A 288,358-nucleotide genomic window follows, 5' to 3' on the forward strand; every position below is an offset into this window, starting at 1 on the left:
ATGAAAGGAAGTGGCTACTGCTGAATACAATAGTTCATCTTCTAAAGTAGTCCTAAACAGGCAGTAGTAGATGTATTCACAAAAAGGAGCTGACTTTATACTTTCTGAATATCCTGTCTAGGGAAAAGGTGTATTGGATATCTACAAATACATAATTTCTAAAAGATTTGGGTGAACATCCCATGTTATAACTGATCAAACTTTTCCAAAAACTAAAGACTTAAACAAACACAACTATTAATATTTGCATAACCACAGCACCTGCCCAAATTCTTCTCCATATTTTCTCCATATTTTTAGATCTCCTATTTCATATGAAGAGCAGACTAACACTTTAATACTAGAATACAGTTTGATTCTACTATACTCTAACAGGGCTTTTTGATTAAAATTATCAATTGAGCTGCTAATAATAGGTAAAACAAGGGTTTGTTGGTTTGGGGTTTTTAAACCAATTAGGTGGGAAAAGACCTCTGAGATCATTGAGTCCAACCTATGACCAAACACCACTTGCAAACTAGATCGTGGCATTGCCACATCCAGTCTTTCCTTAAACACCTGCAGGGATGGTGGCTCTACCACAGCCCTGGGCAGCCCATTCCAATATTTAATCACCCTTTCTGTGAGGATTTTTTTTTTTTCTCATATCCAACCTAAACCTCCCCTGGCACAGCTTAAGACTAAGTCCTCTCATCCTGTCACTGGCTGCCTAGGAGAAGAGACCGGCCCCCACCTGGTACAACATTCTTTCAAGCAATTGTGTCCCTGAGCTCCTTTTCTCCAGGCTAAACACCTCTCTCTCAGCTGCTCCTCACAGGACTTGTGCTCCAGACCCTTCACCAGCTCCATTGCACGTCTCTGGACACACTCCAGTACCTCAGTGTCCTTCCTGAACTGAGGAGCTCAGAACAGGACACGGTTAACTTGTTAGGCTAATGTGCTTTTAAAATCAAAATTTGCATGCACTCTTTCTACCTGCAGATTAATGATATTTAAGTTTCCAGTTCAGGCTAGGACAATGAAAAGTTATGTGATCCTGTTAGGAAAAAGAATTCTCTACAGGTTGAGTTTTGAAAATTAGAACCATTTTTCTACTAAACATCTCTGACATTTACTGATATTACTAAATGCCAACTATAAAAAAGTTTACATGGAGAAAGATGATGTTCTGGACTGCTTGAATGGTCAAGTAAATGTTTTCAGAGGTGTTAATTGCACCATTAATTTCAATAGGATTCTGGTGCTAAGGCTGAATAGTGACAGCCTTTTTAATTTCCTCAAAACAGATCAAAGCAGGCAAGAGGAGAAAAATGCTGTTAAATTTTTTTTATAAGATCTTGATAAAAGCTTATCTAGTCGACGTAAATGGATGGTATTTTGGAAAGTATTGCAAAGTCTGATCTGCTTTCCCTTCTGTTCAAATGCATTTTCTCCCTGTAAATGAAGAGTATGCATTTGTCAGTGTCAGCCTTGGCATTCTAGCAAGCAAAACAATTCTTATAATTCAAGTAGCTCAATATTTTTCAGTAACAAAATTATTTTGTGTTGATGGCTAAGTAGAGAAATGTGGTGGGTTGGTATTGGCAGGACACCAGGTGCCCACCACCACAGCTGCTCTATCACTCCCCTCCTCAGCTGGGAAGGGGGAGAAAAAAGCATAATGAAAGGCTCCTGGGGTGCAATCAGGACAAGGAGGAATCACTCAATAATTACTGCAAGAGGCAAAGCAGACTTGATCTGGGCAAATCAGTTTTAATTTACTACAGATCACATCAGAGTAGGATCCTGAGAAAAAAAACCTGCAATCTTAAGACGCCTTCCCCGCACACCTCCCTTCTTCCTGGGCTTAATTTTACTCCTAATTTTCTCTACCTCCTTCCTCATGAGCAGCACCGAGGGACACGGAATGGAGCCTGTGGAAGACTTCATCATGTTTTCTCTGCTGCACCTTCCTCAGGGGAAGGAGTCCTCAGACTCTTCCCCTGATCCAGCATGGGGTTCCTTCCATAGAGGACAGTTCTCTGTGAATTTCTTCAGTGTGAGTCTTTCCAATGGGCTGCATTTTTTGACACACTTCTCCAGCATGAGTCCCTCCTGGAGACTGCACACAAACCTGATCAATGAGAAGCACCTCCTTCCCTACCTTCTCTGACCTTGGTGTCTGCAGGGCTGTTATACCCACGTATTCTCACTCCTCTCTCCAGCTATAATTGCTCTTGCACAGTAACTTTCCCCTTTTTAACTAATTATGTTATCCCAGTGGTGTTAACACCACAAAGTTTTCATATGTCTGCCCATAGCAATCCTCAAGGGAAACTGGTGCATCTTCACTGGCCATGGAAAATAGATTATCTCTCACATTGACTTTAGCTCTGTAATCTGATCAAGGGTCAGTTCTGAAGTTCTTATTGAATTTCTGTGATGGATAAAGATGATGATTAAAGTCTTGAATATGCATGAAAAGAGACACTGAACTGCAGTATTCTAGAAGCTGTCCTTATTAAGCTGGTGAGTGTCCCTTTGGTCAGAAATCTCAGCTCTATGACTCTGACTCAGAACCTCCTTGGAATCCAGAAGAAATATTTGTCTTCTAATAAGGCCAGTAGCTACATTTTAAGAACCTTGTCAGCAGACTCTAGTCCCTCTAGAAAATGCAAATCTGGCCACTGACTTAAAAATGTCAGGATGGAGATGATGACAGTATAAAAACAGGGCAAGTTGGAGACTTATTTTCACATCAAATGAATGCTGGAGGATGTTCAGTCTCACTTTTTTCCCTAGGTCAGTGCTACAGCCATGTCTTAGATGTTTAGGAAGATCAAAGTTTATTCAATCAAGCTTATTAGTTTTTTTTTTATTCAGGTATGGTCAGTGAGCCATTAAGGGAGAGAAGTGAAAGGAGATGAACACATAATCCTGAAGTTCTACACTGTCTCATTAGTGATTAGGCTAATCACTAGTAAGTGATTAGGATTTCTTCAGGAAACAGGACAGGTGGACACACACCTGTGTCCTGTTCTTGTTAAGCGAAAAACGTTGAAAGAGTCCTGGTGAAAGCTGCAGACAGGGTCATCAGAAAAGTGGCTGGATATAACTAACTGAAATAATAAATTAATGTGAAGTGTTGATGAAAGGCATATTCATTCATGTTTTAAAAGCATTATCTTCATGTCAGAATGAAGGCATGAGGTATTCTGCTGTTTTATGGTGTTTTCATTGTTCCTGGTATGGTATTAACATAAAATTTCAGTGCTTCCACAAGTCCTCAAGAACTCAATCTGATATTTTACACCATTGTGTCAGTAAAAAAGCTCTGATGAGCTTTTACCGAGCAGTGCTGGAGGTACTAGATGAACACCACCACCAGCATGGAAAATGACACTTGACAGTCTCAGCCAGCCTGAGAATACTAGGATTTAATTAACCTTCTACAATCTTTGTCTTCCTTTCTTGGAGCTTTTATCCATTCTTTTTGTTTTAGTTCTTTGGTTTTCTGTTTAGATTTTATCTTTGCCTGTCCTCTTTGAACTGTTTTGCTCTAAGATGGTGCAACCTATAATGAACTCTGCAATTAATAATCAATATGCACTGCATTCAACTTTCATGTTCACCAAATCAAAGGCCGGCATGCACTATTATTTCCTCTCAAAAATTTCCAAAATGTGTGATAGAAGGCTATTTTTAAAAAGCTCCAATGAAAGCAGATGATGTCCATGTGATTAAAGTTACAAACAGCTGTCATATTTAGGGGCAGTAGCTCTTATGGTACTGCACTTTGTAGGCCACTGAGCCAAAGCATTTTGCTGTTTCAGGAGATTATTCTGATCAAATATTGGGTACTGAGATGCACAAGTACACTGTTTTTCGGTTCTGCTCCAAAGTTCTTGCTCTTTGATTCCTGCAAATTTTCATAGTACTAGAGGTAAAAATTGCTCAGTTAGTAAGCTCAGAGTTTGCTTTGGCATAAGCATGGAATGCTGGCTTTTAGAATTGCTGGAGTTATTTGATCTGTATCTTTGTAGACTCTGTCATGTTTCTAATTTACTCTAAAGAGAGGGCTCAGTTTCTTTTAGCTTGAAGTAGAGATCAGTGCCCACAAGCAGCACGGCAGAACTATATTGTAGTTTTGTATGTGTAGACATGAGAAAATCAATACACTCATTGTAATCTTCAAAGCAGAGGAAAATGAACATTGGAAAACAAAGCTACTATTATTCTAAGAAGCATGCACCTGGTGGAATGAAAAGGTTTGTGTCAGTGTGGTATTGTTGATTTTCATTCTAACGCTGAACCTTGTAGATATGTTTTATTAAGCTAATATTATCACATCTTAAACAAATTAATATATTACATTGCATGGACAAGAACTGGTAGTAATAGAGTGTGGCAAAATGTGGCAGCAGCAGAACCTTCTGTGTGGAGCTTTGCACTAAATTCACCTGTTTGAAGCCTTGCTTTTGCACCATCTGGAGGCTGTAGGCTTTTCTGAAATTAACCTCTCCAAACTCGTAAGAAATGCCATTTTTCACTTATGTCTACTGAAACAGCTTAGTATCTTGATGCTATATAGCACCAAAACTCATTCCACTGGGATTCCCTTTTAGTGCTTGTGCCTGTTGTCACCACAAATAATGCTTTACAGTAACTCAGCATAAACTTGCCAATACTATGATGGTAAGCAAGTCCCAAAATAAGGTCCTTGTCTATTTTCCCCCACTCCATACTTCCTGACAGCAAACTCTTGTGCTGTTGTTTGAATGTCACATTATTCTTATCTCCAAGGTGAGCTCATCTTACTTGACTGTTACTTATGGATTTTTGGGTGGGTTTATTTGGTTTGGAAAAGTCACGCAAGGTGACCCTATAGTGAAGTGTATTACAGGATTACTGTCAGCTGCTGTAAAATGTGTGTGCTTGAAGCTTCACTATCATTTACTGGGTGTTGTGAGTTAGATGTCAGAATGAGGAACTGGGCTTTCATTTCCATGTCAACCATAAGGTTTTGGTGATACTAACTAAATCTCTATCTTAGGCTCTACTGTCATAATTTAAAAGAAAGTTGAAGCTACCTACACCACTGAAAAATGCTGTTTTGATAGAAGTGATTCTTGGCTAGACACTGTTGCAAAAGAACTGGTGACATGCAGGTTGAGGCCAATTCCAGCACCTTCTGCCAGGAAGCATCCAGTGTTGCACCTCAGGGATCTCTTAATCTCCAAGTGGGATAGAAATTTAGGAATCACTTTAGTTCAACTTAAAATACATGTTGCTAACAATTTTTTTCAGTTTTATCCAGGTCCTTGATTACCCATTTATATTGCCTGACAGTCTAGAACTAAGCAGTCATTACAAAGGATTATTGCACTTCACAGTTATGGAGCTGTCACTGGAAAGGATTTATGACTTTGAGTGCCACAAGTTGTTGTCTTGTTGCATGTAAGCTGAGACTGTTAATTCATGTTGATAATATTTATAATAGCCTAGAAATTATTAAACTCAGTTTAAACATCTAGTTTCTGGAGAAATAGGAAGTTTTTCTTATATGACTTCTCAACCACCACTTTCCACCAATAATATGTTTAGAAAAGGAAGATCTAACACAAGTGCTTATGCATAAATTACTCTCAGATTTTGAACCGAGCTCATTACAGTTGCACCTAATCATGGTCCATAGAGTTGGAGTGGCAGAGGGAAGAGAGGAACGAAGACAATCATTTACAGAAGCTTTTCTAGCTTGACAATTAGAGCAGAAGCTGCAGACTAGCCAGAACTAGAAGCTGCACAATTAATTACCAAGGCCTACAAAACTTCATCTCTTCCCAGGAGACAAACAGAGCTGAAAGTTTCCAGTTGTTCTGTCAAGCACAGAGTGCCCTTGCTTCTTGTTTGGTCCTTTTTCCATGTTCCTGGCTCACTGCTGGAGAGAACAGCCTCCAAACAAAAGCTGTGTCACCTGCCCACCATTCTGCAGCACTTGTCAGTCTCATTTTAAGTGATGGTACAGCTCAGCATCCCTACTTAATGTTGTTATGGTGACTGTGGGAACCTAACGCCGAGCACTGCATCTGTCTGCTTCTCTACTGCTAATGTCCTGCTGCATACAACTTCAAAAGGAACAGAACCAATGGGTTGTTTTTTAAAGCCTGGATGATCAAAGAGGCCAGCAACTACAAAACTGCTCTTCTATTAAAAAATGTATGCTTGAGTTGGATCCCAGGTAGAGAAAGGGAGGATAGATAAATCTCTTGGTACACCTCTACAGCTAGATCCTTTATTTAGGGCCTGATCATGTTCCTGCAGAAGATGGCAAAAAACGCCCCATGTGAGCAGCCTCCAGTGGGGCCCACAGCTGGTACAGCAGCTTGGAGAATGACCTGATCAATGCCATGGTCTGGAGCTAAGTGTGTGTGTGTGCAGACACACATACTTTATTGAGAAGGCACTAACAGAGGATAAGAACATGTATATGCTGGCACATACCTGGGCAGTTTCATATTACAGAATTGCACAGTTCTCGGGATATTTTCCAATCATCCCTTCAGCTCTTTGTGCCTTTTGCTTAACACTGGCAATTGTAGGCAAGTAGCTTAAAACCAAATAAATCAACAGGTGCTTAGGAAAGGTATAGAAATGACGTGTGGGTTTCAAAAAGGTTTTTAAGCTCAAGTAAAAAATATAATTGATCAGTGAACAGCATAATAGTTACCTTTATATCCTCACCACAACCATATGAGAGGTCTTACTCCTTTATATCCCAGGAACTTTCTGGAAATCAGATTAGTTGGTCTCTCTCTGACCTTTCCAGTGTATATTTGCTTGTCTTGTTGGTCTGTGTCAAGCAATACCACAACACAGACAGCACAAGGTGCAAACTCCTGCAGTAAGGTGGACCTCAGGTGATAAGCAGGTGCTCTGCAGCCATCCTGCCTATTCTAGAACAAGGTAAGAGAGGGAAGGCTGAACTTCAGTAGAAAATGGCATGCTGATAATTGTTATCACTGGTGGACAACTATGGGCCCTCTTGTATGATGCTTAGTTATTTAGATTTCATATTAATGAATTCTCAAGGATGCTCAAAATTTTTTTCATCCAAAATTTCCTTTTTCTGCTTCTGAGTGGTGGGAGGAGGTTCTGGGTTTTTTTTTTTTTTTTTTCTTGGCGCTGTTTACTTTTCCCTTGTGATTTGGCTGGTTCTGTTTTGTCATTTGGATGACTGCCTCAATCATGTGCCTGCCTGAGTTCAAGAAGCACTGGGGCAACACTCTCAGGCACTTGGTATGATTCCTGAGGATGGTGCTGCGCAGGACCAGGAGTGGGACTTTGATGATCCTTGTTGGTCCCTTCCAACTCAATATATTCTATGATTCTATGTGGTGAAATTGGAGCCATGGAAGCAGGAAAGCAGTGCTCCTCCTAACAACCCTCTGCATTGCAGGCTGCATGAAAATCTTTTGTACTTCATTTTAATCTTTACAAAATGTCACCAAAGAGCCTTTCTGAAAGTTAGCGCTACAAACTGCATTTCTGAAAGGTATCACACAGATAACACTCTGCAGCTCTGAGCTGTCTCATAGGCCATAGAGCTGATGAGCACACATGAGTAAAGCATGAGAATCAAGAGTAATTAAATTTCATCAGTTGAAATGATAACTCTGGAGGGGGGTGAAAAAGCCTTCATACTTAACCAGAGAATGGGCATTCAGAAAAGGGAAAATAAGCCATTACAAGCCCCAGGATTTATTTCCTTTCAGTCTTGTTTGACAACTAAAATGTAATAAAATGGAAAAGCAAGGAGGCTGCAAATAAAGAAGTAGCTATTTACCAATGTGATACAAAACATTAAATGGTATAATAGCAGCAACAGCAGCCACACTTCCCTCAAAATCTAATACTGAGTCTGTGTTTTTGCTGGCATGATTTTTGCCTGGCACATGAACTAACTGCTGCCAGTGAGCAATGGAGATTGATGTCTCTGCTATGGAGAAGAGATGAAAAAGACTGAATCCATGCTTTGACATGTGTGTCCCACTGCTTCCATAATGCTTATGGAGGCTGCAGCAAACACGCCTAAGCAAAGCACTTCATTGGTTTAGGATGGAAAACTGCTGTTGGTAAACTGCATGTTTGTTGCATATCTCTTCAAAGTTATAAGCAGAGCTGAATATTTCTGATGAGGGTTTTGGTTTTTTGTTTTTTTTTTTAATTTGGCTGTTGAAATTAGGCTTTAAAATGGCTTCTATATACTGCAGTATATCTGCTTGTGTATAATATTGAGGAATATTATACCAGGTAAAGCAGAGAACATTAACAACTACTGGAGGAGGGAGGGAAGGGAGTCTGACTTGGCTCTGCAAGGGCCAGGTCGGTTTTTATGGACTAATGCAGCCAAAGTGAATTAGAGGCATGGAACAGCCACCTCAATAACTGCATTGTGTGGGTGGGCTTTTGTCTTGAATGGTATCATAGTAACTCACAATTCAGCAGGTGGGAGGAGAAGCCACAAAAAAAGGCTCTTTTATATATGACAACAAAAGGAATAAATACAAATTTTCTCCCTAAGTGATGTCAAAAGCCAGGCTAGAATATGTTGTGATGAGAATTTGATTTGGTTTAGTGCAGAAATATATTTAAGGTTACAAGACAATAATTTTAGTAGTAGCTGAGGGTTAAAACCCTTGTTACAAATGTGTATGAGTACTGGAGGACTGCAAAACACTATCTGTAGCTCAGTGTTCAGGAAGTAACAATGGCTGTGTTTTATTTGGGCTACTTTATTTCTTTTTTAATGTTTATGAAAGTGCATCCAAGGCAATATGAAAATTCCATGTGAGATACAGAAAGTGCAAATTACATCTTCATTGCACTGTAAAGCATAAAAAGTTGCTGGTTTTTAACTTTTTAATGTGTGGAATTTCAACTGCAGGAGAACAATAAAAGAAAAATTATTTATTCTATTTATTTCTCTTTTAGCTATTTGATACAACTAATTTTTTTATTTCTGGCAAGCATTACAAAATCTATTTAGGGAGGCTTGCAATATCCATGTTTTCTCTATTTACTACAGATTCTAAATGTCAAAGCTAACAGTTTTACTTATTTCTAAAGCCAAATACTCAATAAAAAAAACTCACAATGACCTGAAGACTGTGGGACAGAAACATTCCTACAGATCCTCTGTTTCACACAGCACTGTAATTTCCTGAAGTGCCATGGAGTTCTCTGTCTTAGGAAAACTTGTAATTTTGTCTTTGGATTACTCTTTCAAGGATAATATTTGTATTGCAAGACAGATAAGGTGAGTGTCCCTTTTCTAATGAAGATATGTAAGCATAATGTGATCTCTTCCTTACCTACATGTATGGTTTTAGTTTGCCTTCCTCATATTTATCATGTTGTTAATAGGGCTCAATTTTTCTTTTAATTTTCTCACATTCCCTATTTTTAATAGGAATTTTGCAAGGGCCAGCAAAGGAAAACCTTTATACAAAGAAAACCTTTAGCTCAACACCAATAAAGGTAGCCTAGAAAAAGGAATATAAAAATGCACTTTAGAAGAAACATTACCAAGAGAGGAACACAAGGTTCTGTGAACTTTTAAGACATTCTTATGTGCTTAGCTTAAGCAAAAATAGAAAAAAGTTAAGATATTTGCAATAAAATTTTCTTCCAGTCACATTTCTTCTGAAAATACATTGAAGTTATTGATCACAAAAATGTCACCCTTCACAATGAGAGCCTACCTGTGAGTTCAGAGACTAGACATTGGAAGCAACTCTACTAAGCTGGTGAAGTTTCACTGGTATGAAGTAGGTTAATTGAGCTTAGAGGATAACTTTGTCATAAATTTTAATGACTTGAAACTAGTGTGCTTCTAGTTGAGAAATGCAGTTGCTTGTGTTTAGATAGAAAAAAAAACTATTTCCATCTAGGTGACCAGAGATAAAGAATGTTTTAACTACTTGGGACATTCACTTTACATATTTAAGTAAGTAATCTAAGCAGTGTTTCCAAAACAGAAGGTTGAGATCTGTTTTATAGGCTGTTGTGTATTAGGACTATAATGCAATTTACTTGACAATAAATCTTTCTATAGTTATTGTGCCACAGATGAATGATTTTAAACAACAATGATGTCATTAATCTTGATCTTTGTGATGTTTTGATAGGCATGATTATGTACACACGCTTTTCATCCACTTTGTCCATGTCTTTCTGAGCTGTATTTGCTTATACAGGCTGTGAGGCAATAGTTAAAGTGGTGTGGTACGTCTGTATCAATTCTTGTAAATGATAATGTACCTCTAGACCATCCAGTGATGCTAGCATACTTCCAGCTACCAAAAAAAAAAAGAGAAAAAGAACAAATAAAACACGAAAACCCTGCTAGAGGACATTGGCATATGTGGCTTTTTCAAATCTAAGCTTTTGTATCTAGCTTTCCAATCACCATGCACAGCAAAATAAAGCCTGATGCATTGAATTGCATATGAAGAAACCATACTATTTAACATATTGTTCTGTGCAGTAGTCAGCTCTAGCATGAATGGGGAGAAGGGAAGTCTGGACAGTTAGGACTACAGGTTTTGCAAGGTCATCTTCTCCTGACTCAACCTTTAAGAATATGATTTAAAAGCTTTCTGACTTTCTTCAGCAAATGGCCTTTGGCAGGATTAAGCTGTGCTGCTGCCAATCCAGCTCAATACCAAGCATGTTAATGAGGTGTCTTGGCCTTTTTATTAATTCTACAAGCATGGTAGTCCATTCAGCAGTGACTGAGAATGTTTAATCAAATAATCTCATTGTTCCAAATTTATCACCACAATAAAAGAATCTACTAAGGAAATACAAGATGAAATAACTAATTTTTAATGCTATATCATTTTCCACTAAGAAGCAGTGCAGGCTTGAGGCTCACAGCAGTGCTAATGTCTGCCTCTCTGTGGGTATGCAGTGTATACGGGTGTTGCAATCTGCAGGAGTGACCTACACAGCAAATTGCCCCTGGTTCTTACTGTTGCTCTCACTAACAATTTATACTCTTAAGAGATTTACTTTTTCTAATGAAGTCTTTTGATTTCAAGGAACATCCAGGAAAAAAGTGTAGTGAGATACGGTCTTTATCCATGACATGATGAAATCTATCCATTGTAGGAGACAATGGTGAAAAAAGGACTTTTTTTGCATATTGTAGGGAGAAGTGAGGTCTGAGTTGGTGCAACAGAATAGTTACAGTAGCTTCCATAATCAATACCAAGTCAGGAAAAGTAAGTATGGTTAACTTACAAATAGGACTTAAAATGCATACATGGAAGTAAGCAGCTTTGCCCCACACTTTGGAACCATTTGGCAAAAGTGTAATGCTTTTTTGATCTTCTGTGCTTCCAGATAAAAAAATCAGATGTGGGTTTTTTAATGTTTCAGACACATGTGCAGCTTCAAACAGATACTATTAATTTTATACAGTAAAAAATGCCTGTCAAATCAGTTTCCAAGTGTTTCTTTTTCTTCAGAAATCTCTCCTGCTGAGAAATCTGCAGTCCAAAGCTAGTGACATATTTTTTGCATTAAAAAATTCAACTTTAAAAACACCTTCAAAACTAGAAAACAACCCATAAATTTATCTTAAGGGTACGAATTTTTAGGGTTTTCTTGGGGCTAGCACAACTTCCAGATAAGCAACTTCAAACATAACATCAATATTGTGCTCTAGTTTGCTAAAGCAACTTTCTTCCCTGAGCACAAATCCAATAAAAGTTTTCTTTCATGTTCTTTCTGGAGTCCTTAATTTTCTTTCCTATACCTTTCCTACTCTTCCTCATTCCCTGATTGTTTGGCTTGCCTCTCAGCAAACCTATGGGACAAGGGTGAACTAGGAGTCTTGCACAGCTAAATACAGAAAACTTGCAGTACCAGTATCTAGCCTTTTCTTAACCTGGGTTTTTCTAGGACAAATAACGTGAAATGGGAGAACATGAAGGGATATCAAGGCTATATAGCATACCAATGGACTTTGAGATTGAAGTTTCTGGCATTTCTCAAAATATGGGATATTAAAGAGGTCTATTCTGTATTCTCTCATTGACACCTCCTACAGTCCTTTTGGGGCTCTTGCTGGACAAAGGAAATGTTACTGTTTTTCTGCTCTTTGCATTTCAGTTTTTGATTTGAACTCAGAAGACAGGCACTGGCAGGGCTCGTACATCACTAAGATATGATGAGTTGCCCTAATTTTTTAATTCACTTCTCATCTAACAATGGATATCAAAACAAAAAATAGGTCTATTTTCCATTCCAAATATAAAGGACTTCTATTTTCCGCTGTGTCTGTCAAAGAAAGAAAGTGAACAGTTTATATTCAACCACTTCAAAGAGGCAGATTAAAATCAGCTTTCTATAAAGCAGCATACCTCCCAGGAACTGGGACACTAACTCTGTATGGCCCTTCCTAACTGTAACAGGCAGCTAGATTGTGATTTCCAGAGCTTTCCAGTTGCTTTCAGCAAGGTGTCATGACAAAAATTCTGATGTGGTTTTGCCATGTATTGCAGGGGGATCAAGCAATGTGTGAGCTCATGTGAAAAAATTTGCTCCACTTGTCTTAAATTCATCTGACTGCTCTCTCAAGCACAGTGTTGGTTTCTCTGTTTGAGAGAGCAAGGGTCATTCTGTCGGAGGTGGTCAGGCTGACTTTTGCTTTTCATTCAGTCTTCATTTGACCATTCTCTGCCTGCTGTATCAGTTTTTCTTGGTTCTCTGGCTTTATTTCAACTATTTCAAGATGGTATTAAATAGTTTAAAAACATGAATGCAAGCAAATAACTAGGATTGACTAGACAGTTTCTGCTTTTTTATTGTTGTTGCTGATTCAAAATATTTTGTATGTGAAATGCATTATGCTCAAAGCTGCATTTCTATTCAATCTGACCATGCTACAATTAGTCCCATGGATAGAGCTGGAGTCATCTGAGTTGTGTGCAGCGGCATTATATTCATGTGCATGTCAAATTTGACCCCAGCTGGAGAAAATGAATAGCTCTGCCATACAGCATTTCCATATATTATATAGGACTTTTATCATGTATACTGTATTTCTGTCCAATACCCAAATACCCTTGGGGCAGGAATATCTGATTAATGGCTTGGACTTATACCTTCAGTGCCAAACATAAAAATACTAAGAAGCAGGACTATGCATCAAATGCAGAATATTTGGTGAGAAGGGCACTTTCTTAAGTATTTCCTTGCTTAAAGAGGGAGCTAATTTGTCTTCTAAAGACTCAAGTTCTAAGGCTGACTTTTATGAACTGGGAAAGAAGGAGCACATCAACTTCATGCTGGTGTTTATGCAGTAGTGATTTGTTTGTTGTCCAATGAAATATTGTTGCTATTTTAGTCTAGTACATCAAAGTTTAAATGTAAAACTCTTATCTTGGCATGGGGGTTGGGAGAAATTAAAAAATGCACTTACCTTTCTCATGAAATGAGTAGTATTTTGATAAATGTAAACTTCTATCCCAGAGAATCTTCTGGCAAGCTAGTATTCATGGGGGGTGAAAATAAATACAGTTTAAATTACATTTTCCTTTGATATGGCATCACGTTGTAGACAACAATGCTAATATATCTTAATGGCTGTGCCTTTTAAGACCTGAATATCAGTCAAGCATATAATTTCATGTAGTCTGGAAAAACATAAAAAGGAGTATCTAACAGGACAGAATAAGGCACCACACTCTAGAATAATTACTTATTGTTCCCTTGCTATAGAGCTCTGCCTTTTAAAAAATACATTTTCCTAACCCTTCTATGTTTGAATGATTGCAGGTGTTTTACTAAAGTAATGAACTCTCACTAGTAAGAGGTTCAGAAAAGGTGTTCATAGCGGCTCCAGCTTGGTGCTGCATACCATTTTGCCCACTATTCCTAGAGTAGGTATATTCTGCTTAGCAATTTTTTTTCCTTACATTTTGTGGAATTGCTAGAATACTACAATATTTTCTTCTCCTTTTATTAAAAATCTTAAGCAGCTCCATAAATCTACAAATTCCAAGTCATGTGGAATCCTATACTTTATGCTTTATTGTCCAATGCCATATTGTAACATTTCAGTTTTAGCTACAATGCTTGAACATAATTAAAATAATATAGATGAGAATTTTTACTTGCATGTCTCCAGCAACTGCTATTTTTAAAGAAGAAACATCACTTACAGCGAGATTTGGTAAGATCCTAAGAGGTAGCTGTTGGTAGATGTTGCTGTTGCGTCTTACTACAATTTTGAAATGTCATCTTTATTAAATGTTTCAGTTAACTTTAAGATGTTCACTCCCATGCATTTTTTTCCTCTCTTGCAAGATGCATGCTTACTTCAAGTTTGTCAGCGCTGCCACCCAAGCTGTTCAAAGTCACTTGCCTGCCGGAGAGGAGAAACACCCATCCGTCATTTCATTTACACATTGGAATGACAGCAGCTGGGGAGGAATAAAACAGCTGAAAAAATTATATTGGATAGAAGAATAAGATGGTTCTGACATATCAAAGAGGATATGGGTGTAACAGGGTCTCTGACTTCCACAGCTACTCTCTGGTGCTATAGAAGAGGGGCAGCTAAACACATCAGTGATGGAGGCAAAATTTCTAGTAGGGCTGAACCAGCCTGTGCTAGTTTGCAGCAGCCCATGCCAAGAGGCAGATGAGTGCTCAGCAGGTGTCAGTCACTATTGGCTGATCAACAACATTTGGCCTGCTTTGTTATTGGAGCCTTTTCTGGCCCTGAGATTGTTTTATTTCTGGACCTATAATCATAGAGGAATTTTACACTAGATACATGCAGTATTATGGAAAATTCTCAGAATAAATCCTATCCTTGTCCACCACTTTTAAAGCCAGGGAGAGCATGGACTGTGCATACTGAACAATGCTGGTCCAGTGATGGCCTTTGGAGGCCTGACTGAAATGATTAATCCCGTTCATGCCTGTTATCACCATTCCTGCCCTAAATGCCCTAAAGAGACTTAAATCAAGACAGCGATCAGTATCATTAGATTTAGCGAGCACTGTGGTTTTATCCCCTTATCTTAACCAAAATCATTCTTTTGCTTTGATTTGTGTACCCTGCAAGGGTTTATGTCACTACTGGCAGGCAGCATCAAACACCTGCACAATTACCCTCTGCTTGCACTATTGGACCACTGCTGTTCACCTGTAGTGGATTTTGGAACTGGCTTCCTCAACAGCAAATATTTTTCCCCTTCACAGGCTCAAAATAAGGGTTGGAGAGGAAATAAAGTTAGTGCTTTATTCAATACAAGTGTATTTTAGATGATAATTGGTTTGATTTTCATCTGCTGGATATTTTTTCTACTTTCCCTTTCTGATAATGGTGCAGTGATGCTGTAATGCTCCCTTCAGTGACAGTGAAAGGTTGCATTTCACTGATCCAGCTCACTTCCACATTTGATATCTCGGTGGTTTAATGTTCCAAGTAAACTGAGCTAGTGAAGTGGTGAAAGGTAATAACCTTTTCTCCTTGGACTTAATTTTTACCCCCTTCCAAATATATATGGATACATATATACAAAACACTCTTTGACTTCAACTGTCTATACTTCTAGGAGACCAAGTTTTGCCCAAGAATCTATTATCAGATTTTAATCTTATTTGTCTGTGAATGAATTCTTTGTATAAGAACATATAAGCACACTTAACATCTGTGCTACGGAGGTAGCCAGGTGGGTCCCCTCATCAGATGAACTCCACGATCACTTCGGAGCCGGCCCTGCTCGGGCTGTCCGGCCACCCCGCGCCGTTCCGAGCTTGTCGCCACCGAACAGAGGCGGGAACGGCTTCGCTGCTGGGCCGGGCGGGCGCACCCAGAGGTGAGGCCGTCCCGCCCGAGGGCCGCTTGCGGCGGCGGCGGGCCCGAGGGCTCCCCCTGTCGGCGGCCGGCGGGAGCGCGCGGGGCGGGGGGCGCGGAGCGCGCCCTGCCCTGCCCGGCCCTCGCGACTGCGATCCGCGCTCCGCAGGCGGCAGTGGCTCGCAGGCAGCAGCGCTGGCCCGCCCGTCTCCGTCCCTCCATCCCTGCCTGCCTCTCCCGCCGGGGCTAGCGCCAGCCCGGGGACCCTCTGCCACGGGGACGCCTTCCCCCGCTCACTCCTTTCCTTCCTTTCCGCCTCTTACCCGGCCGGTGACAGCCGCCGGCTCGCCCCGCCGGGAAGCCTGGGCGCCCCCCAGCCATCGCTGCTGCTCCCCATGGGGATCCGGGAGTTTCCCAACGGCTCCGCGCGGGGCAAAGCCGCTACGCTGTGAGTACCCGCGGGGCCGGGCGGGCGGGCCGGGGGGACAGGGACACCCCACACCGCCCCACCTCACCTCACCCTGGCCGGCGGCGCCGTCCGCTCCCGGGGGTCGCTCCGGTGGAGGGCGGCAAGGAAAGTTGTGGGCGCCGCGGGCCCGGGCCGGCTTCCCTGCCGGCGGGAGTCCCGCCGCCCGACGCCAACTTCGCCCGGGGCCGGCGGAGGGCGGCGGCGCTGGCGGCGCGGCCCCGGGCTGACGCCCCTCTCCCGACCCGCAGCGGCATGCGGCGCTCCCCCGATGTCAGCCCCCGGCGGCTGTCCGACATCAGCCCGCAGCTGCGGCAGCTCAAGTACCTGGTGGTGGACGAGGCCATTAAAGAGGATCTGAAGTGGTCCCGCTCCGTGGAAGACCTCACCAGCGCGTCCGTGGGACTCACCTCCATCGAGGAGCGCATCCTCCGCATCACCGGCTACTACGGCTACCAGCCCTGGGCTGCCAGCTACAAACGTGAGTCCCAGGCACGGGCGGGCGTGGGGGTTTGCCAGGACGGGGGCGAGCGGGCGCAGCCTGGAACCGGCAGAGGGATGTGGGTTCGAGGGGCCGATCGCTTTACCTCTGGAGCACACCTCGCTCCGTGGAAGGAAGTGCTCTCACTCTCGGCGAAGAATTCTATGCCCGTGTTGCCTTAGTCCTTTGGCAGTAGCTGGTTCACGAGAGCGCGGTGCTAAGAATGATGACAGCTAAATTCTACTAAGAAAATAGGTCAAATATTCGTCTTCATGTTGCAGGCACACTTAGCGACGGGTGATTACCGTGGATTGACAGCTGTGTAAAAGCCCCTGCACGCTCATGCACATACCATTTCCACAAGTAACACGTTATCAGTGTATGTTTCTGTAGTTTTAGGAGAAAATTTCTGTCAAATTTTTGCAGCACTTGAGCTGAATGATCTGTCTTTTCCTGTGTCGAGTGGAACTGTTTCTTCTGTGTGCATACACTTGAGAACGAAACTTCAAATGATAAGGATATGAAGTGTAGCTGTATTCCTTCACATACATGATTTACAAAGGAAGCATTACCTCAAATTGTTTTAATGTATCAGCTAGTACTTTTTGTGTGTAATGACCTATTTCTTGTTCATATTTCATCATGTTTATGTCAATTGCATGCATTAAAAAGTTCTAGAATAGTTTACCAATGGCTTGAAGTTATAACATTATTTTGGTTGTCTTAAGGTCACAGGGGTTTTTACTGATAAAAGGATTCTTCTGTAACAGGAATCATTGCTTTGCTGGAAACACTGGCTCTGATAAAGTGGTTGTTTTCATATTGTACTTCCCTGAGTATTAAGTGCAAATGTTCTGAAATATTTACTACTGGATTTTCTTTTTGTCAGTGTGCTTAATAATGGAATAGAATGATACAAAAATGCATGGTCACACAATTCTAGTTCAGTTTTTCTCTGAGGGAAAGCTGCTTCTGATTGCCTGAAAATAGGACTTCACTAATAAATATTCTAATACTTTTCTGTAAGAGCCTTTTTTTATTTTTTCCTTTGATTTCAATTAAGACAGAAATATCACATATTTGCTACTTTACGCACTAGGAGTAAGGTATTTCTATAAGAGCAATTCCAGTGCCTGGATTGGGGCTGTTCTTGAGAGTAAAGCTTATTCAGGCCAGTTTTAAGGATCAGATCATATGTGAATGCCAGACTGAGTTGGATGTTAATAGTTCTCTCTGACAGTGACTAATAGTCTAGCTGAAGTCACACTGAACTGCTATGGCTGAACCTTCTGAAATACTAAAGGTCATGCTGGCTCCTCAATTGTAACCTATTTGTTGAAATTTATAACTCTGTTTGAAAAAGTTAATAGCAAGCCTTAGCCTGCTATTCTAGTTACATTTTCTCTCCTAATTCGATCTGAATAACAAAATTATATACTTGAGTTGTAATGGCAGAGAATAAATATACAAAGTGTCTGAGTTTCATAAATGTATGTCTAAAAATAAAAAATAATAGGTTATGTGAATTTGTTGCCAATTTAAAATCTGAGTTACTAGGACATCGAAGGACACATAGAAGAAAAGATATATCTCTACAGCATGGTTTAAGGAGAGCCATGTTGATCTGCATCAGCTGAATAGCTGACTGAATAGAATATATCATCTAAAGTGGGAAGACAACTTTGTCCCAGCCTCTTTGATACATATTTGAATACTTCTTCAAGTTGGGCTGATGTCTAATTTTGGGATATGGACTTTCCTTGTGACTTTGCAGTTAGAAAACTACAAGGTTTCTATTTATTTATAGAATTTTATTTAGCTCAAGTACTGCAAACAAATGATTTTCGTTAAGCTCAAATTGCAACCTGGGTACTTTTTGTCATCTTTTTTTGCATCCTTGTAGACAATTGGATGCACTATGATTATAATTATGGACTGCATTAATAATGGACCTGCTTTGCAGAAAATAAGTCCATAATATGGTCCGATCTAGATTTATTTAGTCTATCTCTCTTGGTGACATTCTTTTTATTGTAACTAAATTGCCTGTAGGACCAGAGCTACCTCTTTTGCACTGCAGTGTATTGCTTTCATACTTTATTTAGACTGTTTATATATATATATATATTTATATATATATATGTATGGATGGATATATAAAATTGTTTGAGAGATTCAGAAAGCTTTTGCTTATTTCGTTTGTTTTGTTGTAGCAAAACTCCATTAGGGAAACTACCACTGATAATCTGAGATAGTCTTACCATGTCCCCAACACTTACTTGGAGAACAATTTGGAACATACCGGGATGCCTCAAGGTTATGTAGTAACTCCAGTATTTAATATTCTTATAAATTCATCAGAAAGAGAGAAGGAAGAAGTGAAAATGTGCTTAAGACGCAAACTGGTCTGGGTTGGACAGAATGAGAAAGGACTTGTAACATTACCCTAGAGAGACCTGTCCCAGCCAGGTGACTCACTGAAATGTCAATACACGTCATTCAGTTATCACAAACAGAAGCCTCACGTTTCCTGAAAATGCTAAAATTACCCGCCAACTTTCACATTACATTGGCTGGTAATTTTGGGACTGTATACAGCTCAGGGAAGACCTCTGCTGTTTGACTGCACTTGCAAACCAGATTTTAGGAACCAGAATAATGTAATGTAGTTCCTGTGTGTTAGGATGCCTTCAGCAAATTTAGCGAAATGCTGTAATTATGGTTATCTTCTCTCAAAAAAATATTACTGGACGCTCTGAGATGAGCAAGGAGAAAGAATACAAGCAATCTGTAAAGTCCCTCAAGAGTTTTTGCTGTTTACCTTAAAGAGATTGAAACAAAAGAATTGGAAAATACTGGCACATGTTGCTTAGGCAGGTAGAGAGTTTTTCTTCTTACTGTGGTCATAAGAAAAAAAGTAGACAGGAAGAGAAGCTGAAAAGCCATCAAAGACCGATAGAAAAAGAAATAATATTGAAGAAAACATGTAATTTATTATTGAGATGAAAATTTCAAGGAATTGTAATAGCTGTGGTAAGATCTAGAATTGTGATAAATGGGAAATGTGTTGGAGATAATATTAAACTTCATTATCCAGAATTTGAATTAGGCTGTGAGGAGACTTTTCTTGAGGGTTTCTTGTGCTTCCCTCTGTAGCATCTGCCAACCTTTAGAAAGAGAATAAGAGTGTTCCATGATCTAATCTGGTAGTTCTTATTTTTCTGAATTCTTTGATTTCCAGGGTCACTAATTATGTGGTTAACTGCTCTCCAGTCTAAATAAAATATTCATATGTGTCCCATGGGGAATATTTTGCAGAATGTGATTTGATTTTTCAAATATAAAGGCAGAGGGGAAGGAACAGATAAGATGCAGTCAGATAGTCATATCCTTATGCAGCTACAGATGTAACAGCTCAATATTTGTGAAATTCTCATTATCAGTAACAGGTATGTTGACTTCCATTTTTTCCTTTTAGTTAGAACATAGGGATCAAAGGCTTTAATAAAAAACTCCCAAAACAATGCCATGAGATTTGCAGATCCCATTGATAGTCTTGTTGTTGTTTGGAGATGAAGCTGTTGTTAGAGGTGTATTAGCACTGCTGTTCTCTCCCATGAAGGTTATATGAATTCTCATGATTTCTGCCTCTGGAAGCCTGGGACTTCAGTTGAAGAGCAGAGGCAAGTCTGGAGGTGAACAGCCATATTTTAAGTTTCCATTTCATAGCATTGTCAGTTGGAATTAGTTTTCTAAATATTTTTTGAAGTATAGTTCCCTAGGAGCTTTTCTGTACTTGAAAAATACAGGTGTCACAAAACTCTTGGACTCTCCCCCCGGTCAGTATGGAAGACTAATCTATTTTAATGATTGTAGAAATTGGCAAGGTGCTTGTTTCCACAGGAAATGTTCACAGCTGTCACCTTTGCCAAACATTCATTTTTCTCTAACTAGGTCTATTTTCTGATGATTCAATATCACAGTGTGTCATTATGTGATTAGTATTTTAAATATATTCATGTGGGCTTGAGCCAGCTATCCCTATTTTGCAGTCTTCTTCCTACAGATCACCTGCTTCTATTCCTTGTTTAAGATTAGGGTCTTTCTTTTAAAGCAGGGACTTTCATGTATCTTTAGCATGTGTTGATAAATACAGACTTGTTATGGACAAACCAAGATTGTATGGGCTTTGGCTTTCCTTTTTTATTCACTTACATTCTTTGTGTGCGTACAGACGTTTCCAGACTTGCAGAAAGAAGAGAATGGTATGTAGTTTGAACTCCTCATAGTTCTATTTATTAGGAATTGACTGCTGTCTGTGGATCACGGCTTGTGAATGTACATTTCTCTGAGACTTCCACCTTGTGAATAATTCCAGGTTGTCCCAGTGATAACTTTTAAGAGACATGATGTTCAGGTGAAAGGGAAAGATTGTGTCCACTAAATGAAGTTCTCTGGCTTTGCTTCTTCCTGCTACTTTAAATATTAATTTTCATATTTTTATGTTTCTTCATAGTTATTTCAGCAACAATATAAACCATATAATTTTAATGCACAAAACTTCAATATAGTACTCATCCAATGTGTAGCACATTAGGGCTTGACTTGAATGTGGAATTTAAGTGCTGTCACCAATAACATACTGGAACACATTGGCTGAATAGCCTGAAGATTGCTCAGAAAGCATAATTGTCTGAGTATGCCAATCACAGAATTATACTACAGAATGATTTGTGTAAGAAGGGACCTTAAAAGTCTTCTAGTTTCAATCCTCCTTGCCATAGCCAGGGACACATTCACTGGACCAGCTGGCTCAAATCCTAATCCAGGTTTGCCTTGAACGCTTCCAGAGATGGGGTACTCCTAACTCCTCTGGGCAGACTGTTCCCAGTCATAGATTTTGACAGCCTTTCAAAGTAAGAGTTTGGTGTTGGTTGTAGCTAATTAAATGTATGAGCACTTGTAAATATTAGAGTATCAGTTACACAGCTAGAGACCAGTGTTTCCAACTGATCCCCAGTGTTCCTCCTTGTGATTTTCTTTTCATGCTCCATTGAATGCTGAAATTTCACAGTTACTAAAAGCAAATCCAGCGAGGATATGAACCAGGAGAAATTTGTGCAAATACCATTTTCATTTATTTCCATCTCAGGGAGAATTTAACTTACTTTTTGAGGTGATGTACTCTAGAACTTCAAAGACATAAGTTGAAGACTATAATTTTCTCTGGGGAAAGCCATTTTCAGGCCAACTGTAATCAATTAATTTAGACTGATTGATTACTTTCCAATGCACAAATACTGAATGTAATAAGTTTGTAACTAATGCAAGATTTGGTGGTATCATTCACGTTGCTGTTTCTGAGGTCAAATGATTATGTGAGAATCTTGCTTTTCAGGTGAAAACATGAAGTAACCTCTAGGTGCAAGTAACCTCTTGCTTGATGGAACTATCCAAGTTTCTCTTCCCAGGATCAATCTATAGGTCAACAGCCCTTCTACAACACCCAAGCTGTACATCAGCACTGAAGCTTAGAAGATGAATAAAAATATGTGCTTTATATATATATGTATGTATATATACATATTTTTTTTATATATATAGGCTTATGGTGTCTGAGCCCTGATTTATTTTTTAGTCAATGCTCTTTTACTCTTCATTGTCAGTACTATCAGTAATTTTTATGTTACCAAGAAAACTAAAGAAAACATGAGAACACCTACAGGTGAAAGAAAGAAATGGTAATGAATTGCGTTGCAGATTTAAAAGTTCTGTAGCGTTATTGTTTCAAATGTCAGTTGCAGTTCTCTGCCGCAAGCTAAAGCTACATGGTGATACATGAACTAGGGATATTCCTGACTTAAGTCCACATGACAGCTCACACAAAAACTTCTTCATTTCCTCATTATGTAGTAGCCACTGTGACTGAGAAGAGCTGTCCCCAGAAATAGTCTCTTTAATTATTTTGGAGACCTAATCACAAGTCTGTATCCCAAATATTACAAGGTATATTTATCTTTTGAAAGAGAACCTGTTGGCTCTCCTGGGATTTAGTGCTCTGGGTGGTCTTGTCTTGCAACTGAGACTGGGCACAATTTGGCCACCTGAGGCAGGCCAGAGCAGTACAGGTGCTGAATACTGAGCAGCTGCAAAGATACCAGGTGAACATTTTTAAAAAAAGCCTTTCAGAATCTTCTTTTTCAAGACAACTCCAATAGAGAAGAAACATGGGGATTCTTAGGCTTTTGAAAATTGCTAAAACTTTTTTGGCTAGTACTTAGTAGAAAACTGGTTCCTGATAAATACAGAGCTTAATTAATGACAAACTATAAGTCTTAAATTTCTTGCTGACAAACCAAGCAAATTCTCATTTAAACTGGCTTGCTAAACGTTTTTGATTGTTTAATAAATATTTAGTAAATGATAACTGTTTAGTGAATATTTAGTAACTTGTTTACTTAACAGTTTTAATTGTGTAGTGTTAAGTAACCACCACTTTTAACTAGGCAGATGAATAAATATTTTGTGTCTTGTATCTCATTTTCATAGTGAAAAAACTAAAAATTAACGCCTGCAAAATGGGCCATCTTTTCTTTGTTTCTTTGCTGTTTAAACAAATTAATTCATTGCTTTCACTTTTTTTTAAGTGCAGCTTTAATTACATGTCATCTTCAGCCATTTATGCAAAACAGTTCATGGGAAAGCAATTAAGAGTCTGTTGATTTTCAGCATTCATTTTATACCCTTACTGAATGTTATCATTGAATGCTGCTGTGTTAGAAAATACCACTGAAGTTTTCACCATGAAAACCTACTGCTAAACCTAGCTGTACATCTTTGCAATATCAGGGCCCATGTTAACAATTTTGAAGAGTGTTACCTGGCATTTGAGAATCCTTCCACTGGAAAACTGCATTTATTTCTTTTTTTTTTAAATAGAAATATGAACATGTTCACTAATCAATAATAATGGATTGTTCCTAAAAACACATACTACTCTGAATTGATATGGAATAATGAGGGAGCAAGTTAATTTTGAAAAAATAATTTGGAAACTATCAAGAATTATGAATGAATACTTATATTTAGAACTATTTTTATTGCGGACCCTACCTTGAGGTAAATTTCTGTAATAGTTCTGGAGTGCACTGTGTGATGGATCTTTGCAACTTTAATAAATGGGTTTTTTTTTAATAGAAACAATTAATTTCACAAGATAATAATATTGAAATGAGACTACAAAACCTGTATTGTTGACATTCTACTATGATACCAGACACAGTTGTGTTACTGGTCTGTTACTGAAACACAAAGCCAAAAAGGACGACAACTAGCAATGCTCATTAATAGCTAATTTTACTAGATTCTAGGTCATGTTAGGGCTTTCTTCAAGGTGAATTTTTGTGCCATAATCTCTCTTCCGTATAATGAGGTGTTTGTGTTTCATATTCCTTGTGTAAATTGCTGATAATTTCTGCCATTTACTTGAGATAAAATAAGCATCAAGAGAAAGAGAGAGATGGCAACAGGTATAGTTGAATCCTTACGGATTCAACTTAAGGTTCCTTCCAACCCACATTGTTCTATGATTCTACAGAAAAGTTATGTAAAGGCCACTTTGGCCCTTTGGCAAGTGCCATCCTTTGGAATGCGAGGGTGTAGTTCTGTCCCTCTTGCTGTTTTGGAAGCTGAAGCCATAGACTTTCCACTGTTGCTTGTGAATGGTGACTATTCTGAGAACAGTAATAAAATGAGCACTTATGTTTGTAGAAATTTATCTGCAGATCATAGTTCCTATCTAGGCAATAACTTGCCTTCATGTGGTACATCTTGTTGTAGAAACCACTTCCCTCAGTATTTATGATTCCCGGTTGGTCTTCACTAGGCACATGTTCTTTCATCCCCCAGTGTATCCTTGGAAGAAAAAAAGATGCTGTGATTGTGTGGAAGACCACAGAGAAATATTTTCCTTATGAACCACTACTTGAAGTAGTCCTTAGACAGAAGGGATGCAGCAGAGATATCCCAAATTTCATTTTCTTCAGAATTTAAGAAGCTCGTTCTCCACTCAGTCATCTCCCCTTATAAAAAGATGCATCTGAATGGTTTCAGACACCTCTGTTTTTCTCTAGAACTTGAGGGCCTAATAAGGTTCATTTTTTTTACTAAATGTGCCTTATTTTGTTTCCTGTCATTTTGTTTCCATGAGTGTATCTGGCCAATATAGGAGTTTGGTTGTTTTTTGAGAAAAGCTTTTCCAGCAGTGTTGGAATTTAGGTAGCCTCACATTTAGGAAAATAACAGTGACATCACATAGCCGATAGAATATATTAACACAGCAAGTCAATTATCTGAGGCAAGAAAATTTGAATATTTGAGCCTTTCCAGGATAAGGGAGTGTAACTGGCTTCTAGTGAAATAATAAGGCCTTAAACTTGCAATTAAAGTTTCTTTTTGTTTTGCTATAACTGCCCTCTGTCAAATAATTCATGAAAAGTACCTTATATGTCTAAAGGAAGCAACTAGATTTTAATTTCTGAACACTGGTGCAGAGTCCTATTGATTCCATTGCAATATAAATATTGTGGCAGAGCTGATCCCCAAAGGGGTTTTTTCCCTTGACTCTTACATCAGGAATCCCACAAATTTGGTGCTTTTCCTTGCTATCTCTTCACACCAGCTAAGGTACAAAAATAGCGTGGAAATTGACCTGCTTGTCCACTCTCCAAGTTGAGCAGGCCAAGTCATTCCACCCTTAAGCTCACTGTTGTGCTGTTTGTAGCCCTGTGGCAGCCTGGGGGCTCTGCCTCCTCCAGGACATCTTGCTTTGGCTTTGTCAGTTGTGTGAACAGAGCACAGGTTTGTGCTCAGGTGGGAAGTGAAGCAAGGACCTGCTCCTTCAGAGTTGATGAGCTTGTGTGAGGAAGGTGTTGGTGTATTCATGGTCCTGTCCTGAAAGCCTGGAGTTGTCTTTCCATTTTCAAACAGTAACTGTTTTCCAGACAGTCTGGTTCCTTGGATGTTCAGTAGAGATTTTCTACTTGGAAAATTTTGCCCCATTTGAAATATGCAGTGCCAGGATTTATATCAATGGTGCAGTGTTTGCACCGTGAAACAGGAAATACAGCTTCATGGCTTTATGATTCTGTTGTCTCTCCTGCTCACTTTATGCAATGTTTTTGGAAACTTTAAGACTGATTTAATTAACATGCAGCCATTTATTTTGAACAAGCAAAGATGGTAATCATGTTTACTTTTTAAGCTTAGATGCTAGCTACTGCTTATGGTTTTGGTTGGCACTTTCCATGGAACAGAAATTACTGACAGAAACCATTCTTCCTTGTACTTCTGCTGAAATTATTTTTTGCTATATAGCATTTAGTGTTCTACTGGCCTGGTAACTTCGTAGTTGTGGGTCTTTCTTCGCTTCAGAAACAAGACATGTATAATGAAAAGAAATATGTTTAGGTTTGATTACCAGGGGCTAGTTAAAGAAGAGAAATTACAAGATAAAGGTAGAAAAGGGCAGTCAAGAAACAAAGTCTCCTTAAAGTCAGTGGAGCCATGGAAAATGTCTTTAATTAAATCAGGAGATTTGATTACTTTCAAGTTGAGCAAGAGGAGCAGAAAGGCTATGTTTTTTTATAGATGACACTTCCTGACACTTGCACATCATATGTTGTGACTAGAGGCCTCTGTTTTTCAAGACTTATATTCCAGCTATTTCTTATATACATTACAAGTGTATTCCATTGGCCTGAATTTGGGAGCTTGAGTTTCATGCAAGCCAGAGATTATGCCCAGACAAGGTGAATTGTGGTGCATTCAGGAGTTCCAAAATCATTTAAGTTTTTTCAAGAGACATGAAAATGACAGATGGGTCTTGACTTGGAAATGAACATAAGCCCCCATTCAGTTATTATTGTAGGTATAGCATGGGACTCCTACATACAGCCACGTGAACTTTCTTCCAATATATGGGACATAAAGTCCTCTTTATCAGTCTAGGAAATTACATGAGTTGGAATGAAAACTAGGTTAACATGAAAGAATAGAGCTACTGTGTGCATGGCTTCAGGGATTTCATGATCTATGACTCCTGCGTGGTTTCTCCAGCTTGCCAGCTTATCTTGAAAGAATATATGAAGACTGCACAAAGACACCTTAAATGACTGTCTTCCCGTGGCTGTTGGCTTGTAAAACTTAGGAACATCCTCTTAGAGGGTGCAGCATGGAATTGGATCTCTGGTTCCATTCATAAAATTACTTCACAGTCTTTGGGAAGTATTATTTGATAAACAACTTATTTAATAAACAACTTCTGTATTTGATTTTCTTGTTTCAAAGACAACTTGCTTTCAAACTTTACAGCTTAGTAATGTGTAGTTTAATATCTGTAGGAAATCACTTGTCTTTTGCAAATAGTGATTTTAAGAGGTAGAGGGCTGTATATGTGTTCTGATTTCACCCAGGGTGAGAAGTGGTTTTGTGTTTTATAGTATTTCTCCAAATGTTAACAAAAATGAGAGTAAATCATAGAAGCACAGATGAGTGATTTCTTTGTGGAGAAATGCATGGACAAGAAACATGTCTTGTACTGGGAACAATACTTTGTGCCTTCTATGGCTGCTATGTACATAGTAAAAACTGCATCTCACTAGAAATCATTCTGGCAAACAGTATTAGGCATTCTGTATTTATTTCTACAAAATGAAAAGATTTTTGCATTGCATGTTTATAGGAATCTTTGCAATTAATATTACTTTAAAATGATACTCATATACCAGGCAATGTTTTATCTCTGCGAAGAGATAAAATTCTTTTGCCAAATTCTTTTGCACCCTACAATAACATTTCTCTAAAGGCACAATATCTCATGTCTGTATAATGAAAATACACTGGAAGTGGTACTGAAACTAAAATCTTAAGAGTATAAGCCTAAACTCTCATATGACTCTCTAGGTAGTTTTTGTTTTGTGATAAGCTTGCTGAACAAGGGAAACAGGGAAATGCATCTCCAGTACAGCACTTTTAAATGTACTGTTTAGTTCTGCACTGATAATAATGAGAGAATTAAAAAAGCTTTTGGGATGACTCTCTGACTCCAACCAAGCCCATGGTACTTTTCTCAGTAACTTCAGTCAAGCCAGGTTTCAGTTACCAGGCTTAAGTCTTCGAGTTTGCCTTTTAAGCAGGGCTTCCTGCTCTGTGTGCTGAATATTTGTTCCTAAGGCGACTGCATCCAATTACACCTACCCATACATAGTCTTTATTATATGTTCCTAAGCACTACTGAAGAGCTCAATTTAAATTATAGAATAATTATTTCTTTTAACAGATGTGCAATTTTAAATTTATTTAAAATTGGTATTTAGTTAGTACTTATTAGCTTGTCCCAACATCAGTAGAAAGCATCTACAGGAATTGAGAAGAGGAGTTGGCACTCTTTCTTCCCATTGCCTAGGTGCTGAAAGGAAAATGAATATATATACAATTGTTTACAAGCTTTAGGGTAGGAGTAAAGAATTGAGGCTTCTAACAGGGTATGCTATAGAAGCACCAGCATAGGAGAAAAGTCCTCAACCAGGTCTATTATCAAAACAAAATTTTGTATTGCCCTAAGCTCAAACTTACATTTTTACTAGGTAATAAAACATTGTTCATGTCTTTCCACTTCAGATGTAGACAGACAATCTGCCTGTACTAGAGTGGGTGTCACTGAATGAGTCTGAGGCAGAAGCCTTTTAAAACACTAAAAGAAAGGCATTCTAGTTCATCATTTGTATTAAGCAGCAGTTTGGAAGCCAGTTAGTTTTTGACAGCCCTGACTCAGGTAAGGAATAAGAACAGATACAGCTAGAACCCCTTGCAAATGTAAGCAAAGGACAGCGTGCGTTGGGATGGAATTACAGTGGTTTTGGAGAAATTTGAAATGCTAGAGATAACAGAATGTTGGATATCCATCTTAGGTTTTTGATTTTGTTACTGTTTTTGTTAAATTATCCCACCACAAAGCCATACATGTGATGGGCAGCATGTGACTTGGAGAAACTCCCTGGTAAAGTTTAAAATCTATCTAATGAAGCTGTTTAAGTTAGTTCATTAACCTCTTGTGTCTTTATTTTCAAAGGCCAGAATTGTTCCATCTTCATGTTGGTAAAACTGATAGAAGCTAAGAGGAATTTTGCCTAACTGAAACCAGTAACTAATGGCCCGTAGGAATACTGCAGTCCTGAAGGGAATTGAGGGTTCTGGTCTGACCCTGTAATAGGTTTGTGAAAGCTGAGCAGTTTGGCAAGCTTGGATACTCTTAAATCTCCAGAGAGTCCCAGAGCATGCTCACCAAAGTATTTTTACAAACAAAATATACTATATCACAAGGTTAGAGTTTCCTTTGCTATTAGAACTTGTTCTGCACTTTTCAAATGGAAGTGCAGAGTGACTGGATCTGGTCCCATCTACCAACTGAGAGCATTTGTGTTGCAGCTATCTATTGATGTAAACATGTATACAAGATTCCTTTCCAGCCAAGAGCATTCTCCTAGTAAGCGTCTAGTGAATTCTTGTTTCCTTCACTTTTTTCCCATGCAATTAGACAGTTGTTATTTTTGATCCTCCAATTATATAGAACAAAATGATCCTTCTTATTTGTGCTAGGTGGGAACAGCATGGGAATGAGGCAATGAAACTGCCTTTCTCTCTAAAGCAGTTCAAAGCAGGAAGAGATAAAATAATCTCAAATGTTAATTAGGATCTTGAAACTCTTTTTTGGAGGGAGGTTTGTAGAACTATGCAAAGTTGCATACTCAGTTGTAGGAATTGTACCAGAGAAATAAGAGATCAAGAGGCATAGAATACCCTGGATATTAACTGCTCTGGCTGAATTACTTGCATTGTAGAATAATTGGGCGGTACAACAAAATTAGCACTTTGCAGAAAGGCTTCTTCTACTTGAGATGTATAGCTCTCAGTTCAAGGTTAAAATAGTTGCACCATAATCTGCTTTGTGTAATGGCAGCTAATTTTACTAAAAGATAAGTGGTTATATAAATCTCAGCTCAGTGTTGAAGCTGATGAATTTCACTGATGGATTTCAATAACCAGCCTTGCAAGTCTGATCTTTCTTGGGTTTTTTGTTACTGTTGATTTATTTCCCAATAGGCTGAATTATTGTTATCTCATAAAGATGATTTAATTAGATTTTTTTTTTAGTGTTAAAATTAGAGCAATTCTCAACCATTATGTAATACAAATAATATAGCTCAAATAATTCTGCATCTGTAAGCTTTTGGAACTAACTAATGAATGAAATTTAAACATTATAATAGTTATTATAAGGTAACATTTCAGGCATGTCAGCATTGAAGAAGCATTTGGACAAAGCCAGTAATAATATGCATCAACTTTTGGTCAGCCCTGAAGCTGGCAGTTGGATGAGATGATCGTGGTAGGTCCTGTCCAGCTGAATTTGTTCCATGTTTTCCTAATCTTAATCTCTCATAATTTTTTAATGCTGATGTTACACCATTAAAATATTAAGGACCTTATCCAGTAACCAAAATAATAGCTGAAAATACCCATGGGTGTAATTACAGAATCTGTAATTTGCAATTGAAAAATACATCTTTAGTGGTTTTATTCAGTTAAATAATAAGGAAGCTGTATTTCGTTGGGCGTTACTGAGTTGTGAGGAAATGTCACTGCAACTATTTGATACTTAAGTTTCAAGCCTGCAAAATTATTAACTTAAGCTGTGCAGAAGCTATGTGGCTAAAATTATTTGTTTGTATATATTAGCTTTGAGAATATTAATTATTTATATTGCCCTAGGCAGTTGGTTTTAGCCAACAGTGAATGTAAAATTGTTTTGAAAATACTAATTGAATATTTTCACATCATAAAATACCATTTTTATTTGTATATGCTATGTATAGCTATCCAGAAGATTGCATCTTTGCCCTCATATATAAATTCTAAGTCAATTTGTGTGTGAATAGACCAAATTTTTTTTTGGTGCAAACATAAATAATTCCATGCACTGTCAAAATGCTTGAGTTCTCTTAGTCATTTTGTCCTTTTCAATGTACACTGATCTATGCTTTAATTTTTTTCAACAGGCTGATCTTGTCATTTTTTCAGAATGTAATATAATCCAAAGTCATTTGCAAGTGCTGAGCAATTTAGCTTGACATGAAGGTCTGTCTATACAGAAAAATCCTTGTGACAGGGTTTCTTTGTGGTTATTTAATACAAATTAAAACCTGTATAAATTAGTGTTTTGATGGATGTTTGACTTATTTCAGAAAAATGGTTTTTTTCAGGTAATAAATCTGAGAGACCAATTAGGTGTTGTTGTAACATGTTGAGAACTCAAGTCTTTGATACCGTGTTTGTAAGAAGCACCATTTCCATAAGCATAAAACCCTCTTCAAACCAAATACATAATTCATTTTATTTAAATTGGTTCTCTGTTGACTGTAATGAAATAAAGCACTAATTAAGCAGTACAGGCTTGTAGAATACAGCTTAAAATAAGCTTAGAAAAGACAAATAAAGGCAATTATCAGTTGTAGGGTTTGGGGGAAGCAACATTAAATTTTCAGATTTCTCTCTGAAATGAAACTACGGTTCAAATGCCTTGGATCCCAAATGCAGCATGTGACAAGAAACTAGCTAGCTTTTTCTGGTGGTTTTGTATTGCTTGTTTGGTTGCTTTTTTTGTTTGTTATCTTTTGAGCTTTTTTGTTTGTTTGGGGTTTTTCTATGTGTTCAGATTTAACTCTGGGTCAGGTGTTTGGAAAGAGATTTTGTTATGCACAAGTAGTAGTAGTCTACAGACTTGTAGACCGTACAAGATTTATAGTCTCTTATGTAGAGCACAACTCTTTTTGTTCTATATGAACATCACTTAAGGGACAGCCACCTTTAAGTAGCCACTATTTATTTGCAAGTGATTAGCTGCAATTTGAACAAAGACAGTGTGGGGAGAAGAAGAGAAATTAATCTCACCTGCTGGAGGTGTCCTGTGGGAATCTGTACTGTTGCTTTCTGTTCTCCACCCAGGTCACTTCCTTATTCAGAGCCCTCAACTTCTTCCTTTCTGCACTCTCTACCCCATTTACCACTTTAATTGTCTTTTCTCTCAACTACTGATGATTTTTTTTCCTCTCCTGTTTAGGTTTCTTATCTGTCACAGTGAGATGTTTCATTTTCTAACAGTCAGCTGCACTTCCAGCTGGAGTACTGGTCATGTATAGATAAACACCAGACCTAAAAGAAAAGGAAATTCAGAAACCCTAACAACATTCTGGACACTGATGTGCTAAAAAAAAACCCCATGCTAATATGTTCTGAATTTTCTATGGGAAACCCAAAGAGATAAGGTGTCCAGTGCTAGAAAGGCAACTCTCACAGCAGTTGGGGAAAAATGGCAAAGGGGGAGGCTGGTAGATAATGAGTTATACCAGTTAATTTTAACATTTTAAATGAGTGAACTTAGGTTTCTAAATAGAGATGGTGTTTCAAGTTGCTTTATGGTAGGATCTGTACAACTCCTGGGCACCAGTACAAATATTATGAATGCAAACTAATATCTGTCCTGCAGAGGAATATATTTCCCAATCTATTTGTGTGTAGCCAGTCATCTCTAAGAATGAAATGTTGGTAAACTGTATTGAAGGTCTCTGCCTCCTTTAAACCAGTCTTTTCTGAAGAGCTGGACAAACTTTCCCTCACAGCTCCTGCTGGAGAAATGAGACATGTCAGTTCACCAAATGTCACATAACTCACCTGAGTTCTGGTTTTAATAATAATGATGTGCTGGACTATCCATATTCATATATATGGCAGTTAACAAAAATTATTTTGGCAGTAACAGAGCAGCAGGGATAAAATATGGAAATCTGAGGAAAACACTCTGAATCAATTCACTAAGTAAAAGATAAAAGCGAAGTAAAACACAAAGTGAAAGAGACTTTTATGGAAGTGTAAGAGTACGTGGGTGAGATGCCATATGGAGCATTGGGTGGCAGGCAGCCAAATTTGCATCTGATGTGAGCTCTGTGAGAACTTGTAAGGAAATAAATAGGATAAGAAAAACATTGAAGAATAGCAAAGGCATAGGAGAGGTCTGTAAAAAATAGTCCTCCGGGGGTTCCCTGGGTTCCCAGCCAGTCCGGGGAGTGATCCTCAACTGACCGGTCCGCAGGGAGGGGTAGATGAAACCCGGATAACTCCACCAGACAAAGACGAGACGTCTCCCGAGCAGTAGGATCCAAGAGGTTTATTGTAGGAGAAAGAAGGAGCAGGAGGAGAAGGCAAGGAGCAGCAACACTCTCGGAGGGAAAACTGACTCAGGGAGCCCAGAACAAGGGCGGGACCGAGAATATAAGGGCAGAGGGATAGGAGTGGCTAGGGTACAAATCAACCAATGGGTAACGGGTAGAGGGGAGGAGACGGGATGGGGTGACATACAATGAACCAATCGGGATACAGGAGAGGAGTGGCATTCCAACAGGGTCCAATGGGGTTAACAGAACAGAGGAACTTTCTAGAACCGGGGAGTGTGTTAACTTTTGACGGGCAGCCTCAACTGGGGAGGGGAGCAACATGTGATTGACAACTTTTGTCTATATTGAGGCTGCCTCCCAAGGGAGGGTGAGGATCCCTCCCACAGAGGTCATGAAAGTTTCAAACAGGTCTGAGGAGCTAGACCTGGGAAGAAAACTAGGCTTCTCTTCTGTTGAAAATCTCAGAAGCATCAAGGTTTCTGGAATCTTTATAAATTTGTTATACTCTTATTTAAATACATGATGAGCTCAAACATTAACACATTAACTGATTGCACCCCAAACAAGTTTTATTAAAAGGTGAGTACTAGCAGGGCTCTGTTGCAATCATACTCTTTTGTTTTGTATGTAGGCAAAAAGAAAAAAGCAACTTTATCTGAAATAACCAAATGAAAAAACCCACACAGTTTAGTATCAGTCCAAAATTACCTTTGCATATAGCTGTATAAATACTTGAAGAGAATGTTAAGAAGATTCCTTCAGTTTAAACATTTCCTTCTCTCTTTACTATATCCTAAGCATCCATAATAAACAAAAATAGTGGTCAGATCTTGGTTATGTTTTTCTCACCTAGTATTGTTTCCTGACTTAGAAATTTGTTGACCAGCAAACTCAGCTGTTCCTGATAAGGGACAGAGAAGAGAGACATCTTCCATGGAAAGTAAGTGTTGGGGGTAATTAGGTAGGTACAATTGGATGATGTTAGAACAAGCAGCAGAGTCTACCTCTTATTTTCTGCAGACGTTGTTTAGACTTGTATCAATCCAGGATAATGGGGATACAGGGAATGGAGTAACATATTGAAGTGGTTTGTGCTCTAAAAGTGGTTTGTATTGGGAAATTGTCTGAGAAAGGTACCCTTCCTCCCCAGATAAATTGTTCTTGGCAAAATAACACTAGAATCCACAGTTCTCTCTCCCTCGTTTGCTTGGTGGCTGAGTCTGTCCATATACAATATTTCACATATCCAAATGAAGATTTTCATCCTGATTTTACAGTGATCTGTGCTTTCCATTGATTTAAATATAAATCAAATCACATGCAAACCAAATGCATGTGTGTGCAGTGTTAGCAGCCAGTGTTGTTGGGCTTTTAGTGTTACCTTGGTGAAATGTGTCCTGAACAGAAACAGCTAAGTTTTATCAGAATAAGTGCCACAAGAAAACATTATGTAGTGATCCCCACTGACATGTTTGGATGGTTTCTTTATCTTGACTGATTTTTCTTGCAATTCATTTCCCCCCTCCATTTCTAATAATTTAATTTGTTCACGTGGGTAAAGCCCATTCGTTTTGCACTGAATTTATTGTCCCTATCCCAGCTATGGATTTGTTCATCTAAGGCATTTTGCAAAAGTCTCAATTCAGCCTTTTCTACAGTTGTAGCAATGAATATTGTAGTTTGACAACCAGTTATTTCAACCTGCATAGAGTAGTCCTTGAGTGGTGTTCATGGAGAAATGGAAAAATGGAAAAATTAGTAAGGGAGTTTGGAAAAAAAGTCTACGTATTTTCCTGGCCAGGGAAAACAAGGCAAACCTCTTTAGGGAAAAACAGAGGGAAGACATTAGGAAAGAAATTTGTGCCATTTTCCTATGACTAAGCTGTTCTGCTAAGAAGTCTGTAAGCACCCACAGTGTACTAAGATCCCTGTTTTGGGTGCTCAGTGGAATTCAGAGGCAGAATTCTTTTTTTTTTTTTTTTTTTTTTTTTACTTAGAAATTGGAATGAACACTGAAAATATATTTCAGAATACTGGAAGTTTCTGTGTTGTCCATGATACATAATGTTGAGCAGGTGATGGATAAAAGTATAATTTGAAATAATATGACAATATAGTTATAATGAGAAAGTTTGAATTTTTTAAATGGCTTCTTATTCAGTAAGGTTTAGGATCCACAGACAGGGTACTGTAACCAGAAAACACCACAATTACATTGCCAAGCCCCATATCAAATGTGTTTATTCAGGGCTGGTACTGTCCTTTTAATTTAGACTTTCTAACACCTAGATATAGCCCATTAGCTCTTACAACACTTCTCTTCCAGTAACTCCTGTTATTTGAGGATAGAAATACAGGAATTGCCGTGGTTGCTGAGTTAAGTTCCATCTAATTGTTATTTAGCTTTCAAGAGAAAGCAAGGTTAGGCAGGTCTGAGAAGATATTATGAGAGAACCTGTCCAGAAAGTTGCTGTTAGTTTTTTTGGTGTGGTTTTGTTGTTTTTTTCTTTTTTTTTCTTTTTTTTCCCTGATCCCTTTGAGTTAGCTGGTAAAAATAGGAGTTCACATATTTAAATTCAGGTTTTGAATGTTTTGGCAGGTGGTGTCTTACAGGTTCAGATAGCATCTTAAAATAATCTAACAGCTTTCCTATGTATATTTAAACTGCAAAATAGAATGTATTGTGCCAATTATGATAAATAGTATGGAGTAATTATCTTTGGCCATGCAAATAGCGGTAAATTTATTGATTTGATTGTCACTGATTTACTATGTAATTCTCAAATACCTGACAAGGTGGAACAGGATTGAAAGATAACAGCAAGCTGGTCAGGAAATCATGCTTTGCTAGGCAGTATAAAAAGCCTAGCTACCAAAGTAACAGTGAAAAAATATCATAACATGATGTCATCCCCCCTTATGCCGTGTGTCTTAGGAAATAAACTTGTCTGAAATGGGAACACAAGCAGGTGAACCAGATAAAAGAGTATAACCTAAAATATTTCTGTGTCTTAAAAGTATAAAAAGTAGCTGCACTGATGCCTAGGCATTCCACACAGTTTTGGTAAAGAAGAGGAAGATGATAAAAGTAAATTTTAATTTTCAAAAGTATCATCAGAAGATAGATTTATTTTTTTCTTGGTCTGTTTCTCAAATTAAATTATGTGTATTTTTTTCTGAAACCAGGAGGCCTTTACAACAGTGTAAGTACAGTTCAATTACAGGGGCATTCATCCTCATTAAGTAAAAAGCAAGCTGGTCACATACTTAAACTACTGAAAAATGCAAAAGATCTTTAAATGTAAAGTGTAAGTAAAAATTCACTTACTGTGTTTCACAATATCGCTCTTGTGAAAGTTTGACTTTGTCTTAATGGAGTTCAGATTTTCAGTTACTGTTATGTTTTCCAGTGTATTTAGCATGTTATACCTAAACCTCTCATGCTAGGTTTTTTCACATACTGGAACCACATCTTTAAAGTTTCTCCTACATGGTATCCAAAAAGTCCTGTAACCTGGTAACAGGTATTAGTTTTGAATATTGCTCCCAGCTTGTCTAGGCATGAGGTATATTTTGTGGTTTTTGCCGCTGTGTTTCCTCCCCAGACCAGTTCTGTTTGTCCCCTTCTTATACCCTCATTTGATCCCATTCATTTGTAGTATTGGGAGGAAACTGCTCTATGTAATAATTCTCTTACTGATACTGATGGTCCCAGTTTAGCTGGATTCTGAATGTTGCCATAGCATAAATATTAATAAGTTATGCCCTCTGATTGTAATGCCAAAGGTTGGTGAGTTTCTTGTCTGACATGGGGAGGCTGCAGCCCTGCAAACCTGTCAAATGACATACGTTGTGACGTGGCTGGGAAGGAGGGATTGTGTGTGGTTTATTAATTAATGGGAACTAGCTCATGGAGTCAGACAAAGCATTTGGGTTCTCCCGGTTTTGCTGGAAAAAAGACATCTGTATTAGCTGCATACATGTTTTTCTTTTCTTTAATAGAAAAAGGTAATTGAGAGAACTTTCCTGTTTATAACATCTATAAATATGAGATGGGGTGTTTGGATTTGCTGTAGAAGTTTGTTAGAAAATGACTCGAAGAGGAATGCTATTCTCTTTTCATGTGTCCTGCAGGATAGTTTTAGACCTTTACATGTCTTCTTGGGTGACCTGTAATAATCACACTGGAAGGTGAGTGACCTCAGACTGAGGGCAGCCTGGATCTTTCGGGTGCATACTGCTCCACAACTTGGATCTTTTACAGATTTTTAAAATCTTATTTTTCACCAATTCTAAGGTCACTAAAGCATTCAGAAAGATTACATCATGTTAATTTCCAAGAAGTATTTGACAAGTTAAGCTCTTTCCCAGGGTGGAAGTGTGAAGTGCAGGAACATAAATCAAACCTTCTGCAGAACAGGTTGAGATAGGAAGTGACTAGAGATGGGATAGACAATAGTCTTATTTTGTTATAAGCAAACTGAAGTCATCTCTGTAAGTTCAGGAGGAACAGAATGACATTCAGCACTATTCTTGGCAGTGACTTTTCTTAACACCTGGTGAGTTGACCTGTCAACAGATATGTGCAGGAAACGGTGACAACCCAGCAAAGGAAGTGAACAGCTTGAGTGATGGCCTCTTCCCTCTCTGGTTACTGTGGCTGATAGCTCCCTCCTGGATGGTTTTTCCCATTATTTAATTATTTTATGCATTGCACAGGAAAGGGAGCATACTGCACCAGGAATGAACCTCTGAGAAAATTTCTGGTTTTGATGTTGATGCTTCTGCAGTGGGATGGATCTGCATGGAAGGTTAAGCCTGACATCTTGTTCTGTCAGGCTTAACTATCCTCTCTATGATACAGTTGAAAAAGATATTTTTCACTGCATGGTGGTCTTTCTGGGGAGGGATATGTCTGGTGAAGCAATTTATAAAGTGATGAAATTATGTTTCAATTGAGAAGTGTTTTGATCTAGCAACAAAGGGTAGGAGAGTCCAGTGGTCTGGACAAAGTGAGCAGACTTGTTTGATTAGTAGCAATGTGTGGCATATTTCTTCTTTTACAACAAGAATGAGATTTGCAAAATGTCGGAACGCTAGGTGTCCCTCAGACACTCTTGGATGTTCCGGGTCCAGGTCAGAAGCATCTGAGACCCTGGCAGGCAGCCGGAAACCCCTGTGGTTTTGAATTTGATCCATGGAACAATTTACCAATCTTGCAGGAAGAACAAGAAATCACAAAACTTTAGATATTATAATAGAAGTAGTCACAAAGTGAAAGGTAGGATTTTTGAGTGCTGTACAGGGGGGTTTTAGGCCTTGTACAGAGGGGTCTGAGTTTTGTACATGGGGGTCAGAAGTTCTAAGATGGAGGGATTTGGGCGTGCCCTGTCCTCCTTCTTTCTCCTTCCTATCCTCCATGTACTTGGTGATGTTGGCATTCACAGATTGGTTTAGAGTAGAAAGTCACTGTTCAATATAGGTGATAGGCATTGGGGAAAAACTATAAACATTTAATACGTAATGTGTGATATAAAAGATGGCACCAGCCCTTGGGCGAGGGAGAGACAGAGACAGAGATGGAAAGAGAGATGGAGAGAGAGAGAGATGGAGAGAGACGCAGAGGGAGAAGGAGTCAGAGAGAATGTCAGGGAGTGTGTGTGCCTTGAGATAACATGCAATAAACTACCTTGAGACTGGACGACTGAAGACTACAGAGTCTTTCTTTGAAGGCCTGGGTTGGAGGAGAGACTTTACCACCTCCCAGGGTCACCTCAGTCTGGGGGTGAGCCCCGTCAGCAAAAGCCTGCATGCTGAAGGTTAGCATTTCCCTTGAGTGTGCATCTCACTTGCACCTTTGGAAGTTTACTGAATTGCCTCACATTCTTAAATGAAATGAAACCACTCCTCAACTCCAGCAGAGTGGGCTTTTGTTTCAGTCTTAGATTTGTTAATGATGGACATGGTAAACTGCAGTATATTTTCTTTCCTTTATATGGATAAATAAATATATAACATTGTTTAAAGGGCTATGAAAAAGTCTCATAAGTAAAGCCTAATTTTGAAAATTTAGGGGACTTTATATGTAAATAAATACATTATAATCTATTCAGGTAATTCCAAGTGAGTTTCTAAAAGTGATCAGTGTAACAGCTTTGTTTGCTGCTGAAGTGTTAAGAAATGTCAAAAGTGAAAGAGGTAGCAGTCCCTGGTTGTTTAACCAGGACTGCATGTTTTGAATGGCTGAGCCTGCTTTTGGTATTTGTAAAATATCCTGGAGGAGTGGAAAGAATTTTTTTATTGATTGGATAAATCAAATGAGTAAGCTTGGAAGCTGAAGATCATATTACAATAAGAAGCTTCTTTTCTGCTCTGTGAATGAAGATACAGTATGTAATTTTGATTTTGTTGGGTTTTTTTTATTATTGAAGGATATACTAGCTCTCTAGATTCCTCTCAAGCCTCCTTTTCTTCAGTCTAAAGAATCCCAGTTCCCTCATCCTCTTCTCATAAAATCTAGATCCTCATCTCTAGATCCTTCGCCAGCTCAGAATCCTCTGAAGTACTACAAGAATTTGTTCACAGTGTAAACTTATTCCATCCATTCTCATGAGTTTAGATTAAACAAGAAAGCAGAAATGAGAAATAACCTGACTTGGCATTCTTTCTCTTTACTGAGAACACCTCAACTCAGAAGCCACTGTGTTTTATTCTGTCATGATTCCATGTATTCATTATTTTTCAGTTATACATCAAAATCTGAAGAATCTACATTTATTTAACATGAGGAGAAACAATCTTCATATTTTTTATTTAACACCTCCTTCTTAAGCATCCTTCATTCTTTATACAGAGAGAATAAAAGATACCAGCTTTTTTTTATTTGTTTGCTTTTTGCTGTGTTAGTCATCTTTTAGGTTCTTGTCAGTATCTGAAAATGTTTTCCTTACATTCCAACTTGTGCAGGTGATTTCTTTTTTATTGTTATTATTTTTCCTTCCTTTGGTAAGAGTAGTTCTGTAGGTAAGTGTGGATAGAATTCAATGCTGTTTATCAGGTCAAATACCTTATTTGATTCTGGCTTTGTCTGGAATTTTGAGACCCTACTAATTTTGTTTGTTGACTAAAGCAGCAAACTCAGAGATTGCCCTTATTTGGACACATCACTACAATGCTTTGTGGACAGTGAGAAAAGTTTGGATTCTGTTGAAAGGAATGCTACAGTTTGGATGAAGTTATCAATATTTCTGTTGATTGCTTAAGTATATTTAACCATGGGACTTGTCTTTGATTTTTCTATACTGCTTAGGGATAAATTATTACATTGTTGTACTTATTGGAAAAGAAAAAAAATGCCACAGAACAGTTGTATCTAGTTAACTTCTAGAGTTTCTCATTTGTTGTCATTTGTTGCTTTGGTTGCTATGTTAAATTAACTGTAAGTAGGTTTATCTGAAATATTTTTTTTTTATTTTTTCTTTTTTTAATATTTCTGTTCTGTTGATATATTTGGTATTTTTCCTAGCACCTTCTGTTAGACTGCCTCTGCATGTTTCCATCTTATGTAAAGTATCTGTAATTTCATTTTCATTAGACGTAGGATGCAAGGTCTCTTTTTAATTAACAGTGGAAGATATAATCATCTCTAATTCTGACAGAATTTTTAGGTTTCCTTTTTAGTCACTGAAACAAAAATAAAATAAACTTTCATTTAGACTTTCACCTGGAAACTACTATCTATTGCTTTTTCTTACTTTTCTCTTAGAATAACCTCCGTTCTTCATTATATTTTTCCTTTAATGCCTTAAAACTTACTGTTTACTAGATAGTTGTGTTGATATTGTTGTTTTGGAGGATTTTATTCCACAGTCAATGTTATATGCATAAAGTGATTTTCTTGTGGAATCTGTTAGGTATGTGCCCAAATTAGTGCTTTTGATCCCAGTCGATCTTATGCATTATGTCCACTCTTCTTTTGCAGTCTTCTTGCTTGTCTTTCCTTCAGAACCTCCATCTGGCTTGGGAGTGTTGTAACCTGTAGTCTCAATACATCTCTGCTCTTAATGCTCTTAATGCTCTTAATGCAACCAGAAAGTCTGACCGGCATGTCAAGTGCTGGATTCTAAATGACATTTGCTCTATAGGAGTGCTGGTACCACTGTGCTTTCCCAGCACTGCTATTCTTCACAAGTAATTATGAGTTTTAATAACATTGATTAATTGAATATTTATCAGATGCCCATGCAAACTATTGTGTAGAATTTCTGTAATTAAGTTTTAGAACTGATGAAATCATCTGCTTCAAATAGTGTAAAGGAATTGTTTATTTTTTCATAATTTGACATACTTTTAATATGAATAAGCCAAGGAAATGTGGTGGATATAGTTCTGTGGCACAGCCAAGTTACATTATTGACAAACTGAGTTTTGCTGGAATTTTTATAGTGCTTTGTTTATTCAGCCTTTTGTTGTTTGTTTGTGGTTTGTGATTAGTTTTCCCTTTTAATCTTATTACACAGTCATTGGTACCTGTGAAGGTGATATCCTAATTAGTTAACAGACTATGATTAATGCTGTAACGGCCATGATTTTAAAAGAGCAAAAGTGTTAGTTGTTCTCCGATTGACATGTTACTAAAAGATAGGAAATTCTGTCTTAAAAATGAATGGTATCTTTTCATTAATCTGAGAATTATCTCAGAATCTTTGCTTAAATGGGGAGGAGAATTATTGGAGAAACTAACTTACTGCTAATACAGCTACACTTTTAGCACTAAGTCTACAGAATATTGGTAGGGACAGTAAGTAATATAAAAATACCAAAACAGTTTAGAAATATGGGCAGATGCAAAAGCTGAATTTTAAAAATTGTGAAGTCACATCCACACTTGTGTGAGCTTTTGTACAGTAAAAAAAAGATTTTCAACATAAATATTTTTTAGAGAAAATGCCTGCAATGCAGCAGTACTGAGGGCTGTCTGACAATAGGAAAAATACAATAGACATGAATTTATAATGGGATATATATGGAGGAAAAGTGTGGTTTTTCGTGCATCATCATCCCATCCTGGCAAAAAAGCAATTGAAACGATGAGGGAATTGAACTGCATATATACTTAGTTTGGTTCTGAGCTCCATCTCCTTGGTATATTGTCAAACTTGAGTGAACCTAAAGGAAATAATGTATTTTGTATTAGGTGGCTGGAGGGGGCCATGTTGTAAGAGAAGAATTGTAGAAATTAATACAGTATTTAGCTTGCTTAAGAAATAAAAGGAGCAGAAACACAACAAACACTGAATTTAGCGTTCATCTCTCTGGAAATAGTAGATGGACAATGATTCTGCTGTTTTCTACAGAGATTATCAGAATTAGCATTGCCTGAGACAAACACACTCAGGAGTGGATTTGAAGCATCAGACCTTCTGGAAGAAAATGCTTGAGGAGGTCTTACTGGAGTTGTACAAATTCGTTTTGTTAGCAGTCACTGCATTACTTGTAATGCATCTACCAAGCCTTTGTTGTGCGGGAAACTACCTTAAGGAGTTAATGGGTACTACCAATGGGATGTTTGAAAATTAAGTCCTGCTCTATTTGCAGGCACATAAATAAGTTGTACCTTTCTGCAGGATCTTGTAAGTTATTAAAAGGCACTGTAAGGAGTAGAAGCTACAAGAGATTTATATCCAGATGTCATGGGCTGAGACAAAACAAATGGATCAAGGACACTGAAAATCTGAGCAACTCAAGAAATGAGTGAGTCTCCCTACACACTTGCTGCAAATAGCTAAGCTTACTTTGTTTTCCAGGTTATTAGGTTAATTAATAATGAATTTTTACCCATAATCATGACTGCTGGCATACCTCTTTGTCCTGAGGTTGACACCAGGTATTATTCTCACTGCAGGTATTATTCTCATTGCAGAGACTCCCAATTGCTTTAGCTCACTTCCCAATAAAATAATGTTGCTATTTTTACTAAGCAGTCCAGTTAAGATATTCAAGTATTCTATCAAAGATGTCATAATCTCAAATTTTGTGAGTTGCATCAGAAATTTTTGCTTGGAAAAATTAAGGACATAGTCAGAAACATTAATGGGGTTTTTTTTGTGGTAGTCTCTGTGTCTAGCAGACTCTCTCCTTTTTGAAGAAGAATTTTTAAAATAAAATGCTTAGTTTTTAGCTAAAACATATTTCTTATGAATGGCTGTAGTTTTCTTTACTGTATCAAAGCTGAACTTGTAGTTATGTTTTAAAATGTCAGCTTTGCTCTAAAAGAGAATCTGTTGTGCACGATTGTGATTAGAATGAAATACAACAGTGGAGAATTCAAAGGGCAATCACATGAGATCACTTAAAACTTACTTTCTCATGCAGTCATGTCATATGCCTATTTTTTATCTTGCTATTCTTTGAGGAAATTGGATTTTCTATTTCTAAAATTATTTGGAAATAATTTTAAGAAATATTTTGCTTGAATGTTACTCCATTTATTTCACTTTCTTTTAAGGTCAACATATCTTCCTTTGGTAAGGTTTTGGGGTATTAATGTGTTATGTAGGTCAATCAGATCGCATCCTTTTTTTTCCTTATTCCCTATATGAGATGTTTTTGAAACATTTCCTTTGTCATTATTTTTTGTGGATTGTCTGAATATGACTTACTGTGCACTACAGTGGGATTGTAGGAAGAAGACCCGTCATATACTACACAACATGGCAGGGAAAATGTCAAGAAGCTTTTGGGTCCTGCATCATCTTGGAAAACTTAACAGGAAGATGATGATTCTCACAGTTTCTTAATTTGATCTACTTTTGTTCCCATAAGCGTCAGTGGTAGAATTCTCCTGATTTCAGAGCAGCCAACAACAAGAAATATGAATGTGCAGAAAGGGGCTTTCAAAAGCACCAAATAAACACAATATGATTAGCTAAGTGCCCAGTAGCCCTGAAGGAAGCAACCAAACAAAGCCTGTATTTCCTTACCTTCCACTCACTTCTTCCAACCAGTGACTGTTGTAACTTTACTAAGCAGTTGAGAGGCCTATCTCAGGCATGTTATGTGCACAAGTTTTAGGTGCTGTCAGACACAGCCTCGTACCCTGTGGCAGACTTGGCAGGAGTTGCTAGTATGAAAGCCCCTCAGCACAGTCCCATTTGCAGTGCTCATTCTCTGCTCAAACCCAGCGTCACCTCGGCTTTCAGCTGTTTCAGCTCAGATACTTAAAACCAAAGCTTTGCATGGGAATGAGGGAGCCATAGGTGCCTATTCTCTTCTGCTGCTGTGTGGTAGGGCAGGTAGCCCAGTGGAAAAAGAGCTGGAAATAGTGAAATAATGCACTCCCACAGCAAGATTGCCACAAAACTTCTGTTAGTACTTTGACAAGTTGTGGAGGAGCTGGATCATTTACTGTATTTTTTGTGAGGTTATTGATAGTGTGTAACGATGCAACTGATAGTGGATGCCCTGTAGTGGTAGAGGTATCCATCCACATGGTTATTAATTGGGCTTGTCTGTTGTTTTTTTCAAGAGAGGCTGGGAGATACTAAACATGATGGAAATTATACATGCCCTACAGTGCCAATAATTTTAATAATAACTGTTACATAACTAAAATACCCTTTATGTTAATTAATTTCTTGTACATGTTTTCCCAATAGAAACAGAATAACATAAACATGCAGAAGAATTTCATGTATTTATCTAAGAATTCCTGTTCTAGGAAGTGCCATTGTGATACAGGCATGCTCCACATAAGGATGAAGAATGAACAGCATGTCAGTTCCTTTCAAATTATGCCCAACCTGTGGTTTTCTCCTTACTGTTGTTTCATCTACTGTAATTTCAACCTACTACCAACTCCAGAGACATACACTACAGTTCAAAGCTTAATTACAGCCATCTGAAGAAAAGCGACGATGAATCAGCTCTTCACCAGGCTGAATATTGAAATGACTCAAAATAAGATATTTGCAGCATTTACAGATGTTAAAGATTCTGTGGTTGCTGAGCAACCGGGGAAGAAAAAGCAAACAGAGAACACTTTCCTTCAGTAGCAATGGGGAGCACTGATGCTTTCTTGTCACTGGCAGTAGTCTGAAATGGAAGACCACCTCCTACTAATGTAGGTTTCTGCTCAGATGAACACCTCCACCTCCTTCTGGATTTCTTGACCTTCGCATAAGGTCTTTAGCTAGAAGATCAATCAGCCGTGGAAGTACTTGCACAAATTGCTGGTTGTGTAGCCAGCCTTGCTAAGGAATGTGTGGAAGGGGAGTCACCTCTGTAGGAACTTCATTAGACTTTGAGTCAATACCTCTAAGCATTTAGCTTGGCTATGCCTGTGCTTGCTGTTGTGTCATTAGACACCTGTCAGGGTGATGAATAGTTCATCACAAGCATCAAGTCTGGATTCATCTGGCTGTGACTGAAGCTCACTTTTTTATTCTTCCCTCTATAGATTGCAGACCATTATTCCCTTCCCCCTTGCAGCACCTTTTCATGTTTTGCTAGGGTGTTAATATCCCCGTCTGCTCAGTGTATTTTACATCCCTTTGACTTCCATTTGTAGGTCACTTTTGCCTGACTTCTGATGGTCTGATTCTGTCCAGATGTCTGCATTGTGATTGACAGCTCCTCCAGATGTGGCCTTACCTGTGCTCAATGTTTGGTGCTCCTTTTCCAGGTGCTGCTCAGGCTGCAGGACTGCATGCCCATGTGGCAGTTCAAGCAGCAGTGAAGTGCATGCTGGTTGCTGTGCTTAGCTCACACCTTGTGTGGGGGTCCAGTTGCTGGAAGAGGCTGCAGATGGGTCCCTCCACGTGCCTGGGGCACCCTCCTGGCCATAGCCTCACCATAAGGGAAAGCACATGGAGTGCATCATACTAGATGTACCCCATGAGTATCCAGGCTTTTCCTCTTCAGGCATCCCTGACAGCAGTGTGGTCTCAGTAACTTCTGTTCAAGTGATGATCCACAGCAGCCTGCATTTCTACAGAAATACTACTTATTCCATATTAGTGTTACTGGGTTTTCCCACCATCACTCAGGACCTTGCAGTTATGCTTGTTGAACAGCATCCAGCCTTCCCATCAAGGGGTTGGCGAGACAGCACAAACTCAGGTGGTGTTTGGACAGCTGTTTCTGCTTTCCCTAGTGTAGCAAATCATGTATTGGATGCCAAGTGAAGCAGGAAAGAAAAGTACATAATCACATAGAGAAATTATGGCAATGAATAGGGATGGATTGAGAGTGAACTTCAGCAGATGCACAGTGATTCACAGGAGTAATGCCAGAATCCTCTGCTTTGGATTTAATCCCAAGGAGAAATCTGAGTGATGAGATGGTGAAAAAATAATGGAAATTCATGAAATTATTGTCTTACAAAGGAAATGGAAATTATAGTTTCATCATGTAGGAAAATTCAATATTGCAAATACATTTTTCTGTAGTTCTGTAGTGTGTGCAGAAAAGCTGTGGTGTAGTTGCTATTTGATGCTACCATCAAGTCCTCTTTCTTCCCTTTTGAAAATATATTAAGATTGGTTTTACTTTTCTTTGTGGCAGAGTAAGACAAAAATCCTACCACTGATTTTTTTTTTCCCTTTTGAGAGTTCTGCTGGTAAGAAGAAGAACTATACAGGGCGGTGTAACTTACCTCATATTCTGGCGGTGCTTAACAACCATTTTCTCAAATGGGTACTCATTCCTGGCCTCACAATACATTTCATAAGTCTGTGCTTCATAACTGGCCTTTGTATTTTCCCAGTGAATTCTTTCCACACGCTTTTACAGCCTGGATAAAACTGTGATTAAAAAAATTAGAATCTTGCAGGTTCATTATTTTCTGTGTTTTGTAAACTGAAATGTTTAGTGTCTATAGATTAACTTTTCTAATTGTGAAAGCCTCAGATTGTATAGGCTTTTGTGAAGTTTCAGATTGTCAGAATATTTTTTTCCTACTAATGTTTGGTTTTAAATGCTTGTCTAAGCCACAAAATGCAGTTCCAGGGCTTCACAAGTATTGGTACATATTGTAGGCAAAGCTGGGAAGTAAATGTTGTGGGTGATATTTTTAACCACTATTGCTATGTAGTATCCTGTACTTATGTGTGTCTGGGTAAGGGTTGGGGGACTTGTGCTTCCATGTCCCTTGTGCTTCTGTGACACTTAAATGCTTTTGGAAATTTTCCTTGATGTGTTTGAGCATGAATTCAGAAGTCATTCAAAGGTTCTTAAATCTGTCTGTATTTCAGAAGTTCACCATAACTGTGCTGAAAGTCTGAAAATCAAAATTACTTTCCTTTCTTCAGTCTGTGCTGTTTTGTTGTAATGGAACTAAATCTTGTGAAATTAAAAAATAAAAAGCTTAGCTCCTGAATCTGCAGTAATTATACACATGCTTAATTTCAAGTACAAAAACAGTTTGTGAAAGATTTTAGGAATAACAGTGTGCAGTGTGTGTTTTGCCCACAGAGATTGGGGTTTTTTTTTGTAAATTGGAAAACCATTTTCAATTTTCTTTATTTCAATTGGAGGAGCCTTTTCAATTTCCTTTATTGTAGAAGTTTATCTAGAATTGGAGCAGTACAATTACTCATATAATTTAAGGCTATGAAAAGAAAAAGATAAATTATTTTTTAAAACTAAAGTAATTTCAAAAGGCAGGTGCAATCACTGCTCTTTGGGGTTTTTTCAGCCATTTTCCTCCTCTCCTGCCTTTGTTTTCTTTGCTGTTCAGCTACCTCCAGGGCATCTTTTCCCTCGTCCGCCCATTCCCCTGTTGCTGTATTCTTTCTTATCTTTGTTTTACCGTTCTGTTGCTGTCTGATGCAGCATATCCAGCTCCTTTGGTTGTCTTAAACTACACTGTAAAAACAGTACCTATGTGCTGCAGATTTGATTTGAAGTTTGAGACCTCTCTGAGACCCCACTGTCCTTCAGCATCGAGAACAGCAAATATTTTAAGGACATGCTGCTCAGCAGCTGCAGCGTTTTCTCTCTTATGACTGGTCAGCAGGCTTTTCCCCCTAGACTTGAATCTGTAGGCTCATAAACTCTTTTATAAAGTGTCTAGCATCTGTTTGCAGGAAGGTGATTCAGGGATAAGCAAAAATGGCATGAGATTATTCATAGGTGGGTTTAATAAATGACCTTGTATGTTGAATAGCAGATGTAATTAATTGTGCTTTTCCTAACAGTGGAAATATTTCAGTAGCAGAAATAATCTGTTCACATCCACACAAGTGCAGACATACTTGGGGTGCTGCTGCTAATTTTCAATCAGAGTAGTTTCCCTGGTAATCTTAATAACATTGCCAGAAAGCTCATGGGGAATTCAAGGTGAACAATCAGATCTGCTACCTGGCAGAAGCTGCAGCATATCCCAGCACAGCCCCTTTGCCTTGGCTCTGAGAGCAAGCAGGTGACACAGGCCAGAGTAATCTGTTACCTGTCAGAGACAGATGTTGCCCAGGACCTGCCGCTGCCAGCCAGGGCAGAGTGGGTTTGTGGACGTGTGAAAAGAGGAAGGCAGAGCAGAGCAGTGGAGCTGGGGACCTCAGGTCCAAGAGCCCCAAGATCAGGATCTGTGTGAGGCACTCTTCTGTGGTGTTAGTTGAGGTTTGGTGTCTACTGTCTTTCTGCCAAAAGGTTGAAGGGCCTCTCCCCAGGAGATGATCCATCAGGAGGGACTGTAAGATAAAGTGAAAACATTTTTCTAGCATCCTGTAGATACTTATTCAGGTTACCTCCCTCTTGCTGTGCCTTTGCTTTCAGATTTAGTATTAACAATGACAGTAATATTGAAGTTGTCTGGCACTGGGGGATGCACACAGTCCCAGTGTCTTAAAACAGTTTGATTTGACAAAATTGGGCAGGCAGTGCCATTGGCAAGCTGACTCGAGTGGGATTGACATCCAGTTTGTCTGCAGCCAGTGTGGCTTGATGGTTCCTGCAGACCTGACCTTTGCTGCAGGAAATACTGAACAATGGCCATTTGTCCAGAGGGGATCAGGGTACTTTGCAGAGGTAGCCACCTTGCAAAACCTAATACAAGGAAGTTTTAGCAATTCTTTGGATGACACAGAGAAGCAGTACTGGTTTATATATTTGCATATGAAGATCATTTTGGACTAATCTGTCAGCAGCAGTCTTACAAAATGCAGAATACAGCTTGAATTAGACTTAAAAGCCACCAAATCCAGCAACCAAAAAGAAAAAAAAAAAAAAAAGGTGGGGATTTTATGGTCAAAGAGCCAATTAAAGCTTTACAGAGCTTATAGAAGAGATTTAAGCTTAAAGCCTCTATGAAAGCTTGCAGAACATATGCCAAAGCAGAAAATTAGTAACAGTTTGCAATAGGTAATTCTTTTATCCAGAGTGAACTCTGTCATCTGAACTTGTTAGTGTTTATAATCTGAATTGACCACATTTGTTTGAAAGGAAAAGCCAAGGTGGGGTAGATAATGGGGAAATACAAAAATAGCTGCATGTGACCAAGCAGCCAAAATAAGTCATCCAATTTTATTCCTCTTTATACACAGCAAAAGCATGATTAATATTAATAGCAATAACAGTATCTGGCAAATAGAAGCATTTAGTAACCAAGTCTATTGGAAAAGAAAGTGTCTCAGGAACCTTTTACTGTATCTGTGATACACTGTAAATTTTTCTAAGGTTTGGATTCTGAATATTCTTAGTTATGCAGCTGGAACAACACAAGGACAACAGTTCATGTGGATTCTGACAAATACCAGGTTTATATGTATCTGGGCCAAATTGATCTCCTGCTGGATTTTTTAGGATGGATCAGTTAGGCAGACTGTTGAAACTGGCATTGATCTATATGAGTTTGGGGAAAGTTTTTCTGAAATGCTTTCCATTTGCTCTTAATACTTTTTATTATCAACAATCATTACAAAACCTCAAATGATAAGGCCAGAATTATTATCTCAGTACTGTCTTATTCCATTTTATCCGATTCTGCCATTCACTTTTATCCTTTCATTACTGAAATACTTGACTATTCTCAGGAGCTAAATGTTTAAAATTGGATGTACTTTTATGTAGCAGAATTTCTGAGAGAAAGAGGGCATGATTTATATTTAGAAGGTTGAGCTACCCCAGCCTAGGCCTCAGCTACAGGCCTTGGTGAGGCCTTGAAGCCTCTGACGCAGTTAGAAATTCAGTCTGTGGCGCAGTTAGAAATTATGTTAAGGTAATCACAGCATAATTGAGCTTTCTGGGTGTGAAGTAGTATAGGTCTGCAGTGTGAAACTTTAACCACCTTAAGACAAAGACAAACAATGTTTGCTTGCCAATGAAATTGTACTCACAATTGTGAACTATGTTGAAGTGTATATAAACTGCCATCTTACAAACAATAAAGGGAGAACTTACGTTTCACCACATTGGTGTGGATCTGCGTTTGTCCTGTTCAGCCTCCTGGAATTTATGAGTCCCTGATTCACTTTTAAATGTTTGCTTCTATTTGCTAGCTGAATTTAACTTCTAAATAATCCATTAAAAAAAAAATCCTTTGATTTGGACTAGTTCTATTGATTTTGATGGGAGATAGACTTACAAGCTTACTTTCTAATTATTTCAGTTACTGCTTTTAGAAGGAAAAGGGAAGACTTGGATTCAGAAAATGAGTTAACAGAACTTTGGCTGAAATAACACAGCCAAGAATTAATCTGCTATCTAGAGACAGTTATGAATGGCCCAGACTATGGAGGTCAGACAGCAAAGCTCTTCTTGGGGAAAAAAAAAAAAAAAAAATACACAACCAAAACAAGTCAGCACAAAAGACTGGTTCTGCTAAAATATTCTCTGTTTTAGAGCTGGAAATGTGGTCCAGGATTTCAGAATCTCAGTGTTCTTTAAAGTTAACAAATAACTATGAAAACCTGTGCTTCATGCTTACTAGCCTATGCTAACCACATGTCTAGTGTCAATTCTTCCCCTAGTTCAAGTAACAGATAGTTGCACCCAGAAATATTTCACCTGGCATGAGTAAAGTTTCAGTAGGATGCTGTGAGAGTATTTTTTTCTCTTTGGTTTCACTTTGGAAGTAGCAAAATACAGAGAAATTCTCATTTAAAATAAAATTATAAAGACAGAATAGTGAAGTAATTTGCAAATGCTAGAATTTAAGTTGCTTGTAGAACCCAGATGTGACCCAGTTTGTGTAGGTGGAGCCATCAGATTTTCTGAATCCAGGCCACTGCAGCCTCTGTAGCCAGTCAGTAGCTAGTTAGGTCAATCTTCTCTACATGCTTTTACTCACCACTGGCCATAAAAAAAACTCTGATCCTGTATTGACCCTCTGAAAAAATAAGACCAATTGAAAAGGATGCTGCTCGTGGTTTAGGTTCTGCAGTTGCTAAAAAATTGTTAGTTACATTTTCCCTAAACTATACCACAAAGGAGGGACAAAACTGTGTTGTTATTCTGGACACAGAGTGTGGCATGTCAGAAGAAACATCACTCAGCCAAGTGAGAGATTCAGGGGTTGCTGGGAATGCCCATGCTCCACTCAGCCATATAGAAGGTTTGGTCTATAACCATTCTCAAAGGAAATGGGGAAAACCATGTTAGACTTGCCAGGAGGAGAGCAATTAGCTAAACTAGGAGAGACTCGGAGCAGGGCTCTGCCAGCACCCACCACACAACTCTTTGTTACATCTGCCTGTTGCTCCAGGACAGGAATAAACTGCAGCCACCATTGCAAATGCTCCAGGAAGGAGGTTTAACAGTGTCATTATACCTACTGAAGAGGTGCCTTACTTTCTCACCACTTGGCCACCTGCAGGATGGAAAGCTGAGCAGCTCTACAGGGCCTGCAGGCCTGCATTCAGAAGAAGGTGACTCATGGCATTTATTCAGCAATGGATATAAATTCGTATCTCTATCCCAAGGTGCTGCTACAACTGTGAGCTCTCGGAGGAGCTGACACTGCAGCAGCTTTCCAGCAGCATCCTTGTACCTTCTGCTTTATATTCCTCTGTTGTTTATCCGGTACAGATAGAGCTGTTGCTGCAGGGTCACTGTAACAAAATGGAGTTTCTCTTACGTGGCACTGCTTGAAGCTTGCTTACATCTCTGTACTGCTGCATTGTTTTATTATTTTTATCCACGATTACATGGGTTTTTTTACGAATAGACAGAAGAACGTGCTTTCTTATTTACGTATCTTTGTGTGTAAAGCCAGTTTTAAATCCTTACAATTGTTCTTCAGCTTAATGTGTTCATAGTAAAACTGTTACCTTGCATGTGAACCAAATGTTGATCATTCAGATTTTTAATTCCCCTTTGGCAGGAACTTATATAACTTTCTGTGTTGCTTTTTTGTCTTTTCCAAAGTCAAGCTAGAGATTTTATAAGTCAAACTAGGTTTGAAACAAGTTGTAGGAAGTGATTTTGTGGTTAGAGATGATTTTAAATGCAACTTGTTTAAGACCACAATGGGAATTCAAAAATCCTTCTGATACTCCATGTGACCCTGTTAGGAAAAGGAATGTATTGTGTAGAAGTCAAGCAACGTATGTGAACAGTCATAAATGCAGACTTGAAGGTGCAGTTCCTCAGAAGATTTTTTAAACTGAGGCTTCTTCCTGCCTTATGGTTGTAAAAGTAGTAATGATTCTATAAGTGAGTAATTATTCTATAAGTTGAGTAATATTTGGAACAATTTTCCATTTCTGAAGTCTGAGGTTGTCACTAAAGAAGTAACTGAGTACACAATGGTGGTTTGTTGTATTTAAAGAAAAGAATCTATGAATTTCTTACCTTATGCTGAATAATTACTTTTTCATGTGTTACTTTATGCTGAATAATTACTTTTTCATATATGGATAGAAAGGAGAGTAAAAAAAACTCTGAAAAAACATATTCCTCTCTTGCAACTTACTAATTTCACTTTGCAGACAAATTTCTTAGGTTTTCTTGTCAGAGAAGAAATGTCAAACAAAGATAATACAGAAATCAAAGTTTTTTTAAAGAGGTGAAACTTTATTATCTTACTGAATAAGAGGAGGGTGAGTACTGTGTCTGTGAAACTTATAGATGATGTAGAGTTATGAGTTATTATGAGAAAAGATAAATGGATAGGAGTGAAAAAACAAAATCCTCTTTGAAAAATGCAGGGTAATACAATGAGGAATTTCAAGATGAATGAGGTAGAAGCTGTAACTTATCAGATGAGATTAAGCTGTTTACTCATGAGCACATCTGTGAATATGTTGCATTAGTCAGAACATGCCTGCAGCTTTTTTGACCTCTTAAGACAAGGAAAGTATTAAGAATATTTTTATGGATTACAGGTATACAGGTATTACAGGTATTTTGATGTTTATGAGGAAATTATTACCACCATCTTTTCTTAAATGCGACTTCTATCGCACACTTCTTAAAAGTGTGAATGATAATATGAGTGCAGACACACTGGTAAACACCAGAGTTTATGCTCCAGATTCTCTTAGTTTTTCTTGCCTGGGATTCAGTCTGGAATAAATCACAACTGGAAAGAGTTTGGGGCTCTCATATTAGCATTCCCTAAACCATTGCATGTGTTGCAAAAGCAATAGAGACTGCAATATATTTATGCTGTGTTTGCAGCCGTCATCTGGAAAGCTCAAAGATCAAAACCAGACTTTAGATTGACTGTTTGGCCATTCCAGACAGTGTTCTGAAGAAGCTGGGGGTAGTGGCTCCAGTATGAAACCTCTGTTTATGCAGCACCCCACCCACACTGGGTCTGACTCTTCTCTTGTACTAGTGTTCATAAACATCCCTGCTTACAAGATTCTCCAACAAAATATTTTAAAGAGTAGCAGACTTATATTGTGCATCTCATCTCAACCTCCAGTGAAACTTCCATTTAGTGTAAACATCAGGCAAGTATGACAGCCTTCTTCCTGTGAAGATGATGATAAATTCTGACTTGAGGGGCAAATACAGCTCAGTTATAGTCAGTGGCAAAACTCCAACTGACTTGAGCGGAACTACTATTTGGCCCTTGGTGTTCATCACATCTCTAGATAGCAAAGGACAGAGTAAAGCCTGGAAATCCATGTGTTTATACTTTGCAGTTGTTCCTCAGATAATTTTCTGTCAGCTCCTTAAAGCTCTCTGTATTTTTTCTCAGCTCAGGAACTTGAATTGCTGCCACATTCATGCTTGGAAAATCTCAAGACTTTCAGTGTAGTCCTATCTACAGTGAAAAATGAGTATGTGGCTCAGATTGGTAAAGCCATGGGTGTTTATTTTAGAAGTTAAAGCATGTTCTTAATTTTTCTTGCTCATACTTGCCTTGCAGAGTGTATTCACAATAGAGAATGTATGCATCCTTCCCTCTGTTGCTGTCATCAGCACGTTTCCTTTTCCTCTTTGGTAAAACCTCCCACAGAACTTAAGTTGATGGATCACAAGCACGTTTAAACTGCATGAGGTAATGACAAGGACATTGTACTATGTCAGTGTGGCTCAGACTTTGCCAGCAGAACCTTGGAAGGGAGACAGAGACATAGGATGCTCCCCACCACCACTCTTCACATTAGGACTGCAGAAGTAAGTCTGGGCTAGGACTTGAAGAGGTCATGTATGTACTTTGGAACTCTTGTTTCTCGCACTCTGCGTCTGCACATGGCTTAGAGCAAGCCACGCCATACATGTGACAAGGGGGCTAGAAACAGGCTTTGAAAGGAGAACTGGAGACTTCAGTTTTACCACAGGGGTTCGGAAACTAGGTAACTAAACATGCCATGTGAAATTAGACACACAATTCCTTTGTTGCAGGTTGAGTTTTGGATGCTAACAGCTGGAAATTGTTTTTCATTAGCAAGCTAGGTAGCCTTCATTACAGTTGTACAGAACGCAGCTTGTTACCTTTCACTTTTAAAAATTACCTTAAACGTTTTTGCTAAATGATTTTCATAAAAAGATTTTAATAGCAACCTATAATGGAATATGACCGACAAGACTGTCATCTTTAAATGCTATTAGAGATGCTTGCAAAGAACCCATTTTATTTTGACTACTTGGATATAGGTAGGAAGAAATTAAGATTTTTTTTTTTCTTTCAGACAGTGTATTTTTTTGAAGGTCATAAATAAATTAAGAAATTCCCATTTAATCCTGATTGGCTTCAGTGATACAGATCTTTTGACATGCAACCTGAGAGAACCATGGATTATGTTTTGTTTATCAATGTTTTTCTCAAATTACCAGCCCAAATTTAGAAGCACAACTTGATAAAAAAACCAGGCTAACAAAAACCCTCCATGCAACAAGCAAACCCCAAACATAAACAAAACCCACACAAAACAAGTAAAGAAAATCCCAAATCTTTGTCCCATCTTGGTGTCGTCCATTTGCCTCTGACTTGCATTTGTAACTTGATTTTTCCAACAATTGCAGCATATAAGAACCATTTAAATACTGGATATCACTGTGACCTCTGCTAGAAAGTCTGAAGAGACCAAATACCAATTAAGGGAGGAAGAATATGGCAGCAAATGATTGCTTAGGATGTTGAAATATTGCAAATAGAAGAAAGAATCCTGCTTTTCTGAACTGACTCTGGGAAAAAAGGTGCTTTAAAGAAGCTTGAGAGAAGCCAAAGGCACCTTTTGACATAACTGTGCCCTTACTTGAAACACTTTCTGCCCTGGGTACATTATTTCCAAATCTCTCCATCTTCTCCTCTTTTGAACCAATCCACTGAACTACCAGCCATGCTGAGTCTTACTGTCAAATTTCTGAAAAGTGTACACAGTGGATTTCTATATATGTTTGCTGTGCTTGTTACAGGATGAACTTGTGGGATAGTAAAAATAATTGAGTGAAAGCATAAGCAGGGAGAGGGTTTCAATAGATGAAAGTATGTATGAATGGAAATTTGTGGTTGGAAGTGAACACATTAAAGGAAGTGAGAGGATAAGAACTAGATAGATGCATAGCAGGACAACAGGAAAACTGTTGAGGTGAAAATGCAGTAAAGGGGTCTTGATTACTTGTTGGATAGTAGTGAGGGGTCTTGTAATTCTTGTTGGATAGCAGTGAGGCTGAGAATGAAAAAAATTTCTTCCAATTTATGGAAGAAAATATTCTGGTTTCTACCGCCATATTGTCTCCTCTTGCTCTCAGTCTCTGTGATACCATCAGTGTCTGTATGACACTGTGAAACTGTGGCAGGAGCTGGGCCCAGAAAATATACTGGAAATGCTGCTTCCACCCTGACCATTTAGGTATCATTTCTAGAGGGCTTTGAGATTAAGTAAAACTGAAAGTGTACAGTTCAGTGGAAGCTTGGTTGGTTTATTACTCAGGTTGGTTTATTATTCTCTCAAGGGCCCTTTTGATGGGCACTCCAGTGGTAAGCACCACTAGGACATGTTCCCATACAGAGGAGCTATCCAGACTGTGTAAGCATAATATTTTGTATGATAGTTCATATTAAAATTTTGCTAAAATCTTACGGTGCTGGAATGAAAAATACTATTTGTTTGACTAACTGAATATTTCTAACATAGAATTATGGATTACTTCAGTCTTTTTGCATAATACTGTTTATATTTATTCCATTTCTGGATAAGTCTTACTAAATGAGTTTCTTTCAAGACCCGACAGTGATAGATATATTGTAAATGTGAACATAGACAAATGATAAATGTCTTAAGAACAAACTATTTTTCAATAGAGATCTGTCTTCTTCCTGAGAGTATTTCTCATGTACCTATCTATCCAACATTTTCAGTCCTCCTCAACCTTTTTAAAATCATCTTGTGTATATGATGTCCTTTGAGTGTTTTATTTCTTCTTCTTCTTTTTTTTTCTTCTTTTGAAAACTGATGTCTTTGAATGCTTTGGCAATCTTTGTTCATCTTTCATCTGTTTGCCATAAGTCTAAAATTATATTGCTGTAGCAATTCAGAGGGAGATATTGTAGTTTGTGCAAACCTGTCAACTTTTTTTCTGACTCACTGTAAAACTATTGTAGAAAATTGTAGGTTGATCTGATTCTAACGTGTGTTACTTCTTGGCGTGGCTATTATCAGATATTTTGAGAACAAGGTAAGAACAGGACACTCATAAAATAGGGGTTTCCTGGTAAGGAATTACTTCCCTGTTCTTGGAATTCATTTGCTTAGGGTCTTAGGATTTCACAGTGAAGAAGAAGAGTACACCAGTACCCCACCTACATGATATAGACTGTATTTTTTATTATCTAACTCATTGTGGGCTTTTTGTTCATTTTGTCAGGCTTTTTTGCTCTCTACTTGAAATGACTCCTTAGAGACTTCCGAGTGGCATTCTTCTCCCTGTCACACTTCTTTTGCCATTGTTTTGTTCTCTTACTTCCAGTATAGGCAGAATTTCAACTTATTTTGTAGTTCTTTCCTGTGGCAAGCACATTTCTCTCAGGATTTTTTATTGAGGTGCTCAGAGAGAAATGAAAGAGAAAACAATTTCTATTTCTGCTCCTTGTTTTTCTCTTGTGGAATGTGTTTGGAGAATTGTTTACCCAGAGTGAGCGCTTGGTTGGATCATGGTGGATTGTTTGGGCCTGAGAGCCAATCGGATCCACCTGTGTCTGGGCTCTGGAGAACAGGGTCACGAGTTGTGAGTTAGTTAGATATGATAGTTAGAGAAAGTAGCATGTAGTATTTAGTATCCTCTTTTATATAGCATATTAATGTATTATAACATAATTATAATAAAGCAATCATTCAGCCTTCTGAAATGGAGTTAGACATCATCATTCTTCCCATTGGGTTCGCCGACATCTACAACAAGTGGTGACCCCGAACGTTGGATGAAGAACCAGGACCTGGATCGGTCCACAGCCGTGATTTAACACGGGAAAGGAGGTGAACCCTCTTGAAAAGGCATGTCCGACGTCCCTGCGAGGGATAGGGGAGGTAAGAGGCCGTGGGAACCCTTTCTATTGGACCAGGTGCAGCCCCGAGCAGTTTGCCGTAACTGGACGCCTCTGCCTTCCTTTGAAAGGTACTGATTTTCTGATAATAGTACTACCCTGATCTAGGGTGGACTTTAACCTTGGGAAGAGATGTCTGCAGATTTCGACGTTGGTTTGTCTTGTGTACATGGCCCTATACTTGCCCTCTGGAGAGATTTGGCTCGGGTCAGTGGAATTTCTATCCCTGATGATGATTTTTTGGAGTTTCTTGAATATGCAGACAGTCGTGTTTTTTTCGGGGATCTGGCTTTTTCCCTGAATACAGAGGCTTGGAGATCCCTGTATTTCCTCATCAGGCAAAGCATCATGCGAGATCTCTGGGCGTTTCGATACATGAAAGTTTATTTAGAGCTTCTTCCGATAGTCCAGAAATGGACCCCTTTTCCGATAATCCAGTCTTTGCTGCAGGTGCCCCCCCGCGAAAAGGGGGGGGCGGGGCAGAGCCTTTGTCCGTGGCTCAGAAGTTTTCTTCTGCTTCTGCGCAGAGGGAGCATCCTCCACCTCCTCCTCCTTCTGCAGCGTGTGAGCCCCGCCTCCACGTCCCTTCGGAGGGTGCGGGGCCGCTCCCGGCGGAGGCGGAGACGCCGCTCCGCCCGCCGGTTTCCCCGTCTGCAGCCGTGCCTCCTCCTCCTCCTCCTGCCCATTCGGAGCTGGGAGACACACTCGCCGCTGAGAGCCAGCCTGAAGCCACCTCGGCAGGGGCGGAGACGCCGCCTGCGCCGCCTCCCGCGCCGGCCCCTGCCTCGGAGTTGTCAGCCACGCCTCCGGCACCGCCCGTCATCGCTCTCGCAGCGGCGGCTGCGCCCCCTGCACCAGCGGCCGATCCCTCCACAGCGGTCGGTTCCGCCGCGCCGGTGGTCCCGCTCGCCAGCTCGGAGCCTGTTCCCGATGCGAGCTGTGATAATATAGAAGACCTCCAGCCTGCGGCGCCGGCCGAGGACCTCCCCGCGCCGGCTCCGCCGCCGACATCGGCTGTGATGCGCGCCTCGCCGCCCGCACCGGCCCCCGCGCCGGCCCCGCTGGTCCCGGCTGCCCCGCCGCCTCCCGCGGCTTTCGCCGGGTCGCCAGGCGCTGCCAGCAGCAACAGCAGCGAGCAGCAGCAGCTTGGGGCCGCGTTGGAGCGGACCCCGCCGTCTCCAATCAGCCCGGGGTCCCCTCCCAGCCTGTTCTCTGCTGCTGGCGCTCCTCGGCAGCTCCTTGCAGCTGCCGCGAAAGTGAAAGTTATGAAGTTTAGTGCCTTTCTGGGGAACAGTGTTTTTCTTGGTCCAATTCTTGCTTGGGTGGGGGATTCTCGCCGGAGCTCGAGGCCCCTCGCCCCTCCCGCTCACGTTTGGGGGGCGGGGGAGATGAGTTCTGGGAATGCTGCCGCTGGTCTTGTGCCCGGAGAGCGTGGGGGTGCTGCGGCCAGGGGTCAGAGAGCTGCGTGCCGGCCCAACCGTGCCGCAGGTCCTGAGAATCAACATTTCTCTGGGAAAAACACCTTCTCTGTTGAGCCCTGGAGCAGTTCTTGTGCCATGCCCTCGTTTGAGGAGCGGGGCCAACCGTGTCCTGAGAGGCTGTGGCTGCGGCCACGGCCAGGCGCGGTGCGGGATGAACACAATGCTGGAAGACTTGCCGTGACACTGGCCGCGTGGTGGGGGCGGGCTGTGAAGATGAAGATCCCGCCCCGCCGGTCGGGCTGGGACCGATTGGTCCAGCCCCCCGGCCGGAGGGCCCCGTGTGCCCCACGGCCGGGTTTGGGATCTTGGCTCTGCCCGCATGGACCGGGGCCGCCAGCTGCGCAGGGTCTTAAAGCCTGCTACTTGCTGGGCATTCTGATTCCGAGATTAAAAAAAAAAAAAAAATAGATTTAAGATTAATTAAATAGAGGTGGTTGAAAAGACAAAAAAAAACAAGAAAAAAAGTGGTTGATTTAAGAGTTTTGGCCATGGCATTTCAGAGATTTTTTCAGTTTTTTTTTAATTTGGTGATGGTTTTTGCACAAGAAAGGTATGTTTGCATGGTTGACAATCAGCCCAGAGTTGGTTTTATCAGTTGTTGCAGTCTCTGGGATGACATTCAGTGTTTTGGTATTAGATAATTATATGATGTCACATTCGGTTTTTGTTTATGGGTTTTTAATTGTTTGGACTTTCTTCAGTTGTTTTGTTTCAGGATTCAGCAGTTCTCTGTTTCAGCATTGAGAAGGACTTTTGAGGATGTCAAGATCAACGTTTCCAATCAATGGACACCTTCTCCCGAGAATCAGTTGTTTGGACTTGAAATTTGAGCATTCTTTTAATTGTTGTTTGGGTTTTTATGTTGTAAGTTTTGTTTTAGAGATTTGATAGATGGTTTGCAGGTAAAGGATCTCGTTGAACATTCCACATCAGCATTTGATTTGGCTTTTGATTGATAACTAGCAAATTGATAAGGGAACCTCTTGAGATGTGTTTGCTCTCTTTTGCAGGACCCTGCAGAAGAATTGCAGATGCAGTTTTTTTATTTTATTTTTTTAAATTTATACTAAAACGGTGATATGTGGCAAGCACATTTCTCTCTCTCTCAGGATTTTTTATTGAGGTGCACAGAGAGAAATGAAAGAGAAAACAATTTCTATTTCTGCTCCTTGTTTTTCTCTTGTGGAATGTGTTTGGAGAATTGTTTACCCAGAGTGAGCGCTTGGTTGGATCATGGTGGATTGTTTGGGCCTAAGAGCCAATCGGATCCACCTGTGTCTGGGCTCTGGAGAACAGGGTCACGAGTTGTGAGTTAGATATGATAGTTAGAGAAAGTAGCATGTAGTATTTAGTATCCTCTTTTATATAGCATATTAATGTATTATAACATAATTATAATAAAGCAATCATTCAGCCTTCTGAAATGGAGTTAGACATCATCATTCTTCCCATTGGGTTCGCTGACATCTACAACACTTTCCTTCCATATAATAACTGATGCAGCAATGTCCACACAGCTCTGAGAGTATAATTTAAGTTGCATGACTGCAGAGATTTTCAGAAATGGAAGTTCACATATTGTAGCTATAGCTTATAGGCTGTTTTCTTCAGATTTTTACTGTTTCCTGGCAACAGACCATTTTTTTGCCTTCATCTCTCTTTAGTAGGTACTAAGTTTTGGGAATACATTTCCAGTCATTAATTAGGAGAAAGAAAGGCAAAAAAAAATGCCTATGCATTCTTTTTAGAACATTATATTCTTAAATTAATTTGTTCTCTTTCTTGTGTAACTTCTCATCTAGAGTACTTCTTCTGTCCTGTAGCTTCCGTATCTTTAGCCAAAGGCAAAAGCCTAATTGATGTCTTGAAAATAAATAATTGTTGCTCTCTGAATTAACTTCATCTCATCAGGAAATAGTCTTTCAAATACTGGTATATATTAAATGTAAATGCTCCTGGATAGTAAATGTATATAAAGGAATAAACCAAAGTAACTCAGAATTTAGCTTCTGGGAAAAACATAAATCCATTCATTTTATTGTATAGGGTATGCCTGAATGTGATTGATGTCTTGCTTCTTTAAATGTTGACTTGTGCTTTCTTTTTTTTTTTTAATGTTCAGTAGTTCTGTGTTAGCCCAGATTTGAGGGAGTGAAAGCATGTGCATGCAATGCAGAGTATAATGATCCTTGAGGAAGTGTGTTGAGTACAAGGGGAGCTATACTAGGTCATATCAAAGGCCCAGGTGCTTCAGCACCTTCACTCCATCAGTGACTGTGAATTGTTTTCTAAGGAGGACTATGATCAGGACAAGCCCATCCTGACACCTGTTTCTAATACTGCATCCAATATCTGCAGCTCAGTGACTTCCTAGGCAAGGTGTTGCTCCACTCAGCATAATGAAGGCTTAAAATAAACATAGATGTAATTTGAAGCCCAATTTTTACCATTATTGTTTAAAATGTTTTTGTTATAAGGGATAATCATCATCCTTATTTTGAACATAAATATTTTTATCTGTGGCTGAAAAACAAAAAGCGTAAACTATAATTGTGTTATTAAGCACAATCTGAGGCCATTTCAAAATGAAGACTGCATTACCATAAAAGAAGTACTGCTATTACTTTGTCTAGAGTATACTCTTTTTTTGGATGTGTCATTGGAAGTTGGGCAAACTGAACATAAAAATCTTCTTCCCCTTAGAATGTATTTCAGCACAGACCATTTCACATTCCCACTCTTTGTTTTGCTGTATCTATGCAAGTGTCCATTACTGTGAAGTACCTGACCACATCTGCAAGTAGTTTTCAAGCTTTTGAACTCTCCCAGACCTCTTCATATATTAGTTGCATTTGGATTTGCCATTCTGATTTTATTTTTGTATACTGGTGCACAACAAAAAACCCCAAACAAACCCTTGATGTTCTTTGATGAACTGCTGGGTTGTCTTTTGTTATGAAGTTTGCTTTGAAAAGAAAGGGTGGAATACATATATTAGCCCTTCCTGATGAAAAGCAACGGAGACCATACAGTCTTCCCCCTCTTATGCCCAAGTATTTAGGCACATAAATATGCCCTTGCATCCTCCTTGCTTCCATAGGTCTAAATATCAAAGTAAAGCTACTCACCTCTGTTTCCAGGACTGTTTGTTTTTAGTATTAAACACCCTAGTGTAGGTTGGAACATTTTATATGTTTGGGAAGAAGAAGAAAAAGTGAATTTCGATAATCTCTGGAATCCTGGTATCTGTCCTCCTGTACACTGACTTCTCTAGTCATCTTTCTTCTGTGTTTCAAGGATACATGTAAGTTGTATGGAGCTCTGTTTCCCACAACATGTTACCTTTTTACAAGTAGGAATGGAAAATCCACACCTCATTTCCAGATCTGTCTGTAAGTCAAGGTCAGGGCACTCCACTGGGCTGTGTCCTAGGGAGCCATCTCATCCTGGCAGTGCTAAATGCAGTAACAGGAGCCACAGGGAGACAATGCCAGCTCCTGATGTCTTCTACTCCCTTGCAGTTGCTGAACTGCCTAATTTCAGGGCCTGTGCTAACCTCTGTACACCATTCTGTTACTCCTCTCCCTCTCTATGGACGAGGGCTGGATTCTGCTCTGAAAGCCCATCATCATCCTATCTAGCATATTTTTGTGAAGCAAGCCCTTACTTTTTCAACTCTGTTTCAACTCTTAAAGCAGAGAAATGCAAATTAAAGACATTTTAAAGCCTCTTTGCAATGTCAAACGTGTTGCTGTGATTAAGCAAAGTATTTGTGCCAACGTATGGTATCTCATGAATCATTCAAATAGCTGATAATGGACAATCTGTATTCTGTAGTTTGATCACAGATTTTTTTGCAATTCTTAGGGATGAAATGTGAACTCTGCTGGTACAGACTGTGTCTCATCCTTGTCGATAATAAAGGAGCTAAAAAAACTTCAGACATCTTATTAATTTAAATTTCCAGGAATCAAAAACAAGGTGAAGCCTTTTCATTATGCATGAAGAAAATTTAGTAAGCATACATCTCTCATTGAGTTGACTTGTCTTTTCTGCTGAACTGATTTTGTGGTGGGTTGACCTTGGCTGCACACCAGGAATCCACCAAAGCCACTCTACCCCTCCTGAGCCAGACAAGGGAGATTGTTACTAAGTTATTGTATACATCCTAGGCAGCCAAAAAAAAAAAAAAAAAAAAAAAAAAAAAAAAAAAAAAAAAAAGTAACATCTGGACAGTAGTTTTACTGTTGGTCAGAGAGTTTAGTCAAAACAGGAGGACCTGTGCTATGTGCAGTTACAGACCCCTTTCTAGTGTCCACCCCAGCCACAGAATTCCCTCCCAAGAAGTGAAGACCCTGGGAGATGCTGCTTTGGTTTCTATACGAAAGCCTTTTTACTGTCATTTCCACACAAATTGCACAATTATGTCAGAACAGAAGAGCAAGAAGCTGTTCCATGTATAACTTTATATATCAAGTAACTGTGCTCCTTCCCAGTCAAGTTACAGTCAAGTTCCTGTTAAGCCCAGGTTTATTGCTTCCCCCATTTATGTCCACAGAGCAGTCTGGCTTGCACCTCCCTGGGCAGTTGTGCTCAGGGAAAGAGGGCAGAGGCTCGTGATTCAATTTGACAGTGCCATAAAACTGAAACAATTGTTCTATACACACAGAGGTTGCCTGATTTGCTTCATGCTTTTAGGTTCATAACTCAGGAGTCTCTAAAATTTGCTTCTGCATGTTATACATAGATGAGTTTACTTTGTTGATCAATTTGTATATTTTGAAAGTACAGCCAAGACTGTACAATACGTGCATAATCCTCTTAATTCTCAATGCCACTATGAATTCAGAGGTTTCATATTCAATAGCATCATTTTACTACACTCAAAGCTATGTAATCATATATTACTGTAAAGTTTCTACAGACAGCTGAATTTTAATCACTAAAAATAGTAATAAAAAATACATCTTTCGTTAGACTTGTCTGAATAATTATGATTTATACCAAAGAGGTATAAATCACAGTTATAGGGTATCTCAATAAGCACAGAAGTTAAATCATGGTGTACATTTTACTATAGTGGGCTCATTCTCATTTTTAAAGCAAGTCATTCATGGCAGTATAATTCAGAAGATCCTACTGTGCTGTTTATAAACTATTCCTAAGCATGTTCCTAATAGTTAATTCCTAATTGTTCAGCTCATTTTCACAGAGCAACTTCTGCACTGGATTATCATCTGTGTTTTTTCTGCAATGCTGTAGAGAAGCACAAAAATCATCTCATGGGTTTCCTCTTGAGTATGATCTTCTTTCAAATTTCAGCAGTTGCAACAAGTATGTAAAAGTTTTTGTAGGCTCTGTATATTCTCTCAATATTGACCTTCATGCAATTGCTGGAATTTTTAGTAAATTTTAAAAATAATATGGGGATAAAGAGCATGACAAACCCCAAGCTAGAAGTTGCTGGAGTCCACCTCTTAGTGACATCCGTCTTGAGTTATCATACTTCCTTACTAGGGATCAGGAATGTGACTTCATGTTTCTGCTGCTGTTCTAGTTGCCAGTGATAGCATCATCCATTGACCTTCCACCTTTGGATCAGACTGAAACATGACTGGAAATTACAAAAGTTTTAAAAAGCCTTGATCTTTCTTTTCTCTTCACATTTCTATTGTATAAGATATTGTCTAAGATAATTTCCTTTCCTGCTCTGTGAACTTTCTTTGTGTCAACAGTGTCTCTGAGGATACACTAATATTAATACTCACCTGTTTCTTAGCAGAGCAAGAAGGCCTAAGTTTGTAATTCTTTGCTAAGCTAAGTGCCAGTTCTTAGTTTTATTTTATATCCTATTATTATTGTAAATGCATTAGGGTAAATTTTTTTGGTTTTTGTCCTTTATTGGCATTTTAAATGGTGATGTAAAGGTACTGAGAGGGGAAACATCTGGCACTTGGTGAGCTGACTCTTCATAGCAAGATTTTTAACAAAAAAAATCTGCAAGCTCCTTCCTTACCCTTGGAAGAAATCAGTAGTTTTTATTTGTGCAGGAGAAGTGGCCAAGTGTCCTCAGCACAAGAGTTAAGCACCCCTTAATCTTCTACTCAGGAGTGCATTCTTGAGGTCAAGAGAAGTTTACTTCAGCTATTGCTGACTAAATTTCATCTTTGAGGCCACAGAAAAGGGACATCTTTACTGGAGTGGTTGGGATCATGAGATTTATCCTATATCAATTGTGTACCTGAAAAATTATGTGGGAAGTTTCTTACCAAAGTTAATTTGGTCCAAGAATTTAATTTTTTGCCAGATGGCCAAAGTTATTCCACCCATTAGTGTGATAACCATGAAGTAACACTTCTCTACCCATTCTGCATAATGGCTCTTTTATCACCAATCTCCTGAAACTTGTATTACTTATTCTTTAAATTTGTGATTGTATGTATAAGCTTGCTTAGTATATTGATGCATTGTTTACCTGTGAGTGCCTCAAGTGTTAGGAGAATCCTTATGAGCTGCACTGGGATACCCCAACGTTAACAGCTGAAGATCATAGTGCAGAAATTAAGCTCAGAGTGGAAGAAATAACAACCCTGTCCCCCCCCCCCCCCCACTCTTTTCCTCAATACATCTGTGACAATTAAGGGTCTATTTAATTCACTTCTGTGTCAAACAGCCTCCAAAACCCTTATTTCATAACACACTGAAGTAGCATAGAGCTATCTCTTGGTTTATATTGTTATTCAACACATATTCCCTTCCGGATTACATTAAAATGTATTTATTAGTGAAATTAGTGTTCTGAAATGTGAGTCCAGGAGGTACAGCCTTCAAATGAGTTGGCTTGATATCAAGCAGAGTAATTTCTTTAAGCTGTATAAATAGCTAAGCTGTCAGCATCCAAACCAATCTATGCAGTTATCCACTTCAAGCTGTGGGAAAGGTGTGGGTACATAAATCATCTCTTAGAAAAAGCAGCTGTGTAACTGGATTCTTAATTTTTACTGGAAAATTAAAACACCAGTACTTGTAGGAAATGCCCTTCATTTTGGTAATTTGGATTTTTCTTGGGTCATCAGAAAAGTTATTTTGTGTCACAATGTAGTATCAGAACCTTCAGCTGCTCAAAGCTATAAGAAAATACTTAATACTTCACAGTATTTTAAACCTTTTCTTGGAATATTTTCTTTTTGCATACACACTTCATTGCCTCAATACAAAATACTTGAAAAGCAGCTTAAAATTACTAAATTATTTTATTGGAGATCATTGAATTGTTGATAATAGCTGCTAATATCGTGATCGGTAATTTTACTTGGAGGGTAATGTCATTATTCCAATTTACTTTACGAGACAACTTTGTAATGGTAAAAGTTAATTTTTGATCCTGGTTTATCTTAGGCTACTGCTTTATATTTAAAAAATAACCCATTGAAATGTCTGAAGGTTTTCTACTTAGCTACATAATATAAGTTTATTTCTTTCAAGTGACTGAATTAAAGAAAAAAAGTAATTCAAGTTAATTTTTTAGGATATCTGTGTACTTTCCAAGCTCTTCTATGAATTTGGCTTGTTCTAGATGAAATAAAAAAAAACAGAAGTAAAAAAAAAACTTCTCATGATAATTTTACTTTCATCTGGCTCTACTTTGAAGAAATTATATTAGCTTAAAAACTGTATTTCTTAGCAAAAATATTTTCCTACTAGTAGGGATTTCCTAAATAATTTTAATCTTAGAAGTAGATGATACGCAGCTTTACAGTCTGTTATGTTTTTGTCAATTTGCTAATGTTACAAGTTCAACTAACAATGAAGGTCACTTGTAATCAAAGGTAATGACGGAGAAAATTTACTTCTCTTTTATTCAGAATATGCCTCCTTTGCATATATGGTTTATAAGAAGATTACTGTGTGCATTCAGTCATTTTCCATTTTGATTTATGGTATATTTTTACAAAAGAAATGGGGAAGAGGGAGAGAACGAGAAAATAAATAGTACAACTGTAGATACCACCTGGAGGAATTAGACTAAAATTGTATCTAGAGGGGTTTTCGAGAAATATCAGTAAGATTTCAAAATCGCCTTTCCTTTAAAACTAGTGTGCATTACGACATTTTTATCTGTTCTTCCAAAAGAGTTCTCTTCTTGTATATTTTTTATTTCAGAAGCTTGCCAGAATGTGTTAATGTATTTTGTAATGGTTGTACATTCTGCAATATGAGGAAGTTGAGAGTTTTATACATGTTCCTATGGATGTCCCATTTATGGATGTCCCCCTTTATCCAGTTGTTAATAATGGATCAGAGGAAGGTATCTTTCTAATGCATAGCACAACTACATGTTGCTTAACTATGCAGGTTTGGGTAGTTTTTCAGCCAGAGTTTTGAGGAGGAGCTGGCTACATCCTAACCTGAAAGATACTGAGGGATTACTTCTAGGCCATACAAAAAGCAGTAGAAATTGTGCTGTACCTTTTGAATGAAAAACTGAAGTAATATTTTTTTCTCAGGCTGATGATTTAGGCAGTTTCTACTCTTTGTGAGCTCATAAATATGATTTCTCTAGGTGCCATGTGGCACAGGAGCATTGGATCTTTGCAGTGTTCGTGCTGTATGAGTCTGTGGCTGTTGTTTAAACTTCAGCTCTATACTTTGCCTTGGAGGTGGGGTTGTGTGTTTATGTGTAGATGCTGTTTTGAAGTTAGGACGGGGAAGGGGAGAGCTCAGTTAATCTTTTTGAACTCTTGTGCTATGGATGGCATGTTGCTGATACCTTGGTGATTCAGCTCACCTAGGCAGTAACCTTATAAACTCCTAGGGAACTTTATGAAAAGCATGGGGTTTAGGATTAAACTTCAAAACCCCATTTCTGCTTTTTTCTACCTGTTTTTGGTTTTTAACTGGCCATCCACTGCATCAAACTGGTTCATTGGTCAGCAGATGGAAATAAAATGTGAAAATGTGTTACCTTTTCCAACATTTGCAGTGCTAAAGCCAAACAGAGCTAAAGAGCAATATTTTCCTGGCTTAAAATGCCTGCTTTGAAGTTTGAAGTGTTAGAATAAGTCCTTGTCACAATGGATTAGTGAGCATGGAATATATCAAGCTGTCACCAGGGCGTTAGGACTCAAGAATGGCTGTGACAGTTCAGACCAGAGATCTGTCCAGCATGGTTTCTTATCTCAAACAGTGCCAGCAGCAGGATTTGAGGGCAGAGTCGCAGACAGGGCAGGAATGCAGCTGTAGCTCCCCAGAATATTCTCCCCAGCTCCTATGGTTTGTGGCTCAGGGATTTTTTGAGTATCATTGTCACTGGTTGCCTTTGGTAGGCACTGTAAATGTGTCACAAAGTGCTGCCTGGGCATCTGCCCTAGAAGGAAGCCTGCAAGTGTATCAGGACATAGCTGGTTACACAGCGTGGTGTGCCCTGCAAGGAAACACTTCTCTATGTGTGGATTAGGAGGCAGCAGGTCACTGAGCCTAGCCAGTCACAGTGGGGTGTGCATGCCCTGTCACTGCTGTCTTTGTTGGCACTGGTGTGAAGATTCATCCTCATTGTTCAATTTTTTAAGATTTTTAAGAAAAACTAGAAGTTAAAAAAAAAAAAAGAAAATCATATGCATAGATGTCACAGCTTTGTTTCCAGGACTTGAATCCTGGATCTTACATACTTTATTAGATTCTGGTTGCTTGAACTTTGAGTGCCTCCAGAATGGCTCTCTGTCTTTAGTTCACTGTATTGGATCCAGCAGTGGGACAAAGTACTGTGGGACACATGGCTCCATAACTTTCTGCAAACATAGTAAAAAGGAAAGCCCTGTGGAAGCTGAGCCATAGCAGGGTGAGAGCCAGCTGGCTGACTGGAAATGCCTGTAGGGCATTGGTGAATTCACATTAGCTACTGCTTGTGCACTGCTTGCAAGGACAACCCACGAGGGTAGACAAGTTCACAGCTGGCTTTCTCCTTCCCTAGCAGGGAGGCTGTGCAAGGGGGAGGATTTGCTTGAGGCTTTTCAATGTAAACAACAACAACTACAACAACAAAAATATTTTATTGGTATTCATTATTTTTTATCTCTGAGATACTTGGGAACTATTGATCTTGCTTTCCTTTCTGTCAACTGCATGTCTGAAGTCCCTTTTGTGCTCTCTGAATTGGTGGGAAACCAATATTTTGAGTCTAGTAGGCTATGTGAATAGGAAGATTCTGTCCTGTTTTTCTTCTCATTGTACCTTCTTTCTTAAACATAAAGGATTTTATCTTTATATGCTGTGTGCACACAGAAAGAGACTTGACCTTAGATACTTTACATATCTCTGCAAAAAGAGTGCTCAGAATATGACATAAATGTTGCATTCACTTTTCATAATGGGTATAAAGTGTTTTCAGTGGTATAAGCATAAAGGTATCAAAATCAGAACTTAAAAATATGAAAAATAAACCAGAAACAATCAGCCAAGTCTGTATGTAGTTACAGGTGATTCCATGTTGAAAGTCTCCCTCTCAGAAGTAATGATGGAGCAAGAAACATCTTTAAAAACAAAGACAGTCTTCTTTAAATGTAGCCGTGCTGCATTCATGTAACTGTATGTGACATTTCTTTCTTTTCAGGGCTTATTTGAATCCTAACGCTTACATTTTACATTTATTTCTTGTTAATCAGGGTCTGGCAAGTCACTGGTTTTTACCATTTCATTCTTTTGATCGAAAGGTCATGCATGCTGTGACTTATTGCTCAACCAAATCATGCTCACCATATCTCACCTATACAGTACATTATTTTATTGATTCCCACCTCCCCTAGCATTTTTTTGTGCTGTCTCTGCAGTATCTAAAGCATAACAGCTTAATAGATTGACAGGAAACCTTCAAGGCATGTTTCTTACAGGGTCATTTCAGCAGTAATTTTAAAAGAAAATAAAGCGGCTTTTCTGTCATGATAAAGAGCATTCAGGAGGAGGGACAGAAAGAAGAGGGAAAGAAACAGGAAAGCAGTTGTTGCTTACATGAGGAAACAAAAAGATTGGTTGATAGGAGAGCTAGCACAAGTAGTAAGTACTCACAGAGGTATGGGATTTTTCATACAGGCTTCAGAGATTAAAGTCTAAGATGTAAGATAGGAGCGGGGAGTGAATTTTAAAGAGCAGTGTCCAAAGTCATACGTTCCATAATACTAGGTTTGGGTGGTTGTTTGGTTTGGTTTTTAAAGAAAAGGCACAGTGGTAGCTTGTTTCTTTCCTGACATTACCCTGATTTGTGGGTTTATTTTCTCTCTTTTTATTATTATATATGTCATTTATTTATTTCTTTTCAATTGTCTGTAGATGAGTGTCTAAAAGAATTAAGATAAATGTTGCATATGAGCAATATGTTTTATCACAAACATACACACGCATATATATATAAAATTCTGAATGTGAGCAAGAAGTAAACTCCTTGACATTACAAAACCCTAGGCTTTGAGCAGTTGCATGGCTAAAGCAGACTTGAAGGTTGCATATGAACAGGAGATCAGACAACAGAGATGTGACCACAAACCCGAGGACATGGTAAGTGACACCTCCACGAAAGTGTTTTGTATGAGCTCTCCTGGGTTTTTAAAACCTGTAGCGTGCTAAAGTTCTTTGTCAGATAAAAGGATCATGGCCATTTCTGTTGCATAATGCCAAACCATTTTTCAGCTAACCATATATATTTTCAACTGTATGTTGTATATTTTCAACCTTTTGTAAAAGTTTGGCTATATGTTCAGCAACTGAAAATGTGCTGAAAACACATTTACAGCCACAGAGACACCATTGGAATTTGAAAACAGTTAAGGAAAGAAAGTACCACCTCTGTTTGAAGTCGAGTCCTTTTGTAAATTTCCCTGCATTTATCTTTGCTTTTTTCATGTGCCAGTTTCTTCTGCAGATTTTATCTTACACTTCCTTCAAAAGACCATCAATAAATCACAGTCCTTTACAAAGTCTCCTGTGCTCTCTGAGAATTTCAGTCTACTGTGGGAGTAGTAAAACCAGCAGGTTGTCTCACTTGCAGGCCCCTATTTGAAAAATGGGATTGTTACACAGTGGACAGAACTATCAATCTTCATCTGGAGCTTTCAATGTGAGTAACTTATAAAACAGAAAAATTGGTTTTGTTATTTGAGCCTCAGAGTGCTCAAGCAGTGAAAAATTATTATGTAAAATTGGGCAATATATTACTAATGTGGTCTGCATTTAATAAATATCCTGATGCATGTAGTTCATGCATACTTGGCTGAAGAACCTGAGTGTGCTTTTGCACTTGGGCACACATACCTTTTGTATATTCCATCACATGTACCAAATTTGCCAGAAGAAAGGGACTAAAAAGTACAGAAAGAGCGTGGTCAATTAAAGCTGAAAAATTTCACACACTTCAGATTCATGAAAGCACTGTATGTGAGACAGAATTATAGAACAGCTCTGGACAGGACCTCATAGAACAGACTGGAAAGGACCTCAAAAGAACATCTGGAATTACCTAGCACTCTGTTCCATTGCACCTTGAACACCTCCAGTGATGGGGAGTCTTCTCACCACATCCCTGGTGAGGTTTTTTTGGATACCTGAATGGCATCTTAGTACCAGGATATGAATAGCCTGGAGAGGAAGCATTCAAGAAGAAATGCTAAAAATTGCCTTAAGGAGGAATTAAGAGTGATTTTGCCTTGTTCATTTTATATGTGTTAGAAGGTGTTAGGTGTTAGAAGCACCTAAGCAGACCAGATATGAGTTGTCTTGGTACCTTTTGAGTACAGAAAGAATATTTATAAATCATATCCCAGACTTCACATCAGGGAGTCAATGGGGTAACAAAAGCTGATGAAGTGCCATCACATCACAACAGAGCAGGAGTCAAATGGCTGCAGGTAACTTCAAGGAGGTTATGAACTTCAAGGCTGCACTATACATGTTTATTTTTTAATACAATAACTTAAAGTGCAAAGAGGAAAGTAATTGTACATGGTCTTGATTTTAGCAGGATTCCACTGAGAAAACATCCTGCTGTAGACATCAAGTTAGGCTGGTTTGACTTGCTAGAATCTGTCTTTTCAGATTACATGGAGATGCTTCTGAGACACAAAAAGGGTTGCTAAGGCAAAATACATTAAGAATTACATTCAGTGCACTGAATAGACATTTTTTACCCTTAGAATTTACTTGCTTGTCTGCACTTTTCACAAATTGCACTCAGCTCCCACATGGAGCTGGTGGTAGAGAAAATAGCCAGGTTCATGTAAATTCTTGATCTCCAGGTAAAGAGTGGTCTTTCTGAAACATGGAGATTAGTTTATCATCATTAGAAATGAAAATCTGTTCTGAATCTGATATGAAAAGCCTATTGTGAAAATAAATTTGTGTCTTCTATTCATAGTCTTTGTTTGGTCATAATAGCTACAAGTTCATCAGCCAGATTTCAGAACAGCTTCTCTGGAGATGAAGTCATGGACAGTTTTTTTCTAGATACCACACTTCAGATTATGTCGTTAGTAAAGAAAAAGCTGCAGCAGGGCTTAGGAACCTCCTTGATGACTCTGTGATGCTGAAGCTCACCCAAGAGGAGAAGGCTTAAAAAGATATCTCTCAAGCTTAGCAGATTTCAAGGGTCTCAAGGAGGTGAGGGCCTCTCAAGACAGAGAACTTCGCTGTCTGGAATATATTTCTTCGTATGCCTGAAGGGCTCAATTTTGATATTTGAGATCTAATTTTGCACTGAAATTCATCTGCTTCTTGTGTTGGATTGGGCTTCTTTTAAGAAAATGAATTGCCTTAGGCTGTCTTCCTTAAAACATGACTCTTCCAGATGCCAGTTTTTCTTAAAGAAAAAAAGCCTGGTACTGGCTATGTTTAGCAAATGCCTCTCCCAAGAATTTCTGCAAAACCACTTACTGTAGATCTGACCAGTTTCAGCCTGAGGCTTGTGGGAGATTTGCTTAGCACTTTTCTGGAGATCTGAGCTGTTTATTAGCTCAGGATTGCTTTTTATTGTGAAAATATGAATCCCACAGTGTTAATGAATGCAAGTAAAAATACAGATGTATTTAGTGTAATATCCAGAGTGGAAATGTGGATTGCATGGCTCTTTTGATAATGGGGCATCTCTATAAGGTTTTGTATTACGTGAGAACAGTAATAGTGATGAAACAGAGTGCTTCTTGGTACTGAGTGGCTATTTCTACCCCAAGTCAGCTGCAGATGCCAGCCATCCACCCACTGCTTACATTGCTCAGACAAGCATATTTTCTTCCCATGCTCTAGAGATTGTAGATTGTGCTGAACAAGTGGAGATTCTGCTCAACTTTTGGATTCTGTGAACTCTTTTTGGGCTGACTTCAGGAGAGATTGCCAGTAATGTTGTTTGTGGTTGTTTTCGTGAGGAGCAGAGGGTATATTCAATTTCCTAGTATGATTCATCAATTTTCTGTGTTTCTTTAAGTAGTTTTAACAAAAATTGTCTCTGTGCTTATGTTGCAGAGGGATTATGTATGAATAAGCCTTGCAGCCACTATCAGCTTTTAGAAAAATAGGTTGTGTCCAGTGCATGGATCAGCAAGCTTTCAAAACAGAAATGCCTAACATGAAACCTCCTGCAATTCTTCTTCCCTTGAGCATCTTAGCTACTTTGGCTTCTCTTAAGAATATCTTGAATCTCCATCCTTTGAGAAAAGCTATAAATTGCTCCACTGAGAGCAGTATTCATGTGGTCTGAATGTTTCCTGGTCTTCAAGCCCTGTCTGTAGACTAAGTGGTGTAAAGCTGTGTTCTGTAGCAGTGACAGCTCACAAGCAGAACCTTCAGCTTCTACAAGAAAAGCAGTAACACCATTAGAAAATATGTAAATTTTTGCAAGTGACATCTTCTTCCTGTGATGGTGATACATACTGTGAGTATACTGTTACCAAGAAGATACTCTTCACTGTTTAGAAATCAGATTTTTCCTAACTGTGCTTTACTGAAAAACCAGTGGAAGTTCCCCAAGCGCCTTTAGGTGATTTCTTAGGGAATTTTATAACACAAACAGGTAAAAATACATTTCTCTGTCTTTAGAAATCTCGCATACATTCAGTGGATAAAAATGCCTCTGCTGGGACCTTTTAACATCTAGTCAGAAAGAACAGCAGGAAAACCTCTTCCTAACAGAGCAAAGCCTTAGGGATTTTCTTTGCTGCCTTGCTTTGGGTGGCAAGAAGCTCTTTGTAGTGGTGTATACCCTGAGTTCTTTGATGTTGCACAAGCCATTGGGGGCCCTCTCAAATACTTTCTTAAGAATCATCCCACAACACACTGAAAAAAAGCCCGATTTTAACTTGTGACTTCAGACAAAGATGTGAGTATTGACCATCAAGGTCTTCCATATCCAGCTTCTTAGCATTTCTAAAGAATACCTACCATGGAGGAAATTCAGAGTTCTCTGTTATATAGACATTTCAGCTGTGGGAAGATTTTTGTACAACACTCTGCTTATTTCAAAGGATCCCTTGGGAGCCCAACTCAGAGAAGCCCATCAAGGTGTTCTGGATGGTTTCAAATTGCCTGTGATGTCATCATTATTAGAGTCTTCTTCTGGCAAGCCTGAGTTATTGCCTCTGTCAATTACAAGTAAAAGGGGATTTTTCATCTTATCAACCAATTTTGCTAACAAGTGTGGCTTGACAGCTCCACTCAGGATGCTGATAATTTTTATTCCAGGCTTCAGAATACAGTGCCCATGGGAACACTCAATGAGCTACAGCAATTACAGCTTTTAGCTCTGCTTTCTTCACTGCTTATTTTCAAGCAGAGAGATTATCTGATGTAAGTTTAACCCTGTCATCAGCTGACATATTTGTTTCCCAGGGTCTCAGGCAACTGCTGTTGGTACACTGGTGCACACATCAGATTTCCTGGTATACATGAGTCAGATTATATCTTTGTGGCTTAAACCAAATTATGTATAAGTACTACAATTTAGTGCAGGCTCTCACAGACTTACAGCAATGTTTACAGAGTGCTCCAGCTAGGCTAGTTTACCCTGCCTTTCAGACAGACTGATAGGCTTAGATGCTGTAAGAAATGCCATTAAAGCTGATGCCATGTCCAGGACCCAGTTTAACTAATTAAGAATTAGTTTGTATGTCTCCACTAAATTCCATCATGCAAGGTAGAAATTAACTTGGCTCCTGTATAGGTTTTGTGAGACAGAATTTTTTATTTTGTATTTCTTGTTAAAATGATTATAGGAATGTTCTTTTCTTGAATGCTTGATGTGGGCATGCATCTGCAAGTCAATGGGAACTTCTTAATTGAAATTTTTCTCATTATGAATTGTCACAAGTTGCTAAGTAATATATTTTGTTCATATTTTTCCTTTCACTCAAAGTATTGGATAGTTTTGACTTTTCTGTTCTTTCCTGGCAGTAAATGGATTTAGTAATGGCACTTACATGAGAAGGAAGTTTAGATTTGTTAAAAGCTGCTGCTTTCTGAGATCAGTGGGTTTTGTATTAACAGCCACTGTCCCTGCCTGGCTGGAGATTTCAATTACAGATACATAGCAGGTCAGTGATCATGAAGTATTTGCCCACTGTGGAGTCCTGCATTCATATTTCAAGCACAAGTTCATAGCCATAACACATGGGAGGTAATACACATAGGTTGGATCTGAAAGGAATAATGTCTCTCACAAGGAGGCACTTTTATCTGGAGATGAATATTCTGTACTTCCAGATTACTGGAAACATTGTCATTATCCAAATGATTAGTAGAGACTTTCCTACTAAATGCAAGGGTTTTGCAGGTGAAAAGTATTACTTTCTCTCTTAGCAGTTCTATTAATGACATTATTCTGGGGTTTTCACACTGTATTAAATCTCTCAAACCTTCCTTTTGATGTCAACTGAATAGTAACCATTTTTCAACTGTAACCCAATTCTGAATTTCTTTCCCTGCTGCCTTCACAGATATCTCTGACACTGGGAGTTTTCCTAGAAGTCTGGTTTTAATTTTAGTCCCTTTTTCATTTGCCATTTGATCCTTACCAAGGTGACTTGGCCTGGTCATAAATTTGGGAATACTACATTCAATCTGAAAATAAACCAACCTTAATATATCTTGATTTTGATAACATACACTTGATCAGCAAGGGGGAAAACGGTTAAAAGTTTGTGAAGGTGTGCTCCATACTTTGGAGCACATAGGGAAAGTCATACAGGACAATCCCAATTCTATGTGGAAGACCACACAGTTGCCCTGAATGAGCCTGGTGTAGAGTCAGGAGCTCTGAAATAATTTCAGCAGTACTAGGCTCAACCTGTGTGATACCATCAGGGAATGGATCTGATAATCAGCCTAATGACACAGCACTCTTTGGTGTCACCAGACACCAATCTATGCAGAAGTCCCTGTCATTTGGGTAGTTAGCAGCCCACATGGACATTTCCAAAGCAGTGCTCACCAAGCTGTTGAGATATACCCACAGAGAGATTTCATGTTAGTCCTTTGCTACCTACACAGCAAAGCAGTGCATGACTTTGTGGTCTCTTACATATGTGATGTCCCACATTAAGTTCACCAAAGTCCCTCCTTTGGCTTTCCATGCAGTGTTTCCAGGGAAGAAGCACACACAGTGTGAAAAGTGTGAAAAGTACAGGGTTGCAATACTTTAAAGACTATGCGAAAATTCACAGGATTTGTCTCATATCTCTTTGATCTTTAATTTCTTTTTACTGTGTAATTTCACAGTAGTGCACTCAAAATGAGTGGTGATAGGGGCATGAAAAATCAGAATGAAGAACTAAGCATATTGTGTCCTACCAAAAGGCACATATAGCTTATTTTAGACAGCCTGAGTGTTGTTCTTATTTGCATTGAAACCTCTTTCTGTAATTCTAGTGATGTGAAGAAACATTAGAAGATACATTTACATGGAGTTTATACCCAGAGAAATATAAAGTGGTGAAGGCAGCTGTCATGAATATAATTAAGACTTTCAGTGGAGGAATGTTTTAAGCTCTAATGGGCAGAAGACTTCATAGACCAATGTAGAGCACTGGTACCAATTTACTAAATTCTCCCACCGTAAAGATGTCTGCTCCAGAGGGGTGACAGCAGCAGTGCTAAGAAAAATCTTTCTTGTGTTTTCAAGCCTTCTGCTTGCATGTTTCCTGTCAGGATTTTGAAAGCAGATAAGGCAGCTGCCAGGGCTGGAAGAAGGCCAGTGCTACAGGCCAGTGTGTCAGACTGCTTGGGCAAAGCTGTGAGAGGTGATGGCAGGAAGGATGGAGAAGGAGCAGCAGTAAGGAGGGGATAAGTAGGAGAAGCCAACAAGAAGAGGCTTGAAGACTCTGGTTAGGAGGAATTAACAATAAATTTTTAGCATATTGCTGTTGCTCAATATTGAGTTTGTTGTTTTAATATTGAAAGGTGGATAAATACAAGATTCAGCAGTCCCAGGAAAAGTAGTTTGGTATAGCCTATTGAGATTTATACTGAGATGACTTCATAGCATCCTTATGGTTTCAGGAGCTCCTTAAAATTGATGGAAGCATCGCTCTTGTTAATCATTATACTTTTTCACCCTACCAAAGCACTGGGAAATGGACTCAGTGTAACTTAGGAGCGAGTCTGTTTCTCCATGCCAGAGCTGGCAGCCAAATGGGTCATGCGTAAGCTGGCACTGACTGTGCAGGTTTCTGTTTCTATTCCTGGGCACCAGCTGGGGAAGAAGCAGAATTTTCTTTCTTCTGAGGACAGCAGCACTGAATATTGGCAAATGTTACTGTGCAAATCAGGATCAAAATATTATCAAAACTTTAAAAACTCGAATCCTTTCATTCTGAAAAAAAACTGGCTTTGAGTGCTGTTTCATGACAAGATATTCACTATGTCCCCAACAATCCTTGCAGTGGGATTATTGCATGGTTTCTGTTAATAATCACCTTCCCAGTCAAAGTAAGTGAAGAAAGGGGCTAATGCATGTATTAGAAGACTTATCTATCTGGTGATGCATAATTTGCTATTATTTTCCAACCAGCTTATAGCTGTACAACTGAGTGAGCTAAGAGATGAAATATTAATGGGCGACTGAAGAAGTGGGATTTGTTAGTGTTGCCGAGAAGCCTGAGACCTAGTGAGAACCTTGCTATTATCCTGCTGTTGGCATTTCTTGCAACTTACTGGCTTGAATGCTGGGAATGCCACTAATGAGGGAGTCTGTGCACTGCCTGGAGGGTCCATATTTCATTTCAATTTCTGACTAACTGGTTCTCAGAGGAATGTGAAGCTCTCACATCTTTTGATTTGTGATGAAACAGGAGATGTAAATTTTTGTTTTCTTTACTCATTCTCTCTGTTGGAAGGCAGAAGCCCTTCTAGTCACCTGTTGGTTCAAGCCCAGATTTTTGCCATTGTATACCCAGGCCTCCTTTTCACTTTATACTGCACTAGCAAATTCAGTAGCTGGATCTGCTGGTTTTGGATGTTCAGTATTTTAATCACTAAGCTTTCCAGAACTGCCAGTCAGAAATCCACAAGGAAAGGCTTGAAAAGCAGCAGAAATAGTAGTAGTAATAATAATAATAACGATGATGATGTTGTAGTAATATTTTATTGCTCTTACCTGTTTATTTTGTGATCTTGTGACTGAATCCCAGAGTGCATGTGCATCACATTTTTGATCATGTTTACTTAGCCAACAGCACTTAAAGGTATTTCAGATTCTCACAGGGACACATCCACAGCTGTGGTAGAATAGCAGGTGTCTTGAGAATCTGCATGAAATTGGGAGAATTGACAATGCTATAGATTTCCCTCGAAGTCTGACCTTAATGAAACTGATATGATTATTTGCACAAAGATTTCACTGTGTTTATTGCTGCACTGGGACTTTTTACAGGCAAAAGCATACACTCTTTTTGGTAGTGTCACAATACCCATAGATACAGCAATGCTTTCCTCTCATATGTAAACTAGCTAGTGGGTAATTGTTTCCTTTTTGTCTTAAAAATCTGCAATTTCCAAAGGTACACCTCACAGCAAGAACATTCCCATAGGATGTTGTTCTTGCTGTGCTATACCCTGCATGTCTCCTTTCTTACCAGACATGACAGTTCGACACCTTCTCATTGCTGAAACAATGTGGTTTTGAGTTTATGACAGCAGAGTGGGAGTCAAGCCTTCCAGATTATAGCAGTTCAGAGAAATTCAAAGAGCTGTGTAGTTGTTCTGCCTGCAGTCAGAGGGCAGCAAGTGGGAGATGGCTCAGTCTGGAAACTCTGACCACATTCTGCTGAGCTGAGCCCTTCAGCAGAGGTACAGGGGTCTGCACCCAGCTGTGAGCTTAAAGCCCCAAGTTTGTCTTGCCAGCCCTGTCACTGGGGCAGTCTGGCCAAGATCCCTGCTGTGTCTTTGGTGTTTGATTGTCCCCACCTGCTAAAGGGAGATTTCCTTCCTTCTTCGTAAAGTGATAGAAATATTCACTCTCATTTTGGATGTGGTAAAACACATGTATGTGTGCATGCATACATATCATGCAATACATGTATATCCATATACGTACACTCTCTTGTGAACCAGGATTTGTTTTGATCAAGGATTGAAAGTCATAACTTCAGGTCTGGGGAGTTTTATTTGTTTTTTTTTTATTTCTGAAGTAACTGTAAATCCTGCCTGATTTTGAACTCTTATTTCTCAGGCCCTAAATCACCATCTTCAGATTTCATGCATTGTGTGATGAGGAGTGTTCTGAATTTTCAAACAGCTTCCATAAATTATTTAGAACTGAAAATGCTATGTTAAAAAAAAAGTAGAAGTAAATAAACTGAGCATCTTTGCTGGTGATGGAGCCCTGAGAATAAAAGCAGAGGGGCTTGTGCTCCCTCTTTCGTCCATGGCCTGGTCAGAACACCCTGAAGCTTGGGACATCAAGATCTTTGGTATGACAGAATGTGGAGAGGACACATATGTCAAGAGACTTTTCATACTTCAGGAATGAAGCTGATTTTGCAGCCACAGTCTGAAGTTAGGGAGAGAAAGAAGGCAGCTATCTTGCAAAGAGTTTGGGAGCCTTTGGATTGCTCTGCCTAAGGAGCAGTCACTGTGTATGACTGTTTAGTTCAACAAATCCAGATAGGCACATATTAATGGAATTCTACCAGTTGCAATGAGAGTCTGTAAAACACAGGCTCAAATTAGCTGAAATGTTGAAGTCTTGTGTCTTACATGTGCTCTGTTTCCCATCTTGCATTTTGAACTGTGTTTTATCGAATCTCACAGTTCTTTAAAGCTGTGGGACTTGGTGAAGGAAAGGCTCGCACATTCACACTTCAAATATTTAAAGTCTTCTTAAAACTCAAAGAAGTAAGTTGTGCTCTAGAGAGGAGGGGAGCTACGACTGTCGAGTGCTGTATTATCTCAGCTGCTTGATCTGGGAATGCTCCTTCCACTCTGGCAGAGGTGGAAAAAGTCCTGGAGAACTACACTGGGGCTTTATGGTGAACACTGACACAAGTTGCCCAGAGAGGTTGTGGAGCCTCCATCCCTGGAGATATTCAAGATACAGTCCTAGGAAACTGGCTCTGGCTGACCCTGCTTGAGCAGAGGTTGGACTCAATGATTTCTAGAGCTCCCATGCTGCCTCAGCCCTTCTGTCAGTCTTTGATGAAAGTGTCTTTTCATATCTTTGATTTAGTGATTAAAGTCTTCCTGGTTTGAAATGGCATGCAACAGACTTGTCACTGAAGTGAGGACAGTGTGTGGGCCCAGAAGTGCTGACACACAGCAGCACATCAGCACTTAACAGTGTCCAGCAACATTGTTTATGCATCTGGTTACAGCCAAAGTGTGTCTGGTGGTGGTACTGCTCATGATCCTGCGTCATGCTGCCATCTCCTGGGACAGCCCCTCCATAACTCCTCCTGCCTCAAGCTACCTTGTTGCTCTCCTGTCCTTCCTCATTCTCACTAAACCACTGCATGCCTCGGTGAGATCAGCAGTGTCACAGAGGATGCTACCAGGCCATGGGAGGTGTTTCAGGGTTTGCTGTTTCAAAAGGTCAGTGGCAGGGAAGGTGCTTGTGAGTTGGGTAAAGTGAGTGAGTACTACATAGGCAATCTCCAAGACACATATGAGGTTTAGAAATCTCTGCATCATGTTCCATGACTCGTTCCCCAGGACAATGCCTGTATGGCTTTGGCACCTGGAAGGGATTGCTCTTGTTGGGTCCCTTCTCTGGAGCACAAAGCTGTGCAGGAGTGAGCTCTGCCTTCTGGTGTTTTGTAAGGAAGAGTGCAGCAATGCAGTTAAGTAAACCAGTTAAGCTTTTCTGATCCTAGGCTAGCACCAAGCAATGCTGCATGTTTGATATTCATACCACAAGGGATGAAACAGAGCCCCATGTCCACAGCTAAACTCCTGCGTACACCCTACATTCCTCAAATTTGCACGGTAGGTGTAGATGTATCTCCTATCCATAAATTCTGGTTTACATGCCTCATTGGTGTCTCTGTTCTATCTGAAAACCTTATGTAACCAGGAAATCCTTGAACTGTGGTCATTAAACTTGTTTAAAAGTATGTCTGGATGTAAATAACATACCTTTATAAGCAAATAAATCTGCTGCTTTGGGGGTATGAGGTTTCTTGTGATGTTGTTGAAATGACCATAATATGCTGAACTTCAGCAGAATTCCTTCACCTCTGCTACTAGTTTTGGGAGAAATTTCAGGGGATTTTGACAATTACTACCTACACCTTCCTCACTGCGCTACCCTGGAATTCTGCAAGTTTTCTCTTACGGAATAGAAGTGACCTACTTTAGTGTTATATTGCATATAGAATGACTGCTTGTGTTTTCTCACCAGTTTTTTGCTGTTAGAAATGAGTTGCTGGTAAATTTTAAAAAACTGCTCTGTGTGGAGAGAGATTAAATCTGGACCTATACTTGTATATAGATCTTTGTGGCCTGTTGTAGTCAGGTTAATGTAATTTGCTTGAATGTTTTTTTTGCAAAAACTTCTGCTTGAAAGTTCCAAAATGCAGCAAGTTCATTCATTCTCCAGGGAGTTTTCCTGTTTCCCAGTTTATCAGGGAAAGTCCTAACTGCCGGGTGCTGCAGTGGCTTCAGGAATATCCCAGCTCTAGAAGAATCTGGGTTCTGAACTGAGGTCTCTGGAACTCCAGGAAGGAGTTTAATGGTAAAACGTGTGAGGATCAGCTTCTCCAATGTCCAAGGAGATGTTAAACTAGTCTTGGGGTGAATCAATTCCCAGGGCTGGAAGGCTTCATTGGCACAAATAAACTAGTTGAGGGTTTGAAAGGATTAGAAATATATCGGAACACAAGGTGGCACTGTAGGAATTAATTTTAAAATGTTTTATTCATTTTCTGAGTTAATGGGTTTTTTGGTGGTGCTCTTAATAGGCCCACAGAGAGTATTCTTGTTTCCACATCTATGTTTTCAGGAATTTGTAAGGGCATTTTTACTGTAAAATTAATAGGAATCAACCACAGCAGTGTGGCTTAGCTGATCACAGGCTCTGCAATTTTTGCTCTGAAAAAACTGAATAAAGACAATGCAAATACTAACCCCTTCCCCACCCTGTTTATGAAAAAGTGAAAATATAGAGACTGAGGAGCATCTGTGGTGTTGACTACTTACTGACTTGCTAAGATGGGCTTGATCTGTATCATCCATCTCCTGTTCCTCTCTTGGTTGCTTTGCCCTATGTGTAAAATGTATGATCATTGGGCCAGTGGCATTACTTTCATTCTACTTTGCATGCTGCCTCACAGGGTGATCCAGTATGTGATCAGGTTTCTAACATCTATTAAAATATACATCAGTTTCAAGTTAAAAGCCATGCTTTTAGCTATTACCAGCCTCAAGAAGTTTATCTCAAAGACTCTTTATCTCAATATTGTCAAGTTGTGATAGCCACTTAAAAAATCTGTAGGTTGAAGTCAAACTTACTTTATTGCTGACTTGGGTCTCGTGATTTCACATCTCATTGGTTAGAAATGTAGTGGAACAAAATGTTCTATTGAATTTACAGAAGATTTTCTGAAGTGTTTCTCATTCTTTCATTGCTCTTTCATTTTCGTAGGTGTGAAAATGTTTATAAAAACTCATCTGGTCAGTGTTTGCCTTGTTGGATGTCATAAAATACACCATGCGCATAGAGCATTTGGAGGATATCCAAATGGAGGAGATATCCAGTATTTTTTTTTCAATGTGTTCACAAATGCTGCTCCCGTTATTAGAATTTGGAATCCTATCATCAGCCACAAGCACTCAAAAGCTGTGAACTTCTGTTCACTGTCAAGGTATTATTTCACAAAACACATTATGCTTATTTCTTCTTATGGTCACAAACATAAATGTTGTCACTGTGCTTTTTGAGCCTGGTTTCTAAGGACACAAAATTGTACTTAGATGGTTGGTTCAGACCTTCTTTTTACAATGTTATGATCTATAAGCATTTTTATTGAAAAACCTTAAAATGCTCTTGTGATCAATTATCCAAGACCTGTAACTTTAGCAGAAGAAAATATGTGATAAAACAATTACTGCTGGAAACACGTTCAAAATTTTTTCACACAGCTGCCATGCCACTGAAGTGTGGAGCTGTGAGTCTCTCTGTATATTTTTAACAAGATTATTCAGCTATGAATACTATTCAGCCTTCATACTATTTTGTCTGTAATAATAGAACTTCCTGCACCCAATGCAGGTATCACCCAATGCTGATATCACAAGGGTTAAAAGCAACACCCCTTTTTATGTGACGCCAATGCCTGCCAGGGAATAACATCTTCAAGTTACTACTGGGAAAGATCAGGGTCCAGCTACTAACCTAAGCTAAACATTTTGGTCTTACTTTTAGTTTGTGGTTCCATCATATGTCAATGAGTCCATGTCACATAATTGTATGAGTCAAGTTTTATATGATTTTCAAATAAAAGCTTGCATATAAATGATGTATGTACCCCCCAAGGAAGTTTGAAGGCTGACCACTGTTGCAGAAGGCTCGGAGTCATCAGGTCTTCACTGCTCTTCCTTTAAGACATCTCTAGTTTGCACAATCTGGAAAGAGAGAAATTAAATCTGAAAGAGAGAAATTATATAAGGAGCGGCTGAAACCTCCCAACTCAGTGCTAGTGCATTGCTTAACCAGTTCTCTGTCAGAGCCACCACATAGGCAATCTCCAAGACACTCAAAACCATTTCCCAGCTGTGGTATTCCCAAAGTCAAAACTTGTAGGTGTCTCCATGTTTTTCCATCTCCATCCGTAAATCCACCAGCCCTCTGAGAATGCCTCAGAGCTGGAAAGAAGTGGAGAGACTTGTGTCAAGAAATAATCTTGGCTCCTGGGAAACTGTAAAGTTTAGCCCACGATGGATCTCTGAGCAGCTAATTTGCTCTCAGGTGGCACCTTTCCTGAGGATGCCTTGTGCTGAGCTCAAGGTCCTATGACAGGGAAGCAGCAGTTTTGAAGGTGGTAGTGGTACCAAACCTTCTGTGTTCCTTTTAGTTTTATGATCTGGGCCTTGGTTCCTAAGAAAACATTTGTCCTGCACATATCAGCTCAGTGACACATGCTGGAAGGCTTGGCTTAGCTCTACTTTATAAGGAGGATATGTGTTTGACAGTGATTCATAACTGAATAGTTGCAAGCCTTTATTCTCAAACTACTTTGAAATGTGACAGCAGCAAAACTAAAAATAAATAGAAAAGTTGTATTTATGTTTTTCAATTTTTAAAAAAAAATATTTTACTATTTCTAAATATGTGAAAATCAAGTCTGGGTGAACATCTGTGTATGTATTAAAAACTTAACTGGGAAATTCCTAGTGAAATTTGTCTTATTGTCTCTGGTCAGGGGGGATTGTATAACTAGGTAATCTTGAAGGTCCCTTTCAACTGAAACCATTGTATGATTTTGTAGTATCAATAGCTGAAAGTGTCTTTGACAGTATCATGTTGAGTATAGATCAAAAATGCATATTCACAAGTTGTTTTTTTTTATTTACCTATCAAATTAAGGAAGTATTCCAATTATTTACACTTTATGCTGTTAATAACTGTCTAATTTTACTCTTGGTTATAGTAACCACCCAGTTAAATTAAAATGTTGTATATGCTAATCACAGCAATTATCAGTGTAAGCCAGTTTTGGTGACATTATGTTTACTCTTCAATAGTGCCTAGAACAGGTACAAATTTCATGTGGCATTCATTTAAATCTGCAGCCTCTGCTCTACAAGAAGACACCTGGTTATTAAATAATAAAACTCAAAAAGTAGTAACGGTAGGCTTAATTTTCAGATTTTTTTTTTAATCCCAAATAAAACGTCAGCAATCAGAACTTCTCAAAAAGTGAGAGTACCAGAGTGGAAAACAACAGAAAATATCATCAGTACAAAGGGCTGAATTCCCATTTTTGCCTGGTTTGGGCTAGCGGTTATGGTAGGGGGTAGGCAGCAAGAGAAGCATATTATTGTGGCTTAATGAGTCAGTGCCAAGCAGCCAAGCTGCACTGAGTACCACGTGCACAACTGCTTAATAAAGCAGCTGGACAGAGGTCCAAGCTGATGCATTTAGTCACCCTTTTGGAGTGGGTGGTGAACACCTGGAAGGCGCAGAGCTGTGACTGTGTGCTGGGGAGGCATAGCACCTCCATGGGCACAGCTGGCGAGCACTGGGAGCGAATGTCCCTCATACTTAGGTGGTACCCAGGCCTTGTACCTGTGATTGCACTGGAGGGACTCTGGCCTGGAGCATTCCTAGTTACCAGTAACAGGAAAAGGTAATGAGAAGTTTGCTGATGATAATTCAGTGGATCTTAGCTTCTTCTAAATACAAGTAAAGACCAGTAGTGTAAATGGCATGGATTCATTTCACAGGAATAAAGGCTTTTAAAAATAAATATTTACAGTTACTTCTTGAAAGCTTGTATTACGTAGCTGAAGGAGAAGGATCAGCCTGATATTTTTTTTTTAGACAGAATAAAGTCTACTGATGCCTCTGTTGACATACACAAGTAGATACTGTCAGCTCTTACCTGAAATGCTCAGTGATATAAAGATTTCTTTGTGTTAGTCTGCAATGTTAAAGGAAAATGATCAAATGTAAGCCCAAATCTCATTCCTTAGTGATAGATTTCCTCTCCTTTGTTCATAGCAAATTAAGAAGACATTTGAAAGCAGGAAGGTTTGGAATTTCATTTGGAAGAAGTAGAACTCTAGCCTATAAATAATAATTTCAGTTGACCTATAGTTATCTGTTCATGGTACATGGCTTCAAAAGAAGACGACTGAAGTGTGGATTAGAAAAAGCTCCATGTTGCAATTAATAAGCCAGTCACTTTTTGATGAGACAAGATTTCTCTTTTAGTCAGGAACTTCTGCAGATGTCCTGAATCACCTTGGTGAGACATCCCTCTGTAACCTGTTGCACTGCCACTATACAGCAAATGAGCTCCTTTCTGGGGGCCAGGTGCTGGCTCAAATGTGGAGTGCTCCTCACCAAAGGACTTGGAGTTGGACCCAAGAGGGTGCTAACTTCCCCCCAGTCCTCCCTTAGGCCTGAACATGTGTCTATACTGTGTTTAAGTAAAGCAGGTGATGCTTTTCAGGATCTTGACATCAGTATTTAAATTGAAGTAAAGCAGTTCCATCCCTGTGCTTCAAGGAGACTGATTCCTGCTCTGTTTCTTCTACATGTTTCTGCCCCGGCCTCTCTGCCAGAGGTTTCTGTATCCTAGGAGAATGAAGCAAGATTTGCTTCTCATTTGGGCACACTGCAGCTTAAAAAAAACCAAACAAAAAACAAAACAAAACAAAAAAACCCCAAAAACAACACAAAGCAAACAAACAAACAAAAACTAAAACAAAAAAAAAAACAAAACAAAAAAAAAAAAAAACCGAAAAAACAAAGAGAAATCAGGGAAAAAAACGTGTGAAATTTAGGTATTTCTTAAAACAATAGGAAGCTTTGTCCAGAAAGACTCAGAATTCAAGGTAACATGGTCACAGTTGGCTCCAAACATTTCCCTTAGAAAGTGCTTATTGTAGCGAGTACAAAGGTCAAAATACCTATCTTTTATCACATACTTACATAATTTCAAAAAAGCTCTATCATCTGACAATACTGTTCTTTTTTTTTTTTTTTTTTTAGTTTTAAGCAGTGCTGCAAGGAGCAGGGTGTTGGAATTGATGAGCCTTATGGGTCACTTCCTGTGGCAGCTTCCTGCTACAACCTCAAGCAGTCGAGAAGCGCCGGCTAGCACTGCCTGTGTGAGGCCGGGGGGCCGCTACGTGTGTGCGGGCACTCCAGGGGAGCAGTGTCTGCCAGCCTGGTAGTGCTGAGCGCTGCAGCATGGGTAACGTAGCTTTGGTAGCTTCACGCTAGGAGGAAGCGAAGGGATGAGAGAAGGACACTTGTTTGCTGGTCCAAAGAACTTTTATTCCCCCATGCATGGTGGGATTCTCTCTGGACAGAATGCAGTGACAAATGCCAGAGAACAAAGAACTTGCAACAGATTAAGTAGGGGGTGGCCAGACAGGGGTGGAAACCTGGCTCGCCCAATGGGGACAACAATGTGTGACATAGTTTATAGCAACTAATGGTAACATAACAGAGGTGGGTACAGTGTTCTGGGATGAATAGAAGGACTAAGGTGGGGTGATTGATGCAGAACTTTCATGAAGAAGCTGGGGGTGGCTACAAGATTGACACCCCGACAGGGAGTGAACAAACCTTGACTGATGGGACCAAATAAGGAGAAAACTGGGAGAGGTGAGAAGATTGACAGGTCTGAGTGGCAGGAACTTTCCAGGTAAACAACTTGGAGCAAACCACTGTGAGGGGAAAATAGGGGAGTGCAAGGAACAGACCTAACTAACATTAATAAAATCCCTGACTAAATCAACCCAACCTACAACAACTCCCAACTTGAGATATTCCATGATTCTATATGTAACAGGAAACCTAATAAATTTACAGCTGGAATGGAACTGCTAGAGAGAGGAAGATAGTTTCTCTTTCGCAAAGCTCTCTGGCTGTAAACTGCTAGAAGGCAGAAGGATACAACCAGAGATACCACTGTATAATTCCCTCTCTCCTTTATTCCTCCAAGCTCTTGCACAGTGTGTCCAAACACACCCACAGGTGGGGACACTCATAGATACTATACATACTGAACAGTTTCATTAGGGTTCTTGTTCCTGTTTTTCACATGTGTAACACAGCTACAGACACCCATTTCCGTACAAGCTCCTCTGCCTGACAGCAATGTCAATGTTTTAATTGTACAAATAGTAGTAATATGTGTAAGGTTTTGCAAAGCGGCTTCCTAAACTCATGGTACATTCATATTCTAAGTTTGAAGTGGAAAGCCTTGAAATGGTATCTAAAATGAAAATGAATGAGATTCCTACTTTAAATAGTTAAATTATTGCAAAATTTCCAGAAGAGATTTTATTTCAGTTATGATCAAAAAAACCCCAGTTGTTTCTCAGTAATAGCACTGCATTTGTGATTTCTAATTAGCACTGTGCCTGTGGTGAGTGATACAGGGTGATGCTGTTTCTATCCTCTAATGTGAGACAGAAGGTCTTAATACTTTGTATTTCTCAGTAAAGAAAATACTGTGGGTTGGTTTTCCTATTGAAAGAATTCGTATTCACTGGAATGACACATAGGATCACAACCTGTTAATGTATTCCCTCCCACCATTTATTGAACATCTCATTAGTGAAAGTCTCTGGGCATTTGCAATCATACTTTACTGTAAGAAAAAAAACGGAGCAATCAAGATATTTCAAAAAAGTCTCATAGGACATCATCTTCCAGGAAGCTAATACAGGGCCATTTTGTGAGCAATTTGCCATTGGAAGAACTTGCAACCCTGAAAAACTGATTCACTGTAGTAGAAGCTCTTTTTGATGATCTTCACTGGCACTGCTGGCTTCTATCATCCCTTGAAAACCAAAGAGAAAGCAAATAGGAATTGACAAAGGTGAGTGTCTAGACACTCCAAACCTTTTGCCACATTAGCATCATCTGGGCATTATGTGCATGCATTGGGACACAGGAGACAGAAGAGAAGGTCTTTCTAAGGGCCTGAGCTTACACTTTTTCAGGTAAATTGCTGCCAGAGACTTTGAAAGTTTTGGATTAATAAGGTCTACAAGTATTTTTTAACAGCACCAGTTCTAGCAATGAGGCCAACTCCAAGGCAATACCATTTGCAGCCACTATACCACCCTTTCCTGGTATTGGAACAAAATGTTTCAAACTTTGTTGCCTGTAGCTGGCATCTTAGAGCTATATTATAGAATTACAGAATCACAGACCACCTAAGACACAGCATACAAATGGTGATAGAGTTATGAAGCAGGGTTCGGTAGAAACTCATATTATTCATATCTGATGATCAAAACCAAAACCGTGATTTTAAACACATTCTGTTTGCAAAAAGCAAATGCTTGCCTTTTTATTAAAATGGCAGCTAAAATATGTGTGTTCTATGCGTATCTATTGTCTATCTAGCAAAACCTACAAACAGCAACATCTTATCACAGGATCACAAATGGGCGTGGTGGATGAGCAAGGATGAACTAGAACAAGGCAAAAATCTATTATAAACATCTATTTTTGTTTAATAACTATGATAAAGGTTACTTTGTAAAGGTCTGACAGCTATTTGCTGATAGTGGCCATGTCTTCTTTTTCCTAGGTGAAAGAAAGCTCTGTGAATACAGTTAGAAACTTTTTCATTTTCTTGATATTGGTGGTCCCAATGTAGCAGTTTAACATGCAAAATCTTTCATTATTAAGGAGTTAGATGTTGCAAATTTAGAACATTCTGGCATTCCTGTGTTGTAAGATTATATTGTAATCATCAAACTTTCTTTTCTTCACAAGACCTTGACATCCTACTTTATTTTCAGTTTAAAGTGTAAATGTTTTTCCACCACTCACACAGGCTTAAGCACACAGATTGATGTATTTGTATACTAGTTGTCTAGGTCCAATGGAATTGTAATGAAAGAAGAGCAGGTACATGGGTCTGAATGTTCCATCTCAGTTGGCAGGGAAGAGGAGTAGTTCTTAAAATCTGATTGTCATGTAAATAGATTCAGGTTTTCCAAGGTACATAGAGGGCAACATCTTTTCTGTTATTGACATAAAGATTTGATTAGAGAAATTGGCCCATAGCAGGCAATTGAGAAGGGAAAATAGCAAAGAAAAGTGAGAAAAGAAATAATTAGAGAGTGGTCCAAAACTCTACAGCTTCAGGAACTAGTCTGCAATGTTTACTTTTGGTTGATCATTTTAAAGGGCAACTTGGCACTTGTTCCGGTATATTTGCTTTAATCTTCAAAGTACTGAGTTGAGAAGGAGGTGTGGCAGGATTAAAGAATTTGAATTAGAAATTCTTAAGAAGCCTTTTAGAGAGGTTTACAAGATATATTTGTATTTCCCTACCCTAGAACTCTCTTTGTGTGTCTTGCTTTCTTTTCTGTCACAGTCTGCCTTAGAAGCTATTCTTGTTAATTAGGCAAAATGTTAACCTTTTTAATACTGTACTGCTCTTGTTGTTACAGGTCATTACTCTTTCCATATTACTTAATTTACACTATTTAAATTTCTTTTTAATATTGATTCTTGCAAATATGTAATAGACCTTTCCTCACATAACATCAATTTTAGAAGACTTGTCTTAGGTCCAACTGTTCTCATTGTTCTTTTACATCTGACTCTCACTTTTAAGGAGCTCATTCTCCAGGGATCATGGTTTCTGAGGGACAAGCCACGTGGATGTATTCACAAAACAAGCTATAAAACACTATAGTAGCCAAACATTTTCCCCCCTGAGAGCTGGCATCTTGTGCACCTCCACTGTTCCGCCCACAGTTGGGTGTGTTTGTGTGTTTCAGGTCTTATGTCCTGTTGCAGCCTTTGTGATGAGTCTGTGATGTTGGCAGCCAAAAAGTCAAAAGGAGATACAGAAGTGGAGGGCCTCTGAAGCATCTCAAAAAACAAAACAACATCTGTGCTCTTTTCTGCACTCTCCAGGCATGTGAAGGACTGGCAGATGTGCATGAATTGTTAGGCAGCTGTGGAAGCTTGCAGATCAAGTGCTGTTCTTGAAAAGCACAGTTGGGGTGAAGGGTTTCACTCAAACTACAAAATGACTGTTTTAAAAATAAAATACAAATGTAGAGTAACTCTTTGAAATTGAGATTGTTATTACTTACTTCCATAAAACTAATTGCTTTACAGAAAGCCTTTCCCTTGTAGTTTAAGTTTTAAAAGGCTACCAACAATAGGAGATAATTTCAGTGACACAACTTATGCCGTATTTAAATGTTTCATCTTTTTTTATGAGAGATAATAAGCAAATACTTTGTGTTTGAATACTGCACCTTGGAACAGTCACTGACAAAAATTAGTAAGTTTATTAATATGTACTTCAGAAAGGACAGCAGGAATTAATTTATTTTCCAGAATGCACATTAATTTCTGGTGAGTAATGCTTCATACAGAGTGATTAGTCCTATTTTTATATCCCCCACAATTTATCATGATTAAAATCATCGCCACGTGCCAGCTTTTGTTTGACAAAGCTGTCCACAAAGCACTGTACACCTTTGATTGAGTCTAATCTGTTAATGAGATTTTCAGATAATTCCATTGGTTTGGAAGACGTTTCAGCACTCTATTCCTTCACTTTCTTTGTAATCTTAAGGACTTTTTAACAATATAAGACACAGATAACAATGCTACTGGTTAGTAGTTCTTCTAAAGATGTATAGACCTTCTTTGTGTGACCCCATAAGAATGAATTCAGAGTAAGTGTTTAGCATTAACACCTATAAGAAATGGGAATGTGTGGGAAGTGCAGCCTCCTGTGATTTGTGGGGTGTGCTAGAGCAATGCTGTGAGGAGCCTTTGCAGAGCAAGGACTAGCTGGGGTGCAGCCGAGTTCTGGACAGCGGTCTGGACATTTGCTACCGTCTTAATAGCAGCTGGCCAGCTGAGAACATATGATAAAATCATTTCTTGTCACAAAACCAAAACATTTTATGGAATGTATATAGAAATGAATGTATGAACTTCCAGAATATACGTACTTCTATCTAGAATAAAAATATTGTTTTATTAATTGGGAAGTGTTTCCTTCAATTTTGATTTTACTCTTAAATGTAGTGTCTCTTACTAGAGTTGTTGTCTTGGGTGATAAGATTATTTAATCCAAATTTGTATCGTTTCATTGCTTTCCAACTTGAGTTCAAAATTGTTGGTTTGGAATTGTTTCATTTTCTTTCTCCGAGCTTCAGAGTGTATGATCCTTCATTCATTTGGGCATTCATATTTCTTGACCTCCTTTCACTGTCTGTAGTTGCAGGATGAAGTTGCCTCATTACTTGTCTTGGGCTGACCCAAATACAGTCTGAGTTACAGACTCTAATACTTTTCATATCAGGCTGTTTATCAGGTTGACAGCAATACACAGTAATTTTCCTTACCTACTTAAATTTTTAATTTTTAATAAATCGCATTGAAATGCTAAAAGTAGTTCAGAACCTTAATGGCCATTTGAAGGCAGAAAGAACACTGGGAGAGACATTTCACTTAAGGCCATCTGACTTTCATAAAATATTAATCATATGGGGTAAGACCCAGCTTGCATCTACATATTGCAACTCTGCATCTGCATCTGTCTAGCTTAGGTCTGAATTTTAGATGTCTAGTGGAGAAAGCCTCCTAAAATAAGCACCTGCCTTCCACATCAAATGAATGGAAATCTCTAAAGTGCTCCACAGGAGAACCTGTCTGCTTGAATTCAAGCATCTAAGTAGGTATTTATCTCTCAGCTCAGTGGTGAAATTGAAAAGGTAAATTTTGCTTTAGTAACTCAATAGGTAATTTCTCACAAGGTGCAAAAATGAAATGAGCAAGGAAAGATCTGCTTTTTCAACAGTCTTACCACTGCCATGTGTAGAAGAGAAGGTATGATTTAATCTGCTTATAATTCTACCTAGAAACACTACCAAGGGCATTTTACCTGATGCCTTTTTCGGCATAGTTCAAAAATTTTTATTTGTGAAAACTTGCTTTAGCTTGGAAACTAGATAAACCAGAATAATTTCTTCTTAGAAAACATATTTGCCTCACTTCAAAGGTACCTTTAAAGGATATCTTTTTTCAAGTATTATTTATAGCAGTTGAACTATGGGCTAGTTCAACATAAATACCTGCATGTGACTTTCACCTTAAAGATGTGGAGGTTTTTTGTAATGGTCCAAATGCAGCACTGTCAGCAATCAGAGTTTCTGACTGACAGAAAAGATTCTTGTTTGTGTTATAAGCTTGTAGTTTAAAAGTAACCTTTCAGCAATATTTTCCAATTAGAGATATGAGAGTTAATCCTCAACAAATTACAAGGAAAAACGTAGATAAACTTTAAAAATAACAATAGGAATCTTAGTAGAATTTCACATTGTAGTGGTATGAAGCAAATCTGTTTTTCCAGAGGGACTGGACAACATGGGTTCCTAAGACAGTTATTTTGAATAGGTTTCAGTTTGACATGGGCTAGCATTATTGACTTCAATCTGAAGTGATGTGAAAAAGTCCAAAGAACAAACCTGAGTTTAAAAATAAATAATAGAAGAATACCCGTGATCAGGATTTGACTGATGTGTTCCTGTTACTTTGAACAGGTTTTGATGTATGATTTTGCTACAGTAGTTATTAATTTTTAAAAGGCTGTCATTATATAGAAGTCCATGAGCAAAGCAGAAGATGAAAAGCAGTCTTGTGACCAGTGCTACACCAGCAAAGCCCCGTGTAAAGGACAGACACCCTCCCTGGCCGTGGCCAGCTGGCTGCTCATCACTGTAGACTGAACTAGTTTGGTTGTTTCTTGGGAAGAGGCAAGGGTTGATTGGTTCAGCCCTGGGAGCTTGTTTCTGTCTCTTCTTTAATGCCTTCGGACTGAAATGAGAAAGTACTTGAGTGAGTTGCATATGTCAGCAGGGGCTGATACGGGCCAGAAATGTGCTGCTGTCTATCCAGAAGCCTCACAGTTCAGAAAGGAGGGGGCAGGACCATCCCCTTCCAGCCCAGTGCATCCCTTTTCCCGCTTGCCGCTTCCCCACACTGGCAGGGGCATCTGTGTTGGTCAGCAGTGTCAAGGCTGGAAAGTGTGTGGACATATGGACCACGGTATTATAAAAAATGCTCTGAAGAATTTATGTTGTTTTTACTATTCCTGCTGTGCTCAAGAATGTTGTCCATACTGCAATTTCATGTTGCTTTCACGTAAAAAGTGACAAACTTTTAATCTATTTACAAGATGAAATCAGCATTTCTTTTACTTCAGTAATTCTGTATTTCTTTTAAAATTTCTGTGTTTGGAACCTTTTTCGTGAGTAAAGTTCAATTTTGCAATAAGCATGTTAGATCTATGGAAATGTGCATCGGATCTATAATCAGTTAAGATGATACATGTGAAGCTTAAAAGTAAAACTATTGATTTGAAATGTTTATTGGGAAAGGAGCTTTGTGGATGTTTATGAATTATGGATGTTTCCTATAGCTAAATATTGCCAGTAAGCTTAATGTTTCGTCTTTCACATTTATTTCAGTTTTTATATCTGTTGTAACACATCCTAGGATTTAAATAACCCAAATAATTTCTAAACAGGGTGTCATTGGTGTACTCAGTTCTGAGCTAAATGTCAATTCAAGTGTAGAAAGCAGCAGCTGTTAAAGGGGATTACAAAAGTCAATATTTAGACTATTACCAGTGTCTAATAAAGCTGATTCTTGAACACATTCACTGAGTATATGAAGTGTATAGAAGGAAGGGCCTATTTGTTTTCAAAACACTAGAAAGAATAATATTGCTGGCAAACATTGTTAGAATAAATAGCCCTATGGCAGTACCTTCTGCTTGAGGAGCGTGTGTGTTTATATAAAATTAATCAAATCATGTTGATCTTTCCCATTTTAATAGTTTTAAAACCAATTCTAATAATTCTTCAATAAGCACCTGCCTATTCCTTATGTACTCTTACCCTTCAGTTATTGTAACTATAAAAGAATCCTTGGCTCCTGAATTAGTCAAGGAACATTTCACACTGTGTTTCTTTGTAATTTTTGAGTGATTTTTGTAAGAATATTTTTTAAAGCTTTTGTATGCCTCTTACATGTTAGTTACATAGTACTAACAGCTAAAAGATGGATTTTTGGCCTGGCATTTGAAGTTAGTGAAGCACCTGAAGCTGCAGAGGGACACCTGTTGTTACAGATGGAGTTTTGGGGACCTAGTCCTCTTTGATTTCCGTTAATTTCAGTGGAAATTGGGTATATTATCAGCTTCTGAAGTTCCTCATCTATACATACCAGTACCTTCAGGCTTCTGACCTTTAAATATGTGACCCTCAAAGTACACTGTCTTCAGTAAACTCACCCTTGTAATTTTCTCCTTGAACTTAGGCACCCTAAATTATTTTCGGGAAGATCAGCATTACGGTTGCAATCACTTGATCTTACAACATTTCCCAATGGGAAGATAAAATACTAACTAAGACAACAATACTAGGATTTTCCTCTGCATGTCCTTCTTGGTCCCACGTGGTACAGTGCTGACTTTTGTCCCACAAGGATGCTGTGCTTGCTCTGAGCAACGCCCTCTGGGGTGTGAAGGGTTTGCAGGAGCAGAGGTTCACCAAGCACTGTGAGCAGCTCCTCCCATGGGAAGCAGCCTGCACCTCTCAGGGGAGGGGAGGGTGGATGATTGGGGATCCCAGGTTACAGCCCCAGAAGTGAGAGGAAAAGAAGACAGCCTAAGTGGTACAGAAATTAATAAAAAAGGGTGAAATACACTTTCTGCTTAAAGGGCATTTGCATTCTACACAGAGCACATACTGGCATGCCTCAGCCCAGTGCAATTTCAATAGCCTTCCATCTCTTCTTCACTGCAGCTGCAGAGCATCCCTATGGTGCACTCATATGCTGAGAAGTAAAATGTATTTTTTATGTTTTTTACTGTAAAACAAAATTTCATTCAGTGACTTGTTTCTGTTGAATTGTCTCCCAAATTGTCCTATCACTTTGGAAGCTAAATGTAGCAATGCCTTGGTTTGACCTTCCATCTGTAGGCTGGGAATTTGGCCTTTCCCTATTACTAACTAAACAGCAAACCACTTTCAGTAGTTCATAGAGCAGAACCCAAGTAATATGTGGTCTCCCCCAGCTCAAAAAAAAAAAAAAAACCAAAAAAAAACAAAAACAAAACAAAACAAAAATCAAAACCAACCAACCAAACAAACAAAAAACCTGAAAAGAGAAGAAAAGAAAAAAGGTATTTTATTTATTCCTTTCACACAAGTCTGTGAAATCAGAAAAAGTAACTTGGCGCCAGAACAATTTTAAATAATAGATTTCCAGGCTCAAAATAGTCTTCTCATAACATCTAGGAAGTGCTGCTGCCACTCAGTTCTTGAGTGTCTGTAAAATTCCAGTGAATTTAAAATCAGTAAGGGGATGGAGAAATGTTCCTTCAGCAAACTGGGTTAAAGGAAGGACCCCATTAAAAAAAATAGGATACTTTGGCAGCTTCCTTTTAAGATTAAAACCAAAATGAGTTAAGTGAATAGGATTCTCAGAATCAACAACTTGGAAGTTAAAATAAATAGTAATAGCTAAACTATTTGTGGCAATACAATGCTCCTAATCCGACAGATTTTAAGTCTCATGGAGAGCACTAAAATTCACTGTATAGACTTTAAGATCTCTGCGGACACATTGCACCTCAGCTGTTAATCATGGACCAGATTTTTGTCTAAAAGTGACTTGATACAACATCAGACACAAAGAGTGTGTGTGTAATGCTGAGTTTGAAGTATCTGGTTATGGATTGCTGTCAGGAACTTCAGAAAGAAATGTAACCAATAGGTTCAGGTTGTGCAACTTCTCAGCACATTTGCAGAGAGGAAGGAGCACACTGTTGTGGTTTAAGCACAGGTCTGGGAGCCAGGAGGTCTGGATCTATTCGTGGCCATGTGCTGTGACCTTGGATAAGTCAGGTTATCCTTTCTGGGCTCCTGCACATCCGGTATTATATCTAGGCTTAGATAAACACATTGCAAAATGTTTCTATTGTGGTCACTACAGTTCTCTTCTGAGGGCATCTTTGCCTTCAAGGCAATGGGAATGGTAGGGGACGAGTAGGAGAAAGTTTGGGGTTTTTTCCAGGTTGAGTCAGTAACTTCTCCAAGTTCACATGTGACTAATGAAGGTGTTTTATGTGTCCTTCCTCCAAGAACTAAGTGTCACCCTGCATGCCCCAGTCAGCTTTGGTGGGACCTGGCTGTTCTCCCCATGCAGTGAAACAGATGGGAATAAGTAATGCATGTCTAATACTTAATAATCTGAACTCCTTGCATGCTCTTCAGCGGCATGGAAGGCTGTAAACTTCCCTGCCAAAAGGAATGCCCAGACAAAGCAGTAGCAAGAATCCCTCTTATTTGTGGACACTAGAGGGCATTAGAGGAATATTTTACTAACACATATATGTTTAAAAAAAAAATAGAGGGAAAAATAGTTTCCTAAATCTCAATAGTATCATTAGTGACGCTTGCAGCTGGAAGGTTGTACCAGGAATTGACATTTAGGTGCTTACCTAAATTGTTAGCAATCCAGCCATTACTATTCATACAACATTACTAATCAAACATAACCTATCTCAGGTGTTAGTTACAAAGGACACTGTAGGTTCTAAGATGTGACTAAGTAACATAATTGTGGCTAAACAAGGTAAAAAAAGGGGATCACGAATTTGGTTGTTTATATTGTGGCTGATCATAGTCCCAACTGCTTCTGCACTGTGCTTCCAGATCAGGTGGTGGAGGAGAATTTGCACAGAGGTGGCTGCATCTTTCCCTTCTGGACGCAGAGCAGGTAGAAGTTGATACTTTGCTTTGTCTCCAGCCATTCACTGGATACTAATAGTGACGTAGAAAACAAACAAATAACCAAAAACCCAAAACAAACAAAAAGTCAAACAAAAAAAAAAGTCAGGAAAGCTGAATCACTAAAGCCACTGGAAGATGACAGTGTTGTGTGTGCAGCTCTGGGGGGTGGCTTTTGTGCAGAAGGTGGTGGGTGGTTCTGATTTTATGCTACCTTGTGACAATGGGAAAATGAGAGTTAGGATGTGAAAAATAAGAGCCATTTTCTTTACTGTCTGAGACAGGGAGCTATGAAACTATGTCAGTATTAATATCTCAAAAGATAGAGCAATATTTTCATTAGTCTGTTCTACTACAGTTTTTCTTTCCTGCAGCAGTTCTGACAGAACAGCAGCAGGAGAGTGTAAAATAAAAGGAATTAGTCTGAATTTTTACTGCAGGCTTTTCATCACAGAACACAAGTGGGAGGCAAAAATAATAGGAGCATACTGCCATCAAGTAGAAAACTAATAATATAGAAAACTGCATAAGAACACACACATTTGATGTCAGATGCTGTGTAATGGGGTTTGGCTCGCTCTGGCACTCATGATTTTCAAAGAACAGCTGAGAAGAGGCCCTAATACCTGAGCTTATTGTGAACACTGGTTATTGAACCTGAAGCAAGTTCTGGAATTGCTATATGAGTCACAAATTTTGATTACATTCAGTTTATGAATGCATTAAACACCTGTACTGAGACACAGAAAACACTTCACCTTTGAAAGCTTTTGTCTGGTTGTCTTGACATCACCGTCAATATATTTGTCTCCACGTCATTGTCATGACAGACTGATCTTAGCTGGAGTTCTCAGCTGTTGCTATAATCCAAAGACTAAATCCTGCTTCCCAGTAACCATGCCTGCTACTGTCTCTGTTTTAGGAGATTTAAAACTTTGGCAGTTCACAAGTCTATGACCAATGGGCTGAATGGGCTTATTTTACTTGGAACTTAAAAGCAGGTCTCGATCATTCTTTGTTGTGCAAGTGTTGACAAACTCATCCTTTGCCTCTGCTAAAGAAGGTTTGACAGATGTGGCTGCATAGCAGAGTACAACCCTCCTAAATTTACTTCTTACCAGGAGTGATTTTTTGCCTGTGCAGCTTAATCCAGAAACAACATCGGGTAGGTCAGCAGAAGTGTTTCCTGCCAGTATGACGGCCACACTGGGCCATTTTCTGGGAAAGTTGCATACTTTATGGACTAGATATTGTTTGACTGTCCAGACTGGTGCAATCATTCTGGTGAAGCCTCTGGTGTGTAGGTGAGGTCTCACTGATGCTAGGGGCTTTACTGAGTAGTAGCAGATTTCCTTACTTGATTAGGGCCTGGAAAGGAGAGGCAGGTGGTTCCTGGCATTCCTTTTGGAAGTCAGGGGAAGGAACAAGTTCCAAATTTTTCTGATACCAGAGCCTATGCTTAATAAACAGGGGACATCTCCATGCATAAAACAAACATGTGATACTAGGTCCTTTTTGCCAGCTTGCTCCAACTAGTTTTGAGGACGTGGATTTTAGCAAACAACCTGCCTACCTAGTCCCCAGAGGCCCCTGCTCCCATCTTTAGCTCATGCAGAAGCACTCATTGCTGCCATCCCTACCCTGTCATGGTTCCCCCAGTTAGCATGGCTGACCTGGCCCTGGCACTGACCAAGCTTGCCCTTGCTCTGAGGTGCCAGCAAGGCCTCAGTATCCTGCACAGAGGGAAGACAGCCTTTTGCTCCATCTGTGCAGTGCTGTGATTTTTAACTTCTGGGTCTGTGAAAGATTTGTGCCCCTGTATAGCTGATCTTTCCCTTATGTTACCTTGCATTTCATTGTAGCCAGGCAGTGCTGATAAAGTTCTCTTTCTTTCTCATACAGAAGGCTAAATGGTGATAAGCTCCTTCTCCCCTGCCTTGCCATCAAAGTCTGCTAGATATTTACCTACCCCTCAAATTGTAGTTCAAGTGGGTTTTTTTCATTCTTAGGTTGTTAATAAGTTCCAAGTTGAAGCCTTTTCTCAGATGGCATTGCAAATGTTATTTCAATTACACACTATTGCATTCATAGCACTTGCAGTGGGACAAGATTGCCTGCCCCGGAAATAAAGTGTGATTTATAGTAAAGACACTTAATGGATGCTGATATAAGTGTCTTTGTAATGTCATATCGGCATAACTGACAGTGAATGCCAAAGAGAGCAGCAAAGGTTTCTTTCTCCCACTATTTGGCAGAGGAGAGCAGACAGCCTAGCTCTCAGAAATACTATTTTTGTATTGCACAGAAGCAAGGGAATGAGTCTTTCAGCTGGCATGAGCGCTTAATGCCCATTTTTTGTCTACTTGAACATGTGCAGGAAGAAAAACCATGGTAACAGAAACTGGTTATGGATGAAACGTCCTGGTGAGTATTTTTTGAAAACAGTATTCTGAACTGTCTCAATAATTTCAGTTCCTCCTCTCTGTGGTGCTTTCATCAGATCATGTTCTGCAGTGTGGTTTTGCTATTGTGCATTATGCATTACTGATTTAATTCCTATCACAAGAGAGGTGCCAATTCATTTCCAAAGATGCACAGATACTGGCAGGATTTTAGACAGGAAAACTGAGGTGACAAACCCAAACTAAGCAATGCAGTCACCAATAAATTAAAAAATCAACTGTGATATGGCAAATCTTGTCCAAACATGAATGATATTTTGAGACCTTCAATTGCATGAAGTTTATTTTAGTCACTATTTCAAATTAGTTTTCCTCTAAACAATTAGACTGGGAATAGGATGTAGCTACTGTAATACTGAGAGAGTGTTTCACTCAATGGATTGTTGTTAAAAACCAAAAGTTGGAATTCATATTGAAAGCATTTGGAATTGAAAGTAATTGAAAGTAAAACAGTAGAGTAGTGGGCCATACGGAAGCAGTTGTGAGTTTATGAACAATTGATAGGATACAAATGTCTAATTTTGTCTCTTCCTCCAGTAAACACTTACAGAAGGAATCCAGCTTCAAACTGTACACTTGCTTTGTGTTAGCAATAAACAGCCATTTGTTAACAACGATCTGTTTTGATAACTCTGTTCTTTGACATTTCAGGGTTTCTGTCTTTGAAAATGTTCGTCTGTCCTACCCAAACTGCAGTTAACTCTTCTCAAGTCACTTACAGAAGTGCTAGAAGCTCATCTCCTTAAATTCACTCATGCTGCTTCATAACCAGAATATTTAATAATCTAACTTTTAACATCTGCTACCCCAGGGTGGTTCCCAGCCCAGTCAGCAATGCATCTGTATGGCTCAGGTATAAGAAAATGGGGCTTTTCAGCCTTTTACAACCTCAGAAAGATTGGAGGAAAAGAGATCAAGTTGCAAAAGCACTGATGTGAAATTAAGGGACAGAAATGTGGTAGAAGAATGGGACAGGAATGAAGGGGAGTCATGTTTATTTGGCTGAGGCAGAATGGGGTCACACAGCAAACACATAATACAGACCATGATTTGCCAGGGGACAAAAGGAATTTTCCAAGGAAAGGAAGCAGGACCCTGCTTGACTTGTTGACTGGGTCAAATATCAGGGATGTATGCCATGATGAAAGGGCAGTCAAAAGACAGGATATAGGGAACTGTAATGCATAAATCCACAGTGTGACATAGTTACATGTTATGGGCAGTCAGGCAGAGGCTTCCTTATCTCTCTCATGGCTCATTCTGATTACTGGAAGGTAAAGCCTGCTAGGCTGGCTGTAACTGAAGGCAGCAGCTAATGCCAGAAGATTGTTCAGGATTTAGAGCCTCCAGTGTTAAGTAGTTGTGTAGCAATATTCCAGAGAAACACAGGGATGCATTAGAGAATTTTTGGGCACCTTCCTCATACTTGCAAGGTGACCAGAGGTGGCAGGGCCACCCTAAGCATTCTGTGTTTTCATACTGGAAGTTATTCCACTGTTGTAACTTTTAACAATGCTTTGCACTTCATGAACACTCACCTGATTCAAAGTTCCACAAAATAGTTAAGGAATAAGAGATTTATATTTATTTCTGGTTGAAGGGTGAAATAATGAACAGAACAACAGTTACTTCCTCTGTTTAAATTTCAGTTGCTTTGTTTGAAATTGAAGCTCAAGGCAGAAGGCTTTGAAGCTTACCTTTGACTAGTTATTTTAAGCAACTTGTGGGCTGCAGCAGAGTAGGAGGGTATCACTGGCTAATAAGCTTTGTATTTTTGACAGGGAGACTTGTGGCATTTCAGTAAGTTGGAATCTTTTGCAGAAGACTGATATGTATGGCAGCATTTCTGATGTGAGAGGTTTTTCATCTGGAAAAGAAACCCCTTCCTTTTGTAGTAAGGCATCTTTTGCATCATTCTTGCAGGATGAGAGAGGGAGACTTAATGGTTCAGCTCCTGTGCAGTCTGATGTCAGATAGCATATCCAAGACACATTCCATAGGTTCTGCCTGATGATTTGTTGGCAATGTTTAAAAATTTGGGTTGGTGTAAATTAGTTGTTCAAGGAGACTTTAAAATAAAAACAGGCTTGACACTGCTGGGTGAAGCTTTAACATAACATAACTGGGTTTTAGGGTTTCCATGAACCTCAACATGTCAGGACAAATTATTCACTTGCACAATTGAACTTTCCTCTTCCCCCTCCTCTCCAACATACAGAAAGCCTAAAAGGGAGCCAGCTTCCATTAGTCTGTCCATGTGTCTTCCCCACAAGGTCTGCAAGGGTTTCAGCTCAAAACACATATGGAGACTGTATGAGTACTCAGTAAATTTACAGGAAAAACATGTCATTGTTTACTTCCTGAAATATAAAGTCACTTGAGACCTTAGGCAGAAAAGATTTTAACACAATTACATGTAATACAATTATTCATACTAAAGATTTTAAAGTGGAAATTATGTGGAAAAGATTGTTGATGATGTACAAGGCGGAAGACTCAATCTCAAATGTCTGCCCTTAAAACTGTGCCAGCTCTGTAGAGCTAAGACAAATAAAATTTTAGATTGTGGTTTTCACCTGAAATGGATGAAAAATAGGGCACAAATATGTATTTTAATAATCACTTTGCTATGACTCAGTAGCACTGGATAAGGAAAGTTAGAGATGCACTTGAATTCCGGACTTGGCAGTGTAACATGGCCTGGAGATGTGGAACAAGATTAAGAACACTTATAAAACATTGAGGGTTTGACACAGTTGCACTCAAGTGCCACAGAAATTAAAGAATCGAGGGCACTCATTCCTAAAAGCAGAACTTGGTTTAGGAATACATACATTTTGGCATCCCCCAAAATTAAGAAGTAGAATTAAGAAAATGATGACAGAAAAGGATACCACAGTGTATTTAAAATATCACAAATATAAGCCCTGGGCAATATTTGATAGATTTTATCCTACAGACTTCATAATCCAGTTGAAACACTTTCTTCTTGAAATCTTTATTATTTGCTTAGTCATTGAATAATATGAGGCAAAATATATTATTAGCTGGTCATTAGGCATTAGGGGGTTTGCTCCTATCCCACATATTTTTTTCATGTTACATAGTCTTCCTACCTTATCAAAGCTGACAAATTTATGAATGGGACTACTAAAATTACTTTTACTTCATGCTTCTAAAAATGCCTTCTTTTTAAATATACAAAGATGGGTGAGTAGTCCTTATTTTAAGGAGTGGAAGGAGAGGCTGCACATTTCAGACTGTTTTTTCACTTACTTAGTGTAACCATACTGCAGGCGTGCACATCCTGTGTGCACTCCTAAGAAAAGTCCTTATTTACAAGATGTTCAGGGGAAGCTCTTGATGATGTCTGAGAGAAAACAAAGAGGAATTCATGGGGAATGGAAAGGAGATGTGTTACTCTTGTCTGAAGTGCTTGCTGGGTGTAACCCTTTCACAGGATTTGCACTGGATTAAATCCTTCCCCCACAACTAAAGCATTTCATCTTCACTTCAGTGAAGACACAAATTTTACCCAGGAGCTTTTTCCATTGATGCTAATTACCTTTGTATCATTCTCTCTTCATGAAAAGATTGTCTGGGGAGTCAGTAGTGAGGTAATTTCCACTGCTAACAGCTCTTCAGAACAACTAAAACTCAAATCCCAATTTACAGTGTTTGTCTTTTGATGTTTTTAATATTGTCAGCAATGGAAGTGCTTCTACACTTTGCTGCCACGTACCCTACTTTCAGACTAATTGATGTACCCTGTACAGTTCAGAATAACTAAACTCTGCTTCTCGTTCCTCTTGTACAGAGAGATTACCCATTTATCTTCCAGCCTTACAAGTTTCTCCCCTTTTTCAGATTTCTGGAAAACACATATCTTTCCATGCAAATATATTTTTTTTTAACCTGAGGGTCACCCAAGGTGCTAAATGAACAATTCCTTACCCTTGCCTGTGAGGCAGGGCTGATTTCTCCCTAACACTTGGTCATAAGCACCTACAGGGCTTTTGTGTCTCTTCATAGATACCAAGCTGCAGACACAGTGGGTTTCTGCACTCTGCGTTTGGTCTGGTTTCTTGCCTACCCAGGAATTAAGAAAACTCAGGGGCATTAGTTTGTCTCAAATCTGTTTCAAATATTAACCTAAAATACAACCCCCCCGCCAAGTTTATTCTGGTCAAGGGTGGTGCGCCAGTAATGTAAAACAAAACCGAAATGAGAAGTGGAAAACAGCAGTCTGCACTGTCAGAGTACCCATCTGCATGGCAGCCAGGGCTCTGTGTGTGGACTTGGCAGTGGTAACCAAGTGTCCTTTGGCAGCAAGCCCCTGCCCATGGAGTGAGTCTCCAAAACTACCTAGCACAACAGGCAGCTTAGTTTGTGACTTTGATTTGCTTTGCTTTGGGAGCTCTCCTACTTTTTTTGAATCTACTCTGTTCCTCTTTAGGATGGATTCCCATCCTCTGTCATCTCAGTCTTGCCACCCACCATCAGGTAAATTTTGTGCTTATAAGCAAATGACTGTAATGAAGCAGCCTTTTACCTTCCTATCTGGCACCGAGCCCTGAAATAAGATGATCTTAATATAGCAAGCGAGGCCTTTCTTTCTCTCCACTGTGTTGCTTAATTAGCACATTCTTTCAAGTTTTAATGGTCGCTGCATTTTGTGAAATAATAACTGTGCTACTTACTCATGGTAACTACATTTCCAGGACTGTATCATATTTATAAATCATGTATCTGAAATATTCACTATGCTTGTACTAACAGACTTGCAGCTTTCTGTTTGCTTTGAGTTATGCAAAGAGAGCACACACAATGCACAGCAATACAGATGATGCTCTTACCAGTACTCTCTCCAAGAACCAATGTCCCCTCACTTTTCATCAGGGGTTTGTTCCCATCACAGCGCTGTCACTGCTTATGTGGCTTCACACTAGCAACAGCCACACATGACTGCAGCAAATGCCAAATACACCTGGTAATACTGCAAGCAGACTGTCTTGTCTCATCTCTAAAATGCATAACAAAGCCAAATCAGAACAATCTCAAGGTGATTGTAACAACCAGCTAGAATGGCTGAGTGAGGAGGAAAAGCCCTATCACAATTTGTGTGAAAGTCTAAAGCATTTTAGTGACTTAGAGTCCAAGTGTAGTGATTTGACAAAGATGTTTTATAAAAAGCAGAGCAGCAGTTTCTGCTGCCTGCCTTTATAGAGAGGCTCAAACTGAAGAGAAGTATTTGAGATAGGCCATATCTTAATTGCAAAATAAGTCACTATACAGTATATCATGGGTTCTCATCATAATCTTCTCTTACTTGTTTATTATCATGCACCAGTTATGTATGAATGTAAGGACATTTTGAGGAAGCAAATAAAATTAGATGTTCTATCACTAGAATTACTTAAATAAATTTTTCAGGATTTTTTTCTCTCTTGCCTTCTAGTTCAAAATGACAGTGAGTTTTCTATAAATAGTGTGTCTACGTGAAGATAATTTTACAATGCACTTTAAGATGTCATATGTACAGGTTATAAATACTATGTTCTGAATACCTACACAATACCTACAAAATTTTTCTATACTTCTCATAATGTTCTTTTATCTGGAAATTGATGTCTGGTTGCTCTTCAGAGAAGAGGCATGCGTGGTGTAAATCCTTTGCTCTGGTTCTTTCAATCTCCACTGAAAACCTTCTACACCTTCCAGCACTCCCGATGGTCTAGTTCAGTGCTGAAAAGGTAGTGATTCACTGAATACTTCCTTCTGTGGTACTTTTTTTTTTTTTCTACAATTCAGCATAATAGACCAACTGGACTTCAGCAGAATAGAGCAACTGTGCACTCGGTGAGTTACCCAGAGTTGTCCAGGAATAAGTTTTCCAGAAATAGCAGCAGTAGCTTCTCTGTTGACTCCTGTGGAATTTGAATCTTATCTTCAAGACCAGGCTGCAGATACCTTTCTCCTAGAGGGTCAATAGACATAGTTCACACAGTCAGCTTCTAGAGTTGTACAGATATGCTCAGGAAGGTCAGGACATCTCCTCATACAAGTAGCAAACTGAGCTCCCAAAAGGGAAAACAGAGTATTTCTGCTTCACTGAAGCTCTTTAAACACATCTTTATAGGATCTGAAGAGAAACCAGAGTATACATCCATAGAAGTAGCAGAGAGGGAAGTACTCAGTCACAAATTTTGTCTAAAAGCACTGTCAAATGCTGCAGGAGTCTTGAGGTCTTCACCCAGGATGGCTGAACAGGACCTTGTACTTGCAGAGCTCCTGGGTGTCTGGGTGCACACATCTCCTCTCCCCAAATGCCTTGCAAGAGGCTTTGCCTGTGCAGAGAACTCATGCTTGGCCTGGGGGAGCTGGGGGCACCTGTGCTCTGTCACAAATGGGTTTCCACATGCAGCACTTCACTCATAGCCGTGCAGGCTTCCCTCAGCTGCTGCTGCTTGGAAGTCCAAGGTGCGACTTAGTCTGCTGGCATCCACAGCCTGACTGTAGTGCCGCTTTATTTCATCCTTTTGCTTCTGAGGAAGTAATTTATCTGTCTCAGGAGTTTTAAATGATAGGCAGGTGTAAAGTGAATGAAAAAAAGTGTTGTCTAGCAAAGAAATAGGCTCCATTCTTGAAAACATATGTTATGAAAACATATATATATGAAAACATAGTTATAAATAAGAATGTTGAAAAAGGAAGATGAGATAATATCATATGTGTATATATATATGTGAGATATTCTGTCTTCTAAACTTTTTCTGAGACATCTCTTAGCTGTTAAAGCTGAGGGCTAATCAAGAGATCAGCATGCTGCATTTTAGAGTGTAATAAATTGTGGGTGCTCCTTGCACAGTCTCTGCTTGGATTTTCCCTAATACTTAACAGTTGTCAGGATTACAATGTGTATAAATGATATGTCAGAGCAATTCTAGGACCTTTGCTTTCCTATTAATCCACTTAGGGAAATGTATTGTATTTGCAGCCTGGGTTGGCTGCAAATGTGCCTTAGACTTATAATGGATATAATGAATGTTTTTGTACTATTGTTCAAGCCTGTCTAGGCTGGACTATGCAAAGCCTCTCTTCATAGCAGAGGTGATCTTTTACAACAGACATACCTTCCTGATAATTACATTGCAGTCTCTTTCTGTCCCAGACAGAATGACTGTAATGTAAACATTCCTCCTTTCTGTAGGCCAATGTGATTTACATGTTATGGAAGGCAATACCTGTACAGCATTTTGGTCTCCCAAATTCACTTAGAGGAAAGACAGACATGTAGCCAGTTCTCTGTCTCCCTTGTTCCCTCTGTCTCCCTTAACATTCAAATCATTAAAATGTGACTTTGTATTTTCAGTTCCTTCTTTTCTTCCTTTGACTTCTGTCAAAGTTGTTGGCAGGATTAATCACATTAAATCAGACCAATAAAGTTAAAGAAACACTACCCTCCTAGTCTTTCTGGCTTCCACATTGAAGTAGCATAATTCTCCATAAGTATAAATTCCTTATTTATTACATTAAATTTATCTGTTGTCCTCAGTTTTGACCAACTTTTCATGGACCGGCTTCAGCAGGAATAGGAGAAAACATGAGGAGGGAAAATCATCATCAATCAGAATCACAGAGAAGGTCCAGAATGAAGAGAGGATGAAAAGACAGAGTTTTTTCATTTAGAGAAGGGTTAAATAGGAGAGACCAAAGTGAGTGCAGAGAAAATAAAAAAATGTTTCAGTCCTCTCCTGTTTGAATTTTCTCATAAAACAAGAAAAAAAGAGAATTGTTTTGGATTACTCAGCCAGTAAAACAGATAGGCAGCAGCTGTGAAACAGAGTAGTGTTTTTCACATGGGACAAAACTGACCTGTAGGACTCTTGCAATGAAAACTATACTGAGACTGTGAGTTCAGCAGGACTCAGGAGAGGATGGGACTTTTTGGGTGGAGTTCAATGCAGTCCCAGCAACATCAAACAACAGTGTTGAGGGTTAAATCTATGACATGGAGGGAAGGAGGTGAATCAGCATTAGTAAAGCACTGATGCACATTTTTAGCTTTTAATATCTACTTAAAGCCACTCAGCAAATCACTTTATAAAGCAGCGATAGAGCTCTGAAGATCTGCTCAAGTTGGTTAAGTTGAAGCTTCATTATTTGCTATTTTGATTATATGCCTGGGCACTTTTCTATAGTATGGAGCCTGAAATTGAAATGTGCTGAGGGGTAATGTCAATAGCAAGCATAATAAGCATGAAATTATGAACCATGCAATACAACAAAAAAAACACAGAATGCAAATGTATCAAAAGGTGTAATATTTGAAAGCAGTCCTCCTATTGCCATTGCTTTGGCTTCAGCTGATGAGACATAGAGCCTGCTTAATATACATGACTTTTGTCAGGAATCATGGCATGTTATTGACGTGACAGATAAAAGTGTATGACTTACAATATGCTATTTTATATGACTATAATAGAAATTATTTTGTTCTGTGCTCATTTTCCTTTGTTCTTGTGAATCTGAGACTCAGTTCAAGTCATTCTTGGGATCCATGGCAAATTCCCAAGGTTCCTTCACATTAAAATATGTAGTGAGGAAGGAATGTCTGAAAAGAAAAATGAGAACAAATTAAAATAGGCTCTTGGTTGAGATTTATATTAAACCATTCTGACACACTCTTTTCTCTTATGTATTATCCACAGTTGCTTTGCCTTTCTCCTGCAGACATATTAGCCTACTCCTTCTTATTCAGCTTCTCCCTTACTTAGGCTTTGGATTCTCATAATCATCCTCAGTACTGAACAGCAAAAAAATTTCCTGTGAGCCTCGAGGACCTTCTCTGTTCCCTTTCATCCATCTGTATTATCTGCAACAGAAGTAGCAGTGATTCTAATTATGGATTTTCTGAAATCATTAACATTTTATAAATAATCTGTTTCTTCTTTGAGATGATCCTATTCCAGCAGCAGATATTCTGCTCATATTCTCCTCTTTTGCTGGCAAATTATTGAGGATTTGGCATTCTTCAACCTGCAAATAAGCTCCCTTCCCCCATTTGCTACATTCATGGGTACGATTTTCTGTTAATCTCTTTTTAAAATGAGGTTTGTTAATGCTGATGTGCAGCATATAAGCAGACAGGAGAATATCAGAATGTTAACAGATAAGTGAAAAGGGAAGCATTAATGATTTCTGTTTGCTCTTCAATACCTTTCACCTTAAAGTTGTGCAACTATTAAAAAAAAAAAAACAACCAAACAAGACCAAAATTAAAAACAAAACAAAACAAAGAACACTTCCCCTCCCCCCCAAAAAAACCCAACCCAACAAACAAACAAAAATACCCCCAAAACAATACCAGAATACCTGAAGGCCAATACTCTTAGCGCTGATCAGGCAATCATTGGCAGTCCCTTTGGGTAGCAATTTTGTTACACCGAATACATTGTACTTGTTTCGAGTTGAAAATAAAAAAGGAAACCTAATTTCTCTAGGTGAAACACAGAAAAAATACAGCAGATTAAAGAACTCTCCCAAAGCTCCTGTTGATGGGGTGTTAAAGGAATGGAAGGTAGGTATGAAAGGTAGAACCTAATGGCGCTGGTTGTTGCCAGTGACATCACACTACCATTTATAGCAGGGTTTTCAATGAGTTTTGGTGCTTTCCCTTGAAGCAGATAGAGCAAATTTGAAACTACAAAGTATCTGGAAGTGAGACCAATCTGGCTGAACTTGTTATACATCTCTGCACACTGAAATGTAGTGATTTTACTGGAAATGCAATAGGATGTGGTGTTTCTTCAGTTACAGACTTTTTCTGTTAAAAAAAATCAACAAATGCAAAAACCCCAATTAATAGTAGGAGGAGTAAAAGTCACTGTGAAATAAAATGTACAAGGGGTTTTGTTTGGTTTTTTTTTTTTCCACTGCAGTGACCCAGGAAGGGAATAATAGGATGAAATAGGATATCCACACCAGAGATAAAAGGCTTTTCCAGTGAATGTAAGATGCTCATCGCTACTTCCAGTGGCATTCAATGATTACAGCACATGATAAACAGATGATTCTACCATTAAGGGTGAATTGTTTAGGATTAGCAATTACATACTACAAAGTTATGTTTGATAAGATAGTGGGGAGATAGGGATGTAGAAGATAAAAACAAATAGCTTGGCTCAATGCTAAAGTACTTAAAATGATCAGATAGAGTGGCAATATCTAGGTGTTGGCTGCATTGAAAAATAACATCTGTTGGAACAGCTGTATGCTTACATACAAGATAAAGAAGACTTTAAGTAAAACAACTTAAACCAGTCCTGCTCCTTAGGGATTTAGACAGTTTGCAGTCAGACATCAACTGGCAGTTAAATTGGGTGAAGCTTCATGTGGGTGGTATGGATTCACTAAAATGTAAACAGCTTATTTTCTTATCTTTGTCTACATTATACACTGATAGGGGAGGAGGAGCAGGGTCAAAACTCTTCTAAGTATATAGCATTAACCTAGATGAAGCATTATTATTATTATTATTATTATTATTATTATTATTATTATTATTACTACTACTACTACTACTATATGACACAGACTAAAGCATAGAAATTAAGGGCGAGTTTTCATCTAAATGTATTTGCCTAAAATTAGACCTTATTTTACACAGTGATTATAAGAGTAGCTCTTAAATATGAGAAAACTCTTCTGAGATCCTGGTTAACAAGCCCAAGAGTCTTTTCTCCTGTTTGGCAGGCAAGAACTTATCTCAAGCTTAGTCATGCAGTGGTCTTGACTCTTTGTTGATTTAAAGTTGTGGTTTTTTATTTCATATATCTCACACAAGCCTTCCAGGCATTGGTCTGCAACCTCCCTTGTTCATCTAAACAGTCAGGAAAAGAGCATAAGATAAGCTTTTCTTATGGGCAAAAAGCAACCAAGAAAAAGCTTGTCAATTCCCATATAATGATCTTGTGTCAGGGGAGTACATATGCTTTTTCAATTAGGGTTTCTAAGTTCCTTAAAATGCACTAGTTAGGTCCTATACAGTGATTAAGGGCTTCAGCAAATAGTGCCTGAGAGGTCTTATAACCTTCCAGTGTCCTATAAATGCATTTGCTTAATGATTTTCCCTTATTTTCTCTATGTGTCTGTTGTCATTGTCATTTTAATCTGCTCTAGAAAGCCAGTCCTAGAGAAATGCCATTAGTGGGGGAAGGACTGAGCTATCAGCAAGTCTTATGCTTATTTCTGGTGAAGTACTGGCTTATTCCTAGTGGTGTCTGAAAGAGCCACAGAACCTGGGCTGAGTCTAAAGCTTTATTTTTTTAGATCTCAGTGAACAATACTCAGTTTGTAATTACGTTTTGCATTAGAAATGCCAATATCCAAGCCGGGTGCAAATTGACACTGAAGAGTTATTTCTTTCCAGTGAGTTACTACATGAAACAAGTATAAATTATTTGCAAGGTGTTTTATACTTAGTTAATCAGGAATAAATTGCTTGGCTTTTGTGCTATTTATTTCCATCAGGTGATATGGGATCTAAATTTATGTTTTGAAGCATTGAGGGACTGCATTGGTGAAGGCCTTAGACTGTTATGTGAATGAAAAGCAATTGAAAAAATACCTGCTGCTGCCTGAATTATTACACAATCTTAATAATAAAGCCCCAGCCACATTTGCCTCCTGCCTGTAACTGCAACAAAAAGTACTTGTAATTTTAATTACTTAGAGCAAAATTCAAGTGGTTTATTAATACCAACATAACCCTAGGACAGAATTATAGTAATGTTTTTATATACTTGGAGAGATGCTGTTGGAAATAACATGCAAATTATACATCTGCTCTCCTGCTGCTTCTCAGTGGAAATTTAACCTGAGATCCAGATCTTCAACTGCTAGGGGTTGGAGAAGGAAAAAGAACATGAACAGTCAACTCAGGGGGAGTTTCCTTGTTCCAGATCTCAGGAGAAAGTTTCTGCCGTGGGTGCAGAGGCTGGAACCTGTCTGATGGAGATTCAGTGCAATTGAGAGGGAGATGGATAGGCTGTCTGTGGCCCTCAGGTCCCTTGTCCTATGATCTTCCAGGCATCTGTCCAGTTCCTAGCAAAGATCAGAGCACGCCTCATCCTACTGTAAGTGACAGCAGAAGCTGATACTGCCCCAGGGTTATGGCAAGACCATTGGCTACCAGCCAAGAGAGCCTCTGATGGAGGGCAGTTGTCTCCCCATTACTCCTACTTCATTTCTATGTGCCATGCAGTGAATGCTCCTATGGAAATATCTGACAAGGCTGCTTTGCGTGACAGGAAGGACACAAATCAGCTGGATTCTCCAGAGGATTTGTCCTGGTGACCATAGTGAAGGGATCAAACTGCAGCTAAAGAACGAGTCTGAAGTCTCTTTGCACAAGGACACATTAACCCCTAGCAACACATTACAAAATAGGGAGCCTCCTTTTAATAGAAAACTGTGGGTTTAGTAGTGTGTTTTTTACTCTACTTGAAAGGAATGGGATCTGATGAATTCGCCTGCACTATCCAAAGCACACATGGACTTTTCTTACAATAGCCAGTTGCTTCAGTTTTTCTGGATTAACCTAACATTATTTCTTATTCCAGTTATGTTTTGTATTTGTGTTCTGGTGTTTGCCTGAACTATCGTCCAGCTGTCCTTGGCTTATCCTACCTGGCAGTTCTCACTTTCCTTCTTTATCTTGGATTTTTCTACCTAATGCTTTGCCCTCTTTTATTTTCCTGTGGATTCCTAGATTAACATGACCCTCCCTCCAACTTCTCTATAAGCTAATATATTTGTCTACATTTTAAATTCGGTTTCCTTTTAGCTGTTTATTATTACAGTTTTATCAGCAATGACAGTTCCAACACAGAGTGGATTGAGTGCAATAACAAAGTTCCCATTAGTTCAAAAGAAAATCAACTGAGTTATGGGAATGTAAAACCATGTGCATAATCTTATTACAGATATCCCTGGTACTGTTAATTAATCATCCAGATTCATTCTCCAAAAGGATTAACCAAATCCAGTCTAGAAGTTGGGGGATTAATGGTACGCAGCAAGAAGGCTTTATAAAGAGTTGTCCTGTTATTGTGGGAAAGTCAGGGCTTATAGCTTAGAATGACACATCTTTGGTGCTCACAGCCATTGTCACATAAGCATGGAACTTAGAGTTTCTACTCCAGCATTTTTAAAAATTGCCATGACTATTTTAATAAGATTTGTAAAGATTTTAAAGTTTCTACTAGCAAGAGATGGCATGAACCCACTATAACTTCATTCATCTCATACTGCAAGGAAAAAAGAACAAGATCCACCAATGGATAATCACATCAAGGAAGGTTGTAGAAATGTTGCTTTTTTGAAACACTATGTAAATTGCAAACTTCTAAACGTTGGCAGGGAATCAAGCTGACAAAGGATAAAAGCTGTGTATCATACAGAACCTCCACAAACAGCACATACATCTTGTGCCCAGGTAGGTGGGGAAAAAATAAGGTAGCAAATTCAGTTAATTACTGTAGTAAATTTCTGTGCCATAGTACAGTACCAGCTGAAAATAGGGAGAAGCATGAGATTGACTGAGAGAAACCATCATTTTCTTCCTGTTTCTTTCCTGACCTCCTTCACAGGTCCTAAGGCTATGGTTTCTCTATGTCTACTGAAACCTAAGGCAATGTGTATCTGACCAGTATGTACAAAATATTTTAGAGCTAAGCTGAATTTCCTATCTGAAGAATTAAACATGCAAAAATTTTGCTTATTTTAGATTAAATTAATCAAATAGAAAATATAATGTTACAATCCTGCCTTGTTTATCCAAAGTAAACTGTTGGAAAAAAGCTTCCCATTGTCCTCAGTCTCAGCCCTCTTCTTAAAGGCTTCTTCCTCTAACACTGTTACAGTCTAAGTAAAAGACTGAATTTAATGCAAGATATTTGGGGTAGACAATACTCTTTGCTGCCTATGCATTCATCTGATATGGCTATACTTAAATCTGTGGAATTATTCTAGTTTTGCATTATTATGAATCTCCTGACTATATCCATGGTCCTTCATATAAAGTACCTTCTTTCTGAAGGGACAGAGCAGCCCTCCTAATTTTCCAGCCACAACCTCAAGCTAGTTTCCTGTCTTTAAACCTGCTCTTTTCATCAAAATTCCCATGGCCTTGAACCAGCACAAAGGCCTTATTCTTTCTCTGTGGTGTTGCCCATGAATATCAGTCACTATATCTTTGCTGTAGGCATTCATCTTTGACATTGCATTGCATTGTTCAGCAATGACATTGCATTGTTCAGCAATACACTTGTGAGGTTAAAATAATTAATTTTGTAAAGATGTATAAGATTGTGAATCAATTTATGAACATCTAGAGTATTAAGAGAGGTACTTAGTCTACAAAGCACTGTTTCACTGTCATTTCAAAAATTCATATTTAACATGTGACCCAAAGATTTTAATTATTCTTGCACTAGTGATAAATAGCAGTAATAATATATTCACCCTCTGCACTAATAATAAAAGGCGTCCTCTTCATTAAGAAAGGGTAATAGATTACAAATAGTAAGCCTGTTAGATATACTCTGAGTGTTGAATAACAATAATGCTTGGATGTTCTCAGGGCTTTTCAGCATAGGATCTCAAAAGCACATGAAAAAAGTAGCCAAGTTTTGTCCCAAGGTACTTGTGAGTGACTGGTGGCAGCAGCTTAACTCAGGCCTGGTGCCAAAATGATGGCAGAGCCTGAAATGGAGTGGGAGGATTGCACTGCCACTGCTCACTGCACACACTAGGGTGCTTTTAGATTTTACAATAGGCGTTTCCACCCCAGCATTTTCTCCCTTTTCCTTTTCCCAGTGTCTGAAGGCAGATACTCATCTAGGAAACAGGCTCATATTGCTGTCTCATAATAAGATAGCTGGGACACAACCATATTAATATTTGCCCTAATGGCAGCTGAAAGAAGTAAAAGGAAAAGCTCCTCCCAAAAAAGAGAAATAGCCAGTGGGCTCAAGAAAAACAATTGGCCTCAGTGAGAGTGGGAGACTGGAGTGATTAGGATAGCAGGATAGGGAGGATATAATTGCAAAGCACATGGTGCCAGAAGGCTCATCCTATATAATTTCTTTTAAATAATATCTATACTTGAAGGGGGAACTCAGTGTGCCAAACTGATTGGGCTCTCTGAGGGCAATCAACACAGCTACTTGCTTTAAGCATTTCAGTGAGAGTTCCCAGGAAAATTAACCTGTTTGCTTCCAGAGATCTGACTTGCTGCTTCCTGAGAATTAACCCAGAATCCCACTCTGCTGAACCTCACTTGGAGCTCCTGCGAGGAAGCAGGGCAAACTTGGAAAATCTGGGGAGAGGCTGTGCCTAGGGCATTATTTTTAATCCTCATCTTGAATTCTTCTGGACATAGCACCATTATTGTGCAGTCAGAAATTAAGTCATAGAGCAAAGAGTCTGAGAGCTTGAGAGGTGCACAGCTTCTGGACAGCTACAGCAAATTTACTTTGAAGCTATAAATCGTGAGGTCTAAGACACTTCCAGAAGTCCCAGTACTAACTGTTAGGGGTTGTGATGGACATGAACAGTTAAAAAAGAAGGCACAATTGAATGGATTTTTCTGTTTGTCTGTGTAACTTTATAAGTGGATGTGGCATCCAGTTCATATTGCAAGCTCTGCAGTATTGACACTGGGAGGAATTTGACAAAGGAAAGACATGAAAAAGAAAAGACAATGCAAAGGAAAAAAAGAACTAAAGAAATACTGACAATAAAAAATAAGAAGAAAGACAAAGTGCAGAGGAGAACGGGAAAGAATGTAGTTATGTAAAGTGCTTAAAATCAGTCTTCCTGGTAAAAGGGGAACACAGGAATCAGTCTGGATCTTCTTGCTCTTACACATCCTTGTATTTTAAATAGGCAGCAATTTTCTTCCTAGCAAATATCTGATGAGTTATTTATGTAGGTTGAAACCCTCTCCATTTCACAGGCCATTGGGAGTGCTTAAATACTACTTAATCTTTGGTTCATGCAGCTGGTAGCAAAACTTAAATTTGACAGATTTTGTGATTTTTCACCCTAGAGCACTGTCTGTAAAATCAGTGACTTGAAATATGGAATATGACTCCTCAGAAGTATCTTTACTATTATTTTCTGAAAGATCTTTGGATGCCCCTTTTTCATCTCATCTCTTATTCCTGTCCTGCCTAATACAAACTGGGAGGGCAGTGCATAGTTCTGTAAATATTCAGGTGAGAAAACGAAAAAAAGATGTGATTATGTCTTCAGTTCTTGTGGTCTGTTTTTGGATGTTTGAGGCCAGGAGCATGTGCTTATTTGCTCAGACAGTTCTGAAAGAACCTTTTTTTGGGGCCAAAAGGTGCCCTACAGACTGAATTTATTTCTTTTCTTTCTGAGTCAGAGTCTGAACAACAGATTTTTTTAAAATAGTGTTTTTAGGTTTTAGATATTTTAATTCTGTTTTCATGTATTCCAACTTCAGATGTTTTTCACCTACTTTTCCTTCAGTGCTCAAAATGTGAGCTACTGTCAAACATGGATTCCTGGCCTTTGTGTCTTTGTTAGAAGTCCTCCTGAACTGGGTCGTTTCAGGAGTAGAGGTTTAACTCAGCTTACACAATGTTTATGACAGCAGTTGTTATGTGCACAACTACATTGAAATGCATTTCACATCCAGTGCTTTACAAAAACAACTGGCCAGGAGTGGGCTGGTGGTGAAGAATGTAGAGGTGATGTTCAGTTATATTTAATACTCTATGTATCCTAGGTAATTAAAGGGTTAAGAAATGATTGTTGATGCATTGTTGGTGTTGATGGTGTAATAATGTATTTTTTTATGATTTCAGGTGATTTAGGTCTTGTAGTCAGAGAGTGTCCCATATACAAATACACAAGGAAAAGCAATTGCCAGATAAACCCAGAAGGATGTTAAAACTCTGAGATTAAATCTAGCTTTTTCCTTACATTTTGCAGAAATCACCAGTATTATTTGAAATGCAGCTGTCCTTTATGCGCAAAACCAAGAGAGCTTCTCATAAAATATTGGAAATAGTTAATATTTTATAAGACTTGGAAATAAAATCCAGCAGTGCTGTCTCCTGCAGTAATACAGTAGTTATAAAAAGAAGGTTAGAAAAAAAGTGAGAGGAAGATATTCTCATCAGGACTTTGCATCTATGTCTAGGAACTGTTGGATATATCATTGTGTAGCCAATCTGCAGCCCTTATGGGCACCTCACATGTGACTGTTACCTGTAGCACTCTATTCTGATCAGATTTGAAGAGAAGGCATTCAGGTATAGATATCAGTGACTCTACAGCAGAATCTGTGTGGTGTACTCTACTGAGCACCTTTGGCCAGGGAGGTTTGAATCCCTTCTCTTCCTTTCTCCTTCCTTTCACAGCCTTGTTCCCTGAATTCAAGACACAATACTGAAAGTAACTGAACTATTTTGGAAGAGGGAAAATTGTAAAGACATTGTCCTTACAGCTAGGTTAATATTGCAGAGAAAAACTGTATGTAAATTTGACAAAAATGTGAATTTGTTTCTGAGTGGAGGTTGTGAATGTAGGAGTCTGCAAACAGGATAATGGCGGGTGGTCACCAGAGAGAGCATCTCAATGCAGCTTTCAGAATGATTGCAGGACAGAAACCATTACTTCCAAAACAGCTAATATTTGTGTTGGAAATGTGCTTTTGACACCTGTGCTTTTTGAGCTTTGAAATAGAAACAGATTATAAAGTTATTAGTTATTGTAGCCAACCAAAAGTAACACAGCAGTCAAGTAGAACAGGCTCCTCACCATGAGACTGATAACTATTTGTGGAGAATATTCACCAAGTTACTTCAAATATACTAAAGGAAAGGATAATTTTTTTCCTGGCAGGTTGTGGCCAGTGTTGGTATTATGTATGTGTTTGACTCCTAGCACATGAATTCATTCTGGTATGGGATGGAGCCTATTAGGAAACTGGCTAGATGAGTAAAAGTCCACACTCCATTTCCTTTAAGGTTGCTAAGCACAACAATTATTGCTCTCAGTGGTAAGGCAAGTACATAAATTAATAAATGTCCTATTAATGAGTACACTAAACATAAAAATGTCTGAACTGGGGAAATACCACTGTGCCTGTTAGCAACAGGGCATTGTGTTTCATGTTGGTTAAACAAACTAGCTAACAGGATAAAAATCAAAGGCTGTAGCACACATAATTGAGAATTTAGTTTTGTCTTGAATCTACCTTCTGGTGTAATAATCTTTCAGGAAAGTGATCCATAGGTTTAAAAGCTGTGTGATGCTGACACTTGTATAAAGGTTTATATGTACAAAACCAACCCAATTACTATAACTTTTTAATCTAAAATGAAGAAGGTTAACCAACTTGAACAAAAATAGTTCCATCAAACTACAAAGCCTACAAATTCTTCAACCTGGGCAAATTCTGACTGCCTTATCTTGAATTTTTAATCTGACCTTCCCTTTTTCACATACTTGCTCTTGATTTGTAATGAAAATCTGCCTTCTCCAGTTTCCAAGATTTGACAGTTTCTCTCCACATTTGTAAGCTGTCCACAGCCCAGACATTCACCAGTTTCTCTTCCATTGCCGCCTGAATACAGGAGTGCTGTTTTAAAGGTTAAAAGCCATAAATTTGACTTGAAAATTTACCCCGTGTAAATAAGTTTTGCATTGCTTATACTGTAAGATGCTTATGGTAAATGAAATTAAATGTAATCCAGCAGTAAATGTGGAAGTGAAATTGGGAAGGTGGGGATGCTGCAGCTACAGAAAGTAACAAGGCTGCTGCCAAATGCAGCTTTCACAGAAGAGTCCCTGGAACACAGTCCTCAGACACCCTAGTCTTCATTAAATAAACACAACATTTTTTTTATTGTGATATGTGGCTGGTATTTTTATGCACAGTGTAAGACAGGGACCTGGTGTGGATCTCTGGTGTGTGTTTGCCTGTAAAGGCAGCAAGAGAAACCAGAGACTGTTAAAATGCTCTGTGGTTGGAGTTGAGCAGAGCTGTATGTGAATCAGCTGTACTTCACATACACATTGGGTAAAAGGTTTCCAAGAGCTCCCAAGAGGTTGGATGCCCTCTCCCATGGTTGAAACCAGTCTTAGTTGGATACTGAATGTCCTCAATTGCTTTGAAATCTTCTGTGGCTGACTAAACTGAACACTGAGGAGTGGAAGCTTGAGTGCTGTGGCCGTGCAAGGCATCATCAGAGGAAGAAGGGGACCAGATGCCTCAGCTCTCCTGCAGCACCAGCTGCAGAGGGGCCAGCCAGCCACAGGAGAGACTTACTGCCATTCACATCTTTGACGTTTGGAGTTCCAGGCTTAAATAAAACATTGTGAGCCTGAAGTGTGTTAACAACTCTGCAAACCCTGAAATATTACATGTGGTTAAAGTAACATGTCATCCCAAGCCCCATTTTGTCTTTGTGATTTTCTACGTGAGCAGCATCACCCTCTTAAGAATGTACTTACCATGTCTTTCCCTTAACAAATAAAAGAGCATAAGACTTTCAGAAGAATATAAGTGCTCAGCAACAAAGACTTTTTAACAAATATACTTTTAGTTCTTATGATCATCCCATTCATTACAAGTACAACCAGAAGAGAAGTCTGATTATCCTTATGCAGCCATTTACTTCTGGGGAAAACTGATGAGATTTGGATGTAAAATGCTGATATAGTGTTTTCCTCCTTCATATAGCAGAGGCTGAGGTGATCCTGGAAGATCTGCTCAGTGCAGAAGCCAGACAGTTCTCCAGGTTCTGGTGTTACTTGTCACCTGAATCTAAGGGAGTCTCTTAAACTATATGGCTGCATTTTAACTACCAGTGAGCCTGAAGTTTCTTCCCAAAGACAGTGTAAAATAAGTTCATATTTTATAATGTGCTTTGAAATCCTCAGATGGCAGGCACTGCAACATCACAAAATATTTCATGGACAGAACCATCTGAGGTGAAATCTGCCTCTCTTTATGTAACTTCTTTCAATAACCAGAAACCAATTGGACTCTGAGACTAATAGTGCAATGAAACAAGACAGACCCGTGGTTCTGAAATGCTTATGATCTGTAACATCCCAGGAAGCTGAATTGGTTAGACAGTTCTACTAAAAAGTCTTGAAAATAATAATGAAAACCAGTAACCATCATTTGACGAAGCTGATATTTTGTAGTCTTAGCACTAAATACATGATTATTTTTTTCAGAAGAATCACTTTGAAAGTAGCCTAATGATTTTTGTATGAGATTCATCCCAAAGGTTGCACAGAAGAGGCATAGGAAGTGCAAAACACCCTGGAGCTTCATCAGACTGCAGATCAACTGATCAGACTCATGCAAACTAATAGTGTGGGTCTGGCCCCTTGAGAAATCTCGCCTCTTAAATATAAAGAACTTTCCAGCCAGCAGAAGTAAGGTGGTGTTTTCCCACGGTTTCCTGAAAAGGCTGTCAGGACTGATTTTCAATAGCTACTATTTATATAATTAAAGAATACTTTGGAATGTTTGTGGAGTATTGACTGGCTGCCCAGTTTTGTTTGCAAAGTATGCTTATTTTAATTTGACCAGATCTTAAGAAATGTTGAGTATTTGCACCTTGTCTGCTGACGCATCTCAGTTTGGAACCTGGTAAATATGCAGAGTATTTTCATATCCACAGAAAAAATCACAAGGAGCAAAGGGTGCTGAGGTCACTGTGATCAGCATCTTGTGAATTACGGTGCTCTGCTTACAGTGATATAAATCTATTTTACGTCTTTCATACTCATTCATTATGGTGTGTTCAGTCCTGAATCCACTTGCATTAAGTCTTGTTAATTAATGCCAGTTAGATTTTTGTGCTCTGACAGAGGGGTAGCTCTATCACACGTTGTTGGTATGTCATGATTGGGGATCTTAAAATTGTTGCTGGAAACGCCAAAAAAAACATAAAAGGTAGCTACATACAAGCAGCATCCAGTTGTGACATATGTCATTTTATTTAACGTGTGTGGGTATGGACATACTTCTTTTTGTGCCTCAAAAAGAAGTTGTTAAATTGTCTTAAGAAAGCTGTAGATTATGTGACAGCAGGTGTTTGGAGTAATATTGGTAAATCCATGGAGTACCTCATCTTGGCTGCTGGGTTGATTTTTGGTCTACCTCCAAAAGGATACAGCAGGAGCAGAAAGGCTGTGGCGAGGATGGCAGAAATTACTAAAGACACGGATGGAAATTGACCCAGAATAGTGGCTGGACTTGAAGGAAAACAAAGGAGGGATAACACTGAGTAAATAATGAATTGATTCGGAGAGTGTAAATTCTCCTTTTCCCTCAGACAGTGCGAAGAGAACTAAGCAGCGCGTGATAAGCCAGGAGCCCTTTCCGTGCGGTGCAGGACCCCAGCGCCAGCAGCTACGGCCGGGGCCGGGAGCCCGGCTCGCTCCGGGGATCCCTGGCGCACGGCGGGAGCGGGAGCGGTGTCCGCAGCCGCATTACGATCCCGGCTCCCTGCGACCTCCGCCGGAGCCGGGCCGCGGGGCCAGCGCCGTCCGGGGGTTCCGCAGCGCCTTTCGCCGCGGCGTCCGGGCGCCTCCCCCGCCTCGACCCGGGGGGCGGCCCCGGGAGCCCTGGGGGCGGGCGGGGGGGGCCGCGCCGGTGACGTCGGGTTTGCAGCAGCCCCGAGCGGCGGCGGGCGGGCTGGCGAGCCCCAGCCTCCGCCGCCCGGTGCTGCGGCAGAGGCCGGCGGGCCAGGAGCCGAACCGAGGAGCGCCGCCGAAGAGGGCTCCGGCGGCGCCAGGATGTAGGCGCGGGGCGGCGGGGAGCTGCCGCCGGCGAGGGGCTCGCCATGAAGAAGCATTCGGCCAGGGTGGCCCCGCTCAGCGCCTGCAACAGCCCCGTCCTCACCCTCACCAAAGTGGAAGGTAAACGGCGTCGCTGCGAGCGGGACGAGAGTATCCCGGGGATACAGGGTACTGCGACCGGGGATGCTCCGTGGCGACCGAGTGCGGTGCTGGGACGATGGCCAGCGGCGGGGGACTGCGCGACTCGTGCGCGGGCGGTGGGAACCCACGGGGCGCGCAGCTCCCCCGCCGCCGGGCATCGCTGGCGCCTTCCCCTGTCCACCGCCTTGCTCAGCTCCGGGTCTTTCCTCGCCCATACTCCAGAGGCAGAGCACGTTTCCGGACCTCCCCTCGGGGCGCGGGAGCAATCCCCAAACCCGTGGGCAAGTATCTGCCATGCAGGACCCTTGGCAGGAGGGAAGGAAGATGCTCATCAGATTTGTTCTTCCAATGTGAGGAGCGCAGCCCTGTGTTCCATCCATTTGTTCTCACCTCTATTTGCCAATCCAGCTGCATGGTAGCCGTGGAGTTGGAGTCTTATGGCCAGGAGGGACATAAGAGCCAAAGAGCAATGGGGGCTGGCAGACCTTTAAGGACCACTGGGACCATGGCCGGGGACCTTGAAAAGGACAGTGATGTGCTCAGATGGGTTCCCTGGAGAAATCTGAGGGTGAGGAGCTGTTTTCTTGGGTAGAAACCTGCAAGCCATGTCCTAGAGATGGAGGGATGATGTGAAGGCAGGGTGCAGGTCAGGAAGAGGAGCCTGTCTGAAGGATGGATACAGAGCTCTGTTCCTGAAGGAAGAGCAAAGGGAAAGCTGCTGGTTTGGAGGATACCACTGGGCTATGTAGTTGGTTGAGAAAATGGTGTTGGTGAAAGAAAAAGATTGGCCAGGGGGAATGGAAGGAGGAGAGGCTGAAAAAGGATGAGCAGAGTGAGGCAAACAGAAAGAACAGCTAAAAAAATGAATGGTAAGACATAACATGTGAATGTGAGACACCAGAGAAAGCCAATGAAAAAGAAAAAACTAATACTGAAAGACTGAGAAATTAATAAAGGGAAAGAAAAAATGCAAAAGCTCTGTGGAGCAGAAAGTGAGAAAATGCAGGAATGTACAAGAGAAGAAAAGGAACTAAAAGCAGCAAGTACGAGTGGAAAGTAAGGGGTACCTGAAAGTTCTTATTTCAGTTCACAGAACATTCAGCTGTTGCATTCCCATAACATAAAATCCACCTACTGCAGAGATAGGAAAAGGGATCCCAGTTTTCTGATGGAAAAAGCAGGCCTGATCTTCATTACACTATAATTAGAATTTTAAAAAGCCCTTGGAGTTGACCCCATGCACAGTAGAGTGTTTCTCTCAAGGTTTGCCTTGGAGGCTCCTCTGGGCTAGGGGCTCGCCTCCCTTTCTTTTGGTGCACTGCACAAGCTTTATGAATCATAAATAATAATAACTACCATGTTCCAGCTTTGAAATGTGGGTCATGGCATTCCTCTTTTACCAGTTCAAATACAGTTTATTACCTACCTTACATAGAAACAGAAGCAGAGCAATCTTTCACTAAGTGAATAAAATTGAATCCTTTCAAGCATTTCCATGTCTGCTCTGCATACCAGCTCTCAGATACTCTATTGCTGCCCACCAGGGACTTTGTTGACCTAGTTGGACTTTTCCTTCTTTACTTCAGGTTCCTTTTTCCTTTATCATCAGTGGCAAAAATCTAAATTGCCTTGATGGTGTGTGATAGGGACTGGAGTCTCTTTCCTTCTCTTTAATGAAATAGACTGGCTTAATTTAAGAGCTTCCTTTTCCAAACCAATTGACAACATTTCCTTTCAGACTAACATTAACTAATTTTGCCAGCTGGTGTTAAAGCCATATAAAAAAAATATGTAGTTATAGGCAAAAATAAAGTGAGACAGCTGGCACACTGTGGACTGCTGACTTCCCTTGACCTAGCTGCTGTACCTCTGGCAAAGATTTGCCTTCCTCTGGTAGTCCATGTCCATTGCAAAGGCATAGACAATGCTAAGAGCAAGAGAGCAAAAACTTTAATCTGCTTCATAGTTATGATTATTTACTCCCCTCTCAACCACCATCAAAGCATTTCAAGGATCTTTTGGCAGAACCACATATGTTTCATTCTAGGATGGTTAGCCAAGAGGAGCCTTTCATTGATATGCATTGCTGTAAAGCCCTCCAGCATTCCTTGTATTTTCCTGCCGGTGCAGTGACTTCTTTACTTTAAAAGGAAGATAAGGACTTTGTGCATTCAGAAGCGTGACTGCCATTTCGAATTACTTCGGAGATTGAATCATCAGTATGCTCGAAACCTGCTGTACTAGCACTTTTAAAGACAACTGTGTCTACATGCATTGCTCAGGCAGGCAGTAACCATACCATGTGTTTTCTATGCCTGGTACCATTGTACACCCTTCATATTTTGAGAAATGTGTGCTTGTTGCCTGATTTGTGCTTGTTCTTCCTTCTGTTGTTTTTCTCACCAATTTCTGTCCACACTGCAGTGGCCATTCCTCTCAGACCAGCCAATTGACTGGTTTCATCCTATTTGTACATGAAAGCACAGTGTGCTTTGAGGACTGACTTCTCTTCCCTGGGAAGGTAAATATCTCCATTCTTGCTCTGCATCTTAAGATCTTCCAGAGACAGGCAACATCAGCTTTGACAAATAACTGCAGAACAATCACCACACCAAAGAAAACACATCCTCCACTTAATTAGCCCCTACTAGGAGCTGTTTATTCCCAGGCTTTCAGCACCAAGGAAATGCTATTGCAGCCTCCCCTGTAGCACATTTCCTCTGCACTGTTCTGTCAGGAATGAGTGACTGGTGATATTCCAAGTTTCTTATAAAAAGGACACCTCTATCAGTTATTGCACATCAGTTATTGCTATCAGTTATTGCACATAAACTGAGTTGGCATGGAACCAGATGAACCACATGTTCAGCTGGAGTAACCCTGTCTGCATTGCTGGAATTGCAGGGAACTTGTATAAGTATGAATGAGAAATAAATTTGGCCTTTAGTATATTTGCATGCCTGCAGGGAATTCATCACAAGTGTATCAACACTGCAATCACTTTAATAATAAATCTTTTTCACTTCTTTAGCAAGCACAAACCAAAGATCCCAAGCACAGCAAAAACTTCTATGAGTAGCAGTCTTTAAGAGAGGAGATTCTTATTATCCTCATTTTGCAGATGGAGCAGCTGAGAAACTGCAGAATGAAGCAACTTGCCTACAAGCAAGCAGCACGTCTTTTGACAGAGCAGGCAAGAAAAGACCTACAGCAGATAGGAATGGACCTCCAGACTTCCCACACATATCTTTATGGCCATGAGAGGACCATGAATGGATGAAACAGGGGTCAGAGAAGCCTTAGTTTATTGAAAATTTATTGAAATCAGTGACCAGAACTTCCTTTTTGGGAAATAAGCTCAAATGCTGCATAAATATATTTCTGAATAAGTACTGTGTAACTGTTAGCAGCATTATGCTGGTGGCATCCAAAGATTTTGGTAGTCAGGCAATGCTTGTACAACTGAGCACTAGGGCAGGCTGTATGAACATCTTACCCAGGACTTCACAACTGTAGAAGCATGATTTGGTGGCCACTGGTCTTTTTCCCATGAAAGCCATACATGACAGACCTATGCAGTGCTCATGCATCCTAGAAAACAGAAGCAGCTGGTGAGCAAGAGAGGCTGATATTTTGGTGGCTCAGCCAGGGCTGTGGGTTTGGGTGTGCTTCCCCACTGAAGCAGGCAAGGAATTTATGTTGGCTTCTGCATGGAGAACTTAACTTTGAAAGTGTTCACTTTTGTTCAGGCTGCTTCTCTGCACAGAGGACCGTGTTCAGTGTGAGCAGTCAGGGTACCTTAACCCACCTGGTTCTTAGCTCCTTAGCTATGGTAGCAGTTTCTCCTTCTCCTGACTAGAACTGGTGAAGGTGATGGTGACAAATTCACATGAATGGGAGTTTAGGTTTGGTGTGTGTCTGCTTCTCATTTGGACCCACCAGAATGCACCCCATTACTGCAGGATAATGTCACTTACTCAGCTAACAGAAAAGCAGTACCGTCTTCTGTGGGTATGGAGTGTTAAGTATACATGGACAGTAATTGCACTCTGGCTTTGGTCCAAGGCAGCTTTTGCCCAATTTTTGTATTCCTTGCAGTATTTTCAGTTAGCACAACAGCATGTTTGAGCAGATAGCCAAGATCTTGTTCCAAAGGCGTGAGGAGTTTCTTGTTGCATAACACCTGGCTCACTTCCCAAATGGCACCATGCTTTCTTAGGCTTTAAGCAGCCTCAAAATAAGCTGCTCGTAGTTGTGCTACCTTACTCACTGAGGAGTCCCTCTAGGTTATCTTTGATCATGTCCCCCTGGTTATTTTGTCTACTATCTCACCTGTGCAAACCCATGAGTTACAGGTTTGGAGATGACTCATTACTTCTGCACTGTGTCCCATCCTCAAATGATACAAAAATAAAATAAGACCATTTTGTTGTTACTAAACTAATGCCAGAGCAGGGGTTTTAATGCATCACAAAGCAGAAAGAGAAGTTATTAAAGATTTATCTAATCTTCCTTACTTTAGTGGCTGAAATGAGACAGTATGTACACACAATGGACGAAAAGTAATTTCACTTACAATTATGGAACTTAAGAATGACAGCATCCATTGGATCATCTTCTCAGTCCTTCCGTAGATCACAGACCATTACATTTCACCCACTTATCCCTAAATGAAGTAAGGTGCATTTTGTAGTCATCTTGAATCAATTTAGGCATTTGCTTTCAAAAAATAAGCAGATTACTAATCCACCTATTTAATTATAGGTTTCTCCCATAAGAAGTTGGAACAAGAAGCGGTAAAAAACAAATCATTAAGTCACCAGAATGCATTATTCACTGTCTCCTGTAGTTCAATTCTATAAATCTTGTAAAAGAAATCTTGTCCTTCTTTCCTGATGGCTGACAATCATAAACAGTAGGATTTGTAGCTCAGTGTAAGAGCCAGAGTTCCAAAAAGACTCCTGGTTCAGCATAAAAGTCTAAGTTAGCTCAACATGTATTCCCCAGCAATTTCCCAGCAACAAGACTCATATATAGGATTATTTATGTTTTTGCTTTCCTAGCACATTATACTTAGTACAGGACATTCACTTATATAGTAAGCAGCTCTCTCTGCTTGGCTGGAGCACCACTGCCGTGCTTTAGTCCACAGCCTAGTTAATCTTTGTTAATTATAAACCGTGAGATGCCACTGCAGACCTGGAGAGCATCCTGCAGAAGCAGGAATTTGGCCAATGAAGGAGTAGGTTCACTTTGTAGTCTTCTCTGAGCTTTGCTGACAGCCACTGCGGCATAAGATCAAAGGCAACAGGAAACAAGGTGTTTTCAGCAGTGCAGAGCTGGCTTGCCTCTAGGCAGAGCTGCTCACCATCTGTTGGAGAAATCAGGTACCCAATTTCCCATGTTAGCTGCCTGCTTCCAAACACATAGATCTTCTCTATCTGGACATAATCCAGGGGGACCCAGCCTGGAAATTTTGTGTGCCCAACTCAAGGCATGAATTTTGACATAAGATCAAGCACCCTTAGGTTATACAAAAGTTGCATGTTGGCTCTTCTGGAAGTATTATGTATACATTTTGTTCAATCTCACTACTTCTGACCCCAAGCTTCCTCAACTGAAAAAACACAAACAAGTGTGAACCCTGTAAGCCTTGTCATTCAGTCGTGAAAAGTACAGAAGTGAGGAGGTAAGAGCTTGAAATGCCTTTTCCACAATCACCTCAAATTCCCTAGCACAGCTATCAGTAAGGGTAGTATTTTATTTGTGACTGAAAAAGGCACGAGTCTGTCTTCTGTAGCTGACTGAAACAAGTGGAATGGTGGGTTGCAAAAGCCTTTCTCACTGCAAAGAGGATGAGGCAAGTATCAGAGAGAAAATAGAAACTAGAATTTTTGCATGCAATGTATTTTTGTATGGAGTTACACTGACTACCTCAGTGCCCACATGGGCCTAGCCAAACCTGTATTTTTTTTAAATGAGACTCAGCTTTTAATGAGTTTGCTGCTGAGAGGTGAGGAGGCATCTCTTCTTCTTTCCAGGAGATCATTGAGTAAATCATGTGGGGACTTCTGTGGGTATATGTGCATTACTCTAACCACTGTGAGCACGCTCAAGTCCATGTCAAGTCCCCACTAGTATCTAGTTACTGCTTGACAGAGAACAGATGCTCCAACTATCTTGATCTGAACTTAGGACCTAAGAAAAGCATTGTGTTTGGGGTTCAATAGCAGGTTAAGCTGTTAGCTTCTAGGAGAAAAATCAGGTGGAGTTGTAATTCACTATGGAAGAAACCAATGGGCTACAGCAGAGTCTTCTGCAAAAACTGTGCCTACTTGAAAGCCAGGCAGCTCTGAGTTTTTGAAAGCTCCTTAAGAATGAAAGAATGTTGTCTTGTTTTTGATAAAGTGCAGTCAGCAGAGCCTCCACAGTTAGCATGAATTCACTTATCTCCCTGTATATATGCACTGATATAAATGTGCTCTTTATATTAGTATATAAGTAATTAAATTTCCTTGGAGATAAACTGTTACTCAAGAAAGACATGTAGCACTCAAATGCCTGGATAATTATTACAGTAGCTTCCTGCAGAGAATCCAGACTGGTTTTTTTACCATCTCCCAACCCTTTGTTCAGTCTGAAATTTGAACAGACTGATCAAAATTTGCCCAGAATACAGTTTTGCTCATATCTGATTTTTGTTCTAATAGCAGTTCTGCTTCTATAACTCCTCAAAGTAAGTGGTGAAACTCCCAGTGACCTCGCCAGATAACTCACTGTAAGATTCAATCCAATTTTTATTCAAGAATGGAAGGCAGAATAATATCAAGAACATGTAACTTATAATCAGGGTTACTCCTTGCATGTGTTTACTTTCCAGTCCCTCAGTGCTGCTACTGTAAAAGCATCCAGTAGCTTCCATTTTCACTGTGGACTTCTGATTAATAATAAGAAGGACAGTATTTAGGGGAACTCCTCATCTCATAAAATTCAAAGTAGAATATCATAATCAGGCCCATTCGAATGCAGCACTTCTAATGGAATTTCAAGGCAGTTGCCTCTGAAGATGAATTAAATGGATTAAAGTCCAAATTGCTGCAGTATGAAGTTGATAGCTTTTCAGTTCTCTTTATATAGCACTGACAGGAATTAAAATATATATTTTGCAGAAAGCCTTGCTGGCACGTTTGACAGAGGCAGAAGGGCATATGTATGCTAGGGAGGAGAATTTGGCATATCTTCAAAAATATGTGGAGATTATTTAATTCCAGCTCTTAGTAAGTTCAGATATAATATTCAGCACAGGATAAAGCAGGAATTAATATATATTAACCATCAGTGATAAAACCCACTATATCTGTGAATTATACTTCAGGATATGAGAGTACCTGCTACAAGAAATTTAGGCCTATTTGATACAAATCAAGCTATATGGATGATCTGGTGATATCAGTAATATGGGACAGATTTCCACAGATGAAAATCACCTTGATTGTCAATGGACCAAAAGTCCTATATTTTACCCTGATGAAATTAAAATGAGATGATCAGACACGTTCAAATAGCCTCCACAGATTATTGTAACACTTTAATAATTAGTTAATTTATACTAAGAATTTCAATAGCAGAAGAGGGTCTGAACTCAGAATGCTTTTTTTCTTGGTTTGAGTTTTTTTTCATGCAATTTTCCCTATTTTCATATACCTACATCCCTTATTCTGCAGTCTCAAGCAAATTCAAACCTTCTGACCTGATAAGTTAATATCCTAGGTTTGTTCTTTAAAATAATTTTATTTAAAACTATTTAAAGTACTAATTTATTCTTAATTTAGTAATTATATTTCATTATCAAATTAAGTAAAATTATTTTTATCTCATACTGTAAGAGCAAAGTATTTAAAGAAAGCACTTTAAACTTTTCTCAAATAGCATCTGAAAATCCATTCGTGCAATGCTGTGTTGACCAACTATTCTGATTTAAAAACTAATTTAATAAGGTTTTGTGGGGTTTTGTCATTTTCCATTGTGATACATTAATTGATATTCAATAAAAGACTACTGATCTTTTAGATCTTCAGCCCCGACTGTGGTTGGAAAACTGGGGAACTGTGAGCAAACCCAAAATCATTCCAGTGCTGTGTTACAGTCCCATACACCAGCCACCCACAGGGACTCACAGCTTTCCTGTAGAAATCCAGGAGCAGCTTCCTCAAAAATTCCATGCAGCTCCCATATGGGCCTGACCAAAAGTCCATGGGGTCCTGCCTCCAGCTTGGTGGAATTGAACAGGAACAGGTATTTTCTAGCCATTCATCTCTCACAGTGTGGGAGTGCTGAGAGCTGCATCTTGCCCAGATGTAGAAAAATATTTTTTTCTGCTTTGTTCCTAGAATTTTTGGCAGTTATTTTGTTTTTTTCGCTTCTCTTGAACACTGAGTTGCCCTTTTCTATGGAGCATCCTGTGAAGAGCTCATAATCCCTGGTGGCCAGAGCCCATCACCCAGCGTGCAGCATATGGGTTTGTTTACTGCACCTCTTTATCAGCACGCTTCTCCATCTGCTGATGTATGACCCAGTCACATTGTCTCTCATCCCCTGCAGCTGGCCACTGGCCTTGCTGACCTGCCTAGCTTCACATCATTAGGAAACTTCGTCACCTTGTGGCTCAGTCCCATGTGAGGTAACTGTGGTTAATGGCGAAGAGTGCAGTTCCCACCACAAATCTCTGCAGAGCTTTGGCCGCTTCCCCTGTTGCTGTGTATATTCCTCATTGGTTTCCTATCCTGTACTGAGCCTTTTATCCATTCCAGCACTTTCCCTGTCTGCCTATTTTCTGTAAGGCTCTTTGAATTTTTTCAAGATCCTCTTCAAAACCTGGAAAGGATAGCTGTATCTCCTTTACCTGTTGACCACTGTCAGAGAACACTGGTGAGGCTGCAGGATGAATCATCCAGTTTGCCCAGTACATAATGCTGTCCTTTATGCTGTTTAAGATGTCCATCCTAACTATTGCTCACTCTCTTTAGCACTTACCACTCTATTTCAAAGCTGAGTTGGCAGATAAGTGGCTGAAGCCTTTCCTTCAAAAAAGGAAAGGTGGAGGTGGAGGTGGAGTGTGTGCCCCTCTTCAGTAGCTCAGCGCATAGAGCAGCCTTCCACCCCTCTGCTAGGAGCTGGAAATCCATCTGCCAAAGAGAGTGTCCACAGGCCCTCCAAGGCCAAGGGAACCCAGATAGCAGCAACACTTGTTGGCTCAGAATGGAAAACATCCTTACTTATTAGGAAAGCATAAATTCAGGAGGTAATTTGCCAGAGGAGAAAAAGTGAGACCTTAGCCTTGTTCCAGTGACTACTTCAAATACAGAATGGAAATATTTCTTGGAGATGACCCCTAAAATGAGAGATGGGAACTCTCAAATGTTTCTTTGAATCCTGTCAGAGTCTGGGTATAAGAGAGGCATATGGGTGTTAGGAGTCATGGTCCTTTGGCATGCCCAGGAACAGATTCTTTGGCATCTGATGAGTTCTAGTGGGATTGTGAGGAGGTTACAGCTGCTACAAGCAGCTTTGGCAAAGCTAGAGCTAATTTGGAAAATGAGGGAATGCCCCTTGATGCATAAGTTGGTCTATGCATGCTCTCATTACAACTGTGCAGGAAGGTTGATACATGGAGATTACTGGCTTCCAAAATGAAATATTAACAGTTTCTCAAAACCAGACACCAGGATGACGTGTGGAAGGAGAAGCCATCACTGACAGTAGCAGAAGAAAGCTGCACTATGTGCTGGGTGATCTGCCAGGCAACAAGTGAGTCCCTGAGCACTCTTTAACCTGACTGACTGCAAAGAAAATGCCTGGGCAGGAGATCTGTACAAATGTCAACATTTCAGGTTTAGACAGCTACAGTGGTAATTAGACATGTAAATCACTTAATGAATTTGGTATTTCATCTTCTTTTCACAGGATGATGCCTCAGCTGGTTTTTAACAGCTTAGTTCAAAAATCTTGAACACCCAAATAATGCATGGTTAATGTGGTAGGAACAGGGTAAAAACTGTGGTAGGCAGTTTTTACAAAATTTGAGGTGTTTGTGAATCTACTACTGAGGCAAATAATACTGGGTATCCAGAAGAGCACCATCAGAAGCCATTGTGTGTGTTCTCAGGTATGTTGGAACTAATTGTCTCCCTCTGATCTCTCCATGTAGTAAATGCTGGGTGAAGAAGTCGCACAGCATTCAAGACTGTGAGAATATGCCTTGGTATTATCTGGCCCTGATCTCTCTGCATGTCACAGATTTCTAGAGCTCTAACCACACTGAGGATCAGGCACTGTCTCACAGGACTTCCCTCAGCTCTTTCTCCCCTCTTTATGATAAGTGTATATTTTTGCAAGCTTTACAAACTTGTTCTATGCAATGCTCAAGCAGTTACAAAACATTTGACAGGCTGGCAAAATGGAAATACCTTTGGATGTCTCATTTATAATTGTCAGAGAGACCTGTGAGGGTTGTTTTTATCAGAACTTTTTTCCAGAAGCCTTTGTGCTTCAAAGTAAGCATATTCTCAATATGCTTACTTTGAAGCACATTCCTAGCCTGGGGAACTTGGAAGAGTTGTGCATTATCATTAGGTACATGTTTTGATCCCTAGTAGATAGGACCTTAGTCTTTAAGGGTCACTTTCTCACTCACAAGGGCATCCAGCACTTGTGTAATGCTTCCTTCCCTGATTTGCTGACTAGCTGACAGCAGCTAAAGCAGGTCATTGATGACAGCTAAATATGTTCATGTGGCACTGCACAGCTCTGAGTCCACCAGTGCTGTCTGTGGTAGCTTTACCCTCTGTTCCTGACAGCAGTGGTGGAGAGGTAGGACTCATCTCACCCAGCTTCAGACACCCACACCAGAGACACCTACTTCCAGCTTGTCGCTCCAGACTGTTTAGAGCTGGTGGAGAGAAACAAGCACTCAGAGGGAGTGATTCATCTGGCTCATTTTAATCATCCACTTTAGGAGGAGATAAATCGTGCTGTGGAAATGTCTATTTTCTGTCTACTAGCTATGCAGAAAGTGTAAATCACTGTCTCAGATACACAAGTCAGCACAGCAGATGTCTCAAACTAAGAAGATGAATGCCACCCTTGGTTTTTATCAGTATCATATATTTAATACACACATTTAGGTACAGTGTGGTCCTACAGTAAGCCCTTTAGCTGTCTAGCTGTGCATAGGAGTCTTAAGACTCTTGTACAGACTTTAGAAGAGGCCTGGGCAGCCTATTTAAAGGTGTTACTTTTAATGGTTTAAAGGTGTAGTGCTTTACCATGCCTCTTTTTCTTCATGGCTTTTAGCTGGGTCTGTGGAGTAAATAGCTTGGGTATAGATGGCCCTTGCTACAGTTATCCACAGTCACCTGAGATGCGGTCTTAGCCATAATAGGAGAAACAGAAGGACAGCTTTTTTCTGAGGCTAATGGGATTGGCAGTAGCTTTGGAGATGATTTCTTTCCTTTGTTTCTGAATGCCATGGGACAGAGGTTGGACTGAAAGGGAGGGAGGAGGAATGCCTCCATTTGGGATTTATGAAAAAGGAAAATGCATGAGCAATAGGGACAATGAAAAACCAAAATTAGTAAAAGAAAGATAGGCATTTTTACTCTACCTCAGTATCTTAATCTGTTCTTATAGGGGATACAGTAGCATACAGAGCAGTTTGCTGCAGGAAGCAATGGAAGAAAACCATTAAAAGTCTGCAGAACTAAAATTCTTCATTGTCCTGCCTCATCGTTTCTAAAAAGACATTTTGCCATCTTTAAATTCATGTGCATTCTGTTGCCAGCTGACTCTCGTGCAGTGTTAGAGAGAGAGAGAAGCTTTTCAGCCATGTGTGGGTTTAGTGTCACCTCATCTGTGCACCTGTGGTTTGGGTGTGGAAAATGTCCCCAGTAGAGACACAAGGACAAGACAAGGCAAACTACACCTCTGGATTTTGTGTTTGCGAGCTGGCAGGCAAGTGCCCTCCAGTAAATGAGAGGATGAGACCACATGAGTGTATGTCATCTGTAGGGTCCACCCTCTCCACAAAAAATCTTTTTTTGGGGGGGCAGATTATGTCACAGGTATCCTTCAGGTCAGTGGTGCATCCACTGGAAGAGTCTGTGCCCATTTGACATCTAACTCTCCAGCAGCACAAGCAATGATGAGGACACAATAAAGTTTCACTGACAGATACTACAGATACTGACAGATATTACAAATCTCAGCTTGTAACTGTTAAACATCAGACAGTGATTTTTACCCCTATTGTCATGAAATCCATTGTGCCTGGGATAAGTTTTTAGTCCCTCCAGTTTGTAAATGCATTAAAAGAATGAACATCCCTAGAAAGTTAACTTTTCAGGTGCAAGTTCATTTTAGAAGTTAAACATGCAGTATTGTCTATTGCTGAAAGCAAATGCTTCTGTTGGTGTGTTCAACACTTGTTATGTGGGAGGCTGCCCACACAACCTTCTATTGAAAACTGAAATAAGTGGAGAGATCGGATCTCTGGAAGACACACAAAAAGGCTAGATGTTTATATCTTTGCTCCTGTACATTCTTGTTAGATATCAGGCCATCAAACAGAGGCCACAATCTTTCTTATTATAAAATACAGCTTTACCAGGCAACTTGATGGTACTTCTAGCTCAGAGCATGCATTTCTTATCTGTAGGGAAATAACTAAATTGTTACTTGCATAGAAAGAAACATTTTCTTTCATAATGTGTTAGGTCATATAAATACAACATTGAGTTAGCTTGAAATAAGAGATTTTCCATTCCACATATGAATCCACAGCAGGATAAGGAAGGATTGTTTTTTTAATTTTTTTTTTTTTTTTATTAATATGGACCTCTCTTAGTCTGCCTTGAATATTTATAAATGTTTGGAAATAATACAGTCTCTCATTGTCCTGGCTTTACTTATATGTTTTCACCTTTCAATGCGTGCAGTAAATTCTGGACAGTTTTGAAGTCGTGGATTTCAGTGTGAACTACAATGTGTTACTTCCTGCTTTAGGTGAATGGACCAACTAAACTGCAGTCAGGCTGTTAGAGAAATCACTGCTGAGTGTTGTGAGTGGGTGACTGTCAATTTCAGCAGATGCTGAATGGGGTGAATTTAAGAAAAGCAGGTAGAAAGCCCTGAAGGCAGTGGCCTGCTGCTGAGGTCTGCCAGCATGTTTTGATGTTTCTGAGAACTCAACCAGCTAACCTTTCCTTGCTCATTCATTCACAAGCAGGATACATTATCGACTGACAGCTGTAGGATAACAGGGCTATAACAAGTCATGTTTGAGGGTTGAAAGGGCAAGCTTTTGAGGTGAAAAATTTTCAGCAGCATGCTAGGCTTAGTTATAATGGAGCAAAGCTGCAGTCCCGTCTTTGTGCAGGACTTAAACTAAAAAAAGTTAGGCTTGCCTGGTCAGAGATGGACTTCAGGGCAGCATGTGGTTTGGTCTAGTTTTTGCTATCGGGCTACAGCCACAGTAGACCTGTTTTTCCAGGGATCACTGAAATGCCTGGTGATCCAATTCAGTATTAATCATGCTATTTATGTTGCAGTGATTTTGCTTAACTTCAAGATTAGGTATGTTGCCCTTCTTCTAAGAAACACCATAAACTGGCCATTTTCTGCATTTTCCGAGACAATAACAATTTCAAGTGCTGTTATAATTCCCTTTGCTGCTTTATCAAACTCAATACCACATTTTTCATTCATTTACACATCCTAACAGCACGAGTTTAAGTGGTGTGTTAAGTCTTTCTATGTACATCAAAGCAACGTGTAATTTTCACTTCCATTTTACCCAAGGGCTTCTAAATCTAGAGGCAATAATTGTTATTTGCATTCGAATTATGCCTCAGTTCAACCAGAGGCTTTGCAATGATCTAAAAACAAAGGACATTTTGCGGCAAGATCCGCTGAGTTCCTTTGCTCGTAAAGCTCCACGTGACTTCAGACAAGCCTAAGATTTGAAAACTAAAATGCAGGATGGATTTCCTTAGTAAGCCATGTGTTTTCTTCTCCTAGGGGATGAGCGCTCCCGGGAGTCTCCAGCCCCAGCCGAAGCACACATGCAAGCTGGGGCGGAAGGCAGTGGAAGGGTGAACCGCTGCTGCTGGAAATGTTCCACGACGCAACTCAAGAAGATTTTCTGGGGTGTGGCCGTGGTCCTGGGTGTCTGCTCCTCTTGGTCGGGTTCAACCCAGCTAGCAAAACTGACCTTTAAGAAATTCGATGCACCCTTCACTCTAACATGGTTTGCAACAAACTGGAACTTTTTATTCTTTCCTTTGTATTATCTTGGACATGTTTTTAAGTCAGCTGAAAAGCAGTCTCCAAAGCAAAGATACAGGTATGGGAGCTTTTGTTTTTAATCCCGTGGCTCTTGCTTGCTGCTCTATATTTCATAGACATTTTGTTCAAATCAGTCAGTTACATCAAACTTGTGTTTGCTTTCCTCTCCAGTTTTGTTAAAGGATGGTCTGAGTTCGTTGTGTGTCCTATGTTAGGTGCTATTATTATTCCTAATATAATTTCACTTCAGCAGTAAGAAATCCAGATTTATTTCCAACAAATGCAAGTCATGCTATGAAAGTCTGCATTTTCTACAATTACTTATCCAGAGTTTTTTGCAAACTTTTTTTTTATTATATCTCTTTCCCCTACCCATGGCTGACTTCTGTGTCAGTCTCTGAGTAAGCTAAGTAAGCTTTTCTTTTCCAAGCTCAGGACTAGAGCAGAGCCTTGAATAGCTGAGTAAAAAGTACTGCAGTATTTTCCTGGCACAACGCCCTTGACATCAAAGGCCAAGCTCTGATCTCAGTTAAACTTGAGCTGTTATGTTTATTTCCGGAGGAAACGCAGTCATAACCAAAGGCAGCACTTTGTCTTCAGCACACCTTTTCTTCATAGCAAACCAAACCCGCAAAGCCTGAGTCTCTCATGGAAAGCCCTGAGTGCCCGTCCTCTGTGAGAGGCTGAGGATGCTCTGGCTGCTTGAAGGACTGCCTCTCACTGAGCACTCCTTCAGCTCTGATCTGCTCGTTTTGGCCTGAAAGGTGTCTGGGACAGATGGGATGACTCAGCCATCAAGATGTCCCATGTCAGAGAGCTTCCCTGATACATGGAAGGATGTGAACAACCTTTTCCCCTTCTGTTACACAGTGGGGCTCGTAGACTTTTAATGAAGTAGCTCAGAAAAGTAAATAGTAAGAAGTACACATTTCTCAGCTCCCAGCTGCGCAGCAGCAAGGTGGAAACTTACTGCAAGAAAAATCTAATAAACCAGGTTACTCAGGAAATGCTCTACCTCAGATGATTAGGGCTAAGAAGTCATTGCAGTTTCTTCATCTTTTAAATAATGTGGGGGCTGCAGATAATGGATATGGCCATTCACTGCAGGTTCTAGAGCAGGATCCAGAAGTTCTAAAGGCATTTTCATAAGCGCTATGTTTCCTGAGCTTCAGTCTTCAGGTTGTATTTGTTCACGGCAAATACAGAGATAAGAGGAGTATGGAGGTTACAGAAAGGTACAGCTTAATCTAAAACTAGCAACAAATGCTAGCCTAAAAGCAAATACCTTTTCGTTTCTTTGGTTTTAAGTATTTTTCTTCCCAGCTGCTCTCAGATAATGTTTTAAATACTGCTTAATTCTGGGGTGAGTGGTTGTGGTTTGCTAGATCCCTGGGGTTAAAAACCCAGAGCACTGTACTCATTGCTGCAGTAAATTGATACAGTTGGTAGTTTCATGTCTTTCATTAATTAAATGAGGGCTCAATTGAAGAGCAGGTGCAAGCCCTGCGGCCTGTTTGGGATGCAGGGGGACATCATTAGCAGTAGGCTTGCCCAGGCTTCATAAAGAGTGCACGTTTGTGTGTCTGACACAAGCAGACTGAATAGGGTTAACTTAGAGAGGTTTTTCTGGGTGTAAGGGAAGATGTGTGCCTTTGGAGATGCAGCTGTGGCTCCCAGCTTTGCTGCAGATTTGTTTTGTGGTTTGGAGCAAGTCACTGCAGACCTCTGATTTCCTTGTACTCCCTATTCTTTTGGAGGAGCCAGTCCCTCAGGGAGGAGGGAGGGCTCCCCTTACCATGTGTTTACATAGTGTCTGCCTCAGCATGTCCCCTATCTCTGCTGAGGCTTTTTGGTGGTGCTGCACCAAGAGTTACTGTGAAGTTATTTACTGTTCATCTACTTGCTCCATTACAGCTGAGATGTCTCATGCGTATACGTCAGTAAACCCAAGCATTCCAGTCCAGCCTCCCCTCCTAATTACTCCTTTTTTTCCATGTTATATATGTGTGCAAATATATAGAGAAGGAGATACACAGGGACTTTGCAGCTGCATATGAGGCATCACCATCCTTAGGAAAGCTTGCAGTCCAGGCATGGTTGGACGTGTTAGGGAGACATTTCACAGACTTCTGGGTAGTTAAAAGAAGACAATTCTGACCTAGAACTGTAAAGAAACTGGCATAATCACTTTCTACTTCTTTTACCCTTCACTTCCATCTATATTTTACATCTTATCTGAGCTCTCTGTCAGGAATTTGGAACAAGATAAGTTAAAAGGCAATAGTGGGAAAAGGTGGAAATATGATGTCTAAGTCACCTTAGCAGTAAAGTAGAAAAGGAAGGGGTTCTCACAGCTTGCCTACACAGACTGCTAAAATCCACGGGTACCTAATGTTTTTTGGTAGCAAAGGTCCCCTACGGCACCTGCCCATCCACCTCTCTGCTGCTCAGCCTCCCCTCCCCCTGGCACAGGCAGTGCTTTCATACCAGTCCTTCCTGAGGGCACTGGAGCCAGCACATGTGCTTTGGGTACCTCCCTATACAGTTAGAGGGTATGTAAAAACAGCAACCCCAGGAAAAATACACAAAAGGGGGATCATAAAATGCAGCAACAGTGAATAGATGTATAGTCCCTTCTGCACAGATTATATGATTTATTACAGTTTTTTAATTCATGTTGTATTATACCAGTATGTATGCTATGCTGTAAATACATGAATTTTTATGTTTTGTAGTCTCACAAGAAGAACATACCTGTCATGGACATAAATCAGTTTTTAGCTGGTTTATGACAGAAAATCAGATGGTTTTTTCCCTTTTTATAGCATGTATAATAGTAGTAAATTTGCCACCAAAATTTTGTTGGGACACATTGAATGTTAGAGCAGATTTATTCAGTTTCTTTATCAGATTTTGACTATTAGGCCACATTGTAAAGTATCAAGGACTTACGATTGAACCATATTGCATGGTAAGGAACTTGCTGTTTTAGCTGAAGTAGCTACCATGGGGAGAGTCATTCTTCATAGCAAACCACAACTCATGCATTCACTTCCAACTGGTCTATACTCCCTGAGCAGCTCCATCAAATGCTGCCAGGGTTGTGCCCAAGTGTAGACTGCTCAAGTGTAGACTTCTCCCATGGTTGCCACCAAGGATGTCATGGCACAGGACTTGTGTGCATGGAAGTGATACAGAGAGCTCTGGAAGGCCATGGAAGAGCATGCCAGCATCACTCTCCTACTTCTTGTGCAAGTGCTCACTAGCTTAAAATAAAATTACTGTAACTAAATTGTTATTCATTTGAACCATTGTCCAGTCCAGAAATAACAGATGTAATGATTTGTGCACCTAATGCATCATTTAAGAGTACTTCATACTTTTTGCTTCCAAACTGCTTTATAAAATGACGCATTTAATCTGATGAGCTATCCTCCATCATACCTACATTACTAATTTATGAGGTAACATAAATTAAAAACACTAGGGCTTAAAACTCCCTGGCTACATGAAAGATTAAATTAAAATCTCTGCAAGATATTGCTTAGCTTTGTGCATCTCTAGGCAGAAAACACACCTTTTATAAAGATTCACCCTCTGTGTTCCAGCTGGGAGGAATGATAGAGGGGTTTGTTCACATTTTAGAAAAACACCTCAGAATGCTTGTTTATTTTATGGTATAGTCTTATCTAATGACTTTTTTGAGAAGGAAAGGAAAGGACTTAAAAGAATGATTTGCAGGATTATTTATTTATTTATAATTTAGATCTTGATTGTTTATTTCATAAAGATTTAGGACTAAAGAAAACACCAGAAGCTAGAACTAAATCTCTTCTGAAACTTTGAATGCACCTGATGTGTTGGGTGAATGAAAAGATCACCACAGTGCAGTCCCTGCACTGATCTGCAACCATATTTGAACATGTTTTAGAATGTTCTTTTTCACTGATTCAGAGTTTTGTCTCGTATCTTGCCCCCAAATTGTCTGCCACTAGTCTTCCAGAATTTGAAGATTTTTCTTTGAAAATACAGAAAAGGTTACAGGTAACACTGAACTATTGTTGTGTCTTTGAATCAAAATACTGGTGCAACAACAGTAGAGGACGAGTGTAGTAGATTTCACTTACTCTGACATACCAGTGTATTGACTTCACAAAAGTCACTTTTGATCTACATACCATTGGGCTCAGAATTGAGATTTGGTTCTTCAGGGGCCACAAAGTTTCAGTGCCATAGCTTCACTTGAGGTCCGGGAGAATGTGGGCCAGTTTCTAAATGTGTTTCACAGGTATTTCTGCTATGATGCAAAAGATGAGACACTCGCCATCACCCCCAGTAGTACAAGGAGTTGAGCATTAGTTTGATCCTGATTCATATGAAGTGCAATGCACTGCACCATGGGTACTGCCCTCCTTTTCTGCAGCAGGCAGAGAACCCCACTGGTAATCAAACCCCTGGCCATGATGAAGCTCTAAGGGGAAAGAAGGTCAGAGCCATTTGGCATGACTGGATGCTGTTCTACTGTCGATTTTTCAGTGGTTTGTGTTTGTGAGTCTCTCTTACCCAGCAGCATTAAAATGTTGCAGTGTGGTTAACTTTTGGCATCCTGATGATTTATATTACTACTTAGATGGGAGCTTCACCACCAGAGCAGACAGCATTAAGAGAGTCATAAATAAGCTGTGGAGACATCAAAACATGACAAATGCAAGTATTTTTAGCAAATGTCATCCAATGAAGCATGTGTTCTTTCAAAAAACTTCAGTTTATAAATGCTATTTGTCTAATTCAGAACATTATCCTTAAAATAATATCTATTTACTTTGTGATTCTCAAAATAAAATCACTTTACATTTCAAGTTCACATTAGCTTCTTGGGGAAAATAAAAATAATAATAAAAAAAAAACAACCAAGAAACAAACCATTGAAATTAAAAGATAAATCATCTGATTCTTACCCGAGTTTGACAGAGACCAGTTAGGAGTAACTCCAGATTAAATCAGTTTGATGTCTACAGCAAGAGATCAGTTTGATCTCTACAGTTTTTGCTTGGTATCAAAACAATTAATTAAAAGAAGATGTGGGTATTGTACAAGAGGTTTATGATACTTGTAGTCATCTTCATCTCTCCTACAGATATCTGAGAGGTGCTGGAGGTGTTGTGTTATTGATGGACCGCTGTATCACTTCTCTGACTGTTTTCAGTGAATATGCACTTTTCTGCCAGAAGTCCTGGCTGAAGACAAGGCCAAATTGCACAAAGAGCAAGCAGCAGTAGTAGTGAGGCCCTCTGCTGGAGCACCATGGCGTTTGTGGTAGTGGCGGTGCTGGTGGGCACGTATCCCGTGTGCAGCCTGCTGTGCCTAGGGCATCAGGCTTGGTCGTGAAGCATCCATTTGGGCTTAGCTCAGCTGAAGCCCAAGCCACAGAGCTCAGGGTGATTCTGTTGTTAACTTCTGTTTCTCTAGTCAAGTATTACCACTTCCTGGTGAAACCTGAAGTAGCTGCTGTTTCTTGCCTTTTGAAGAGGAAAGTGTGTCCCCATTGGAGGTGGGATTGGTGTGCTGTCACCCCACAGGGGTTCTGGAGGTGGCTTCTTGCTCCTGCCTCGACATAATACAGCTATGCTGTACTATGGCCAGATGATTGCATGAGTTGTGGTTTCAGCTGCTTCTTTGGGGAGACTTGTTTTCTTTGGTGATTAATGTCATGGTCTCTCGGTCTTTATGCCCCCTGAAAAAAAAATTTCTTGGCCATGTCTCAAAAATATGCTCTATAGGCTGCCTGTTCTTGAGAAAATAACAGCTCCAGAGTTTTTCTAGAGGAGCCTCCTGTTCACATCAGTCTCTTCTGAAGACAGTACCAGGGGTTGGATTAGGGGGAAATGTGACACAGCTGGCTTCTCAGTGTAACACTGCATATTCCAGCACTGCCAGCTTGGAGCTTAATGTCTGGTTTCCCCACAGATTTCCGAGGGGGAGCAAAACAGAAACACAAATGTGTGTGTGTAAGGTAACACAGCAGGAAAGGGTGAGGAGTAAGAGAAAGGCTGTGGTCAAACTGGCTACTAGTGGGAGCCCTCCACCATCTCAGATTTAGGCACCTAACTAGAATTGAGATACTGCTCTTCTCAATGTCTTCCATTGAAAAGCTTAAAAAACTGCTCCTGGACCATGGTGAAGGTGATAGTTTTTCTCTCCCTCAAGTGCATGCAATGGAGCTTGGTGCCTGCATCAGACTCTTGATGTGAGTGGCTGGCAGAAAGCCACAAAATTAATGGCCCAGTCCTGTCCTCTCTGGAGGTAACTCTCACAATGGTAAGCCTGCATGGTGGGCCCAAGAACATAAAGTGGCATTTATATGCTTACCTCCCTTTCTAAACATCCTGGAAATACCTTTGAGAGATTTCTTTTAAAATTCTGTTTGACTAATTTGCTAATTCCTTCTATTCAGGTAGCTAACACTGTCTCTGAGAACTCATGTTTTAGCTTTTGTGAGAAAATGGTCATGGGTTCTTTAGGACACCAGTCCTTTCTAATTTAACTTCACAGATTATACTTGGAGTTTGCATTTGTTTTTCAGACCATGATGTTCTGAAAAGAGCTAAACATTTGTGTCCTGTGAAAAGCTTTCCCTTAATCTGAAGAGCCTTCATCTCTTGCAAATCACTTCTTCTGGGCTTTTGGACTTCAGTGAAGTGCTAATTGAGAATAAAAATTGATTACTGTCTGATCAGGACAGGCCCACATTCTTTAATCTTGAGCATGGTTTGCAAAATCATTCCAAGGATGATTGAATTAAGTGATGTCCTGTAATTTTGTCTTGTTGTTCCATTACTTTTGTCTCATCTGCTGTGGCTTGAACAGATGCTTCAAAATAATTATATTATCTGCCTCCTATGAGGTAACAGTGATTGAGGCAAGGACTAGAAGGAGAAGTAATTGTTCTTGTTACCTGCAGACAGGGCATGTGCTATGAAACAATGTATTTATGTAATGGCTTTTGCTTGGAAAAAAATGTTGTGTCTTGCAGCACTGAATGATCTCTCTGGTCAGTAGTTAAACTGCATTTCATTAACACTGCCTCTGGTTAGTTAAGCAAGCTGCCAAGCTCCCACACTGCTAGGTCTTTTCTCAGGAGACCTCAAGAGCAAATCTGCCTCTGCAGGTCCCACCCAAGATGATCTGACCTCTCTGCACTCACTGTGACCATGGGACAAAAAACCAGCCAGGCTGAAGGGACCTCAGGTCACCTCCTCCCTTTCCTGCCTCCAGGCATGACCTGCACACGCAGACAGAAAAGTAGCTGTATTTCATGGCTGGCAAAGGAAAAAAAAAGGACTGGGAAAAGAGTGTGAGATCGTGTTTACTGCACAGAGGAAGAAGCAGAAAGCTGAGGTGAGCATGGATTTGCTGGTTTTCCAATCATCATAACATGGAAGAAGGTTTCACAGGTGGCCTTTTTGCCGGATGTTGTCTACCTTGGTCACCACACCAAGTACCTTGACCCCCAGTGCACAAACTCATTAAATGGGGACTGTCCCAGACAGATTCTCCATTATGTTTACAGCAGCAATAAAAATAACAGCAAAACCCAAGAAGGAGTGATAAGGAATTCTGTTTTTGTTTTTTTCCAGCCCAGATCTGTGTCAAAATACTTTGAAGGCATCTACCTTTAAAGCTGCTTTAAAAAAGGAAAGTGCAGGTATGGCAACAGACGTTGTAGCTATAATTAACAGCTCTCAAAAAAGACGGATGATACAATGAGCGGTGTTGGAGGCTGACAGTACTACAGAAGTGGAAAAAACCTATTTGTCCAGCTGCCTAGTGGTTGTGGCCTGTGTCCATATTTCCCAGGATTGTTTGTGTTTGTATGAAAAGGCAGCCTCATATAAATGCACATGTACCCAGCTAAGGATCCTGTTCAGTCCAGGTCTCCAGAAGCTGGCCAACCTTGCTTGCTGGACAAAGCTATAAGTGGTAAAAAGGGAGAAATAGCCAAAGGTGGAAGTTGGCAGCAACAGAGGTATATGAAGAGGGCATCATAAACTGAAAAACTCTACAGTGTTGTCTGTGAACAGCCACATAAGGGCTTTTGGAGGGAAATAATATTAAGGTATGAGCTGATGGGCAGACAGGTTCATATATGTGTTCACACACTCATATAAAACCATTCTGTGTTTTCCAGTGCTAAAATACCTTTCCGAATAGTAGCTTTTCGCCAGAGAATCTGATTCAAAAATGGGGAAGGCAAACAATATATGGTTTTGTTTCCTTGGGTTACAGTTAGTGAAGACTGCTTCTCTTCATCCTGGCTGTAGAAAAGGAAAAAACCCTCCTGTTGGTTTGTTTGCCAGTTCTTGGGGTCATGGCTACAACTCAGCAAGTTTAAAGAAAAGTGCCTCATTTACTTTGTGGCTTCATGGTCATTGCCATATCATTTGGGTCTCTTGGCTAAGCAAGCCTACACTACGTCTCCTGTGGCTGCCTCATCTGTTCCCTGTTCCTCATACCTCTGACTGAGCTCTTCTCCACCTAGAGTTGGTGTTGGTTGCTTTTGTTTTGTTTATTCACAAATTGTGTTCCTTCTCTTTGGAGCTGGGAGCTGTTTACCCATTTACTGAAGCTGTTCGTTTCACAAGCAGTTAGAGACTGCTGCAATGTTCCTTTAATATCTTCAAAAACCTTCCACTGCCTGAGTGAAATACTCAGATTCCCACCGGGGGAGTGGGCCTCTGGAAGCCTTATGTGAAGGATGGCATCCCCCATCTCTTTCAGCATCCTCAGCTGTTAAGCCTCAGGGATCTCAAGTCCATTCAAGCACCCGAGTGTCCCTTCAGTGACAGAGTATTATTAACCTTCGTGTAGTACATTGCTAAGATGAGGCACCTTGGATGGTATGAATCCAGGTCCATTTGCTAGAGGAGGACTCTATGTCTTTTTCCTCTACATCATCTGACATCTGGCCTTGCATTGCATCTGAAAAAATGTTTTGCTTCACCAAAATACTGTATTTTTTTAACATTATTCTCTTCACTGTATCTATTATAGAAGCTAGCCAGGCCAACTGAAAATATTATTTTGTCTTTTCTGCACTGAAACTGCAGCTTTCTTCACTAGTCTGGCTTATTATACCTTTAGCTGGAGTATATATAGATTTCCAAGTACAGAAAGATAATTCTTCTGATACTAAAACTTCGTATTCAATAGGACAATAGAAAATAGCAAAAATTTCACCTCTGCTTTCAGTACCTTGGAAGACTGACTGGAAGAAAAATAAAACCACAGCTCTGTAATGTTGTGTGATATTTTTTCCATCTAACAAGTGATGGTCTTGTTAGACCATCTCACCATGATCCCTGAACATCAGGTCATAGAATCATGTAATTCTAGCTGCTGGGGACCTGGGGAGGCAGCTCTAGTCCAACCTGCTCAGTGCAGAGCCACATCATATCTACCTTTTAATTTTGTTAATGATTAGTGGTCTGCAGACACTGAATGAGGCATAACTGTTATTAAATTTAGGTGCGCTTTATTGCATCTTTTATTGTGCTTTCTCTAGGATATCCCAAAATTACACATACCAGAACATATTGCCGTGAATATACCCGTTCTGCTTCTGCTTGCCACTTTTTGCCAGAGGCTTCTTAAATGTTTTTCTGTCCTCAGGCAAAGAGATGTTGATTCAAACAAGAAGCATTTGATTTATTTTCTATTAACCTTGAAATTTAAAAAGAAATTGTATTAAGCCACTAAAATGAGAGCTTAACTTTTTTTTTAATAATCAAATTTTCACCTAGCATTTTCAGTATTTAATGAAGTTCTCTATGTTAAATGTGATGGGTACAGGCAGCATTTGACCCTATCTAGAATAATTCCACTGAGCCCCATGACAGAATGCTGATTTCATCACAGAATGGCAGAGATCTTAAAGATCATTTAGTTCCAACTCCTCCGCCATGGGCAGGGACACCTCCTGCTAGACCAGATCGCTCAAAGACCCATCCAACCTGACCTTAAACACTTCCAGGGATGCAGCATCACAGATTCTCTGGACACCCTGTTCTAGTGCCTCACCACCCTAACAGCAACTAATTTCTTTCTAATTTCTATCAGAAAGTGTCTGGCTGAGTGAATATTAAAAATATCAAGTTAATAAATATTTAGATGTATTTCGTCTTGAAGAGGGGAAGTCAGGTTTTGACCAGCCAGAAATTCACCCTGAAATTCACCTCCACATTACTTTTTTAAAAGTGTCTTTTGATTCTGGAGAAGTGAAATAGAAAAACTGAGTGTTGAAAAATTGTGTGCCAGAAGAGGATATAGTGACACACAGACACTTGATCATCTGCTTTTTGTTAATATGTATGCAGACCTGCCTTTGCTTATGAAATTTTTAACAATTAAGGCCAACCATCTGAAAGTCTTACAGCATTTAACAAAGAGCTCTATTGATTTCATAGGTTTTCCAGACAATTTACAAAACCATGCTCTTGTAGTTCCAGATAGATTCTGTGCCATAATTTTACGCTTTACCAAGTTCCACGTGGATTTTTTTAGCAGAGTTGTACTCTTGATCATATAAGACATATAACTGTACGGGAGTATGATAAAGATCAGTTAACCCATGGATTGAGGAAGGTGAGGAAAGAGCTAAGTGACATCAAGCAGCATAAGGGAGGTATTTGAAACAAGGAAGGTGGTTTCTTTCAGTGTGCTAGTGAGCTGTCAGGAGTCTGAAAAACAAGAAGAACCTCAAAGAGTGGTTAGTGCGTGCTTGGGAATCAGAGATGGTGGTCCAGATGTTGTGTGTTGCGGAAGCAGAGTGCATGAGCTCTGCTGAAATGTAACATTTGCATGACTGATAGTACTTATGGCTTCTGTATGAGCTAAGAGGGCTCAAAAAATCCTGTGTCATTTCAGTGGACAGTTTGCTTCTCATAGCATTCCTCATGTATAGGGTCCTGTGGCTGGTTGCTGGCTCTTAGCATGGGATATACCAGGTTTGGTTTGGTTTGGCTCAGCAGCCAAACCAAGAGGTCACTCAGAGCCACCTAGGGGAAGATATAATCATACTACCAAGAGTTATTTCATATGTTTACAGATTTGTTTCTTAACAAGAATAAATGTGCAACTAAAATTTGCCAAACAGCTAAAGATATCTTCTTGCAGTCTTTTCAAAAGTAAGCAGTGAATTGGCTTTATTTTCAGGTGAACAGGAGTCATAATGAGGAAACTGCTCTTGAAAATTGTGCCAGTTATATGTATAGTTAATTGTGGACTTTACTTTTGGCTGGCAAGTTGCAAACTAACTTGTCTGCTGCTTTATATTTCTTGAGCTTTACTTTCTTTTAGGGATTAAAACAAAACAAAACAAAAAACAGCTGGCTTCCTGGATGTGCTTGCTGCAAGAAACCAGACACAAGTAGTTTCAAGAAACAAGTGTGTTTCCTCTATAGCAATTGTGCTAAAACCAAACTGTTCTCTTTGTCAGTGTGGCTTCAGACACTTTCCACTATTATGTTGCTGGTATCTGGAGTCTCAAAAAGCTTTTGTCTAGCTCAGAACAGTAAATAACCACAGGTTTTGGGGACATGTAGAAACATCTCATTAGGGATATTTGAGAGATGACAAAGTCTTGTTACCAGTCTCATGTCGCGATCTGAGTGTGCAACAACAAATTATCCTTCCTCAAGTAACTCAGCTACCAAAGGCTACAGATGGGTTTGTCTTCAGAAAAAAAGTTCAGCTTTTACAAGCCTTTGGGCTAACAGCCATGACCATGCAGTTCTTCCACATGAAGCATGCTGATGGCATCTACTAGATGTTGTGCAGCTGACAGGAAAAAGATGCAATAGTTCATTAGTTTTTTCATTCCCTTTAATTCAGACATTTTCAAAAGGAATGGCACTGAAAGTTTTGTAGTACTGAAGGTGCATAATAATTGCATCAAAATTGCCCATCTGCGCTTAGGCAAGATAATTGCCTAGGCGTGTTCACATTTGCAGAAGAGATTTTGAATAATAAATGTTTATAAAGCCCTTCTGTCATCATGTTATCCAATCCTCACCCGTGAGCCAAACTTTCAGTTCATTTATACTCTTTTCAAACCAAAAATATCTCACGTTGGCACAGCTCTGGTGAAGATGAGAATCTGGACTAGTGTAAGTTACCTGAAAATGTCTTCCAGCTCCCCAGCAACGTTTAAGAACCAAATGGAAAGAGAATAATCGGCAAACCCTGGTGATTCCTTGCTAGTGTTATTTTCTGTGTCTTTAATAGTTAATTTGACTAATTACTAAAATTTAGGAGTGCCAGTGCTGATTTTCAGTGATGCTGAATGGCACTCCTTCCTGAGGAGCAAAGCTTGTCAAAGGGTCAGAGCCACAAAAAGACTGACACATGCCCCATCCTGCAAACAGCCCTAAACATCTTTGTGTGGCTTCCAGCAGACATTTCCTCCTCCTCAGGAGCCTCTCTGCCAGAGGTAAGGTGTAAACAGATCCATCCCCACAAGCACAGACAGGCTGAAGATAGAGTGGCATTGGCAGCAGCAGGTGAAATGCAAGCCATCTTAATTTGGCTTCTCACAGCTGATCTAACCTACTCCAGCAGATAAGCTCCTTAGCATACAACTCAACTCACCCAAGCCTTTGAACACAGTCCCTCCATGCTCGACAAAGTGCAGACAGCTGAAAGACTTGTCCTGGTTTAAGTGCATGCTTACCTGGTCAATCCCTCCTCCACAGGGACTCACTTTATAGCCACCTCTGTGTTCTGATGCTCTCCCCTTTTCTGGCAATTAAAGATGTAAACAGCACTGACTAGACTGGATTTGTTATTGCAGCTTTGTTTCTTCTTCAAAAATGAATTAATTGATTTTTCCATTACACTTGGTACAAATCATGCTGGTGTCCCCATAGTCCTCAGTGTGCCTGAGTGATTCCCAATAGCTGTGTTACAGTCTTCACAGTGTATCTCATGCCTCTCCCCTGCTCACACTGAGCTGTTCATTCCAGACCACCACTACACAACAAAAAAGAGCAGGTGATTTGCAGTGAGATGGAAGATGTGTCCAGCTGAATGCCAGGTTCACCTGCTTTCTGCCACTGCATGCCACTGGTCTTTCTGCTTGAACAGGAACTGTCATTCCTGCTGTCGGATCCCTTCAACAAAATAGCCACCTGCTCCCCCATGACCAACTAGCTGTGCAGCTCTTCAGCTCATCCTTCGTGTTGTAGTGAGATTTCAGCAGGCTGTACCTCTTGGGTAACCCCAACATGGCCATGGCAAAGCTCTCCAGCACTGGGAAGGCAGCCAGAAACCCTAGGAGATAACTAAGCTGGTGTCCCCTGCTACTTGGAGCCCTGTGCCTCTCAGAGTGCTCTGCCCACCTGCCATAGTGAGGTGCTTTATATCCCTTCCCTGCAGTAGCAGGGGCCTGCCAGAGGAGCAGCACCCTTGCTGCTAAGAATACAGCAGAGAGAGTAGGGTAGCAAAACAGGTATTGCCTCTGCCAGGTTTCTGAACAGATAGCTGAAAACACATTGCTACTTTTGTCACTCTTCCTGGGAAACAATCTGTAAAGAAAGTCAGACTAAAATTAGTAACAATATGAACTGCTGTTCAGTACATTTTTCTGTCTTTCAAGGGCTTAAGCTTATTGAGTAACCTCCCTTTCTCTCAGTTTCATCACAGCACATTAAGTTTGGAGAAAGGGCTGAGTTCAAACACTGAATCTCTTTATTCTAGTTGTGTAGGTGCAGTATTGATAGAGCCAAATTTAGCAGATTCCCTAGTGCACATTTACAGTAAAATGAGCCAGATTTTGTGTTAGGTACCTTGGGGGTAGAGGGGGAAGGGAATGACAGATAAGGATATCACAGGGCACTGTGACTCTGAATGACTCTGTTGCTGAGATTAGTGAGGTGTCAGGAAATTTTGGGTAGCATTTTTGAGGTTCTGCTGCTGGATTTTCCATTCTTGCTGAAGGCTGTGGTGGAACTGTAAAGATTCAGTTGGAAGTAGTGGTGAACCAGTAGTAAAAGCTGTTGGAAATGTCTCCTTGTGATGTTGTGTGTACAAATGTACATATGTGTGTATGTATGTACATATGTATATAGGCACCATTTGATATCAGCTACATGCTGAGCCCCTTTATCCTGCAAGAACAGGGATTTCCCAGGGAGGTAACAGGCTGTTTTACTTTTGACAGTCTTCACAGAACATCCTGCAGATCAGGAGCTCTCTTGTAAACTGCAAACTGTTGAAAGGAAAGTGAAGCCACAGATTTTGTGCTTTCTACCGCTAGGATTAATACAGGGTCATGTTCTTGAACAGGGTGTAAAAATTCCCTTGTGCAACAAATATCCAGCCCTGGGGGTCTGGGTAGAAAAGCACAGTCTCCAGGGTCAGGCCCGAGTTTTTTTGCTGAGGGAGCTGGCACCTGCCTTCCCGCAGCAGGAAAAGGCTGCTCATTCTCATGCATCTGCCTGCAAAGCACTGTCTGGTGCTGCACCCAAAGCCCCTTCCTCCCTGCCTGCAGACAGAGCTGAAGCCCCAGGAAGAGGACAAGGAATCCCCAGCACTCACCTACCTACAAACCTTCCAAAAGAGAAAATTCTCCTTCAGAAAAGGTTTTTGACTCTCCTGGACTGAAATCCCACCATGGCTGATGCCTTGTGTGAGAGACACTGTACTTAACCTTCCTACATCTATTTTAAGATCCAAATTGATCACCCATAATTCCTTTTGAAGTCTATGGGTAGTGACAATCTTCAGCTCACTGGAAAAGTCTCAGTGCATTAGTACCTGAATATGAATTGATGTTTTTAATTTGGTATGATCCTCCTAGGATTTCAGTGTGAAGGTGGCATAATCAAGTCATTTCTTGCAGTTTGCTCATTTGTGCTATCTGTGGATTATTTGTCAAATTCTTTTTGTATTATCTTGATGAGAAATTTAATCAATCTCACCAACACCAAATCATTTGTGTCTGTTGGTTTAGTTTTTAGGATGATTTATGCATACATTAAGTGTGATTGCGAGCCATTTTCTAACACATGTTAGGAACCTCAATTGTCAAAGATCTCCGGGAATGCTTTAAGTTGCAATATCAGCCTCACATAAAACACAATTACCCCATTCTGGCAGTGAACATGAGTAAACTGAATATGCGGAGTTACTAAAATAATAGTTTATTTGTTATTTCACAAATTACAGTTAGTGAAAACTCCCTTCTAAGAATGCATTGACCACATACCCTAAAATTGGTATATTCATCCTTGTTACATATGCTATTGATAATGAGGAGAAAAGGCTAAATATATTTTTACTGAACAACCATAGCAATAAAATAAAATTCATATCAAAGAGCAAGCATTATTAGATAGATTAATATTTTACTATGTATTTTGAAGATATTATTCCATATTTTCTTTTTGAACAGTTGACATTGTTTGCTTCCATCTCCTATATAATCTTGAAGCTGCCTGCTCATCCTCTCTCACATGCTGGGATTATTTTAGTTTATGGCTCAGCCCACCTACCAACTATTTCAGCTCCTGAGATGCAGTGAGCTAATTAACGCATCTCTCATCTTACATGTTCTTCAGATGCCATGAGCAATAAGGAGACTTAGCCTTAATCTTTGATGTCTGACTTTTTCTCCCAGGCTCAGGGCTCTATGGCTTGACTCAAGCCATACACATTTTCGTTGCTGAACAGTTCATTCAGGTATTTTTGTTCTCTATTGACTTCTAGTTCCCTTCCTCTCCTAGAGACATGCTATAGTAGATCTCCATTATCTAAGCCCATATGTGCTTTTCCTAGCACACACAGTCATGCAAGTATCACTATTGCTTAATATTTGTATGAAATTAGCATCCAGGAAATCCTGATCTGGACCAGCTTGTGCTAGGTGCTTTCTCAGCAGGGGAAAAAACCACATCACCTGTGCCACAGAGTTTGTCATCAAGGCTGAAGCACATATCTCATAAAACTTGCCATTTTTCATTTAACTGGCAAGGGCTGACTTCTTTGGCTGCTGCTCAGCAACCTGTGGAGGGGCTTTGGTCCCACAGTACTTGCCAAGGGAAGATCGTGTCCAGAGAAGGGCAACAAAGCCAGGGAAGAGTCTTGAGCACAAGTCTCATAAGGAGCAGCTGAGGGAGCTGGGGTCATTTAGGGGAAAAGGAGGTTTAGGGGGAACATTACCACTCTCTACAAGTACCTGAAAGGTTGTAGTGAGGTGATGTCAGTCTCTTCTCCCAGCTAACAAGTGACAGAAGGAAATGAAATGGCCTTAAAGTTGTGCCAGAGGAGGTTTAGATCAGGTATTAGGAAAAAATTCTTCATAGAAAGGGTTGTCAAACATTGGAACAGGCTGCCCAGAGAAGTGGTGGAGTCACCATTCCTGAAAGTATTCAAAAACTATGTGGCTGTGGCACTTGAGGACGTGGTTTATTTGTGAACGTGGCAATGGTGCTAAATTGATGGTTGGACTTGGTAATCTTAGAGGCCTTTTTTGACCTTAGTGATTCTGTGATTCTTTGACTCTAAGGCTGGACAGAAGGATGGGGACATCGGGGAGATGCTTTTCTTCTCTTCATGGATCTCACAATGAACCTAAGTAACACAACCTGTGATGCAGTAGCAGAACCTGACAGGTGAACAGGAAGGGAAGGAATTACAAACATCCTTGTAGATGCAAATAACCCCAGGATTTTTAAAAGGCACAGTTCCTCTTCTGCCTGAGATCTGCTTTCTGCCAAGATAATGCCTCAATCTCCCCCAGTTCATAATGTGACATAAGGTGTCCAGATCTTACTAATGACAGTACTAGAGGAAGTCCTATGTGAGAAGCAGGCAAATGACGCAAAGCTCCCCCAGAAAGCTTGCAACACTGAGCTCAGGCGGGCTGGGCTGGTTTAACCAAAAGCAGTTTAGGAAATAAAAGGTTGAAAGAAATCTCAGAGTCTTAGAAAGATGTAAGCATGTTTTTCCAGATAAAGCCAACAAGTTATTTGCTTAAATTAATCTATGTCTGAATTTCAACTGAGGTAAGTGCTTACAGATATGTAGGCTGTGATAAATCCCCAGCAGTAATTCTGTTAAATTTTTCAACACCCCCTGCTATGCATGTGTAAGGATTCACAGGCACACTGAAACAGGCCGGCTAACTGTGCTTGTCTCTTCTGCCTTCAACCACTCTCAGAACAACACTGTGCTTCCTCCTCTCATGCTTTCTGCTATAAACCCAACCATTTTCATTTCCCAGGCAATTCACTGTACATGTCTGCAATTGCACTAACCATAACTACAACCAAAGGATATCTGATCCAAATTATGTAGCACATTCTGATGTTGGCCTCTGGAGCCACAGATCTGGGAGAGGGCCAGAAAAGCCATTTTATAATTATAGTCTGTCACAGAGCTTAAAAATTTGTTATTAAAATGAAGACAGAGCAGGCACACCCACGGGGCAGGCATTAGTCTTGGCTAGATAAGGTCCAATTCTCCCCTAGGTGGCAAGCTGCAAGGTTTCAGCAGGAGCTGGCTCCTGCTGCAAGGACACCCTGTGCTTCCTTCTCTCATAGTGCTTTTACCCTGTAATAGCAGGGAGCAGATTTTTCACTGCTCTCTGTGCAGCTGCTCTGGAAATAGTGTGATGCTGGAAGCAAGGATCACAGGGTCATTTTCCAAAATGAAGGAAGGAATAAGCATGTCACAGGAGTAGAAGATAGAAGACAAATGAGCCTGGTAATTTTGTATCTGGCAAATACTTGTCTCTTCTCACTGCAGCTCAGCTCTCAGAATCAACGAGCAGGAAGGAGGCCCCTTGCACAGCCCTTACAGTCTCACTCAGAAAACCACAATCCCTGTTCTCCCTCTACCCATGAAATCCAAGAAGATGCCATAAACTGCAGCTGTGTGTCACAAAGCTATTTCATTTTAGCCAAAAGTGAGTGCTATAAGAATGGATATGCTGCATGCTTCACTGATGTAGATTAGAAGGAGCTTTACTCCTCTAGTTATAAATAGTCAAAGAACAGAAATTACTTTTGTGACTTTAAATCAGGTTGTAGTACATGAAGGTCTTCCCTAATATTCTTACATTTTATTTTAGAATTCTGTCATAAAAGGATGTTCATGGTATCTGAGCATCTAAATCTAAGAAAACTCTTTAACAGGCTCTATTCCAGACATTTTATTAAAGCCATTACCAGATGCATATCAAAATGTAATAGCACAGAAGCAGATAACAGCCAGATCATTTTCAGCATGAAATGCATGATCTATTCTGATTAAGGGAAATCCATGTTAGAAGTTGTCATTTCCATTTGACACTTTCAAATGTCACAGTCATATTTCTGAAACAAATCCAGATACCATGTTTCTGAGTCACCTCAAGTTTACTGTCATCAGTCAGTCTCTGCCACTTGAAAGCAAGGGCTGTCTTTGCAAGTCTTCCAGGAGCTCTTGCTAGACAGTGTACCTTCACCCTGAATAATCTGTATTCTTCCTCTATATGCTCTGGTAATTCCCAACAGGTAATGATAATGTTTTCTCTCCAGAGATGTAGGCTTAGCGAATCCAAATCACCCTGCACCATCACAACATGCTGTATGGATGGTTTCTTGTCACAGGAAGAAGTCCCAAATCTGTCAGACCAAGCACCCTCCTAGAGGGTGGCAAAGTTCTAGCTGATCTGTGCAGATAATCAGGAGCTTACAACAATGATTCATAAAGGCAATAGAGAAGTACTTTGGCTCTGTACTTATACCTGAGTGGCTCAGACTGCTTTAACTAATGAAACTTTCATTAATTTTCACTGCTCCTGAGCTGCTGGGAGCTACACTTGTGTTACAGGCTGAGTGAAGGTACATCCAAGGTGGGTTAAGCAGGAGAGCAGGAAGAGAAAGACAAGAAAGTGGCAGCTTGTCCTGGGGGACAGGTTTCTTCACGTGTGTCATGTCCCTGGTGCCTCTGCCATCAGCAGCTGGACATAGGCTGGTAATTCTTGTGGGGTCCAGGTCCATCTCTTCAGAGGCACCTCTGAGTGAAGCCTCACTGACACAGATTGGGCAGGGAAGGAAGGGACAGTTGATGCTGTATTAGTCTTTCAGTAATTTTGTTCCCAAATGGCATTTGGATCAGCAGATGGATTTTCTAGTTTATTACCTCAGGTATTCTACATCATGTGCCAAAAAGTTCCTATGTTATTACCATTACAAATAAGGGCTCCTTTCTGGTTTTCAGCCTTTCACAAAGTAAATGGGTATGTTCAGCAATGACAGGGTTGAAATCCTCATTCGTGAGCTCACAGCCAAGATCAGGATGGTGCTAGCAAGGCACCAGCTCATTCCTCCTCAGGGCAGTTTGCAAAGTGCTTCTCTGAACAGAACCGTTTTCTTTGCATTGAGGTTCACACAAAGCAGAGCCAAAAGGAACCATCTAGTAGGCAATAAAAATATAAAATAAAAAGAACAAGTACATAAAAAATGTCACTAGGAAGGAGAGCAGTATGTGCTGGAACAGCCTTATCTAAATCACACTGATATTCCCCCCACACATGCAGAGCAATGACAAGATGCAACTGCTTTGTATTTTCCTACTTCTGTGGCATCAGACTCTGGCCAAAGACTTTTGGTGCTTCACCACCTCTTATCATGTAAGAGGAAAACCTTAAAAATATAAATTATTTCATATAAATAATACAACATTTTAAAACACACAGATGAGTGCACTGAAGCATTGTATCTGTGGAAGGCTTCAGACTCTAAAGAAATTTCTGCCTGGTCTCTGAAGAACAGCTGTGTATTCCATCCAAACACAGAAATAATAATGGTTAGCATCCTGTTCAGAGGGATTCTCCTGGTTTCCAGCAATTTTTAGCCACAAGCACTATTTAACTTCACCATCTAAAATTCAAGTCTTTTTTTTTTAATATGGCAAATCTGAAACTACCTTAAGTATCCCCCATCATGGTTCTCATTTCCAGGGACTTCAGATAGATCTCATTTTCTTATAACCTCTAAGCAGTGTAATCACCTCAGTGCCATAATAAGCAAAATCCTTTTGCTTACTTATAGAATTAATTAATTTCTATCTAATCTCTTTTCTTATGTTTCTTCTCAGTTCTCTTTAATATCACACTCGCTTTACTCCATTCTAAATGAAGCAATTGAAGGCTAATTAGGCATTTATGTTACTACTTTTGGTCTAAGGAGGATGTTGGCTGAAAAGTCCGGAGTGGGACATTGACAGCAGCTGGAAGAAAAGTCAGCACCAAAGGAGGCTGTTCTAATAGCCAGCAGTGGAGGCACAAGGGTCTCCCACACATGTGCCACTCCCCACTTCCAGTAGAAACCAGGGAGGTAAATAAAGCTACACCATTCAGGTATTCCAATGAGCTTGAGACTTAATAGCCATGGCAGCTGACATCTGCTTTAGCGACCTGATCCAACCGGTGCAATAATACGTGTACCAGGGGCATTGCAGCTCTTTGGATCTGAGGTGTGTGCTTACTGTTTCTCCTGGTTCTGGACCCCAGGTTCACACCAGCATCATCAGGGAAGGCTCTGATGGGGTTTGTCATTCCTGACACTGCTGGAGTACATCTGCATCTGTCGCTGGCTGTGGAGTGCTTCATAGCTCTCCTGTGTCAGTGGCCACATGCGGAGAAGATGCAGATGGGCATGTGGCTGCTAATGGCAGACCTCAGGAGATACCTTTTCTACCCTGTGCTTTCCCAGCCCACAGGTAGCCCTTTCTCCCATGCAAATGACACATCTCTTAAGGAGAGAACCAGTTGTTGTTTCTTTGGAATTGGAGGCTGCTGGCTTGAACAGAGGAGGAAAGGCAAGGGTTACCTAATTCCACAATTCTGAAATGTCAAGGACTTTTCACCTGGGGTGTCTGGGGAATTTCAAGGAGCTGATGGAAGGAGCTGGAAATTTTCTGAGCTGCAAAAGTAGGCACAAATCATGTTCCTAGAGCTGTTCTGCAGTAGCTCAGCTTCCTCTCTGGAGGGAGGATCTATCACAAAACTCAGCATCCTGCTCACTTCTTTGGAGTGTATAGAGGAGAAAAATTCACAGCCTGCAGATTTATGGATCATGAAACTGATTCAGCTTCTGAACCATGTAAGAATGAGTGGCCCATCAATCCATAAGTATAAAAAGAGCTTGAGAGAATTATGAAGATGCTGACCCTTCAGAATGCAAGAAGATTGAAAGACAACCATGTCTTATTTATCCTATAGACCCATCTCTCATGCTGAGAAAGGAAATGAAGTTGGTTCTCTGTCCACTTGTGTCTTGAGTCTTCAGAGAAGATCTTGCTTTTATATAGGATCCTCATATAATACTGCATGTAATTTTACAGATTCCTTTATAATTCTGAAAAATAGGGAGGAGAACATTCCTTAGAGACAAGGCTTCTGAACTGGCATGTGCATGATCAGGTTTATTATTTCTTTTTAATATTTCCTCTGCAGGTCTTATTTATGAAGATAACTATAAAATATATTGTAAGGCTATGGAGGGTAAAATTCCCCTCCCTCTCTTCAAGAAAGTACCCTCTTGGCTGTGAAGCTTGGGTCAGCAGTGCCTGTTATGCAGCCACATAGAAAAGTTGTTAAATTATAATATAAAGGGTCATTATTTGACTTTACTTTCTAGGATGCATTCTGAAATTTTAAAAGAAATCTTATTCTAAATGGATGGCAGGCAAAATCCAAGAGCATACAGAGGTGAGAAATGAAAATAAAACCACCTTTCAAGTACAATACAATCTGGGCTATTTTTTGTTACAATTTTCTGCTGATTTTGTTCACTTCCATTATTTTCCACTATATACTTAGTTGATATTCATTAGGAATTCAAAAAATAAATTTCACTTAAATTGTTCAAATAAAAAAATTCAAAACTTATTTCAGAATTTTTGTAAGTTTTTTTGTTAACCTGTACCCTTCTTCAGAAGCTTCTGATTCAGTGAATGGGCATTTTATTTCACTGAAAATTTAATGAAAATAAACATGTACAACTTTTCAACCAATATTTGTAAAACAATATTGTAGAGGATGTGTTACCCTGAAAATCCAAACCACACAAGTTCCTGCAGCTCTTCACTGGAGTTATCACTGCCTAATCCTTCATGAGTACATTCTCTTGGCGTTTCAGCTACTATGGCTCCATTTCTGTGCTATCCAGTCCTTTAAAAATACAGTAGGTGTCAGTATTTTTTAATTTGCATGTTTACTGTTCAAGCAACAAAGTGCTTACATGGGGAAGGGAAAATTTCATGTTTCCCTTGGACAGCAGGAAATTGATTTCAAGCCATTCTCAGTTATTGTATGCCATTTGAGGGACCCTAATGTTCCAGTAGCAGAGATGAAAGCCATTCAATTTCTCTTACATATTGCTCCAGTTTTGCCATTTATACTAAGGTGTTACACAAATTTAATGCAACTAGCAACATCAATGTTTTTGAAGGATTAGCCTACTGGGAGAAAGGTCCAAACAAGTAAAGCTGCTTAAAAATCTCAATCTCAGAAGCAATGGACATCATATTTTCTAAAATACCTCCCTTTTGGCTCCAATCTCATTAGCTGTACCCATTCACCTCATGTGACTGCCAAATTTCTCAATCTTTCAGAGGCCGCTTTTCAAAGATTGCTGTGCTCTAAAAGGTGCTGTTCAATCAGGCTCTGGGATGAGGGTAGATACCATCACAGAGTCTTGAGATCTCCTCACTCCACTTCCATGGTCCCCTCCTTGCTCCGCTGCTGTGTGCAAGATTGGGATGACTTTGCTGAAGAACAGAAAGTAAGGGAGTACAGAGCAGAGAGTGCTCTGGTTTTGTGTTAAATGAATATCAGCAGTGCAACTAAAAAGGCAAACAAACTTCAAACAGAAAAGATTCACCTGTTCTTCAGAGGAGGTACTCTAAAAATGAGCACAAATACAAGTATTTAGAAAATATTATTTCCTTTCTATATCCCGTTTACCTAATGCATCTAGGGGCAATTTGTGCATTGTAAGTGTCAGCTCCTCTGTTACGTCAACAAACTCTCAGCTTTCTTCTTTGTATAACTTTCTTTGTTTTCATAGACTAGCTGCCAAGTTAATGTTGTGTCTTTTGGTATCTCCTGACTCACGTGCCTTCCTGTATCCCCAGCATTCTGTCGTGGTGCTGAGCAATTACTACTTAGGCTATGAAGTTGATTAGTTTATGCACCTGTCCCAAGGCTGGCAGTGCCAGCAGCAAGGGCTAACAGGGCTTTGTCCAGCTGGAGCCAAGTCTCCACACAAAGTCTCTCTGACAATCCACAGGCATAAAGGTGCAAATTAAATATGTGTGTGAGGGTGTATATATGTGTTTCAGTAACAGCTGTCTCAGGGTGTTTGCATAGCTAATTTTTTCACTGAGATATTTCTCTCCTCTTTGTTTTGCCTCTTATCTTATTCCTTCTCCCAAGACACAGCAGCACTGTTCCTACTCCTATGGGCACCGTACTTCTGTATCAGCACTCTGTGCTCTCACAGAAGCCAAGACAGCAACTACTGGAAAAGCATTTTATTCTTGCATACTTTTTTGGTCGCCTATGCCAACCACTACAAAAATCTAATTTGCAGAAGGCCAGCTGGACGGTTTCTCCTAAAAGTTTCATTCTGACTATTCCAAAAAGTACTAAGTGGTTCAGGTCACAGCTGAAGAGGACAAGCTGGATATAAATCACATCAGGCCATGCTTAAGATATCCACAAGCAATTGCTGCACAGTTTCAGTGTCTACAGGCCTTTCACACCCAAAACATCCACTGACGTCAATGGAAATTTTGGATGATGATGGAGAGCAGTGATGATGTTGACTCCGGCAGTCAAAGCCTTGAGAGTCTAATGTTTAGGCTTTCTCTGCTTCAGTTTGTATATGCGGTCCCTCACCACACGCCGAATGCCACACAAACGCTTGACTGTGTTTACCTCAACACAGCCCTGGGAAATAACAGCGGGCCTGTACCCTCACACCCCAGTGCCAAGGGGGGACAGGCTGGCTGAGGGACTTGTCCAAGCTCTCACTGAAAATTTGTGATAAACCATCACTATGGACCTCAAATTCAGCCTTTCCAAGTGCTTCCCATGGAAGGCTTTCCATGCTTTTCATCTTTTCAGTAAATGAAGTACTGAAGCATTGCATAAAGTGCCCCTCCAAACTGCTGGGACCTGCAGGGAATTGCCTAATCCACTTGGGTTACGTTAAAAATAATGTAGGCTTGTGGTTCAGGTTTCCTTCCAAAAAATAGTTCGATTAACTAACTTTTTAAAGGCCAACATTAGCAAACCCACTTATACTGGGCCATTCAGGACACAGTTTAGTTGTGACTTTGGTACCAGTGCATCTCCCAAGCCACCTAAAACACAGCCCCTGCTCCTGAGTGCAACATCCACCTGCAGTGGGCAAGGAAAAAAGGCTCTGAAGTAGATCTTCTGACAGCTGGGATGCCCTTCCCCAGAGCTGAGGTGTGCTCCCCCCAGCTGGGCCCAGGTGGCTAAGGAGGCTGGTGATTCTGAAGAGCTGTGGTGCTGTGCTGCTCCCTGTCCAGCAGAAGCTGCACCTGCAGGGGTGAGAGGCCCTCCCTTCAGACAGGCAGAGCCCAGAGGTTTTTCTAGTTGCAGCTGCAGAGGATAAAAGTGGGGAGCAAGAGCCTTTAGGGGAATGGTCCCTGTGGAGACCCAGCAGCCCCAGGCCACTTCCATGTGACTGGTGCAGTGGGAGATCATCAGGAAGGTCTGAATTCATCAGCACTAAGTTGCTGCAAGCAGTCAGCATCCTGTTTTGGAGGATGGCAGCAGTCATTAGGTGCATGGTACAAGCAGGAGCATTCCTGGGGCTTAGGAATTAAGGACATCTGCTCACCAGCCAATCTCCTGGGATGAAAATACCTGCAAGTGCCTGCAACACCTGGCTGTGCCAGCATGCTCCTGAACTGGGCATTCCTTGTCCTTGTTGCTCCTTGATGAACCCAGGAGGAGGAAGAGATGCAGAGTTTAACTAGCAGTGGTCATCTTCAAATTTTATGGCCAGCCATAGTCACTGCACAAATAGGATTTAAAGAATCAATGTGACATTTGCTTTGGGCAAGAAGGCTGTTTTAAGAGAATTACAGAGCCCTGTTATGAATTCCCTATTTCATTCTTGGGCATTTTTGAACTCTTGAGTAAATGCTGTCTGATGATGTGGTGCTGCTCATTTTCTCAGCTTGCTCTCTAGCTCCCTAAGGACTGTCATTAGCTTCCATACAGATCATTAACTGCTCCTCACACCCTGCCTGCCTGGCTGTACGTGGTGCTGTTGGAGCTGACAGTCCTTTGCCTTTACTCCATTTGGGTGTGGTGGTGGGTCCTGGCATACTCTTCATCACACCCCACTGTGCAAATGGGTCAGTTCCCTCCAGCTTATCTTCCAGCCCCATCTCAAACACCAGCAGGAACTGTCCTTCTGCTTGCACTGTGGGCATGCCAGTAACCCCCAGGAACCTTTCAGGCTTTCATTCCCCTCCTGCCCCTTTCAGCTTCAGGCACTGCTGCTGTGGAGGGGAATGTGCAGTGTGAGTACCTCCTGGCCTCTGCTCTGGTGGGCTCTAACAAAGATTTGAGGCCAATCCTGAGTGCTTCACCAGATCAAGACAAGGGTTACATTTCTCATGGGCTCAGAAAAAAGGTGCTCCACAAAGCAATCTTGAGTGTAACTAAAAAGCTCATTTCTGTGTTCAAGTGTGATGCCTGCCTGGTCTGTGGATGTTTGGAGCTTGCACATAGCAACAGTCTTACATTTTATTTGTATAATGCCAGTTGTCTAAAAGAGCATAAAGTACTTCAGGCTCTGGGTACCTCTGGGGTCTAAAGGCAGAAAATGTTGGATAATTCATAATAATTTCAGCTGCCTGACTGCTGAAGGTATCATGTCACATTAAAAGCTTCTTCTTGCCAGGAATACTTGCTGCATTTTCCAAAATGTGGTTCGGTCTTGTTCTTTTAAAGCTTTTTTATTAAATGTTAGTTTAAACAGTCTCTCATTAAGGTTTCTGAGTCTGTTCTAAGACTTGTCTTGAAAATGTGAAAATGTGTATTCAGGTGTTTTGTAAGATTTGTATTATTTGCTTCTTTTGGAGCCATTCTGGTCTATTATGTAAATCCATAGCTAACCGTTTCCTGGGACGATTTATTGTGCAAATGTCTAGTATGGCACGTGTGCAGTGCTGAGCAAAACCAATTGCTTCTGTCTGTTAGTTCAGAGAAGGTCAGTCTGTGGATTTTTTTATTTCATTTATTTTTTTCTTTAATTCAAGAGAAAACAATTTTCTCATTCCATTGCCTATCAGAATTTATTTTCTGCAAATGAGCTGGAAACTCCCAGAACAGATAAAAGTTTAAAGGCAGAACACCAGCCCCAAACTAAGCATAGAAGCAAGTAATCAAGTCAGTCACAGGAGTGGACGTTTAAAAGTGGCAGCTGGATGGTTGATTGGCTTCTGTGGTAATTTCTTGCATTTAATAATGTGCTTACAGAAAAATATGCAAGTGACGATGGGCATTAAAAAGCCATTGGATACACCCTTTGTATCCATCTCTAGAAACCAGTGCTGTCACTGGGGCTGATGTTACCTCTGGGGCTGCAGTGCTGCCATTCCTATTAGGAAGGGTATAACTAGACTGAATGGCCAGGGTTTGCAGCCCTAGTTCAGTTTGCAGCCCCAGCACAGACAGACTGGATAAGTATGCACATCTCTGAGGAGTGACAGGTCCTTGGCCATGGGCTGCAGTGTTCCTCAGTGGGCACTGCAGGCAGCGCGGCAGGCAAGGCACACCAGCACACCCAGGACAGGTCTCAGACTTCTGCCACATGGAAGCTGAGGAGAAACTTGTGCCCTCCCAGCACCTAGAAACAGTTTTCCTGAGGAAAGCTGCAGGCAGGGGTACACAGGTTTTGTTGTAGGAGGCTTAGACTAGGGGGGCAATAAAAGCCATGGCAGGAGTCCCAGGCATCTCTCTGCAAAGTGCTGAGGCTAGCAAGTTTATTCACAGCATTTTATGATCTGGGACACACCACAGGAGCCTCCATGCAACTGTTCTGCTGGCATGTGAACCTGTGGTGACTCAGGAAAAAGGCACTCAAGGACTGTCTTGATAAGAAACAGGAGCTGGCTATAAAATAAACATGCAGGAAAAGCAAATCCCCATCTCTCTGAAGGTGCAATCAACAGGTAGCCCTCATCCTGCCACTTTAAAGCACCCTAGAACTTTGTTTCTCTGTGGCCCAGCTTGCACATCTGTAAAATGGGTTTCATGAGCTCATCCTTTTCTTGTACTGCTTTGAAATCAACCCACCTGAGAGACTGATTTTGTCATGGCTACCCTTTGGGTCAGTGCTGCCTCAAAGGGGAAAGAAGCAAAGCTGGAGGCATGATCCTTTTTTCTGCAAAACACATCTTTACTTTCCTGGAGACCATTCTTGAATAATATATTGTGTTAACTTGCATTTTATCTGTACAGCAGTCATACTTACCTCCACTTGTGAGCTTAATGCACGAGAGATGCTGTGGTCCTAATAGGATGAATTACAAAAAACATCCTTGTGGGTTTTTTTTCACTGGGAGAAATTAAACTTGAGTCTAGTTTCCTTCTCAATACTGTCAACACATCCTGTCTGCTTTTCTCTTGCTTACTACAACTGGCTTGCGAGTCCTCCCAGAAGACATGGCATGACATTTTAGTCCATGTCTTTTTTTTTTTTTTTTTTGTATATTGAACAGAAAATGTAAGACTGTTGCACATCTGCAGATTATTTATCCATGCAGGCCTAATTGGTTCAGGGATTAGCAAAACATGTTTTGCCTGCCAATCTCTAATCAAGAAGACAGATTCACTGACACAGTGGTGGCTTTGTTGTGCTCCAGGGAGGTGATGCTCACTCTGCTGAAAATCAGAAGCAATTTAACCAAACTCAATTTGCAGGCACAGACCTTGCAAGGTCAAAGTAAGAAGCACAGTCTACAAAGAAATAATATTACCCTCTAAGAGCAACAGCAGATCCAAATCTGGTTTGGAGGAAGAGGCTCCAGTATGAGCACTGAGACAGTGAAAAAATTCTAGCAACAGTTAACAGTCTGGAAAGGAGAAATAACTGTCTTATGCAAAGTATTCCCGCAGGATGTATATTACTCCCAGAAATTTTCTACTTTACTGCAGATTTTCCAAAGATGTAATGGCAGTTTCAATGGCTTACAAACCTTTTTGGCATAAGTTTATTCTGCAGGGAGTATCAAGAGACCAAACCCCTGGCCTGGGGCAACACACTGTATGTACTTTTTCTCGTTCTTGTCTACCTTTTCTCTTCATAGGTGGGATTTTCTTTTTTCAAAATAGGGGAAAAAGCATTCATTCCAGTGTTGGTAAGATTCTATAAATTCATTTGCACGAGGTTCAGAGAAGTGGGGAAACATCACAACTGCCTTGCAATGGTTAAAGACAAAACAGGCAGTGGAAGGTGAATAGTGTTAAATATTTAATTGTTAACTGAGTGGGGGAAAAGCAGAGCTTTATTGTCATATTTCATTTGCAAGTTTTATTTGACTGCAACACCTGTTTTCAATATAATTAACTCCTACTTAGCATAGAATTTTGGCACTGATGACTTATGATTTACTTCACTGGGGATGCTTGATTCCAGTGGCAGAGTTATTTTGCAAGTGTAGTGCTAGAGACTTGCTTAATGGAGTAGAGCTAATTTGCCATTTGCTGGGTTAATGAAGATGCACACTAAAAAGAGTATGAAGAACAAGATCTAGTACATAAAAGCTAAAGAAACAAGCAAACAATTTAGAGCTAAAACACAAACAAAAGATTGTGGTGCCTTAGGCTTTTATGTAGTATCTTTTACCCCAGTTCCTGTAGTACCATAGCAGCCTTCAGGTTGTCTGAACATTGATGTGGCAATTCTAGGTGGAAGCAAACTTTTCTGAATTGCTGCTGTGGCAATTAGAGCCAGCACATTTCCCTTTCAGTCTCCTTCCTCTGATATTCCATTCCAGTCTTACACAGATCTTAACAAAGGCTGTTGCCTTTGTTAATGCTTTGTATTTATATTTTAAACCAATTGCTGTGATTACAATGGAGCGCCAGCTCATGATGGCAGAATTGAGGAAAATAATGCAGGAAGATCATTTATCTCAAAAATACATCATTACACCCTGCAATGCCACAGCTCCTTGCTGTGCGCTGCCACCTTACCTGCACATAGCTCGGCACTTGCAGGAATTTACTCCTCATATAGAAAATTATAGAGATTAGAGGGGATATCATGTCAGCATAGGGGCTCTGCAGGGCAGCTTCTCTGCCAAAGAGAAGCCATGCTCAGAACCACCTGGGGATTCACAGGGCCAGGGCACACCTGAGCTTTGCATCTACTTTCCCCTGTAGCCTTTCTGGCTGTTGTCCACACCCAAAGTCCCACTCTTCCATGGGCAAAGCAGGATGTTCCCAGAAAGCAAAATTGTATCATCAAGAGAGTACCAAAGCAGCTTCTGGGTTGAGGAGGAAGGTGAGAGCAGCAGGTGCAGGATTTCTGGTAATGTGACCAGGAATAGGTTTGGTCAGTCTAAGATGATAATTTCTCTTTTAACACAGTGTGGGAGTTAATATGGTGGATGTGCCTATGTCTGTGCTGGGCCCAGAAATTAGTGGACAGCAGGAGCAGCTGTGTTCAAATGTTCTGTCAAGACATTTAAGCTGAAGGTTGCCTTTTCTGGAGTCATCCCTGACTGTTCTGAGCTTACAGTGTAGGTTATAACACAGTCCTGCCTTGCTTCCCATAACTATTTATCTACCTTTACTCACTGAAAACTCTCTTCATCAATCACTTCCTGGTATGGCTTCACAAGCTGTGCTACAGCACCAAGGAAAAATCAGTTTTCCTAGTAAGCAGTAGCAAATCTGGGGAGACAGTTATTTGTGAGAGGTTTATTGTATGGCACATAGTCGTTCTGGTGTACAAAATATGCCACATTCTCAGATGCTCCTCATACTTCACTGCAGATGCCAGGTCCAAGGCAGCCATATAACCCATCTGCAGGGGTGCCCCTGTTTGGAACAACAGGGCTCACTGTGGATGTGGGTGCATATCTGGTAGCATCCTCCACAGCCCTAGGAGTCCTCAGGGAGAAGCTTCCCTACAGCTTTGTAAGGAAATCTCTGCCATAAGGATGTCTCCTTTGAAAGCTGGAGCCAGCCTATGAAAAGTAATTCACACTTGGTGAAGCCAGCCAGATCAGCTAAAAGGAAGTGTTATTGTATAAGGCAAAAAGAGATTCCCAAAGTGGGCACTGCATCTCAGGGTCATGATCCATGTCAGGGCAAGGCTGTCCTTTGGGGTAGCATGGCACTACACTGGATGCTTCAGGCATCCAGGCTGTGATATCATAGGAATCCAGTGGTATTTGCTAAACAAGAATCAGACCCACAAGACAGTAAAAGCACATGTTTCTACTGTAATAGTGATAGCCAATTCTGTATGTGGGGACAAAATTTCCATTTTTGTCCTTTATTTTAGTACAGCCTTCCTGTTCCTCTTGTACTTGCTTCATGTTGTTTAATTGTAACTGTGCCTGTGGTTTTTTTTTTGTTTTCAGAGCATTAGGCTGGCTGCCTGGAACACCCTGGCAGTTAAACCCTACATGGTGTCTTAGGAAGCAGGTTTAAGCCTCTAATGAAGTTTTGGACTGGCTTTTTCAGTGTGCCTCTGCTTCTTTTTGCACTCCCTGTGTCCCTTGTGGCAAGTGGCTGGTACAGTCAGTGCTGTCCAGGACTGAAGGCCAGACCTGAAGTGGGTATAGTGTTTGTGGAAGGGGAAAATGGATCCTGCTGAGCACAGGCAGCATCTGTCAGGGTCATGAGCATCCTTGAACAGCCCAGCACAGCTCCAGCAGGTGGGAACTCGGGCTGTGGTTTGTAGTGCAGATGGGCAGCTCTTCTGCTGATTCAGAGAGGCAGTTAATAGGTTTGGCAGGGAGTAGGCTGCTGCCAGCAGGCAGTCTTGCAGAGGACAAGGGACACTGAGCGACACAATGCAGAACCAGCAGCTCAAAGGAAAGTGTCCATGTACAGCAAGCAAAGTACAGGGTCATCACATCCAGAGATGGGCAAGTTCTGCACAGCTATGATTTGATACAAGGGACTGGCAGGCAACAAAACCCAATAAACACAAAAATCATGTTTCCTCTACCTTGCAGTCTTGTACCTGGTGTAGCAGAGGGGCTGTAGGCTGATGTAGACTGGTGGATGCAGAGAACTGATGAGGCTCAAAGAATGGATGGGGTGTTTTTAGGTATTCATCTGGTACAGCCTGTCTTCTGGGAAAGTGGAGCAAAACAATGTTTTCATCAGTGTCCAAATAATGATCTTTACATGCCCAGTCTCAGGAAACAAACAGCTTGAAATTCATGACAGCAGTGGAAAACTATTTGTCCATCATTGTCAGCAGGAAATTTAATTCTGCTCAGTTTTTGTCAGAACACCCCATAAAGGGCCCCGGGGAGTTTGCAGGTCTGAAAGTGAGCAATGGCAGTGCAGGTCAGGGCACTATGCTGGCTGCCTCACATACACCTTGCAGGCTGCTGGCCACAGCCCCAGCCCCTAGGCTGATTCATTCCTTCTTTGTGCCACTGAATTTCAATGCAGCTGGCAGCTTCCAGATCTGCTGCCAGGTTGCAGGCAGGTTTCCCCCCATTCCTGCAGCCCTATGCCTGCTCTGCCAGCAGGGCCAAGCTGCACCCCATCACCTCCTGTGTCCTGTTGCTACATTCAGCACAGAGACAAACTGCTGGTGCTTCTCCTCTGTGTGCCAGGGCTGAACCTGCTCAGGCTGCCACCTGCTCAGGGATTCACAGCATCCCCAGCCTGGACTGCACAAATGAGCTCCTGACTCCCCAATGCTGCTCCAGCTGCTCCAGTGTGTCCTCAGGAGGTACCATGCCATGTTCTCACCTCAGGGGGAGCAGGCAGCCTGCTGCCCCCTCCTGCTTCTGCCCTGATGCTGCTGGAGATTTGAGCCAGGTCTGACCCCTTGGGTGGAAAAACCCCAGACGGGGCTCCTGCAAGGCTTCTTCCAAGCCCCAAACAGCTGATCAGATGGGCACCAGCTTCCCATGGCTTCAGCAGGAGCGGGGAGCTAGGGGTTTTGCTGCCAACCCTGGGCCCTCAGCATTCTGGTGCCCACAGGGGTGAAGGGAGGAGGATGGCCCCACACCGCTTCAAGACGTTCACTTTGAAGGGATACGTGAAAAGAGTGAGATTTCAGTCACCTCTTCCTTTGATTTTTGATTTTTCTTTGCAGCCCCCTCCCACGTTTGCAGCCCCTGCCTGTTTGTACCCTGTGCAGGTGCTGGCTGTTGCAGCAGAAACTGAAACTTGGCTTTTTTCTCCTCTTTAAGGTGTGTGCCTCTCATTCCCCAAAGGAAAAGAAGAGGAGCAAAAAAAGCCATATATTTGCTGCAGACTGTGACTGGCTTATGTAATAACATTGCCTTTCTCTCCTTGTTTTAGGGAGTGCTGCCGATTTTTTGGAGACAATGGCTTGACTTTGAAGGTGTTTTTTACCAAGGCAGCACCCTTTGGTGTTCTTTGGCCACTCACAAACTACCTTTACTTACATGCAATAAAGAAAATAAACACTACGGATGTCTCCGTGTTGTTCTGCTGCAACAAAGCTTTTGTGTTCTTGCTTTCATGGATCGTTCTGAGGGACAGGTTCATGGGAGTGAGGGTAAGTGACTCCTTATATTTGTCTCCCCTCTTCCCCCTCACCCTTGTGTCTTTCCTTTACCCCTTGCCTCCTGCCAGCTGAGTCAAGCAGCAGCCACACAGAGAGCTGTGCGGGCACAGAAGTCTTTGCGGAGCAGGGATGCATCCTTCCCTGCAGCCTTCCCAGGTGCCTGTGAGCTCCTGGAGCCCCTGGCTCCCCCAGCCCAATGCCTTTGAGCATATTCCTTCAGGAAAGAGGTGACTTGCTCCAGAGTGTGTCACAAAGGATGTGTGCTATCTCCATACTGCTGTGGATGTGTGTCAGCCCTTGCCAAGGCCTTCCAAGTGACTATTCCCAGACTGCCACCAGACCTGGTTGTCTCTAACTGCGCATTCTCGCAAGCCCTGGCTACACACAATGCATTTCTGGTCCCATCCTGGGAATTTAACAGGGCCCTCACCTTCCTACGTGTGTGACAGCAGGCATGCAGGGTGGGACAGTTGTCTTCTGCAACCGTGTCATGTAGCAGCAGCTACAGACAGGAGAGGAGAGCTGGGCTGCCCTCGCCCACCTGTGGCCAAAATGTGTGTCTGCACGTGTCACTGATGGAAGATTTGTGTCCACAGGGACTTGCATTTAGCCAGCAGCTGTAGGCTGCTCTTCTGGTGGCACCCCAAATGTTTGCTTGCACCTTTAGTTCTGCACCCCACGTGAATGCCTCTGCAGCAGCAGCAACAGAGCCATGTGCAGAGGGTTCATCAGGAAACCCCTCAGCTCCCTGCTGACCCTGCTGCCATTCTAGCAGCCCTCAGCACATCACGTCCTTTGGCAGCAGAGTGGTGGGTGACTAACCCACCAGCCCGGGGCCAAGGAGCTCCTGCCAGGGCCAGGAGCAACGGCAAGGAAAAGGCACCAGTGGGTCCCTCTTTCCTTGCTTCACCAATTAATATTAATTACTAGTCAAGATCAACAGCAATAACTGTAGTTATTCCTGTCTCCTGGCCACTTCTTGAGGAGCTCCCTGCTCACCCACCCAGGCTGGTAGTGCTAAAAAGATGTTGCATGGAGTAGCTGAGAGTTAACTTTTCAGGAAGTATTCCTCTCTGGCAGGAGAATTTGGCAGGAGAACTTGGCCAGCCTTTCAGTGGTGTCAGCCAACAGGCTGCTCAGGGGATGGTTGCAAAATGTACCTGCCAAAAGCTCAGCGTGGCCAGCAGCTGTCTGCCCACTCCTCTGCCCAAGTAGCCCTACCCTAAAAATAAATTAACTGTGATTTTTGAGTGCAGAAGCAAGGGTATCCTGAAATGATCCTGGAGCTAGGGAAGTCTCATAGTTATCAAAGCTGGATGTGCTCGCCATTTTGATAAATGAAAATAAAAAAAGGTGGTTTTGTGTCTTCATCTATCTTGTGGCACTGCCAGCTGTAGCACTGGTGGGACACCAAGAGAGATGGTGTGTGGAGGGGTGACTGCTGTGGTCTGCACCTAAAGCTTGCTTCACAGTCTGAATGTGCCATCTCCCACCATGGGATATGGCTGTGGTGTGGAGGGAAAGAAGCCAACCTGTGTGTGTAGGGATACCCACATGGTCACATACATGCTGGACTAGAGGTGCTTCTTGGGCTCGCCTGAGTGCGTGGCCATGATGGAAGAGCCAGGATGGTCAGGAACTTTCCAGCAGCTTCTTGGGAAGGTTCTCTTGTGCCATGGCAGGGGACATGCACTGGGGGATGAATCCTGTTCTGTATGCCTCCCTTCTCAAAGGGGCAGAAGGAGTGGAAAGAGCAGAGAAGCAGACCCAAGTGCTGGTCCTGGCCATGTACAGCTGTCTTTTGTTTCCTATCTGCACTACTTTGGAAAAGAGAAGCAGAACAGGGGCCAGAGCAGTGGTGACTGTGTGATACTCCTGCCGTGTGTTCCAGCCCCTACCTATGGAATCTGGCATTGGTAAGACTGTGGCAGGGGGCCTCCCCGAGAAGGAACCCAGCTATCTCCTGAATCCAAGAAGGAACACAGCTGTCTCCTTCCCAGGTGACAGGCCAGCAAGGGACCTGGGTGCAGGGAGAAGGAGTTTGCAGACAGACTGGGCTATTTGCTCTTAAGCAGTTGTGGCATCCTGACCTGTGGCAATATGAGAGTGAGGAGGCACTTGTCCTTGGAGATGGGAAGGATGCATGGCAGCAGAGCAGTTCTACCACCCGGCTTTGTGTGGCATAGTGGGAGTGCCGGGCACTCCTGTCTGCAGAGGTCATGGCATAGAATCTTTGGAGAGAATAATTTTCATCCCTCTTTCCTCTCTTTTCTGTACAGTCCATGTGAAAAGAAACAGGCAGAAAGAGTGTCACTGCTGGGGGATATCTTCAGGGTGACCTCAATACACTGCCTTCTTCCTGGGACTAGGAACCAGAAGGAAAGACAGCTGCTAGGGCTTCTCTGGGAGTGACCTAGGAGCTGCAGCCACCACACAACCCAGCCCCAAAGTACATGGTGCCTCGGGGTCACACTGTGTCAGAGCTGCTGACCTTCTTAGAAGCACCCTTTGAGAGGGTATTTGGCAGACAAGACTACAAGGGGGAGAGTGCCTTCCCACGCTCCTACTCCATCTCCACACCAGTGCCCCAGGATGGATAGTGCCACAGCAAAGCTCTGAGTGCACATTTGGGTGTCCCTGTTCATGCCCACTGACAGAGGCAAGGTGAGAAAGGCATCTGCTTAGTGGGGTTAAAAAAGTACAGTTATCCTACTTGGCCTTCAGAAGTGCAACTACTAGCACTCTAAGCACATAAATTACAATTTAGCTGGAATATAAGTGTAAGAGCAATTACAAGTTCCCATCCTTGCCATTCAGGTACTTTTAAGTGCCTTCATCTCCCCCAATGAAGTTGAGCTTTTCCCCCTTGCCCTTCACTGTGCCCAGAGAACAACTGGCTGGGCTGTGAGCTGTCAAAGACACACAGATAATGAAGCTGTGAGTGCCTGAAGCACTGCCTCTGCAAATCCTGCAGTGCTGTGACATCTGCGGGCACTGTGGTGTGTGAGCAGCCTGTCACCGCCACTAACAACGCGCGTGATCGAAAGGCTGAAAGGCTTTCAGAGAAGGTGTCTGTGACACCCCTGGCAGGTCAACAGAACACTGCGAAGTGAGGCCAAGGTTCATCTGACACTTGTGACGTGCTTGATGGAAGAGGCAAGGACCTCTGCCCCAGTGCAACTGTTTGCAGACTGCATTTATTTGCTTTGATCTTTGACTTTGGTATTTCCCTCTATGCTACAGTGAATAAAATAGCTCAGGATCCAAGAGAGCCATCACCTCCAAGTGCTTCCTATGTACATAACATAGAGACAAGCACATCTGCCTGTGGGACTTGGAAATACCTGTCCTATCAAATCTCAAACTGTAGAGACACGGTCTCTTGGAAGGTGCTCTGAAGCTGATCAGCTCCTGACGTTAAAAGCAAAGCTGGAGACTTTTCATTCTGCAGTTCATGCATGCCCCCTGCAAGTTTCCAGTGCAGAGGCATTACAGCTGCCTGCAGGGGTTGAGGCAGGCTTCCTCCACCCACACACCTGGAGGTGCTAGCTGGGTGCCACAGCCTGGAATGTGGCTGCAGTTCTCCTCAGCCCTCCAGTGAAGTCGGACAAGCCCCATACAGCTCCCAGGAGGACAGCCACACCTGGAGCAGATGCTACAGGAAATGCTGCATCTTCCACTCTTCTTTAACTCATCTGTAACACAGGTGATGTTGAAGGAAGGTACAGAGTTGCCATCTTTCAGCTAAGCCTGAGCCATGTACCTTGCAGCTCTCCCAAGAGCCATAGCGAGTCAGAGCAAAGGTGCCTCTGCCCCAGAAGCCTGCCTGCAGCAGCTGCCTGTAGTAGACACCTAGAAAAATCTGTCTAAAGAGGAAAAGCCTGTAATTATATTTCCTCATGAGACTCTCCAGCCTCCAACAATTTGAGGCTCAAGGACTTCCTGAGATGGAAGCAGTGTTTCTATAGCTAATAGTCATTGATGGATTTTTTTTTCTTCCATGAGTTTATCCTTGTAAACTTTTCACATCCACAGGGTGCAACAGCAAAGCTTTCTTTCACTTAATTATGCGTTGGGTGAAGGCAAATCTCTTTTTCCTTGTTCTGCACCTGCCTGACACCATGCTAGTCTCATGCAATGACCTTTTTTCTTGTGCTTCTGAAGCCAGAGCGTCTGAATTTTTATTTGACAAGCACCAGCACACTGGTCAGAGAAGTGCCCCACACTGCTGTAGAGCCATGCAGGGGAGGGGATCTCTCCTTGCCTTAAAAAGAAGCCTGTACTGGACCATAGGGCCCAGTTACACCATCACAAAACATCACTTTAGAAATTATGTCCCACAGCTGTACATGGAGAGACCAGATGCCAACAGGGCTGCAAGTCAAGATGCTGTATCTGAACCTCTCCAAATCTGCAGCTTGTATACCCAGCTGTTGCAGCTGGTACTGGGCTCCACCCTGATCAAGTCATAAATCAGTATTCTGCCTTATGCCACCCTGCCATTATACAGCAACACCTGTGGAGAAATTGATCCAGTTTTGTTTGCAAAAATGGGCCATTTTTGTGTTAGGGGAAATTGAAGGTGTTGATGTCAGTGTGAGGGAAGGATCTGCTGGATGATTATCTGGTGTATGGGTGTCCTCTGGCACCAGCCCCAGCTCAGCCCAGGGAAGAGGCTGCTGGTGCTGCTGGGGTTGGGACCTGCAGCTGGTAAAGAGGCTATCTCACCACATCTTGCTGATCAGGCAGCAGCAGAGCTTGGCACACAGACTTTCCCCCTGCATCTTCACAGCAGCCCCGGTATCTCTGGAGGGAAGCAGGAAAGGTGAGAGGAGGCTCATAGACGTGTAGGCAGCTGCAGCCTACACATGGATGGGGCTTAAAACCCCAGTCTGGTCCTGCGAGAGGGGACAGTTGGCTAGCACTTACCCATATGTGGATCAAAATAAAGTACTATCTCAGTCATCTTGGAGGCATCACCTTGAGTGTGCAGCCAAAAGGCATGTAGTGTAAGCAGGGCATCCCTCACAGCCCTGCAGAGCCAGGAAGCATGAGCATACAGAAAGCTCTATTCACCCCAGAATTAACACCCTGAGAGTCTGAAGGTATCTGTCAGGACAGTCCCAGAGAAGCCAGGGGTTTCTTGCACACCCTGGTAAATTGGGGCAGTGCGTCCCCTGCCTTTATGAATGTTTCTTCTGTTTGGGAGGCATTCCTCAGGCATTGCAGTGTGCATAGCTGGCTGGAAAAAAACACCTCCTCCTACTCTCTGAAATGACTCGTCTAGACTGGAAAGTAGTTGTATGAATTTTATTCCCCTGTTTATTTCTATAATCTTTTTCCTCCAAAACTTCAACAGGACTCGAAGCCTTTTCTGCAAGCTCCAGGGAATTATTACTTGTGTATTATTGTCATGCACAGGCTGCAGGGACCCATTGATGGGGAAGCTCAGTGACAGAGATTAAATCCCCACTTCAGCTCAGTCGGAGGCACTGAGCCCTGCAGTCTGGCCTGTCGCACACACCCAGAGCAGCCACTCCTTTGCAGCTCTGCCTGCAGCTTCCCTGCAGCCAGGGAAACCACGAGGGTGGGCAGCATCTGCTCCCTGGGTATTGGCCCAGGCTTGCTACTATTTTCTACATAAGCAGATGATGCAGGAGTACTGCACTTGCATGTAAATCTGCCTGTCTGTTTCTCCATCATGGGGGTTGTCTAGTAACACTTTCTTGCTTGCTTTCTTTGTCTCCACCAGATCGTGGCTGCTATATTTGCTATTGCAGGGATAGTTATGATGACATACGCCGATGGGTTTCACAGCCACTCCGTTATTGGGATAGCCTTGGTGGTGGGCTCTGCCTCAATGTCTGCTCTCTACAAGGTAAGTACACCTGGCTCTTTCTCCCCTGTCACCCTTGTCACTCACTTTTGGCTGTTCCTGTCTTACATGCAAACCTCTGTGCAGTTCAGTGCCATATGCTGCTCTTTGAGAGCTCTGCCATAAACACACTGGCTCTGCAGCAGCACTGTATTTGGGTGTTCCCTTGCTTTGATGTCTGGTCTCTCTTAGGATAAAAACTCCTATTTCCTTGGAATAGTCTTCTCCAGTGCTCCTCCACCAGGGGGAGGTTTTACAGATGTCCCACCTTCATGAAGAATGAGGCCACTTTTCCATAGATTCTGGATTCAAGCACTCATTCTGGAAGCACCTTGCAGAGATTTAGCTTCTTTGAGTCATTTTGATAGCTCCACTTGCCAGTCCTCCTTCAGTAACATATGTAGCCTGTGTTGGGCTTAAAGCATTGCTTATCATGGAAGCAATTGCATCCTTAAAATGCAAAGCATGTGCCTATGAATCAAGACCTCATAATGAACAGCTGGGTAAGCTGCACTATGTGTAAGATGCAGCCTTCCTTGCTGAGCAGAGACATTTCACTTCTGAGCACTTGCCTCTGTGCTGCTCATAGTGCTCAGTCACAGTCCACAGTGAGGAATAAGCATTTGTAGAGCGTGGTTTGCCCACCCTGACTCAGATGTGTAGATAAGGAGGAGGAGTAGACAGCTTCATCTGGTCTAATGAATTGCACTGTACCAGTCATCCAACAGGAACTGGCCAGGAGAGCCCTACAGCCCTAACACCAGCAGTCCAGGGAAACTTGCCAAACTGAGAAGCATCTGCCTGTGCTCTTCAGCACAGTGCTGTGATGCTTTTTGCTCACTTTTTCAGATCAGATGATATCTTAGATTAGGAAGGTCATGAAGTTTCATACAGCTCATTCCTCTAATAGAGCGTTTCCTTGTAGGACCAGAGACATGGCCCACCAAACCAGAAAAAATTAAAGGCTAGAGCCTAGCTGTGTTCCCTTTCCCATGACACTGCTACTCTTTCTGGGAATCAGAGTCTCAGGGCTGCTCCACCAGAGCCTGTGCACAGGAGGGTGGTGGTGGCTGTGCCAGCAGTGTGTTAGTTACTCTGCAGTGTGCTCTGCATGCCAGGACAGATGAAGCTCTGCAGCTTGTTGTGCAACACATGCTGCTGCCACCCTGCTCTTGCTTTCCACAGTCTGGCTCCATTCCCATGAGTTGTGTGTGCCAAAGGGGCAGGCAGATTTACAGGCAGACCGATCTCACCACGTGCAGCAGAGCCACTGTGTATCTGGGGTAGGAGGATAAGCCAAGGTGGCCCTGCTGGGGGCAACACAACACACTGTCCTCAGGTGGTAAATGAGGAGTAAGTGGCTTCCAGGACATTTTGCTCCATATTTCAGAGCAGCAACACAGCTGCACTGGCCAGTGATGGGATGGTAGGAGTGGGCAGAGCCCTGCTAGCACGGCAGTCCTGCATACTTGCCTGCTCTGTGTAGGAAAAAGAGAGAACTAACACTGGTGAGGGGGACTGCCAGTGCAGCACAAACCACTAAGTCACAGTCCATTGGCTGTCCTGGTCTCCAGCCAGTAGCAGAGGAAAACTGTTCCCAGACCATGGTATCCAACAGAATCTCTGCAGCTCTGTGATGAAAACCGATGCAGACTCCAGACAAGACCTGTCCACAGGGAGTCCCCACCAACAGATGGGCTGTTGGTCTTTCTTTGCTGAAATCTTTCATTTCTACTGTCTTTTTCCTTCTCCCACTAACAAACTAAAGCTTTTAAATCCCTCCCTGCAGTCTCATTGCCCAGGCTGCATCTGTGCTCTGGGCTGTGGGGCTGCTGCTCTGCTATCTGCCTCCTGGACATGAGTTCCCAGGGAGAAGGTGGAAGGACAGCCAGTCAGCATGGACTGTGCTTGCCCACCACCACAGCACTGCTCAAGTGGCAGCCAAAGGCTTGGACCAGTGATGTCTCATGCAGGGAGATTCTTGATCTCCCCATGACCTGCTTCACAGTCTTCTTAATGTCAAATTATCTGGAGGTGCAGAAAGAACGCTGAAGGATCTAAGCTAGGGTTGAAGGGTCTAAGTTATGGTTAGTGACCTTTCCTTTCAGGACATGCACAGATAAAGGTGCTGAATCCCCTTTCTGCATGGACTAAGTTGGCAGCTGCCCCTGCCTGTGTTCCAGGGGCTGCCAGGAAGGTGAAGGCTGGGCCACACAAGCTGCTCACCACAGTTCCACGAGCAGCCCTCCCACGTATCTGGCAATCATCACTACATAGGTGCCAGAACAAAACACCAGCCTTCCAGAGAGGGTGGTGCAAGAGAGTTAAACCCATGTATTTTCCTCTTTTAGGTTTTATTCAAACTTCTTTTGGGCAGTGCTAAATTTGGAGAAGCTGCCTTATTCCTGTCTGTGTTAGCTGTCTTCAACGTCCTCTTCATTACCTGTATTCCTGTCATCCTTTATTTTACCAAAGTGGAATACTGGAGCTCTTTTGACATCATTCCTTGGGGGAACCTCTGTGGATTTTCAATTCTCTTATTGAGTGAGTAGATGGGGGGCTCTCACACTGCTGGGGGTGGAGGAGGGTGCCAGAAACTGGCCACTGGTGGAAATAGCAAGCCTCTCCCATACTGGAGCTGTTTTGCCTTCTCAACTTAATTTTTAACTTGAGATATTATGAGAGGGCCCATTTTTCTAGGGCCAATGTATACTTTGCTTCTGCTGTTATTACCACACCAAAACTGAGTGGGTCTCTTTAGAAGGGACTGTGGAACTAAACTGTAAAGCTTGTCCGAACTCCTACTCATGAACTCTGTGTGACAGAGACAGGTAACACTTGCCCAGGTTATGATGGAAGCATCCCTGCTGGGAGGGCATTATCTGGGACTCATCAGCATCCCCACAGCAAGGAGGTTAGGCCAGGCCTGTCAAGGCCAGTCTCCAATGCCTCTGCTGCCTGCAGTAGTAGCTAATTGCTATTCCTAAAGAGGAGTAATTGCTACTCCTAAAGAGGAGGAAACTTTTGACAATTTAATGTTGCACAGTGATGGAAATTTTGATAGGTAGCAATCGTCTCTTCTGCTGCCACTGCTGTGTCACCAAAGGAGCCCAGAGGGGAGGGATGCCAACCTAAGTTTTAAAGGTTACCAGAATCATGATGTTGTCCATTGTTAAACTAGATGTGTTGACTTGCTGCCACAGTTGGTCTCTACACTGGATGATGGAATCCCCTCTCCTAAAACATTAATTTCCACTGGAAATAGCTCTTCTCTACCCCTGTCTTGAGTGCCAGCTCCTTTTACCCTGAACAATCACAACTCCAGAAGTACCTCCAGGTTACTTATCAGTGGACTCAGAGGAAGTTGTCTGTAAGAAAGTGGTGCAGAACTTGTCAAGCAATCCCTGATGTGTGCAATACATGGGTACTTCTGGAAGACAGTCAAAGCTCCAGCTCCCAACAAGCTCAGTATTGGCAAGGCTCTCCTGACTCTGGTAAAACTGGTCACCTTAAAACAAGGGTGAATTTGATCCAAAGCAATTATTAATTTGTCATGAAACACCCCACAAACTGTGTATGGTATTACAATGGAGTGATACTGTAATCACTCTGTAGTAATGATAGTATAATTTCATTGTATGAAATTGTATTTAGTAAGTTCCTGCCTGGAAGAGGGTTAGATTTACAGCATCTTCCACCTGCAGCTGGAGGCAGCTTTTCTACAATAAAGCACCCAGATAGAAGCTCCTGTTCAGCTGAACTCTCCCAGATGAAGAGTGTTAAGTCTTTCAGCAGGGCCAAGGGGATCACTGGATCAGTATAAAGAGTGGGAATTACTGGACATGATGCTGAGAGACAGGCTGTACCCAAAACCCACCCTGATCCTGCCACTGGACTCCAGAGGGATACAGATCTCCCCAGAAACAGCAATGTCTCAGGCAGGTGAACATGCAACAGACAGAGCTTTGTCCTCTGGTATCTTCAGGAGAAACAACAGAAGCTGATGTATCCTTTATTTGAACAACAAATAGAGTAATAAAACATAAGAGTTTCAAGTGACATTCTTTCTGCCTAATTTCACTGTACTAAAAGACATTTTTCTTTCCTTCATCAGCATTCAATATTCTACTAAATTTTGGGATTGCTATTACCTACCCCACCTTGATTTCTCTTGGAATTGTACTGAGTGTCCCAGTGAATGCAGGTAAGATTTTTTGTCTTTTACATCTTAATTAATACATTAAATCTGTGGCCTTTCAAATATGCAGCAAGGATAAAAGAAAATAGATTTATTAAACATGTTTTGCACTTTCTCTCAAAGACTTACAGAGATGACACTGATTAAAAATTTATTATTTATGCATTAAATATGTATTGTATAATATTACATGAATATTCATAATGCCTAAAATTGGTTTTTAAATTACTGTCCAAAGAAGCCTGCATACTGAAAAACAAAGTAGATTTGAAGACATTCTTCTCTGGGCTGGAATAAAAACCCATGGATAAAGCAGAAATCAGTTCTTAATGATGTCTTCAAGGCAGGCTTAACACTAAATTCAAACAAATATAATTGCTTACATTTTAGAGCAGATATGTAATAGTAACTCTGCTTGCCTTGGTAAATAACACTGCGGGTGTTTATCAAGAACACTGGACAGTTCAATTTTGACCATGGCCTGGTTCATTTTTCTGAAAGTTTTTCTGAAATTTAGTGAAAGCCAAGAGACTTGGCTGAGAGGGCTGGGCAGGGGAGTGCAAACACAATCCCAATCTAAAGCAGCTCCTAAAACCCAGCACGCTCAGCTGGTGCCACAGTGCAGGTGGCAGCTCCCAGCTTCATGCTGACTAAGTGCACACAGAGCTGGGCACTGCTATGGCAGATTTGGTTACCAAAAGGTGTGATCCCTTCACAGTGCATGGATGGCTCAGCCTGGGCAGAGTTTCTTACTTCACAGGGCACTCAGGGTGACAAGAAAATTTGCAATCAGGAGGTGCTGTGCAGGGAAGGGAAATGCCCCTTTCTCTGTGTCCCTGCACCTCACCAGGAGTTCCTGTGCTGTTGGTGGGCATACCCTGCTGTGTGCTCAATCAGCAGGAAATAGTGCCCTTGCCATCAGGGCCTCCATGGCCATGTTCTCCTGCCACAGCCAGTCCTTAGAGCTGGGGAAGTGAGGCGGAGGGAAGGGGATACTGTCCTAATGCCCTTTCCCATGTAATAACACCCGTTCAATGTCCCACACAGTTGTTGATCACTACACAAGTGAAATTGTCTTCAATAGTGTCCGAGTAATCGCCATCATCATTATTGGCCTGGGCTTCCTCCTGTTGCTCTTGCCAGAGGAATGGGATGTCTGGGTAATAAAGCTCCTCACACGTCTCAAAGTCCGGAAGAAGGAAGAAATTCCTGAAGGGAATGGAGACATTGCTTCAGGACTGCGTAATAAAAGCCGGAGAACTCGCCCTTCCATGTCATCCTTTGCTCATTAAATGCTCTTTTTACCAAAACTCTGTGGTTAACGTTATATATGATGATGCAAAGGTCTTTTCTTGGGAAGAAGCACACCTGTCCAACGTGGTGTACATACCTGTACAGTTTTGATATGATCACCATCTAAAGCATCAAGTCATGGCATGTCCAATTTGCTTGTACTTTTTTCACATCTGACCTTTCACTTAAGTAGTACACTGAAAAAACCTGCAAACCAAGAACCTCTCTTCTCTTTTTAAATGAATGTAATATATAATCAAAATATATTTGCATAGGTTATTTTAAAGAATGACTTTCATGAAAAGCAGGGCAGACATTTTGAACATTAGGTACTGAATGATGCATTGCACACTGTGATTTAAAAGAAACAAATGCTATGCTACATCACATGTTTATTTTTGACCAGAGCTGTACTTTGAAAGTTTTCAAGGAGCAAAAAAAAGGGAATCTTTTTGGGGACAGGAAGATGGGGGGAAGAGTGGAAGGAAGATGTAGAAATCACTCTATGTAGATGAGCTCATGTTGCGCTGCAAACAGGGAAAATTCAAGCGCAAAAAATGCTTGCACTTTATAAAGCATAGAGAGAAAGCAGTCTAGAGCCCAAATCTCCTTATTCTGCAAATTACTGTAGTCCACGTTTAAAATCATGCAAGAGAAAACCAGTGCCTTCTACAGAACTCTTGTCTTTATCCACGCAGAACCAGGTCCTGCTGTGAGTCACTTGTAAAGGCAGGGCTCAGGTTTGTGGCCCCAAAGGACCCCAAACTCCCACCGGTATCAGGACATGCCTCTCATGCACGCCATGGCTTCTGTGGGAGTGTGGGGCCCAGGGGACTGTAAGTTCAAGTGCAGGAGACCTGGTTCTCTTCTGACTTCACAGGTATTACCCCTGTGTGGAGCTGCACTTGATTAATGCCAATGTGAGGAAGGGGAAATCTTGGTCATGTGTGGGACAATCCGACAGAAAATTATCAAAGAGGCTGGCATGAGTGTGATTGCTGATGTACAGTCTGAGAGCATGGACTAAGGGGGTGAATCACCAGTTGCTTTTACTCCATAATTGTGAGTGTTAAGAGTTAAAAATGTAAGATATTTACATCAAATGTAACACTTTTTATGAAACTTGTAAGCACCAGGATGTTTACTTACGCGATTTTGGTTCGCCATTAAATTTCTATCTGTGATAGATCACGTGCTATGTAAAAAGAGGGGGGAAGGTTATAGTTTACTATTTTTGAAGTTTACATTGTTGCATACAAAATTAAGTGTTCTTTTGAACTGCTGCCATAGCCTAAGGTCCCTGCTGCCACTGAGGTCCTCTTTGTCTCAGGCAGGGGTGGCATCCACTTCAAAACATTTTAGCAAATCAACTTCAGATTCCATTATCTGTTTGACAAAGCTAAATAATAAAATATTTTAAACTCAGTCAATGCTATCTTTTTCCTTCTCTTGACTGAACCTTTATGGCAGTTGTTCTGTGGGTAATATTTGGCCAAAGTGATCAGAAGGGAGAGACACGATCATCAAAGCAACCGAGGCTGCATCTCACGGCACTGCTAGCCCGTCCATCCAAGACAGCAAAGTCTGCTCTAGACTACCCGGACAAAGGCATCTAGAGGGATGCTGTTAGGCATCAGTCAGGAAACAGACATCCAGCAGAAGCAGACCAAAGAAAAAATTGATCTTTGAATGCATTAGTGAGCAGCCATACGTGCATATGCTAACAGGTACTTAGGGCTGTGTGTGGGACATGAATTTGTACATTAATAACCAGGCCCCAGTCCAGGCAGTAGGCTTATCCCCACCATTTTTCTTGATGATTAGACATTAAAGACTTGCTAACAGAGATTACACCCCTGAATTTTTATATCTATTTCTTTGGGAAGAAAAGGCACAAGACAGGAGCACAGGTACAACTCCAATAACTGCATTGAAGGGCACACATAGAGGCTTGACCTCAAAACTCCCAGATTCAAGTTTATTCCATCTTCAGACAAATAATTTTGTCATCCTTGAGGATATCATCCTGCCCAAGCCTCCTCTCTGAGCAAGGCCAAAGAAGAATATATAAACAATCCTTTCATTTTCCATAGTCCCAGAAAGTGGCATCTTCTGTCATCTCCACACTTCATTTTGTTGTATGTTTGATGCAGTCTGTAAGTATTCAAAAGGCTCCAAATGCCCTTTTAAAAAGTGCAACTAATGTGTGCTTTTAAAGAAAAAGGAAGCAGGTTTTTTAGCATTCAGTATGGATTGTGGGGGAATTTATGCATAAATGGAATGGATAACAACATTAGTAAAACTGTGATTTACTAAATGCAACTAAGTCATTGCTTCTGTTGGCTCATCCTTCCTGAGGACAGGTTAAACACATGCAAGGGCTGGGACTTCAAACAGCACTTCATGAACTGTCTCTCTTCTGAGTGGGAACTGTGCAAACTAGATTTCCCCACATGAAGAATTCAGAGCTAGCCATGTTAAACAGATGAAATTACCTACGTTTCCTCAGTCAACACCTTGCCCTAAGCATAAACACCTGACTTGACAGTAAGCCACTGGGTAGAAAAACCTTCCAGACAGTGAAGTCCAGGATGTGATTAGGAGAACAAGAATGCAGTTTGTCCATATGGTACATGTGCACATAACTAAGTGCCAAAGCATCACAGGTCTGAAGCTGAGAAATGAAAAAAACTGGAGTTGTTTGCTTTCACCAAAAGGACAAGCCAGAGCAAACCCCTCTGAGAAGGCATTAGACGTAACTGGGCCACCCTTCAGGTGAAGGCAGGATTGAAGTCCTGATCTCAGACTGTGAAAGGATGCCCAGGACAAATTCAGCCTTGGAGAGGAGGGCTGAGCTGTGGCAGACTCTCCTGCTTGCCCTCAGAGGCCAAAGCACTGTGTGCAATCTCTGCAGCAGTCTGTGAGTCAGACCCCACACTGCCCTGCAGAGGCAGTACCTGCTCTGTACCTGCAGTACCTGCTCTGCAGCACAGAGCCACACCAGCCTGGAATTAGCACTTTTAGCTCACCATTGGCCACCTTGAACCTCCTCCTCAGGCAGAAGTGCAGGTCCCTCCAGCACGAGGCTTCTTCAGGTGTCTCTGAAGCTGGTCTCCTGCATCATCATTGTGCATCTCCTGTCCTGACAGAGCACTGCCAGCCACAGGTGTGCACCCTTGTTCAAGGGCTGACCTGGACTGGCAACTGCCTGCCCCTGCCAAGGCCTCAAAGTGTCCAGTAACAAGTGTCCAGTGAGGTGGTTATAACACCAAATTGAGAAAAAAAATCTCAGAAAAGCAAATAGCATCGCCAGACCTCATTGCAGCTGCTGGATTTCACTGCTGCAGAATACAGCAGTGAGAAGGCACAGCAGTCCTCCTGCCTTGTGTGCCTTTGTCCTTGTCCTGTTGTCTCCTGCTGCTACCTTTATAATAATTTTTTATTGCAACTCTCCTCAGTGACTGAATGAGCCGTTTATCAGCACATGAGTCAGAGATGGGCTTATTTTAAAAAGTTTTCCCTGATTTTCTCTCTAGAATGGCTGTATTCATATCAGTAGTCTTCAGAAAACAGCCATGAAGGGCAGAAATCCAACCACAGTAATCAAGAGATGAACAAAAGACACTGAAACCAGTATGTAGCTTAGCTGTTTTGGGATCTTAGGCTAGACTAGCAGGAGCTATAGATCACTAAATTCTGGGGATTAATTGATGTTTCCTATGAACTGAGGAACAAATCTCTCATCCCCAGCTCTCCAGAGTGGTCTAAAACAAAATGAGTGCAATATTGAGCTGGTCAGAGTTACTAAAGATACTGTATCTTCAGCTTACAGAGAAGGCAACATGACCAGGCTGACACCATTTCTGGTCAAAAACCTGCCTGCTATGGTGTCTGCAGGCCCAAAAACTAACAGATAAGTGAAGATTTCCCTGTGCAGTGAGTGAACATGAAAGCCTAGATGGATTTGCATAGCTCTGAATCATATTCCAAGTAAACTCACAAATGGGCACAACTGAAACACATGGAAACATCCTCCTCTTCACTGAAAAGGATGTTGATTCTCCAGCCCTTGAGAAGCCCTAGAAATAGCACCAGCCACCTTGCCTTGGCTGTGTGGGCTCAGACAGCAGCCTGGGACTGGGCATTTCTTCCAGGAAAGGGGAAAGAAAAGCAGCCAGAGACAATGCAGCTCATGTGAAGCAGAAGCACAGGAGAGCTGACGAATGACAAATAAATGCCTCTTGTGAAGCACCTTCCAGGTCAAGATGCCCACCTGCCCATTGCAATGATTCCAGTTTGAAGAATTGGAGTCTGCACATGCTGTAAAGCCATGAAGTACAGCAAGTTCAGCTCCAGGTCCCCCACTTGTACTGCAGAAAGTATGGAGCCTTCAAGGCCTCCAAACCTGAGCTATTCCTTGGTGAAGACCAAGGATGAGAAGCTTCTTCCACAGTCCAGTCCTCATGCAAGCTCTCTCTGCAGAAACTGCCTTCAAAAATGGATTTTGATGGATGAGTTTAATTACCTCATAATAATTAGAAGCAATTAGATTCTCTTCTTTATCTGACATGCTCTAGGGCATTTCCATAATAATCTGAACCTTATGCAGAAGTCCTGAACATTAAAAACGAAGTAATTAAAAAAAAAAGAGCATAAAGATCTTATGACCTGTAGCCTAAAAATCTTCTAAGGGGAAATCAAAGTCTTAAGGACAGGACCAGTAGCTCAAACGAATGTTTCTGAAAATAATAAACCTTATACTTTTCTTTTCCACTTGAAACTCTGTTAGAGGGGTCTTAATATATGCACAAGATCATTTTAAAGAAGGTGGCAATTAGTATTTATCTGTACTTTACAGATATACTATGATTCAAACAACCTCTCAGAAGTGAAGAGTGGAACTTCTAAGCAGAGTTACAATTCTGGAAAAGGCTTAAACAAGGGAGGTTGTGAATCTCACATTAGCAATGTACTTAGGAACCTGTTATATGCAATTTTTCTACAGTGACCTAAAGACAGTCCTTTAATCCTGCTGCTGAAGCAGATGATCCCTTCAGAAGAGAATTTTCCAGCTCTTTATCCACAGTTTTCCCTCCCCTTCTAGATTCAGTCCCCCTAACACCGCAAGATAGCCATCAGTGCACTGATTGGGAACAACAGCAATCTAGGAGCTACTTTGCCGTTTGGCTACATGAAAGTGACAGATCCCCTCTCAGTGTTAGTCTCTTGAATCAGTAAAAAAGTATTATCAGTAACAGGTTTTTTGACCAATAATTTGACCAATCAGTGACCAAGAAGACTGGCCTCAGGACAGCTCCTTTGGTAATCTCTCTCATTTTGAACAGCAGTAATTTTTTTCCTGCTATTTCCTGCCTCACTTCTCAGTTATTAAGCCACAAGAAAATGTCCTTTTATCCACAGTAGTTTCATTTCTTTGGTAAGAAGCATCATTAAAAACACTTCAAAAATCTAAGTGTAGTGTTTCCAATTATCTCAAAAAAAGAGACAAAACAAGTCTGCAGAAAGTCATCCATTCATCAGACTCTTTTTAACATAAAAAGGACAAGACAACTGAGAGAGTGAGACTTCAGCAACATTTTGCTTTTCCTTAAGGGAGGGCTTTCTTGCCTACCTTCCACAGAATATTTACACTCCAGCTTCTTGCTGGAGTTCTTACACATACCCACAACTGACCCAGACACTTAGAAGATTCTTGAATTAAGACCTAGATTCCTTTGAGTTCCAAGCAGCAGGATTTGTTAATACTTCAAAAATGTGAACTTGTCTTTCCTGGCTACAAGCATATATTATGGGCCAGTGAATGTAGCTTTCCAGTCCCCCAGCAATAGATCTCACTGCCCCTTTGGCTTCTGAAGCCACCAAGAGTTTAATGACTGCAGCCTAGAAAGCAGAGTAAGCTGCACAATGGTCTCCTGGTGATTTTTGGCCAATTTTACATTTTAAATGCCTTCCTGGCTTGTACAACAAAGCATCACTCTTTCATTGTGTGATTTTGCATTTGGTCAAAGGCATGCCACTTGCTAACTTGGCTAATAATAAAATTGATATTGATCTTGGCAACAAATACCATGTTGGAGAACAATGCTGCCTTTGTGCATGTGTAAGCAATCCCATCTGGCCCAGTACACCTACATTGCAGACAATGTTTATAGTGCACATAAGGTAATTGGTGCAGCTGATGAGTTAATAAATACAATACCTGAATGCAAGAATGCAAATGGGTATTTTATAAAAAAATTTAGGATATGCTTCAGTCTTAGAGGACTAGGAACAACTTCCTTTCTTTAGTACATAACATGTCACAGAAATTTGAAGACATCCAGTTAAACTCAAAAGATGAGTTTCCTCTTCTAGCTACATAGCTTTGAAAACTGAAGTCTGCTTGTAGAACAGGCAGATTTCCAGTTTCCCATCTAGCTTTCTTGGAAAAAGCTGAGAATCAACATGGCTGTAAAGCAAACTTGTCTCATCCTTGGTCAGCTTGGAGAATTGCTAAGCAGGAGCCAAAAGAAGAGTGAGAATTATTCAGTCTTCAAGCATTGCCTGCTTTTCCCAAAACACTCCTTTTTCTGTTTTCTTCCTTTCTAACAATTGAACAAAAATTGAATTCTGGCATTAAAAACAAGTGCCTACAAATAATGTAAATTACTTCATCACCGTAAAAGAATCCAAAACATCCAATTTTTTGGCTTTTTCTTCACCGTAATCACCACTCCTCAAGGTACCTAGAGATTTTCAGACCACACTCCACAGAGTACTCCACTAAAGCCCGTGACAGGCCATGAAGATAAGCCTTTGTTCAGCAGGCTTCAAACCACCAAAAAAAGGCCTGGAGAAGGTGAAAAACAACCATTCTGTCTATTCTTTCCCCTTTGCCTCCATACCAGCCTGCACAGATGGCTCATCTTTCCCAGCCAAATCCCCTCCAGTGCTACCTGATGAGTGCACGCAGTCTGCCCTCTGGTACACACAGAGCTGCACAGAAAGCTGCGGCAGTGACTCAACCTCTGTCCCTCCCCCAGTGTCCCAAGCCCCAGTGTGCTGCATCCTCTATGTTCACATCACACTGGCACTCCCTAGTGTAGGGATACTCATCACAACACCCAGCTAAGACAGTCTTCTGAAGAAATGGAGTTAAGAATCCCAACACACAGTTAAAAAACAAACACACCCACATGATAATTCTTGACATCTTCTTAGGGATCTGGAGAACTGATCTGCTAAGATCACCCAACAAAAGCTACAGTTTTCTTTCTCCTCATACACTCTTCCTTCTTTATTCATACATAAACCTCAATTTTTGCTAACTCATTTGAATTTTAGGCATGCTATTGTTAAAAAGAAATTCACAAAAGTAAAACACAGAGTGAAGTCTTCATGAAACAATGGAGTGCTTTGCATCAGGCCATAGAAATTACATACACTTCTTAAATGTCTCCAATCTAAGATTACTGTATGCAGTTCATGAGGCTTCTTTGCTTAATTTACTCCTTTATAGTAATAAAACCTGGTACAATTAATCATTGTAATGATTTGGTTTTTTATAATTATTTTCTTTCACCAAGCATAGCAAGGAACACTGTATGGCCAAAGGAGTCAGAGTTACATCCTTAATGGACATTTAAGAAGGAAGGTAGGGAAGGAGGAAAAGAATCTTAATATATGGTTCTCTTGAACTATGTATTTTTTAATTTTATAAAAAAATTCTTGCTATTCCATAACATAAGAAAATACCCCAGGCCACCTCAGGTAAGATTTCTTTATTATTTCCAGCAAAATAAATAATTAGACAAAGGGCTATATTGCTTAAAGAACTCATTTTTTAATGCAGTTCCCTGGAAATCTGTCATGGATAAGGATCATACATCAGAATATTTCCATGAAAGAAAAAACAAATTAACTGAACTCCTGGTATAAGCACACAGCTACAGTACATCAAGGATTGCTTCTATTATTGGTTGTGGGGACACCTATAACATGCTAATTGCTTCCAAAGTAAAAGGACAAATCATTATAGTTACAAATGAAGAATCTGCTGGGCAAATTTCAATTAAATACAGGATTAGTAAGGCTGTAGGTGAGGAGTGAGCTGTTAGGCATTAACTGGAAGGCAAAGAACACACAATGCCACATCCCAATTAGCAAGAACAGGCATAAAAGAGCTTGAGAGCTGAACCACTGTAGAAACACCACATAATTCACTTTAACACATTGCTGGCAAGAGTTTCAGTGGGAAACTGGCATCTGTTTCTTTAACATCTATCTCACTAACTGCTAAATGGAAATGTAATTCAAAGGCTTCAAATGTGGCAACCAGCGCACCTAACAAATCTGGAATTTTTTCTCTCATGTTTCTGGAACATTAGCCTCTGCTTAATACCATAAATATCCCATTAATTACTCCCTGGGCACATTTCCCAAAATAAAAGACTAAAGATAAATACTTAGAATTGGCCAACTAACAACAAAAAACCTCCACCCCCTTATAGACAGCAGTTTAACCAAATGGAAATATTGCCATTAAAAATTTATTATCTCAATCTGTGTATTTTTTTTCATGCACTTTGTAAAACCATATCACTAAATTTCCTTAATATCCACTACACAGAGTTATTTACTCCAGTGTACTCCAGTTAATTGTCTCCAGTGAGTACTTTTTGGGTTACGGCTCATTAAAGAATAAACTATTTATAACCAATATCTCAGATGTGCTATCTGGGCTTTGTGATTAATTATATATAATCACATTATCCCCTCTGTTTCATAAATGCAGTAACTAAACAACTTTACACACATCATAAATTTTGAAATCTAAAACACAACTGGCATTTCCTATTATTACATTCCATTATCACATGTTCTGGTCTCGAGATTTAACATTAATTTTCTTTTCAATGTTCATGCTTGTAAAACCTTGCTTCGCAAAAGCCTGAGTGCAAAAGGGTCCTAAGTAAGCTACAATACAAATTTACTTCTACACTAATTCTTTGCAACATAAAACCAACTGAAATTCTATTTTTGCAGTAACTTTAACTCACCTTAAACCCATTGTTCTATTATTAAAACTATATGACTGCATTTCCACCTCTTACCTATCATAGTGTAGCAAACAGAAGACAAACAAATAGGCAGGGCAGAGAGCATGGACAAGTGTTATACACCACACAGTGTACAGCAGCAGTCACATTCACGTTGCTCCAAAAGCATCCCTTCCAAAGGAATGGACGAACGTTTTAACAAAAAAAATCCCCTCCAGATCTGTCTGGTTTACGAGGGGGCTCTGCTGAAGAAGTGCAAATCTTTGGCCCTCTCCTAAAATAGCTTTCATGTATCATGATGAGTGAGCCACCTGCAAGGAGAACCAGGAAAGGATGCCCACCACCGCCAGCCACAATCATTACCACATGCTGAGGAAAAAAGCTGGCTCAAGGTAGGTGACAGCTACACCCAAACCAGCTGGTGAGTGGCCTCACACACTGGACAGAGCATCGGCTACAGCAAACTCCCAGGAAAGCTGCCAAACATTCTGGGAACTGCCAGGAAAAACAGCCTTAAAGCTGTCCGGCCATCTGAGAGCTGCCAAGGGCTCAGCAGCTGGCAGAGTTAGGCGGCTCTTCCCAGCTGCCAAAATGTCACCTTTCCCAAAACTGCAGTGCTATGGTACATGTTACTAAGAGAACATGTGCCATAGCTTTCAAAACTGCAAAACTGGTCCACATTTCCAGGCGGAATTGATGCATGACAGGAGACCGCCAATTCTTCAGCAAGCAGGAAATGCCACCAAGTCCCAAATGAAATGATGAAAATGAGTGTGCCTCTAGATGCTCTCTACCAGAGCTGCAGACTGCAGTCATCACCTGGCTGCCTGTAGCAGGCAGAGGCACTGCAAGGCCTCCCTGGCGATCACTTGCCTAAGGTAAGAAATGCCAAGTCACGATGACTGGACCAAAGTAGCCCCTCTTCCGCCCTCATATCCTTGTTATCTCTCTGTAAGGCTATAGGTCGTATTCTCCTCAACCATGGCCATTGGACAATTTCCAACACCCCAGTACCCTATATCAACCCCCATCTCTGCCCAGTTAGGCAGAAAAGCTGTCCCTGCATCCCTTCACAGAAGCTGAAATTAAAGGACACCGCTGTGGAACCACATACAGCCTTCTCTCTATCCCTATGCGTCTGCTGAGGCACTTGCGAGCACAGAGCTGAAATCACTTGTGAGCTGAATTCACAGAGCTGAAATCACTCCAGAGTTGCTCACTAAGTTGCTTGCGGCTGGGAGCTGAGCCGAGGGACCCACACAGGCTGAGCCTATTCAGCACAGCGCTATCTGGGACACCTATGGAGCGGCAGGCGGGGTCGGACAGTTCCCCAAGCCCCAGGCTGCATTAGCTGCCCCCAGGCTTCTCTTGCTCTTATACAACCATGGCTACGGGTACATTATTCTTTCACTTTCAGCTTGACTCCGTGACAGAGTCCGTTCCAAGAAACCTTTCTAGAGTGGTTAGTGCATACTGAATGAAATCAATGGACCAGCTCTCAGGAGGAACCCTGCTGCAAGGAAAACTGTCAAAAATGCATTATACGTGTATGCTATCTTTATCAGCCTTCCACCCAGTCACTACCTTACTGTCATGCTATTTAAAGTGCGGCAAATTTACAGTGCTGTAAGTGCTCTCAGATATTTTTTTCCCTAATTCATTAAATTAACAAAGCCTGAAGTAGCTCAGACCACGTGCCATTGCTCAGCATTACTGGAACTTGCGTTCCAACTGCTAGGGCTTTATGAATACCACATGGAAACTGGTCCCGGCCCCAAACATTTTACCCCGTGATTTTATCCAGCTGTATTTCTTATGCGTCCAAAAGGAAAGCAGAGACACTTCGTTTCTTTGAAAAGACAATCCACTAAGGCACTGCACGGAACTCACGAGAAGAACAGTTGTTTATCGTGTGCTAGACAACAGAGGACGATACCGGAAAGAAACTAAGCACAGAAAAGCACATCAGGCAACTGATATTTCCGAATATCTTCTGCGACCGACAGGCTACAGCAGCCCGGACGGGGACAGGATCGGGGAAACCCGGCGGACGGGAGAATGCCCCAGCCCCGGCAGGTTTCTGCCGGCACCGCGGGGCGGGACAAGCGGCGGGGCGGGACACGCCGGGGCCGACCCGCCCCGGGAAAGGGCCGGGATCGCTTCCGGAGTGCGACCTTGGCGGGCGGGCGGGTGAGGGAGCGAGTGCGGGGCCGTGCGGGGCTCTCCCGGCGGTGGCGGTGGCGGTGACGGCACCGCCTTCCCCCGCAGCCGCGGCACCGCGGGCAGGGCGGCGGCGAAGGCCGGGAGCGCTCGGACAGCAGCCTTGTTGTGTTCAGGGCGGCAGCCGGGATGGCAGCGCCGACGATGGAGGAGAGGAAGGCGTGCTGGGGGGCCCGGGACGAGTTCTGGCAGTGCCTGGACAGCCACGGGGATGACGCCACCAAGTGCGAGAAGCTGCGCCGGGCCTTCGAGTCGCGCTGCCCGCAGCAGTGGGTGAGCACCGTGCGCGCATCCCCGGCAGCGGCGATGAGATGCAGCTGCTGCTTGGGGATGGCAGTTCCAGCTTCCTGCAGTGCACAGCCTGGGCAGCCTGGAGCTTGCCGTACTGTCAGGCGTAGCTTGGTTTTCACAGTTCTGGCTGGCTGGGAAAGGACGGCTCCTGAGCTCACCCCTGACCAGCCCGGGAGCTAAGAAAAGCTGTGTTAAGGGTATAGTACAAAGAGAAAGGAAAATACTGTCTAAAAGTTCCAGATAAATACACAGGGTTACTGTTGTAATAAAAAAATTAAAAAATTAAAAAAAAAAAAAAAGGGCTTAGAAGCCAGTGCAGAAGGGAACTGCCACACAGGCCATGCAGTGCTTAGCATTTTAAGACTGGCATCTGATACCTTGTGCATAAAGATATTTTTTTTTCCTGCAGTGTTATTTCACAGTAAGGCACCTGCCTGCAGTGTAATCCATTCATGTTATATTTTTTAGTTTCCTGAGCTCAAGCTGTAATTCTTTTTTAATAGGCACTGCCCTTTGGTAACAGTGGTGGTTGAGGGTCTGAACAGTTCCTGTTGCTGGTAGTGGACTGAAGTGATTTTAAAAGCCTGAGTACCTTCACAGCTGCTGCACTGACACTTTGAACAATGCAGTTCTGCTGTTTGTTATGTCTAGGTACGATGGTCTCATCTGCAGGGGTTCTAGACACTGAACTCAGAGGTTACATAGGCTGTGATACCACAGAAAAGCTGCTGGACTTACCTTTGCATCACAAGGAATTTTTGTTCAGAGCAGTGAGAAAAGCATGTAAGATCTTAATGAAGTAGCAGGGTGGTGAACTTAAAAAAAACCTAAAGTTCATTTTCAAAATGGTAAAGAACCGCCCAAAAACTAAACACACGATTCCTTAGTCTTCAACAGAAGACTAGTCTTCTAGAAGACTAGTCCTTAGTCTTTAACAGAAGAAACTCCTAACTAGTGCATTAAATCCTCCTTAAATTCAGTGGTCAAAGACTGTTTACACAAAGCCCCTCCCTCTTGCTAGTTTCTTATAATGAACATAGTTTCTCTTTTTAAACAGGTTAAACACTTTGACAAAAGAAGAGACTTTTTAAAATATAGAAAGAAGCTTGAAACAGAAGGGTATCATCCTCCAGAAGATGCTGGGAAGTCTTAGGAACTCTGCTCTCAAATCAAATGAGAATAACTATAAAAGGAAGAAGCCAGAGAAAGCAACAGAAGCTGCTTGAGTGCAAGAACTGGTAATGTAGCAGTCTCCCTGAAATGCAGACTGCTCTTCTTGTTGCCAGGTCTCGCATGTCTGCTAAAAAAGGGGGTCATAGACAGACAGCTTTTTGATGAGTTTAAATCAAAGAAATATGGTGCAGGGCTGTTCACAAATTTAAGGGTTTGAATGTATAATTAGTAAAATTGTTTCATAGGAATAAATTACTATTTAATATTGCTATGTACATATTCTAAAGAGAAAATGATTTTTTTTTTTCAGTAAGTGAACCACCTTTTTCCTAAATTAAAAAAGTCCATTCCAACTTGCCTTTTTTGTCAAAAGCAGTGGGTTGTATAATAAAATTTGTATTTGTCATTTACCAAGTATTTCATAGTATTTTAAAATACAGTTTAAGTCAGATATAAATTCATACAACAGTGGTCAATCAGAAGACCTAAAGCATCCTGTGCATATGGTATGTAATTCTCTGTTCGGAGTATGCTAATTTTCTTATAAGCAATAGGAATTTTTACACTGGTGATAGTTTTTTATCTCTACTAGAAGTGTGTCCAGTTATTTATCACAATTCTCACATTATGGCCTTTTGTAGAATTAGATTACCTTAGTGATGCAGTTTTATTTAAAGGTATAGACTGTTTACAGCAGGATTAATAAATGCGACTGTAGAAGGCATTTAAACAAGGAGCAGCATTGCATGCAATTATGGAAGTGGAATTACTTTCCAAAAATCATATAACCTAGTATATCTAGGTGCTGAAATCATTTAATACTGTGGTTAAAGGCATGACTTCAATTTCAAGCACAGTCACCACAACTGCAGTAAAAATCCTGTGTTTTGAATATGAGACTGTTCACAGTACTGTGCTGACGTTCAGCAGAAAAAACACACACGCCACATGCAATATAAATAGTATTTATTTCCAATGCAACAATTTAAAGAGGTAAAGTATTAAGGCATTTAAAAGTCACTCTGAACACTACAGAGAACCGAACATGCGAAGTTAAGAATCCTCGTTCACCCTTAGTTTGTATCTCATCTATTCAGAATTCCACGTCGTAGCACCGTAGGAAGCCATCCACCTGTACAGTAAGGCACAAGACTCTGGGCAGTTATTGTTGTTTTTGCTTGATCACATGTTGTCTTGTGTACTCCCAGATCAGCAGAGCTCCGCTCACATGAACATTGAGTGACCGAATAATGCCCTGCTGAGGAATTTCCACACAGACATCCAGATGGTGAATCAGGTTGGCTGGGATTCCTTCATGTTCATTTCTAGTGAAAAAGAAACAGTAACTTGCATCTGAGAGAGGGCATATGTGTTCCAGAAAGCAAAAAATACAAATGTCAAAACAGCATCCAAACACCTCTTGACAAATGGCGCATCTGCCTATGGGGTAACTGATGACAAGAAATGATTTTTTTAAAAACAGTAATACTTGACAAAGAAAACATGGAGGGAGCTGACTTAAGTTTTGATGTAAAAAACCTGGTGGAAGACTCAACTCTGCTTTTGTTTTTAAACTCCATATATAGTCAAATCACCATGGTATGAAGCTGCTGGCACAGCAGGAAAGCTCAGCTGCCCACTTTACATTCAGGTCTTGGCACAAAGGAATGTCAAAACTGAGCACACCAGAAGATACTGAAGTTTACTGGTAATTAAAACTATTGTTTTTAATTAAAAGAGAACAAAGTGATTATGAGCACTCCATTCTGAAGACAAGCTACACATAAAAAAGTTGGAAAAAAATTTTGCCCTAAGAGGATAGCCAGGCCCTTCTTCCTGGTCTCACTCAGTAGCCCTGCAATGCCAGGAGCTTTCTCACTCGTATGTGCTTTACTGCAGATTTCTTTAAGTAGTTTCCCCCCTTTGTATCACATCTGAGGCTTGCTTATAGGAACTGATAACTGCTTTTCTCTGAAGCTGTCCCATGCTCTGCTTGTACTGCAAAAGCTTGCTAGTTCATCTTGTGCCTCATTCTGAACTTTTAAATCACTTCCCAGCCATGCACACTCAGTCTGCTCCAGCCCTCCTCACCAAGCTCAGCAGGGCAAGCGCAGCCTCCTCCTCGATGAGCTCACCACAGCCCACACAGACAGGGCCCCAAATAACTAAACTGAACAGATGGTGTCTTTAGCACTCCCAGAGAAATACAACCCATGCTGTTGCTACCTTTACCCCTTATTAAAATGTGTTTATTAAGGTGATGGGTTATTAAATATGAGAAGGGTCATTCAGTAGATAGCAATACTTAGTGGTCTTTAGCACACAAAGCCAAGGACTGCTCTTTCCATGATCATTTCCTATTCCAGAATCACCTTTGTCATTGTTCCAGAATCACCTGTGTCACTTGGTTTTCATGGGACCAAACTCTGATTAGAGAAAGGGATGGACTGCAAGAGGTTTACAAAACTGTGTGTGCTCTTACCCCAGCAATAATAGTGATTTCTCTGGAAAGCAATATTCTGTAAGATCAAAACTTTTAGCTGTTTGCTCCACACCAATAATAGTGTAGCCTTCTGTTTTTTTCTGCTGTAAATAATCAACAAGCTGAGATGGTTTTACCTGTGCATTAAAAGTAGAGAGAAATATAAAAAGATATAAATAAGACCTTTTGTAAAGTTCTGAAATTATTGAAAAAAAAAAAAAACAACTTACTTGGACACTTTTTAAGATTAAGGACATTCATCTCCAAAGACTCTGTCCATATATATAGCTTAACATTTTAAAAGCTCTTCAGCAGTAGCACAAAAAGTTAATGGCACAAAATACCCCCACCAATGCCATGAAGAAAGATGTAACAATGACAGCTCACATAATCAGTTTATCACAGCAATAAGAAACTGCAAGTATTTTATAAATGCTTTTTTATAAGGTTGACCCAAAACATACAAGAATAAGTGTCAGAGATAACAGCAGGAGCTTCCCTTAAACAAAAAGATGTTTTTTCAAGATAAAAAAATGTAAGGCTCTGAACTATGGATCTGACAAACTGAAGATTCTGAGAACTTTTTTAGCTATTAAAATGTTTCCATTCACCTCGACAAGGGGGAGCCACTGCTCTGCAGAAACACTCAGATGCTGAAACTGCTTATCCTGTATATAATGAAGACTGCCAACAACTAGTGCAGATGCCCCAAATATTTCACTTGTACGACATAAACCTACAAAAACAAGAAATAAATTGATTTTTGTGTAGAAAATAAATAACAAGCCAGAACACCCAGTGAAAATGACAAAGAATGCAAAAGACAAATGGCTACTTTAGTTATCTATCTTAATTAGTTTCAGGTCTTCAAAGTCACACCTTGTTCCATACAAATAACAGGAAAAAGTGTTTTGTAATGTAGCAGAAATATAAAAATTAGAAAAGCACTGTGTCTGACAACACAATATTTTACAATACTAATTATACAAAGAAAGGGGTTAAGTGTCCAAGCCTTAGCAAGGATGGATAGTTTGACATATCCACACACAAGATTAAGCTTTAAACCCAGTATCTGTTAAATGAAAGAGGATGACACATAACAGCATTACAATGCAGACAGCACTAGTTTGTGGGCTTTTCATTACTCACTGCAGTTACTGAAACTGCTAACATCAAACACAAATGGCAATAAAGTATTTACAGGATTTATTATGTCACAGCTAGCACATCATGAAGGCAGTCTTAATTGGGAAATGGGACCCTGCTGTCCAACAGACATGAGAATCTTGTAGGTTTACAAGATTTGGTTTAATTGTTACAGAAAAAAAAATGAAAAGGCAAATAATTTCCTTTAACTGCATACACAGTTGGAAAACCCAACAGTAGCAAATACAGAATTAGCAAGAAACTTGAGCGTGATTTACAGCAAAATTCTACTTAATTAATGCATGCTACATGTAAGTACTTCTTTCTTTTTCCTTAAAATGTAACTGTAGAAGTCCCCTTTCTCTGAAGTGGGTCGGATTTTCTTTGGCTACCAGTTTCTTTCAGGATAATGATCTATTCTTCTCAGCAGTACTTAAATAATTTTCTAATTATCAACATAAAATGAAATTAACTTCTATTCTCTAAGTGTGCTCCAGAGTCTAAAATAAAAGTTTGAACAATGTGCAATCAACCTTACCTCCTAAATTGGTAGATTTATCAATAAGTGAAGCCACCACAATCAATCTGCTGTTTGATTTGCCAAGTTTAGCAGCACGATCCTGAAATGCTGTTTCCAAGTCTAAACTAGGAGTACTGTTCTTCCAGGGTATAATCTTCTTCTGAACATCAGTCCACTCTGTCTGGCTGTCTGCTTCAGCCAAATGTGAACCTATAACAACAAATTGTATGTTCATATGGATATATGCAAATGGGAGTGAAACTAGTGCTTCAATAAAGAAGATAATCCAAATGGTAATACTGGAGATATCCTTCATCATTATCTATTATTTTATGGGACATTTTCTGCTCACATAGATGCAAGTTTACTTCAGCTGAAAACCAGAGGTCAGACAATACAGATGTACACAGTTATTCCATACAAATAACTAAAATTAATAGAGACTGGCTATATTTTACCCATGTCTTGCTGAGACCAGTCACTTGGTTTCAGATCATGAAGTTCTGTTCGGGAATGGCACCACTGAAATGCTGCTGGCAAAGGAATGTCAGTGAATCTGTCAAATTTATAGAAGGAGATCCATTCATCCTCAGCCAGTTCTGCAAGGCGGGGAAGAATGTAAAATATTGTCTGCAATGGAACACAGTGTCATCAGCAGAGAGTCACTAAAGCAAGCAAAACTAGATAATTAATCCCTGGTATTTTAATGGAACATGTCTACCATCTAGCCTCCTATGCTTTTAATACTTGTTTTTTCTTGGTACTTAATACAGCTTACCAGTACTGTCTCTCAAAATTCTTAACTTTACTTACAGTGCGATCCAAATCTTCCATAAATCTAGACTTATTCTCTAATTAAACTTTTCCTGAGAATCTGCACTGATTACTGAAATTCTAGAATACCAAACAATTAACACTATGCTTCTCAGGCACAAGGATCTAGAGAAAATCTTGTACATGTAACACTGAAGAACTGTCAAATACTCTTACAACTTTCTAGTAAAGGATGCGGATTGATTTAATGTCAAAAGAAAAACAGTTGAAAGCTTTACGATCTAGTGGTAAAACCCAGCTCAGCACAACCAATACATCTAGCTGACCATGATTTATCAAGGAGGCAAAAACACACATCCCAAGGGAAAGACTGAGTAAGTCAAAGATTTTAAAACCCAGACTTTTGTTTATCCCAATGCACCCTTCAAGACAAAGGTGAAGATGCACCCTGAATACATTTAAATGCTTCACAAATATTAGTCTTGCTTTGCTGGGTTTTTTCCTCCTGTTCAGGACTTTTATTTTGCACTATTTAGCAAATTTGTGTTCACAAAAATATTTCACAGAACTGAGTATTTCTTCAGTTAAAAGAAGAAAAAATTTCTTCTGTAAAAGATGGCAATGTTTCTGCAAAAACATATACCCCATTAATATCCATGAATATCTTGTATTTTGAGCTTAGTTCTTCTGTCTCTTCTATTTATCTGCACCCTTATTTTTGCCTTCCCTCCATTTTCAATGATTAAAATGTTCATTCAGCTGTCAGTTATTTGAGCTACATCAAAAAAGGGGCTCTGGAAGTGATGTATTGCTATCCCATTCACGTCAAACAATCCAGTTAAGCAACCTCAAGTTACTTCTGGGAACAGATGCCTTAAAAATCCTAATAAACTACCTCAACTAAGTAGATGCTTTTTAGTTACTAGAACGAATCTTTCCAGTCACAAATATAAAACCTGATTAATTCCCACATATAGGCACATTCATCACACATACCTCTTCCTAACTGACCTGGGTTTTTAACACAGTATCAAGTAGAAAAACTAAGATGTAATCTTAGTCCAAAGCCCATCACAATCTGGGTGAAGTAATTTTTTGGGGGTTTAAATGATAATAGTTGATAATTTCATCCCACATTAGAAGAAACCAAAAAACATAAAAACACAGTTGTAGAACTAGACAAATAGTATAGTCTTGCCTCTAGACTATAATCCTCAACTGGATGAAATGTTGCAAAGAAGAAGTGATCTTGGATTCGCTGCCAGTTCCTTCTGGCATTCCTGCAAGAAAGTAATGTAAGATACATTAAAAAAGCAACATGCTGGATATTTTTAAAAATTCAATCGTCAGATTGTCATAAGGCAACCTAATTTATTAATATATTTTGTATAGGAAAGAAAATACTTCAACAATTAAGGGCCCATTTTTAAAAAACGAACAGCATTCATAAAATAAGCTTTATTTATGTTTCAAGAAAGGCACATAATACATCTCCAAATTCTATTATCAGAAGGTGTGAGTTTGGCAAGAAGTATTCCATGGAAACTGGACACTAGCCTATGGTTCAATGTCAGCTTGTAGCTGTTAAAAAAAAAAAGAAGTCAAGACTCTTCCCTTTGCTGTTTTTTTCTGTATCGTGTCTCCCCATACCAACTTCTTTTTAAATAGAGATAAAAGCCCCATAAAATTATCAAGTACCATTTTAGAAAATGTAACTTGCTGCAAATTGCTCAGAAGAACAATGTTAAGCTGTAAAGAATGTTACCAACCCTGTGCCGTGCATGTTTTCCACTTGTTGAAGGCTAGATTCAATAACTGGTGTCAGAGCTTCAAATTCTTCCACATGCAGCATTCTGCACATACCCCAAATTTTTTTAAGGGCGATTAATGCATAAAGTCGAACGCTGAAATTATGGCTGAAACACCACTGCAGAACAACGATGAGGGCTTTCTTCAAAGCTGGCTTCTAAAGAAACAAAGAAGCTTTTTTCATGTTAAGTTTTAACGTACACTTCAGAAGTTATGAGTGGCCCAAGAAAAAGTTCCTCAAAAGACACCCTTTAGGAAATCACAAAGCTTTAAAATGATATTAACTTCCTTCTTTCCATCTCATAAGGACAAAACCTACAGCCTCACTTGTTCTTTGAAAATGTATTAATTTGCTTTAAAAATCATTATTCTGCCTACAAGGAAACCTCTACTTACTTCTGATTGAAAGAGAAAAAAAAAAAAAACAAACCCAGGTGCATCCACATGTTTACTTAAAACTGGAGTAGCTATTCTGGAAAATTTCACAGGTAATCAGCCTCTATGTATCCAGAAAACCTGCCACGTTAGCTCATTTTCCTAAGTCCAATATTTTACAGAGGTGACAGGAAGAGTTAGTGTTTTGTATAACAAAGGGTTCCTTTGAAGGAAGTAGGTATTAAAGAGATATTTAAACCATTTTGGCAGTCTATTTTCAATTCAGAACTCTGTATAAGAACTGGAAGTGAATAAAGAATGAACACTCTTAGAGAAATGTACCTTCTCTGAGGTATTTTGAAGAATGATGTCAAAGTGGGCCAACACTGATAAAAATGTGCAGATGCTTTTTTTAAGCTTTTCTTTATCCTAAAGTAAAAAAGTAGTAGTAAAAGTATGTGTTAAGTAAAAAAGAATGTAACAAGAGATATGCATATATAAAATATTTTTATACTTTATGCATTTTCATGTCATGTTCTGCACATGCAATAATAATAACACTATTAAAAATCTATGTATTTCCACAGCCAAATTTTTGAAAATACGAGGTCAATATTATTAAGATTTCATTCTTCCTAACATGTTATTTGGTTATAACTGACCATCAATAAGAATGAAGTATATTGTGGTATAAGTGAGCTAAAATTCAACCCAAGTTCACTGTATTCCCCCAGGAATGCAAAAGGTCAGCACCATTCTACAGCCTCTTGCCTGGGGCTCCTACTACCCAAAGCTCAATCTGCAGCTCACACCGCAGTTGCACACTGAGCCACCTGCACTAAATGTATTCCTCAACACCAGGAGAGCCTCTGAAAATACAATCTGTATTCCTTTCTCATAAATCTACATGTTTTCTGCTTGCTCATAAACCTACATGTTTTCTGCTTGCTCTGATGGTTTGAATGGGCCCACTGTGATTTAGTACATTTGTTATCAGCATGAAATCACTTCGATCCAACAGATTATCATCTGCTAAAACGACAGCAATTCCAACAGCCTGAGCTTTTGGAAGGAACTCTGAAACAGTTAGCTCTCCTCAGTCAACCCTTTCACAACTTTTGGGTATCGTAACTCAAGCTCTGCTTCAGTTCTAAAATCTCATTACAGAACTCCACCGTGAGAGAAGTCCATATTAAAAGCTGCACATTGAATATGTATTATACAAGTCAAGTTCTCACTGACAAAGAGGATGTGACAAAAAAGACAAAGGTGGGCTGTAGAAACCACAAGTAACTTAGACCTTCAGACTCAGGACCTAGAACATCCGTGTGCTCCTGATGGCTCTTATATTGGAGTGCTCTGACTCACTATGCCAGCTCCACTCTGCCCAGAATAAAACATCATAAAAGGAAATCTCTCAACAGGAGGAATTGACTTTTATTTGGCCATTTTTAGGTCGCAAATATCTAAGATTATTGCTCAGACTCACTTCCAAGTTGAACTACTCAACAGCCCACTGCTTTTAAAGGAAGACTGGAACACACAAAAAATAAGGTATGGGGCAACAAACTGTACCCTCTTTGTTCAAATTACTCTTCAAGTGAATGCCAAAGGTCTTACTTACATAGCAAAAGCAATCCCAGAATTTATCAAGGAATTGGGGATATTTATGTAGACTCAAGATAACAATCCATTCTATGAAGTATTTCACAGATGCCTGATTATTACTGAATCCAGCCTGAAACACTCTGTCAAGAGTTCCACACAAAAAATTCTGAGAAAGCAAAATCAGGCAATCCTTTAGTATACTGTCAGTTATTTCCACAAAGAAAAGAAAATAAATAAAAGAACATTCTCACCTTTATAATAATATGAGATATATTTTTCAATATGCAAATTAAAAGTTTAAAACCATCTAGTTTCTTCGAAGTAGCATTTGATGAAAGTAACACTTGTCAATTTCTTGACTGTTCATAAAGTAGCAATGTTTTTACTAAATGAAAATCTTTCAATCAGATAGTCAGCACAAACTTTTAGTTAGCTTTAACAGGAACAATCTGGCCTCCTAAAATTCACAAATCTAAGAATCAGTTTGCAGTGTCCTCTAGAAATGCATGATAAATATATAACTTCAGACTGAAAGAATTAAACTACACAAAACTTCTACAACACAGAACTTCCACATCAGCTACAGGTTACATGCCTTTTATAACCTGCTGTAATTTAACATACGCAGCTTGCATGACACCAAGTTAGGTCTTGAAAGTATGTACTTATTTATTTATTTTAAAATTAATAAAGATCAATACCTGGTTAAGCTTTGGGAGAAGAACTAGAAGTGTCTGCCATACCCGGTTTTTAATTCTATGCTGCAAAGAGTTTGCATAATAGCGTGTTCTAGATCTTGATACCAGTTCATCCTAAAAGAAAATTAAAAGGTTTATTGCCTATTCTTCCTTTGAATTCGAATGCATGTAAATACACTTTTCTGTACTAAGAAAGCAGCATCTACTACACAGCTAGGGTCAGCATTGAATATAAGCTTAGGAAAATATATTTACTACAATTTATTAAGAATTAAATTCTGAAGCTTATAATTAAATAATAAAGTAAGCAAGTATCTACTAAAGCTCCCTTTTCCCCACCTGGTCGATCTCACAACACATATATTAATCATTTCTCTGCAGTACTTAATTGAGAGGAATGAGGGACCCACCCATTCCTAGTTCTTCAGACAAAAGCAAGATTCAACAGTACCAGAATGTACACGTGATTTTCTAGTAGCAGCTGCAGTAATTTACCAGTGACTTTAGATTCCTGCCAATGCATAAGCAGCTATTATATAAATGAAAATTGGACCCAAACCTTCTCCATTATTTCTATCTATGAAGGTATTCTAAGGAGACAGTAACTTTCTCAATCTAAGAGATAGTCTGCAATTGTTGAAGTGCTTCAGAATGCAGCCTAAAGGAAGATTCTTAATGGAACAATGGTTACAATTTGGATAATGTTCCAGAAAGCCAAAATATCCACTACAAAGAGAGAAATAAACCCAAAAGGCAATTTTTACTATTCTGGTTGAATTAACTTCTGTCTCATGATGAAGAAAAGCTTATTACTCAGCAAATATAGAGAGGCTACACAAACATAAATGCATCCTGTCAACTGTAAATATTTTGCATTTAACTAATTGTACTAACACTATATTTATATACCAAGGGAAATAAATTTTACCTTATCCAGTAGTTTGATGAAAATGTCTTCCATAAATGTCTTATGCAAGATATTTGATCCATCCAACAAGCACAGAAATTTAACAGCACAAATGCGAACGTAGTGATCATCTCGATTTGTACTGTAAATTATTAATAAAAATGAAAATGAAATTCTACTTGTTTAGACATAAAGATAATTCCTAAATTATAAAAAAGTACCAGACATAATCTTGAACATACAGCCAGCAAACTGTCTACAGTGAGACAACACGCAAATAGCCAGAATCGGAATTTTAAAATCTGTTCGTCATTGGTGATGAAAAAAATTAGTGAGTTCACAACCTGACCCTGAGTCTATCTAGAGTTCTTTAGTAACATCTAGGTGTTTAAAAACTTTTTTTATAGAAAAAGCTGTACCAGAAAGTTTTTGAAATTTTGTGCCTGTAAACTGTAATCTTTTAACAACTAATTTATGCTTACAGTTCGGTCAAATATCTAGTCCCAAACAACACGTCATTCCTATTAGTTAAGTACAGACATCCAGAATAATTAATGGCAAGAGTAAAATTAATGACATTATAGGTTGTGACAGCTGCAGAGCTTTGCAAGAAAATATATGATTACCAAAAAGCTCTTGGAGAAAATACAGGAGTAGTGAACTTTTGCAGTAGTATTTTTTTTAAAGTTTAGGTTATATAAACTACTAACATTTCTGAAAACAAGGTGACAGAACTTTTTCTCTGACTTTCTTCCACTGAGTAAAAATGGGAGTGAAACTATAAAAAAATTCAACAATCCAGTAGCAAACATCCCCATTTCAAAGGCCGGAGGCAAAGCCTTTGGGCAGTACACACATGGAAAGAGCTTGCAACCAATGTTGACAAGCCAAGCCCAAAATCTGGCTGCATTAAAACCTGAGTTTATTAACTGTCTTTATTACAATGACAAGGTATATATTAGCTCAGCATCCTAAAAAGTATTACTTTATTGAGGTGAGACAATGAGGAAGTAGTTATTTCAGCCATAGTCAGATTAACAAGTGAGATATATTTTCCTGAAAATCCATTTTTCTACACTTTGTATTTGAATTATGAATATAATGAGATATACAACCCTTTTACCAGTATTTTAAAAGGTTATGAATATATTCCTTGTGGGTCCCTTCCAACTCTTGATATTCTATGACTGTATGATAAGCAGCTGACTTCAAAATCAGCATCTTTCCTATCAGAGCATCAACCAGGACAAAGATACAATTCACACCAAATACTGTAAGATATATCCTCAAAAGCATTACCTTTCTGTAACAACATTTGCTGCACATTTTTCTCCAAGATTTTCTATGAAGGCATGCACATCCTGAATGTGTCTTCAGAGATGAAAGAAGACAAAGCAACAAAATTAGCAAAATAACATACAAAAACCTGTTTTCAGTTTTTCAATAGTCATCTCAAAGAAAAAAAAAAACCCACACAATTTTAAAATAGAAATCACAGAAGATTTTTTATATACCTTTGATCTTTCCTAAATACAGTTCCAAAGACACAAGCCTCAGTGATAAGTTCACTGTAATTTCCAGCATTTAAGAAAGCATTTGTCAAGGCACTTCTCTCATCAACAGTGGGAAATATCCAAGACTGACAACAATGACTAAGGACTACATTGAAGACTCCAGTCTTTGTAGTTGACAGATCTATGAGCTTGAAAATTATCTGAAAATAAGAAATAAAAGATTCAAAATCTAGTTTTCAGAAGTGCCAGATCTATTAGAATAAAATTAGAGTGATATCTATTTTAATAGGTCTTATGGTATTTTGCATCCTCTCTGCTCAGGTTAATGCTGTCTTCAATCTATTTATAATTCTCTGATATAAGAGCAGGTGAATGGGCAACAATTGGCCCAGTACATGCTTATAAATCAGAACTGATCTTTGCTTAAACAGATAAAATGCCCGATGCTTTAAACAAATCTACTGGTAAGTGGAACAAATGAGCCAGGGCTTACTTCATGAGCACAAACCTACTGTTTCAATCAATCCTTACCAATTTAGAAAAATAAATTAAACATTAGGAAAAATTTCTTACATAAATTGCCATATCACTAGTTTTGTTCTTTATGGAGGATTACATTCATGTCAAAGTTCATATTTAAGTTAAATTGCAAATGTGTCCTTGTACCATTTATTTTTTAAGGAGGGCACACTTACAATATTTGAAACTGCTATCTAAAGCTTCTCCAAAAAGAAAAATAAAACAAAACAAGAAAAATGGCCTCAAAGTATTTCTTTCCCTTCCTTAGGGTAAGTGCAAGAGTAAATTTAACTTACAAAGTAAATGGTTTTTCTAAGAAATTGCAAGCATCTGGGAGAGGGTAGGGAGATGCAGAATGAACAGGTAAGGCTTTCTAAGAATTCATTTTCAGACATCATTTAGAGCTGTCCATGAAAATGTTTTTTCAAAAGGTGTAACAGCTCCTAATAGACAAAGCTGCTTCGCTTCCCTGCATTGAAATGATAGTTTTGATAATGTGGCAATTCTTTGACAGTAATGCTGGTTTTATAGAGAAAGTTGTTCTGAATTACTAAGCATCAAAGCACCAAGAAGCTCATGAAGAATTTAAAGCTGAAATACTGCAATGCAGTCTGAAGAAACACTTGCTGGAAAGAAAGCTCTACACTAGAAGCATGTGGGCTTTTTTTTTTACCAAGACTTCAAACCTATTTTCCAGTGCAAAGACAGGCATTGGAACTTTCCTAATAATTCCAGAATTAAGTTATTATTTCACCTGTAGGGAAGCAGCACAGCATTTACTATGTATTTTTCAATCTTGAAAATGTTTTCAATTGTTTCACAAATATAGTAAAAGTTCAGCACACTCGAAAGAAATTTAAGATATTTAAGTTCTAGCATAATTAACATAAGAATAATCACAAAAAAAAAAAAAAAGTGCAGCAGAAGAAATTAAGCTAAAGAACACAGTGCTCTGGGTACCTTCTGTGGAAGCCCTTCTCTATATTACCATAGCAATATTCCCTTTTTTGACTCAAAAATACCCCTTTGTTCCACTCCCTCCAACTATTAAAAAGACAGAGTGCACTGTGGTAGACAAAATTAAAATTGTGCTTCTGTGACAAATCAACATCAGGCAGGTCCATATTTCCTTCTCTTTAGCTACAACTACACAGCCATTGCACAGCGGGTCAATGGCAACAGGGACTGCTGAGGACTGGAATAAGAATATACATAAGTAGGCACTTGCTTGGGAACTTTATCTTCATTTTCTTATGAAGGGGCAGGAGGTGGCTCGACCAGATGCCCTTCCTTGATGCCTGCTGTCATGGTATGTCCCACTGCAGACAATGGGATAGCTGTCACACAGACTCAACATTCAACACTGGCAAAATACACCTTACATAATGCTTGAAATACTAATGTTGAAATTAAGGCAGTAAGAATTTAATCAAGTTTTAAGATCAAGAAAAATAAAATACTAACTATAGCTCATCAGTTATTACAACACTGAGCATACAATTAACTGTTACAGATATTCATTAAAAGTAAAAGCCAACCAACTTCTACAACAGAAGAGAAAATTTACCATCTTTACATACATTTCTAATTTGGCTTGGGTCCACAGGGAGACTACAAATGCAAAGTGTTCAAAACAGAGAATGGTAACATTCATTTGAAGCAAGTTTAAAAAAAAAAACAAAAAGAAAATAAATGGGACTACATTTCAAGGTAATAAGGCTAATATGGATATACCACAGCAGTTTTAAATAGCTAGGAAGTGTCCATTTTTTTGTATTATATTAAAAATAATTTTGGTGTGTCTGGGCTGAAAATAAATTTGAGACATTTGCTATTACTTACAGTTATGAGTGTGACAGCAAGACAGAGCTACTTATGGTAACTTCAAAGGAAAAGTGCAACCCCTCCTAAAGTGATTTTTTTGTGCAAAGCAGCACATGTGGTAGTAAATCTAAGCAGACAAATATAGTGGTAGATAATTCACAATGTATTACTGCCCTAGTTAAAGTCTTACACTCACTGTGGACTGTTCTGCACAAATATTTAATTAATGCTTAGAGGGAAAAAAAAGAAAAAATCCCCAAAAAAGATTATGTAGAAAGAAAGCTAATGACTTTGCAGTGTATAAAGCCAATAGGAACCAACATCCCAGTACTGAATATGGTTTTCTGGACTTAATAAAAAAAAAAACACCACGACACATGCAAGAACTCTTGGAGTTCTGGCAGCTGCATAAATCTTACAAAAGAAGAATAAAGACTGCATTTTTCTTCTTCTTAACTCTGGAAGCAGGTCTACCATGCAGTATTAAACTGAACTCTAAGGTGACTGTGTGTTTTTTGTTTTCTACACCTGGACGATAAGAGGAAAATAAGCCTTTAAAGAAGCAGTAAAAATGCTTTATTCAATAGCATCTATAAAATTTTGATCTGTTTTTACTTTTCATCTAAGACAGCTTTTCATAAAGAGTAAACTATTAGAAAAAGGCATAATTTTCCCAGAATATTGATCATTTATGACAGTTCAGGTGTCAAATCCTAAACAAAATAGACAAGAGGAAGAGGAATTTCATTTTTATGTAAAAATAAAAAAAATGAAAAAACTAATTTTACTGCATTCAGAAGATACTGAACAGTCTAAAAATCAAAGACACAGTACTTTTCATTTTCTGTGCCACAAGATGAAACAATGTATTTATCTTCAATCTTATTCTCAGGTCTTTTATCTCTCAAACCTGGGCCTTTTCAGAAATGAAAAATTCACAACAAAAACTGAAAGGAAAATAAAGCATAAAATAAATTTTTACATCCACACAAAATTTATGTTCCCTTCTCAAAAAATACAAGAATTCTTGAAACTGACCTCTTTTATTTTGGTATATGCTTGACATTTTGCACTTGCAGCGACAGCTAGAACCTCAGTATCAAAGACGAACCGAACAAAAGCTTTTAGATTGGCCCAAAATATTAGCTGTGTGTTGCTCAAAGAGGATGTAATTTTCCAAGCCAAATCAAATGCTTCTATGCAGAGAGCCTCTGATGAGTCCAGAAGCTGTAAATAAAGAGATAAGAAAGTGTTACATTTAACAAAAAAAACCACCCAAAAAACTATTAATACTGTGCAGGTTAATTGTTTACCTTGGGAACAAGGACTTTCATGCAGTCAAACACAGGTGAAACTTGGTCTGAAGGAAGAATAGATAGGGCTTCTAATGCAGACTGTAGAATTTCTTTTGACCTTTCAGCTGTAGACAGTGACAGTACTGAAGTTTCTTCATACCCTTGAGCCAGTGTCGCAAATGAATTTAAAACAAAACGGAGACAAATCCACTGGTCACGAACATAGCGTGCAACAATTTTCCCCCATCCTTGAGATGACATTTCTTCGCATAAGCTGTGAAAAAAATAGTTTTCCTAAATAAATATTGTGCTAAGTTTATCCTGCACATTCCTACTCCACCAGGAAGTGCTTAACTGTACAAACTCACCGCACTATTTCAAGGTGCTAAGATGTATATAGTTCAAGGCAAGAGTGGACAAGTACATGGAAAAGAAATCTAAAAATGAAATGTTTTCTAAAAGAGAAAAATCAGTTATGGCCTTAATCAGTCTCATTAGTAAAACCCCTGTGAGAGTATTCAGTGGAAATATCACTGAACAGCCACTATGTGCTGGCACTGGATTTTTGTTACCCAAGTATCTGGGTTTTGGCTCTCTGGCTTCCTCTGAGTTTCCCTTCCCAACAGTAAATAATTTACATTTAAACTTGCTTGTGTACATGCTTTCTGCAGTGTACATATATTTAATCTGGCCTAAGGGTAAGCAGTGTTCATAGCTAGCTCTGGCTTCACAGAACTAGAGGACTTAAAAAAACCTTTGGTCTGATCAATTATGGTTGCTTTAATGTTCCAAAACCTGGATGTTAAGACAAAAGAGCAACTGAGTGAACAGTATGTGTACGGAATTCTTCCTTTTTATCTTGGCAAGAAGTTGTCAAAGAACAGGAAAAGCGAACATCTTAACCACTGCTTCACGTTAATCAAGTTTATTCTAGAGAATTACTGAAGCTTTAGCAGACATACCTATTTTTTTCTTCAATATAAGATGGCTTCTTTAATACTTCATTCAATTGAGAAAAGGAAATTAATTTCTTCAGAGCATCCACAGAAGGCAGAGATTCCAGGTGCGCTTCCAGCTCTCCATCCATTATCTCACATAAAGCTGCAAGTGAAGCCATGCTAGCTACTTTTCTAATTTGTTCCTTAACCTTTGGCTCCTAAGTAAAATCAAATCATACATGAACACACACCAACTTCTCAATTGATACAAATAACATACTAATAACATACTTTTAATAATCCTCCTCTTTGCACCACCACACAGACATCATAAGGCAGCAACTCTGCATCCTTCTACTTCTGTATTTTCTTCCCCTGAGCCTAATACAGCTTGTCTTGGGCTGGGTCAGCACAAACACAAGTTACAAGCACTGACAGAAGCATAAATCTTCCAAATTACAGTCACTTAGGCATTAAGTGCAGGCAGCGTGGCTGTGATGGAACACTCCTATCTTGCCAGGTAACAGTTCACACACGTTGCTGGAGAGCAATTAGAAAAAAAGTTGTGGGCCCAGTTAATCAGAAACCCAACACAACAGCTGAAATTATTACCTGTTCTTGAACAAAACAGTAATACCAAATAATAAGACCCAATGCCCAACAAATCTTAATTGAAATCTCACTTTCATGGAAGTTATTAATGTTTCTTTGCCTTTTGAAAATTTATCTATTTAAGATATAGTAGCATAACCCATAGAACTATGGGACAATCAACATAACTATATGAAAATGGCAAAGCAATGCTGGGTTCTGGAGCTTCTTTTTCTCTGTATGTTCCAGGTTTGAAGTCAACAAACACAAAAGATATTTTCACTTAATAGTTACTTGATCAGTAAGATTAGTTCATATTTGCGGAAAAAGTCTTTGAGTACGCAGTTCACGATTACAGTAAGAATTTTACTTTAGCTATACAGACTTCTAAATAATACAATATAAAAACCCAAAGTACTAAAAATCTTAGCTACAAATATACATTCATATTACACTGCCAAATACAGATATATGTGTTAGAGAATATATATGCACATACACATTCACACAAACTATTAATTAATTTTTCACTATATATAATATTATGCATTATAAATATTACAATAAAAAGTTGTATATTAACTTATGTTTATAGTACTTCCATATAATTATTAATGCAGAATCTAAATATTATATTAGCATATATTTTAATTATTACTTATTGGCTTGGTTTATATTAATATTTATTGTTGCAAATAATGCTAAATTACCTCTTCAGAATTTCTCTCCTGAAGATAACGAGTAGACGCATTTATCAGGGATGAAAGGAAATTCTTGATAGATGGCATTTTCTTCGAGTTGACTTTCAAGCACAAATTTACTATCTCTGGAATTAAAGCCAAGTACAGATCACAACGATCCAGGTCGCCAACCTGAAAGTGAGGAAACAAACGCAATCCAAATCAGTAAGAGGAGGAAAATTAAACTGAAAATCAGAAAAAAAAAACTACTGGTAACAATGATAGCAGAAGGAAAACTACACCATTGCAATTGAACAACTTTAATTTGGGGGTTTGTTTGGGGGAAGTTATTAACTTCTATATCTTAAAAACTGACTTTCAGATGCCATTCTCCTGATGCGACTCTAACTTTCGCTTTGCTTAAAAAGTCTCAGGTTTCTTTGGGGTAGAAACTTAGAAACACTGGGCACAGCAATAAGCAGTGTAAGATAGTCAAGTAAGATGATAACCAGGCTGAGTACTAAAAGCCTCCAAACACCTAATGACTTACGTCCATAGCTATACTAGTAGATATTAAGCAGTACATGATACTCAGGATGTCTTACTATATTATTTCTTTAGATTTAAGATGAAACAAGAAATGCAGACTACAGACACTAAATACTACTTTTGAAGACACTTTTTTTTTTCCTTCTTACTGTGCCCATTGAAAGAAGTTAATGGAAGTGTTTCTATGCAAATTGACTTTCTAGGTGTTTGAAGATTTTATATCAATTTTAGGAACACTGGTAAATCAAATTAAGAAGCAAAACCACACCAAAGTATGTCTCATAATCATTACTTACAGTGCTTAACTCATTGGTAGTAAGCCGTCGGAGAACAAATTCAAGAATACTCTCCATAGGTGTCACAAGAGATTTCCAGATAAAGAACAGTACTTCATCTGTGTGGAGGAAAAAAAAAAAGTATATATACAGAAATAACAATTCCCTTAAGAATTTTATTGTATCATGCAGATTTACGTATGTTACAAAGTTATACAATAATAGTAGTCAAATACCTAAAAATATCCTGAAATACCTCTGTGTATTCTTTCGCAGTGTAAGCCATAAGGCCGAAAGAATCAAACCAGATTATATTATTTCCTGAGATTCACAATGTATTAGTGAACCAAAACCCACACAAGACCAGAAGACCACAGTCCAACTTTCCAACTTTTAATGCACACTTTTGTTCTACTCCTAACCCTCTGCAGAATGAGCTTATTATTGAACTTAGTCTTTAATAAATACCAAAAGCTTTCATATCCAACTATTAACTTTATGTGAGAAAAATATAGTTTTCCATTCCAAATATTTAGAGAGTTGAAAACTGGTTTTGGGGGCTTCCTGGTCATTGGTCTGGCTTTTTGATGTTTAGGAAAAATTCATCTTTGGAAATACTGAAATCTTACAAGATTTTGCCTTTTAGCTTCCAGGCTTAACATTGTAAATGAAAATACAAAATTATGACACAAAATGTGGTATTGTCTACAAGAAAAGGCTAGGCTACCAAATATACCACATGTACATTTCACAAATGAAGACACAAATTTATACACAAAGGAGGTAGGTCACTCTTATAAAATATATTTAACCACAAACACGCTTCAGTCTGTGTTTCAATGGTAAGGGCTTGCTGAAAGCCAAAGAAATAACATCTCAGTATGAAAATAGAGTAAAATACTCTGCATAGCCACCTTGTTTTAAAAATACCAGTTATTAGTTTCGGTATTTAGGAGAATTACCCAGAGGCTACAGCTGCTGTTTCTTTCTGGAGTTGACCCTAAGTAACACTTCATGTAGCAAACCTATTATGAAATGGAACACCACAAAAAAGTAAAAATATAAAGGGAAGTATTTCCAGAAATTCCAAATCCATATTGTACTTACTTTCAACATTCCCTGCTAAAGTGGCTCATTGGACTAAATTTCTAATGCTTAAATTGTTTAGAACCAACAGTTCAATTATGTCAGATTATTATCATGTTTCATCATGAGTCTCAAATGACTAAAACTCAAATCTTCTGTAATTTATATACATAAAATCTTCAGATAAGCATGTTGGACATAAAACCCAATTCATTACCAGTGGCTCTGTAACACTGGCAAAAAATAATAATTACCAAAATCTTACTGTTTAAAGTAATGAAATCTAACAACAGCTTAGACAGCAAGAACTGTAAAAGAATGCTGATGATTTCAGCATGTGTTTCAGGCATGTCTATACCCATTAAAATATTCTTAAATAAAACACTTCCCGCTTGTTATTATTTTATTTTACAAGGTTAAATTCCTTTATTACTCCCTACTATTTTACTGTTTTCCATTTGACAAACAGGACTTTTCACCCCCCATTTCATGAACACAAACATAACTTCAGTATTACACAGCATTAATCTTCCCACCCCACACCTCAGACAATTCACAGCTGTAGAAAAAAAAAAAAAAAGATTTGTTATTTGGTTTTCCTGTGCAAAAGGAAGAAGCACAAAAACACTGTAGAAAATAATTTTAAGAAAAGTAATCCTTACAATGCAATTCAGAAAGCCTCTCAAAAGACTGATGATGGTCTGCACTGGAGCACCTCTAGACACTTCAAAAGGATGGGGACACTGCAGTGCTCAGCCTTGCCATACCTTTGGAACTCTGTTAGCAGAGCTCAACATGCCATGTCAGGTGTCAAAATTCCCAAAGCAGGAGCAATCCATTGAAGGTACATTAGCAAGCACAAGGAACTTATTTATTATTGATACTAAAAAACTAGCATGTGCTTGCACGTGTTTTGTAGGGTTCTGTTTCAGGCTTGTTCTATCTTTGTGCTATAGGCTGAATGCACAGTGGTAGCTTAGTGGACACTTCTTCCAGTTTAGTTCATTTCAAGGAACCCACTTCACCAGTCAGAGACCAAGCCCCAACATGAACTTTAACAGCCTGCATAATTAGTGCTCAGTATTTCACACAAACAGCTAAAACTTAAGGGGGCAGGGGGCTGAATGTATACAGCACTTGTTAAAATGAGGGTGGGCATTTATTTTGGGGCTGCACTTAAGATATGTATATGAAACCTGGACATATAACCTGAAACTATTTTTGTTACAAGCAAGAGCCTAGATATGGAGCCTCCCCACTCCAAAACTACTCTTCTATTCCATGTTATGAACACCCTGAAAAAAATCCCAAAATAATCTGGGGGAGCAGAAACCAAACACCAAGATCCCTCCTACTCCCATTCAGCATCCCAATTCAATGAAAAAAACACTGCAATTTTTCATTTGCTCTCAGGAAAAACATTCTGGCCTATTCTGCTTACAAACTGACCAAGTTCTCTCAAAAGGAGTAGTAAGGACTCCACAGTTTTTGTTCAAGCTCTCCTGAAAGGTCTACAAGTTAAAGTGCACCATCTGTGGGGGGCAACATCCCAGACAGACAGATCACTAAGCTTGTATTTCAGAGAGCACCTCTTAGCCTACCAGTCAACTCAGGAAACAGGATGTCCAGCAGGATCACTTTATGGACTCGGAGAAGACTCTGGCTGAACCTGTGGCATCTGAGCAGGTTAGGCTGGGTTTCTGTAGTAACTTCTTTCTGAAGTATCTATATGATTCATGGAATCCATTCATTTGCCCATAAATATTTGCAATACAGTCCCACTCTTCAAATTTTAACTGATACTCTAATCCTAATGGACAACAATTACTTTCTCAGAAGTCTTCCACATTCTCAATTCCCAGTCCTTACGACACCTGTAAGATTGGACCCATAGCTCAAGTTTTATAATAGACATGCCAGATTGCCAACTTTTACATTTACCACTTCCAGGCTAATATTAGTTTGACACTATAGCCATGAAACAGTTAAGTAGCTTAGCTGCAGTTAAGACTGAAATGAACAGAAGACACAGACTGAAGATGTCACTAACCATCTTGCGTATCGGAACATTTTAACGAACGGGTCTGCAATAACTTCAAGAGAAGCTGAAGGCTTTTATCTGTTTTCAGTGTTGGTATGTAAGCATTACTGCCAAGTTTCATCAAGACATCCAGAAGAGGGTTCAAGAAAGCCTCTAGTTCAGTCCACTCTATGTTGCTTTTTCCACTACACAAAAACAAAAATTAAAAAGAAAGTCTTCTTCTGAGTATCTGCCTTAAGTGCTGAAGTTACTTATGGAAATAAATAGGAAATGTTTCCAAGACACTTAAGTATCTTTAGAATGTTACCCAGTATGTCTGCAGCAACAGTTGGACAAGGCCTAAGGAATGATCAGGCTGATTGAAAGTCTACAGGGAAAAGAGGCAGCTTCCCACCTTCATCAGGCTTCACTGGATCCTTCAGGTGTGAGGGCATTGAAAAAGACAGACATGTAAAATAAGGTATTTCATACTTACCTGTATTTATTCTTCATCTGCTCCACGTCAGCAGCCAACAGAATCATTGTTGAGACAAGCTTAGCTTCAAACCAGTCAGGCATAAAACAATTTTCTCCTGATTAAAGATATTTTAAGGTTTCCACAGTAACTAAAAAATACCTTTGAATTAATTTCTAAAACTTCTGGGTTTGTAATTTATTTTAATAAATTAATAGTCCAAAAACAATTAATGCTAACTTAAGTATTACTATGAATTTTTGGCATTCTTTAGCTAGATATAAATTGAACTCTAACACTACTGGCCTTTATGCTCAAATAAATTTTAGGCAATATGTTATGTAGTAACATATATAATGCAGCAGTTCACAGCAGACTTTCCCATTGCTTTAAAAATACATTAGCATATTCAAATTCATTTACTGAAGAATATAATTCCACTGTGCTTCATCTGAAACATCTGTGGTTATTTTGACCACAGAACTAACCACATAAAAACCAGAACTATTCTGTAAAGAGGAAATTATAAAAAAAACGAAGTTTCTCTTTTTATTGATCTTTTATACAGAACTGCGTCATCATACTTATAAAATGATTCTTAAATAGCAGTATGTAAGTTGGTTTCAGGGTTTTTTTTAACTAGTATGTTTCTGGCTTTGGGAATTTAGAAAACAAAACACACTTGGGAGGTACAATTCAAACAGGTGGACATGGTGGTTTTTGTTTTTCTTCTGAAGAGCTGGTTATTAGTTAAGTTTCATATAAAACCAGATTTACAAACATCACTTTTTACAAGTGAAATGCAGATGCTTGCCATGGAATTTCAGGTAATATAGACTAAGGACTAAACAAACATGTCAGGAAGGAGAGAAGAGCTGCCAAAATTTTTAGCAAATTTACCGCGGAGCATCACCAGAGAGAATTTGCTTACTACTTGTCTAACAATAAGACAATCCAGTGAAGTTTCCTGGTCTGCAGGAAGTCTCTGAAGCTATTTATGATCAGCAAATTCTGATCTAGCTGTCTTATCTCCTCTACATATAATACTTAAAAAGGGTTCAGTTTTGACTTTTTGACAATATAAAACTATATTCACTATGACTGCAAATGCCATACAAAAGTTGAAGTATTTTTAAAAACCAATTTGCCATTCTTTTCAATGTGTCTGAAAGAAGACAATAACCTGACATTGTAAATAATTCAAAATGTGGCAGTGAACAAGGAAGACCCTTTTCCCTCTATAAAAATACCTGGTCATTTTACAAAGCTCTGCTGAGAAAGGTGACAGAACCTGTGTGGGTTCATATTCCCTTGTGCTTTCCTCTGCTGCCTGCATTCCAGCATTTTCAGACACCATCAAAAGAGTGACGAAATAAAACTAACGGACAAGCATCAGGACAGCATTAAAACTGAATATTAAGACTTAATATTCAATTAATACTGCAGGACTTTATTTTTTAATTCCAGCTTTCCTCCATGAGTTAAAGTTCAAACTTAAGAACTGTGAATACACAGGTTGGGTAGAAATTGAACAGGTACAATATATAAAAAAAAAAAAACAACAACAAACTTTTTTTATAAAATCCAAGGGATTGTTGTTATTTTTTTTAATTCTCTTAAAAATTGTGTTTTTTATTAATACACATTTAACTTACTTTCAGATGCAGGTATCTTAAGGTACTCTCCCACAAGACTGCGCACATATTGACATAATGATGGTGTCTCCTGATGTCCAAAATCAGAGGTTACAGACTTCCTGAAGCACCTGTCATTCACTTGCAACCAACTGCAAAGCTGAATTAAGAACAGTATGTTACTCCTTGAGCACATCTGGCAGCTGACATCACTGATTTAGCAGCAGCACACCAGAGCACTGTTAAACACAAACTCTCACATCAGCAAACACACACACTGCAAGAGGTGTTCACCAGAGCTAACTCGAGCCTGAGCAGACCATTCTCTTTTAACTACACATAGAAAAATGACCTTCCAGAGGGTAGCTCAGAGCAGCCCCAAAAAGTCAGTGGTACCAATATAAGAAAAATAACTCTTAAAATTAAGCAAGATTGGTAAAAATTCCCTTATGTCAAAAGGGTTTCTTCCAATCAAGTCTTATCTAGTGAGACCAGCTTTTTTTTTTTTAACCTGTATGCCAAAAAGGAATGGAGCAAGATGAAACGTACAGTATACATGACAAGAAGACACTATGCAAAAAATCTCTATCATTATATGGCTGTACAAGTAACCAAAAGTTATAGCTACATGATCAGCTGGCTCTAGTATAGACTACATAAAAAATTATTTCATCTTTAACTTTTATTCACAGCATTTTACATCTTACAAAGACAAAAAATATGTATCCTGTGAAAAATTATGATTTACAATCTCATTCTATGTGGTACGCACATTTTCCCTTTGAGATTATCCTGCCAGTGATATTATTATTTCTACCAGTGATGGGTTTGATGAACACAAAACCAGCTTCAGTTCTCACCTCTGTCCATAACGAAGTATCTCTCCTTAGGGACTCCTCTGGTCTAAGGGACAGAAGAAAGCTTGAAACTTCTGGGAAGGACACTTTCTCCTGAAGAAATTAAACAAGATACAATAGCTGCCAACATAATATAGAACAAATAATACCTATATGACAACTGAAGTAGTTTGCCTTTATCTGGCAAGTTTCAGTAGTAGAAATTTACTTTTTCCTTTTCATGATTCAGACTCATTTCTGCCTCTTTGGGACCAACTTATCAGCACCAAGGAACAAAATTTAATTTTCCCAAGTATTAAAGTTTATCTGAAAATAAATGAATGACTGTAAGAATAGTGCTATTCACTGGTGACACCTTTTAAATTAATGCAAGGAAATGATTAAGAGTCAATCATAAGTACTATTTCTGCATTTCTAAAGAGAAATTCAGACAGGTTGATAGCCATAACCCACAACATAGAAGACTACTTATTTACAAAGCTAGCTATAAAACAAACAAAACATGAATACTTTGATGACTGAATAACTACAGCCCTGCTATTTCAATAATAATGGTAGTTTTATCATTCTGGTATCACAAATGCTTTTATTATTAGGAACTACAGAAAAGTCTATTTCGTTTTGCTCTGTTAAAACCTGAGTTTATATCGTGGATATCGAATAATATCCTGTTATGATAACTACCACATGAAAACCCTACAATAAAACATCAACTAATAAAAACTAATGAAAAAAAATTATTATGGAAAACCAAAGGTAACAGAAGCATACCATACTTACATAGCAGAATTTAAACAGCCACTAAAAAAAAAATTGCAAATCCAGCAAAATCAGTATAAATACTGTATTTAGCAATTTTTGAATACTGTTGGCCCTGTAAAAGTGTCACTGTGGTTCTATTACATCAAGGGAAAAGAAAAAACAAAAAATAAAACACAAAGCCCCAGACTGACCACATCTGTCAAATGCATAGTTGTTTGAAGAAGATAGCACTGAGCAGCTCCACGCAACAAAATCTGATGTGTAATCATAGTACACTGGAGGACATCTCTGCAAAGAGGAAAAATACACACTGTATAAATCACATACTTAAAATGTAAACGTTTTCATATATTTTCTAATTATTAACCATTTAAAACATATTAGATTGCATGTAATGGACATATTCTATTAAGTATGGCACAACTACTGCCTGATCAGACTAGAAACAATCCAGAACCAAGATTACTGTTACATGCACTTTCAAAAACTGATAATATAACTTGGATGAGCACAAACCTAAAAAAACAGAAAGGGGGAGTAGAAAGAACAAAACAAAAACTAAAGGAACAATCCCCATGATCACATCAGTTCAGACTGGTAACTTAACATTAGCATTTGTATCTGTAACAAGTTACAATACTTGCAATCAAAATCTCACTCAAGCACAAAACTGAAATAAACTTTCAGTGATCTTTTATCAGCAAAGGCATGTCCAACATCTTTTTTTTTCCTCTTTGTAAACTGCTTCTATTCAATATTCCTTCAATCACTAGTAAGATTTTATTTAAATGCTCAAATTTGATTAAACTGGAATGATAACTGATTTTTAGTGGCTCTAGGAGGTGAAAGCAGACTCTTAGGAAATATCAGTGTGATTAAGGTCCATAGTGAGGCCAAGAATTTTAACTAGACTTTTATTTAGAAATACTTCAGTTTCCAGCATTGTGGGCTGTCCCCTGATATAGCCTCAATTGCTATTAAACCAGGTTGTAACTAGAAGAAAAGGAAGTGTGATATGTATCAAATGGGAATTGTGGAAGACCAGGGAAAAATTATTCTAAAAAAGTAGAGACTATGAAGATCTAAAATGCAAAAACTCATTTTTTAACTTCGTACAGAGATATAAATACATTGGCTCTTGAATTGCTTTCCTCTGCAAATTAGACATCAAGGAGACAGAATCTTATATTTCTGTGCACAACCATCCCTTCAGAAGTAACAAACATGAATCAAATTCTGGCTCTCCAGACTGTCAGTACATTCCTTTGGAAGAAGGCTGTAAGAACACAATGCAGTATATATTTTACCTTAATGCGTGAAGTCCTTCAGCACCAAGTACTTTACATTCAGGGATAGATGCCAAAGCCATAGAAAGAAACAAAACAGGAACAGCACACCAATGCCTACTTGTCATCTTCTGAATAAATTTTAACAGGAAGCTACCTTAAAATAAAAGTAAACAAAACAACCCTGAGAGATTTTGTGCTCTCCAATGCTTTTAAAGAACATGAACTACAGCAGAAGAGTGCTAATATAATTTGTGACAATTAAATGAAAGACAACAGAATAATTTCCTAATTATTTCAGTGAAAAAAATTACATTCCAAAGAAGTCTGTCAGTAAGGTGATATGATTCAGAGATAAACCTAATTCAGAAATAAACCTAATTTTGACTTTGGTCATCTGTACTAATCACCATGTTTGGGAATGGAATTTTAACTTGATTATTTTGCGTACTAAATAATGCCTTTTTAAAGTTGCAGTTGAGTTTGTGATATGGCTGACTATAGTGATTCAACCAGTTAAATGGATGCTGGAATGGGCAAAGCAATTCTTAACAAGCCATTACATCCACAGTTTCTGGAAGCAGGCTACCCATTTCAGGATTCCTCACCACAGACCCCCATTTAGTGATAAAATACATGCCTTGGGACAGGGCAGAGAAATAGGGCATCTATGGCATTACAAATATATACCAGCATAAACCTGTACACACAGGGTGCTGCAGAGAGCTGATTCTACCCTTATTTGACCCAATTAGACCAAGTATTAACTTCCGGTCACCTTCATTTTAGCGTACACTAGCATCAAAATTTGCAAGAGTCTCAGAAATCTTCCTCCACCCAACCTCACAATGAAATAATCCTTACTCTGTTTCAGCCTTTGGATTAACCCTTTTGGATGTGTCACGACACAAGTCATGACTAAAAAAATCTGGCAGATAAAGAAAAAAGTATCTCCAAGTTCTGTTCACTTCAGATCTTAGGAGCTTGTTTGGCTTTTTGTTTTTCCATTAATAAAAAGTAAATCTGCTTCATTTTGCGCCTAGAACAATTCTGCAGCTTAGTACCGCAAGATACCTTAAAGGCCCTTGAAGACCTTTTCTCTGGAAACTCCACTGTCAGGGCAACTACTCCTTTTTTCTCTCAAGTAAACACTCACATGACAAACCAAAAACAGCTGCATAGTTTTTTATTTTGTTTCCTTATTTAAAAAAAGATAAAGGTGAAACTGAAACATACCTTTTTCTTCTTCTGGAAGAAGAGTGAGATAAGTAGCCAAAAACTTCTGTAGCCTCATTCCCAAAGGAGGACAGGCTCCTATTGATTGACTTGGTGTCCTGTTGGGTTTTAAAACATTAGTTACACAACTGGCATGTTAACAGCTTCAGGATTAGATATAACGGATTTAATCTAAAATCTAACAGATTTCAAATGTTTAGAATTGCCTCTAAACAAAAACAAATGTCATTCAGTGACATTCTATGAGACCAAGAGAGACAACCTATGCTTCATAAGAACTCTCAGGATCATGGCTATTAAGGATGAGCATTAGTCAAGAGATTCTACAGCTTTCTCTCAGCTGGGTATTAACTGCAGCAATTGTGTATATTCTTGCTATACTCAAACATGCACCCTCCTCTACAAATGCCAACATGTTTCACCAGAAATACAGAGCCAAGAGAGAAGACTAAGATTATGAAGTATTGATTCAACACAGCTCTACCATACTGAAACACTTGGCATTTGCTTCACCTTCTGAATTCCAATCCGTACATGTCCACGGAAAGATACTGCTGACTGAGAAGAGAAATGCTTAACTGATGCAAGAGCCTGCAGAGCTCACATTTGTCCTGCTATGTTTAGATAAAACAATTTATTTTGCCTACATTTTATCCATAATCACCTAATCCAAACTATCACCAGTGACAGTCAGTTTTATCCCCCCAAAAATGAATATATTAATCCTGCGACCATCAATTGGATCAAGGAACACTGAAAATTGCAACAATCAAGTCTTGTCACTAGATTCATACTTCATTTGTTCACAGTCACCCATCTTTCCTCAAAAACTCTCCCTCTCAGTCAGCTTAGCAGCACCATTTTTTATTAATGTGTTTTCTTTTAGCTAAGATTTTACCAACATACTTAAGCCAGCATTATTAGAACACATTTGTAGCAATCAAAAAATTAAATAAATAACTGATTAATTAAACCAGCGGTTTACCTGCTGTAGAGGGAACTTTCTGAGAGGGCATCCATTAGTGGTCCAATAACAAACTGAAAAAAGCAGCAAGAACAATGGTGAAATGTACAGTTCCAATGCACTGTTACATAGAAGCTAACTAGACTTATTTCACCAGACTTTACAGGACAGAGCCAGAAATCAGAGGATACTCTTGTTACTGGTAAATAGTAAAAGCAAAAAGAGGAAAAAACTAAGGAGAAGGGGGACCAGGATAGTAGACAAGAAAAAAGATTTTTCCACTAAATATATTTTATGGAGTATTACAAAAGATGTAGGCAAGTAACAAATCCTTTTGAGGAACAGCCAGAGAAAATAGATTTAAACATGAAATAGAAGAATGACAAAGAGCCAACAAAGCTAAAAAGATTTAGGCTGCATAGTAAGGTTGACTATTTCAAGTTACTCGTCAAGAGGCTGACTTAATTTGTATAAATCAGGAATGTTAACCTCTGAGGGGAATGCTCCTATGAAGTTTAAATAGTATAAAGTGCAGGCTGGTTGGACAGTCAATACACATGTGACAGTAACAAAAAACAAACTTTAAGCTTTAATATTTCTTTCCACATAGAAAGTATTTTAAAGTGTGGGGGTTTTATGGATACAGTAATACACTGATTATACTACAGAGACAGAATTTGTCCAATTCCAACTTCTGAAGCAATTAGTGTTAAGATCTGTTACAAATAAGAACATTTGTTTCTTGTGGCAAGTAACAGTAACACCCTTACCTCTGAGAAACCAGGAGAATTTGGAAGATGCTTTGTTTCATAAAGCTCCAGAAAATGAAGAATTCCTTCCTCTGTCAGTGTTTTATTCTCACTCTCAAACATTCGTCTATAAATGCACACATGCCACGATGGGTGAAACAGCCAACAACCTGTTTACAAAAAAGAAATTCTTCTAAACTGACACAGAAATGACAGTGACACACTAACACATAACAGACTGACATCCTGGACAATGTTACAGTCTATTCATATTTCAAAAAGGTGACTATAGCTATTAGTTTTATAAAAACACCCGCTAAATCTAATTTTTAAATGATCACAGTTTTCCAAAGTTACTCTCTAGTTTATTAGTTACAAATTAAAATTACTGAAAAGTGCCACATCCTCCTTCAACTCTATTTATACCAATGTATTTGCCCACAAAAGTTTTACATTAATTTCCACTTTACAGATCTCTAACATGTTGCACTACCTAATTACATGTGCTCATATGCCCTAGACATACTGTCTCAGCACTCATTTTATTTATCCTCTCCCCACTTCTAACAAATTAAGTTGGGTTTTTTTTCCCCTTTTACAAAGTAGTGCAGGTGAATTGTCTCCTATAACCACAAAAACCTCTGGCTTTATTTTCACATTATCTTAAGTCAAGGAAAATACAGTGGGAAATGACCATTTATTTAGATTTGCTGACTGAAAAATAGTATTTCAAGACAATATAGTAAGAATATTGCTATAGTAAGAATATAATATAGAATATATGCTAGGATTTCTTCTCAGAGCGGAGTGGCCACTGCCTATTCATGTTTGCCAAACAACCTGTGCATAGAGCAAACCCACAAAAACTGGAAAAGCCACCCAGAAAACACCTAACTTGAGAAACAAAACATTACAGAAAGCTGCTACTGAAACAGAATAAGAAAACAGAACAGTGTAACTTAACTGAGTAATATTTAAGAGATTAAGTAGAAAAAGTTCCATCTTACCTTTATCCCCTGATATGGCAAGCTCATATAAACTGTTTAGTTTTGGTAATACTGGCTTTATGACATGGATCTGAAATGTAAATCAGGTATAAACAGTTTATATCTCAAACCCAGGAGCTGTCAGTTACTCGGACTAGAATTCACTATCAATAGCATTAACATAGCAATTGACAATAGAAGTACATTTAAATAAACCTGCAAAGCAACACTCAGTCGCAGTTTAGCACTGAAAAAAACCTGATACGTCAATGCTACTGTATTTTAAGAAAAAAACTTACTAATAACCATTGTATTCCTCAGAATTAAAACAGCACATCTAAGATTAAACATTTAAATTAAGAGTATCTCAGTTACATGACAATCATGTACAAATAGCATAAAATAACTACAGGGAGGTGGGCACACCACTAATAGTTAATACCACAATACCATACATTTATGGAAGCCTCAAGTCAACAGGAATCTTTTTGCTGAGTACACTGGACTTGACTCACAAAATGGTTTTAATCTAAGGTACTTTACCATACAGAGTCCCCTCTGCCAAAGAGAGGCTACTAAGTGCAATCACCAGATTTTTCACTAAGCTGGTTACCCTGGTCTTGCAAGTACCTGCACTCGAGGTTTCTGTCACTGCATTAACCAGATGTACTCCGATGACAGAGAAGAGCTCTAAATCTACTCCCAATTAATATTAAATGCTGTGTTTTAAGTATTTAAGAGTTGAAACAAAAGCATTCCAGTTAATGCTGATTTAGATATCCTCAATCGCCAAAACTGGAAATATTCTGCCCTACACAAACATTCACATACGCCACAAGCGAGGCAGCACGTCTATCCAGCATGGGCACAGATTTTACAGCGCTCCTACCTGGTTTCCTTCCAAAGTTTCCATTATCAAAATGTAAGTTTCCCAAAACTGCAGGAGTTGCTCGTTCTTCTCAGCAGACCACCAAAACAGACTCGATTCTAAGGAAAAAAGACAAGGACACGCGTTTCTCCCTGCCCCGCACGCCGGGCCGCGCTGCCCGTCCCGCCACCCGCCCGGCCGTACCGTGTCCACCGTCCGGGGGGCAGCGCAGCTCGGCGCGCTGGCCGCCGCTCAGGTCCAGCGCTCGCTTCAGCAGGTAGCGGGCCCGCTTGCGGCACAGCCCGTCCCGCTCCGTCAGGCCCTCCTGCACCAGCCGCCAGAACCGCGGGCACAGCCGCGCGTCCAGCCCCGGCCCCGCCGGGCCCCGCGGCAGCAGCGCGTCGGCCAAGGCGCTCAGCGCCAGCAGCGCCCGCCCGACCCGCGGCGCCCCGCCCGCGCCAAGTAGCCCCTCCCAGACGCGCGGCAGCGCCGCGCCGTTCCCGCCCAGCGCGGGCAGCAGCCTCCCGGCCACCAGCGCCGCCGCCGCCTCGCCCTCGCCCTCCTCCCGCACCAGCGCCAGCGCCGCCGCCGCGCACCGCGACAGCAGCTCCGGCTCCTCCAGCCGCGGCGCCGCCGCCACCAGCGCCTCCACCGCCGCCTCCTCCGCGCCCGCCCCGCCGCCCGCCGCCAGCTCGGCCAGCGCGTCGCGGGCGAGGCGCGCTGCCAGCGGCGCCCCGCAGAGCTGCACGCAGTGCCGCAGCGCGCCCCGCGCCGCCCGCGCCGCCCGCACCCGCTCGCCGCTCCCCGCTGCGCCCTCCCCGCCCCGCAGCAGCGGCCGGCACCGCTCCAGCGCCACCTCCCAGGCCGCCCGCCGTAGCGCCTCCGCCTCGCCCGCCGCTGCCGGCCCGCCCACCGCCAGGCGCTGAAGCAGCAGGCGCAGCGCCTCCGCCCGCTCGGCGGAGAGCGGCGCGCTGAGCGCCCGCAGCAGCGCGGCGCGGTCCCCGCAGCGGGACAGCAGCGTGTCCGCCAGCACCACCTCCATCGCGCGGGGGGAGGCGGAGGAGGAGCGGCGGCTGCGCAGGCGGGGGCGGGCGGGGCCCACGAGGGGCGGCGGGAGGCGAAAACACTGTCTGATTGACTGGTTTGGCTGTGTAGGTGTGCGTTTCAAATATTCTACATTTTTTAGGTCATAACCCGCCTGCGTGAGTGTTCCAGCTGTGGCGGCTGCTAAGCACAACCTGGCCCAGCACGGGAGGCATAATGGAGATATCCCAGGTGCGAGCCTCTCACTTGAGGGGGTGAAGTTCCATCCTTGTGTGCCATAAAAACTCTGTCTACTCTTCATGCGCATTACAATGCAAGATCAGGGAGCGGTAACACACAAAATGCCCAGTTTTCCCACCTGTCCTATTTGTTCTAAGCCTTTATGCCAAAAGAAGTTGCTGAGCAGTTCACTGTTCTCGTCAGAGTGTAGCAGAGGTTTGCCTGAATGCCTTGTGTCTGCCTCAGGTCAGAGGCATTCCTGGATGCTGGCTCAATGCTGTTGGTTTGTTAGAAGGACCCAGGTCACCAGCACTGAGGCCAGAGAACAACTCCTGTGCAGTTCAATGTACCGGTGCAGCCAAAGCCTAACTCAGAAAATCAAGCTGATTTCCAGTAAGTGTAAATTCACCACGGGAGATTACAATTCCCATGAAAAATAAACTTAGAGATCTGCACGTCAAAAGTGGCGGCGAACTATTCTCCTAGAAGATGTGGTCATAGGAAAAGGCAAGCCTGAAACCTTCTGTTCCTGTGAAAGCAATGGATAGCAAATTCCTGGCACAGCACAATGTGCTTTCTAATGAGTGTCGGCATTACTTTGGCCAAGATGTAGTTGCTTAGAGTCTAATGAACAAGAAGGCTTACTGCAAGTTTTCCAAGTGAGGTTCCACTTAATCACTCCTCTCCAAATCACATGAGTAGTCTCTCCTTCTCCTGACTATCCATTTTCTCCAAACCTTTTTTCATAATTTTTTTTAACTTTGAGAGCCTACTGAATTTTCTTATTAGAATTGAGCCTGTACTGTGACTATATATGCAATATATTCTGGAAAAAGAAGGTGGAAATGAATTATTTTAAACCCTCTAGCTAACAGTTTCCATGGGCCTTACCACTCTGGGTGTGTTCTATTGCACATAAATTACAGAATCTAGTAAAAGCTCAAGAAAACAGTTCAAATTATACATTTTACTCAAATATAAAGTAAAGCTTAGTACTTTGTTTCACAGATGCAGAAACATGTTTCATAGGAGGAATTGTTACAATGTACTTTAGTAAATAGGATACTTACAGTTTAAATATCTTACATGCCATAAAATATTTTGTTTTTCTATTTGCTCTTTAGTAATTTTTTCATTTCCATTTATATCATGCAGTCTGATGAATTGTGGGAGTTTCTTTTACCAGGTTTGAAACAGTGCTAAGCAGGGGATCCCTTCTTACTATAGGTTTACTTTTCCCTTCCTGGCATCTGTAACTAAAAGAAGAGTTAATGGTCTGCACGACAACTAGTAATCAAAACAGAATCAAATATACTATGTGTTGTGCTGTTTCTTCATTATTGTCTGAATTCCGCTCTGCCTTTAGTTTTATCACAGTGGGATGCCAAATCTAAAGTCTTATTACACCAATTTAAACAACAGCATTTAAATTTGAACTGTTCCTCTGTATATTGTCTTATCAGACAAAAAGGGAGGTCAGGCTTGGGGAGCTTCTGACAACATGACAACAAAACAAAACAAGCCAGAAAGGTGGATATGGATTAAGAGAGAGAAAATGAGTAAGCATTTTGTAATATTCAGCAGCATTTTGTAATTTTCAGGTGTCAAGAACCTCACCATTCACACCCTCATACCATAGTTGTTAAGCGCCTTGATGCTAGCACCCTAAATTTGTGTTTTCCAATTCTACAATTCCAAGACATACCCCTGCATCATCCAAGACCATGTCCTGTTCTGTTTTCTCCACTTTCCAAGTTTATCCCAACCAATTCCTGCCTTCTTCCTAACCCAGCCCCGCTCTCAGACCCCCAGCCTGCCAGCTGCAGGCACCTCTAGGGTCCCAAAGCCCTTTCAGCCTAGGTTTGCTGCGCCATCCTCAGCACTCAGAATATCCCAGACCTGCCAATCTCTCATGTACTCTGCACTCTTATTTATAAGGTATCCTGTATTCCCTGACCTCTCCAGGTCCCCTTCAAACTCAGCATATGGCCTAGATCAAAGGCTGAAATATCTTGATTTTTTTTTTTTTTTTGAGAGGACATCTTGTAGATGCTTTCTTTCTTTATTTCTGTCATGCCAGATATTCTCCCTCAATCAGATTAGTCTACCTTAAAAATGTAAGACTAAGAGGAATTGCCTGAAACATCAAAAGCAGTCCACTACAATTGCAGACAGCCCTGAAATAAATGGCCAGTCTGAACATGTCCCTTTCATGGGCTACTTCTATCTATAGGCCACAAAATACTTCTCAGCTCCTTGTAACTCCAGATGTAGAGCTTACTTCACACTCTGTTTCCTTAACCAGGGCGTCTCTTTGTCATTTAATAATATTACTGAGCCAATGACAGGCAGGACAATGATGAGAACGTATTATTGTTGATTTTTATCTGAACTTTGTAACAGTACCTTTGCTGATGGTGTGGGTTTCCAGCACATGATAACAAGTTGACCAAATTTGGGCTGATTTTATAATTTAAAGGCTTTACAGTAGTAGTTTATTGGTTTTCATCAGGACCCATAATTCTACACTAATTTAGCAATACAAGAGGACTGAGGTTCCTTCCTCAGACTCATAGTTAAAAAATCAGTGCCTTTATTTACCTGCATATTCTTTTGGACAAATGTATACTTGTTCTTACGTAATTGCTTTCCTCTATGATTACACAAACAAGCAATTCTGTACCAGGAAAAGCTTCTGGACTATCATTGTAGTGGTTGGTTAGCTTAGAATAAGACTGTGGACAAAACCACAGTAGAAACTACAGAAAATTACAAGTCTTAGAAATCCCACACTTACAGTTTTGGAAGGATGTGTTGTGCTGTTGCCATAAAGCCACTGCTAAGGTGCTGAGGCATCACAGATTATTAGAACCCAGGCCAAGTCTATGTCTTTAAAAAGTTTAGTTTCAATGATGGTTCTAGATCACACAACATACATTTGTTCTCATGAAAGTCCCATACTACCACCTGACATTTACAGGTAATTCTGCACAGTACATAAGGAGAAAGGCTCAGCTAACCCTGCACCATGACTTTTTCTCCTTACAGGAGTCTGTGGGAGTGTGTTTGCACAGTGTAAGGTCTCTAGGGGGACCAGGTATGTAACACAGCCTTTTCTTCCCTCTCCCACTGCATGCAGGAGAAGGAAATGGCAAATTTCTGAAAGTTATGCAGAAAATTTCCCACATCTCTCCCACACAATAATGACATTAAAAGCCCAGATGTGCTCCATGCAATAAACCTTGCCAGTTATTATGGTTACATTTATTCATGTTCTCTCCTAGATTTCCTCAGTGCTGTTGTGCAAAAATACAGCAGCACACACAGCTTTTATATGACTCTCACGCTGAGACAGCACTTCCCTTCTCTGTCAGGGGAAAAGGAAAAAGAAATTTGCAGGAGGTGAGAAAGGGAAAGAAGAAAATTGCCTAATTTTTGTCAGTTTGCCCTAAAGTCCTTGAACCCTCTTTCTAAGAGAGAGGGAGAGGTAGAAGTGTTCTAACTGAAAGAAGAAATCATTGATATGCAGCAGGAAAGCTGGTCACAACAATTTCCACAAGGTGGTTATGCTTGTTATCTCCTCATGCTCCAGTGCTTGTTTCATTTGCTTCCCCATCCTCACAAATGATTCTTCCAGCTCTTCCACATCACAATGCAAACATGTATTAATCCTCATCATTTTAAAATGAGATTCAGCTTGTCTCTCCAGCTAGTCCCTTCAGCCATCACCTTCTCTTCCTCCTCCCTTTCATTTCTGAACTTACTACCCAGATACAGTGAGCCTGAAGTTTATCCTCTGTGGCATCCCAGTCCGATTCGTATACCCCAGTCTGACTATCCTGTCTGCTGTTATTACAGTATATCAGCTATGATTGCTCACAAGCTACCTGTTGAGTTACTAGCTCCACATTTCTATCCTCAAACTTATTTATGAAAGATGAATAAACCCTTTATATTGCAAAGTCTATCTGCAGAATTTCCCCAAAACAGGCACATTCCTATCTACTCACATACTTAAAAATTACTGTCTGATCTGTTGATCACATCCACATCCCCTTTCCTGGCTTAACAAAAGCAATCTTACCCTAATTAGGTCTTGCTGTTGTGAAGATCTGTTTCTTAACCTGCTGCTTTCACCTTGCCGCTTCTCCCTTTATGTCCCTCTGCTGCTTCCCTCTTCTGTGCAACATCAAACACATGCTGTTTCTTTTCCCTTTCCATTTCCAGACCCATTAGTCTATCCTTCCTCATCCTCTCATCTAATACAAGACATTGACTTCACACTGACCTACCCATGCTGCCAGTCTGAGTTGTCCATATATTAGCCTTTCAAGTAAGACTTAATGTTTATCTTGTGTTAACTCCCACCTCATTTTCCTCTATTATACCCCAAACAACCCTTTGTTGTCACAGTGACACAAATCTGAGGTAGCACACGTTCTATGACCTTCTGTGATCTATGGCCTTCTATGTGGACTGATAAGCTGATCCTCTCTCTGTGCATCTTATCTATTTGCGCTGCATATTTTCCCTGGTGACAATTAGTACAGTATTATTGGTAGAGAATAGGGATAACACTAATTGTGATAAATAAATAAATGAACAAATCCAGAAATCATCTATGTGTCAAGCTGCAGGGAAGGAGCCTAATGTTTGCAACTGAACTTTTGTGAGGAGAGGAGTAAAAGGCAAATGTAAAAGTGTCTCACAGAGAGAAGTGCTATGAGAACTCTGTTGCCTTTCATACACACATACTGCACCACATGCATTCAGAGTTGTTCAGACATTGAAACTCGTGAAGAGTTAGTTCAGATCCAGCAGCAGCTCCAGATTTTTCAATCAGACTCATGTCTGAAGCACTCATAGACACAAGAGTGAAGCCTTCATGATTTCTGCAGAACAGAAGACGGTGCTGTTGTCACTGACATATGCTTCTCAGGTTTTTCTCTGGTGAAAAGAAAGCAAGTGGTAGCAAAGAAAAGGAGAGGAGAGAAACTAAAAGGAAAAATACAGGAAGAAAGTAACTGCCATTTCTTGGATTTTTTTTCACTGGAGAAATTTAGAAACTCAAAGGGAAGAATGATAAATGCACAGAAAACGAGAAGGACTATCTAAAAGAGCAATTAGGAGGAGCAGAGAGGGCAGCATAGATCAGTCATATACTGGATACACTCTTCCTCATTTCTCTGAAGATACTGTAAACTACATTTAGGAAGGTCCTGAATACTATCAGTTCCCCAGCAACTCCATAAGGAGATATTATTGATTGTCAGCACTTGGGATCATCAGGGTTAGTGTGTCTCAAGCCAGGTGTTTGAAAACCAAGAAATCAAAAAACAGTGGGAATTTTAAAAAATAGCACTAAGTAATGGACTGGAGAAGAAGAAAGAGCAGGATCAGGGAGGAGCTGTGAGTGCAGCACGGACCCTCTCGCACTGAATCACGGGCTGCACGCTTCCAGCGTTATCCAGGCTCTGCTACATGGCTTCCTTTCTTTATCTGCATGAGGAAAAAACAGCACAGGAAAGAAACAGCTATTGGCGATACCAGTATTTCTTGCAGGAACACGCCCGGGCTTGCCCCGTCACTGAGCTCAGTGGCGGCAGCTGGGGTGGTTTAACCCCAGAGACACCCTTTGGCTCACCCAGAGGCTGCAGGCGGCTGCAAGCTTGCCAGAAACCCCAGCGGACGGTATTCCTCAGTGGAGAGACTTTGGGCTATGGTGAAGGAAGGCGTCACTTCTGCCAGAGGGTTAAATCCAGAGTGTTTATTCCAGCTACAAGCTTCCGAATCCAGTAACAGCTCCAACAGAAGTCCTGACCGCGTGGCCGGTGCCCGATTTTATCCTGGGGGCAGGGGGGAGGGCAGGGGCAGGGGATTAACCAACCAGATGAGGGGAGAATGGGTCCCAGGGAGAAAAAGGCACCTAGATTGCCCAATACTCCCTGGGGGGCAGGGGGAATCTTTTGAATCTACCAATCACTCGACGCCCTGTCTGGACTTCTTCCAAGATTGACAAGTAGGGCTCACAGCAGGGGTTGGAGTGGGGGGAAAGGGGAAGGGCTTATACATCTAGGAGGGAGAAGACACGCCACAACAAACAGCAAGGTATCTTAGGGACACTGCTGTTAGTGTTGTGTACATCTGTGTAAGAGATTCCAGTGTGAAATTCTTCTTTGACTGAGCAGGACAGCTACATTCACCAGAAACACTACAATTTTCCTGGGCTTTTTAGGATGTTTACTTTAAAAATAAAGCTAGAGTTCAACTGTTGTAGTGCTGTAAACATCCTGTGTTCAGAAGCAGCATTTAAAGGCAGCTGACAAAAAGCAGTTGTGTCCAATTAAACATTCCTAATGATGAGAAGTTACAAATCTACTTTGTGGTTTGTCACTGTAAACTACAGAGGGAAAGTTAAGCTGCTAAATCTCTCCAGTTAGACTGAGCGCAGTGAAATGACCAGGAAAAAATTAATTAGGAAAAAGAATTAAATATAATCCTTTGCCATCTGTCTTTATTTTGCAAACCTGCTTGACAGGATACTACTGAAATCTGCAGACATTTTTTATCTGCTTCATGTAGCTGAAGAGCATTATGCTGTATAGACTGGAATTAAAATGCTTCCCAATAACAGTCAGCCATCCCACTTACTGTCTTTGTTTGCTTCCCTTTTCTAACAGACCAAACACTTAGGATTTTGTCTTCAGCTTAGGCTGCACCATTAATTTTTGACCTCTCTTCTTCACTAGGACTCAGAGCTGGGTGTTAAAGGCTAAATAGATTTCTCCATTGGTTTCACAGGGAAGCTAAAGGGCTGTTGAAATGTATGCACTACATTCTTCTCCCGCTTTCAGCCTGAAAAGCAGATGTAGATCTGGAAGCAGTGTGACAATCGAGAGAATGTCCATGTGGGATCACAGTTTCTCCATAACAGTTTTTGTCTATAGGTCTTCATCTAGCAAACCATGTCAGTACGAGCTTATCTCTAAGCACATGCCTGAGTATTTTGCTGCCTCTGGATTTTAGTGTACAGCGGATTTGACTGATAATGAACCAGATAAGAGGATCTACTACAGTGGGGAATGAAATGAACAGGGCTAATGCCTTTATTAATGTTCAGCTCTTTATTAAAAGGCAGGGGGCTCAACGCAGAGCTTGCCCCGCGGTCGTAGCTTTCCCAGGCAGCCGAAAGGAAGGAGGCATGCAGAGTCTGTCACTGGAGTCCCGAGCAGCAGCTGTCCTTCCTTCTTTCCTTGTGGCACATCAGTGGCCCGAGGATGAGGAGGCGTGGTGTGCAGAGTCTGTTGCTGAAGTCCAGAACAACAACTGTCCCCACTCCTTCCGTGGTGGCAGCACCAGGGCTCTCTGTCCCTATCTTCTTGCTTCTCAGAGCCTAATATAGTCTGTTCTTTCTTAGGTGATGGCGATGGTTAAAAGTCAATCAGGAGATGTGTTTCCCTCTTCCTCAGCTAGGGCATTTGTCTAGACTCCTCTATTGTGTTCAGTTTTTGATTTATATTCCTCTTCATCTCCTAAAAATACTCCCATGATCCTAAGGGGTTTTTTTATTTGCATGTTAGTCCCAGAGTGGCAGCGTGGAGGGGTGGGAGGCCAGTTATCTCCAGGTAGTTTAGGGAAATCAAACAGAGCAATTAGCTAATTAGCATTTCAATATCGGTACTTAGCTAGAGTTAGTAGGTTTTTTTGTGTTGCTATGGGAACTAAGAAGGCCCTGCCTGAGTCTCTGGGGAACACGTGGAAACTGTTCATAACAGGGAAAATACGCTGTAGTTTCTGCATGAAAATTTACCAGTGGCAACCCTGGGAGACTTTAGTCTTTTTTAAGTCCTGGTGTTATTACTGGGAATAATGGAAGGAGGATTAAAAAAACCCCAAATGTAATGAACAGTTTCCAGGTGTTCCCCAGAGACGCGGGCAGGGCCTTCTTAGTTCCCATGGCAACACAAAAAAACCTACTAACTCTAGCTAAGTACTGATATTGAAATGCTAATTAGCTCATTGCTCTGTTTGTTTTCCCTAAACTACCTGGAGATAACTGGCCTCCCACCCCTCCACACTGCCATTCTGGGACTAACATGCAAATAAAAAAACCCTTAGGATCATGGACCACCGGTGTGCCACAAGGAAAGAAGAAGGGACAGTTACTGCTCTGGACTTCAGTGACAGACTCTGCACGCCTCCTGCCTGGGAAAGCTATGACTGTGGGGGCGTGCTCCGTGTCGAGCCCCCTGTCCAGCTGATCTTTTTAATAAAGAGCTGAACATTAATAAAGGCATTAGCCCTGTTCATTTCACAAACATAACCAAAGCACACCACAAGGACCAGTCTGGTTCTTACTTCCTTGGGAATACAGCAAAACGCCACCTTTGTTTGTTTGTTTGTTTGTTTGTTTTTTAGCAGTGAGGGAGGGAGGAAAGGACGAAGAAAGAGAGGACAGAGGTAGGGAGGAAGCTTTCACTTTATTTCCAACTCCTATGTATTTTTCCTTTGCAAATTTGAAGGTTTACATGTCAGCGTCCTTTCAGAATGCATGGTATGAAGAGCTTTGTAGCACCTTGGTTCAGAAAATAGAGCACTGATGATTAGCTGATTAGCTTTTCACAGATGAGCTAAAGTTAATTTGTCCCTTCTGGAAGTGTAGAGATAGTCTGCTAGGTACAAAGGAGTTACCTTTGGTTTTCAGATCAGTGGAGGAATTTGTCAGGCACTGGTTGAGACCAAGGTTATTTCCTCAGTGGGAATTCAGATTATGAAAGACCCACACCACTGCTGCCTTCCATCTCTCATAGTCTTTCACATCAACAGGGAGCAAGGGAAAACAGCTTTAAAATATTCTCCTTCATCCTCCCTGGTACTTTAGACTGCATTAGTTTAACTAGCCTCACAAGGTAAAAAGCATGAATCTGTTGTGCTAAGATGTAATTTCCACATTTTGACTTGTGCATCTCACTTCAAAGAACTTCTTCCAAGTTAATTTTGAGTTTCCCATGCTAAAAATAAAGACACAGAACAAATCAGTTCAGTTTAGCTGAGAACAGCAGTTTTGGAAGCATTAGGCAAGTAGAAGCTCTAGTGTTTTCAAAATAGCCCCTAATGCTGTTGTCTTTAATGGGCATGGCTAATCCTCCCTGTTTTCTCATATTCCCAATGATTCTCTGTAAGTGGAAGCCTGCCAGTTATTCTGCAAAACTCCTGACTCATTCCAACCTCATTTAGGGCCTTCCTAATTGATTGCAGGATATCTTCAAAGTCAGAAGAGGGCTCTTGTTTCATGCTGTAAAAGGTTTGCCAAAAGGTTACAATCTCTCCTGTTTCTGTAATGTACTTTAAAGATACTGGAATTGAAGGAAAAACCTCCAGATCAGCTAATTTTTAGAAATATCTCACTTTTACAATTTCATTATAAAGGCAGTCGATGTTACTTAAAATATTTTTCAATTATTAATTAATTAATTTACCTGGGTCTTGCAGGTTTACTTTGGGTTCTTTTCCCGCTGCCCATACATGAACAGTAAAAAGAAGCACTTGTCATATTGCCACAATATTTTTTTTCCTTCACCCCTTAAATCTCAATCTTGTAAAAAATTATAATATTAGTCTTTTACACATTTATGAGATCTTCCATTAAAGTCTATTTGAAACATTTAATAGACAATAATGTATGAAGCCTCAAAGCACACTGCTGAGGTATTTATTACCACATTTTTACACTCAGGAGAATGTACCACAATAATCACACAACTTCAAGACCACAATAACTAGTTGTCAAGTTTTGGGCAAAAAGAAATACTTCAATGGACCCAGTATTCAGAAGCTGAAACATTTTCTAGAAGTGTGGCTCTCCTCTAGTAGCTTCCCAAAAATGAAGACATCCAAAATAACTTCCATCTTCAAGGATCTCAACATTGAGGTGTTTTCTTTGGCCTCCGCCTCCTGTCACTGCATCTAATTAGTTCTTTTTTTTAATCATGTTGCATAATCCTGAAACTTTCCACTGTAGAGGCATAACACTATATTGTAAAAACTGCATTCTTCAAGGGAAAAATGGGAAAAAAAAAAAAAAAAAAAAAAAAAAGCAAGCCATTTTCCAGAAGCATTTGGCCTTAGCCTAGACCCCCTTCTAGTTTTCACTGAAATGACTGAATATATATCAGTGCTGAGCAAAGCCATTTCTTGGGAGGTTTTGCAATCTTTTTCATGAGAAACTGGTTTTATAATGCATGCTGATATTGGAGTTACATTTTTAAGCCCACACTAGGGATCTTTGACCATCTGTGCTTTTAAAAAAGCAGATCATGGTGCAAAGTTTTCCTCGCATAAGCTCACAGCTTTTGGTTAGCTCTGCAAGGAAGTTCTCAGACTAACTATCATAATACTTGTTCTAGATTTAGCCAAAATGTGTATTCCTTCTTTATCTTTCACATGAGATCCTCTCACATACCCAAAAATTTGACAGTAAATGTATAAATGCTGGCTAGTTCCATATTCTAGACTGTAAGGCATTCTAAAATGTGCTGCAACTAAGAAAAACAAGTCTAAAAATAACACGGAGGTGTGTGCATGTTTGTGTGTGGAAGGGGAATACTGCATTTCTGATCTCTTGATAATTCTATGTAGATATACCCAGTTTATATTATAGAAATACTTTCTCCACCTAAATGGCACTGAGGCAGATTCATCCTGGACTCTTAAAAAAAGAAACATTTGTGTAGATTCTAATTCGTGAATCACTGTTAATAAATAACTTGTTGCAGGAGCTACTTGGTTAGTCATTGCTTATGGTATGAAGAAGTCCAAGCCAAATTCCTGTTCATCCTGTTAAGATCTGTAGTACAGAATTAAAGCAGAGTCTTTTAGGTACAGGAAACAACCTATTTTTGTTGGCAAAATGTTCTTTCACTTTAGAAATAAAATTAACCCAGAATATTTATATTTGCAGGGTTTTTTTTTTTTTTTTTAGTCTTTTCAAAATCAGAGCAAACCTTTTTTTTTTTAAAAAAAAAAAAAAAAAAGCTCATCTGGCCATAAATCTGGTAGATACGTTTCAGTAAGCATTATCAATACTGCTTCATTCAGGGCCTCATAAATGACAAAATAAACATGAGAGATGAAGGATAGGGGGTAGGTTAAAATAAGTACTCTTGTTCTTAGAAAAGAACCTTTTAACTCCTGCAATAGCAAAGGAAGCCCGGCAGATGGTGGAAGGAGACCACATTGCTAAATAAAAGCTCTTTGCATTGTGCTCGTTATAGCCATTACTTCTTAAAGGAAGTTACTGACTTATTTTCATAATGCTATCTAAGTGTTTAAAACAAAAATAGGACCAAAATTGTTTTGGCTATGCATTTTGTGTCCAAAAATCTCATGATTTTGACCAGCATGGCAAATGTATTCTTTTTCACTATGGAGCTGAGGCTTTGTTTTAAAGCCAATTGACATCAATGACAGTAAAAAAAATCACTTAACCAGTAAAAATGCTGCTGGCTACCTTTATTTTGTGTTGCAGACGTAATATATTGTGTTTTTCTTTTTTTCTTTCTTTTTTTCTTTTTTTTTCTTTTTTTTTTTTTTTTCTTTTTCTTTTTGTGAATGGAGTTTTTATTTTAGCTGCATTTTGATTTATTATTCAGGTGCTGCTGAAGATCATATCTGCATTATCCAAAGCCATAACAAGAAGAAAAAGACATTATGTTTTTCAGACCATATTTGCACTCTGAGTGACAAGACCCTGCAGAGCTCCCTATCTGCAGCAGCTTTCTGTCATGAGTGCCAGTGAAGACTCGGAATCCAGCAATATGTCTGCTCTAATCCTAAAAAATGTACAATTTGAGGCTGACATCTTGTTTTATCTGGTTCATTCGTTAAATATTCTCTCTCTCTCTCTCTCTAACTTCTATGTCTGGCTTATGTCATGTTAAGATAGACATTAAACACCTGAGAGATGATCCAGACCAAAGGACCCCCAAATTTTCTCTGTAAAGGATCAACTATTATATTAAAAAACCCCATCAGTGTTATTGCAATTTTGATGACACTTTCAGTAATTAGAATGGGCTGCAGATATGTGAGGAGAGAAATACCAGCAATAGGGAACCCTTTTTTAGGAGTGCTGGTGCAGAAGCACTGGATGACAGGTAGTAGTTCTGTCATCAGTGACAGCATGACACACCTTTCCTACTCATCGTTTTGGCACCTAAATCCCACAAGCACCCCAAGCATTTCTTGGCCTTAGCAGAAGACCCATAAAAATACATTCCCCAAATAGTTTTAAAACAGCCAGGCTTACTTTATTACAGCAGGTAGAAAATAAAACTGTTTAGACCCTTTTTTGGTCAGTGGACATCCTATTGTTTTTTGGGGGGCACAGGGGAGAGGGCATGTATCTCTTGCTGAGTGATGCTAAGTGGGCTTATTTTTTTGTTTGCCTCTTGCAGACTTGGTGGCCAGGTGCTCAAGTGCTCAAGCTTGAAAAGGTTGCTGTAGGCACACTGTCTTTTATGGTCTTCAGAATGAACAGCAGTTGCTTATTCTTGCCCTCAGTACAGTTCCCTAAAATGATGTGTTTGTAAGATGCACTGCCAGGGCCACCAGAAATGTCACTCGTCCTGCACTCTGCAGCAGGCACAGAAGCCTAACTGCCCAGGGTTGTGCTCCCCTAGGGACTGGGACTCTGCTGCTCTCTGCCTCCCCCCTGCCTCACACCCAGACTGCAGCTGTCTGCTACCTGCAGCTCAGCCTTTCCATGCTGCAGGTTTATCCCTCCCTTCTGTGCCTCCTGTGCTTCTCATTCACCTCTGGCTACGGTGACATTATCATCTGCTGGAATATCCAAGTCCCAGATGGGCTCTTCAGTTTTGTAGCTTTAGTCACATTTGAGATCACAGCATTAAACATGAACAGAGACCTGTGAGAACCTTTACATGTACATTCTTAATACGTCTCATTTTATAGCTAATGTACTGGGCTGGGGGTTTTTGGTGGTTTTGTTTTTTGTTTTTGTTTTTTTTTTTTTTTTCATTTTGTTTTTGTTTTGGTTGGTTGGTTGGTTGGTTTTCTGTGGGTTTTTTTTTTTGTTTGTTTGTTTTTCTTTTTTTCTTTTTTTTTCTCTTCACTTCTTTTTAGAGCAAGGCAATTTTCCTCTATGTTTGAATAGGCTGTTCTTTCATACCAGGATACTGTACTGCCTTGTGTGTATACCTGGAAGCAGCCTTCATGTTGGAGTTGGTGTACTGTTCACTTGTGAGCACAGATGAATGCATTCTTCTTGAGCTCTTCAGCAATGTATTTCTGGGGTATCACGTCTGTCCCCACTGTCACCGCTCTTTTGCTTTGATCTGTGCCCTCTCAGTCAGGTCTGCAGAGCGCATAATTCCCTGTTATCTCTGTGTCTTCTGTGCACAGTAACTTAATGTATTTGAGATTTCGGGAAAATACATATTTACAAATACTATATTACATGAAACAAGACTTACATGTTCAATAAAATTGTTTGCATCTCAGAACCTGGTGTGTCCAGCAGAAATAATCTGATGAAAATACCTTGTCCTGCAGGTAGTTCTGTGATGTCTTTATTTCATCAGTCTTGGGAGGCTTTGGCTTTCACATGTTTCATCTGTACCTGATTGCTTTCACTGCTGTTAGTCACATTAGTGATGCCACTGCTCATGGTATCAGACGATGGAAGCAGCTTGAGCTGGGTTTTCTGTGAGATGGTTTCTCCATTCAAGAACAGAGATGCTATGTATTGGCATTAATAACATTTCAGGCATTTTAAGTGCTAGTTTGACTTTGCTATTTGGTGGCAATACTGTGATGGTAATTGAAGGGAGTCCATTTGAGGACTGTAAGCAAACAGATGTATTCCCACTGCATAGGATATTCTGCCTATTAAAGTACTTCATTGCTTTCAACTCACCCACTTGACTAGATGTCTGAGTAGCAGCCCAAATAGCCAAATTTGGGGTTGGGAGGCAAATCTGTGTTCTCCCTATGGATGGTGGAAGAGCAGTGTGCTTCAACTTTTCATTGGTGGTTGCCCTAGACCACCAGATGTTGGCTACCCTCTATCATATTTGGCCAGGACAGAGTATTTCTGGCTTCCTCTGCACAGACTGCAGATCCAGAGGAGAGCTGGACAATTCCCAAAGAAAATATCCATTCCCTGCAATCTGGGTATTGTGGTTGCCTTCAATCCATTTCAGTAGATCCAATACTCCTGAAAATGGAGGCATTTCCCTCTGCTTTCTGGCCTTTCCAGTAGGAAAAAAAAAAAAAGTTTCTGTTTGGAGCTATCTCCCCGTTCTGCTGGAGATACTAAAATTAAGCTGCAGGTTAGTAAGAGGAACACGTCTCTTTCTAAAGTGTAGAACTGCTCACTAGCAATATGTTACGTATCTGCCTCTTTATTAAAAGTGACATAATTAGGTGTCTGTTTTTTTACATGGGTAACTGGTGTATTCTCTTATGACACCAGTTGTCCATATTGCATTTCTGTTCAGGAGCTGTATCAATGACTTACACATATGTGAAAGCTGTGGGAGAAAAAGTTGTCAGGTTGCAAATCCCAACAGACTCTGGATAGAGTGTGTGCATCTGAGAGCAGGAGGCTTCAGTATGCTCTAAACTGCTGAGGTTGGTCCTGGCTCTTGGGAGATCAACAGATGTGTCATACAGGATATTGTAAACAGTCCCCACACCAGGATGGTTTAATTCAGCTCTGGGTCTGTTCCCTGACTCTTCCTAACTGACAAATGAAGGTGGGGTCATGGTGTGTCACAGCTTCTGCTACATGATCTCTGTGTCCATCCCCAGAACACAACAGCCATTGCACTGATCCCTCAGTCCTTTTAATGCATCCTGCTGACAGCACTGATGCTCTACCACTTCACATCTCATCCCAGCAGTGCTCACTACCATTTGCATATGCTCTTCTCCTGGATGTGGCAAGGTAGTTTCTTTCTTTCTTTCCCCAAAAGTTTTTGTCAATACTCTGTGTACCATAAATGTCTTTGTTCTCACCAAGCTGGATATTCCCTCATTTGTAGGAATTCAGTTGAACAGCCTTTTCCTGCTTGTTGAAGGTACTTCAGGTTTCAGAAAGGGGTAGGTTGTCTAGAGTCTCAGCATCCAGACTGCTTGTGTGACTTGTTACTTAATATTACTTAAAAATATCTTTCTTTTCTGTTCTCTACTGCTCCAATTATTTTTTCTTTTTATTCTGTAGTCACTCCTGGAGGCACAAATTGAAAACATAGAAATAGATGAAGGCAATTGTATGCCTGGAAGACACCCTCCCCTTCGAACACTTCTTGATATGCCTTCCAACAACTTCATTGCAAGGATGCTAGTGAATATTGCCAGCTCAGTACATGTAATTTTTTAAAAATTTGTTCTGCCTCCATTGCCTGCATGAATTGTTTGCTTCAAATTTAAAGCCCTGTGTGGTCACAATTTACTGGGTGCAGCCAGAAGTAGAGGATTTGTTGTTGCCAGCATTACTGATTCAACCTGCAATTTACTTTGCCTAATGGCATGGGGTCATTGCATTGCTTTAATTCAGCTTTGCATGGTTACAATTCCTTTCCCTCCTTGGCATAGCTGCAGGAAGCCTTTGCATCCTAACACATTTAGTAACGTCCTACTGTCTCTGTGGCATTCATTTTTCTAACTAAGCGCTGCTGCTCTCTCTTGGCACATAGCTCAGAGTTTTGTTTTTGCCCTCTTGCACCATATTAATGTCATTGTTGTGCATTCTATCATGTGCACATTTTTCTCACAGCGCTAAAGGTCTTCCCTGATATCTTCTGCTTCATATTATTTTATGCTTCTCAATTCTACCTTCTGAACTAACCATGTGTACTGCACCTACTCTCTGCTTTGCAGCAGCTTTAGCCGCTCCTATAGTATACTATCAGTGAGGACAGCTTTTCTTTCAGCAGTCTCATTGCACTTTTTCCCACTTATGAATCTAATACTAATTATTTCAGGTTTAAGATTGCGTACTCGCATGAGTCAGCCATTTTCTGCACAGTTTGGCAGCATACCAATGTATTGTTTCTCCAGCTTCTTGATTACACAACTGTGGGGAAGACACCTTCCCTATGTGCCATTTTTCTGAGCACTGGAAATGCTTCTGAGACATTTCTAGGATTTTGCATGGAGTTCTTCCAGTCTGCAGTTGGTATACATCCAGATACTGCAGAAACACGGGAGTTATATCCCACTACAACTAACAGCAGGAATGGGCTTCTTTTGGCTTCCTGTTTACCCAGCCCCACAGCAATGGGTTACATACCACATGTCACTCTAAGAAAGGGCTAGCAGAGTTAAAGCAAATACTTCCTCTTTTATTTTCTGCAGCTTTGGGGCAAGAGCCTGCTATGAACAATGTCTTCTCTGTACTTCTGGGTTTTGGGGAAGTGTAGTCTTGTCTCTTTTTTTCCAGTCTTCACAGCTGTCTATGACACATGGCTCCCTAATCTCCTTTGCCACAATACTCAATGTCCACTCTGGCACTGAATATGAACCTGAGGGAGAACCAGGGAACCAGTGCTGGCTGATGGTTCTTATCTTCTCCCCTTTACCTCCTGCTCTGGGTGTGCTTTGATGGCAAGGAGCTCTCCTGCTTTCCAACAGAGCTACCTTCTCTTCTGGAGCTCATACAGCCTGTCCCAAAAGGAAATTGCTGGGCCTTCCTTTGTTGTGCCAGGACAGGCTTAAGTAGTCAGCTAGGGAAGGACTGTTGTAATGGAGACTGGGGGTTTTGTACAGGAGTCAAAGCAAGAGACAGCTGTGCAGCCTGAAAGATAATCAGAAGATAAAATGACAAAGGCTGAATTTCTAAAGACATTATACTGCCAATTAAAAGTCTGAAATCTTCCTGGCTTGCCCTGCCCCAGAAATTCAGATCAAATCATTCACTGAGCTGTTCCCACCAAAGGAGCTGGAAATTCAATAGGTCCGATTGTCAGCTAGAATAAGTCCACTGACTCCAGGGGAACTACTCCACTTTCTGTCATCAGAGAACCTGGCCCCATGACCACGAGCTTCAGATTTTCCACATGGCTGGTTCCTTGAGACTTACATCATCGCCCTGCACAACAAGGAGAGTTCAAGGTCACAGTGAAGAAGGAATTTTAAAGAAACAAAACAAGAGACCAAAAAAAAGCTCAAGTTCATGCTGTGCCTCCATAATACCACCTGGTTTAGTAGACCTGTGGATCAGTATCTTCCTCAGGTTCCATGTGATTGGTGCCATATGTCAGTGCTGAGTCCTTCAACTCAGGAGCAAAAATGGTGGAGGTCAAGGATCCACAGAGCAGCTGTGCTATGACTTTGGTTCTTGCCAGTCCCATCCCACCTACAATACAATACTTGTGGCATCAGGGTACAGATAAGGAATGCTTTCAGTGTTAGTTTCCCTTACTGTTGTCTCCTAACCTGCTGTTCACTATTACAGGAAGGAATGTCTCTTATCTCAGTCTTACAGTAAGAATCCAAATCATAAAATAACATGTAGGATTTCTAGGATGAGCAATGCCAATGAAAACAAGCTTTAAAAATTCTGCCTGAAATGCTTCTGCCAAAGCATGACATTCACCCCCAGGCAGAAAGCCTGCAGACCGTTCTGTGTATCAATTAAGAGGTGCTAAGTCACTTCTTCAGCCTCAAGCAGCTGCTCCATCAGTGAGATTCAGCTAAAAATCAGTTAGGAAGAAGAACATGCTATGAAGAAGAATGATCCTTACCTAACACACCTTTTCTTGCAAAGGCGTGAGTTCAGTAATTTACTGGTTCTTTCCCATTTCTGAGTACTGTGATCTTATGTGCTGTATATCATATTAAAAAAAAATAAGAGCTTTGGTGTTATCCCTTCCTGTCCTCTGCTGTCACCCCAAACCTTTTATATGAGGACTGAAAATCTAAACTGTTTGTTTCAAAATTGTCAGAACAGCAGGGGTAAAAACTCTTTAAAATTAGATACTAATTATTAATGTGAATGCTTTTCACATCCATCTCCTACTATCTCAATGGAATGATTCAGTTGAGCATTGCTCAGTGAGAAGATCCATTTCTCATATTTCTTTAATTTTTTATCCATTTGTAAAGTTTCCCAAGACCTAGACAGCAATAATACAGCAAAGAAATTGCCCAAGTCATCCTCTTAAAGAAGCAGTATGGGCTGGGTTCTATTCTGCCACAGATTAGTCTAAATTGGTATTTATTCCATGATGTCAGTGAAACTGAACTGCTGAAATGCAGAGGTGAATCTGGCCCCATGATCTAATTCTATGATGAAATTGCTAGTGTAAATAAATGACTGCTGCTGTTCAGTGCTTTCCCCCCAACTCCCCCAAGTGCCTTAATGAATAATGAGTTTTATGAACAAGCTTTAATGAATGACTGAATACATTTTAACGGCCCAACTACTAAGATCATAAGTTAGAACACTTTCCTTTGCACTTTCCTCTGCTGCCTTCCTTTGTTTCCTTCAACCAGAGAATTGCCCTCTTAAACTACCTGTCAATCACACATACAATTACCACATCCCACAAGGTGTTATCAAAGAGCAAAAGTGGCCAGTTTTTAATTCCAGGAAAGACATTCCATATTTGTGTTAAACATCTAACTCATGTTTCAAAATGTGAGTGCTGAAACAGAACAAAACTCTAAGCATTTATTCCTTCCTTCCCTCCACCCCCCAAGATTAAAATCCATTCATTTCAATCAAGTCATTCAGAGGAAAGCTGTAAAATGAATGACATAATTAGCCACTTAATATACTGCATATGGAATTTTAATTTCAGATGAAAATCAGAGAGGCTTTTCTAAAGCTCTACACTAAGAGAAAAAAATAGTGGTATGTGAAGACAGCTAATGCTTTTCAGTTTAGTGCTACTTTTTTGTCCGCGTTCCCTAATACTTTCAGCATTACTTAATAAATTTACTGAATTTACTGAAATTTACTCAGGTTTACTGAATAAACCTTCTTGAGTTCCATCAGAAGGGCCAAATATACCTTTACAGAGTGAAGAAGTCAGGAAGACAGTGAGACTAAGGACCTAGTTTTGCCAGGTTACAATGCAATCACCAAGAATGAAGTGACTGCTTCCTCTGACTGAATCCTATGGGAAACAGTCTGGGGACAATTTTCTGAAATGTCTTCCAAGAGGCTGAAGCACAAAAGCCAAAAATTAAGGCACCTCCAAATGGGTCTGTACTTTTGAAAACATTCATTCACATGACACCCGAAGTCATATAAATAATATGTATCTGATTCAGAAACAGTTTTAACCAAACTCCTGCTGACCAACACAGTGAGATTTTATGGCTGCAGCCTAAATATTAAGCAAAATTATTAAAAAAAAAAAAAAAACACAAACAAACAAAAAAACCAACCAAACAAAAAAAAAACAAACCCAAAAAAAACACAAAACAAAACAAAAAAAACCAAAACAAAACAAAAAAAAAAAACCACCCCACAGGAGAGCTAGAAGGCAATTGCACAGTTCACTATCTGATGAACTTCACTGTCTCTGTAACCAGTCCATCCTGTTCAATCCTGTTGGCCACTCATTTCTGTCCTGCTTGTATTGACATATTCTGCAGGCTTTTAACCACATTACTGAGTCAGGCAACACCAGAAGATGACCCATTAGCTTATTAGATTAAACAAGAAACACAAAACAGGAGATAATAGTCAAAGGGGAGGGAATGGGAACAAGTCAACATTACTCAAGGGTTAGAAAGATGTTCCAAAATGTAATCTGTGTTCATTACCTTGAGTAAATATACAGTCAACCTCCATTTGCACAAGCCTTGATCACGTGAAGTAATAATTTAAGGGAGAAAAAACCCACATTCCACCAGTGTGGAATTTGTGCAATGAAATACTCTTCCCCACATGTGCTCCTCCCAGACTTTGGGAGCAATTTCATTTACTTGCATTACTTTCACTGCTTACTGATGATTCTCAGATCCATTTGCCCATACCACAGGGAATTCAGCAAGAAGTACAGTGGTTCTGCTGTGGAAAAAATAAAAAAAGTCCCAAGAAAACTTTGGAGAGAGAAGGAAAGGTTAAAAACTCGTAATTAAAGTATTGAAATCATCTGGCATTGATCTACATCCCAGCTTACCTCAATTGTACTACCCTCTTTCTTTTTTTGTTTTGTTTTGTTCTTTTTGTGAAAGTCAAAACAATTGTATTAAAAATATGCTTATCAGTATAAGTCCATAATATTTCTGTTCTTTTTTTTATTTGGATTTTTGTTTCAAGGATTGAACTAAACTTTCTAAACCTCATTTGCTCTTTGGGTTGCATGTGAGATTTTTTCTTATTTTGATCTGAGAGAGAAGCTAAGGAGGAACCTCCTGATCCTAATGGAAACTTTTGAGGGTTCCCTCATCATGCCAATCCCATGCACTTTACTAGATGTCTAATTCAAGTCACTGCAACATTATTCTCAGCCTAGGCTGGCATACGTCGGTGAAAAAATTAAAAGTGAACCTGCCCAAGAAAACAGAAGAAAACTTATATGGAGATTTGCAGCATCTAAACACTAAAAGGTTGTGGGGCTGTTTTCCTGAAGAATTGTTCTTGTTGAACAGGAGGAGCATGAAGTCTTCTACCACAACTGGCACACATGAGATGAAGATGTGAACCAAAATCTTCAAAATCTTGGGTCTTTCTTCCATGTCCCATAGGCAGTTAGAAACAACAGGGTTGTTAGTCCTTTGGGGAAAAGGTATGGGCCTTGCAAGACCACTGAAGCCCCTTCCCAGAACACTTGTTAAGGAGCTTAGGCCAGCAGCCAGAGGTCATATGCCATTCCTTCACTTTGATTGCTACAGAGGATTGATTGGGAAGGAGAAGGGATCTGTCCGGTTTTTCCAGTATTCCAGCTCTCAGCCTCTTGGGGACCTGACGGTGCAGTAAGAGCCATTTCTCTGATCCTTTGTGTAACCAGGCTGCTGGCCTTGGACCCTGGCACCCTGTTAAACTCTGGAGCCCCACCACCTCTCACCTGGCAGCTCTGCAGTACAGTCCTCAGATGTTAAGCATCAGACCTCACACTGAAATGCAAATGTTTCATTTTTAGATGTTTATGAAGGTCCCCTCACAACACCTCTGGCTTCATATAATGCTCAGCAAAACACAATGGCAAAGGCCTGCAGAGAGTTAAGTCATCTTACTGTAGAGTTAAGTTGCATAAGACCTCCAAAATCATCTTTTCCAGCCTGAGCCAACACAGAGCCTGGCGTAGAACCCTAACAGCCAGCATATCTGGAAGCAAATGAAGGACCCACCACTGACACCTGGCAATTTTGGAAGTGTAATATTACAAAAACTTATTAAAATCCATCTCAGAGTGTCTTGCTTCTGTGCACCACTTTTTTTCTCCTTTAATTATTTGATGTTTTCAGCTGCCGGAAACACTCCCCTGCCCTTGGAACTAGAGCAACTGTGTCACAGAGATCACGGTCCCTTTAAAGTTCATGTGGTTACAACATTGCTGTCCCACTTCTATCACAGTGTCGCTGCACATCTGGTCTGGTTGTGCCTGTTTTCTACATGCCCTTTCCTGCCTAGGGATCACCTTGAGCAGATTTTGCCCTCCATCCAGTGGCTGGTGAGCAGCTATGGTGGCACCGATCCAACGAAGGAAACTGATGAGCCACCGTGTTTCCCCATCCAGTGCCAGCAGGGTCCTGGCTTGATTGCCCTCTTAAAAATGCTGCTTCCAGATGGAAATTCCCACTTGGAGAAAACTCTCTAAAATGCATGTACCCATAGGATATTACTGGGCAAAAACAAGAAGAGGAGTCTGTTTATGTCTCTAAAGCCTGCATCTGCACTAATCTGACTCCAGGCCTCGTTATTCCCATTGTGCTCACTGCAATAGCTTATACTGTCAACAGGAGGATATATCAAGGCAGCCAAGCACTCACTGACTCAGCACAATCAGAGCTTAAGAATTCCCTGAGGATGGATGGAAGGAAGGCAGCATGGTGACAGAGTGACCAGTGTTCAGTTCGAAATAGCTGCAGGGGGAAAGCTTCCCGCAAAATACAATACAGCAGCAAGCCAATTTAAACTCCTTTTCCCAGCTACAACCTTTCTCTCCTTCTAGACAAAGATTAGAGGCTGTTTCAGTCAGACTAATGTTTAATACTCCCTGGCCCACTGTTTGAGATGCAAGAGACATGTACCATGGCAACATGAAGGTTCAACATGCTGCTTTCCCACAGTACTGAGTTTTGAACTACAAACCATGCTTTCCACATTTGCACCACATTTTCTGAGTGGGTCAGACCCACAAACCTTCTCTGCTCCCCTCCACACTACAGACCTGCAACAATGTCCTAATGCTCCTGTGAAGAAGTCAACAAATAAAAAAACTTGTGGCATATCTTCTACAATAAACACACTTCTCATAATGTCAGGTGTAGATAAAAGATGTAGAGAAGGTGGATGAGATTCTTTGAACACTGCTTAGCTGGGAGGACATTCTTTCTGCATATTTTCCTGAGCTGTCATTTCAAAGATGAAGCTTTGAGTGGGATTTGTCTCACACTGCTTTAGATATCTACATCTGAGCAAGTCACCTTTCATGCTCAATGCAGAGAAATAGGCATGTCTGGGGTGTGAATCATCTGATTTACTTTATACATCTTCTTTAGACTAAGATGAATCACACTCCAGAAGTGCTTGTTTTTCTCTATTGACTATAAAGGGAATCAAGATGAATACTCAGAGATACCTACATTTGGTCAGATGACTCTTACCCTGCACCTGCTGAGACACATCTTCAGGTAACATCCTCGACACAGACAATCATCATTCTCACTCTATCACTCACTCGTGCCAAAGCCTACAACCAACAGAGTGGTTCACTTAAGATTCCTCTCCAAAATCTGCTACACATCCAAAGTCAGTACAGGGATCTGAACATAAATCTGAACATCATTCATCAAAAATGAATAGGGGAAATAAGTGGGAAATGTATTATTGTATTGAAGGAAGCCTCAGAATGGAAGGCTAGAATTGGAGTAACTTGTCTGGAAGGAATTACTGTTATTGGCATAGAAGATGGGATCCCATTAAAGACACTTAGTCCAGGGTGGGGTCTGGGGAACATAATCATTTCCGTTGGCAACTGCAACAGCGGGAATCACAAATTTAAAAAAAAAAAAAAAAGAGAGAGAGAGAAATTATCAACTATTAATGGCTTTTGAATTTTTCACAAAACCCAAGAAACAAGGAAAAGGAAGTATCCATTTGGAGAACAACTGCATTCATCCCTACAGGGCTCTGTGAAGGCAGGTACAGTTAAGGCTGATTCCTACTGCGCTCACGGGCAATTGCAGGCAAGCTGGTTGGAAGACTTCATTGAGAGCCAGCTCGTCTCATGAACATGATACCTGGCACATACTGTGGTTTTTCAGTGAAATCAGTTAGAAACATTACCTTGCTTGACAGAACACTTATTACCCACAGTAATGTTTCCTTGACCCATCAGGGCAAGTTCACAGACATCCTATATGGATGTCCTCAAGGTTTAGAAATCTCCCCGTCTCTTGTCCTGTTCATATCCATGCCCCCAAGAGCACTCACTGGCTGTCAGAGGTGTCCAAAAATGCAGCATACACTTCTCACACGAGGCACATACTAGCCAGAAATAACCAGTGTTTCCATTCAGCATGGCTATCTGCCCTTTGGTCTCCCAGCCATTCACTATATCCACATTCTGCAGCTACACAAGGAAACATTCATTTGCTCCTTGTCCTGGCCCAAGTCTAGAGTAAGAGATTTCCTAAGTCAGGGCATGGGAGGACAAGCTGGGTTTCTGCAATTGATATATGGAGTCATAGCACTGTTGATATCCATTAGCACAGGCCTATGAAATGTTCAGGACAAACATGAATTTTGGATAAATACAAACAGAGCAGATTTTTATAACATGGATGAAGTATTAAAAGATTCTTTTATTTTTTAAAAGACAATTCAAAACATCTGGAATCTCAAATAAGTCTCTGTACACACTGTTTTGATTCAAACTCCCAGATATTTGTGGAATTTCCCTTGCACTGCACTCTGAGCAGAGCTGACTGGCTGAGTTGAGCCAGGCTTCTTTCCTGTGTTAGGAGAAACAGCTGAATACAGAGCACCTGCTTTGGGTGGACAAACACAGTTAGCTGACAAGCCATTTTTTAATGGGAATATTTGGCTAAGTATCCATCCCAAAACCAGGCCTGAGTTTCTAAATACTCTGGCATCACAAAAGGACATGTGATATCTTTCCTTATGGGCCTGGCATAGCTCCTCCTCTGCTACCATAGCATCTGTCACCCTCTCCATGCAGCTTATGAGTTGACTCACCTGTAGGTGACTCATTTCAAACTCTGCAAACAAAAGGCTCAGTGCTGGGTCTTTAGATAGGCTAGTTGTTGCCAGTGCTATCATTCCATAACAGAGGAAGACAAGTGAAGCCAAAGCAACAATGTCCTTCAGACTGCAACCTGAGGACCTGTGCTTACCATCAGAAAGCCACGCTTTCCTAACTCAGTATTTCCTCAGGCTGCCACTGACTTTCTCTGCTTACCACAGCAGGAAGTTCCACCATATGACACCTGCCCAGAATATTGAGCATTTGGCTTAAAAAGCACAAAGTCATGGGGAAACAATGATTAACTGTAGGTCGCCGTGGAATCCAGTCCTCACAGGAATACCTGCAGACAGCCTAACAAATCAGTATGGATGTACATCAGCTTGCCAGACTGCATCCAGGGCTAATTTAATGGAGTATTGCTGCAGCACAGAGGCAAGATACTGCCTAGTCCTCCAGCAAGTTTCAGTGATCTGTTTCTGATTCATGGATCAAAACTATTCCTATTAAGTTGGCATGCTTAAATGAGGTAAAAGAACATGATGTATCAAATCTTCTCCAGCCTCTGAGGATCGCTTTCTTCAGACAGATATAAAACCTGGTCAGCACAGCCTCTGAAGCTTTTCATCCTGGATCATGCATGGGAAAGGGACATAAAAAGTTGAACTTATTTGGGGCTTTGTAGATCATTATCACTGCTGTGAAGGTACTTCAACATTCACTGAGGTCAATGGCAAGGCTCCAGCTGCCTTCTTCGGGTGCATAGGCAGGGAGTGTTGAACTGCACTAAGAAACAGGGAGGAAGTGCTATTGGAAGCTGATAAAAAGTGCAGAGCTCAAGGGCAAGCTGGCACCCACCTCCTTCAGCTGCAGCTACTTAGTGACTGTAAACAGTATTCTTGAGAGACAGAAGTTTTAGGGATTCAGATATCACTGGGATTATCAAAGTCCAGCTCTTAGTGGTACAGAAGACTTCAACTTGCAGCTTTCTGGGACTAGGAGAAAGTTAATTCACAGAACCATAAAAATTCAAACCTGTTCAAGAGCTGACTTTCATTCAACAATCTTTTTGAGTAATGACACAAGTAGTCAGGATAGACCAATTTTATTTTCAAGGCTCTGTTTCTTAAGGTTTTCCTATGTATTTAACTTTACCTCAGAAAACACCCTTTGCAGCAGACAGGAGCCTTGTGTTATATATAGAAATATGTGATAGCAATAGACAGAGAGGAGCCACAGGGGTGACAGTAGGAAGGGTCAGGGCTTTGAAGTCAGATTTGGGGCTCATCTCACTTGGTAAGAAATCTGGGGTCCATAGCAGGTGAATGAAGGCAAGGAGGCAATCCTTGGAGGGGTGAATTACAAGCTCTGTGTCAGAGAAGGAAATTTTTCACTTCCCTTAGCCCATCCCACAGTGCTGATCCTGCTGTGGGGGCTTCTTCTACCTCGACCTCTTGTCCCTGCAGCACAAAGGCAACCTCCCTCAAGAAGAGGGAGACTAGCACAGACCTGTACAAGTCTCTGCAGCAGCCAAGAGGCAAAAGCAGCTACAGCTGGGATCAGTTCTGCTTCTGGCATCTGTGTTCAAGCCCAGCTGCTCATCTGAAGCCTTGCTCCTGCCTCTTGCCAGGATGGTAACTACAGCCAAACACCCCCGGGTTTGAACATCAGTACTCTCCACCTGCCTCCAGCATATGACCCTGTCCCAGTTTTGGATCACCCTTGTGAATCATATTTTTCCTACCTCCCTCTTCCAGCTCTCCCAGTAGAGCGGCAGCATGGGGCCAAGAGTATAACCCATCATTATCTGGCTCCAGCCCAAAGAGCACTGGGCTCTGTGAGGGAAGCTGAGGGTGCAGACCAAGCAGCTCAGCTCGGTTATCTCTATGTGGGATTCAGGTTTCCTGGGGTTAAGGGGAAAGCCAGTTCTGCCAGCACTCTGAGACAGCAGAAGGCATGGTTGCTCCTCCCTGGGGATGCTGCTGTAGTGGGCACTCCATGTTCTCCCACAGAACTGAGTCACTCAACACCTGCCTGTCAAGGGTAAAGCTGGCCACGAGAATTGGAGACCAGGGAGGTGGCAAAGTGTAAGGACAAACAGGCAGAGGGCTCAGGCAGGAGCATCAGTTCCCTCACAAGTGTCTGTGCATGGGCGTGTGCAAACGCCTCACCTGAAGGGCTCAGTCGCTTCCTCGCTGCTAACACAGGTTGTCAGGTCAGGGGCTCGGGAGCCTCTCTCCTGCCCTGCGGGCAGGGACCGCCTGCCTCTGACCCCAGCGAGCGCCTCCCTCCCTGCGCCGCTTGCCCAGGGCTGCTTAAGGGAACAGCTCGCCGCGAGGGGCAGGAGACGAATTCCAGCGCTGAGGTCAAATTCCTCAAGCAAGGAATCTGGAAGTCCTTCGGTACTGGCTAAAGACTGCGGACTGACAGAGCTCTCTGTCCCCTTGGCAGAACTGAGTTTCCACCAGCAGAGTGGTTTTCTGCTCGGTCAGTGGGTTGTGTGAAATGCATACAACAGTGATAAATTATCATGAGCACCTTGTAGTGCTCCTTGACCAAACTTAAGCTACTCACAAAGTGATTTCTGATAATTACTTCTTTGCTCTATCTTCCTGAAATATTAAATCACAAGTCTGTGATTAATTACTACAGCAAACTTTAAACTGTCACCTAAGAACAAAAGGTCTTTTTGATAGCGGATGTTTACTTTCAGCTGAAAGGGCACATGCTCAAATTTTGTGCAGTGTATCTTACTTGCATTTTAATTCTTCGAGTTGAAAATGTCATTTGGATGCACGGAGAAGCAGAAAGGTGAAAATATCACTGGATAAAACCTCAGACTTTTACTCAAAATTGGCACTTACAAATGTCCTCCGGAAGCTAGAGGTCACTGTGCACACACTCCCACAGCTTTCGGCATTAACCTGAAGTTGTTATGTGGAACTGGAATTCCTACAGCAAGGTCAGATAGTTTATCTCAAATGTTAGCAAATTCCAAAATTGATCTAACACAGATGCTTTCACTCCCTCCAGCGGGATGCTGGCAGAGAAGGAGTGGTTTTGAACAGGGCTGCTGCTTCCTCTGTGCATCCAAACGGCAATCCCGCTGCAGATGGGCTTTGTGCTTCACCCAGATCTGACTGGAACTGCTGTGAACTTCCCCGAAAAGGTATTAAGCCTCTTCTACATTGGTATATAATTTTTTAATACATAGGGCAGCAGGAGACACTAGCTACGCTGTCACCTAAGTGTTTCTGGAAGAGGAAAAAGAGCTATTCAGCATTAAAGATTCAGGAACGTCTGTTGACATATTAAGGAAACAACCTCGGGGGACAGCTGACACGGCTCCAAGAAGCATTACCAAGGGAACAGTGACGCAAATGTCTTCCATTTTTACAGGCTGGCAGCTTGCCAGGCTCCCTTGCCTGATGGCTGATGTAATGCTAATCCCTATCTGGGTTAGCGCTCGGATATCAACCACAGCAGCTCACTGTGCTGCAATCAATATAGTACACTTTTCATAGAAGAGCGTATAAAAAAAATTCTGCTCTAATCTACTAGGAATATGTACAGTAGAGTAATAGCAGGGGAAATCTAATGGCTAGCCTGGAGCTCACCCAGCGTGTGCTTTTGCAAACACTCACGTGTGTGTGCAGGCTTGTACACAAACCCATCTACACCTCAAATAATGGCAAGTCCAGGCGAGGGCCACACATTGAGAAAGGGCTGGCTGTTCATCACGTTCAAGGAGAGCCTTCCAATTCCTTTATTAAGTGAGGTATTGGCAGAGGAAAACACGCAAAATGGGACCGGAAAATTGAACAGTCTATCAGTCATAGCATGGAATGAAATGGATGTTTCTGTTTTAATGACAACATTTTAGTTCTGTGCATACCAGAGGGGTCTGTGGGGATTAAGGTAGCCTTACAGCACACCTCTGCAGGATAGGCAGCACCGAGTCAGAGTGAAGGATGCACAATGGGTCAGTAGCTGTCAAAATCCAGCAGCCCTGCAGTGTGTAAATTCCTTCACAGTGCCACCAACACCAGCACCTTAAGACAAGAAACAAGCAGGAAATATGTCCAGAGATCCTGAATTACCATGCAATTATCTGAGGAGCAATTTGGCTTCCTCATAAAAGAAGAATGTTGAAATACTGAGTAATTTCCAGTTAATATAGTCCTGGCTTTATACCATCTACCATGGAAAACCTTTCCACTGCTTGACTGCACCTAAACCACTCAAGAGCACTCCTTTGCTGTGAGCTGATAGAGCAGCTTCCTGCTTCAGCAGACCATTTCCTGTAAGGGATAAACCTCTGTCATTTTTTCTCACAGGACACTGGTGTCATAACTGTGAAAGTACCTAAGGGTGTTCTTGTCCCAGATAAAATTTTAAGATAAAATCCATGTGTAACAAAGTAGATGAATTCCAGCCTTATCCTGTGCTTAACTAGTATGATGAGGAATTATGCAGGACAATACATTGTTTCCTTCTATTCCCCCTTTATGAGGTAATATTTCAGGGAAAATTTAGGAAAACGCTACTTAAAAGTAGAAGCTGGTATTCCAGTAATATTATTGGTCCTTGGGTTAACTCCTGGCAGATGTGAGAAGAATATTAACCACATCATTCAGGATTTCCAAAGAGGGTCAGTTTCACAGAACAGCCCAAGTGCTGGGTTGGTATTTTGGGAAAATCCAGTTACATGACCTATGGAGATTAAAAAGGCAATACTCTCAACCACATCTTTCCCCAGGCCACGCTCAAGGGAATCTTTCTACAGCAGCTGGTGTTGACTGGACTGAGTAACCAACCCTACCTTTCACTGCAGCAAAAATGAAGGAAATCCATGTCCATTCATGTTAGGCCACACCTACTCAAGCAGCCACACGGCATAAAGCTCCCCTGAGATGCTCACCAGCACCCAGCTGCAGCCTTGCATATCTGTCAGGCGTTCCCTTGTATTTCTGCCTCCCTTTTGCCAGGAGCTGCCAAGGCACAGTGCTGTTTGTGGCCATCCCTCCCTCCTCTGTTCTTCATTCCCCACCAGCAGAGTCCTGGACACACCAGCAGTAGCTTCAGGAAGGGCTGACTGTGGGAGTTATGTGGGGGTGGTGGTCTGCAAGATGGTTTTCTGGATCCTTCCAGCAGGCAGAAAGAGAGGCTCAAGGAGCAAAACAGGGAAGAAGAATGAGGCAGGAATTAAAAAAACAAAAAGCCAGGGCTGGTGTGGCAAAACAAAAGCAAGAAGAGGACAGCATTTGGCTTCATAACTTCTTCCTTCATTTCTATACCTTTGGTCACCAGAAGTCATGGCCTTTTTCCATCCACCTGTTCTGCTCAGTGCCTCCTGGCCCAACATCGGCTCTTCTGACTTTAGTTCTCAAAATACACTCTAAGCAAATGGATAGTCTTGTTACAACAGCCTCATAAAACAGACCAGTTGAGAGCATTAATATAATCATATTACCCTGATTTGTGAAGAGGTAAAATGTTTGACCACCAAAGAGCTCTGTTCTCCTTGAAAGGATTTAGCTGAGGTTTCTCACACGTCAGTACAGGAGGAGAAAGCATATTTCCCTTAAAAAAAAAAAAAAAAAAAAAAAAAAGTAAGGAAGAGAGGAAGAGGCAAATCACACAAAGATACATTTCAGCACACTTTATACATATCAGTGCTCCAGACATGCCCTCCCTTTGCAGCACATACACATGTAATAGAGAAGGAACTATAAGCCCAGTCCTCCTTGCAAACAAGGGCAACCTCATGGAATTATGATGCAATACCAATGTGAAAGGAAACTCCAAGTCCTTCCTATGCAATCTACAGGACACTGGCACAATTTTTAACATATGTGTTTATATTTCCTTGATATTTAATGAAATGCTTAAGAAAAACATGTTCTAAAATTTTTGATGTAAATACAGTTTGTTGTGCTTGAGTTCTGAGTGAAGAACAGTCTCCATTATTTTTTCCACGTGCTCATACTACATTTTACTAAAAGCATAATGTGCTCTGACAGACGTGTTGTGTACTTCATAAATACATTGCACAGTTGGAAACATTGAAGTTTAGCAAAAATCCCAGTGCCAGCAAATGCAATATGAACTTCCTTTGCAGCAAATGGTCTGCACACTGACCATGGGAGGTGATCTCCAGATCATGCATGAAGGACCTACTCTGTATCTCCATGCAGCTCAGCAGGGCTCCTCAGGGTCCAGCACTGCTGAGTGGAGCACTCGCCTCTCTGGAGGACACAAACCTGAGTGAGAAGACTCCAGACAAACTAATAGTCTGGTCTAGGTGGAGTTTGTATTATTGTATTTTAAATACAAGACACATATCAGTTAGCACCAGTGCCCTGCAGGGTTCATTGTCTTCCCAGCTTCTCTCACACTTATGGCAGGGTCCAGTAGTCTCTGACAATCCAATTAATGTAACTCAGGCATTATCACACAATCTTTCTGACTCTAAACACCCTACTTCATTGCAGTACTCCTAGAAATAGTCAGAGAGCTCCAAAAAGATCATTCTAGTATTTGTTTTAAAATGTTAATGCAAGGCTGATATTCATAATCTCTAGTGACCAATTAGTAAACCTAGGTGGTTTTCAGGGCAAAATCATGAGACAAAAATCACAGGAATGAGAAAATGTCATCTTTTCATTCGCAGAGCAAATATGGTTCTGTGTTTTCAGCACAAGAATCATTCTTATCCAGGCCAGCAGCATCTGGGGATTTCCACATTTTTCCTATATATAAACAAAATAAACTTGGGGTGTGGTTTAGTCTCAAGTTCCAAAACCTCTGATTCCCTACCAAAATGAAGGGTCAGGTGCAAAACTGACTCCAGTTCCCAACTGGAATAATATATTCTCTGTGTGCAGGGCTGGAGTCGGTGTGTTCATGGATAGATTTGTGTCCATCCCATATTAATGGCAGGGTCAGAAGGAATATGTTAATGAAGAATGCATTTTACACAGCTTCCCTTTATGATGTATCATCCTGCACCACATCAATATACATTGGCAGCAAGTGAGAGATACAAGCCAGTTTTTAGGCTATAATGCCCGATGACAGCTTGATGTGATGAAAACATGGTTGAACAACATGCAGGAAATACTGCTAATAGAAATAGGCATTTAGAAAAGAAAAAGCAAACATTTCTTTGCCCGAGAAATACTGAAATGGAGCATTCTTTCCTGAATTCATGGGAACACATTTCTTTTATCCACATTAGCAACTGTGTGGCAATTGATGGCAATTTTCCTCATGGTTTTCATGTTATACTCTCTTCTTTGATATGTTGTTCCCTGTCTAAGTCACACACTGGTCAGGGGCAAGGCTGAGATCTGTGAACCCTCCTAGCAACCCTGTGAAAAGCAGGACCTGTGCTTCCATTCAGATGATGTGAGGACCGCAGAACACAAAAATTCTATTCCTAAAGGTAGAGGAGAATCTGCTTTAGCCCAGAGCACAGGGGCCTGGGTTTCTTTTCACACTTCTGCACAAGCATAAATTAGCGAGAAAGGGACTTGCCCGTTCTGTTCTAACAAATGTCACACAGAAGCAGATGAATAATAACCTTGGTCTTAACAGCAGCATCTGCCTTTGAAGATGCATTTCTTAGTGGCAAGACACCCATCAAAGATGAACATTTGGCCTTCTGCCTTAAAGTGAAGACACAGCCAGATGAAGAATTCAGCTGAGACCTGGCCTGGTGAACATTGCCCAGCGGTAAGTTTGAGGAGGCCAAAGAGGATGACACTTCTTTATCCTACCCATTAGGCACTCGTGCCCTGTCCAGCTGCGTGCAACCACACCACTGAGTCTCCGACCATCAGAGGAGCCGTGCTCAGAGCTGAATTGCTGGAATCACTTCACCCCTGGGTCATTACGATATTCAATTATGGTTCTGTACTTAAGTGACACAATAGGTACGGGATTTGAAAGCACAAGAACTTCTAACCTCTGATCCCAACTCTACAACAGAATCCCTCGCTTGCTTTAGGCAAGGTACTTAACATCTCCGCCTCGGTTTTCCCATTTGCAGAAGGGGGCTAATAATACTCAGCTACCTACTCCACAGGGAAGTCCTGAGGATTCATTACTTAATGTAAAGCAGCTAGAAGATGAAAACCTGCATGTAAGTGCCAAACATTATTACAGTTACCAGGTTTAGCTTCAATTTTTTCAGACTTGCTTTCCTCTTTGAAATGAGAAAGAGTGTTCCTTTTAGTTGACCAAGATTAGTGTTCTGCACTACATTTCCTACAGAAGTGGGAAGGTGCCCTGGGAGTATGAAAGGAAAGGAGAAAAATGTGTCCCTTTGGATCCCAATCTACCTTTCACATCCTCTCAGGAAATTGTTTTGAAAGTGTCCAACACTTGGTGCAATATGCTGCAGTCACAAGGCAAAAATTTTACTCTTTCAAGACTATTTTATGAGTCCCAGGAATAAATCATCTCTAGTAGGGATGGTGAAACATAATGTTAAGAGTCTGTGATTTTCCTCAGAAGTAAAGAAATTATTCTAAGTTTTTCCCCAATCTCTTCATGAAACTTTAACAAGAAAATACCAAAAGCCATTCTGGCACATGGCTGGGATATGTACATCAAGAAAAACCAAGGAGAGTGTTTCAATTGACCAAATTATTTCCTTCAGTCTCAAATGATTTAAATATTTCATTTTAAGCAACAGTTCTGGTATGGCAAACTGCTTTCATGGCAAGGCAATCAACATAATGCTTGGTCAGCATCTTTAAACAGACTGGCATAATTGTGATAGAAGGTGGGAGGACTGGTCATCCTAACATGAGCTGTGTTGAAACTACAATCTGCAATAAATGGACACAGCAAACAAAAGGACCAATTCAGTATTTTCAAATGCTGTGATTATTGGAAACAAAGGAAACAATTTTGTCACCCCAGGAAAAAAAAAGTCCTTTTATGATTGTTCTGAAAAAGCCCCCTGCCATGAATGGCTGCCACTCCTAAGAATTCAAAACATGCACATGGCTCTGCTTCCAGCCTCATTAATATGAGATTTTGGCATTGCAGGAGCACCTCCTGTGTGTACTGGATCTGTATCTGGCATGAGCACACCAGTATGTTTCTGTTGAATTACTCAGAAAATATGATGTGGTGTTTATGCCAGTTTTATGCTGACTGGAGGACAGACGTTACCTGATTCAGTTCAGGGTCTGTCAGAGTGTGTCAAACATATCTGAACCAGCATAGTAAGTCTGTGTTTGTCCAGTGCTTTGCTGCACATGGCTATGATGTCCTGGTTCAGCACAGAATGTTTTTTAGGCCAGATTTTTATTTTTTAGATGAAACTATGATTTAAGACATACAGTGCAGTTACATGCCTTGTTTATATTAACTAAGATATTCTGCCCCTTTACTGTAAGGTGTTGTTTAGTCACCATATTACCATAATAGAGATTATATAATTCCAGAGAAAAAGCTCTCCTTTGATGTTTACTCTCAGGCTTCAGGTTTCTTAGTGAATGCAGGAATTTGCAGGCACCTCCTGAATGTTGAACACTTATGTCTCTCTTCAACAACTAAATGAAAGGCACCAAGTTAACATGAGCAAAGCATGTAAAGAAAAGGAGTATTAGATCAGAAGAGAAATCTACAATCTTCTTCTGCTTTTCTCACTTCCCATTGACTGGGGACTAGGACCAAGCCACCCAGCACTCTGAGTTGCTCCACTTTCAACAAATAGTGGTCAAATCCTGCAGGATCAGAGCCAGCTTTGAGACATGCTGGCAAGAGAATTCTGCTAGGATCCTCCCTTCCTCATCATCCCTCCCAAGCAGAACAGAGTAATTTGCAGCAAAGTGGGTGGGGAGGGTTCAGAAGTCTTTGAGCCCCTACAGCTTACCCAGGCGACACAGAGGCCAGCCACATGTACACTGGGATGTCAGTGTCCCAGCTATTTTCTAGAAACAATTCCCTCTGAAGGGAGCAGTCCTTCAGACAAACCCTTATGACACATCTGGGTGACTTTTAGGCTCTTTTCCTTTTCTTCTAATTACTTAGTCATGGAACCCAGAATAATTAGCATAAGTGGTCAAAAGATCCACAGAAACAAAATGCCTCTTGGGACATTGCAACACAATGCTGAACTAGTAAAAAGAAACTTCTTTAACCTAAGAACAGTGTGAGGCTCTTTGTTTCACCTACTTTCTCCTGCGTCTCTGTCTTATTATTCCTCCTTCCACATCTGACTTTTTCTGTTTTCTCCACATAATTCTCTCCTGTCTTGGTTTGCATTCCCTCTTCTAAAAACAATTTTTTTCTCTTGTTCATTATGTTATGCCTTTTCTTTACACTATGGTTTTGACTACATCTCTCATTTTTTCTCTTGTCATTACCATTTATTCCTGGCCATTGTCAGCCTCAGTTTCTTTGGTCTGGCTCTTTAGGTTTCCACTGCTCTTCTTTCCACTTCACTTCTCCCTGTCTGATGTTTACTCTTCTTTCATATTTGCATCCTTGAGGAAATTAAGTTCTTTCACCTTGAATCTTACAAATCCTTATTCCCCATTCTTGCAGACCTTCCCTTTCTTACACTGTGTGTTGCTCTTATTCCCTCAGCCCTACTGCCCTGCAAACTTTCTGTAGCTTTACCCATTAGCTACTCAGCAAAACGTCATTGACAACCTGTGGATGTCACTACAGCCACAGGAGCCACAGCCATGGGAGTGATGTTTACAGAAGCAAGACTGGGCTGAAAAGAAGCTCTGGTTGTGCACAAGCTAACCCATGGAGAGTTAGTAGTTTGGCTTATCAGAGGGTGAGTCAGCAGACAGGAAAATCCCAGGCTTATCTGTTTGTCCTTTGCATAGCTATGCCTGTTTTGTCATTGTTACTAATCCTTCTCCACTTTCCCAAAGAATGCTGTGGGTGCTGCACAGATCAAGGGCTGCTGGTTGCCCCTTCCCTTGTCCCTCTTGGAAGTGGGGAGGGTTACTGTGGCCAAAAGCATGCAGTAGCAGAGCCAGATCCCCTCTTCCACTTATGTTGGTATGCAGCTTGGAGTCGCGTCAGCTCTTTGGATGAGATGTTCTTTCTGTGGCTGGAAATTGCATCAGAAGTTCATTGCAGAAGACAGCTGAGCCACCAGGCAGCAGCCAGCAGTGCCTGTTAGGGTGCTTTTGCACTCCTTTTCTGAGCTTTATCCAGGTAGTTCCCTGCTGCACTGCCAGGTGATCCACAGGAAGGACAGCCATGAGCAGCCTGATTGCTGGCCATGTAGAAATAGTGCACAATGTGCTTGTAAGTTGCTGTGATGAATTCCCTCTGCTCATGGCCAGCCTGCACACTAAATTCTCTCTTCACAGTGAAAAAGTCCAGAAACTACTCAGACTAACTCATTCCCAAGGGTACCATCACTAAGTCAACAAAGTTACAGTATAAATGCATGTGTCCCATTGTTAGGGGTGGGAGAGGCAAAACTGACAGGGGTTTGCCAGGAACACCCACAAAGATCCCTAGACACAAAGCAACCAAGTTTAAAGATCCAAAGGCCAGTGTCTTGCAACAACAGCAGCCAAGCACAGTCAAGCAACAAACGAACATTTGCTTTTCTGCTTCATATCCTTCCCAGTCCTTTCCTTAAGAAACGTGGAGGATTAATAATTTTGGCCGCAGAGCCTGAGTTCACTCAAACACATATGAAACCGGCAAACAATATCCCCATTAAATGCATCGAGAGGCTCAGAGACTGGAACAACTCACCTCCAAGAGCTTCACCCAAGTCGCACAGGAAGGCTACAGCACAGCCAGAAATAGAGCCCAGACCTCCTGACTCCAAGCCCTGGGCCCTAAAAAAACCACCAGCTTCCTTCCACCAACCCTCTCTTCATAAAATACATTGACCAGACTGGAAAAGGCATTCAAAATAAATAAAACCTGCTTCTCACGCCAAGTTTTAAAAACCTTTTTCTTGTCATGGCTGGTTATTTTTCTCCTGCTAGACATTAGGCAGTCTCCACAAGAGAGACAATTCTCCTTTCTTCTCCAGGAAACACAGTTGTCTCCCACATGTTGCACTCAATGTAGCTCAGAGAAATGTTTTAGGAAATACCCCCTAATTCAGTGAAATTGTTAGCTTGGCAGTGGCATGCTGGAATCAGGACTGAAAGGTTTCCTTGGAGCTTTTTTTGCATTTTTCCTTTTTAAAGTGTACAAGAGAGCTCAGGCTTCAGATGGGCTGCTGAGGAAGACAGAAACTCATGTTATATAGGAAGGATTTGGCAGGTCTGAACAGAGAAATTTCCAGAAGTGTTTGCGTGGCAAGAGCTCTGTGCCAATCCACATTTTTTAGCTATTCTGGCTGCATGCCCAGCTGAAAAGAAAGTCTTGTATCTCCATGCAGTTCACTGGCTTCCCTGAGGAGTTTCCATACTGCATGGCAACATTGGACAATCTCATTTGCGGGCCAGAAAAACTCCTGCTACTTACACTGTTACTAAATACCAGATGTGCTTAATAAAGAGTAAGTGGAGCCAAACCTAGGGTAATCACATAACCTATCATTAACATTTTCTAAAAACAAAAAATTGCCATTGGAACAGCAGATTGCTGTATTGCTTTGTTTGCTTTACGCCCTGTTACAGGAACCCCTGGGGTGCTGGGAAGGGAGCACGGCAGGAGCGGACAGCTCTGGCATGGCCGATGACACTGTTTACAATCACACCCCTGCACATCTGAAACATGTGTGAGAAAGTAAAGTCTAAGCAGATTTCGCTGTGCTGGCGAGGGAGAGGACGATTGCAACAGGAAGTCTACGCCACCAAGAAAGTGCTGGAGTCTCATGTTTCTTCATTCCAGGGAGGTGGCTGGGAAGGGGGGATGCAGCAAGGGCAAAGTGAGTTTGGTCTTTCATGATATGTACAGCCCCCTGGTGCACAGGAATACAGGAGTGGACCTTGTTCCTTGAAATTTAATGACGGCCCAAATCCTCCAAGCCTATTTAAAATACATTTTTGTGTAAGTCAGGGGGTTAATCACCACAAAAAATATGTGTGCACATTTATTATGGATTTAAATGGATGTTGCACATGTGCATATCTGACGCTGAACAGACCCTTGAGGGAAATAGCCAAATCTTAGCGATGGCGAGTGAATTCTTCTGTGACAGGCTGTTAAGAGGAGAGGGACAGATGCACCGTGGTATCTGGACCCCCGTGTGCCCTGGGCAGTGGAGGTACAGAGAGCAGGGAGTCACCCAGGTATGAGACAGGCAAGCCCTCCCCAAAATGAAACATGGGTGAAAATTCTTGCTTCTCCCACGGCTGTCTCTGCAACTGACAGGGGAGAATGGACTTAAATGACTAGAAAGAGGGCTTTTTTCTTTATTTCAGTGTCCACTAAATGGAAGTGAAGCCTGGCAAATGCATGCAGACCAGGTCCTTGCAAGGCCACCCTTCACAGGTCTGCTTGCTTGGGCTGTGTGGAAAGCAAGATAAGAGGACAGCAACAGGGACCAGTTGCTTGTTTTGTACACAGAAGGGAAGGCAGGGAGCGGGAGCAATGAGTCACTCACCACACAACAGCCCCGAGCAGTGCCACTGCTCTAGGCCCTCCAGGTAAACTCTGACCCAAGTCAGTAGGAGTTGCAACTATGCAGAGCTGGGATATCTGATGCCAGGAGCTGTGCCAAGGACACGGGGTGAGGAGGTCACAGTAGGTGTTAGCCTGCCACAGTCCAGGAGCAGGAGGGCTGCCACAGCCCAGTGCTCACATGGCTCCCAGTGTGACTGACCGCCAGTGTTTTCCAAAGCTTGGATACAAGGAGAGAAAAGCCAGCAGGCCAGGGAAACACAGTGGTCTTGCGGCTGCGAGCCCACTGCCTGTGCCATCCCTGCTTGGCCCTGTTCATTGCACCCCTGTGCAAAGTGGTGCCCACACTCCACGTTTCCCCAGGAACCCAGCAACTCTGGTCCCAAAGGCTGTGCAGCATGTCAGAGTAGCACGGCTGCCCAAACTGCCCCTGGGCCAAACAGGTGGTACAGCCCTGCTTCTTGGCATGGGAGCCAGCTGCACAGTTGTAGTGATGGAGCAGCTGGTCCTGCTCAGGCCAGGCTTTTGCCTGATGTAGGAATTGCTTGGCTGGCCCTTAGCCAGAGGCTCAGGGCAGCAGATGACTCAGGGCACCAAAACAGCCATGTCCCCACCAGCTATTCTGTCTGCTCCACAGTCCTGGGTCCTGGGCTTGCTGCTGTCACCATTCAGAGGTCAGGCTGAGGATGATGTAGTTAGGCTGCTGAGGGGGTGAAACTCTAGGGCACTTGGGTCCTGCCACACAAGGTCCTCCCCCTTCTAGCTCCACCCTTCCCCTTGTCCCATGGCCAGAGTGGTACTGGCTGCTCAGCCTCCAGATGGAAAGACTTGGTTTCACCTGTGCTAATGAGCAGCCCCAAAATATCCTGCAGTATTCCAATCTTGTTGCTGGCACCTTTCCTGTCTTTGTCACCATAATGTCTTGGGTGCTTCTGGAGCATTGAGGGACCAGTCTGTTACTTGGCAGCCAGAACAGGAATAAGAGGCCTCATTCACCCACAGGTACAGGCACAGAGTGACCAAATTTCCCAAACTAAAAACCTGGGACAAAAGTGATGTAGCCAGCAGCTCACTCCCTCAGTCTGCCCACTCCCTGTCAGACAGAACACTTGGTATCACTGCAGCTGCTGGTTCAGGGAAGCCTCACCCCACCAGCTGTGGGTGGTGTGCAAGAGAGCCAGGAGAAAATTAGCTAACTGCTGCCCAATCCTGTATTACTGTTTCCACTTGAAGGTTTAAGGAGCTTTTAAAGTCGGGAAATAGCAGAGAGGAACAGCTAATCAGCTGCATAAAGCCACTCCCTCCTTCCTCTCACTGCTGTCAGGGTCTCTCAGCCCTTGCGCACCCTGCCAGATGCCTCCAGCTAGCTGCTCTCCTCTTTGCCTGCCCCCAGGAGGCTGAGGGAATACCCAGGCAAGGCTCCTTGACTGCGAGGATCCAGGCACCTCCACGCACCCCACCAGATCTGTCCCCCTTCCTCTCTGCACTGCATAGGCCACTCCAGTTTGTGGACAAACCAACATGTTTTACAGCTGCTTCCAGGAGTTCAGCAACTGCACTGCTCTTTGGAATTTGGTTTGATTGTTGGGTTGTGAAGGGCTGTCCATCAGATGGTCCTGGAAATGAACACCTAACCCCATTCCTATCTGGCAGCAGGAAGGAAAGGCTCCTGCCAAGCAGTCACAAGGCACAGCACAAACAGACTGCTTCACTGCCCCACCAGGTAACAAAGTCCATCACCAGTAGGAGACTTCAGTCTGCAAAGTGGAGCTCATGAGCTTTATAGTGTTGGGATGCATGTGAGGTTTATATTGTCTGTTGTGGCCAAGCAGAACTTGAGAAACACTTGGCAAGGCATTGCACAGGTCTGAACTGTGGGGCAGTCCTTGACCTGAAGAACTATCTCAAGAGAGACAATAAAGACAATAAAAGGAACAAGGAAGCAGAGGAGACAAAAAAAGAATTTGCAAATATCACAGTAATGGCATGATCAGTGTGAAAAGAGATGGAGTTTAAGATCTTAATTAGGAAAGAGCTAATGAAGAGGTATGAGAAGGACAAGAGCAGGAAAGAGCAGGGAGGGCAGATGAAATGAGACTGAGAAGAAGGCAAAGGAGAAAGGGAAGGAAACTCTGGCAGGTCCTGTTACACCTTCTTTTGTTCACCAGCAGGCAAGATATAGGGAAAAGGACATGAAACATCACATGCAGTAATGATGCAGAGGGTGACTGCTTCATCCTTCATTTCTTGCACTGGTAAGCCTAAGCTGACTCTGTCTTTCCTCATGTCACGGGGCTGCCGTGTCTATTAAAACAACCTCTCCTAGATCACATCAATCAGAGACAAATTTGGACAAGTGGGCAACACAATGTCAGGGAGCAACCACAACGTAATGCACACAGGAAAGATCTGTTAGAGCTCTCCAGCACATTGACAGCTTTTATCTTATCTGTTGCTATGAGGGACAAAGAGATGGAGGGACAGTGAAGGTCAATCAAACGAGCTCAGAACAAGGGAATAACTGATTACATTGAAGGACATCACATTTGCAATTAAGGCTGAGTTCCAAAAGTGTGAGGGAAGTAAGCTGATTCTCTTCCCTAGTTCAGCATAAGGAAGACTACCCAACTACCAGAACCAACAACTGTGTGGAAGTGTTGTTTCCCTTCCTACATGCCCACCAGGTTCTGAATGAGGGAGGATGAGCAGTAAGCCTGTGGGTATTTACAAGAAAAAGACTTAGCGCAGAGTGCTTCTGGGCACAGCTTTATTGCCAGTAAAAAGCATGATGAGAAGCATACTTCCTTTGATGAAGCCTCATTTGAGTGGTTTATGGGTAAAGGTGAATCTAATATATATCATATTTGTCTGACGGCAAACAGAGTGCACTTGTGAAATCCATCTGACTAGATATTCTGAGAAAATCTTCATTAGACATCTTTGAATCATTCCATTGTTGTCAGGGTTTCAGCTGGAAATTGTTCTGGATGCAAAGGAATGGCAGTCACTAATGACTTATTTCTTATTAAATGCTTTGGGTTTAGGAACTTAAAGGATATGCAGATACTTTTCTCATTTGCAACTTCATGTGAAGCAAAATACTAGATGAAGATAAATAACCAAAGCAACTTGCCTTTTGCTTGAGAAGTACAGACACAGCTTATTGCTATGTTAAAAAAATGTGTGAAAATATGTGAGAAGTGCTTTTGACCCTCTGTAAGAGAATTGCTCTATCACTGATCCATATTAGCAGGCCTTGAAATGCAACTTCTGTGGGCCAAAGAGAAAGGTATGTACCAGAGAGCTTATGTCACAGAGAGAGACTCACTGTATCTGGCTTAACCACCCAGCTCTGTTGCTGATGTCCTATCATTTTATCCATCTTTCTTGGTTTAGCACAGCAATTTCAGAGCATCAAAACAAATTGATTGCTTGTGGGTTTAGAGTTAGGTCCTCTGCTGGATGGCCCTTAAATCCTCTCATCAAAAATGGCAAGCATAAGATGCCCTTCCTGAAGCCTTCAGGCTGAAAAGAGCAGTTTCATGCTCCAGGGAGCTGCTGAAAAGATACAAAGGCTGCATCTGCTGAACACCCTCTCTGTCACCTCTGCCCATGAGCAAAGCTTTGCCAGTTATCTCCCAGTGTTCACTGGATAGGGAAAAAAGTAATCACAGCTTTCTTGATTTAGTCCCTCCCCTCAGAGGACTTTCATCTGCATAGGGCCACATGACAGTGTCCTGCTATCCCAGCCTGCTGTCCGTTCAGCCGTCTCTCACTTCATTTTCTTGGCTGCTAAATGATGCTGAAGTCACATTCAGAGCATGAGTTGCAGTGAAACAGGGGACTAATACACTGACATGAGAACCTTTATGGAAACACCTACCAAAATCATGAAAGGTGTGATGTAAAACTGGCTTAGGTGCTTGAGTACTGTGTCTGCAAGTCACATAACTGTGATGTTTGCCTACAGTCGGTGGTAGGAAACTTGACAGTGCAAGCTACACTAGATCAGGTCCAGACCCCCCCAAGACCCCTCCCATACCTCCATGTACAGGTTAAAGCTCTTCATCCCTGCTGCATCCCAGCCAGTTCTTGTCTTTTCCCTTGCACATGTGACTTTTAAGATGACCAGGAACAAGCAGAGAGATGCTACAGCCATTGCTCTTGTCCCCCAGCTCTGTCTCAGCCACACTTGCCACTCTCCACTCAAAGGAAGTGAGGTCTGATCACAGTGGGCATTTTGGGGGTAATGTGTTAAAAAAGCGGCTTCACCATTCTCATCTGAGGCTTCCCCTTGCCACCTGCCTTACCTGCAGTTAGGACTGCACTAACTGTGACACCCTGGGAGACGGCTGATAGTGCCAGAGTGCCAGCAGACACAAGTCCTCAGCTACCCATGTCCCTTCAGCATCCTGTTGGGAGGCTCAGGAGCTTCATCTCATCAGTGGGGCTCCTCTTCCCTTCCCCACATTTCTGCCACGGTCTCTCAGCTATAACACTGCTACAAAAAATTTTGTAGCATGGCCCAGGCACCATGAGATGAGCTCCTTGCAGCTTTCCAGAGTATTAATAGTGAGTGGCAATTCTGCAAGATTTGGTCCATGTATAGGTAGCTGTTTTCAACTAGCCACATGGTTATGGCTGAAGCCCAAACAGGGAGCAAAGTATCTGACACCAAGCAAGCTGTTGGAGGTACAGCAAGGGACTACCCAAGCCCTCATCTTTTAACATGTGAGGATCTTGACCTTGTGGGAGAGAAGGAAATGATTTTCCAGTGTTACTGAGAGGAATGGAGACAGACAGCTGTTGGGATCTCCCAATATCACACAAAAAATGAACAGGAATAAATGCACATTTACTAATTCCCAGACCCGTGGCAGCCATTGTATTGGTTCTTGCCCAGTATGGGCCATCAGGCTTCATTCAGCCTTTTGAAATGACAGCTAGCTATTTATAGATGCTGCCTACATTACTCCAAGGAGCAGCATCTTGCTATATTTTACAAACTCACTCCAAGTTTCCTTCAGTATCATGCCAACACAGGGTGAATTTCTGAGAGTAATCTTCCCTCCTTTTTCCCAGAACACAGAACATCTGGGACTACTGAGATATCATCTTGTGGCATTGGCTTTTTTTTTTTTTTATGAGTTTCTGTATAACAACTTCATTATGTTTTTCCTGGGAGGATAACTGTCTCATCTAAAACCTTGTCTCACATATTCCTTTATGGAGGACATTTTATGCTAAAGTTCTTGAAAGAATTTCCTTTTGTGCTCTGTCCCCAACTTTCTCTGTTAAATTCCTCTCAAATGTCTCTCTGATGCTTAACCTCCAGGTTGCCCTATTCAACAAACCAAAGCAAAATGCTGGTTTGAATAAGTTCAGGATACATTGATGTGATTTCTGAATATTAGCAGGCCACATGATACTACCAACTTTATTTGATCCCATTTGCTGAAGCAGCCTGAATTTCTCAGGGGCAGGTTTTTTTAATCCTGGTTCATTATTGTTCAAACCCATCTAGTAAATGGCTATGGAGCAGAAGCTTGAATGGGCTTGTTTAATAGGAAAAGTCATTCACTGCAGCATAGCAGCTCTGCAGCAAGGCTATCTTCCCTCTTCTGCTTCTTACTGGGTCTGCATCAGCAGCAGTGCTGTTAAACCCTGGTAGGGAAATGCTGGAGAGAGTAGATCTTTGACTTCACACTAACTGCTTTTGTTCACTGCAAGAAATCCTTTCCAAAGTAAACACTCTGATTGTTTTTATGGGTCAGCTGGCTATTTTAAATTTATTTCTCATGTATCACTTGGTATTGCTGAGGACACTGATCCCATGGCAAGCTGCACTCTCTATCTGAGGCAGCCTCCCACTCAGGTCCCAAATTGTAACCTTGGGGTCTGTTGATGCTACATTTGCAGCTCCCTACAGGTCTTATCAGTGCTGCTATAGAAAGCCAAGATAGGCTGTGGAACCATGGCACCTGCCAGCTTTGGAAAACTAGCCCTAAGGTGTTGGGATGGGCATGACCCTGTGGGCTAGGAGCTGCACTGATCTTTGCCCTCCTGACTTCTGCCATGTTTGAATTAAGAATCAGACCCTGAAATGGCCTGAACTGGTGCATGGAAATTCAGTGGAATCCTGCCAGGTAATGGCAGATGAAGTTCTGGCACTCAAACCTATATTTTTATACATAAAACTTGCTGGTTTTTTCCAGTCTTTGGCTTCGCAGCAATGCCAGGAAAGTGCCCTGGCTGTGTTTCCCCTGTGAAAGCACAAATGTAAGGTCTTGTTGCTAGACACTTGCACCAAAAATGTGTTCAAGGCAGAAAGCTGCTGGTATTGGTCACAGTGCCATTCGTGCACCAACCAATGCACGTGGGGTCCCGGCCTGTCCCCTGCTCCCTGCCTGCTAAAACCCAACTGAAACTCATTACATACCAGGAATACCAGCATCCCCACACAAAGCCTGTGCTGGGTGGAGGAGGAGGCTCTCCCTCTCTCCCTTTTTTCCTTTCCGCCCAGCTTGGATAGTTCTTTGGCAGAGCCCCAGGACTTGGAAGGGGGTAAGAGAGGGGGGCTTGGGAGGGCAGCAACTTCCCGAGCTTACCCATGGCCTCATTTTGATCTGCTGTACTGCCTGCTCATTTCCATTTCACAGATGCTGCTGAGCTCTGCCAGGGAGAGACAAATCCCAGAAGGGGAAGGAGCGTGGTGGGGAGGGAAGAGATGAAAGCAGAAAAGAGCTGCATTTATTAAGCTGTTTTTCTTTCAGTGAAAAGAAGCATTTATCAGTGATTTCATATGTCATGTGAGATGTGGCTTCCTGCCAATTTCTAAGGATGCAAACAAGGCACTGACATCATACACTAAATATAGAGCAGTTCTTGCTTTAGGTGAATAAATAATGCAGATGCAAAAGCCCAGGTTTTCAGTTACACATTCATTACCATCCGTCTGTCAGGTTCTCATCATCAGGAGAAAAACGTCTGACTCCAGCAAGCAGTGACAGGTGAAGAATGCAAAACAACTGCAGACAATAGGTGATTAAGCAGAATTTCCTTGTTCTCTGCTTTTTTTTTTTTTCCTTACAGCTACATTTCATTTCAGCAGTAATCCATGGTGCAGCTTTTCTAGCACAGCTCTGCTCCCTCCCTCCCTTTCCCTTCAAGCCAAGCTGGAGTGACAAGCCTGGGTGGGGAGAGCCTGAACAATGAACACAGCCAAAATGTGGAAACTTCCCCAGGCACTTAGCAAGGGAAAAAAAGCAGAAGAAAGAAAATGGCCCCAAAAAAATATAAAAGCCTCTGATCAGACTGTGCAAGCAGTAAAGCAGCAGCATCCCCCAGCAAAGCAGTTTTCTGTGCCCTGTCAGAGAGAGGTTTTAATTATGGTCTCCCGATGCTAATCATTCTTGACTCCTCTGTTGGTTGGGTTTTTTTTAAGGCACCCATTTTAACAACCACACAAGCAAACCTGTAACTGGTTCCATAGCATATTATTTTAGCTCTCAGAAAGCCCTCCAGTAAGGATTACAATTGGTAATAAGGCTGAATCAATAACTTTCTCCCTTCTCCTCCTTCAGATCAAAGGCCCTGAGCAGGAGGAAGCATCCCCAACCCATGCTTTCTGGGGGACAACAGAGACAGGAGAGTGGGAAACAAGAAGACAATGTGCCATCAAAGCTGCCGCAAGGTGTTGGATCAATGACAACATCTGCATGAGGGTCTGGGCTACAATAGAAGCTGTTACCATGGAAACAGGTGCAAAAGCATCAGGCGGGAAGAAGCAGGCGATGATGAAAGGTGAGAAAGAGGGAGAGAGTATTTTTAGCTCCCTTAGGAGGAACGCTATACAATGACATCACCCTATCTCATTATTTGCACCCGTGCTGTACAACACATTGTGGCACCTGCCCCAGACTGCTAAATGGGAAAATGTTATTATGGATGTGCATTATAAATACTGCAGTGAAACTTGAGCTTGGGAGTTATTAGACATCACTATTTTGTAATAAAGGAGAGTATTTAATACATTGTGCTATAGAGATTCACTGTACAGTGTAAGATGCATCATGTCTAGAATTTTCATATTCTCAGAAAGTAATTATGACTCATCCTGTTATTGTTATTAAGAAGCAGAGTGAAAATAATTTTACACATTTGATACACCACACATCAACAAACCTTTTACACTGGAGAAACATGGCCTAATTTTCCAGAGCTCTGCATGCCAACATGTTCTGAGTGAATGTGGTGGTAGTCAGAGGTGCTCAGCACTGCCAAAAATCCAGCCATCTGTGTCACATGTGAATGAAGCCTCATTAATCTCAAAAATACAAAGTGTATATTTCACTGCCTGTGTTCAGCTCCTTTGGAAGGGCCAGACCCCTTTTGCAGTTAAGGCCCAGTAAATACCCATAACATCTGCTGAAGCCCTGATTCCAGGCAAGGAAAAAATTCTGGCTGTCAGACATCACTCCTAGCTGCCAAACAGAGGGGAAAAACTCCAGCCTGGGGAGTTGAAACAATCTGGGGCTCATCTGCCTTGCGCCAAGAGGTGCGTGCCCACAGCTCACCACACCAGAGAGGCTGGAATCACTATTCCTGTCACGCTGCTCACAGTGAAGTCGGAAGGATAAACCCAAAAGAATGTGTATTCCTTGTGACTGCAGAACTCTGAGCGCCAGAGCTCGCAGCCCTGGAATAACTATCGATAAATGCCACGCTCAGCCAGAGTGTGTCAGGGGCACTGGGGCCTGTCACTGGAGATAGGCAGGGACTGAAATTCCCAACCCGTGCTGCTACCCACCAATGCTGCCAAAACAGCGGCGGGTGAGTGACAGGGCTCGCCCCGGCTTTTGCCCTGTGCACAGTGGAGCACGTGGGCACTCAGCCATTTGTTTTCGCAGTTTGGCTGGATCCTGCGTCAGCAGGCTGGAGCAGGAGCGGGTGACCAGGGTGGCGCCAGGCACCGATGCCAAGGGTGTAGGGCAGGCGGTGGAGCGTGGCCTGGCTGCAAGGAGCCAGCCAGGCTGATGTCATGCTGTAGCCTTCCTCCTTGGTGAGCTAAATATACCCTCCCTGTGCCCCACCGCCTGTCCCAGGAGCAGGGGCGGGCTGGGGGCAGCAGCGAGAGGCTGGGAGCACAGCTGAAGTCCTGGCCTCGCCTGCCCTGCCATAAAAGGCACTGGTGCACAGCCCAGCCAGCTGGGGAAACAGAGCAAGAAATAGCACAGGGACTATGGTGGGTGACAAGAAACACGAGCAAGCCAGGGAGTTACCACCTAACGGCAGGCTAGGGGGCTTACAAGCGAGGACAACGGGTAGCAAAACCTGATTTTCTTTTTGGTTTGGCTTTTTTACCATGCAGTTACGATAAACACTCTTCTCTCTGTTTGAGCTATCTTTCCCACCAGAAGATATGACTCTTTAAATATATAATAGTGAAATGTACAGAACGGATGAATGCTACTTCTGACCCATCTTTAGGAGGAGAGGACAAAGGTTATCCAACACAGCACAGCTCAGGCTGCCGAAGGTCCCATAGGGTCCATCTACAAAGAAGGGTAGAAAAGGTGAGTGAATTTAGTTGAACCTGAAATTACAACACCTGAAAACATTTTGTTTCCTAGTCTAAAAGCAGCCTCCTTGCTCCAACATCCCTGAGTCTATTGTACCTAAGCCTCATAGTGATTAACCAGACCATGCCTGAAACAGCAACCTTTCTTTATTATATCACTGGCTAACTTCAACTATTCTGCACATCAGCTTCACTCAGCTTAACCTCACCCCCCATTTCCTAGTTAAGCTAATGCCCAGCAAAATGCTGAATTGCTTCTGCTTTCTTCCTGGCACCTCTTTTTTGGCATTTCTCATTTTATTTTTGAGGAAAGAGGTTACTCTTCTACATCTTACAGTATTAGTGCTGGATATAAATGAAACAATATTTCATGTGACTTATCATACAATTTGTCTTATATGTTAGCTTTGGCACTGCTAGCATTGTAGTCATGCCAGTAGAGAAACTTTGATCTGAGTATAAAACTCAGCCAGGCTTGATGTAGGGTTGTAGAAAATAATTTCAAATATGAAAAATCTGACCTGTGCTTTTGGAGATACAAATGCTGTTGATACCCTAAGTGTAACAGGTACGATCTCTCTGCTGAAATCAAGTACCATTTTAGGACAACGTTAGGAGTCACTCTTGGCACGTGTGGAATTTACCAGACACATTTTGGGCACTGCCCCAGTCTGAATCACTGCAGTTGTGGATATGTATGGCTCAAGAGACCATCCAACACCTCTTCCCCACCCCTTCCTTCTCTTTCTAGCTGATATCCCCGACTGATATGTGTTTAACCTTTTGAAAATATCTTTGGTGACAGGAACAGCCCTCAGCTAGGGCTCATCTCACTTGCTGGTTACAGCATGTATTTCTCTAGCTGTAACCCAGCTCACTCTGACTGAGAAAGAGCTCAGCTTCTCTGCCTACGTGAAAACTAGTTGATCTAATGGCAATCCTTAGATATTTGACATGCTACCACATCTGCCCTCATCTTCCAGTCATCCATCCTGAACAAACCAGTTCTTTCAATCTCTCCTTGTAAGCCAGGTCTTCCAGGCTACCACCATGCCCCTCTCTGTTCCACACTCACCTGCATCATCCCTGGACCAGCAGGATGCTGTTGTCTGCCCGGCTCTGTCTTGATGAGGGAGAAATGGTGGTTTCCCCAAAGCCACATCTGGCATGACCTCTGACACCTCGCACGTGGCCCCTTCCCCATTCCATATCTCTGTCTTCTGCCTTGCCACTCGCCCAGACCCACCCTGCTCTGCTGCTGCCAGCCTGGCACTTCTCCACAGCATCATTCTGTGTTTAAGTCCTTCTAAGTGTGTGCTGAGCACTCCCCTGTATTGAATTTCAGTTTATTGATCTCAGACAGTTTCTCCCATTTGCCAAGACCACTTTGACTTCCAGCCCTACAAAGTGCTTGCAAATTGTGCTTCCCCACCTGGAGGAACTCACACTGTACTTTCTATTCCATTATGCTCTTCATTAACAATACAAATAATAGCAGCACTATCCGCCACTGTCTGCTTTCTGGCTGCTCTCCCTTCCCTTCAACCTCTCTAGGTACCAGGGCAGTGAGCACTCTTGCCCAAGAGACAGAAAATACATGGGCTTGCCACCTGGGTGGCACCTGGGTAACAGCAGTACCCTGAAAACAGGGAGTAATGCACATTGTCCCATGCCAGCCTCTTGTTGCTACCAGCATCAGGCATTAGGGCCTCTTGCCTCCATCCTCAGCCAAAAAGCCATGTGCAGTGTGCACGCATGGGAGTATTGAACCACAAGCTTGTAGCTAGAAGACAAGAGAGGATTGGCTTGGCTCAGCAGGACTGCTGAAGGTCGGACTACTAGAAATGTTTACTGAGCGAGTTTGTGCAGTTTCAGCTCATGCTTGCCAGGGACCCAGCTGAACAATTAAAGGAAATATCAGTTCAGTCACAGGTTGCAGCACACTCATAGGCCTGCCTTCAGTGAATAAAATAAATAATTCACACTGATTCTCTAATCAACCCAATCCTCAGAGGTGTAAATTATGCTGGCAGGTGTATAATCAGTGAAGTTTCCAAATTAACCTAAAAATCCCCAAAGAACCCTCTGAGTCTCTCAACATTGGCTGAGCTGAGCAAAGGCTGTTTAAAACAAGTGCAACACAAAACTGGATGGCAGTGACTGTGCCTTGCAAAACCTGCTAGAAAAGCAACCATCCTGGAACCTAGAGCTATGGTTCAAAAGGATGATGCTCCAACCTGGGCTATCCTTTCTTTGCTGACCCTGCCCAGATGCTCAGGGCATGCCTTGTTTGCATGGAAATCCTGTTAGGATCCTACACCTCTGCAGGAGCATCTTAGGAAAGGTCTTAATCCTTTCAGCCAGCAGCCCTGTAGGCAGGAAATACACCATAGCACATGACTAGGAATAAACACATAGTGCAGGGGTATGGCCATCAGTTGATGTCACCCTCTGTTAAATGCACCCCTGACAGCAGCGTCAGTCTGGCTGTTGGGTGGAAGGGGACATCAGCTTGACAGTCTCAGCTTGATTTTGTTTACTCACTGCTTCTGTGGTGGGAAATGCCACTTTTCCTTGAAGAAGTGAAGGTGGCTGCTGTGTAACAGCACCCAGCAGACAGCCAATGTTGTTCACCCACTGACCCAGGTCTGCAAAGGAATTTGGAACCACTTTATAAATTCTCTATTAAGATGTGGGTTGAAATAATTTACTGGTGTAGACTGAGTAACAAAAAAGAGATGCCAGGATTCTAAATGCAGCATTTGGAGCTATTAGAGGAAAGCAGTGAAACAAAGCAGCAAAACCTAAGTTAAAAGCATATTTCCTGCTCAACCTGGGGGGACAAAGAGTGTTTGGATGGGCCCTAGCCTACTGCTTTATGTAGCCACTGTTTTATTGTGTAAAATAAAAATAAAATGGATTCCAGCAAATAATGGTAAATATTTGATGATATAATTATGTCTTATTAATGCAATGTTCTGTCTTTTGCAAATTAAATTTTCACAATAATTCATCACCCATTTAATTTTTATTATTTAGGCCATGAGTATGTCACAGATGTTTGTTATGTACTTTCATAACCATTTGATTAATATTAAATGTTTAAAATAAAAACTCCATTTATATTTCAGTTATAATGGCCCTATGAAAATATTACAAATACAAGTTGGTATTTATGGCCCACATTAGCTCTTAGTACTACTTTTGATATTTTTATTGCTGTGCAGGACATGCACAGTTCATTACATATGAAAAATAGTTTAATTTTCAGGAGCTTTGTAATGATCCGTAAACTGAAGAATTTTCCTTGCCATGCCACACAAACCCTCTCAGCTCTCCTGATTGCATCTCTTTTATCCTGAAGAAGGCAGACCCGAGGAAGGCACAAATCTACCCTATTTATATGTATGGTTGTAGGAGAGGATCTCTTAAAAGGCATGAATGCAGGAGATACAACGTTTGAAAATTCTCAAATTCACAGCTCCTCTTCATCCAAATGGACTATGACTGGGCAGGAGTTGGGGCAGAGTATTAACTATCAGGAGTTATCTCCTGGGTTTGCAAGGCATCTGTCATACCTGTTGGATGTGGTAATGAACTGAACCCTCTCTGTTTGGCAGTTACCGTGCTCACAAGAAAGCTCCTTCTGGCCACTTAAAGCGCGTGGCTGCTGTGGATTTCAGCCTCCAAAAATGCCCAGGAGCTGGCTCCCTTGCAGCATCAGGAGCAGATTAGGTTTTCTACTCCAGTAGCTCAGGGAATTTCAAGTGCATCAGCTTTTTTCAGAAGGATTAAAGAGAGTGGCAGAGCACTGGAACACGCTGCTCAGGGAGGTCGTGGAGTCTCCTCGTCTGGAGACATTCAAAACCCACCTGGATGCATTCCTGTGTCACCTACTAAAGGTGACACTGCTGTGACAGGAGGGTTGAAGTAGATGATGGACCAGAGGACCCTTCCAACCCAAAGGTTCTGTGATTCTGTGAAGTTGCTGCAATGGTGGGTCTATACAGCAGTGGTATGCGCCTCACCTGGGTGAAGTCAATGAATGGTGTCAGGCTTTAGAAAGTTAAACAGTCCTCCTAAATATTCTCCACTCCTCTGTTTCTGAAAGGCTGCCAGACAGCCATCCTACCTCTGTAGTGGGTAGAGCCCCCTGCCATTTGGAGTTTGCTAGGCAGAGTAAGCAGACACAGCTACCAACAAAAGGTGGGAATTCTCCTCAGAAGCTGCTGAAGTGACATTTCAAACAAGCAGAGAAAATGCTCCTGAAAGTGCAGTGGTTTAAGTACCAGAGGTAAAAGCAGTAGTATCCTCCTGTACCACCAGCACATGCTCTGCAGAGCTCATCCTGGTTCTCATTTTAGTTCACCAGTTTCTGGGTGTGTATCAGGCATGGCTTTTCACTGAACTGAAACCTCTCATTTCAGGTGATGTTTAGCAAAACATTTTCTTCCTGAGGCTGGTTTGGGAACTTTTGGGCTACGGGAGGCAGAGTGTGCAGAGGTCTTCATGTGCTGTTTTCACCCCTTCCCTCTCAGCCACACGCCCATGCTGTCTGCCTCCATATGTGAAGATCACTGGAGGAACACAAGCTGTGTGTGGCCATCACCTTGTCATTGCAGCCCATTGTGGGCTGCTAGGTTTGAGGAAGTGAATTCAGACCTGAGTTTGCTGAGGTACAGGAGCCAGGACCCCATTTCTAAGTGCTGTTGAAACTCCTGCGGGGGGCAGGGACCTTCTCTTACTGCCAGAACAGAATGTACTTTGTTTTCTTCCAAAACTGCCATCTCAGAAAGCAGGAAGGAAGCAGTGCCCAGCAGTACCCAGGGTGGGGCTGGTGGCTATGACCTGGCTAGCAGGGCCCCTGGAAGGAGGTTTGTGTCCCCTCACCCCCAACACTGCTCTCCACTCACTGGACTGCTGTTTCCATTTAGTGCAAAACACTCCATGTTTCTCAGCCACCATCATAAAACTTAAGTTAGAGGGTGTCAAAGTGGGAGACTTGATTAATTTGGTTGGTAGGTAACAGCTGCCATGGAAACTAAAAGGCTCTTTGGTCCCATTGTGCATCTCTGCTAAATTGAAGGGAAGCCTTCCTCCCCTGAAAAACTGTGCTTCCCTTCAGCTGTTGGGTTTCGGAGTCTTTGAAAAGAAACACAATTCTGGTACGAAAACCATCAGCAAGAGCCTGCGACAGCAACTGAATTACACTGTCAAAAATACTCAGTCCTTTGAATGAACTGAAAACACTATTTCTTACATACTACGAGAAAAGATGCAGCTGCATTATCAGCTTCAGTGAGGGCTAGACAGTGCACAGGCACAATGTACAAAGACAAGAGCAGGAAGAATGAAGCCCATTGAGTCCCTTTGCCCTATATCATTCCCAAAGTGCAGAGCCCAGCTGTTTCAGGAGGTGTTGCCATGCTGGGCTCTGGAGCAGCCAGGGCCATTGGGCCCTGTGAGCTTTGTTTGTTTCTGGAAACTGAAATGCCTCAGCTTCCAAATCATGACAGGAGATGATGCTTTACTTAGGGTTGAAATTTGAGCCAAAATCTATTCCTGGCAATGACTTGAAGGTCATGCACCAGTAAAGAGTTCCTACCCCAATGGTATGTGCTGTTAGATAGATGCGGCTGTTGCTCTTTCTCTGACAGTGACAGATTTTAGGCCACCCTTTCATGGGTGTGTTTGTTTTCTCCTCTAGTCTGCATTGCTCTCCTAATCTGTGTCCCCAACTCAAGTTTCACTTGCTTGTGCCCTCCCCAAAGGGATGTGATTAAGCACAGCTAGTGCAGAACTTTACAGTAACAGCAAATACCTTTGTGTCTGCAGAGTTCACCAGCAATGAAATGGCAATGTGACTTTGCAAGCATGCCTTGCATAGCTTCTCATCTTCATATCCCCTGAGGTGAGTAATGCAGTTTGCACACAGCCCTTGCACCTGTCACTGGAGCTGGGGACAGCCTAGGGGACTCAGAAGTGGAAGCCAGTCAGCATACCTATGAGAAGTGTCCATGGAGACATGTCCTATTACTGTCCTTTCCCAGCTGGTAGGATGCAGCACTGCACACTAACCTCTGAGGTGGCTGTGAGGAGCACAGCTGTGGTTTGCAGCACTAAGGGTCTGGCTCCCTTTCTTGAGAACACAACAGGTATTCTTTACATGGCTTGGTCTTCACTCTGCAGAGGAGTTCAGGCTCCCACAATAGACAGGTAGTTTATTACCAAATTCCATTCCTCCTCACTCTTCTGTGTAATAACACACTCATCGTGCAGAATAAAGAGGCATAAAGCTCCCAAAGGGGTTGCACTGCTGCCCAGACCCACCCATCTCACACGACTCTGGTGCCTCTGCATCTCAAGATGATTTTTTTTAAGGCAGCTCTCTGTGGCTGTTTGGCATATAAGGAGACATCAGTAAGAAACAAAGAAAGCTAAAACAAAGAAAACACTACCATATGAATGGTAGCCACAGGATGGGCAAGTTAATCAGGGATAAATTGGGAGTAAGGAAAGAGGAGCCTGGTGTACTACTTATCCCTATGGTCAAAGCTGGATTAGAGCAAACAGTTGCTTGTATTTATAAGCTTCCCAACACCCTGCTGTGCCTGAAGAAGAGGAGAGGGAAAGAATCACAAGACCCTCACTGGCTGGGGCTTGGGAAAGGAAGTCTCTGAAATATGAATGCTGGACATTCTCTTCCCCTCCCCCCAGGGTAAAGATTTTCCACAGTGTCACTCCTGCTGTCACTCACAGTGGGAGCACCCTGGTGGTCTGATCCTCACTCCCCAACCCTCAGGAGAGTTTTTCTTGTTCCCAGAGACCCAACCTGCAGGGAGGCAGGGAGAAACCTGCTCCTCTGGTCCCTCTGCCCCTTACCCCCTGCTGCCTCCAAGGGCTGGTGGAGCTAATTAATTTACTATTAATACAGTCCTTTTCAGTGTGGGTCTGTGTTTATGTTTACTTTCAGGAGCTAGAGATGGTACAGATGGCTAATTTGTTTGTTCGGTATTGTTCCTTCTAGCTGCCTAGAGCTGTTTTTGTACTTCTGTATTTGTCATGGTTACTGCATACTCAAAATCTCAAGTGCCTCTTTCCCTGTGTGATGGTAAGTTTACTGAGTATCAGCTGAAAAGTCATGACTGTTGAGAAGGATTTTCTCTTTTGTCCCTTTGTCCGGCACTACCCCCCACTGCCATTGTTTAGGTAGGTGTTCTGGAAGGCAGAGAGCCAGCTACCGGAGGTTAGTCCGGAGATTTCCCAGAACATCCAGAAAACATGGACAATGGGCTTTTCCCTCGCTCTGAGAGCCTCCAAAGTGGGTCACCTTCCATGCTGGTTAGCAAGGAACCTGGGCAGGGACAACTAGTGCTGCTGGCAAGAGAAATGGTGGTGGTGTGGAGGGAAGCAGCTGCATTTGATCACACAGTATTGCTGCCCAGTTGCTGCTGGTGGGAAGAACAAGCCTGCTGATTAGCATTCCCAAGAATACAATTAGGAGACAAGGCTATTTTCAGCAGCGTCCCCTCTCAAGGCTTGTAAAGACACAAGCGCAAAGAAGTCCAGAGTAGGTGCTTCCTTCACCGCAGGCACTGGATGGCTTATATTAGCACAATGCTCCAAATCCCCTGTAAGTCCTCCCAGAAAGGGAGAGTAAATATAGTTTGTCGAACAGTTATCTTTAGCACACTGTCTCGTCTGCCAGCATGGATCTTTCTGCATGACCTCTTACTAAGTCAGGGCAATTTCTTCTCGTTCACTTACTCCTGCCTGCAATGCCATTCCTGGAGGGGAACCAGGGCTCCCTAGGGCTGGGGGGGAGACTATGTCCACCCCCCCTTGCTGACCAACCTCTGTACAGACCTAGCTGGGTTATTGACTTCTAAACCCAGTTTTTCCCATATGCTTTAATGGCCAAAAAAAAAAAAAAAAAAAGGGATGGAAGATCACGCAAAAGGAGGGTGACCGGAAAGCAAGCTGGCTCTGCTGGGGATCCCCTCTGAACTCCAGCAGGCAACGGACATGCTGAGTCCACACCTCTGCAACAGATTCTCTATGATGATGGGCTGGTGATTGAAGAAGAAACACAGGGAGGTCTTGTAGGGTCTAAAACCAGCCCTGCTTAGACAGCAGTCTCTCCCTGCCCAGCCTCACTGTAGCACCACTTCTCTTGTGCCACTGCTCATGCACACACACACAGTTCTCCACCAAGCCATGCTGCCTGTGACATGCCAACTGCACCAGCAGTAGTGTAAGCACAATGAGGATGGTGGGCAAGTCCCACCTTTGGAGGTTTGCTCAGCCTGGGACGATTGTGGCTGGCTCATGAGTGGGGCTCTGGCAAGGCTAGCACATCACAAGGCAACAACCCTTTTGAGCTGAGAAGAGGATATGTGGGAAACGGGGCCTCACACACTAGCAGGCGCCTTTACCTGCAAGAAGAAGAGCATAATTTTCTATAGCAAAGAAAAAAGAGTGAAGGATCAGAGCTGACTGCAGCTCTGGCCACCCACCAGCTGCCCCAAAAACTGGGGCACTGCAGCAGGGGGAACACCCTGCCCCTGGGCCCGTAGTCCCTACCCCCCTACAAGGCAGCCGCCTCACAGCAAGCAGCTATCTGGAAAACTTGATAGCACCCAGCAGCCAAAAACACCTGATCCAGGACAGGTCATGGTTATATCAGAAAGTCAGACAGAGTTTGCCTTCCCCAGGGAAGCTGGAGCAGGGAGAAGGCAGGCACCCACAGCATGCTGTGTCCATAGGAGCACTGGGTTTCACAGCAAGTCTCCTGTGTCCATTTCAGTGGGCAGTGATGTGCCTCTGCACAAAATTCCATATATCTGAGCCACTAATTTTCAAATAAATAATTTCCTTTTTATTAATCTCAGTGGAGTCTTATCTCTTCAGGATACTGCCACAGGCAAATGGTGTAACACAAAGCTCAGAGACTCCTCTGTAATGAAAAGGGGGAGATTAGAAAGTTAATGGCCCCAGCTGCTACTATGAGCTTTACTCTCCAGGCTGCACTCAGTTGGAGAGGCATCATATTGCAGCTCCTTCCCCTGTGCCACTCTCCAAATGGTTGGGGAACTCTCCAGAACAAGAACAACGTTGTTTTGTTGCCGTCTGCCAGACAGAGAAACCGAACCGTGTTCTTTCATCAGGAGGCCCCTGCCTCCTTCTGCACTACTGAACAGAGTTCTTCCTAACTCACCAAGGCCAGGTCCCTATCTCTGCTGTGCTGCTGTACATGTACAGCAACGTCAGCCTGGGGGAAAGGAGGCCAGTGTGGGGCCTGGCGAGCTGCTGCTTATCCCACAGGTGATAGGGACCAGCTGTCCCATGGGGTGGCTACGTTTAATAGTGCTCTGGGGATGGAGAGTGAACCCAGATCTGGCTGAGCACCAGGAAGGGGACAGCCACCCCCACCCCTGATCCTGACAATGTTTGTATCCAAGAACTCACAAAATTCTTTCCTATTAAGACACTGCTAAGGAGACAGCAACGGTAATAAATGGCTTCAATAAATTCTCACAGCCTTTCCTATTTATTATAAAACAGTGAGATGCCAGTACCAATGAGCAAAGTCTTAAAACACTTGTGAGATTCTACTTGGAAGCATGATGTTTTTCTCTTGTTATTCATGAACAAGGATTGCATTTCCCGGATAAATTAACTTGAAAAACATTTCTAAAGTTAGTTTAAGTGTGAATTTTTCAACAAAATTTCCTGCTTGTTTTTCAAAAGGCAAATTAAACTTGCAGTGACAACAAAACCACTTTTGCTTTTACTTGAAGGGAAACAAATGTTGTGGAGCAAAGGCAGACCAGTGGATCAAGTCCTTCACTCCTTCAATTCTGCATTTCCTTCTGATTATTCTGAAAAGTAGCCAGGACATGCCCAGCATGGAGACAAAAGCCCTGCAATGCTGGGGACAGGACCCAGCATTTAATTTGGCCAATCATTGGCCACCCCCTGCCCCTTTCCTTCCCAGTTTTTCTAAAGACATGGTTGTGAAAAAGTTGAGGATGGAGCAATTTTGCTCTTCTCAGGTCCAGATTGCTCTTCTGCAATCCCACAAAGTACCCTGAAAGAACCAATACAACCAATACAAAGTACCCTGAAAGAATCAACATTTCTTCTGAATTATTTATAGTTTATGGAAATTATAATAACATAGAAATCTGCAATGATTTAATTAATTATGGATAAGTAACAAGGTAATGCTAGCAATACATTTAACTGAAAAACCTATTTATAACAAAATGATTTCTTATAAATAATTAAAGCAAAACTGTCTGTGTCGTAACTCATAATTTACATTTAAGTCCTGATTCTTCTCACATTTCTGGTGAAATTTTACTCATTGGAATGCTCCCATGGAGCTGATGAAGTCAATGACAGAGCTGTTGGCAGGATGGAATCCAGTTTAGAATTAGAAGAACGCATTCCAAAAGTTGCTTTTTCTGTTTTGTTTTTTAAACTAAGGGTCAGCAATTCAGTCCGTAAGAGATGAGCTTTGCTTTTTCCTTGGTGAGGAAATTCACCTTAATTTGCCTTTCCTAACCCCATTTTAAAAGCAAATGAAGACCAGATGACACCGTTTCACAAGTAATGCTTACCATTTCCTTAAACCACTCTTGTCTCACAGCAATTTGGGCCCTGACTGATACACTTGTGGGTACCACGGCAAAGCCCAAAACTTGGTTACTGAGCAGAGATGGGAGAAAGGGCACCTCAAGGAGTATGGCATGTATCAGCTAAACAAGAGGGATCAAATTCAGGCTGCCTTCACCAGCCTCCCTCTGGTGAGTATTTCAGTGAACTTGAGGATTACAAAATGTTCCTATTCCATTTTGTCCCTTTTCAAAAGGTGACAGTAAAGAACCACCCTTTCCATTTGCTGCAAGTTCAGTGAAACACTCACTTCAAGTATCTTGGCATCTCTCAACAGGCAAGGGTTGAGCCTCAAGGAGTGCTGGGTTTCAGTCCAGACCCTGTTGTCAGCTTTCCTTGGTGGTCTTCAGAAGTTTACAAACTTGAGAATCTGTGGGCTCCAAAAGGTATCCCACTCAGGGAGATACTGGTGGCAGCCTGCTGGAGTCCAGAAGAGCTCCAAGGGCCTTACATTGGACCAGCCAATATAGGGTTGTGAGATGACTGGCTTCAGTAATCAACAAATTTCCATCCTGGACACAACCTGGGTCAGTAATTACTGGAATTTTCTAAAGTCCAGTAATAATGATAGCATTCCACACTGACTACAGTTCAGGTAAGGAAAGTTCCAAGGCTGTCAGGGAATAACTGATTATTTCTTCTCTTTTCACCACCCTGGCCATGCAAGAGTTCCTGGTACAATTAAGGGATGCTTCATTGGCCAACTCTTTATAACAGAGCCCAAGGCCATGTAGGAATCCCTTAGATCACAAAGTGCTCCAGAAGAACTGGGGTGAATGCACCATCACAGTCAGGAAGAAATGGGCACAGCACATCTTTAGAGCTCCTTGGAGAGAGCTTAAACAAACCCTGAGGTTGCATACAGTGAGAAGGATCAATACAGCTGAGACCTAGCCCCCTCGGACAGCCCTTCCCCTCCAGGCACCTCCCAAGACTCTCCCACCAGGAAGGTGCCCCTTGGCAGCAGGGGAAGGGAAAAGGGGAGGCTGGCAGGGCTGGTGCTCCTGTCCCTCTGCAGCCAAGGAGCAGCTAAAAAGGGAACCCAGAAGCTTTCCTACACAAACCACATTTATTGGTGTTGTTCCAGTGCTTCATGGATTGTTATCCATCAAAAGCACACTGAAATTGGCACTCCTCACAGAAAAGGAAGGGATCCACCCCAAAACACTAAATGTCAGGAAACTTTTGTGACACAGGATAAAGAAACACACGCTGCCAGTGCAATTCAAAATGTTCCTGCTTGGAAGATAACCAGGAAGTAGCATGGCTGGTTCACACCTTCCACAAGAGCCAGGACCACACAAAACCCCCAGAGCCCTTGCTACAAGTCCTCCCAGAGGGGTGGCCAGAGGCCAAATGACTAACCACCCAGAGTGCACCACCATTCCCAGAAAATCTTACTAGCTGGAGAGACTCCCCATTAATAAGCAGATTTCAGGAAATACCCCAGTTGTGCAGGAAAGAAGCTGAAATCAGTCATCCACATTCACAAGTTAATTTTAACATGGTCAGACAAGAAGGTCTGGACAAAGAGCCACAGTAACTCAAAGAAGCAGAACTGGTAAGATAAAATAACTACTTGGATTATAAAAACATTAATTGGGAGAATAAAGAAGCTGGTTCAGTTAAGGGCACAGGTTATTTGTCTCTCCAAAGCAAAGCAGAGGGCTTACATAAATGGAAGAGCTCTCAGTATGAAAGTAAACATCAAAATACTATTTAAAAAGCACATCTAAACATGTTTATCATGGCTTGTATCCTCCAAGAAAAGCAGAATGGATGTCTAAGCAGAATTTTTTAACTAATTAGAGGCAATTAAAGCCCCAGCTGGGCCCATCCAGCCCCCTTCTTTCCAGGTGCAGGGAAGCCCATACCCAGTACCATTACTGCATGATGTGTTGTGTTGCCCAGAGTTAATAAAGACAGCACAATACTTTCTGCAAGGAAAATAACACCTACACTCCATACTTTCTGTAGGGTAAGTTTGCCCTAATTGTATTCTCATGGGGAAGATGGATAGAATCTTATTTAATCACCACTACGAAATCACTGGGAACTTAATATTTGGATTTTCTAAATTATTGCAGTGTGAATAGTTATGAAAGTGTGATGGAAAAAATCATCCTTATGCTGCTGCAGTTCCTGAAGTAGGATCTGCAAAGGCGTGAGTCAGTGTGCAGAAGCTTGATTTATTTCCCAATTTTTGTGAAGCGAAAGAAACTTGATCTTTAGCATCACCTTCCTGTGCTTGCATTAAAGTCTTTCATCAGTACCCTGATTTTAGAGTTTTCTAAATATCAGCTGAAGGGTGATACATCTAAAAAGAGAATATTAATTGTTCTTAGTGTTTAGCAGCACCTTAATAAGGTAGACAGAAAAAAACCAAAACCTGTAAGTAGTATGGACAAAATTAAATGCATCGTTCTGTTATGCAGGTTTTGTCTAATACCTTTAAGTCCCTTTCAACATACAGTTGGAGAATATGACACACCTATAAAAAAGGATTAGAAAATTATTGGAGAAAACAATAATTTGATTTCTGGTTGAAAAAAATTAAGGGGGTCTACTCAAACCATGCTCCCTCCCCTTCAAAAAAACCCAGACCTCCTTCAGCTCACAAAGATGCAACAAGAAGGAAAAAAACCCCAAAACCATGTGAGGAAGAAGGGGAAGGTTCAGTTGCTTTCTTGTGCCCCTGGCTGAGTGGGTGGCAGGGTGAGGCTTCCCCAAAGGCCCCCACCTGCATGCTTCCCCCCAGCAGCCCCATTCCTGCCCAGCCATGTGGGAACAGGTGGACTTGCTGTCACTGCAAGGAAGCAACCTGGTGAACCAACAACCCTTTCAATCTCTAGGTACTTATCTCCTGGTTATTTTAAAGGGTTGCTAAAAAGAAAAGAAGGAAACAGCATGAGGTTTCTCTGGGCTGGCAGTGGGTGGGGGGAATAAGTGTTTTACAGTGAAAGAGGGCAAAAGACAATGCAGACTTGGCATTTTTGCAGTGAAGAGTGAATGTCCTCCTTCTCAGAGGCAGCAGCTGAAAATCATAGACTCAGAGAATGGTTTGGGCTGAAAGGGGACATTGAAGACCATCTCATTTCAACCTGCCTGCCATGGGCAGGGACACTTTCAACTAGATCAGGTTGCTCAGAGCCCCATCCAACCTGGCCTTGAACAC

At 40.9% G+C, this 288,358-nt stretch overlaps 3 protein-coding genes and 1 long non-coding RNA gene across 8 annotated transcripts; 2 read left to right on the forward strand and 2 right to left on the reverse strand.

The window, feature by feature from the left end:
• Positions 1-8,714: 8,714 nt before the first annotated feature.
• Positions 8,715-14,412, reverse strand: LOC128804672 (uncharacterized). The gene is made up of 3 exons (XR_008436149.1): positions 14,211-14,412; positions 13,469-13,534; positions 8,715-10,334 (listed from the first exon to the last, which is right to left on the reverse strand). It is a non-coding gene; the product is annotated as an uncharacterized LOC128804672 (long non-coding RNA).
• A 1,594-nt stretch (positions 14,413-16,006) lies between these two features.
• Positions 16,007-182,927, forward strand: SLC35F3 (solute carrier family 35 member F3). 5 transcript variants are annotated; one of them, XM_053972673.1, is made up of 10 exons: positions 16,007-16,304; positions 16,574-16,803; positions 98,427-98,490; positions 100,879-100,925; positions 137,039-137,363; positions 169,908-170,127; positions 175,889-176,014; positions 178,363-178,555; positions 180,126-180,215; positions 181,257-182,927. In XM_053972673.1, exons 1-10 carry the CDS (start codon positions 16,252-16,254, stop codon positions 181,499-181,501), a joined length of 1,593 nt encoding a protein of 530 aa, XP_053828648.1. In that variant the 5' UTR covers positions 16,007-16,251; the 3' UTR covers positions 181,502-182,927. The 5 variants fall into 5 exon arrangements, with proteins under 5 accessions (XP_053828648.1, XP_053828649.1, XP_053828653.1 ...); XM_053972674.1 differs by lacking the exons at positions 98,427-98,490; positions 100,879-100,925; XM_053972678.1 differs by lacking the exons at positions 16,007-16,304; positions 98,427-98,490; positions 100,879-100,925 and adding an exon at positions 110,905-110,974 and having other exon boundaries at positions 16,714-16,803.
• A 9,784-nt stretch (positions 182,928-192,711) lies between these two features.
• LOC128805109 (cytochrome c oxidase assembly factor 6 homolog) lies at positions 192,712-194,655 on the forward strand. Its single transcript, XM_053973590.1, has 2 exons — positions 192,712-193,054; positions 194,130-194,655. The coding sequence occupies exons 1-2, from the start codon at positions 192,911-192,913 to the stop codon at positions 194,223-194,225; spliced, it is 240 nt and encodes a 79-aa protein (XP_053829565.1). The 5' UTR covers positions 192,712-192,910; the 3' UTR covers positions 194,226-194,655.
• A 539-nt stretch (positions 194,656-195,194) lies between these two features.
• Positions 195,195-226,714, reverse strand: TARBP1 (TAR (HIV-1) RNA binding protein 1). Its single transcript, XM_053973589.1, has 30 exons — positions 225,877-226,714; positions 225,694-225,791; positions 224,826-224,895; positions 223,840-223,988; positions 223,091-223,143; positions 222,106-222,203; positions 220,891-221,026; positions 219,775-219,871; positions 218,825-218,914; positions 217,986-218,124; positions 216,352-216,448; positions 215,886-216,061; positions 212,771-212,868; positions 211,956-212,117; positions 210,679-210,872; positions 209,735-209,990; positions 209,460-209,648; positions 206,079-206,278; positions 205,864-205,935; positions 204,586-204,706; positions 203,661-203,771; positions 202,976-203,125; positions 201,694-201,780; positions 200,937-201,133; positions 200,366-200,447; positions 198,852-199,023; positions 198,412-198,603; positions 197,339-197,463; positions 196,728-196,864; positions 195,195-195,570 (listed from the first exon to the last, which is right to left on the reverse strand). Exons 1-30 carry the CDS (start codon positions 226,712-226,714, stop codon positions 195,408-195,410), a joined length of 4,749 nt encoding a protein of 1,582 aa, XP_053829564.1. The 3' UTR covers positions 195,195-195,407.
• Between the last annotated feature and the right edge of the window lie 61,644 nt (positions 226,715-288,358).

Source organism: Vidua macroura, chromosome 3 (genome assembly GCF_024509145.1).
Source record: "Vidua macroura isolate BioBank_ID:100142 chromosome 3, ASM2450914v1, whole genome shotgun sequence".
Classification (NCBI taxonomy): Eukaryota; Metazoa; Chordata; class Aves; order Passeriformes; family Viduidae; genus Vidua; species Vidua macroura.

Coding starts and splice junctions, on each gene's coding strand:
- SLC35F3 (XM_053972673.1), top strand. CDS start 16,252: ATGGGGATCCGGGAGTTTCCCAACGGCTCCGCGCGGGGCAAAGCCGCT. Junction 100,926..137,038: donor GTTATGGATGAAACGTCCTG/GTGAGTATTTTT, acceptor TTCTTCTCCTAG/GGGATGAGCGCTCCCGGGAG. Junction 180,216..181,256: donor GAGTGTCCCAGTGAATGCAG/GTAAGATTTTTT, acceptor TGTCCCACACAG/TTGTTGATCACTACACAAGT.
- LOC128805109 (XM_053973590.1), top strand. CDS start 192,911: ATGGCAGCGCCGACGATGGAGGAGAGGAAGGCGTGCTGGGGGGCCCGG. Junction 193,055..194,129: donor CGCGCTGCCCGCAGCAGTGG/GTGAGCACCGTG, acceptor CTTTTTAAACAG/GTTAAACACTTTGACAAAAG.
- TARBP1 (XM_053973589.1), bottom strand. CDS start 226,714: ATGGAGGTGGTGCTGGCGGACACGCTGCTGTCCCGCTGCGGGGACCGC. Junction 216,062..216,351: donor CAGATGAAGAATAAATACAG/GTAAGTATGAAA, acceptor GTTTTTGTGTAG/TGGAAAAAGCAACATAGAGT. Junction 201,781..202,975: donor TCTGGGATTGCTTTTGCTAT/GTAAGTAAGACC, acceptor TTTTTACTTTAG/GATAAAGAAAAGCTTAAAAA.